This window comes from Thamnophis elegans, chromosome 7 (genome assembly GCF_009769535.1).
Source record: "Thamnophis elegans isolate rThaEle1 chromosome 7, rThaEle1.pri, whole genome shotgun sequence".
In the NCBI taxonomy this organism is placed as follows: Eukaryota; Metazoa; Chordata; class Lepidosauria; order Squamata; family Colubridae; genus Thamnophis; species Thamnophis elegans.
Window position 1 is genome coordinate 35,388,844 of NC_045547.1, and position 288,358 is coordinate 35,677,201.

Here is a 288,358-nt window from a genome sequence, read left to right on the forward strand (position 1 = left end):
TGCTGCAACATGACTGGAGGAGGAATTCTGGGAGTCAGCAAGGCTTAAAGCTGTCAGGTTTGAAGACCCCTGGGTTTTTTCCTAAAGGGTTAGGGGTGCAAGGGTCTTGTAACTTGACAGCTTTAAGACTTGCGTGCTTCAATGCCAGAATTTCTGAGCCAACATTTTGGTTGCTAAGCAGGACCGTTGTTAAGTGATACTGATATTATATAACACTTAATTAAGCGGGCACCTTGAATAAACATAACTTTGAGTTTCAAATAACACTGATTTCGTTGTTGTCTTAGGTGACATCTGTGAAAAAAAATTCAGGTGCTCAGGCATGAAAATGTGCCGCTCAAACACTATACTTTTCCGCTCACACTGAAAAAAAATTAGAGGGAACATTGCATGTGAGTCCCTTGGACTGCAAGGCAATCAAACCGGTCAGTCCTAGATGAGATCATCCCTGACTGCTTTTTAGAAGGTCAGATCCTGAAGGTGAAATGCAAATACTTTGGTCACCTAATGAGAAGGAAGGACTCACTGGAGAAGAGCCTAATGCTAGGAAAGATTGAGGGCAAAAGAAGAAGGGGACAACAGAGAATGAGGTGGCTGGATGGAGTCACCGAAACAGCAGGGGTGAGCTTAAATGGACTCCAGAGGATGGTAGAGGACAGGAAGGCCTGGAAGAATGTTGTCCATGGGGTCGCGAGGGGTTGGACACGACTTCATAACTAACAACAACAACAACAACAACAAAGCCTGGAGACTGTTTTCAAAGGTTTCAAATAGTACCTTTCAAGTAATGGCCAAGTTTCAGCTGCTGAGTAGCAGAGTTTTGCAGTTATTTATATCTCTGACCCCCTTCCTCTGTTTTGTTTATTCTTAACAGTGAATATAAGATGATCCCCAACTCACACATTATTATTTAGAGGAAAGAAGACTTTTTGTCCTGATATTCCTACTTTTTTCAGTGTGGTCAGATGGCATGACGTTAAAAGGTCAAGTAAAGCCTTGGATTGAATAAATTGAACACCTTTGCTTTAAAGTAGTCTTCAAAATGTTCAACCTTATATTTACTGACTAAAACCACAAATCTTGAAAAGTATGTGGTCAATGTATAGAAAAACATTACTTAATTTGGAACATCAGAGATGCTTAAGCTTGGTGAGGTCATCATTCATGGGCACTACTTGAGTCAGCCTACAATGGTTGTTAATTTGGGTTAAAACACGACATCAGCCACAGGTGTGAGCTTTGACTGCCTTGACAGAAACATAGTGGTGAAGAGGTCCTAGAAAACATTAAATCCCTCACTCAGGGCAGAACAACTTCTTCAATTTCTTATTTGTATGTTTATTTTTACTTCTGATTCAATGGGTGAAGTTTATAAACGTCCTTCAGTTTCAGTTTGTTACGGCATTTGCCTAATAAAGTAGATAAGATCTTACCTGAGTTTCTTGTTCAAATATTTAGATGGATATAATATATATTTCTCCACCTAAACACTGGTTGGAGAGTCAACAGAAACTTCCCACCTCATAATTTGTGATTTCTGTTTTGTGTGGCTGTCAGGAATTAAGGTGTAAAGGAAAAGAAACAGGTGAAGTGCAGGATCTAAAACTTGTGAGAACACTAATTATTTTGTTCTATTCTAGTTATGAATGTATTTTTATTCCAGAAACATTAAGGTGAAATATGCTGCACTTCAGGCAATATTTTGACTAGCACTAAATAAATCCAGTTGCGGCAAAATAAGCTTTGAAGTCGAGTATTTGAATCCCTTGCACTTAGGAGACAGTGATTATATTCAGCACCTATTCTTACCTCTTGAATATGATGCTTTGGGGGTGTAATGAGGACTTTTAACATCAACGTCATCTTGTATCTTCAACCAGCCATTTCTTAGAAAGCAGCAGGAAACTCAGGTTCTATATAGCGCATTCATACTTCCTATTTTTCAATTTAAGATTGCCAGCAAATCTCAACTGAATAAGAGTGCCATAATTTCCCATTGATTTCTAGATCAATGTTGCTTTAAGACTTTGTTAGGATGGAAAACTTGTTTAAAATGCCACTGTTTATCCTTCTGGCGACATTACCAGCTCAAGGTTGACTCAGCCTTCCATCCTTCCGAGATCAGTAAAATGAGGACCCAGATTGTTGGGGACAATATGCTGACTCTGAAAACTGCTTGAAGAGGGTTGCAAAGCACAATGAAATCCTATATAAATCTAAATGCTATTGATATTGATATTACAGGTAGTCCTCAACTTATAACAGTTCATTTAGTGACCGTTCAAAGTTACAACAGCACTGAAAAAATGACTTATGACCGTTTTTCACATGTATGACCATTGTAGCATCATATGATCAAAATCCAGATGCTTGGCAACTGGTTCATTCCTATGATGATTGCAGTATCCCTGGGTTATGTGATCAGCTTTTGCAGCCTTCTGACAAGCAATGGGGAAGCCAGATTCACTTAATAACCATATTACTAACTTAATAAATGCAATGATTCATTTAACAACTGTGGCAAAGATCGTAAAATGGGGCAAATTCATTTAACAGATGTTTCACTTAGGAACAGAAATTTTTGGCTCAATTGTGGTCATAACTCAAGGACTACCTGTATTATCCCAAAGGTGCTTTTTCAAGAGGCAATTGGATTTTCTGGTTTTTCTTTGAAGGCATTTCACTTCTCATCCAAGAAGTTTCTTCAGCTCTGACAGGATGGTGGGGAATGGAAGGATTTATACTCCTTGCAGACACCTGGTCATTTGCATTCTGTTATCAAGTCATTAAGATCACCTGGAAGTTTATCTGTGTCATCAGGGTCACCTGAGTGGTTCAAATTGGTGTGGAACCTTCTTGGAACTGTTGAAAGGACTGTGTTGTGTTCAACAGTTCCAAGAAGGTGACTCTGATAACATAGATAAACCTTCAGGTGGCCTTAATGCAGTGTTTCTCAACCTTGGCCACTTGAAGATGTCCGGACTTCAACTCCCAGAATTCCCCAGCCAGCATGGCTGGCTGGGGAATTCTGGGAGTTGAAGTCCGGACATCTTCAAGTGGCCAAGGTTGAGAAACACTGCCTTAATGATCTGCTAAAAGAATGCAAATGAACAGCTGTATAAATCCTTCCATTTCCCACCATCCAGTCAGAGCTGAAGAAACTTCTTGGATGAGAAGTGAAATGTCTTCACAGAAAAAACAGAAAGTCCAGAGTTCTCAACTGACTTTCCAATGAAGTGGCATCAGGCCCTATAAAACCCTTAATTCTTGGCTAACCAGAAAAACAACCTGTTGTAGTAACAATGTTCCTTGTTTGCCCCATTTTGCTTTTCTATCTTTTACTCGTTATATAAATAACAGCAAATTAGTCCAATCAGTGCCTCTCCTTCATTAGTCAGAGAAGCCTCACCCCAAAAGGAAGTGTCCATAAATTTGGGGAAAATCCAGGATTGGCGGAAATATAAAAACATGTTCAGAACATTCTGAGTAGAATTATTCTGAGCTATATTTAAACCAAGTTCTTCTAAAAACAGGGTAAAAGTTTTAAACATTGGATAATAAAGTTTCCTATTTCAGAACAAATTGTATTTATCTATCTATCTATCATCTATCTATCTATCTATCTATCTATCTATCTATCTATCTATCTATCTATCTATCATCTATCTATCTATCATCTATCTATCTAAATCTCTGTGTGTGTATGTATGTGTGTGTGTGTGTGTATTCTGGATCCCCTTGAGCAATTTCAACCAAACTTTGTACATAGATGACTTACTCTCTGGAAATGAATACTGTGGGGGTAAGACACCCCTAACACCCCCGGGGGGTGGTGTTCTGTTAAGATACAGCCTGTCATGCCTTACAATGGCTTCTACTGTACTGCTGTAAAATGACTTCTATTGTATAGCGCAGTGGAGTTGCCATGGTAACGGCTTCACAGTACTCCACAAGGGGGCTCCCTCTGGTAAGGGGGAAAATCCAACATTGGAAATTATGCTTCTGGGGGCAAGGGAAAACATTTTTAATTACTTTAATTGTCACCAAAATCAGGGCTCAGGGAGAAGTTGCTCTTGCCACTGTCTCTCCAAAAATTGCGGCGACGTTAATGGAAGGAGGCCCATTCCGCACTTACTGCTTAACATCGCCATTCCTGTCTAATACCAGACTGGGATAAGTAAATACCTGAGCAATGCCGGGTTATCAGCTAGTAGTAAAATAAATCAAAGAAATCTCAAATGGTATTATAATCTCTGTCATAAATCAGTTACATTGATAACTCTTTCTGTTGAAAAACTTCTCTCTGCCTAAGCTCTTTTCAGCAGAACAACTTTCAATAGTGGAGTTGTCCCAAATTTCTCCGACACCATTTTTTATGCATCTTTTAGGTTACAGGCATATGTCGCATATCTGCTGCCTTCTTTTATAAATAAAAATGAAAATGCTAAGAAAAGAGAGCAAAAACACATAAGGAACTCCACAGATACAATATGAAAACTGTTTTAAAGCTGCAAATGGCAATTTGAAAGCATCAATACTCCAGTAAGTAAGTAATTACTGGAGTTCATTAATCAATATACTGCTAATCTGGTCAAAAATTCTCTCTTCCCTATCTTTTCTCTATCTTCAACAATATGCAGCTTTAATTATTAAAGCAACTATATAAACATACTGAGCTCTGATTAATAATTTCCTCCAATGTGCATCTTCTAGGAAAATAGTGCATAATCAGAAGAGACCAGAGGTGGTATTCAGCAGGTTCTGATCAGTTCTGGAGAACCAGTAGCAGAAATTTTGGGTAGTTTGGAGGACCAGCAAATATCACCTCTGGCTGGGAGGGAATGGAGTTATTACAGTATCCTTCCCCTACAGTAGAGTGGAAATGGAGATTTTGCACTATCCTTCCCCTGCCATGCTCACCAAGCCATGCCCACAGAACCGGTAGTAAAAAAAAAATTGAATCCCATCACTGGAAGAGACATAGCATAGAGGAGAATGCAACACGATTTTGAAATTGAGAAGAGAATAAAAAAAAGGAAGCATTTTAGTACAATGTACTTTGAATCAAAAACCTTAAGTGGCTCAAAATAGCCCACTTCCTTCAACTCTGAAGGAATCTAATAGAAATCCATGTCCAATATGTCTTCCAGATGTGTGCCTACTTGCTTCTAAACTTTGCTTATTTCCCCCCCCCCCCCGAATGTATCGTTAATGTAGACAACTTGGTTGAAGTCTTTAATGCTTCTTTTTAACTTCTTAGGATACTGCTAAACTCTGTTCTTCCTACTGAACTGGACAGTTACATTTTATATCTGAAACAATAATGCTTTCAAAACAGTTACGCAAGGCTTATTTGCCCTGTAGCTGAACCATTAAAGTACATGTCAAGTAAATTTAATTAACTATAATACCACAGCATTTTCTTTTTGCTTAGGTACTATACTTGAGTCCATACAGTATATAATAATAAATTAAAAACCAGCAAATTGCCTCATGTAGCTAGCACATATAATTGTCAGTTTATTGACCAGTATCTTTTAAAGTTAAAAATTACAGGCTCTCATAGCCTTTGAAGTTTTTCAAATAATTATAACTATTGTTGGATCAAAAGTGTTTGATAAAATATAGGCACGGAGTTTTTAAGAATATGGTATATAAAAATATCAGGAATAAATCAATTCAAATCCTCCTTGTACAATATAATTCTCAATTAAAAATAGTTTATTACTGAGTCTATCTATTCCCTTTCATCTTCTCTAGTTCTTTAATTAATAATTTGTTGCAACTATCTATTTTCAAAGTAATCAACAACATAACATGGATGATGAAATGTGAATAGTGCTTATTCAGGTAGAATAAGGAGGTAGCGCTGGCCAACACAGGTGCATGTGAAGAATTGTGAACAGATATATGTTTTTAATAAGAGTATGATTTTCTATTATTCTGGCAAAGGCATCCTATTTCACAGATGTTGAAAATAAACTTCTGGGTTTATTCAGATCATATACTAGCTTTGTGTAAAGTTGATGGTTAACTTGATAGCTCTAAGTTTCATCCTTTGAGGAGGAACATTTACAGTTTTCATCCATGTTTTTCAATTTATTGGACTTTACCCTTGTGAATTCTCAACAATCATATTTTGGAAGCTTGTAAACCAAACTAACAAAAACATAGGTAACAATCTGGGTGACAGATAAGATTTAAAAATTAGGAAGGCAAGAGTGTAATGAGAGCAGAAAATTGAAATCTCACCATCACAATGTAATCTTATAAACCTCTTAATCATTTCTTTGTTCAGTTTCAAAGTCTTAATCACTGCCATTTTTTATATCCCAAATATTGCTACATTCTTATCTCTTTCTTTTCTTGATTCTTAAACGTAATATGCAATGCTTCTACAAAACACAAAAGACATTGCAATCAGTGTGGGTTCCTAACCGGTATACTACCAGTTCACTGAAAGGGCGTTTTGCAAAGTATATTGTCAAAATTTTTGAGTGAAGTTGCTTTTTCTTGCTGGTTTGGTGACTTGTCAAGAAAGAGGGGGGCATTTGCCCAGGTTCGCCTGGTGCGCCAGTTGCGGCCCTACCTGAATCGGGAGGCTCTCACGACAGTCACTCGAGCCCTTGTGATCTCTAAGCTGGAATACTGCAATGTGCTCTACATGGGGCTGCCCTTGAAGAGCACCCGGAGACTTCAGCTAGTACAGAACGCGGCCGCGCGAGTGATCGTGGGCGCACCTCGGTTCGCCCACATAACACCTATCCTCCGCGAGCTGCGCTGGCTGCCTGTGGATCTCCGGGTGCAATTCAAGGTCTTACTTACCACCCATAAAGCGCTCCATGGTAGTGGATCTGACTATCTGAGAGACCGCCTTCTGCCAATAACCTCCCTGCGTCCCATCAGATCGCATAGAGCGGGCCTCCTCCGTATTCCATCCGCCAGTCAGTGCCGACTGGCGACCACCCGGAGGAGAGCCTTCTCAGTTGCTGCTCCGACGCTATGGAACAATCTCCCCGTGGAGATTCGTACCCTGACCACAGTCCAGGCCTTCCGTACAGCACTCAAGATCTGGCTAGCCCGTCAGGCCTGGGGATAAATTTTATTGCCCCTCCCGAATGCTGAGTGAATGTTGTGTTTTAGTACTTTTTAGTTATCTCACATTTTTTTTTCTCTGTAATTTGTCTTTCACCCCCTTTCCCTTACTATTGTAAGCCGCCCTGAGTCCCCTCAGGGAAAAGGGCGGCCTATAAATGCTAAATAAATACGAAATACGAAAATACGAAGAGGAATTTAAAGAAAAATGTATAATGGGCATAAGCTGAGGCAAAGTTTTCCTTAGTGGCAAATGTTCAAAAATACATCCAATTTTAATTAGTTTACAACTAATTCATGTACTGTAGTATACTTTAGCACTTAGTGTAATCTTTAAAGTATCTTCTATCTCAAATGCCAAAAAAATTAATTCAGAATAAAAATTTAGACACTGCCCAAAAATTTACTACACCAAGCAAAACATAGGGTCCATGCCTTCCAAATTATGTTGCATATCAGTTCTTATAGAGATTGAATCTTAACAATTGACAAAGTTTTTCTATAATTCTATAGAGAAGAACAGTTTCCAAGATCCAAACCTACTCTATTACCTATCTTGATTATATACCAATTTAGTTTTTTTAACACATCTAGCAAGTTATCTTATCATTCACCATATCTGGAGATATTATTTCCTGCCATTTAGATCAAAATGTACTGTTAAGTCATCATTATGGTAAAAAAAAATATCGAGAAACATTTTGACACTTGGTTGCAATATAGTAATAATGCATCAGAAACAACCTATCTTTTATTAGTATAAAATTAGTTTCATTGTGCAGGTTTTATCTATAATTCTATAGATTTAATTATCACAATGGACACTGTTTCTAAGCTATATCTCTACCACTAAATCGCAACCACTAAACAACCATTGATTGTTGTTTGCTTTCACATTTGATCAATTAGATTGTCAATTGTGTAGCAACAGGACTCAATTTTTCAGAGGACTTTTTGGTTTCTAGGTTTTTTAAAAAAATATTTAATGCTCTATTTAAGGAAGTTAAGAAATGGTACCTTAGCTCTTCAGTCCAACTGTACTTTCCCCCCCAAGATACTGTAGTTGTCACAGAGCCAGTTGCTTTCCTTCAGGTTGAACAGCTTCTTAAAAGTCACTGAGTGCTGAGCTGGAACACAAGAATAAATTGAAGAGCTGCCAGGATGTCAAAACCAGGTAATCTCTATGTGGGTGTAGATGGCACCGAGACAATAAAGGAGAGAGCCTTAAACAATTATATAATGTTAAATAATTACATATTCCACCTTGTTTATTATTAGAATGGACTGGTGTAGATTTATATATATTCTACCCTAAATAAAATAAATATGCCATTCCTTATATCTCAATGAAAGCAATGTTCCCAAAGTTGGTGCTCTCCAGGCATGTAGTATCTAGAATTTCTACTCAGCAGAATGAGCACGTAGACAAAAACATCTGGAAGATGGCAAGGTGCAGAAAGTTATATTAGATGCAAGATAGAGGATCCCACAAATTTAAAGCAGAGTTGCTCCTACAGCAAAATGGAAGCAACAATCATCATTAATATATTTTGTTGAATTAAATATGGCTAATCCATCACACACTGAATTTTTTCATTATTCTAATGCTGAGAGCAATTCACACGTTTGAGACACTACTAAGATACCTAGACAAAACCGTGAAATCAAAAGAATGTTGAACTATACTGCCATTTTGTAATTTTAGGTAATCCTTTTTCTTACAGTTTATTCAGAAGTTATTTTAAAAACCTAGTCTGCAATAAATCGATTTATGGTATTGCCTGTAACTTCCCAAAAATTTACATGCTATTTTCACACCAATATTAGTCAAGTTTTAACCCACATTATAAATTTATTATGTAAATATATCGTGTTCTGCAGCAACATCCATGCCTTAAGACATTTGTCCAAGAAAATTTAGTAGAGCTATCATTAAAACTAGGAAAAATACTTCCAAAGGTGTTTATGAGAGAAGGCCTGGCATATGTCTTGACTTGATTTATTCTTTCAGTACTGCCTGCTTATCTAAAAAAATTTCACAGACCCATGAATAGATCTGTCCTAGGCTCATTGTTGCACAATATCTTGAACAATAGATGATAAAGATTGAATCTTGGCTCTTTTGCCATATTAAGTTTTTTCTTTAATTGACATCCAAAACATATACATAGCAATAGCAGTAGACTTATATACCGCTTCATAGGGCTTTCAGCCCTCTCTAAGCGGTTTACAGAGAGTCAGCATATTGCCCCCAACAATCTGGGTCCTCATTTTACCCACCTCGGAAGGATGGAAGGCTGAGTCAACCCTGAGCCGGTGGGATTTGAACCGCTGAACTGCTGATCTAGCAGTAGCCTGCAGTGCTGCATTTAACCACTGCGCCACCTTGGCTCTTCATATATATTCATATATATTCATATATTCATATACATGAATTACTCTTAACATTTTAACCAATAGCTCAAAAAAAAAAAAACCAGAACACATAAAAAGTAACTTTTTAAGAGTTAAACTTAGAAATCTCAAATATTAAGATTTGATCAGATTTCTCTATGATTTTATGACTTTTCAATCATTTTATTTGGTGGGATTTGTGTGTGATGTGAAATATTTGCAGTATTTGTGTGTTGTAAGGATGCAAATATGAAAGGCCAGGAGTCGCACCTTGCTTATTTTGTCTTTTTGCATCACTGCAAAATGCCTATAGTTACTGTATTATATGTACCCAGGCTATGTTAGCACAACATGTTTAGGCATGTAATGGTTTTTATTCCTTATGCATTAATTTAGCCTCTCCTTGTCCCAAAGGTGCTTTTTCAAGAGGCAACTGGATTTTCTGTATTTTTCTTTGAAGACATTTCGCTTCTTGGATGAGAAGCAAAACGTCTTAAAATAAAAAACAGAAAGTCCAGTTGCCTCTTGAAAAAGCACCTTTGGGACAACCATGACCCGGATGACTAAGAATCTCTATAGACATCTAGACTCTCCTTATTCTCAACTTATTCATATTATTTATATAGCTATCCATCTCATAATATATTGACACTAGCCAGCAAACAATTAAAACCAAAGCAAAAGCACTTAAACCATAAAGAGACACAACAAAACAAACTTAAACATAGTGTGCCAGTTGTAGTGAAATTGCTTACTCCACAGTATATAATTGGAAATGCCTTGACAAGAGTAGATATTACCTTGTACAGAACAATTAAGCCAATGATCAGAGGAGATTTGTCAACTGTAGCATATAACAGTCAAAACTTGCAATTAGCTTCAGGATTTAAATCTTGGGGTTTTCTTCAAGGCCATGAAGGCAACTGGGATTTTTTGATATTTAGAAGATTGAGAGTTCAATCCTAGGAGGGCAGATATTTCTCTCCGAGAGCACGAAGAAAAAATAACTGCCATGAATCCCGCATGGCGTCAGGAAGGACATCCAGTAAATGCTCAGATTCATCCAGTCATCCAGACTCTACCCATAATTAAAGCATTACAGGGTTGTAAAAAGGTAGGATTTTTAATCGCTGATGTCTGGCAATTCCTTATTTCTATGCTTCACTCAGTTTACCATGTGTTAATTTAACCAGAGTATGGTATGCATATCATATCAACATATCCTTTTTCACAATACTCCATTTCCTTCTCTTAACTTTTCTATATTGTTTTCTTTCCCAATACTTGGCAGCTCCCACACCTTAAGTTATTCCCCCCAACTAAAAACAGTAACAGAAAATTGTGGACACCTTGGTTTCCATCAAGCTTGAGTATACATGCTTCTTGACCATGTGTGATTTCATTTTGACTATATAAATAGTATTATATGAACTCTGGAAATCTGAGCTTTATAGAAAGGATATGAGATGCTTTAAATGGTGGAAAAATTATTAGATAAGAATGCTTGGCTCTGTTCTCATGGAAATGGATTCGACCAGGGATTGTAATCAGTATTGTTCATCTAGTTTCATTTAATTAGATAAGACCTTTTTTGTTTTCTGTTTTGCTAACGTGCTGAACTAATTATGAACTATTTAATAATTAGTTCAAGGTAGCTAATTCTACCATGCTACCATATTTCCTTATTAAAATTAAAATGAGTGTACTCAACTGGTTATTCCACTTTCCTAAGCAAGTTATATTTTTTCTTTTCTTTCTAAGAATATTTACATGAACTTGTTACAACAACATTAAATAAACTCCTCAAGTATTGGTATTTCCAGATCCCTCCCATTGAACTAAATTGAGTATCAAACATTTTATAATGCTCAAAATGGCTAAAGCAAGAATCCATGAAAAGTTTGGAAGGTGTAAACTTTCTGAATCTTAATTCTAGAAGAACAAATTCTGTATTTATTGGTTGCACTGAAATATTTAAAAAAGTGTAATAATGCAATTAGCCTTTAAATGTAAAATCAGTAATAACTTGTGTCACTCAGCGTTAGTTATAATAGTGTGATCTGGTGATCTCTGAATATGTGATATGTCAGGCTGTGTACTGTAGTACCGGAAACAATTTTAAAAAAACAAAAGTTGTTGGTATACATTTGAATAACCTATTAAAACTGCCTCCATTCTTTCTGATGTTTTCTGATTATTATAAATGGCTTATCTTCAAACCATTCTGGTAAAGTAGCTATTTCTCAGTCTATACGAACAAACAGTAACAACAGCAAAAAAGCAAACTATCCTTCTAGAAAGTTGAAATGGCTTATGCATGTTTCCTTTTTCATATTTTATTTAAGAATTCATGCCTCTCATTTGGCAGAAGATCATTTGACAGAAAAATTGCCTCTCTTATTGGTAGCTTTGTCATTTTTACTACTCTGAGCTCCTTTAAGTTGTGTTGCCTGATACACAGAATATTGAGTGGATTTCAACAAAGCAGTGACACTTTTAAAGAAACAATTTAAAAGACAGTTCCATCCACGACCCTGACTGGATACATTTACAATAGTAAGATTAATAAACTAACAGTAGGCATCAGTGTGGAAAACACTGACCTAACAACTAAGAATTGCTCAAATCTAAATTTTCAAAGTCAAACAATTTCCTATTGATACTGTTGTAGACTGTAAGTCTATAAAATTTTAGTTGGGAGCTGGATTTATCTTAAATAGTATAAAGGAAAGAACGGATGCAATTACCGATCTTTGATGCAAAACCCATACTTAGTATTTAAAATTAGCTTCCAAACACAGAGGGCTGAACTTGGGGTCTGAAAGAATTTGCTAATTGTTCTGTGGTCACTGAAACATGGTTAATTTCCACTGCAATGAGAAAATTAAAAAATAATTTGCTATTGATAAAAGAATATTTTCTTATTTCATGTCATATACTTCCTTAGACTCTTGATATTCCAGATTTCATTACGGAAATAGAAGCATTTGCCATGAGAAGTTTTTCCTTCTCTGCTAAGAAGCTTTTAAATTCTTTGCTTAGGCTTAGGTTTTCTTTCTTTACTTTAAACTGGAACTTGGCTTGAGGAAGTAAGTTTGATTAAATTCAATGTATTTCTCTTCACCTCGCTATTAATGATGTGGTGTCATAGAAGCATTCCTATTAAGTTATATATAATGTTACGGAAATTTATGAACACTTTCATTTTCCATTGTTTCTCAAATGGTTTGCAACGCCTCTCATTATTACTGTTCTTTATTATATCCCAAGGAGGACATGATGAAGAAACTTCTTTTATAGGAGGGTTGCAAAACCAGTTAAATTAGTTAAGCCTTCCTTAAGATTTATATTACATTTTGGAGTTTCCTGCATCAAACTATTCAGGAAACAGAGTGCTCTTTTTTTCTTTTTTTTTGATAATTTTAGTCAAAGGGAGCTCTGAAAAAAAAAGGCAATAAAATACATGCCCCAAAGGACACAGTATATGGACATATTGCTTCCCACTGCTTAGGATGTTTTCTAAACTGAGTTCTGTTAAATCAAGGATTTCCTTCATCTTGATAAGCCAATTGGGTTATTGTTTTGACTTTTGTTTTCTCTTTAGTGGCAATATTCAATGAATCTTACAATGATTTCCCCCCCCAGTATAAATATTTTTGTTGTTAGGTTATCTACCACATCCTTCATAAATTGGCAAGCAAATTGCTTAACTAATGCTGCCTCCTGCAGGTCAAAAAATCAAGTGGGAAATATTCCCACATATATGAAAGAACCGATTTCTTATGACAATATTGGCTAGAAAAAAAATAATTCAAATAATTTATTATTCCAATTTTGCATTATGAAACTGTATATATGTCTAAATTATTTAGGCAAAACGATAAAGTGAAAAGGGATAATTAATGGCCCCATTATTGGAAATGAAAAATTATAGAAATGGCATAAACCCAAGAGCAGGTTACAATATAATTGTCTGCCATAGATCTCCCAAAATGGATCTATTTAAGAGATCAGGCTACTTCAGACTGTCATTTTTTTCACTATAATGTTTAAATTTTTGTATGTGTTCTTGTATTTTAGATATTTGCAGCAGTTTATAGAAGAAAATGCTGAATTAGTAAAGAAGAGCATTTGAACTGCAGTATGATCACCTGTGTTATAGAAAATTCATTCTGAAACCAGTCTTCCACACATTAAATGCAGAAAACTTCAGAAGACTGGGAGAGACAGAAGCTATCTGTATCTAAAGGAAAAGTTCACCACTTTTGATGTATCCCACATATTAACAAGATCAACATGTGAAGTCAATTATAAATGGTATTTTAATAATATCAGCATATTTTTAGCATTCTGATAAATGGAAAACCTGCTGTCCAGCATAACGTGTAAGATCTCTTTGCTCAGTTTAAGAACATAAACCCTACAGGTAGTCTTCTACTTATGACATTTGTTTAGCAGCTGCTCAAGGTTATGATGGTGCTGAAAAAAGTGACTTACAATCAGTCCTCATATTTATGATTATCAGAGTTCCTGCAGTCATATGATCGTGATTTGGATGCTTGGCATCCAGTAATGACATTATTCACTTAATAACTGCAATGATGTACAACCAAAATTCTGTGCTTAATTGTGGTTGTTACTGCAGGACGACTGCACTGTAGGTTATTTCTTGATTATCCATGTACACTACAGGAAGTCTTTCACTTATAACTATAGTTGGGACAGAAATATCCATTAGTAAGTGATGAGGTTATTAAGTGTGTTGTGTCCAATTTTACAAACTTTTGCTGTGGTTGTTCCCTCACTGATTCTGCTCACCAGAAGCCCCTTGGGAAAGTTGCAAATGGCAACCAGTATGTATTTATGATAATTGCAGCATCCTGGGGTCATCTGATTTTATGTTGGTCAGCGTATGTACCATTAAAACTGTAAAATTTTGCAACTCTTCCATATGAAACTAGGTATGCCTACAGACTATGAAAAATTTCTGGAAGAATAAAATTATTAATAATATAGAAATAAGTAATGTAAAACTAAAATCTACAAAGAGCTACAAGATGTTTTAATATTAATCATAGGAACTATATATATCGTTAATGTATAATAATTATTAGGCCTCTTTTAAATAAGAGGAAAGAACCTTAACTGGCTAAACAGAAACAACTAATGAATACAAATTACAGAACATAAGAAAATTGTACATCATGTGGAACAAACAGATCAAGTGTCACCTTCAACAAAAATTGTCTAGGATAAAAATAAACAATCCTTATATTTGTTTTTTTCTAGGTACAGTTTTTTTTAACACTATTCAGTTAAAAAAATCTAATAATCACTTCCGGAAGCGTGAACATATTTCATAAAAACATTAAACATTAATTAGTTTACTGTTTACGGTTTATGGTTTATTAGGATTTGTATGCCACCCACTCTCGAGAGACTCAGGGCGGCTTACAGATAAAAACAGGGAGGGGAAACATATAAAAATTAAAAAGAACAACAAACAAAATTGTGCAACATTCATATTGCTTAGAGTGGGGCTGGATAAATCAACAGCCCCAGGCCTGCTGGAACAGCCAGGTCTTAATCGCTTTGCGGAAGGCCGGAAGAGTAGTAAGGGTCTGGATCTCCACGGGGAGATCGTTCCATAGGGCCGGACCAGCTACAGAGAAGGCCCTCCCCCGGGGAGTTGCCAGCCAACATTGACCGGCAGATGGAATCCGGAGGAGGCCTAATCTGTGTGATCTTATAGGTCTCTGGGAGGTAAATGGCAGGAGGCGGTCTCTCAGGTAGCCAGGTCTCTCAGGTAGCCAGGTAAATTAAGAGGATAATAATGCATTCTTCTTTTTAAAGTTCAATGAATTCAATTAAATATTTTTTAAATGTAGGGATATGACCAAACAAAAGAAGGGCAAAGGAGAAAATATTGATTTTTGTAGTATAGGTTGTGTTTCATAAGTGAAACTGTTTAAAAATATGTTTGCCATCTTTGAACATGTGCAATCAAGTTGTTGACTGGTAGTTTGGTTCTTCAACTCCTTCCTTGGAAATTAATATAGAGGATTTAAAAAAAGGACTCCTAGAACAAAATTTGGACAATGGAGTGTGCTTATGGACTTTTAGGGAATCTATTTGCCTGTTGGCTACTAGATGCTGCATTGGATGGATATTAGGGTACTTCACCTTTACAATTGCTATTGGCTATCCTCTTTTTCTTTTTCTTTCCTTCTTGCTTAGCATTATGGGTTGTCAGTGGAACTGGGACTTTGCATTTTTATTTTTATTTTGGTGCCTTCAAGTAAGTTTTGACTCATGGTGACTATTTGGCTAAGTCCCTGCACCTATCTTGGCAAGATTTTCAGAAGTGGTTTGCCACTGCCTTCTTTCTAGAACTGAGTCACCCAACTGGCTTGTTTGTTTTTCTGACTATCCAGAATATTCTCAAGAGCCCTCCCCAATAGAATGTGACTTCCTGTTTTTATGGCTTTCTCATGAGGAAAATGAGATGTTTTAGAATAATTTGATAGTTTGAAACAACTAATGAATCACATCGACTTATTTCTGTTATTCTTTGGCTTTCTCACTTACCTAGCATGCATCAGCAATAACACCTCTTGCTCCTTGGGTTTTTCTACAGTAAGCTTGAACATCTGGCATCTGGCCCTTTCCATGTCGGCAATTCCCAATGATACATTGGACAATCCTAAGCATTATTTTTCTAACATGTGAAATTAAGAACTTTGTGAAGCAGTGTGCACATCATGTTAAGACTCCTTTCTTTGGTATTAATATGTAGACTGGCCTCTTCCAATCTGTGGCCATTATATCAGTCTCCACATTTCTTAGCATGATTTGCTTAGAATCTTTACTGATTATTTTGTTTTCATACTTCTGTAGATATTCCAACAATTCTTGCAGAGTTTCAATTGGTAATCATTGATCTAACTTCTAATATTAAAGGTTCTTATAAATAGGAAATATCTTCCAAGTTATCTTTGAATTTGGCATTTCTATTGTATAAAATTTCGATTGCTCCCTCTCTCTTTATTATTTATTGTCTGTCCACTGGAATCTTTTAGTATACAAATATGAATTTGGAAGGTCTTTTTCAATTTGTAGAGTTTTTAAGAACATTTTCCTTTCTTGGTTTCTTATTTTTCTAATCATTTCATCTTAGTAAAATTCCATAAAAATCCACATTCTGGTGTTCCTTTTACAACATGTATTTTTGAAAGCTGTTTCCCCCCCCTTATGTGGCTTTGTAATTTTTTTTTCTTCAGTGTATGCATTTGTGTCCCCTTGCTCTTATTTCACATTTTTCATTAAAAAAAACTACTTTCCAGAGAGTATTGAAACTCTAGTCATACTCCACCATTGGCCATATCAATTATGGATAATGGGAAATAGAAAACATCTTGGCACATAAGATCAGGAAATGCAAAGAGATAAGTTAACATTAAAGGATAATGCATGGTTACCAATTCCTAATCAATATTATTTCAGTTTGCGTAAGATATATGCATCACAAAACTTACTTAGACTTAACTATTTTACACACAAAAAAAGGTGGCATGAATATTACTAAAATTATTTCCTGGAAATGATCTACTCTTGTATACAAATATATTGCAGTTACTGCAGTAGTGCTAACTACCCTGATGTATGCCAGTGAGACTTGGACTGTATACAGGAGGCACGCTAGGCAATTGAACTACTTTCACATGACCTGCCTCCGCAGACTTCTGAGGATCCAGTGGCAGGACAAGGTGCCAGACACAGAAGTCCTTTCCAGAGAACACCTGCCATCAGTTCACACTCTGCTGATGAAAGCCCAGACACGCTGGGCAGGCCATGTTGCAAGGATGCCAGACCATTGCATCCCCAAACAGCTCCTCTATGGTAAGGTGTCTCAAGGAAAGCGATCGCATGGGGGACAAAGGAAGCAGTACAAAGACACATTGAAAGCCTCATTCAAGTCCCTGGATATAGACACCACCTCCTGGGAAACCATGGCACAAGATCAATCGACATGGCACATGCTGATCCACCAAGGTTGCCAAACATCTGAGGACAGAAGAACCACCATAGCACAAGAGAAGTGAGCACTCCGCAAAGCCAGAGTGTCAGCCTCTTCTTTGCTGTTGCTTCGGCTGCCATGAAACGGGGAGGGTGGGCATGGTATTTGGGAGGGGTTACTCATTGTGCTGGAGGAAGGTTCTGGAGTTCAGCTGCCTGTCGGACTACGCATGCATGGGAGATTCCTGCCAGGACTAACGGCACCGACATTCCATCTTCATGATGCCTTTTGAAGTTATCTCACACCTGACACTTGGGAGAATTATGATTAGACTGTAATTGTGATGCCACGGGGTGGGGAATGGGCTATTCTATATATCCATCGCTTTCGCGCCTAAATATTCAGACTTCGCTACGCTATGCCTTTAATCATTTATAATTAGTAAAAGTACACTTGATTTCTACACATGGAGTCTCGTGGTCTTCTTTCCTGATTATCTAATGGAGAGGTCCTGACACAGAGTTGCAAATGCTGCAAAAATGATGCCCACATATGTCTGCCTGACATGTGGCAGAACATTCAGTGCCCATATAGGCCTTACCAGCCACCTACGGACACACTGTGGAGAGCCCACAACCCGTTAGATGTCAAGGTCCTCTTCAAACACGATGGACGAACATCATCATCGTTGCAATTACTACTTCTAGCAAATCTTCTGGCACTGACTTTATGTCTATGGGACATAGGAAATGAGCATATGAGTAACATGCTTTTTCTGCCATTTCACCGAGCAAAGGTTCAATATATTTTATATACGCTGCACCTTGCACAAAAACATTAATTAATTTCTTTTTATCATCATCATCCCAAAATACTCTAAACTTCACCTGTATTCTCAATTCTTTCAACTGTTCCATATTACCCCCGTATTATAATTAGGTAGAGACTGAAGTACAGCAATTTGGTTAAAGAGTGAATTCATAACTAGAGCCCAATCTCAGATGAGCAACTAGGTATTAGAGATGATAGTGTTTTGAGCTCCATGTTCTCTTCCCCACACACTTTTCTTGATCATTATTGCTGTTTATTTTTAACATAAGATTTGATTAACTGAAAGATTAACAATAGCAAAATGCCCAAGAAAAATTCACAACATGGCAGAGGAACAAGGCATACATTGGATGAGTCAAGGTAGCTGAGACAACAATCTGTTCAGTGAAAAGATGGTGAAGACAATTGCCCCTTTGGAAGATGTAAAACCTGAATGCTACCCTTAAAAAACTTGGAGGTTGTCTCAACAGGAAATCTACTTAAGCAACTAAAGAACTAATAGAGGATCTGGATAAATCAACCACTTTAGATTGAATGGGCTTGGCAGGTATGTCTGAACAGGTTAATAAACAATTAAGCATTGTCTTTTTCAAGTTTAAGAAATAACTCAGACTGTAAAAAAAAAAAGCATTTGAACTTACTGTGAAAAATGAGCTTGATATTGGAAAAGTTCACAAATATATTAATGATGTTAAAATGTACTTGGCTGATCCATAGGACTGGGACAGGATAGATAATTTCAGAGTTAGAGGAATTGGGGAAAATACAGCAAATAGCTAATTTATCTCAAAAAGTTTCCAGATTTGAATTTAATTGAAAATTGAACAAAATCCAAAAACCAAGAAATATATTAATAAAAATTTAAATGATCAGGTGAAAAAAAACACACAGAAACTTAATAGGTAAATTGAGACAGAAATATAGTGTCAGTTTTCTATGGCATTAGTCTTACCATAGTACAAGCTTCAAATTTCAATAGAATAGAATCTAAATAGAATAATTATTAAAAAGAGAAAGAAGGTATAAATAAGGGTTAGTTTTCAAGCTAATACTTCAACCTCAAGGAATAGATATTATTTATACAGTCCCAAAATGAACAGTTTTCAAATGCCTTCATAGAGAATAATCTTAATGTTTAAGAAACTCTTATAACTCTATAGAAGATTTGACAATGGGTTATTTTAGCATTTGGAATCATAAAACAATTGCTGGTTATAATTCACATGTTTGATGTTTTATATTAGTTACGAAGAAACACAAAACACAGAGAATTGTTTAAAAGTTGATGTAAAGACAAGGCTAGCTGGAAAGAAAGGAGATGAAGTTCAACAATTCCCTAAATTACACTAGTTAGAAGATCTAATAGGCTGGGAAGGTGAGGGTGAGGGGAGTAAATAAAGAAGAGAACTAGGGATGAGGGAAAATGGTATGGGAGCAAAAAGGATAATTAGTATGAAAATTCATAATAACCTCACAAATTTAATCATTGCTTGGTAAGGTAGCAAAGATTTTACTGATGATAAATTCATTTTGTAAGAATAATAACCAAGACAAGGATAGGTTCTTTAAATGTTGGAGGCTAGGTAATCCAATTACAGAACTAGAATCGGTTAATATTTAAGATCCTTTAATCTATAGGTTACGGAAAATATATACATCAGAAAAAATTAAAGATTTTAGAACCAAGTCAACAAAGATAACCATCTCATTTTAAGATTCAAAAACATAAAGGGAAGATTAATTTTAATTAAAGGGAAGTCTGATAGTAAAATTATAACTTGATCCCTACCTACATAACAAGTCAAAGTCAATCAAGTTTATACAAAAAATTATGAAAGCCTTAAATAAATTTGGCTAGAATTTGGTTCTATGGACTAATTTAAATATTGAGGCAACTGAACCAGTTGATAGAATAAATAATCAGGAAAATAGAAGATAATTTTTAGCATCTAAAGATTTGCTGAATTTGATATAGCTGCATGAACTTACCCTGTTTCTCCAAAAATAAGACCTCAATAATAAGCCCAATCAGGCTTTTGAGCAGATGCACTAAAATAAGCCTTCCCCTGAAAATAAGCCCTCCCCAAAAATATTGCAACACAGCAGCAGCCATGAGGTGACCATGTTCACGGCCTCCTGCACCTCAAAAATATTAAGACCTCCCCAAAAATAAGGCCAAATGCTTATTTTCGGGGTCAAAAGAAAATAAGACCCTGTCTTATTTTCGGGGAAACATGTAAGAGGTGAAAATACAATGTAAATGCAGAGAATTAAAAAAATCCACATAATGAATGTATTATTTATTTATATCCTTTCTGCATTATTTTTTTTAAATGCAATATCAGATTAGTCTCTACAACTGTACAATCAGTAATTATGCCTAACAAAAATAACTGAGGTGTAAACTTTATCCTTTTTTAAAGAACATTTTGCATATCCCACCATATTTTTATCCAAAATGCTTTAACCTAGCTATAAATATGAATACTAAACAAAGGGAAGAACTAGAAGGAATGACAGGATGTGAAATAGTTAAAAAGGTCAAATATTTAGGAGTTTATATCTCAACCTCAAACGGGAAGTTATATAAGTATAATTATGAACCACTATGGCATAGTATACAGACAGAGATGAAAAAATGGCAGAAAATACAGTTATCTTTGCTGGGAAGAATAGCAGCAGTGAAAATGAATATTCTACCTAAATTTTTATTTCTTTTTCAAATGTTACCAATACTCAAAAAAGATGCAAGCCTGCTAGAATGGCAGAAGGCTATTAATAAATTTGTATGGGCAGGGAAGAAGCCGAGAGTAAAACTAAAAATAATGTAAGATGTGCGTGAAAGAGGAGGCTTGAAATTATCCAATTTAAAATTATATTATGATGCAGCAGTTTTATCTGTAATTAGTGACTGGATTAACTTAACAGATGATAGAATACTTAATACTGAAGGGCATGATTTGGTATATGGTTGGCATGCTTATTTGCTATATAACAAAAAGGTCGACAAGAATTTCAAGTCATATTTTAAGGAATGCTCTACTGCAGGTTTGGAAAAAATATCAATACAAACTAAATGATAATATACCCATGTGGGCTATTTCCAGACACGCAATAGAAAATATGAACATAGTACAAAAACAAGATGTAACTACTTACAGACAGCTTCTTACCGTAGAAAGAGGTTTACTACAACTAAAACCCTTGGATGTACTAAAAGAGGAAAAGGTAATTCAAACATGGTTTCAGTACGGGCAGTTACAGGCTAGTTGGAAAATAGATAAAAAAACTGGCTTTATGCAAGTCGAGGATAATTTACTTAAACAAATTAGAGATCAAAGTCCAATGCATATAAAGAGATTATATAATGTATTAATAGAAATTGACTCGGAAACAGAACTAGTTAAAGACTGTATGATAAAATGGGCTCAAAATGTTGAAGAACCAATAATGTTAGATACATGGGAAAAGATTTGGGTGAGCCCAAAACTTGAGAGAAAATTTTTATAAGATGTTTTATAGATGGCATTTAGATCCTAAAAAAATGGCTTCTATGTATCTGAACCTACAACCTAAATGCTGGAGATGTGATTGTGTGGACGCTACATATTTTCATATATGGTGGACTTTCTGCATTATTTTTACAAATAATTCAAGGCAGCGAACATATACAACACACCTTCCTCCTATTATTTTTGCCAAATCCTGTGAGGAGAATCACTGGCCCAGGTGTTACCCAGCTGGCTTTCATGGCTAAGGTGGGACTAGGACTCATGGTCTCCCACATTCCAGCCTGGTGCCCTAGCCACTAAACCAAATTGGGTCTTCTGATATTATCTTCAGAATTTAAATATATGTGGATAAAATTCAGACTTAATTAATATATACACCTAAGCATTAAGAAAGGGAAATGGCTTGATATTTAGAAATTGGCATAATTATTAGCTCATTTTTTAAAAAAAAAATTAAATCAATAATACTATGTATTTGTCAATAAAAACAAGATTATTGGAAAATAAGCTTTCGAAAGGTAAAGGAAAGTGTTATATAAAAGCAATAAAATATACTTATGGTCACATCATCAATAATAAAAATCTTATTTAAAAGTTTATTTATTTATCAAGCTTGTATGCAACCCAACTCACTGAGGGCAACTATAGTTTGCAAACTAATACTACTAAAACCCTTAAATAGAAAAAGTAAGTATTTAGATAACCTAAATTTTCTGGTGCTGTGAGCTTGGAGTCATTTTTACAATTAGAAGTTTACAGTTTTAAAAAAAAAAAACATTGAAAGTAGAAAATTCCCAGGTTCTAACAGATGAGTTCTATAAGGCATTTAAAAATATTATTAAATGAGAATTTTTGTCATTAAAGTAAGTTTCTTCTCTCATGCTAGTGCAATTCTAAAATACCTATCCCTAAATCACACAACAATTCATTGGAATTATCTTCTTACAGACTTATCTCTCTCCATATTTAGCATAAACAATATACTAAACTACTAGCTAAACTTCTCAATTTAATTATGGGAGAAATTATACAGCCTAACCAATCAGATTTTATTCCAAAAAGAAATATATCTAGCCCCACCAGAAAACTGTTAATTATTATTCACTCTTGAAAATTAATGTTTCTCTATCAGTATGCTCATCAGAGATATTTAAAGCAATTGACTGTACAGACAGCACTATTTTTAAAACAAACTTTAAGTCTGACAATTACTTTTTCAACACAATAGATCAGATTTATAATATAATCAATGCTCAATAAAGAATTAAGAAATATGAATCAGAAATAATTTCATTACCAAGCATAGCTATCAATTATCCTAGGAATTATTTCTTGTTATAGTAATATAGTAATAGTTCTATAGAAATAAAGATAAATTGGATTTTTAGTAATGCAAATAAATATATTAGGATAGAATTTGAGAATTTTGTAGAAATATCAGTGATAATAGCAAATTTTCAAAATCTTCCTAAAGTACAAGGATAGCTAATAATTTAAATATAGTAGTAGGTTTGGATTTAGGAGTTAATATAATTATAAATATAATATATATTATTTATATATTATAATTATAATTAATATAATAAAAACATTAAGAAACTATTTAATAATAATTTCATCTCATGTATCAGAAGATAAAACAAAAAAGGAAAAACAGGAATAATAAAGATCTAAATATTTTGGTTGAACTGAGGCAGCTAAAATGATAAAACTTTGATTTTTCAAGAATTTCAAACTCCCTCAATAGGTGCTTGATAAAATGTTAACACTTTGGGAAATAAAAATTAAGTTTTTTTGTTTAATACTAGAAAAAGTAAGAATAGAAATGTCACATAAGGACTCAGACAAGGAGGCTGACGAATTCTGTTTTAATTTTTTTTAAATAAGGCAGCATATTTCAGATATATTGTTCCCTTCACAATGGAAAACTCAGCAAGACATAGGTGCTGCTAGAAAACATTAAAGAGATAAATAAATGTTACTTTTTTTCTTCCAGAAGACTTTATAATAGGCAATATAAATAATGTATTTACATATTAGAGAGCCAGTTTGGTGTCACAGTTAAGGCACCAGAATAGAAGCTGGGAAATTGTTGAGCTGTTCACCTTAGGCCAGTCACGCTTTCTAAGCCCTAGGAAGGAGACAATGGCAAACCATTTCCAAAAATCTTGAGAAAATTGCAGAGGCTGGTCCAGGTAGTCACCAGGAGCCAAGTTCACTTGAAGTTACACACATGTACACAAGTTCACAAAGCTACACTTCAATTTTGGGGGAAAATATGCAACTTTGATAAAGGGCATCTTTACTGGGACATCCAATATTCTTTAATCAGGACAACCTAACAGAAGACTTGAAATAAGCTCAAATTGCAATAGGGTATGAGACTTCAACAGTAATAAACAGTAATAAGACACAAAGTAGAAGGGTTGGAGTTACACTTAAGTCCTCATCTATCCGGGCTAACAGAGCCCCAAATTAATTTTTTAATAAGGCTATAAGGAGTCAGCATCTCATTGTTTAATTATGAAAAATTAGCAATGAATTGCTCTTTCCAAACCCCCCCCCCCAAAAAATGCCAACAATTTATGGAATGTTAGAACTGAATGTGACATCCTGTAGATTTAAAAGAAGCAATGTCACTAACTCACGTTTTGTTACTAAGTGCACCAACATAAGCTATTTAAACTGCAGTAAATGCATCAACATGAAATCTATAAAATGGGATTATACATTTGGTTTCCTGCAGTGGCACAAAATAGTAAGTCACCTTTTCATTGGGCCAGTCCAAATTTTTATTCTGAGCAATAATAGTTTTCACCTTGAAGGTTTTTTTTTATTGAATACTCTGATACAGAATATACAGGTAGTCCTCAACCTATTACCACAATTAAGCTCAAAATTTCGATTACTAAATGAAACAGTTGAGTTTTATGATCTTTCTTGCCACAGTTGTTAAGCGAATCGCTGCAGTTGTTAAATTGGTAACAAAGCAGTTAAGTGAATCTGACTTCCCCATTGACTTTATTCCTCAGGTGGTTTCAAAAGGTGATCACATGACCCTGGGACACTGCAATTGTCATAAATAAGAGTCAGTTGCCAAGCGCCTGAATTTAGATTACCCGAACAAGAGAATGTTGCAAGGATCATGTGAAAAATAGTTACAGGTCACTTTTTTCAATGCTGTTGTAATTTAAAACTGTCACTAAACAAATCGTTGAAAGTCAATGGCTATCTGTACGACCAATACTCTATGTGCTGCCAAATTTTATTAAGTTTCAGAATCAACTCAATAATTTGCTATTGTATAACTGCCTACATGGGGAGATCTTCAAGTGATTTGAACTATGATTTATTTAGCCTAGGAAGCCTAATCTAGCCTAAGATGAAATTATGTTTCTATATATGTTATCATAGTACTTCTTCATTTGATAAAGGGCAACGACATACCAGAACCAAAAAGTCTCACTAACAGCTTCATAGAAGGATTGAAAAATTTCCACAATTTCTAGGTAACAGCCAGTAACAATAGCTTCCAACCTCCTGCTATACTCCCAACTTTTATATTCTGACTAATTCTTTAAAATCAGCATTTGCTGATTCAAATGCAACAGAAAACTGATTTCAGAAATTGATAGCTTTGTTAAAAGTAGAGTTCATGAAGTACATGAAGCTGGAAAGATAAGATAGTTCAGATACAACTTGTTCCTAGGATGGTATTGTGTAGATTTATCAGACTAAAATTATATCTGAGGCAAGCCTTTACAATTTAACTTCTTGATTATCTACAATAGGGAACAGTACACACTGATATGTAGCAGGAAAAAAGGCAAATACCAGTATATGTTCTCTGAAATGGGAATGTCCCATTCCCACTGTCAGGAAATGCAAATTTTGGATGCAAATTTCTTGCTTTCTTTATATTTCTGTGACTTCCGTATTTGTGTGAAGTCGACAACAATCACAATGTACTTTTCAGCTTGTAAAAGTCCTTCCCTGGATAAAATGTTTTCTTAATACACCGAATCATTTTTATTTCTAAAATATGAGATCTGATTAAGGTAGTGCAGTGTTTCTCAATCTTGGACACTTTTAAGAGGGATGGACTTCAACTCCCAGAATTCTCCATCCAGAGAAACACTGAGGTAGTAAATATGATCTTTAAATATATTAAGTTAAATCATGATATTTAAAATGAAGCTACCAATTCAATAAGGCATGACTATTAGGAATTCCTATAAAATACCCCTTATAATCTAAGAAGACAGTATGGTCTGTTTAAATTAAAATTTCTTAACTTTAAAAGCAGAGGAGAAAGAATTGTCAGGGAGGGTGGCATAGCATTTATTTGAGAAAATAAAAATGAGACATGACATAAAAATATAAATAATGGTGTTAAGGAAAGGACATCAAATGCTTCATGGGGAGTACACAGCCTCAAGAATTTTTTGGAAACGTTATCACAGAAATTGACATATGCATAAAACAGGGGGAAAAAAGAGAATTCACAAAAGGTTGTCATCAAGTTTTCTGTTTTATTTAAGATTTTAGTTTTAATTCTGAAGAAAGAGGTACATTTCCTTGTTTTTAGTTTTAGCGTCAGGTTATAACCATGTTTAATTTTATGTTTCTTTTTTCCCCTGTCTTTCAATACTGCACAAACGTCCAGAAACTACAAGGTTAAGTAAAAGCTGCAGGCAGAGGTCGTCAAAGGTTGCGCTCCTGATGATGATCTTGTGGCCCCAATGCAGTGCTATCTCAGAGTGTCTTAATCAGGTGATTTAAAAAAAAAGAGACTGACAAGAAGACAGAAAGATTGAAGTGAATATCACTCGTGTTTCAGCTGCTTATAATTATATTATGTATATGCTAGGTATTAAATCTGTGATATTTTAAAAACATTATATTTATTTGAAATCTAAAGCCAAAACTTTTTAAAATTCCCTCTGTTAAATCATTTCTTACCAACATGTCAGTTACTTCTACAGGCAAATTGTCTTTCACCTACTTTATGCCAAAACTTTACTGACAAAACTGTCCCACTCCTTCAAGAGAAAAAAGGAAAAAAAAAAGATTTCCCTGTATAATCAACTCACAGAATGCAATACGAATGTTAGGCCACTGATTTTCCCCAATATATTTCTGCACTGGTTTCTGAATTTTGTATTATTTTCTTCTATTGTCAACATGACATTTTTCTGCTACACTAAAATAATTATGTGCAAAAGATTCATGAAAATATTATGCATTTTGATTTCTCTCTCTTAGTGTGTTTAAAGAAATAGTTTTTAAACAGTGTATTTCAAATACCGACTCAGCAAAACAAGAAAAAAAGATAATAGTTATGACCCTGTGATTGCATTGCATTTGGAAGCTGGTTGGGAAAGATTTTTGACCAGGAACCAGATTCTTCAGAAAGAAAAATATGAAAGAGGGGCCATAGGTGGGTACAGGAAATCTGGGAGGAGCAATTCCTGCATTTCTAATGTTTTTGTACTTTTCCTAATGACGATCCAACGCTGAGCTCTGTAATAAATCTGTGGGGGGTTTACTGGGGGGTCTGAAAGCTGTCTGAAAGCCTGGGGGAGGAGAGTGGAAACTGGCAGGGTTTGAAGGAGGGGAATAGGGGTTCCAACTGGCTCTGTGCAATGGAATTTGTGTACTGAAGGGGTTACTGTGGGGGGTCTGTGTTGGGGCAGCACTGGGGCCATCCATCTCTGTGAGAGCCTGAAGAGACTTTAGCCAATGTGGTGGATTGTCGTCTTGAAGAGAGTCTAAACTGTTTCCAGTGGAGGCTGGGATACCTAGGAAGAAGAGAAACACAGGAGACATAGGTTACTCAAAGCAAGCAAGAACTACATATATGAAGTAGGACAATGCAATTTAACCAGTAGCAAGATCAGAAAAATAATTATTGGCTTGCAGAAATGAAATGACTATGAATACAGTTTTTCAAACACAATTGAAGCTGAGTTTTCCTGGGGAGCATTTGTCCCTTAAGATGATTTTTCACACTGCCCATTTTTCCATAATAACATACAATTATTTCCTTTTCTACCTTTCCAAATCATAACCATTACAAGGAAAACAGCCTTATAAAGAGAGCTTTATAAACAGTGGAGTATGTCCCTTTTTAATGAAAAAAGTAATCCAGTTAAAATCCGGTAGCATAGAAACTGTATTGCACAGAAAAACATGCCATCATGTTGATGTGGAAACCGACAGAAACCTCAGATATGGTAAGAAAGACACCAGGCATGCAAAAGAAAAGACTGTGGGGTATAAATATTCATTTGTTCTAAGATTTCTGGGCCTCTTGAAAGTTGGTAGATGGAAGCTGGAAGAGACCACCGCATTTTTTCCAAAAAAGGTGTATTGATTAATTTGTGCCAAATAAGCACTTGATCATTGTCAATGGAGCTGAATGAGCGAGAAATTGTTACCTGTGATGATTGCGGGGTCCATCCAGCTCCCAGGGCTGTCCCAATTCAGGCTGTCGGTTGTGGCAGTGTTGGACGTTGGTACACTGTGGTTGGCGTTGGAGGGGGAAGTAGCATTGGGCAGTCCACCAAAGTTGATGTTAATGTTCGGTAGAAGTGCCCTTAGCCCGTCCTGCCATTCCTTCATATTTAAACTCTCTACAGAACTGTTGTTGTCTGGGAGATTTATCAACAAAAAAAGAAAAAAGAAAATGAAAGATAGAAAATAAAAAGCTGAAGTTAGAAACAGATGCTGTTTTTGGTGAAAGATGGTGGCTCTCTAAGCATTTACAACTGTTTTGCTATCAAAAGAATGGGACGAGGATAAAGATGAAGCTTCAGTGTTGAGCTGCTGTAGAATATAGAATTATTTAAACATCTAATGGCGAAAAAACGAAATGTTTCCCAACTAAATCTGGCCAGAAAGTCAACAGTTAAACAAAAGAATGAATCTTCCATTACTAGCAAGAAAAAAAAATCACATCTTTTATATGAAAGCAGCCTTACTTATTGATAAATTTGTCTGCTTTGCTGAATGGTAGGGGTATTTAACAGTTCCCTACACAAAGAAGATACAAGCAAGATTATAGAATCCTCATCAGAATTACCGCTATAAAACCCTTCCAAATCTACCTTTAAAAAAAAAAAGAAAATGTACTAAATACTGAAAGTGAGAACAGCCTGCTTTGTCTAAAAGAATGAAGAGAGAAGGACATTCTAACATTTAAAAAAAGAATTAACAATCTCTAAAGTGGAAGACCAAATGCATTATCATACTAATCTGCAAAGCTACAGCAAGTCTAGTTTTTAAGGAAGACAAATTTAATGGCTATTTTCCTGATAACAGGAAACAATTTGATTTTTAATCTCTGAACTTCTCTCAAATATACAATTTAGAAAATACCCCATCACATGTGGCAACAATCACTTGATTAGGTAATATTGTATTTAAAATGGATTTGCCATAGTTATAGGAAAAATTCTTTTCAACGGTAATCAAGAAATGGAATGTCTATATCTTAAGGTGTGCATCTACACCTTCTCCGGGGAAATCCCATAGGTATTCTCAGGGGACAATCAGAGGACCAACCTCAAGAGTCATGTAGCTAGCCAGTGACTACCAAAATATTTCATTTCTAGAACCTAAACAATGTTCTTTATTGTGTCTTTCACAAAACAAAATATCATCCTTCTATTTTGACCATAGATTCAAGGACTGATTCAATAAGCCTATGTTCAACATATTCAATATAAACCTGAATTATGTAATTCCACTCATTGCATTTCAAAAGTACAGACCAAAAAGACTAGAAAAGAAGATCAGATTAGCGCTGCAGAATGATTTCTGATTCAGTTTACATATCCATGAATTAACTTGTCCTTAACATTACTTTTTTACAGGAGGAAATTGAATTACTTCAGATGTCTTCAATTAAAATTTGTTCCAATACCCAGCACAAAACACTGTTGTATCTTTATCACAAATTTACACAGTGAGAATGAAAACCATATAGTTACACATCTAGTATTTTGCAATAAGTCACTGCTATTAAACATCTGAACAAAAATATTGCTGTTACCAATGCATACATGAATAGTTTTTTGATAGTTGAAGCTTTCTCAAGCCGATTAAAGCTTCTCAAGAATTATTGAAAAAATCAAGATATGTTGGAAAACAAATCCTATAATGGAGATGTCTACTCTTCAATACTAGCTAGATATATCTGCAACTCCTATTTCCGATACTTTTTTTTACTTATTATAAATTGAGCGATGGGGAAAAGAATCAGAAATTTTAGTAGGATTATAACCACTTAAATCCAGAAATTATAACCAATATTTTAATTATAGTTTGTTCAGTTTAATTCTAAGTAATTATGATTTATATTACCTAGAATATTTTATTTACTGACATAAACTATGTTTAATATGCTTTTATTTACAAATATTTTGTATTAATATTCCTTTTAATTTTCTGTCATAAAAAAGGTACTTAAGTGAAAGCCAATTAATTTAAAGTCAATATTGTTCTTAAAAATTAGTTCTTTCAAGTGTTGTTTATTTCTCCTTAGTACTTTGAAGATTAGAATGATCTCCCTTTAATGCTGTGCTTCAACAGCATTAAAAAAAGGAGATTTTTCTTTAAAAAATCATCATCATTATTTGTAGTCTATGACCAAACATATAGCTTCCCCCACCCAGGAGGTAAAAAACTGTAATGTTAGGAAGGAAATCTGTATTAAAAGACATTTTATAATTATCGCTGAGAACACACAATATTCAAAGGTTTTTGAGAGAAAAATATCAGTGGGTCACTGTTTAGATTGTTCTATATATATATATATATAAAATTTATTAGGATTGTAATTATTTCTGGAAATTCTAAAGATGTCTTGATAAAAGCATATTCTTGCCACCAGCTATTAATACATTGTGTAGTAGTTATTTGCTGTATTCACTAATTAAAAAGCTGTTCTTGCCTTATAATAGTGTGTTTAGTGTATCCAAAAATAGTAGAAATAAAATATGTCTAGTCTTAAATCTTTTCAAAGAAACTGTTAACTATTAAGACACATACTTGAAATAAATAAACAGTATTGACAATAATTGGGCTATTATTACCATACTGGAAATTGAAGGTGTATGTTATATCTATAGTTAAGTAGCAATATAACATTTTCTTTGTAAATAGAGAAGTGGAGAAAAGAAAAGCACTTCAATGGAAAAAACTGTTTTTAATAGGAAGCAAATGAGTAATGAAAATGTAAACATAGCTAACGTTTTGCTATTTTTTAAACTGAACATGCGACATTTAAATAAGAAATTCATATTTTAAAAATGAAAAAAGTATCAGTATACTAGAATAAGATTATGAAATCATTTATTAAGTATAAATCCTTGAACTTATCAAAAACATTTCTTCTAGAATCTTTTAAGAAATTGGTTTAGTAAATTGATTATCATTAATAGAAACATTTATATTTATTTTTATAAGAACAACCTATGCTAATAATTTGACAAACATGAAGCATTAAATTTCCTTCACATTTCTACAAAAATCTTGCAAACAATCTGCATGGAAATACTAAATCTGCCAAATTTAAATACAACGTAGCTCAATTTTTGACATGCTAGCTAAATCCAAATAAGGCTTTCTATCAGACATCTTGAGAATAGTAGTGTTAATAAAGTGATCTATGAATTTACTATGGGAATATTTTCCTACACATTATTAACTAAAGGCTAGTAAAATCCACAAGCAAACTAATTCTCATGACAGATGAATTCATAACAAGTAAAGTTTCATGGTTGTTCTATAAATGTTCTATAAACATTAGATAAAAGTAAAGGTTCCCCTCACATATGTGCTAGTCATTCCCTATTCTAGGGGGTGGTGCTCATCTCCGTTTCAAAGCCGAAGAGCCAGCGTTTTCCGAAGACATCTCCGTGGTCATGTGGCCAGCATGACTAAACGCCGAAGGCGCACGGAACAGTTACCTTCCCACCAAAGGTGGCTCCTATTTTTCTACTTGCATTTTTATATGCTTTCGAACTGCTAGGTTGGCAGAAGCTGGGACAAGTAACAGAAGCTCACTCCGTTATGCAGTGCTAGGGATTCGAACTGCCGACCTTTCTAATCGACAAGCTCAGCGTCTTAGCCACTGAGCCACTGCGTCCCTTACCTATAAATATTAAAATAAAAGAATTAGATTTTCATACATTCATTCTACATTATTGAAATTATAAGATACAGGTGCAATGAAATCTCCTTACAGCTCTCATCACAGAAATCATGGTAGTCCTTGATTTACAACCACAACTAAGTCCAAAATTTATATTGTTAAGCAAGACAAATGTTAAGTGAATTTTGCCTCATTTTATGATCTTTCTTGCCACAGTTGTTAAGTGAATCACTCCAGTTCTTAAGTTAATTAAATCTGGCTTCCCCATTGCTTGTCAGAAAGTCATATGACCCTGGGAATATGTAATTATTATAAATAACCCTGGGAATCTGTAATCATTGCAGATCACATGACCTTGGGAATCTGTAATCATTATAAATACATTCCAGTTGCCAAGTGTTTAAATTTTAATCATGTGACAATGGGGGCATGGTTGTGAGTGTAAAAAAGAGTTTGTCACTTTTTCAGTGCCTTTGTAACTTTGAATGGTCACTAAACAAATGGTTGTAAGTCGAGAACTACCTATATCCTTGATCCTTTGAATCAAAAAGAGAAAGAGAAAAAAACTAAACATTTCCTAAAAACATTTCTTATTGTGGCATCAGTTTAGGCTTGACTACAAAATTGGACAAGTTATTCCTCTTTTGGCAACTAAGTAGATACAACATTTAAACATTCAAGCTTTGTTACGCTCCTGAAGACTACAAGGGCATAATTATACAGTTATACCAGCAACAATGTAGAATATAACAACTATGTACAGTATATTCCACCGAAAGAGGGAGAGAGGGATTAAACATCTATGTGTGCAAGTATATTTGTATACAAATGTACCAGAAAAGTACCAGAGTTAATTAGCTGATATTAATTCTAAATTCACTTAGAGATTATTCAGGGCATAACTGATTGATTTCTTGAAAACGTTTCTTTATTAACCATATGTGATAGTATCTTCAAGCTCCTAAGGACCAGTTTAATGATCTGAAAATCTAGAATACGCATGTAGCAGTGGTAGATTCCGGCTCCTGTTGCAACCGGTATGCTGCAATGGGGCCAGGCGCCCACCACGTGCACACACGCAGTGCTTGCATGTGCACCTACCACCCGCAATGCTCCAGCTGTTCAGCGGAGTGTCGCGCAGGCGCCGTACACCCCATGCACGTGCGCAAATGCCCCGGTTGGCTCAAATAGAGGTAAGGAGAGCGGGCAGGCGGGTGGGTCCTTCAGAGAACCGTACTGGAACGGTACCTGGTGCTCCCAGCAGGCATTGGTACACCCGTACCGGGGCGTACCGGTCATATCCCACCATTGGCATGTAGATTCCTAATTCAGGTTCCCTCCAAACAAGAGGGGAGGAAAACTCCTACATAAAACTAGGTGTCAGTGAGAAAAGTCCAGTTTGTACGTATAAAATTCCTTCTCCACAAGGAACATTTTATCATCGATCATCAAACATTTGTGCCAACAATCTAGTGATGTTACCCAAGCATTATTGTTATGATTATATATTAGATTGATTACATTACATTACATTGATTGTACATTATAAATATATACTCAGAATAGCCATTTTCCCTAGCAACATATTGGAACAGTTGGACAAGATCAGCAAAAAGAAATCAGCATTGAGTACCTTCTGTGAGGTAATTACTTTTTTAATCTCTCCAATGACTTTAATTTATTATCATACAGAAGGTGCCTATACAGAATACAATGGTGAAAATTAAATGGATAGTCCATTATATATACCAAGTGATTCTTTAACCATTATGTGTTTCACCATTTTTTAACAAAAGAGTTTTCTATAGTCAAAGGTTGAATCTTGCACTGGCATGTTTTTTTCTTTCTTTCTGCTCAATACATAAGGAGCTTCAAATTATTGTTAGAAGCAACCAAACTGTCACATAAACTTCCTTCTTTGTCTAAGGGAATATGCTTGCTTAAATTCCAGTTAAAACTTAGGATATTTCCTTTTGGTGAGATGAACAGTTATACAAACTTGATTAATAAAAAATGAATAAATATTTTAGTATTCCTGACTACCTAATGTGTTGCTTTATGGCAGATTGGGCAATTTATAATCTGAAACCCTGAGAATAGCCTGCGATGGCCATACACATGAACACGTGAATAAATCATCAGCTCGAATCAGCTGATGAACCATTATAGGACAGAAATATCCTCATAATGATTATAGACTGTAGTTTACCAAGGTGGATTAGTGCCATTTGATAATCTGATATTTTAAAAAACTTTCCAGTCTTGAATGAGAACAGGCCCCAAATCATGCATCCAACCAGCTTCTGCAATTACAGAAGGACTAGCACCTGAGTTTCCCTGCTCCTAGTCCAGTGATCTAGTCCCCTCTACTGGTTATTTCTTTATGTGTGTATTACATTCATATATGTGTGTATACACACATACAACCTTAAACTAATCCCAAAGAACGCAGCATTTTTCCCAGCACAACAGACATAACCTCTTTTCAGCTGCCAAATTGATTTTCTTTTTAACTGCAGACCCTATGATGAAAAAGATTGCCTATAACTTGATTTCTAATAGATTACAATGGCATACAAAATTTAAGTGTCTTTAGATTTATTTGGCTATGTGTAAGATTAGAAAGACTATTTATACATGTTATAAAATTATGTTATATTAGTACTACTGTAGCAAAATCTGGGATTAATATTTTTAACTTATTCTTGTATATTTGTATGTTTCCATAAATCAATACACTTTTTGGCATATTTTAATATCAAGTTCAAAATTGTCTTCAATAATGCAGTCTGTAAGAGTTCATTTTATGTTCTCCCTTTGTAGCTTTCACAGTACTCTGGAACTATAAATGTGCAATTACCAACTTCACCACTCCTCTGTAGGTTAGTCAAGCCAACTTCTACAAAAGAGCAAAACACAACCCATCAGCCATAAAAACATTCGGACATTCTCCCTTCTCTTGTGAAAACAAGACTCTCCCAGAAAGAAGAAAAACATTTTCAAGCTATACATGATCTAAGCAAATGATCTGTAATTATTTTATAGTTTTGTAATAATTCATCATTACATGGAGGAAGGGTTTCAGAATATTAAAAATATGTTAATTATTTTCACAATATTTCTTAAAGGACACTTCATAATCTAATTTTTACTTTTTTTAAATTGTTAGTGAAAAACATATATTAGAAAGAAATGCTTTAACATATTATCTGATTTTTTCCAATCCATTCTGCTAATGAGATGGAATTAAGGTTAAATTAAGAGATCTAATAACTAAATCTAATAACTTGGGGATTCTTCTAGACTCAACACCTACTCAAAGAGCAGATGGCAGTCATGGCTAATAGGGTGTTCGCGCAGCTTCATGTTGTACACCAGTTGCTTCTTGTTACTAGATCAGGAGGTTCTGCTCAGTCATTCATATCCTGGTAACCTCCCAAAAGGATTCTAGCAATGTGTTTTAAGTGGGGGTCCCCTTGAAGAATGTCCAGAAGCGTCAGCTAGTAAAGAATGCAGTTACCTGAGAATTTATGTGTGCCCATGGAATATGTTACATCTTCGCTCTGTGAGTTGCATTTAGTTGCCAGTTTTCTGCCAAGTCCAATTCAAAGTGCTGGTTTTCAACTGTAAAGCTCCTAATAGCATGGAGTTTGATCATTTGAAGGACTGCTTCTTCCCAATTATATAATTCCCATCAGATCCAGCAAAGAGATACACTCCATGCTGTCTACTAAAGAGCTACATCTTGTAAGATGCCAGACATGGGGATGCTCTTGCATAGTGCCCACCTTATGGAACATCATTCCCCTGAAGTTAGATTGGCTTCATCCCTCTTAACTTTCCACAAGTTCCCCATGATTTAGCTGTGCCATTAGGTTCCGTGGCCCCAAGGGAATGGTGAGTTGTTGAGCTGGTCTTGCTGCTGTTAATACCTGTGATTCTCTCCTTGACTTTTAAAAATTGTAATAATTATTTTATTGTTTTTATATTTTTATTGTGTAACTGGAGGTCACATTTTGTCAGATGAGTAGTTATATAAATATGATGAATAATTACTCACGAAAAGAGGAGCAAGAACAAAACAAAAAGGCAATGAATAAAATTTTGAACTATTACTTATTTTCTTGGCATGTATCTAATAATGACAAAAATACCTTCCAATGTTCACTACAATTAAATCAATTGAAGATGGTTCAGCACCTAATGACATCACAGGCTAATTAATTAAACTGATCAAAAAACATAATTGCTTTAAATTTTATAAACGTTCTAAAAATGCATTCTCTTCCTGAATGCTAAAAAATATGCATGTGTTACAATGACCAAGAAAAATGCATTTTTTCATAAAAATGATGATTGCTAATTAATTTCAACTGAGGTTTCCTGATAACTTGACGTAAACACAGTCTATATTCCCTGTTAGTTGGCTTGCCTGCCTAACTAACTGGCTTGTTACACAATTTTAGTAGCTAATCTCTCCTGAAGGTCTTTGTGGCATACAAAAATAAAGATAGGAAAAAGAAAAACATAGTAAGGACAATAAAACTTTAAACAATATTCAACTGGCAATGTACTGCCAAAGGAGATATGCTGTCCCAGATAAAAATTTAATTTTCTGAGTCATAGAGAGAGATATGTCATCTCATAGCACTATCTAGCTCACAGTTTGTGCAATTAGACCATAAGCAGAGTTTTCTGTACAAGTGAAAAATACATGAACTGGTTCTTAACAAATCTTACAAAACATTCTGGAAAAAAATCTGCAGTAATGATGACAATTTTAAAGTGCTAAGATTTTTTAAATTAAGCAGAACTGCAATAGAGGAAGGATAACAAAGGATCAGTTAATTATGCTGAATGCAATTCTTTATATTCTTTATTATTCTTATAGCCCCAGGATGTGAGGGTGATCTGGCTGCGACATCTGTCACCCCACTGATCGCCTTATAGCCCCAATGATATTACCTAGTTGGGTAATGAAATATCTGCAAGAAAACAACCAAATTCAGAGTGTACCAAAGATCCCACTGCTATTCTCTGTTTTATACACAATTGTCAACATGATAATATTGGTTGAAACTCTACAATGACTACCTATGTTACAGGTAGCTCTCAACTTACAACAGTTCATTTAATGACCTTCTGAAGCTACAATGGCACTGAAAAAAGTGACTATTGCCATTTTTCACTCTTACAATGGTTGCAGCAATCCCCTGGACATGAGATAAAAATTCAGACACTTGGCAATTGACTCATATTTACGATGGTTGCAATGTCCTTGGGTCATGTAATCGATCTTTTGCAATCTACTGACAAGCAAAGTCAATGGGGAAGCCAGATTCACTTAACAAGTATGCACAACAATCCACACTCTTCTAGAGAGAAGCTCCCTGAGGATGCGCTCCAGCATGAGTTCAAAAGCTTGGAAGGCTAAACCTCTGGTCCCAGTGACCAACCCAGATTGGTTCCCGCAATTTATTTATCTGCTTTGTATCATTTAACAGTGTCACTTCCCAATATGTTAATAAGTTAATATTAACTTTACTGGAAAATTATTCGAAAATAATTTTGAATAATTATTTGAAATTATTCGAAAAGAAAGTTGTTGCCATAAATGTACCAACAATATAAGGCTAATATTTTCCAAGTACATCAAAATAGTGCTTAGAAAGCCTCTATCCTTCCTGCATTTTGAAAAAGCCTTTTAAAAAATATTTTTTTAAAAAAGTGTCCTTCAGTATTCCCAATTTCCATTCTCATCCCAAGGTCATTTACCAAATATAAAATCATGAACAATTTCATCACAGATGTACATAAAAGCACCTCAGAATTTCAAGATAGTTTGATATTAAAACATTTTTGCACCGTTGCTGTGAACATGCAACAAACAGTGATGGCTCTTTTTGACATTCCTAATGGATTGATAATTTGCATTCATTTTCCTTCTGAACTGTTCGGACACCTAACAAAAAGGTTATTTCCCAGGCAGCCTCTGAATTTTCTATTTGAATAAAGTGATAAGGACCTAAATGGTAAAAGACATCAACATCTAACGTGATCAAGAAAATTGCTGTCTGTATTCTTCAGATGTGGAGTGAGAATTAAGGATGTCAGTCCAATATATATGAATGGCACCAAAGTTAGCATATGCATGTATACAAACATATGTATTAGTGCTACCTATCTGTATCAACTTTGTGTTTTAAAGCCTAGAATGAATCTGAGGGCAAGTATTAAAGGCAAATATTCCAAGAGCTACAGAAAAAAAAGTCATGGAGATTTTTTAAAAATCAAACTCTCTTTGCAGTATGAAGCTGGAACTTAATATGGTGAAGGAAATGCTTTATCTATATGAGGCCTAAATCTAAATGAGGCCTAAATCTAAATGAGGCCTAACTTCAATATTTTCATTCCCTCCAGCAATACTTGCTAATATCAAAGGAAGCAAAGCTGAACATTATGAGGCTTGGTTGGTAGGAAACATTGGGAGAAAACATTATCATATGTTTAATTCTATTGTACATTTTTGTGATAAAGAAGTAAGACATTTTGACCTTACTCTAATTATAAGGACACCACTGAACAAAACCTTGGTGCTTTCTCTATTAAACTAAATCACACAACTAAAAAGAGAAATATTCCTTAAAAATCATCCAAACATCACCAAGACAAGATTAACATATCCCTTAAACTTCATATAAAAATTGGCTTTCATCCAGCACAGCTTATATTAATGCAACTGTAGGTTCCCACTGTAAGACACTAAAATCAACAATTTTAGTATTTAATACTCTCCAATCCATGATCTGCAGACTCAGGTAAAATGAGTTATTTAATGCAAGCTATATCCATTACAAAGATCAATCTAAAAATAGTTAATGTTTGCTGTAAAAAACAGTGTGGGAGATATACTGGAAGCTGGTGTTCCCCAGGGCAAGAATGTTGGCTATATCAATAACTGATAAGTATGAAAAATACAAAGCAAGGTATTCATTAACCTCTGGATAAGGCAGGAGAAAGAAGCACCAGGTATAATCTGTAGAGAATATAAGAAGAAACTTCATCCTCATTTGGACAGAGTATAATTAACTGTAAAAAATAAAAAGTGTCTTTAATCTAGTGTGCAATAAGAATTCTTAACAAGCTAGGCCAAATATGAACTAGCTAAAGGAAAGAACCTTGACACAATGTAAGGGATGTGAAGTCAAGATTTTGTTTTGGCTGTTGTGTCTCCTTGCGGTTTTGTGTTTCTCCTGATTCAAACTGAATGATTTCATGCGCATTTTATTATTTGTAAATTCTAAAGGTTATACTCTGTAAGCAAGTATGAGCAGGCAGCTTTAGTTCATTCAAAAACAAACAAAATAAATTAAAAATATTCATCTTTTGGATACTATAAATAACATTTAGAGCTTGTGCAGGTACTGGCATTTAACTGTGTTGTCAACCTGCTAAATGAACTTTAATATTTCTATTGATATGTAATTTTTTCAGAGCAATAAATCTTATTAACATTTAGAACCACATGCATCAATTGGCCACCAAATGATCTAGCAAATAAATACTTGCCCTAAGGATGAATGGTAAATATGAGTACATGTGTGTTGGCTCTTGAACTGGAATTTTGCCTGTACCGAGCAATGTTTGAATGCTAGTTTTTAAATTGTAAAAACATTAGTGAAATTATATACTTTAAAAAGTATTGCACTATAATTTTACATATTTATATAACACATAGTCAAAATCCCCTGCCTAGACAAAATAAGCAGATGAATATGCAAGTCTGATGCTGGCAAGCTTCTCTGTTTAAATGATGACACTACATAATGTTCAGCATTATGTCAATGTAGTACCTAATACACCCTTTCTGACAGTTAAAGAAACAATTTTGTTGTATTTAAGTACAATGACAATGAAGATTATACTTATAGTGCCCTTTTTTAGAGTCAGTCATGATAAAGAAGTAATAAATTACATGTTGCCCAATATCTGCTAACATTCAAGCCTGCACATAACTAATAGCCAAATAGACATACCCCAGGCTCAATGAGAAGTAAGAGCTAATGATTTATCCAACTTACATAATTACAGCTGCTGAAGATTATAGTATGGATTTGAATTATTGCTTTTTCTCTCCTACTTACATACAGTGCGAGGCCAAACCAAGATCCAGAATGTCATGGATTCTTGGGCAAGTAAAGGAAGATTTAAAAGACAAGTGTTCCCTTTGAAAAAAATCCCAGTTGCATAAAATATATTTTCAGGCATTGCTCAAAGCATGGATTGAAAACATCAAGCTCCTCCTCAAAAACAAATTACTTTTGAATGAATTTGAAACAGAATTATGAACTTATGATGAACATGTTATTAGTAAATTGTATAAACTTTTGTTGAAATATGAGACAAGAAAAACAAATGATAAAATAGGTTAAAATGCTGGTTATAATAAACAAATGGACAAATGGGAAATATGCGATTGAAAGGATTGAAATTTACATTATGTTCTAGTCATTTTTTATAAAATTTATTTTTATAAAATAATATATCATTGATATCTGTCATCTATAATATATAAAGGTATTTTGAATCACTGGAAATCATATTAAGGGACATTCTATCTTGTTTGGTGGACATATAAAAAAAAAGCAAAACAAATATGTGAATTAATTCAGAAGATTCACAAATATGTGAATTAATTCAGAAGATTTCAGGATTCAGAATTTGCAGAGATGGCTAAATTAACTGCTTTGATCAGAGAAAAAACAGTATTTACATTTATGGTTGCCTGGAAACCCTTTGTAGACTTTTCCACGAAACAAAAAACAACAACTATGGTTTGAGGCTCCTTTGCAATTACAGTGTTAAGAGATACAGCAGCATAGATTTCTAATACGTGTTTTGGAAATTTGTGTGAAATACAAGAATGCCACTTTTTACTTCTGAATATTGTGTGAAGTACAAAACTGCCAGCTTTCAGTTCTGAACATAGCTAAAGGGTCTGTTTAGTTACCATGCATAGATAGCCATTGATTATATCCCATCAATTTTGTGTCAACTCTTAGCAATCATTTTTTCATGTCTCTAAACAGGATATTAAATATGCAGACAGGTTTGGCAATAGCATTAAAATGGAGGGGAAAATAATCTGATCTTCCTATACTACTGCAGAAATATTTTGATCATATAGTACTTTTATTTAGCTTAAAAAATATTTCACAGGAGAACTGGAGAAAAATAGACATCTTGGAAATAAAACGGATAAAGAAAGAAAAAAGACAGAAAAGAAAAAGGAAACCCATAAATTAATTAAGTAGGAAAACAATTGTTCAAAGTGAAAAAAAGTATACTGTTTATGTAGATTCATCCCTAAGAGTGACGAATCTGGAACCAACAAAACCATATACCTAAAGTACACATTACTGAAAGTCAAATCAATAAAACTAAGTTTAATTCACTTACTAAAATTAGTGAAATGTAACATGATAATTAATATGAATTATTTTTTTATTACTTTCCAAAACTGCCTTGAAAAGTTTTTAACTGAGGTATGAATATGATGTAAAAGAGTATTAAAGCATGCTAGGAGCTCAGATAGTCTGTAAGAATTTTTAAAAAATCCTTTATATTGTGAATCTGTTGTTCCTATAGTTATTTATTCTAAAGTTCCTACTTTCAATATAATAAATTTTCCCAGATAGTAAATGAATTGTTACAAAAGATGAACTATAGGCCTCATGCTCCTTAATATGAACTTGATGAAGCATGTATTAGCAAATAAACAGCAGGAGAAGTTGTCACAGAGTCACGCTAGATATAGTATGGAATGTAACATTAGTTTTTTATGGTGAATTAGAACTAGTGATGCAAATGCCCTTAAAAAGACAGAATTAAATAGTCTTTTGTCCAATTCTTCAAAGCTTCACCTAGCGGAAAACAGCATAAATCCAAGGAGAATGAATTCTCTGGTGAACAAAAACACCCATGTCTAACCTGGAATAAATGTGTTTGAACATACATTAATGGCATTAAATTGCAGTAGATTATACTGCACTTTTTCCTCATCTTTTTTTTCAAAGAATCGAATCTGGCTAAATTGTCACTTTAACTGGAATCTAAGATTGTACAATCTTGATGTAAACCTTTAAATCTGTAACATAAAGTTAACATTCTACAAGAAAAAGTGAATTGTTTTCTCTTCTTGGTTAAAATGAATAGGAACAGTTCTTAATGAACAGTAGTGAAAAAATAATTTTAGTTTTTGCTTGCCTATTTTTTTAAAAACCTGCACCTCTAACACTTTCCACTAGGAATAACAAAGAGATTGAAAGACTTCTTAAATGTAAGCGATTTGTATCTATTTAATCATATTTTATTGGTTTTTTAAAAAACAATAAAACACAAATTAAGGAATGAATGTACAAATAAAAGAAGTCTGGAATACCCCAGACAGGAGCAAAGAACATCACATTATTGAAATGCTAGAACACACCCTGATTCAGAAGTGGATACAACTTTAACAACTTCAAGGCTGACAGTCATCTCCCAATTATATCTTAGATAATACAAAACATATAGCACTGCAGAAAACAATTACACGTAGTTTATTTTGGGAAAGATTAAACATGTGGGAAAACCGCATATATACTGCATATTTGGGCAGGTGGCAAATGAAAGTATGGTTGTACATAAAAATGCAGTTTTAAAATACAGAGTACATGTGAATTTATGTTGCTAAATGGATTTAGAATTATCCAAGCTTCTTAAATATAATACTTTTATTTTGAGGAATAATGGTCCAATAAATTCTGTAGGTCCAAATGAGAATCAATGAATATATAGAATATTGCCCCATAAGAATACCTTTCTCCTAACTTTGCCTTTAATATTAATGGAAGTGAGATATATCCCAGCTCAGGATTGAATATACCATTGGTGACACTGCGACACAACCTATTCCACTCAGGCTGGTGTTTATTTTTTGGTACAGTCCTTCCTCCTAAATCATATTTCATTAGGACAGGGTTCTTATTAAAATCAGCAATCACTCTGTAACCATGAATCTTTTCTTTTTAATGTTTATACAGACTCTGGATACTGGAATAAAATACAGTAGATATAAAAAGTCTACACACCCCATTAAAATGCCATGCCCTTGAGATGTAATTTTTTTTAAAATCAAGATAGATCATTTCAGAATTTCTCCCCACAATTCAATTAAAAAACAATCTTTCAGGGGGGGAAATGAGAAAGTTACAATAATGTGGTTGCAGTAGTTTGCACATCCTCTTATAAGTAGGGATGAGTATGTTCAGAATTAACTAATCACATTAAAAATGATATTAAGTAGTAAGTACATACTGTATTTTTCGGAGTATAAGGCGCATCTTTTTCCCTCAAAAAAGAGGCTGAAAATATGGGTGCATCTTATACACTGAATACAGTGTTTTTTGCCTCCCAAAACCCCACCCCTTTCAACAAAATGGTCATGCATAGCCTTTAGGAGGCTTCCAGAGTGCTCCTGGGAGCTGGGGAGGGCAGAAATTAGCAAAAAACAAGCCATTTTTTGCTCAACCCTCCACATTACCCAGAAGCACTCTATAAGCCTCCTAAAGGCTATGCATGCCGTTTTCCACCACCCCCAAAATGGGCCCATTTTTGTGAAAAATGGGCCTTTTGCTCGATTTTGGGGGCCCTACCCCCAGGAACACTTTACAAGCCTCCTAAAGGCATTCATGCCCTCTTTTTTTAAAAAGGGGGGCCGTTTTTGAGAGGTGTGCAGATTTTTAAAATTTGCTTCTTCAAAAACTTGGTGCGTCTTATACTCCGGTGTGTCTTATACTCTAAACAATACGGTACCTGCCACCAGTTAAAGTGACTCTGATCAAACTCACATAAAGTTCAGTTATTCTAGTCATAAGAGTTTTGTGACATTTTCTCAGTTGCCTGTTATAGCAATAGCTGTGGTCTGCAAAGAGCTTACAAAGCATCAAAGGTTGCTTTGTAAGCTCTTTGTTGGAATGGATCAGTCAGGACAAGGGTACAAAAAAATTCCAAGGCATTGGATGTACCATGGAACACAGTGAAGACAGTCATCAACAAGTTGGGCAAATATGGCACAACAGTGACATTACCAAGAAGTGCATGTTTCTCCAAAATACATGAAAAAACAAGGAAGTAAACTGATCTGATAGACTGCCAAGAAGCCTATGGTAGCATTAAAGGAGTTGCAGAGATTTCTGGTAAGTATTGTTATATACTACACGTAACAACAATGTCCTGTATTTTTCATATGTCTGAATTGTGGGGTAAGGTGACATGAAGCCTTTTCTTACAAAGAAAAATATCCAAGCCCAGCTACATTTTCCAAAACCTACATCTAGTCTGACAAACGCATGTGGGAAAATGTGTTATTGTCTGGAGAGACCAGGGTTGAATTTTTTGGCCATAATTCCCAAAGGTATATTTGGTGCAAAAAACATTGTACCCACAATGAAGCATGGTAGTGGCAACATTAAGCTTTGAGGCTGTTTTTCTTCAACTGGAACTGGGGCTTTCATCAAGGTGGAGAGAATTATGAATACTTCCATTATCAGTCAATTTTGGCACAAAACATTCAGGCCTCTGCTAAAATGCTGAAGGTGAAGAGGACCTTTCAACACAATGACCCAACACCAAATCAACAAAAGGATGGCTTCACCAGAAGATCAAAATTTTGGAATTTTTACCAGATCTGAATCCAATTGAAAATCTATGGGGTGACCCAAAGAGGGTTGTGCGCAGGAGATGCCCTTGTAATCTGGCAGATTTGAAACACTTTTTCAAGGATTTTGCCCTTTATTTTGACAAAGATTCCCAAGGCAAGATGTGCCATACTGATAGGTTCTTACCCCAAAAGACTAAATGCTGTCATAAAATCAAACGGTGCTTCAACAATGTATTAGTTTAAGGGTGTGCATCTTTATAAAACCATGTTATTGTAAGATTATATTGTTATTTTCTCCCTTAAAAGATTTCAGCTTGCTTTTCAATTGAATTGGACAGCTTATATGAGAACTTAGATTGTTGGGGGCAATATGCTGACTCTGTAACCACTTAGAGAGGGCTGTAGAAGCACCATGAAGCGGTAGATAAATCTAAGCGCTATTGTTATTACTATATATTAAATATTGAAAACATTCTGAAGTGATTTATTTTGATGTGATTTTTTTTACATCTCAAAACCCTGGCATTTTAACAGGGGCGTAGATGTTTTATATACACTGTCGATAACTGTTTTTTAAAAATGAGGCAGGCTAAAATCTGAAATTAAAGTACCAAAGAACTTGTAGACCAGGGATGTCAAACTGGATTTCTTTGAGGGCCAGATCATCATTTTAGTTCTTCTCCAGGGGCCAGCCAGCTGGGGGGGGGGCAGTGCTAGAGGCCATCCAGGCTGGAAACAGGGTGCAGGGGGCACAAATGGCTCCCTGTGCCCTGTTTTGGCTGCCAAAGGCAGCACGGGCCAGTCCTTTACTATTTCCAGGCCGGCCCCATGGCCCAGATTTAAGTACCCCTGTTGTAGACAAAGCAAGTGAAGACAAAGATACTGGAAAATTGAAACTTTCGTAATGTTTCAATTACTAATAAAATTATATCAAGTAAAAATGTTAGTTTTCCTAGTTATTTTAAAATATTTATTCAGAAAAATACCAAGACTTTCATGATACTTTAGAAAAATAAAATGTTACCTCCAAGTCATATTATTCCTAAGCCAGAATGCGATTGCTGCCCACAAAACATCTTTTTTAAAAAAACAACATTATGAATTATGATTTAAAGATATCCCAATTTTGTTCTGAATTCAATAAAATCATGATCTACCAATTATACTTCTTCATGTATGTTAATGGAGCCGAGGTGGTGCAGTGGTTAAATGCAGCACTGCAGGCTTCTTCAGCTGACTGCAGTTCTGCAGTTCGGCTGTTCAAATCTCACCGGCTCAGGGTTGACTCAGCCTTCCATCCTTCCGAGGTGGGTAAAATGAGGACCCAGATTGTTGTTGGGGGCAGTATGCTGACTCTGTAAAACCGCTTAGAGAGGGCTGAAAGCCCTATGAAGTGGTATATAAGTCTAACTGCTATTGCTATTAATTAGAATGTGCTCTACTGTCAACATTTTCACTGCAATTTGGAATGTAATAGATATACAAATAAAAATCTGCATAGTTAATTTTCTGATTAAATGTCAAACTGAACAGTACAGACATTAGATACCATAATTACATTCATAAAACATTCTGTACCCGTTGTTTCTGCCATCTCAACAATATAGATCTCATTGTTCAGATGCTGAAAATGGTAAATGATAGGACTACTGATTTGCTATTATGTTCTCCAGGTATAATGAGTAGACCAGGGCAAATGTTTAGATGTTGAAATATACCTCAAACAATAAATAAAAATCAATTCTACAGCATTACTAAGAAGTCAAGGCAAATTATAAAACTTCCAAAATATTAATTATTGGACATGGAATACTCCACTTTTCTTATAAAGCTCATAATTAGAAGGCTAAATTCAAATTTAATATTTCTCTTCAGAAGTGTAAAAAGATATGTTCCCAGAATGTTCCCAGTTATATCACTATTCAGTAACAAACATCAAGTCATGGGCTGGAAAGCAGGCCTTCTCAGTAGTACCCACCACACTATGGAACATGCTTAATTAACCCAGCAGTAGAGTAAACCTCCTTGTATTCTGGAAAATCATTTCATTTTAATATGAGTTTCGCTTAGAGAGCAATTGCAGGTGACCCTCTGACTGTATTTTGTAGACTTTAATGTTTTAATAGGCTTGATGAAAACAATTTTCTCCAAGTTATGCACCACCTAGAATCTTTCTAATTAGGGTGGTCTACCAAGTATTATAAATAAAATAATAAATACTTTCCCGCTCCCATTCTTTCTTATTATCCTGATTTAGAAAACTGAAGATATGACTCAAATGTATTGCCTGACTCAAGGCACTTACCTGCTATGGGAATCCCTCCTAGACCTGTGCTGTGTTGAGGTGGGAGATTTAAGTCCAAGAAATTACTATTTGAAGAGGGATTTGCTGTGTGGTTCAAGTGCATGATGTTATTGCGAGGGAAGGCCATCCAAGGATAGCGAGTTGCTTGGCCTGGAAAACTGAAGGAATTATAAACTGCTCGATGCTGTTGAAATTGTGGGAACCTCTGTGGCAAGACTGAAAATGTGCTATTGAGAGAATTGGCATTTGCGGGTGTAGCAGGATGCAGAAATCCAGATCCTGACCCTTTGGCAGTTGTAGTGTGTGAGGAAGGATTCTGAAGAGATGTTGGTGAGAGAGACGGTTGATCTTGAACTGACAGTTCCTTCTCAATCAGGTCTGCTAAGGCTTTGCGGGTGATATCAAAGGGATCAAATCCCAAGTCATCTTCTTGCTGTTTGGATGAACCAAATCCAAATGCTGCCTGCCAGTCTGTAGAGGAGGATACTGGGATGGTTTCTGAAGAGAGGAGAGATAAATGCCTTCTCAATCCACCTATATCAAATTATTTACAAGTTTTTTAAAATTTATTTTCTTACCCTCATTCCTATTTTGCATGAAAATCTTTAAATTTGGATTCAAACAGTATTTCTTTTTGTAACTCCCCAAAATGAAAAGAACTTTAGCATTTTTGTCATTTGCTTAACTATAACATATTTAATACAAAAACATACTTATTAATTTCCATTGACACTAACAGAACTTAGTTTATGGTATGTAGAATTATATTTGTAACATATTTAGAAACAAATGCAAGGCTAAACAGAGAGCAGGAAGATGGCTGTACAGGTAGTCATTTAACTATCACTTATTCAGCAACCATTCCAAGTCACAATGGAACTGTAAAAGGGGTTTATGACCAATGCAATTTGGGTGCTCAGTAAGTGGCTCACAATTACAATGTCACATCTTCCTGTTCTCTGTATATGGTCACGATCATAATTTCTGACTTTCACTGCTGGTCAATGGGTAACCTGATAGGAGGGTGCAAATGGTGATAACATAATGTGGGATGTTACAACATTGTAGGATTTCTCTAATGATGACAATTGGGACTGCCAAAATTGCCATCATAAGTTGATGTGGTCGTGTAATGTCATGCTTTAGGATCATGTCACTTATTGATGGCGTTCCTGATCAATTAACATCAATAAGCAAGGACAATCTCTATTTCCTGTCACATACATATAGGATAAATAAACCACTACTTCATATTATGTATAAGAGATTCTAAAAGTAAAATACATAGCCATGGCTGTTTCAGTTCTGATGAATTACATAAATATATTATTTTAAAACAAAGAGTCTTTAAAGAATAAACAGTTTACTGTTATATAAGACACAGTCCACATCATCAAATGCAATTTGACTGTGATCTACCAAAGTTTGGATGCTAATAAATTGGCAAGTCTTTATTGTGAGATAAGGCTTATTTTTTTCATGATAAAACACAAATATCTTAAATTCGTTAAAGCAAATTGTTTTTTATTTCAGCCTCTAATGAACTACTGTATTAAGGGGTTAAATTTCAATAAAGGAACATTCTGAAGTCAGCTGTACCAGCTGAGGTTGTACAAACAATCCTTGACTTAAAACAATTGAACCCCCAAAATTATGTTGCTAATCAAGACAGTTAAGTGAATTTTGCTCCATTTTATTATCTTTCTTACCACAGTTAAGTGAACCACTGCAGTTAAGTTAGTGACACAGTTTTTAAGTGACTATGGCTTCCCCATTGACTTTGCTTGTCACAAAAGGTGATCACATGATTCCAGACACTGCAACCATCAGGGTCAGTTGCCAAGTGGCTAAATTTTGCTCACATGACCATGGTGAAGCGGCAATGCTTATAAGTGTGAAAAAAAGCCATTTTTAGTGGCATTGTAACTTTGAACCATCACTAAACAATTGGTTGTAAGTCAAGGACTAACTGCATCCTGAAATCAATCCTCTAAGCTAATAAATGTAGGCATGTATTATATCAATTTGGGAATGTTGTTCATATAGAGCAGGGGTGTCAAACTGGTGGCCCGCGGCCAGATGCATCATGTGCACGCCAGGCCCACCCCAGCTCTGCAAAGGCAAACATGTCACGATACGTCATGTGATGCAATTGAGTTTGACACCCGTAATATAGAGGCATGATTCCTCAGAGATTTATATTTAAATATATTAATCCCAGGTAAAAAAGCCTATGATATATAAATTAAGTAAATTACTCTTTGTAATTATAAGGAAAATATTCTAATTCTGATGAACAATTCACGCATAAATATGTGAAATTTTATTTTAAGAAAGTTTCTGTTAATGTTCATTTCTTTAATAAAGTTTATCATCACCAACACAGAAAATCTTTACAAAAGTATTACCATGGCTTTTAATAAGTAAATCATGATTTACTTTAAAAGTTAAAAAAAAGCCAAACTACTATTTCAAATTACAATGTGCAAATATTTATTAATAATTATTCTTATACTACATATAGTTATTTATTTATCATATTTAGAAAAAAAAACCAATCTCCCTCATTGAGAGACTCTATATTACCTGATGTGAAGAGACTCTGTGGCTCTGGTGCCATGGGCCAGTCACTAGACGTCTGTGGGGAGCTGGGAAATGGGGGGAGTCCACTTGGAATTGGGTTGGGATGCCGAAAGTTGTCTGAGAAGAGGGACTGTGACTCTGTTATAGCTCCTTCAAATGGAGAACGTGCACTGTGATTGGATGAATTAATTGGGATGACTGAATTGGATTTTGATAAACCAGGAGGTGGTGATGGTGTGTCGCTATTTGATATCTGAGAGGAAAAGGTCAGGCAAAATAAGATTAAGTTTTTAAAACTATGCTACAACCGTAAAACAAAAAATTCTTAGAGAGGATAATGTTATCAGCAGACTAAATAACCCGTGATCCATCGGATCATTGTTTCAGATGTATTACTTAAACAGAGAAACAGAATGACCACAAGGGGGAAAAACAAAAACAAAACAAGTGACTTCCAACTTCCTGCTGGCTTCCTCATTGACTTTTCTTGGGAAACGGGCAGGGAATATTGGAAATGCACTGATGCAGTCACAACTTTGCTAAATTTTGGATGTATTCTGTAAGTTAGTCCATTTGAGGTATATAAATTCAAAAATTGTCCTATCAGGCACCGTTTGGCCCAAATGAAGGTTACAAACAATCAACCAGACCCAAGAGTTTCAGTAGTATATAGATATTTTAAAATCATTTCTAAAAATTTGGCAGCTGAGAAAAAAGCTACTGTATTTACTATAACTTTAAATTAAAGACTTTTTACATGCAGGCAGGTGTCTCTTTGCCATATATTTGTTATAATTACAAAAATATGCAGCTAACAAAATTCAGAATTCTTGTTAGAATCTTACCTGTTGTGAGTTGTCACAATTTCCTATACTGAGAGAATCTGATGGCTTGTCAATAGAGCTAGAGAAAAGAAACAATACTTAAGCAAATGGAAAATGATACAAAATCAGTTTAATGGACTAAATTATAGGAAGTAAAATTAAAACCTTTTACTACTTTAAAGAGAACTTTGTATTGTTTATTAGTAACTATTTTATATATCTATCTATTTGCATATTTCCTTTACTTTTGAATTTCATTAACTTTAATTAATGAAAATTCAATTAGAAATATCCTGACTTAAACTGCACAAAGTTAACAGGATAACAGAGTTGGAAGGGATCTTGGAGGTCTTCTAGTCCAACCCCCTGCTCAGGCAGGAAGCCCTATACCAGTGGTGGCGAACCTTTTTCTTACGGCGTGCCAAAATTGTGCCTACGTGCCCACACCAATTCAATCCTCTCCATCCATCTGTGCATGCATGTGTGACCCCCCCCAGCACATGGCGCATGACCCCTCCCCAGGCTCCAGAGGCTTTCCTGAAGCCTGGGGAAGGCAAATACAGCCTCTCCTAGCCCCCCAGAAGCTGGAAACAGATTATTCCCAAACTTCCAGTTGGGCCATTGGGACTGTTTTTCACCCACATCAGGCTTCAGGAAAGCCTCCAGAGGCTGGGGAGGGCAAAAAACAGGCCCAATGGGCCAATCAGAAATTCGTTCTCAAACTTCCAGTTAGGCTGTTGGGACCATTTTTTGCCCTCCCCAGCCTCCGGAGGCATTCCAGAAGCCTGGGGAGGGTGAAAACGGCCCTCCCCAGCCCTCGGGAAGGGCAAAAAATCAGCTGGTCAGTGCACGCATGCACACCAGAACTGACAGCTGGTGTGCCCTCATGGCCCTATACCATTTCTGATAAATGGGTGTCCAATCTCTTCTTAAAAACTTCCAGTGTTGGAGAATTTACAACTTTTGGAGGCAAATTGTTCCACTAATTAATTGTTCTACTGTCAGGAAATTTCTGCTTACTTCTAGGTTGCTTCTCTCCTTGATTAGTTTCCATCCATTGCTTCTTGTCCTGTTTAATTATTTAAACCTAATTTGCAATTAATTCCAGTTGTAATTATCAGAATATACATTTATTTGCAAGCATTTTTTAATGTGACCTACAAATTAAATCAGGAATGGAATAACCCAGGTTGTAATCCCCTCTCAATCACATAAACTGCCCGGGTGACATTGGGCTAGGAATTGTCTCTCAGCCCAGCCTACTTCAAAAAATTTTGGGAAATTAGTCTTATTATGCTGTCTTGAGTTCTTGAATGTAGGGTGAGATATCAGTGCAGTAAATAAATGAATGGAAAAGCTTTCAATATGACACTGGATTTCAGATTGATGGTTTATGTGTAATGCTCAAGAGATTCTGGTATTCAGATTAAAAGTATACTAGTTTGGAAAAGGCAGGAGGAATTGAAATTAATCCAAGTTTCTTTGAATCATTTATTTTAACAGAAAAGCTATATTTTTTTAATATGAAGTTTCTTTCTAGCAATTCTAGCTGCATGGTAGAACAATGGTTAGAATGCAGTATTGCAGATTAACTCCGCCTTTAGCTAGGAATTCAATCCTGACAGGCTCAAGGTTGACTCAGCCTTCCATGCTTCTGAGATCGGTAAATGAGGACCCAGATTGTTCGGAGCACTATGTAGACAATGCAAACCACTGTAAATCACTGTGGAGCAGTATACAAATCTAAGTGCTATTGCTATTTGGAACACTCGAGTAATCTGAGCATCTTAAAACTGACATTCACAAATTTACTCCACAGGTAAATTAGCTTGAAAAACCACTGCAACAGAAAGAACAAGGGAAGATCAATACAATACATGGATGATGCTGTAATTCATAAAAAAATAGGGAAAGAGTGGCTTGAACGAATTACAGTAATGTAGGTCAAATGCAGATAATGAATCAAACACTATAAAGAATCAATCAAGCAAAAAAGATTAGGCCAGGTATACATGTTGGAATGCAACTTTTTAACTGGAATTAAGATATACATATTTGCCTGTACAGAGCTCTTCTATTATTCAAATAAATTTATCAGGAAACACTGATAAAAAATCAATATTTCAACATTTATTGTCATGGCTGTTCAGCAGAAGAATAGTACATAGCCTATAACATCACTGATTTGGTAGAAGCTATAGATAAGAGATACGATACTAAACATCTCTGGTTAGGCATATTGTATTAAAGTTAATAAATTAACATTAAAATCAAACTTTAGGTGCTTTTGTGACAGAGTTGAATAAATGCTTTCAAATATAATTTGAAAAATACCTTAGTCAGAAATATTGATTTTAATCTGTGGTATGAATACTGGAGAAAATGAATTTGGCACCCAGAAATTTAACATTTCCAACAATAGCTAAAGGAACTTGAATTCTGAAGTGCCTGTCTGATAAGGGCAGTGGTATGACAACCTAAATACTAACACATTTTTAATCCAAACATAATAAAATATTTTGAGAATATTATAATGTTTGATAGAACATATTAAAATAAGCACAAATCTACCCTAGTCTGTAAAGGCCTAATTTGGTGTAAATTTTGTGATTTCTCTCATCTTCCAGGTTCAAAGAAAATTACTTAAATCTAAATCCTTAACAAAAAAAAATATTTTGCCAATCCTAACAAGTGATATATTGTAAGCAATGAAATAAAGCTGGCAAAAGTTACCACTGTCTTCACATTGTAACATCAAATGCAGTAATGATTACTAGAACCTAATTTAAGCCACAAGTACAATTAAAATCATCCAGGTAATTCAGGTAATAGTAAAATTTCCATAAAGTAACAAATTGTTTACTAACAATACAGGTTTCCTTAAAATTTGTTGAGGATAGAACAATGTTATGGATAATACCCTGTTTTCCCTAAAATATATTATCATTCATAACTCTGGTATCCTAGTCTTTGTCTGAAGGGCAGACAAAAGAAGTCTTGGAATGTTCTGCTTTAAGTATGTATTTGAATACAGTACTATACTATTTCCTCTTAAACAAACAAGCATTTAAATAAACACATTTTAAATGTCCACATTTTTAAAACTGTAACAAAGCTTCCTTCTTTTATCACTTACTCATTCAAACAAGATAGTGATCCAAACACATACAAGTACCAATATAATCCAGAACATGTTACTTTCATTTTGTTGCTTAAATAATATTTGTACACAATCCACTGGAGGAAAAAGTATTTTTAATATGCACAGTCTCTGGAGATTCTCAATCATCCAGATCATAGTTGTCACAAAGGTGCTTTTCAATAAGCAACTGGACTTTGTTTTTTTCTTTGAAAACACTTTGCTTCTCATCCAAGAACTGAATTTTGTGAACTGAAGAAGCTTATTGGATGAGAAGAGAAACAACTAGTTTACTTGTAGTGTATTCTTTCTACTCCTGACATGTCTTTAAAAAATTCTTTAAAAATTGTTTTATGCCACCCAGAATTGCCTGCAATGAGATGGGCAGTAATATAAATTTGATAAACAAACAAATACGATTCTAATGCTGTGAGTTTTGGTATTCAAATTAAAAATAAATTTAATCTAAGAATTGTAAACTGTTCGATGATTTTGTGTTTGTAACAATAAAAACAAAAATAATATTTTATTTTTAAAGTGAAAATATTTAAATGAGGCACTGAACCTAGGCACCCTTCAGAAATTTAAAATAACTTTGTAAACTATTCTCACAATAAAGTCTAATCTTAAATCTACAACTGTTTATGTTTCAAAAAGTGTCTTAATGCTCTAAGCCTATATATCCTAAGCCTATGATTCCACTGAATCTAGTTAGGGCAAAAAAATCACTATTCTCCCACCCGTGCAATTCACTTAACAACCTTGGTGATTCACTCAATGATCATAGTAAAACTGGTTGTAAAATCTGGTTTGGTGATAACTTGCTTGGCGTGCTTAAAAACTGCATCACACTTAGCAACCAAAATTCTGGTCCCAACCATGATTATAAGCTGGGGAATATCTATATAAAATGCTACAGAATCAATAGCATTTATTTTCAAGTGCATTTATTTAAAATAAAAAACACAGTGGCTCAAGTGCTTAAGTCAGAGGAGTAGGTATATTAGTCTTACCACCGTGTGACCGAGTGAGTTCCCTTGCATCAGCTGCTAACAACTTTACATGCAGTTCAAAAGCATGTAAAAGCAAGTAAATAAATAGGTATCACTTAGGTGGGAAGATAAGTTTAGTTTATAGTTAGTTTATAGTTTTATTGATTTGTATGCCGCCCACTCCCGAAGGACTCCGGGCACCTTACAATAAAACAAGGGGGAGGGGGAATAATACACAAACAACATTAAAATATACAGCAATCACAATCTCCGGGGGGGCTGGATATTTCGAGAACCCCCCCGGCCTGCTGGAGCAGCCAGGACTTAACAGCTTTGCAGAAGGCCGGGAGGGTAGTAAGGGTCCGGATCTCCATGGGGAGATCGTTCCAGAGGGCTGGTGCTGCAACAGAGAAGGCTCTCCCCCGGGGAGTCGCCAGCCGACATTGGCTGGCAGATGGAATCCGGAGGAGACCTAACCTGTGTGATCGAATCGGTCTATGGGAGGTGATCGGCAGGAGGCGGTCTCTCAGGTGGAGAGATAACAGCGTTCCATGTTTCACTGTACGCTTTGTGCTGCGGCATGATTCTGACCATATGATCATAGAAACATCTTTGGGCAGCTCTGGCTCAATGACTTTAAAAAACAGAGATGAGCCGCACCCCCTAAAGTCAGCTACAACTAGTGGAATAAAACCTACAGTAGTGAAATGCTATTTTAAAATAAAATAGCATTTCACTACCTAAATTTAGTGACCTTTGTCGGAACTTGATTATTCCAAACTTAACTGACAAAAAAAATTGACAAAAGGTAACTTGAAAATTTATTTAACATAAAGGAGTAGACTGGAAAAGATATTAAAAAGTGTACATTACATTTCTGTTATTTAACACTTTCTAAACATGTTTAAACTGAATTGGAACAGATTATATTTTTAAGATCGTCAAGTTTAATGTTGAAATTTATTCCATCATAAAGTCATGAAAAAGATGGCTTGATAAATAGCTGCCTAAATATTGCAGTTTTCCTTAAAAATATAAACTTTAATATCCCATGATAGTGAAAGTATATCTCTATCAACAAGGAATTTAATATGGTTTATCCCAGTATTTAATAATTTTTGCTTTCTATTCCTTAAAACATTAGACTTTTACTGATATTTGGAGGGGTGGAGCTGGGGAAGCCACACTGAAACCTTTGATAAGTTACATGCAATCTTAACATCTGAAATTACATTCCCAATTTAGATGAAATGCTGAATATCTATCAAAATATATTTTTCTTTCTCAAACCAAATGCATTAACAGAAAAACATGGCCATTTTTCCTTCCATAACCTAGATAATACAATGAGAGGATAGGAAGAAGCAAAAGCCTCGTTTTATATATGACTGTGAAGTTCCTGCTCAACTGAAATCACATTAAAATGTAAAAATATTTTTAATATATTTCCTATGCTTATAGCTGAAATGAATTAACACTCACAAACCATTACCACACTATTTTATAATCCATTTTAGTAGATATCTATTCATCTACAATTAATACAATATAAAATGGACTAATTGCTTCTGGATAGGACATTAAATTTGGGTAAAAGAACATATGAAGAGTGGTGTCACAGATATATTCTTCTACAGGAATGGTGCATCCTGAAGTGTTCAAATATCATCATTAGATGTGAAGCATTCATTCTATTCAAGAGTAACTATTGAAATAAAAGGCACTTCATCTGTTCATCTATTACTACTAACTTAATTGAGCAATTTGTGTACTGGACCTCCTATTATTTGTTTCCTTATTACACAGTATAACTGCAACATGAAATATACAAATTGAGCTACATCAATGTGCTTTAGAATCTGCACTTTTAGTCCAAGATATAAAAACCCGTACAAAATATTCATGATGCGAGAGATTTTTAAAATACTAATTACAAAATCAAGAAATTTTTAGGAATGGGAAAAGTTAATGCAACTCAGTACAGCGCCATATTTGTGTAATACCAATATAATATTAGTGAATATTTTTATTTTTATATTTGGTTCAAAATATTTAAACCACTTAAGTAAAGGTCACCAGAAATCAGAATTCTTACGCTGCAATACAAGTTTGTTGTTGAACTGTGATATTATCCTTTCCTAGAATGCTGATGTCAACGATTGTTTAAAAATGTTTCACCTCATTTGCAACCCTTACCTTTATACAGGCATCTATTGAAAAGCTGCTCACTGAATAATGAACAGTTTTTTTTCCACCCACATTAGGATTAAGAATCAACTAGTAAACTGGGGCAACCATATTTATTTATAATTTTATCAGCATTTGAATTCAGCTCTCCAGACAGAGGCTGGGGAAAAAAATCATCCCTCCACAACAGTGAGAGAGAAAGAAAACTAACTGAAGTATAAAAGGCAGCACAATTACCCGAAATCTGAATCTGGACCATCTGGAGTCATGTGTTCTGGGTCTGTGCCATTTTCTAAAATAGGAGGCGTTTTCCTGTGTTCCATTGTTAAGCCGTTGACTGATTTACTTGAACTCTGTAATGATGGCCAGGCATCTTTGTTATTACTGTTGGGTCTGGAAAGAGGTGAAAGTAAAAGAGAGTTCAAGTTATAGAGAAAATCTTAAAACTGAAACATTGGGGAAATTATTCCTCATTCCTTAAATGATTGATGTTGAGGAACGGGAAAATCTTTAACTCAAATTGTAGTGTCTGCATGTAACACTAGAAAAGTAAAAGTGAGGAAGGGTTGCATCAGGTAAACATTTGTATTTGTGAATATGTAGTGGTCCAGGGAAATTTGACCATCAAAATCTAGAATTCTTGAAGACTTTATATTGTCTGGTTTTTTTATTATTTCTTGAATATGGTTCATCTTCCATCTGATAAACTGTATGCCTATACTCTCAATACGAATTTTCCCTGGGCTGACTGCATACTTCTAAACCGTATTAGTTATTGTAAACCTCAGCTCACCTACCTAGCTCTTAACCCCTTCCCATCTTTTAATCCCCAACACTTTTACTAATAAGCATATCTAAATGAATTAGGCTCCTCTGGAATGGAAAAGGAATGAACAGTTTAAATAAAATTTATATCATCATCTTTAACTATTTAGATGATTTCCATAGGAATACATGAACCTCTGTTCATATTAAAAGAAACATGACAATAGCTGTTTTCTTCTGCTTGTTGATCTAGTAGTTTTTCCTCGTTACTTTTAGAAATTGCTATTTATATGTAAAAATAAAAGATTTCAGAACCTTATACTATATGTTACATATGTGCAACATGTTCGACTTACAACATTTCATTTAGTGACCGTTCAAAGTTACAACGGCACTGAAAAGTGACTTATGACCATTTTTCACACGACCATTGCAACATCCCCATGGTCATGTGATCAAACTTCAGATTCTTAGAAACTGACTCATATTTATGATGGTTACAGTGTCCCAAGGTCACCTTTTGTAACCTTCTTACCAGCAGAATCAATGGGGAAGCCAGATTCATTTAACAACTGTGTTACTAACTTAACCACTACAGTCATCACTTTACAGCTGTGGCAAAAAGGTTGTAAAATGGGGAAAAAGTCACTGAACCAATATTTGACTTAGCAACATAAATTTTGGTCTCAATTATGGTTGTAAGTCAAGGACTACCTGTATATGCTCCAGCATTGATTTTATGCAATATAGAAAGTTCTGGATTCTCAAAAATGGTTTAAAAGAAATCAATATGAATATGTATATATGCATTTTAAAATTATATAAGCTGGTAATGGAACAAAAACTCTGTTACAGTTTTCCATTTTTGAGATTTTATTTGCACTTTTTCTTCATTAATGCTTTTATCCTCTCCAGCAATGAAAGAAGATGAAAAGAACACAAATGCTTCAGTTCCATTTTTCAAATGGAGAATGACAATCTCCCAAATTATTATCACTTATCCTAATCTCTGCTCAAAAATGCACAGTATTCAGAATAAATTGATACCAAAAAAATCTGTTTTAGATGAATGTATTTATAATTGCTACTGCGGCAAAGTTTTAATAAAATGGTCTTCCTAAAAATACCTTAAACAGAAAGTAGGAAATTGACATTTCCTACAAAAGAACACGCAATTTCTTTAGTGACTTTTCCACAATACATATATGTATCAAAAATCTTCATGAAATATTATTTGGCACAAATTACATTGGTATTTTGAGAAGGGGCCATCTCTGCCTGCCACTAAATACCACTTCTTTTAGAAACAAAGATAAATAAGTTAAAGGGCTAAACTCAGTTCTTTTTTTAAAAAAATGCTATTAAGAACGGCTTATTAGACCCTAGAATTTATTTTGATTCACTTTCATGTTGCTTTCTTTCTTTTAAAGTCTGATAGTGATGACTTAAATGCTGGATGGCATAGAAAATTTAGGCAATCTATAAACTGAGAGAATCTATCTTTGGGTCAAATAAATATATCACAAATGCCAATTTGATGTCAGTCAATTATACACAAAATCATTTTGCAAGAGTGATTATGAAGCTTTAGATTCCTTCGCTGTTGCGACAGGCCACATCAGAGTTTGTTGCCATTTCAGAATGCAATGCTGTTATTTCTCATTTTCTTATCCTCCAACTCATTTTGCGAGAAAATTGAATTTGAACCTCACTTGAGGTTTCCTTCGATATATATTTATCTCTTGAGACAGATATTAAAGTATAACTAGATAGCATATTATTCAAACAAGACACACAAATTAAAAAGATCAAGCTGATTGTCCTATTTATTTGAAATCAATCGCTTGAATTAAGAAGAAAAGTCTACACTGTACTTATTACAAATTTTGCTAATCTATTTTTAACTTTACAAAGTTAAGTTTCTAAACGGTTCCTTTAATTATTTCTCAAGATAATTCTGATCCTCTAAATCAACACAGGACAAAATGACAAAGAAATATAAGACCTTGCTATCTGAAAGATTATATGAAAAGTATTTTACTAAGCCATTAAAAAAAAAGAACTTATTCTTGATCATCATCCATTTGCTCTAGTCATCAACTACTGGTATATATTGCACCAACCCTATCCTATCCTTATACTATTAATTATTTTGCTTTCTCTTAGATTAATTAAAAGTATACCTAACAAATGTTTTAACAAAATACTTTCTAAGCATAAAATTACTTGTTTCTAAATAATAACAATGTACCCATGTTAAGATAAGCAGTGAAACTTTTAACTTGAGAAAACTATTCTAAAAAGTAACAGACCCACAAACTGCTAAATAGCAGGACTGTGTAAGTCACTTGAAGGACAGTTTGCAAAACAACCAAAACATTATTTAAACTTGCTTCCTGAAGTATTCCATCTACTTGAAGGCTCAGTACAATCACTTTGAAGGCATTCTGATGTCATCTGAACTTTTATGTGCATGTAGAAAAGACACCTGACTAGGACTGACCCCAAAGGTCAGCTGGGAGCAGCTGATACTATTGAAATAACATCTATTGGAGAATTACCTATAAGCGCATATGCTGAAAATTTCAGATAATTGACATTTGAATACACTTCCTCTCAAGTATTATAATCTAAACATCACCAATGTACTATAGCTCAAATATATAGAAGCACAATTCAAATAAGGTACCAAATGTAAGAAAATTTATATGAAGATTAATTTTATTTTTCAAAGGCTCTGTGGAAATATTACCTTCTTATAAATCTAACCAATTTGTTCAGTTTGCATTACCAAATTGAAGACCAGGTCTACTTCATAATAATAGTTTATAAAATATTTGTTCAGAACATCAGTCGAAACTGAAATGAATTCAGATTATGCCACAAAAACCTATCAGCATGGTTATGTCTGTGACATTCTATGTAAATGTATATATATCTAACAGAAAGGCAATTTTCTGTTAAAAACAAATTTAAATTTAATAAATATATGTACACATTGAAAATATTCCACACATCTATATAAAACAGAAATAATGCAAAAAGAATAATTTTCCATCTATATTGATTTAAGAAGTCATAAAGTAAAATTGATCAAGAAGAAAAGGAGTTTTGATGGAAAACTAGAAAACTCTGGTGGAGAACCTGTACTTACACATCATACCTCTGTAGAGAAGTCACTTTGTTTTTGTTCTTGTCAACTACACTTGTGGACAACTGGAGAAAGTTGGGGTTTAATTTATATAGTTCTTGGAGTAACTTCTGTTCATATTCTTGATGTTTGCCAGCCTGAAGTGAAAGAAAAGCCAGAAGTAAAAAAAAACCCTGATTAATTTAAACATATACTTTATTCCATGACATACTAGTATCTTCACACAATACTACTGCACAATACATCATTTTAAAAATTCCCAAATCAATATCTACATTGGATAAGATAGTACAAGAGTGCCAAATCTGTACAAATCATTGTCAGAAATAGAAAATCTGGTTTGTTATACAAATAGACCCTTTTTTTTAGTAAGCACAGTTGGGACTGACAACTCAGTCATTAAGTAAAACATTCTCTAAGTGAAATTGTAACTATTTTATGATCTTATTTTTCCTTTCCTTTCTTTCCCAATCCTGCAGAGATTGTAAAAATGCAAGGACTGATTTCAAATTACTTTCCCATCACTGTCATAACTGCAAATGGACTACCTGAAAACTGAATTACTTTTCTAATATGCTGAAATTTTAGTCCACTCCATGACATCTATAATTTAACAGTTTATGCTGATTTAGTGGGAGTACTAATTTTGATTTGAAATAAATGTTGGCTTACTTAAATAGTCGTTCTCTGTGCGCTTCGGGAGAATCCAAGCATGGGTTAAATTCTTTTTTTTAAAGTTTTTTTTATTGTTTTAATTAAACAAAAACACAAAAAAAGAATCATCCTTCATTACATCTTGTAGAAAGCGTGTCGATTGGTTACAAATACATTTCGTTCGTTTCTTCCACAATCATTACATGTACTTCATTCATATTAAATTGTACATTTTTAATCAAAAATCTTTATGTATTTTACTATCAATGTACCACAATTCTCATTTAACTACAATTATTTAAACATGCTTTTATCTGAAATCATTTGTATTTAAAGACACAACCACCTACTGGCATTCATTCACAATTTCAATAAACCTCCAATAACATTACACCTTTATAACATATTCTGAAACAAAGTCAATTAATAAGATATCTAAGCATTCCCCCCCCCTTTCCTCCCAACTCACTATTTAAAGCTTTTATCCAATTTGCTTTTACCAATACAGCACATGTATATATCATTAAACATTATCCATTAACATTTCCTTGTTATTATTGTAGTTAACTAAAAATTATTTACTATTTATATCACCTCTCGTCTCATCAGGCCCAAAGGAAATTATATCTTTATAGCAAGATCTAAACAAAAATTTATTAATAAAATTTATAGGTCTTTTCCCTAAGTCCCAATTTACAAATTATATCCAAGTTACTTTTACTAATTAAGGTTATCATTTCATTATTATCGTAATTAATTATGTTAACGAATAAACATTTAATAACAATCTAAAACAATCTATAAAATACTAAAATTCCTACTTATTAATCACCAAAAATATCCATTAACATTTCCTTGTTATTGTTGTAGTTAGCGAAAAATTATTTACTATTTATATCACATCTCCTCTCATCAGACCCAAAGAAATTATACCTTTATAACAAGATCTAAACAAAAATTTATTAATAAAATTTATAGGTCTTTTCGCCAAGTCCCAATTTATAATTTATATACAAGTTACTTTTTACTAGTTAAGGTTATCATTTCATTATTGTTGTTATAGTTAATTATATGTTAACGAATAAACATTTAATAAAAATCTAAAACAATCTACAAAATACTTAAATTCCTACTTATTAATCACCAAAAATTAACTAACTTTTTATCATCAACTTTCATTATCAACCTGTATCTTTCCAGTGGCAAAACAATCTTCTCTCTCTTGCCAGTTGTTGTGTCAATTCTCTTTTCAGCTCCTTTATAAAGTTTTTAACTTCTCTCTGCACTTTATTGCTTAAGAGATCTCTCAAATAATCGCATTGCCCTTGAATTGTTATTAAAATTAGCTTGTCTTTGGTTGTCAGACTTATTTCTGAAAAGGTTTCTCTTAACTCCATCATTATCACCCCCTTTTTTTTCTCCTGTATCTTGAAGTCTGGGAAAAAGCTCCAAATTGTCAAATTCACTTTTCCATCTTCCCTTCTTTCCACTTTGACCCATATTTGCTCCATTAATAAGTTAATCTATTGTCTTGTCTTTATCTTCTATATTTTCATTCTCTTCTTTCATTTTTGGGGCTCCAACCTCATCATCTTTGCTGTGAAAAACAATAGTCTATCCAACTTCTTCTCAAATCTCCCAAATCCTTCCAACATATTTTGAATTCCAGCCAGGATATTTCAAAATTTTAAGGTTTCCTCATCTGCATATTGATCCATTTCCCCCCCCCGAAAAAAATGAAGGAGAGAAAAAGAAAAAATGAATCTAATAGCCACTGCCACTCTAGCCTTCCAAGCCTCTTTTGTGTGTGTGTGTGTGTGTGTGTGTGTGTGTGTGTGTGTGTATTTTAGGTTGACTTAAGCACAAATTCTTTTGTACTCTTCAAAAGAGAAGGGTTCTATCTTTTTCTTTCCTTTTCCTTCCCTTGCCAAAATATTTTCCAAAAGCACCTGCGAGAACAATTCTTGCCCTTGGCTCTTTATCAGATTTTGTAAGCAAGTTACAAACCCTTCAGTTACAAAGTCAGTAAGATCAAAGTAGAAAGAACAAAGGATACATTGTTTCAAAAAAAGAACTCCAGACTCTGACTTCTGAGTGGCAGATTCCACTTTTTCATACTTGTCTCAAGATTATGGAAAACAAAGATCTTTAATTGTCTTTGGTGGAATTTAATAACAAATGGTAGGAAGAATTTGTTACAATAAAAAAGAGGGTTTTAGTTCAAGCCAAAAAATAAGGTGACAAAAAATAGAGGAAAAAAAATCAATCCGTTCACTTCAAGCGGATAAACAGGAAACGTTACAGTCACTTCAATCCTCAAAATATTTTTACAAAAAAGAACAAAACTTTCCAAGGCAGTCCAATAAGAATTAAATTCACTGCTTTATTCTTTTACTTAAAGGACTAATTTATCTTTTAAAAAAAAGTTTCTTTGGGCAATCTTTCTCAGAATAGAAAAAAAAAAACCCTTACCCAATGGACTCACTTTCACTTCCTTCCTTCCGGAGCCGTCTCCGACTTCGTCAGCCTAGGGCTGCGTGTTTGCCACCGGCTTGAAGCGTTTCCCTTGGGTCAATCAGGGACTTTGCGATGTCCCTGAGACCAGGAAGGCTTCGTCTTCCTGTTCACCGTCTCTATGGGATGGTTTAGGTCCAACTGGACCATCCAGTGGCAAAAGTGTCAATGGCAGTCTCGGACTGTTGAGACCGCACATTGTGTTGTCACGACATTGGCTCCTCCTTCCAGCATGGGTTAAATTCTGTCTATCTGCCCAAGGACTGAATTGGAATCACTTTGGCCATACCTCCCAGCTCCAACTGGATCCAGTTTTTCAATCAAGGCATGGTCCTGTTGATGACATAACTCCACGCCGGACATCGGCATCCTCGTAGACATGCTGTAGAAACTGATGGAGACCCCAGGGTGGAGTTGGACTCTCCCACAGCGCATAGAGAATGACCGTTCAGGTAAGTCAACGTTCATTCTCCTGTGCGTTGCTTGGAGAGTCCAAGCATGGGACATACCCAAGCTAAATGTCACTAGGGTGAGAAACATCCAAGTCCTGTAGGACCCGTTTCCCGAACGATGCATCTGCAGAGGCGAACTTGTCCAATTTATAATGTCTGACAAAGAGCAAATGAGTCGCCCAAGTCGCTACCTAGCAGATCTCCTCGACTGAGGCATGGTAGCCGCAGTCCTAGTGGAGTGTGCCTTGATGCGAGCCAGAACCAGTCTACCTTGGTGCTTGTGGGCCAGGGAGATACAAGCTTTTAGCCAGCGCCCTATGGTAGAAGGGGTGACCTTGCGGCCCATATAGGCTGGCTGAAAGGAGATGAAAAGTGACTCGGAAAGGCAAAACGAGGCAGTGGAATTAATATATCTCCAAAGCGCTCTGCGAACATCAAGAGTATGCCAGCGGTGTTCCCTGGGATGACTGGGCCTTGGGCAAAAGTCCAATAAGATCACTTCCTGGACCCTATGAAAATAGGCATTGACTTTTGGGATGAACGAAGGGTCCAAGCAGAGAATGACCCTGTCAGGATGGCTGATTCATAGTTCTTCCTGGACCAAGAGGGCTGCCAACTCCGAAATTCTCCTGGCCAATGTGATGGCTATGAGAAAGGAAGTCTTAAGAGTCAAATGTCGGAGACTAGTGGATCGTAACAGTTTGAAAGGAGCACAAGAAAGCGCTCTTAGGACAATGGAGAGCTCCCAGGTAGAGTAACAGCGAATGACCAGAGGCCAAAGGTTTGTGGCCCCTTTCAGGAAACTGCATATGCTGAGATGCTGACTGAGAGGTTGATGTGTGATGTTATGACAAAATCATAGACAGAACTGCTACTTGCCATCATAGGGTGTCCCCTATCAAGACCCTGCTGTAGGAAGTCCAGTATCTGCGGAATCAATGCTGAAATGGATTCAACGCACATCTTGGCACACCATCATGAGAAAGTGGACCAGGTTGTCAGGAGGCCCCTCTCAAGTGCCAGATGGTCAACTGGAGCCACTGGGGCTCCAGATGCAGGAAGACCCCCTGGCTGAGAGAGATTGAATCCTGTGGAATTCTCCAGGTGCAGGCAATGGAAAGGCTGACAAGATCAGAGAACCAGGACCGTCTGGGCCAGTGAGGAGCTACCAGGAGAACCTCCACTTGTTCCGCTAGGATTTTCCTGATCACCCTGGGGATGAGAGGCAGCGGAGGAAATGCATACAGGAGCCCCCAAGGCCAGGGGCAGCAGAGGACATTGACACCCTCCACTCGAGGCAACCGGAACCTGGAAAAGAACCGAGGAAGATGGGTGTTCTCCAGATTGGCAAAGAAGTCGACGATGGGATGACTGAACCTCAATGACAGCTGGTGAAAAAGATCCAGATGCAGGAGCCACTCCAAATGATCCAAAGTGGTCCTGCTTAGCCAGTCCGCTCGTAGGTTGTTCACCCCGGAGCTGTGCTTCACTTCTATGGATTCAGTGTGCTTCTCCCCACACCTTCCGAGACCCTCCGTCATGAGGGAGCTGGACCAAGTGCCCTCCTGTCGGTTGATATGTGCCTTTGGCGCCACGTTGTCCGTGAGTATCAGGATATGTCGACCTCGTATCTCCCCCTGAAATCAATGGAGAGCTAGACGTGCCACCCTCAGCTCCAGCCAACTGATGTTGTGCGACAGTTCTTGAGCGGATCATCTGCCCTGTGCTATCTGGTTCTGCAGATGAGCGCCCCAGCTGAACAGGCTGGCATCTGACGTGACAGTCAGGTGGATGGTTTCCTTGAAGAGGGTGCCCTTCACCATGGCTGGTGAGTGCCACCATTGGAGGAATCACAGGACTTTTGGCAGAAATCGAACCCTGTTTGAAGAGTTGCTGGTGTCGGCCCACTGAAGAGATAGGAGAAACCACTGGAGTTCTCTTACGTGTAGTCTTGCCCAAGGAACTATTGTGAGACACGAAATCATCTTCCCGAGTAACTGGGAAGGAAGAAGTACTGGAACGTGGCTGGAAGACTGGATCAACTGCACAAGGGACCTGATGCTGTCAAGGCGGTCTTGAGCGAGAAACACCCGGAAAGATGAGGTGTCAATCACCCAGATGTAACAGTCTGATGGTGGGTGACAGCTGGCTCTTTTCCAGTTTGATGGAGAACCCATGATATTGCAGAGTTCGCATGTTGAGTCGGAGATCGCGCACAGCCTGTGCCAGGGAGGACAACTGGATGAGAATGTCATCCAAGTAAAATTGGAGCCTCACTGGGCGCAACCTGAGATAGGCAGCCACTGCCAAAGGTATCTTGGTGAAGGACTTGAGAGCTGATGACAGGCCGAATGGCAGGGCTCTGTATTGGTAGTGATGCCCTGCAAACTAGAACCTCAGGAACCTTCTGTGGGATGGCCAAATTGGAACATGGAGCTACGCTTCTTTTAGGTCGATAGAAGTTATCGGATGAAGCCCAGGATTGATTGAAGGGACTGCATCTTGAAGCCCTTGTACACCAGGCGGACATTGAGCTTTTTTAGGTCTAGAGTAGCTGTCCCCTCCCCCCCCAACAACTTGGCACTAGAAATGGGATAGAATAGAACCCTCTGTGTTCTTGCCCTGAGGAAACTGGCTCTATGGCCCTGATCTCCCTTAGATGCTGGATTTTGCTTTCTATGAGACCTCTCTTGGTGAGACAGGTTGGGATGGGATGATGAATGAAATGTCGAGGAGAAGGAAAGGAAATGAAGTCCAATGTGAGACCCAGCCTCACTGTTTGCAGTACCCACACGTTCTGTGGTGATACCCTCCCATCGGGTGACAAACAGCTGCAACTGCATTCCTATGGGAGGACTGGGTTGAAGGTCACTTATTCCGATGAAAGGGTCTGAAAGTAGACCCTCCTCAAAATGGAGTAAGCTGGTGCCTGCCCGTCTCAAAAGGGCTGCCTGTCCTGCAGACGGTTAGTTCCCTGCAGGTAGAAATGCTGGAAGGATGGGGTAAAGGGATTTGAGTCAGGTGCTCGAAATGGCTGTCTGCGGAAGTATGATGGGGATCTATGTTCAGTTTTACGGGAAATGGAAGACAAAACTTTCCTCTTGTCCTTGGTCTCAACAAGAACCCAAAGAGGTTACCTCCCTTGAAGGGAGCAGAGGCCAACTTTCATTTGGACCTCATGTCCGTGTGCCAATGGCGAAGCCATAAAAGATTACGTGAAGTAATGTTAAATGCCAGGGCTCTTGATGTACATTTTGCAGTGTTAAAGGGTGGCATCCGCTGAATACTCTGCTGCAGCTACCAGCTTATTGACATCCTGTCACAATCTGGAATCGCTGGGAGGTAATCTAGTCTGCAATTGGCAGAGCCAGAGAATGGAGGCCCTATTAAAAAAGGAGGCAGCTGTGGCCGCTTTAATGGCCCATGCTGTTGCCTGACATGTTTTATGGCAAGCCTTTTCAGACCTCTTATCCTCCATCTTGAGACCCTGTAGGAGATCTGGGAGAAGAACAGAGGACGATGTAAGAGCTGCCACAGAAGCATCCACAGAATAGCAATAGCAGTAGACTTATATACCGCTTCATAGGCCTTTCAGGCCTCTCTAAGCGGTTTACAGAGAGTCAGCATATTGCCCCCAACAATCTGGGTCCTCATTTTACCCACCTCGGAAGGATGGAAGGCTGAGTCAACCCTGAGCCGGTGAGATTTGAACCGCTGACCTGCTGATCTAGCAGTAGCCTGCAGTGCTGCATTTAACCACTGCGCCACCTTCAGAGCTTCAGAAGCTCCTCCATACTGGGATGAACCATGTAGAGTTACTACCACCTGGAGTGGTTAAGGCACTGGGCTGCGCCCATTGACACTGCACCACATCCTTAAATAACTTTGGTGAAGGGATGATTTCCTGCCCCTGGACTGGCTCACTAAACAAGCCCCCATTTGGATCCAAAGGATCAGCAGTACCCTGATCTGGGGAAGCTATAACCCCATATGGGTGGCGGCCTTGGTCTTGTACAAAATATATTTGAACAAGGTAGGTTTAAAGAGACACATGAAGGCTGGCTTGTCCAGAACTAGGCCTTCATCTTCAGATAGGTCTTTAACGGCCAGGTCCTCCCCACTCCAGATTGATTCCTCACTGGCAAGGGAGGGATGAGGCAAAGAAGGTCTCTGCGCACAGGATCTTTCCCTCGGACCTTGCATGGGATTCTGAATAGGAGCTAACCTGGTGGGTTGATATCTCTGCTGCAGACCCTCAGCAATCCCCTGGGATGTGGCCTTGGCAATTAATTCACGCATCTCTGCTGAGAGCGAATGGCAGAGCCCCGTTGCAGTGGGATTGGTGGAAGTCCCCGGAACTGAAAAACTAGGGAGACTGGAGGATCTCTCTCTGTCTCAACAGAACATGCAAAGAGCTCTGCCCCCTCCCCAAGGGAGGGTGCTAGTGCCTCCGAATCTCCTGAAGCCTCATCTGGGGAGAGATCATGGGGCTCCCCTTCGCTAGCTGACAGAGGAGGATCCAGGTTCGGAACCTTGACTCTCTGAGGTCCCTGGCTGGCAGTCACTGGGCCTCTGCCATGGTTTCCCAGTGGACCTTGGCAAACTGCTTTTCCAGTGCCTTTTGGCATCTAACAGCCTGCCTATCCTGCCCCTTGGTCTGCTTTTTGCCATCTGCATTGGGATCTATCCCCCCTCAGAGCCTTCTTGGCAGTCCAGCCCGCCTTCCTAGGTAGGGTCAACTTCGTTGGCTGGTGGAAGGGCCCTCATGCTCAGTGTCCTCCATGGGGCTGCGCTCTGCCATTAAGAGGCTGATGAAGAGGCTTCTTGAAAGTCAGAGGCAAATGCTGTCACAGCAGTTGAAATCAAAGGAGGACAGCTGGCTTCCACTCACCGAGGCTGCAAACGTGGAATGCCGGTTGAGCATGTGCCACGTGGTCACCGGAATAGGCTATAATTGGCCGCACAGAAAAAAAAAGGTGCAGATCAATTAACTGAAGCTGATCTAACACTTCATGGAGTAGGACTGAGGCCAAAAAATTCCGAAGCTGTGAAGTTAACCAGTCTCTCGGGTAGTGGAGCTCCAGCCGGCGACCCAGACAATATCAAACCACTCCATGCAGCGACCTCCTGCAGAGCTGGGCAATTTGAGCACAAAAAACGCGGGAGCCTAGATCAAAACGGCCGATCCAAAATGGCTGCATGGCTGAATGAAGCCGCCGCTTCAACTCCAAAGAGGCCAGGAGGTCTGCTGCACCACGCGGAACACCGAGATGGAATCGGATAAACTCTGTGGCTAAGTCTCTGTCCAAAGCCCGCAGGCGTCTGAGCCAAAGCCCAGAACACTGTAAGGGTGACAATGGAAACGCTCCCAACTTCCCACTCCAAATAACTCACCAACAAAGACAATGAAAATGAAAAAAATAATTCCAGAGAAAAAAACAAAATACAACTAAGAAAAAATAAAGAAATTCTCTTCTATCTGACCAAAAACTGCTGGAGTTTCTTTGGAACGTCCACTGGGCTAGACTTAATTGAAAAACTGGATCCAGTTGGAGCTGGGAGGTATGGCCAAAGAAATTCCAATTCAGTCCTTGAGCAGATAGACAGAATTTAACCCATGCTTGGACTCTCCAAGCAGCGCACAGGAGAAAATGAGGTTTGCTATTCAAGTTTCAATTGATGTTAACTATTGCAAAGATCCTTACATAACCTTTGAAAATGGATATATAATGTGCTCTATCAATTTCTACCATAAAATATTTACATGTCAAATTTATTTTTTTATCAATATATATTTTGATCAATACCTTTAAGGCTCAAAAAATTCAGCTTTTAAGAAATTTTAATTTTGTAAGACAAACTACACCATAAAAACAGTGTGTCTCTCATATGATTTGATTCAGATTTTATTGAGCTACTGACTTATTCCTAACTTGCCATACCTGGTTTGATAAGTTTTATGTTAGCAAAAAGCACTCGTATATTATTTAATTTTGACAGTAAAGTTATTGAAGTGTTGGAGAGATTTTGTCTTTCAGAATCAACTGACAATATCAAATAGATTAGTAGTAAAAAAAATGGGGCAAGGAGGAGAGGACAGAATTTTTCAGCCATCACACAATTACATTTTAGTGATATTGTCCAAAACCTCACAATTTCAGGGCTCTCAAACAAAAGTATTACAATACATTAATATTCTCATTCAACTTATTGATAGTTTCAGCTAGACCTTTCACATTTCAGAAGATCAGATTATCTATTTTATTTATTTATCTACACGGACAGTGTTTTGGGTTCATTTTCAAAAAGTTATTTAGAGATTCTGCTGGAACTGCAAACGTAATCCTACTTATAACTTCCTAAAGCAGCTATATTATGTTTTGAGAATTGCACTTATAGCCTTTAGTGTTTATAGTGCTTATCAGCTCATTTTATAATTCTGCTTTATACCTTGTTCTTTCTTAACCTTGATTCTAGGGAAACTGAAAAATAGCTATTATGATTGGGGTGGTGATGGTAAGCTCTGTTTTGCCATATAGGATCAATCTTGGAAGAGAAGAGTGGCTTAGGACAAAAATGTTAACCCTCAAAATACCTACCTGCATTTCTTCTTTTGTGAAACTGGCTGCTTCATCTCCTAATTCATGTAGGTACATACAGTCTGGCTTTGGACACTGCATGTTCTTCAGAAAATAACTGCAGTACTTTGTGGTTCCTAAAGATGCCTGATGAAAGATGTAATGTGTCAACAATTTTCAAAGATAACAAACAATATACTGCAGAAGTAGACTTGCCTTCATAAGGAAAGAAAGAAAATGTCATATATGTTACTTTTTTGTTGAATAAATTAATGCAAAGCCAATTTCTCAGGGTTTTCTGTTCAATTATATTACCATCAATTTGTTTAATGTTAAATATCGTTATGTCCATATATATCAATGGTTCTCAACCTTCCTAATGCCGCAACCCTTTAATACAGTTCATGTTGTGGTGATCCCCAACCATAAAAATTTTTTCATTGCTACTCTATAACTGTACTTTTGCTACTGTTATGAATCGTAATGTAGATATTGATATTGGAAGACTGCTATCATATCACCCTTAAGTCCTTCTTTTCATTCAACCAGACATATCCAGTTCCTGCAACTGTTATTCATATGTTTGAGCTTCCAGTCCCCTAATCTTCTTGGTTGCTCTTCTTTGCACTTTTTCTAGACTAGAGTCTCCACATCTTTTTTATAGAGGCAGCCAACATCTTGTCTACTCCTAAATTTTGGGTCTGAAAAGAATCACATCCTGGAGGCTGGACAACCTCGGCTGCTATACAATCATACACACACATACACAGAGACACACAGTGGCTTTATTCCCACAGCCTCCTTAACTAATTTGCCTGCAGCTGCATCCACAAACTTGCTTACCCTGCCTGGATGGAACTTCAACCTGGTTTGGGGTTGTTTGCAGGAGTGCTCTTAACCTTGGTGGTGGTGGTAAGCTTAACCTTAATTTATTGGGCAAACATTGTGCATTGTTTATTTTTGATGTTTATTTTTTTAAAAAAAGTTTTTTTATTTTCTTTTTCAATTTCATTCACAAATATACTCTCTTATAATTACCATTAATTATATCATTATCATTAATTATTTATTTGCTTACAAATATACAGAATACAGTTTGGGTCACTTTCTTGCCACCTCATTTTATTTTGCAACAACCTTGTTCCTTCTATCTTCTCTACCTCCCTTCTCTGCCTTCTTCTTTCCTCCTCTCCTTCTTCCCTTCTTCTTCCCCTCTCTTTCCTCTCCTCCTCATCTCCTCCTTCTTCCCCTCTCTCCTACTCTTACTTCTCCTCCTTTGTTTCCTCTGGTTTACTCTTTCCTTTCCCTTCTCCCCCCTCCCTTCTTCTTCCCCTCTCTTTCCTCCCCTTCTCCTCATCTCCTCCTTCTTACACTCTCTCCTACTCTTATTTCTCCTCCTTTACTCCCTCTGCTTTACCCTTTCTTCCTTTCCCTCCTCATCTTTCCTCCTTTCCGTTGTTGCCCTTGCTTATTTACTTTCTCTGATTGGTTCTGGGGGTGGCATTTCAGGAAACCCAACTTTATATTTTCATACATATCACTTTCTCTGTTACATTTTATTTTTAATAATAATTCCACTTGTATCATTTTTTAAAATTGTTTACTTGCATTGCACTTTATTTTTGCTCTTTTCCTTTGTGCATGGTTTATGGTACTTTTAGCAAGCAGGTTCTCATTGTGTGAATGGGGCCAATTCAGGCTCCTGAGTTTGGCTCTTGATGACAGGTCTGGTTGTGGATTTAGATATAGTTAAAAGTACCTGGCAGTGGCATGGAAAACATAGCCATGCTTACGCCCCGCACAATTACAGCCCGGAGTAGGACCTAATCCCCTTCCTCCCTCGCAAAAACACTTTCTCTCCATTATGAAGTCTCCAAGGCTAATTGTACGGGGTGTGCACGGCCATTCCAGAGCCCATCCGTGGGGATTTCAAGGAACTCGAGGTGGAGCCTAAACTTTAGAGTTGCGCTGGTCTCAGCGACCTCTGTGAAATGGTCATTCGACCCCAAAAAAGGTCGCAACCACAGGTTGAGAACCGCTGATATATATGTTAAAGAAGAAAAACACTTTACGTGAGCTATACTTACTTTCTTAGTGAAAAGAGTTGCTGGTCCCAATAAGATTATTAAGTGAATACTATCTGTACTGAGCTAACCAAGCATGTTATTCTGAAGAATTTATTTATTTATTTCAATTTCTATAGCCCAACTCAACCAAGAGACTCTGGGCAGCTGTCTCATTGATTCAATGGCTGTTACTCCCAGATAAATTATGAAAAAGATTTTTGGTTCTTGTCAATCATCAATCCTACAATAGTCTACTCCCATTTAAGTTGAGGTGGTATAAAAGTACATTCATCTCATCCCAGGTTCTCCAGTAAATTAGACAGGAAATGGGAGGGATGAACAGAAGTCACTGTGTCTAGAATGTTCTGGAAAAATCTGTGCCTCAACAAGGCAAAAGCAATAGGAATACCTTCTTTTCCTCACCCGAGTCTTCAGACAACTGGTTCACAGTATTTTCAACTAGATATATGCATCTTCCACCCATTAGTTTTGCCTTCAACACTATCTGCCAAATGTAAGAGAACCCTTCCTTTGTCTTTCAGTTGGATAAATCTGGTAAATTCTTATACAGATGCAAATGCTAAAGTCATAAAATATTTGTTAACATTACCTTAAGTGTTCTTCCATCTACTACCACATTATTAACGCATTGTATAGCTCTGAGTGCATCTTCTGACCGGATATACGTTACATATGCACTTGCACTTGGACCCTAGATTTTTTTTAAAAAAATTGCAAGTCAGATCCTTAAGTACTTAACATTTTATGAAGTTGAAAGCCAAATGTAAAACTTAAATTATAAAAATTAGTCCAGATAAAGTTTTCCAAATTACTATTTACTTTAAAATTAGTAATACTTGGGACTGCAGTGTATGATTGGTGCACAATTAAACTCAATGTAAAAATAAACCTTATTCACCTTATTTTCACATGGGGAAAAATCATCTTAATTACTTATCAATATTCTTGCTGGCAAGAAACATCTTAAAAGCTATTTCTGCTTCATTACACAGATATAAAATGTTTAAAATATGACAAAATTGCAATTCTTAAGAATAAAATTCATTTCTTGCTTCAACACCATTGCACATTGGTGTTTGAACAGATCAAATCATCTAAAAATCATAAAAACTGTTTTGTTTTTTTGGGGGGGAAAACAGTACTTTCTTAAAATTCACCTTTAATTTTATGACTAAAGAGATATTTGAACTAGTAAATATCAGATTTGTGTGCTACTATTTCTACTTAATTTTTTTATATACCGGTAATTTTGTAGGGCAGTCAGAAAATGCCAACACCATAATTAGCCAAAATCTCTATTATGCAGTTGGATCTACTCGTTTCCTTAGGATTCTATTTGTTCATTTAGCATTTAAAATCAATTGTTCAAAATAATGCAACTGTGCAGCACTTTCTGATCAACAGGAAATAGATGTATTTATTGGCACTTATATAGCATTTAGCAGCAACTTCTTAGTTGCTGATTTTTTAGGCTGCACAGTCCTACCAAGTAATACACTTCAAGATAAGACTGAATCTGAATATCAATATGTCATTAGCTTGCCTTTCCTCAATATATTATTTTCTAGCAGAGAGGAAAATTAAAAACAATTACTTTCTTATTAAAAATGTAAAATAAATTTAGTATATTAATGACTGCATTGACTAAACAATGGTGATTGTTCACACACTTCAGTATGGAATATGAACATATGTATCGATACCAAATGATAATTCATTAACTCAGTCAAAATAAGTACAATTCTGTAACTATTCTCACACAATGCCCATAATTTGAGATTCCTCTTAAATCATATTGTAGTAACTAGGTTGTGTATTTAACTGAATTTTAGTTATTACATCACTAAGTAAAATATGAACAACAGTATATCAACACATAGCTCTTTACATTCCACAGAAATATTGAATTTGCTTCTTTTCCTTAGAGGAACAGAAAGTCTTACCTGTGAGCCTGCGTATGATGTGCTATTATTGATGACAACTTTGTGTATTTTACCAAATTTTCCAAAATATTCTGGCCTTTTCAAAACCTGTATTGAATAACATAACAAAAATAAATTTTATAATTGTAAGTTGTTAAAAACAATTACTTTCTTATTAGAAAATGTAAAATAAATACCATTGTTTAAAATTTATTTGAACTATTTGTATTGATTTTGAAAAACATCTTTTAAATTTGGCTTCCAGAAAAGATAAAATGATATTAAGTATCACGCAGCTCAATATAAAAAAAACCCAATATATGGCTATTGGATTAAATACTTCAGAAAAGTCCAGAATAATAATCTTACTTGACATACTCAAGATACAATGCAAAATTCAGAATATAGATATTCTCAGAATCTCAGGTCTTAATAAATAAAATCTTGACTACGTGGAGTAATATTGTTCACAACTTCCCATAATTTCAATAAAAGATCAGTTCATACCTAAAAAGTAATAGACTTTTCCATCCACTTTAAGCCAGGTATGCTTTTTTTTTAAGATTTACATATTATTTCTTTCCTTTTCTTTATTTCTTGTTTTTGTTAATGTTTGCATTTGGACACTTCTTTTTTAATTCTATTTATAGATTGAAAACAATACCTTTTAAAAAAGAATACACTAGAGAAGTGAAAAGTGCACTCCTAGAAACAGCTTACCTCTGGATCTGCTAGACGTTGGGATAAACCTACTACAAAAACAAGATTCTTCTGTACAACCCGTACACTGGCCAGATGCTTACGATTCTCTGATATCTTCTGTTTTCTCTCGTTTTGTTTCTGCTTCTTTTCGTTTTTTATCCTCTGCAGCTCTTCTTGGGAAAGAGGTTTGTATACTGCTGGATCTTCTGGATATGGCTTTAAAAACAGGAATAAATATTCAAGAACTAATGCTGGAACTGACACTGCCTAAAAATCTATACAGAATGGAAAATGTTGCTGAATGAAGCAAAACTTTGGAAGAAGATCCTTGATATTCAATAGGAACACCTAGCTAATATCTCCTATTTTCAGGAATCCTTGTTTTATTACAATCTATTATAAACAGCATCAAAACAGCATTAGAAGTGATCAGAATTTTCTATATTTTATACCTAAATACACTAAATAGTAGGCATGACACACAAAACATGCTTATTTCTAAACATGTTAACAAGTAAATTAAATGCTACAATGATAGCATTTAGCAACCATGCCTGTATTAAAAAGGCAGAAAGAGTTATGCTTAATTAGTATCAGAGATTTCTAAGGAAAGTTAGATGTGAGATCGGAGATTTCTAAGGAATGTTAGATGTGTAGACTAAACCAGGAAATCTGAAGACAATACATAAACAGATAATAGCAAACCATTTCTATACTATTGCAAGAAAATTATTTATCAATGTAGTCACTGGGAATTAAGATTACTAAGTATATTAAATTAGCTTGTCAAAAACTATAGGGCATGTTTGCCTAGAGCAAGTAGTAATTGACATTCTAATGAAATAATATAACTTGAAGAAATTCAATCAGTAGCGGCAGAATCACAAACAATAAGTGCCACAAAGCAAGGGATATTGTCCCAAGTGGTCCTTGGCTTGCTAATTTGCAGTTATATACTGCAGTATTTAAAGAAAGCATGGCACTGTTTCAATCTCATGAAACACAACATTTAGCCTTCTTTTATCTATTAGTCAAGCATGAAAAGTGACCCATTGTTAAGTATAAACAGCTCTGTCGTCAGAAGCATTCAAAGTCAATGCACCAAAGAGTTATCAGCCAAATTATTATAATACATTTTGCAAAAAGATACATATTTAAGGGAAAAATACTAAATATTGCAGCATCACTAAAACATGGAAGCTATCTGAACCAACAGTTTTCAAAAAGAAAAAACAAGAACAATTTCACAAGGATGTTAATCTCAGTGGCTTTTCATGATCCTTATTCAAACTGACCTGGATCAGGGGATCATTCACCCCCCACTCCCCACCCCCAATCCTAGCTGGAGATTCTGTTAGGAAGAAATGAGAGGATTCACTACTTTATTTCTTTATACAAAATGCAGATGCACAGTACTGGAGCTCCTCACTAAAGCATAGCATCATTTGTTGCATCAGTCATAACATTTTGTGGATCAATGTACCCAATAAAATAGAATCTTATCTGTAAAGTATGTGCCACAATGACTAAACAAAGTGTATTGAGCCGCAGTGCTGCAGTGGTTAGTACTGCAGGCTACTTCTGCTCCCTGTTGGCTGCCTGCAATTTGGCAGTTCAAATTTCACCAGACTCAAGGTTGACTCAGCCCTCCATCCTTCCAAGCTGGATAAATTGAAGACACAAATTGTTGGGGGCAATATGCTGATTCTGTAAACTGCTTAGAGAGGGTTTGTAAAGCACTGTAAAGCAGTATATGTCTAAGTGCTAGTGCTATTATTATGCTGTTGACCAGTGAATTTCAAAAATAAGAGAACTGAATTATAGGTGGTTTCTGGAAATAAAATTGTTTTTGTACTTTTTGCTTGCAAGAGACTAAACACTGTGGCATTCTAACAAGAAAAGAAAGATATTAATAAACAAAACAATCACACCAAATATTTCATGAACATCTATGTTACATCTGAAAAAAATGTTTTTCCGTGAGAATTTTTTTAAAAAAAATATATTTTTTATTTTTTCCAATATAAACATACATATTTTGTGGACAGTGCATTGTCAGGGTCAAGTCTTTTTAAAACAACATTAACAGTAATAATACAAATAGTATGTGGAGTTCTAATCTTTCAACTTCAACAACACTAGTCTCATTTCATATTCCTTTTACATTTTCCCATCAATTCATTTAAACATAAATATGTTTCTTTGCCTTTATTATCCCTTACTAAATGTTATCATTCAATATTTTAAAAGTCACTCATTATTCCACCATAGCATCAATAATCCAAATGTGCGGGATTACTAATAACACCAATTACTAACAATATTCAATCTATCACGGGAGTATATCTCAAAGTCTCCATTTCTAATCCTTAGTATTTTAAATTCACAATATATTTTAACAGTTATTATTAATAATATAGTTAGATTACCTAATTTTAAATTACTATTCACTAATCTGAATTTATGGGGGTTATGGTATTTTCCCATTTTATTACTATATTTTCTCATTATCCATCATCTCTTAATCTTTCTAAAATTCCATCATTTATTGATTTTTTGGTCAGTCTTTTATCTCTCTCTCTCTTGGAATCTTGTATCACTTTTTGCTTTTTTGTGTCTACTAAACTTCCCCTTCTTGGTGCCTTTTATCTCTTCTGTTACGTTATTTGAACACTCATCCACAAGACTTCTTTTTTTAAAATATATTTTTCTCTTTTCTCTCTGTACTATTAGAAATTGAGGGGTTAAGAAATTGTCTTCTACTTATTAATCTTTTCTCCTCTTTGTTCTTGACTTCTCACTTCCCATTTGTATTTTCCCCTTCCCCTGCTTTTTCTAATTTCTGATCTATTTCTTGAGTATCATGTTCCTTTTTTCCCCCCAATTGTTGAGTAACTTCTACATTCATATCTGTATCTTTAAACAATCCCTTTGTCTCTTTATTGTCTCTTAAAGATTCACACACATTTTAACATAAACAATATTTCTTCATACATCTCTATCTAATGTCTCTTGCAAATCCATTTTATAGTGATTTAATATAGGTTATAAAAATATATTTCTATTGTTCCAAGATTTCAATATTTAAAAACTCCTGCCTAATAAAATTATATCAATCCCATAGGTATCCCAAAAAGTCTCGTTTTATTTTGTAACAATTTACAACTTTATAATTCCCAAAATATATATCTCCCAATTGTCCAAATTTTAAAGGCTTATGTGATTTTCCTTCTTCTCTCTTTTCTTCTGACCCTTTTCTTCTTTTTCCTCGTAGAATATTCTATCAAATAACATTAATAGTCCAAGTCCAAATTAGTCCAAATTAACCCACTAAATTCTTCCAACCTTTCCAATCCATAGTCCAATAGTTGGTTTTAATAAAGTTTAGTTATTTACAAATTAGTTCCTTTTATAACTCTTCAAAAGGAAAAAAAAACATTGAATGTTCTCAAATTTTCCCAGTCATCTTCTAACAACAAAGTCAAGGTTCTCCATTCTCCAGATGTTGTTGCTTCTATTCTGTATATTAGGCTTTGCGTGTATTAGATTAGCTTTCATTGAATATACTGCGGCTATAGTGTTGCAATACTTCGCTTTCTCCAGTAGATGGCTCTCTTATTCCCAAATCCAACATTAAGCAATCTGTCAAAAACAGCTGATTATCCAATAAATCCAGGGGGTTTAAAAATTCAAATAAGCAAATAAATTCTACCTAAAGTCACTTTGAAAGTATTTGAGCTTTTTTCCAAGCTTTCTGTATTTTATAGCTTCTCTTGAGCTTTTTTCGCCTCTTCATTTATGGGATTTATTTCTCTGTGTGTTAATTTGCTGCTATTTTAAGCATCGGAACTTTCTTTTCATATTATTTTGTTATTGCAAGTCATTAGAATAAAAGTTGGCAATTATCTCACCCAGTTTCAATGTTCTGTCCATACACTGCTCCTGCACAAATCTTGGTCCCGGTTGTCCCAGCTTCATGACTGTTAGCAATGGCGGTTGTGCCTGCTGCCATTCGGGAGAACTTGCTTCAGGCCTAAAGAGGAATTTGCGAGTTTCTTGTGGCCAGCGAAGTGCCTCTCCTTCCTTCACCTCCCCTCCAAGGAGACTATAACCAGAAAGGGTCTCCCGGCAGCAGTTACCGGCTGGATTTTGCGGGGCTCAGCAGAGCCCGCTATTTTCCAGCCGTTCTTGCCATGGATGCAACCAGAAGTCCTTCCCTTGAGAAAATTATTACTGTTAAACAAGATAAAAATGAACTAAAATAGTTTAAATAATAACATTTTATTATTGAAAAGAGTCCCAGTACTCTTGAAACTACAAATTTCCAGTGGGTTAGACAATTAATTCATACTGTGACAGCAGTGGAGCTAATCATCATCCTTTCCTTAAACAGTAGATAGAATAACATACGGATATTATATTATATTGTGGATTCAGAAGTCCAGTGTTTTCTATACTTAGTGTAATGGTGTGCCCTGTTGGCAAACAGAGGCAGTATTTGGGAAGCTTGCCACATAGCCTCAGAATAAAGGCCCTTCATCTAGGAGATTTTTGATAGTATAGGAAGCAGCAGACTAATGTCATTAAGAAAAATATGATATACATTCCTGATGACGAAAACAACATTGTAGAACATACTATTTCAGTTCAAACTAATCACAAAAAACACAAACAAAGATGGAATATATAAAGTAACTTATACTTATCAACTTGCATAGAACAAAGGAACTATTTACAACCAAGAATATTTTTTGCCACTTTACAAGTAGTCTTCAACTTACAACCACAATAGGGACCAGAATCGTAGTTGTTGAACAAAGCAGTTATAACAATAGACTTTATGTGAGTGCCCATTTAACTGCATCTCTCAACAACCACAATACTCGCACTCCCAACTATGGTTGTTAAGCAATCGCATGGGTTGTTACAGGTAAGGAGCCCAAGGCGGTTTAGCGCCATGGGGAAGATATGTGCAGAAGCCGAAAATCCTCCCTGCTGAAATCCAAGTACATTTTTCAGTCCCTGAGCAAAGGGACACTTCTGCACCAGCCCTCTCCCTACCCATCTAAGGCATCCTATGTTCCTTATCTTCACTCTCTACATGGATTTTGGCTCCCTCTTGTCTCTGGGGGCTGGATAAAAGAGCCTAACTTGCCAAAGGAATTCAGCTCCCCCCATGAATGGAAAGGAACTATGGTGCTGTGCAGGAATGGAGCCAAAAACTTCAGTATTTCTGCACTCCACCAAAGCAATACAGCTCCCCTCGAGAGGCAGCTCTTTTAGCCAAACCTCAGAGAGGAGAGGCATTTTCTCAGCAAGTGACAGTACCTTGCAATATTCTCTGCTGGCTTCCCTCTTAACCAGGGGTCCCCAATCCCTGATCCCTGGACTGACTAGCTATGCCAGAAACTGGGCCATCCAAAAAAGCAAAGCCCCATCTGTGGGATTCAGGCAGAATGCAAATCATCACCCCCACCCCCGATCTGCAGAAAAAAACTCTCTCCATGGAACTGGTCCCTGGTGTCCAAATGGTTGAGGGCCGCTGCTCTTGACTTTCAGGGAAAGACAGCAGAGAAGTTTGTAAATGGTGATCATGGGACCTTTGGCAACCGGCTATATGTGTGAACAGGTTGCCAAATACTATAAGGATAATGAGCAGTGTTTGGTGATGACTATAGGGATGATGATGGCCATAGCTGTTTTGCAGGCCTTGTATCACTCTTTCCAGGACCATTGCTCTTCTAGATCATTGTTAAATGAACAATAATAAATCAAGGACTATCCATACATCAATGGAAATATCACATTAGCCACAACTTACATTATGAGATTACTTTATGTTTATATAAAGCAGTTGTATTTTTTCCCCTTTGTTTACCTTTTATCAATCCCCATTTTTTAAAGGAAGAAATTTATATTAGTTTGAAGCAATATTTCATTCTGAGATCGTATTATCGAACAAAATATTTTTGATGAACTTAAGACAGTTACCTTTCTACAAGCAGGACAAAGTCCATTCTCATCTGTGCGAATACGATGCCAACAGAAGCGACAGATCTGGTAACCACAGGTGCAAGGGAAGAAGTTTATGTCATCAATCTCCAGAGGCTCCATGCAAAGGGGGCATTCGACAGGGTCTTCCTTTGCATCTGGGCTGCGAGACATCTCTTCTCACAGAGCAGCAAAAAGTATGTAATAACTTAAGGGAGTATTAAGATCAGCACAGAAAAAAAAATGAAGATATTCAAAGATCTGTGAAAGAAAAATAAAGATAAATGAATTAGTATTTAAGTATATACTGGGATGTAATCATTACTTTTATTCACTGCAATTATATATCTTCATTATTTTCTGACAGAATTACTTCATTATATAATTACCCAATCTCCTTACTTAATTTTGGATGTCTCTCTTACAAGGTTTCAATTAACTTTTGGAAACAGCAGCAGGTAAACCAAATGTCATTGTTAACCAGCTCAAACTACATAAATTATCAACATGCCTTTCTATTGCTTATATATTGGTAATATGGTTGTATTCTGTATCTTGATGATCACAATAAATTAGAAAAAGAGTAGAACTCTTTCAAGATTTGAGACAGAAAGCCTAAAGGGAATGTTACATTGACCCTATTGGTTTGGCCCGCCACAACAGTCGCATGCACATGTGGCCCATTGGGAAAAGTAGCTACACATTCCTGTATTATGGGAAACTTCAATTGACTAAAACAATGATAGGTGGTAGAGTTCAATATCCAGGAGCACCTGACCATGGCATTTGGAAGACTGCAACTTGGAATGCAACAAGAATTAATGGTGATCTGTATGAATGAATGAATGAATGAATGAATGAATACAAATATTTTATCTATGAAACTAAGAGAAGGGAAAAATATAATAGATCTGAATGAAAATAGTGTGATCTCATTGAGGAGAATTAATACATCCAGAGAAGTGAAGGACTGAATTTAATTAATGGTGTATAGTACAGGTGAAACTCGAAAAATTAGAATATCGTGCAAAAGTTAATTTATTTCAGTAATGCAACTTAAAAGATGAAACTAATATATGAGATAGACTCATTACATGCAAAGCAAGATAGTTCAAGCCGTGATTTGTCATAATTGTGATGATTATGGCTTATAGCTCATGAAAACCCCAAATCCACAATCTCAGAAAATTAGAATATTACATGCAATCAATAAAACAAGGATTGTACATAGAACAATATCAGACCTCTGAAAAGTATAAGCATGCATATGTACTCAGTACTTGGTTTGGGCCCCTTTTGCAGCAATTACTGACTCAATGCTGCGTGGCATGGAAGCTATCAGCCTGTGGCACTGCTGAGGGGTTATGGAAGACCAGGATGCTTCAATAGCGGTCTTCAGCTCTTCTGCATTGTTCGGTCTCATGTCTCTCATCTTTCTCTTGGCAATGCCCCATAGATTCACTATGGGGTTCAGGTCAGGCGAGTTTGCTGGCCAATCAAGCACAGTAATCCCACAGTCATTGAATCAGGTTTTGGTGCTTTTGGCAGTGTGGGCAGATGACAAGTCCTGCTGGAAAATGAAGTCAGCATCCCCATAAAACTCATCTGCGGAAGGAGGTATGAAGTGCTCCAAAATCTCCTGGTAGATGGCTGCGTTGACCCTGGACTTAATGAAGCACAGTGGACCAACACCAGCAGATCACATGGCTCCCCAAATCAACACAGACTGTGGAAACTTCACACTGGATTTCAAGCATCTTGCAGTGTGTGTCTCTCCATTCTTCCTCCATACTCTGGGTCCTTGGTTTCCAAATGAGATGCAAAAGTTGCTCTCATCAGAAAAGAGGACTTTGGACCACTGAGCAACAAACCAGGTCTGTTTTTCTTTAGCCCAGGTAAGATGCTTCTGACATTGTTTGTTGTTCAGCAGCGGCTTGACAAGAGAAACACCACATCTGAAGTCCATGTCCAGGATCCGTCTGTGTGTGGTGGCTCTTGATGCACTGACTCCAGCCTCAGTCCACTCCTTGTGAAAGTCCCCAACACTTTTGAATGGCCTTTTCCTGACAATCCTCTCCAGGCTGTGGTCATCCCTGCTGCTTGTACACCTTTTTCTTCCACGCTTTTCCCTTCCACATACTTTCTATTAATGTGCTTTGGAGAATGGAGAACCTTGACTTTGTTGTTAGAAGACGACTGGGAAAATTTGGGAACATCCAACTTCTTTTGCAATTACCTTTTGAGGCTTTCCCTCCTTATGGAGGGTGTCAATGATAGTTTTCTGCACAACTGTCAGGTCAGTAGTCTTTCCCATGATTGTGATTCCTACTGAACCAGACTGAGGGACCATTTAAAGGCTCAGGAACCCTTTGCAGGTGTTATGGCTTAATTAGCTGATTAGATTGGGACACTTTGAGCCTAGAATATTGCACCTTTTCACAATATTCTAATTTTCTGAGATTGTGGATTTGGGGTTTTCATGAGCTGTAAGCCATAATCATCACAATTATGACAAATTATGGCTTGAACTATCTTGCTTTGCATGTAATGAGTCTATCTCATATTTTAATTGCATTACTAAAATAAATGAACTTTTGCATAACATTCTAATTTTTTGAGTTTTACCTGTATTTAGATGGAAAGCAGGCAAAGATGCTTCCAATCCATCACTAATATGGTCTTTTTGTCAACTGCATGCCTTATGCTATGCCTTCTTTTGGACTCCCATGGTAGCTCTCAAAGCTGAAGAAATGCAGTGGCCATGCAAGGATGTCTTTTAAAGCAGTGGTCCCCAACCTTTTTATCACCGCGGACTGGTCAACGTTTGATAATTTTACCGCGGCCTGCTGAGGGGGGGGCATTGATTGTTTATATTTTAGATTGTTTTGATTTAATAATTTTAATTTAATTGGATTTAAACATGCCTTCAAAATAAAATAGTTACACCAAAAAATGAATATAAAGTGATTTAACATTTTAACTCACTAGAACGCTAAATCAACGAAAACCCTGAGCTTGTTTCTTTGCAACGAGACGGTTCCATCTGAGGGTAATAGGAGACAATGACACCCGAAGTGTGTTGCTTATGCCCAGTTTATTCCGTTGTTTTGTTTTGGTTTCTGTCATTTCAGAAAACCCCGCTTCACACAGATAGGATGTCGGAAATGGCAATAGGGATTTAAGTGCTGTGGTGTTAATCTCAGGGTATTCCGCCATGACTTTTATCCAGAACACCGGCGGAGTTGTTGTCTTGAATGTAGTTTTAAGGCTGCCATCATTTGCAATTTCCAGCAGTTGATCTTCTTCTTGCACAGACATGCTAGATTCGCCTGGTTTGTTGACAAATGGGTTGCGGATCCATTCCTTACCAGTTCGTGGGTCTTTTGTGGTTGGAAGTAGTGCTCGAACTCTTTTAAAAGCAAGGACAGGTCATCTTGCACCAACTGGGAGAATGAATGCTCAGGCTCAGTCTCACCTAAAATCCCCGCTAATGTCTGAAACATGTCCAAAATGCCTCTGTTCACGCGCCATCCCCACAACTCCAGTTTGGCTTTAAATGCTGCTACTTTGTCTGCCAACTTGAAAACAGTTGTCATTTTCCCCTGAAGGGAGAGATTGAGTTCATTGAGCAGGCTGAATATGTCACACAGATAAGCCAGTTTTGAGACCCATACCTTGTCACTGAAATGTGCTGCCAGCGGTAACTTCTTTTCTGAGAGAAATCTTTACAATGGCTCTCATAATTCAAATACTCTGGTTAGCGATTTTCCTCTGGATAATCATCTTATTTCTGTGTATAAGAGAAGGCATCTGTGCTCTGCGTCCATCTCCTCACAAAGCTGCTCAAACAGGCACGAGTTAAGGGCATGTGCTTTGATGTGGTTAATAACTTTAATGACATCAATCAATTCGCTGTCAAATTCCGGTGACATTTTTCGGCTTGCCAGCATTTCCCTGTGAATGATACAATGCGTAGATTCACTCTCAGGTGCAACCTCCTTAATCCGAGCAGTTAAACCAGACAGTCATCCGGTTATGGCAGCAGCTCCCTCTCTGCATATGCCGACACAAAAGGACCATTTTAGTTGTCCTGATATATAACCATCCAGTAACTTGAACAGTTCTGCTCCTGTGGTGTTGGTTGGCAAATATAGCGCACATAAGAAATCCTCATGCACATCCTCCCGATATAGATATCGCACATAAACAAGTAGTATTGCCTTGTTGCCGGTATCTGTAGATTCGTCAACCTGGAGTGCGTACCACAGTGATGTATTAATCCTCTCCAACAATTGTGTCTCAATGTCTTCGGCTATTTCTTCAATGCGCCTAGTCACAGTGCTAGCCGACAAAGGAACATGTACTATCTTTTCCACAGCAGCCTCTCCTAGAAGTTCACGGTAAATATCTTTAGTGGAGGGCAAGATCAATTCTTCACCGATAGTGAATGGCTTTTTAGCCTTAGCAATATGGTTAGCCACCAAATATGATGCTATCAGTACATTCTCCTTTATTGATGTGGTGGTCCTCATAATTTTTTCTGTCCTTCATGTTCCCGTTTCCCCCCCCCAAAATACTCCAGGAACTTGTCTTTTAATCCAGGGTGCTTGGCGTTCAAGTGGCGAAGCAGTTTTGAAGGTTCCATTGCCTAATGAGAGAGCTGGTCGCCGCAAACTATGCAGCGCAGGATTGGTGTGTGGGAATCACCTGTCCCGATAAATCCATATTTCAAGTAGGACTCATGGTATTGTCTGTTAAAAGCTTTATGTTTCTTTGAAGTTGAAGGCTCTTCTTCTGTCTCTTCACTGGGCCTTTTCTTTTTCCCAATGAAACTTTCTAACGACGTCTGTTTTGTACTCATTTTTGCTAATTTGTGGGTTAAATTTGAGCAAGCACAATACACATGTACACCAAGCACTATTAAACATGAGAAAGTACTGGTGAACAGAGAGAAGACCACCCTGATATCACGATATTTTGCGCATGTGCGGTATTGGTGCAGCTTTAGGTGACGTCTCTCAGCTCCCGGTTAACCTCTCGTCCATGGAAAGTCGAACAAACCCGAGAGAAATACACCACAGTAAATAAAAATGGAAATAATTTAATGTTCCTTGGGCGGGACGGTGCCATTTGATCCACGGACTGGTACCCGTCCGTGGCCCAGGGGTTGGGGACCACTGTTTTAAAGGATCATCTGAAAGGTACAGAGAGAGGGTATCCAAAACTAAATACAAAGGACCCCCTACTACTTCAAATACCACACACCACTAGGTTAAATTAGATTTAGGGAAGATTAAGAAGGAATTCAGTTACAGAATGCCCTAGAAGAAGTGGGTTATCTAAGACTTTTTTAACTTAGGTTTAGTTTGGGCATATAAGGGACAGAAACATCTATGGCTATACTAGCAGATCAGCTTTCCTGGAACTTAAATATGACCTAAGGCACCCCTTCTGTCCTTATTAAACCTCTCAGCAGTTCTGAATATGATGAAATATACATCATTCTTGGACATGCTGTTTCAGTGGTTCCTCCGGGCAATGGTAACAAGTAAGAAGAGTCTGGCTCAATGGTCCTTATATGCAGGGAATTGCAGAATTTACATTTTCCCTCAGCTACTTAACATCCACATGAAGCTATTGGGCAAATCAATCTGTCCCCAGTTCCTGAAGGTCATGAAGACATGATGGGACCAAATATGGAAACTGAACCCAAGCAAGATGAAGTTCTGTTTATTCATCAATATTGTCCAACTGCTTCAGTGCTTTCCCTGTGATATTGCAGGATATCTCAGGACTCAATTCTTTCCCCATTATTATTTAGCATCTGAATGAAACCATCAGGTAAGGTTATTGTGTAGATCAGTGATGGCTAACCTTTATGCCATTGAATGCCAAAAGTAAGGGGAGTACGGGGGGTCACGCGTGCATGCCCACACCCATAATTCTATGTGCCCACCCCTGTGCACGCGCGACCCCCTATAGTGCGACCCCCGCTTTTGGCACAAGATGGCACAGTGGACCTGTTTTCCCTCTACCCAGGCTCCAGAGCTTTTCTAGGAGCCTGGGGAGGGCAAAAATGGCCTTCCCCACCCCCAGAGGCAGGAAATGGCCCATTTGCTGACTTCCAATCAGACCAGAAGGTCCATTTTTCGCTCTCCCCAGGCTCCACAGCCTTTCTAGGAGCATGGGGAAGACAAAAACAGCCACCCCACCCCACCCAGAGGCCACCAGAGGCCGAAAACAACCTGTTTCCCAACTTCTGGTGGGCCCAAAAGGTCCAAAAATCAGCTGGCGGAGCTAAGCTTGCGTGCCCACAATATGTTTACATGTGCCACCTGTGGCACACATGCCATAGGTTCGCCATCACAGATGTAGATGATACTCAGCTGCACATCTCTGTTGTTCAAATGATACTTTCCCACTGCCTGGATGCTTGAGGTACTGTATGAGGAAGTATAGGCTTTAACTTAGTTCTAGCAAGACCAAATAGAACCTCTTGAATATTTTCCATCTCTATTTCTGGATGGGACAGCAATCATGCAGACTGAGTTGCTGTGCAATTTTGAGGTTTTCTGGATCAGGGGCAGCCTCTATTCACAGTCACTCATACCTTAGACATCTCTCAGCTGGATTACTACAATGTTTCCTATATGAGGCAACTGGGCAAAATGCAGTGGCTTGAGCAGGTCCAAGTGAACCATGATATGCCTATGGAACCCTACTTTACAAGGCATGCTAGCTTCCAATAGGTTTCCAGGTTTCAATTCAAGATGCTCATTGCCACCTATAAGACTATATGACAGGGACCAGGTTATTCACTGAAGCACCTATCTCCAATTGTTTTGGATTATCCACCAAATCTGACAGAATAGACATACTCTCAGTCTGTGAAACAATGTCATCTAGTAGTGGAGGTAATGTGTCTTCTCTGTCACAGTGAAGCAACATCCCCTCTCCTGCCTGCCTAAGAATTCAGATGGTTCCGATCCAGTTCACTTTACAGCAGGGGTCACCTCAGGGACCACTAAATTCATAATTTTAAATCCCACGGACCACTAATATGATCTGCCTAATGACCGGCTGAGTGGGCATGGCCAGGTGGTCATGTGACTGAGTGGGCATGGCCAACTCAATGTCACTCATGTCGAGGGGTGCCTCGCTGGCCTCTACTTGTCCCTCCCCTCCCAGCCACTCCTTACTTCCCCACCCAGGCTCCTTAGGGCCCCAACAGGAAGCAGTTGTTGGAGCTAAGCAGCCACCACAAGTAAGACTTGGCATAAAAGCTCAGTTCAAATTGGATCTGACCAAGGAAGCTCAGCAGAAGCACCTCACTGAGGACTATGATCATAAGCTTTCCAAGCAGAGGGAAGACCTGCGGGAGTGCAAGGTCACGTACCAGTGCCTGGAGGCTCAGCGGGTTGAGATAGTCAGTCAGTTCCAGGCCATGATATAGTCCTACTGGAAGCTCTGCCACCACCAGCACTTCCCTCCAGCCTTCACCCAAAGCCCCGCACCAGGAGGCTGAAGCAGACCCCAAGTCGGAATTTCTCCCCATCTCCGACCTACACAAAAAGACCCTGAAGGGGGGAGACTCTCTGCAGCAACCCAAATGTTCATTGCACGTATCTGGCCCAGGAGGTGTAGTTTGAGGACCCCTGATTTAGTGCAATATACAAAATGCAAATAATTTTTCTGCGGACCACCAAAATTTTATCACAGATCACCAGTTGGTTCAGGGGCATGGCCAGCCAGCCATTGCTACCAGTTCTCCGATCTCAGGTAAATTGCCGCCACCAGTTCGTGCGAACCGGTTGAATACCACCTCTGAGATAGATAGATATAATTTGGTTGGCATATTGTTTTTGATTTGGTATTCATATATTGTTTGTATTTTAAAATCACTTGAATTGTGGTAGAAAGGCAGCCCAGAAATGTAATACATTAAAAGGGTAGCAGCACCTCGCTCATCTTATCTGGATTCAAAATCCCAAAGAATTGGGCCTGTTAGCAATCTGCTGAGAAGCTGTCAATGATTGGGGAGAAAATAAAACAGTCTAGAAGAAAGCAGCATAAAACTACTTCCATATTGCTGTCAAGAAGATTACAGTAACTGGAGTTTCTAGGAATTAAATCATCTTTTAGAATATGCAAACTATGTTTCTCAGAGTTCTTTACACTAGCATATGAACTAGTACAACAAACAAACTAGCCTATAATATCTATATAATGTAAAAATTAATACGACAGGTGATATTTAAAGTAGTCAACCATAACAGCAGTCTGAAACCATTAAGATGATTCTTTTAAAATAAAATTTATTAAACATTTTAAAGAAAGAATATAAAAAAGCAGAAAGCAAAAGACTACAAGGGTAGTAAAGAAGTAAAATATCATAAAAATATTTTTTTCAGAATATCATTAATTACTTATACAAACTACATTGAATCATTTTGAAGAAAGAACTAAAAATCCCTATTCAGCTTGAAACTCAGCTCAACCAAGCATAAATTGATACCTAAAATCTTGTTCAGTATATCAGAAATTTACCTGATTTAATCTAACATTTAATATATCTATGATTGCAATTGGAATTTAATTTTCAAATTTTGTTCCATTCTAGTATATAATATAAACCATTTCCCAAAACTGTTAAAATTTGTAGCACTGCTATCAAATGTAAAAATAATTACAACACGATTATTACATTTCTGAAACATTTTAGAAAATGAATTGCCCATGATCAAAGCTAGAGAAAAATACTAATAAAAGAACATCTTATACTAATTTTCTCAAAGGAGGAGGTGCCTATGTCGCTACGAAATGGTCACCCGATCTCGATGCTCCGAGATCGCAGCCAATATTTTTCTCGCTGGGTGGTCCAATTGACGGTGAACAGGAAGACTACATTCTGCTGATCACAGGGACATTGAAAAGTCCCTGATTGATGCAGAAGCTCTCTCAGCTGGTGTTAAAAGCTCAGCCCCCAGGCTGATGAAGTAGGGATGGCACCAAAATGGAAGGAAACGGAAGAGAAAGTGTTTACAGCTGGTGAAGAATTTTTACCCATTTAAAAAGAGCCTGCCTATAAAAAATGTAAAGCTAATTTAAATCTACGAATAAAAGAAATAAGCGGCGGAATTAAGCTTTGGATGGTTTTGGTCAGTGTATTATCTTAATTTTTAAATGTTATTTTCATGGATTGAATTTATGCAAACCGTTTGAAATGAATGGATCAAGTTTTCTTCTTCTAAAATTTTTACTATTACTTTCACAACCTACGGACTAAACTTCTCCTTATTCATCACTACATGTGTCTTTTACTCTTTCTTCTCTATTTCATGTAAGAATCTGACTTTTTTTAAAAACTTGGAATATTAAAAGATACAAAAAGAACAAAGAATTCCAACAATTGTAACAACAAAGGGAGAGATAACTGCTACTGGAAGACTGGAGACTTGAGTATTGAAAACAAAATACTTTTACTTTCACTACTGATTATTCTGTCTGGAACTTTAAAGTCTCACAGTTTGTTTATAGACAGTGATAAGAAGTAAAGCACCATTTGTTTATACAAATGTTCCTTTGAAATATATCCTTAACCAGAGATCTCATGGTGAACCTAGGTATAACCTTGTAAAAATCTTCCAAGTCAGAGCAGCAGTGTTTTAACAGCTGAAAACAATGGCTTATTTCCAACAACAGAGAGAAATTGTCAGCTTACAAGAGATAATGTTTGCAATACAGAAACTATCAAATACATTTGAGAAAATGTTTGAAAAATTAGAGCATCTAACAGAAAAATATGATGAAAAGGATGGAGATGCTTATCAAATGGGAAAAATAGAGGGTAGAGTCCCAAGCAATAAAGAGAAAAATGACTACAAAGAAATCAAATTTGCTGACATCTATGGTCAATGGTTTCTTTCTGGAAATGGAAAAAGTGGAATATGGAAAGGGGAACCAGATGGATGGGAACCCTACCCTAGATGGCAAGACACAGAAGAAGAAAAAATAAAAGAGCTTATGGATTTAAAGGGAGAACACCATCGATAACACTGACAATTAAAGACAAGCTGATTAAGGAAAAAGAAGAAGGGCATCAAAATTACATGAGAGAATCAATAAACAAGGAGTTGCAAAGAAGAGTTCATACAAACTTGACTAAGGAGACGATTAGAGGACTGATGCCACAAATGGCAGAAGACATGAGACTGTTTCGCTACTGGAAAGATACAGGCTGATAGATGAAAGTGTTTAATCTAAAACTAGTTGGACTTAGTGAAATTTAGTGACAACAGATATGGTTAAATAAACAATTGAAAATGATAATAATGTATACATATGTATTGGTATAACAAGTAGTAATTGGATATGAATATTGAATGGTACCTACGAAAGGAAGATGAGAAATGGTTTGGTTACACATAAAGATTAATAAAAAAGAACTAAATTATGATAATGGATATTGTCAAATAAAGGAGAGATAATGATAACAATGTATATATAGGTATAGGTACAACATGGGTAAATTGGATGTAAATTGTAAACAGTGATTTGGAAAGGAAGATTAGAAACCTTTGTTACTGAATGTTATTGATGTTTAGCTAGAATAGGCCATAAGGAATAGTGTTATTGGGATACTAGAATTAGCAAATGAGATGCCAGTATGTGGTTATGTCTTGAGTTTTGGTATGTTTTATGATGGACGTTTAAACAATTATAGTCAAATGAGAAAGGGCGTTGGTACTTGCCTGATACGCCTCTTCTCATAGTGGGGGGAGGAGTATCCAGAATGGGTTGACCTTATACTCTCGTGATTGGTTTGAGTCAGATAAGCTCTTTGGGCTCCGCCCCCTGGAAGTGAGCCTGCCCAGTTTTATGACGAAGAGCTCTCTCCGACTCGTTGCATCATTCGCTCCAGACTCTTGATTCAGTTTTTTTGCTTTTATTGTCTTCAACATCAATAATTAAATAACAATATAAACAATGAACATAACACTTAGTTGTACAAGCATAGTCAGGGAGGGACTGGATACTCCTCCCCCCACTATGAGAAGAGGCGTATCAGGCAAGTACCAACGCCCTTTCTCCATAGTGAGGGGGGAGGAGTATCCAGAATGGGACGTACCAAAGCCTGCACGTCCCTAGGGAGGGAGATCCCTGAGGCCATATGTCCCCCACTCAGGCCTGTTGAGGCACGGGTCCTGCCCGTGAACCGCCTGCAACACCCTGCGGCCGAACGAGGCCTCTGCCGAGGCAAAGGAGTCCAACTTATAGTTCCTAACAAAGGGAGAGGGGGAAGCCCACGTGGCTGCCCTGCAGATTTCGGCCAGGGATGCTTGTGTGGCCCAGGCCGTGGATGTGGCTGCACTCCGTGTGGAGTGGGCTGTGATATGATTTGGTGTCTGTAACCCCTGCGATTGGTAAGCAGTGGCAATGCAGGTTCGCAGCCACCTGCCGATAGTGGTGGAAGTTACCTTATTACCCTGGGATCCTGGTTGGAAGGAGACAAACAGGGCTTCGGATTTCCTGTTTGGCCTGGTTCTCCTGAGGTAATCCTCAGAGCCCTCCTAACGTCCAGAGTGTGCCACTTCCTCTCCAATGGGTGAGAAGGGTCTGGACAGAAGTTGGGCAAAATCAGTTCCTGGGCTCGATGGAAGCAGGAGCACACCTTGGGAATGAAGGATGGATCCCGCCGTAACACCACCCTATCTTGGTGGAAGACACAGAGATCCTCCCTGGTGGACAGCGCCTGCAGTTCGGATATTCGCCTGGCGGAAGTGATGGCCACCAGGAAAGCCACCTTCAGGGTCAGGAACTTAAGGGAAACTGTTTGTAATGGCTCAAATGGGGCGCCCGTTAGAGCGTCCAATACCCTGTGTAAATCCCAGGAAGGGTACCTGTGTACCGTAGGTGGTCTGAGGTTGGAGGCCCCCTTAAGGAATTGCCTGACCATGGGGTGGTGTGTCAGGCTCTGATTTCTGCCACACAGGAGAACTGATGAGATGGCTGAGACCTGTCTCCTAATTGTGTTAGGAGCTACCCCTCTATCCAGGCCCGCCTGGAGGAAGTCCGGAACCTGAGGCACCGTAGCCTGGATGGGGTTGAACCCCCGGGAGTTGCACCAAGAGTCAAAGGCCCGCCACGTGGAGCCATAGATGCGCTCTGTGGAGGGCCTACGGGCGGCCTGGATAGTCCTTATCACCCTGGGGGAGAAGAGGTCTTTCCTCAGGATGCTCCGCTCCACCGCCAAGCGGTCAACTGGCTGCAGCTTCCGCTCCAAGTTGGCCCCTTGGTCCGGTTGAGCCAGCCGGCTCTGATGAACCCACCCCTGCTGTATGTTCTGCCCTCAGCGAATGTTGTCTAAATTCATAGGCTATCTGAGGTGCTTCTGCGATCTCTCATAGTCGGGCATCCCATTCTGAGTTTGTGGTGGGTTCTGGCATGGGGACCAGCCTGTCTGACCCTTTTTTTTTCCCCCCCCGGCCATAAGGGTGCTATGATTCTATGGCTAGGATTAGCGCAGAGATATTCAGAATGTAAACACAGACGGAGTTTAATGGGCGGCCACTAGAGTGTGTGTAAAGATGGAGTGAGGGGAGCTAAGGCTCACAATAAAGGCCTGCCACAAAGGTAAATTAATAATAATAACAACAAGAACCACAACCACAATAATAATAATGAAATAGAATAAAATACAAAAGGGGGCATCTTCCCGCCTGATAAAACCAAGAAAGATTAAGGAAACGATTGGTCCCTTGCTGGGAGAAGTGGCCCGAAGGTGACAAGCAGCAGGGGTAAGCCGAACTATTAACTCGTGCTTGGCATCTGTCTTTACCCGAAGGGATAAACAATCCAACCTATCAAGAACAGCATCCCAAATTCAGATTAGGAACCCAAGATGAGATAGGGAAGAAATGGTAGCCTGTCTATCTTAGGCAAGGTCCAATTCCCAGGACCGGGTGGGTTACACCCAGGGGTCTGAAGGAGCTGGCGGACAAATTCTCCAAACAACTGAAACTATATCTATCAGAGATCCTGGAGTACTGGAGAACCACTATAGAATTGCTGATGTGATTCCCCCCCTTCAGAAAGGAAGAAAAACCGTCTCGAGAGCCCAAGGCCCACATGGGTTTGTCAAAAACAGATCATACCAGACTGGCCATATTAGATTACGGTGACAACCCTAGTGGACCATAGGAATGCCATTGATATAGTTAACTTGGACTTCAGCAAGTCCTGATAAGGTAGACCATAACCTACTATTAGATAAAGTAGAAGAATGTGGGTTAGACCTAGTCACCCCAGGTGCCTTGGTAACTGGTGCACCCACCTGTACTCCTCAATGGAACTGCCTCTTCATGGAGGGAAGAGTGCAGGGAGTCTCCCAAGGTTCAGTGTTGAGCCCAGTACTCTTCAACATCTTCATCAGTGATTTGAATGAGGGTGTTAGGTGTGTAAGCTAACATTTGGGATAGCAAAATATATGCCATGATAGTAGTACTGTTTCTTTAAGAACTGCTGTTATCTCAAGCGGTCATAAGAAGGAGCCGGAATGACTGTTAGCTCCCTGTTTGTTAACGGCTGATGGGGGGGGGGGGGGTCAACAGGTTAGCAGATGACCCCCGGCTGGCCGGAATAGCCAACACTTCAGAATACAGGCTAAAGCTACAGAAGGATCTTGACACCCTTGAACATTGGGCACTACCTAGGAAAATGGGATTCAAGGAAGTAAGGTTCTACCTTTAGGCAATGAAGGTGAAGTGCACAGGTACAGGATACCTTGCTCCACAGTAGTAACTGTGAAGGGGATCTTGGGAGTCCTAGTGGACAACCCCTTTAATGTGAGTCAGCAGTGTGCAACAGCTGCCAGAAGAGCAACACAGTTTTTGGCATCATAAACAGAGGAATAGAATCAAGCTCCCATGAAGTGTTAATCCCACCTTTGGAGGCCACACTTGGAATTCTGCACTCAGTTTGGTCCCCATGATGTAGAAGAGATGTGGAGACTCTTAAGGAGAGTGCAGAGAAGGCAACAGGGGATCAGGGTACTGGAGACTAAAGCCTATGAAGAACGGTTGCAGGAACTGGGTAGGTCTAGTCTACTGGAAGGAAGGACTAGGGGAGACGTGATAGCAGTGTTCCAATATCTCTGGGGTTGCCACAGAGAAGAGGCTGCCTGACTATCCTCTAAGGCACTTGAGTGCAGAACAAGAAGCAATGGGTGGAAACTAAACAAGGAGAGAAGCAACTTAGAGCTGAGGAGAAATTTCATGACAGTTAGAACAATTAATCGGTGGAACAGCCTGCCTCCAGCCATTGTGAGAGCCCCAACAGTTTTTAAGAAGCTGTTGGGTGGCAATGACAATAGCAATAGCAGTTAGATTTATATACCGCTTCATAGGGCTTTCAGCCCTCTCTAGGTGGTTTACAGAGTCAGCCTAATCAACCATAGGAAGCCATTTGTCTGAGATGGTATAGGATATCCTGCCTGGGCAGGGGATTGAGCTAGAAAGCCTGCAGGTTCCTTCCCATTCTGCTATTGTATTGCCTAGTATTGTATTGTATTGCATTAGCCGTTTGCCTAGTCACCCCCACCCTTGGAAGGTCTTCAGTAACCTGATTGGGGGCTCCATTGGGGGCTGCACTTTAGCAGCTGGGCTGAATATTCTCCCCCCCCCCTGCGTTTTTCCAGGCTGCAGGGGGCTGCCGGCTTGGGATTAACAAAACAAAACACAGTTTTTGCTACTGGGGCCAGTAAGCCTCTCGCCTCTCCCGTTCTGTCTCCTAATTAAAGGAGAGTTTTCTTAAGGGGGAATCAAGAATTAACCACGACAACACAGCTTGCTACTGATGCCCATCAGTCTCTTGCCCCTCCCGCTCTGTCTCCTAATTAAAGGAGAGCTTTCTTAAGGGGGAATCAAGAATTAGTCATGGCAAACACAACTTGCTACTGATGCCCATCAGTCTCTTGCCCCTCCCGCTCTGTCTCCTAATTAAAGGAGAGTTTTCTTAAGGGGGAATCAAGAATTAGCCATGACAAACACAGCTTGCTACGGATGCCGGTCAGCCTCTCGCCCCTCCCGCTCTGTCTCCTAATTAAAGGAGAATGTTCTTATGGAGGAAGCCTTCTCCTGTTACTTGGCAGCCAGAAAGGTAGGGGGGGGTGGTTCTTCCTGCAAGCCTTGTGGCAGCTGCCTTTGTGATTCAACAAGGAAGTAGGCTTGGGGGGGGTTGATCCACCACCTGCCTCTTTAACTCCTTGATAGGCCTCCTTTTGGCCCTTTGCTGCCTCCCTCGCTCTTGGCTAATGCCTCTGCGATCGTCTCTCACCTTTGTAGGTCTCCTCAAGTGGTGGTTGTTGTCCTGCCGGCCTCCTGAGCTGCTGGGGGCCGCCATCTTGGACCACGTGGCTTCAAGATTGTCCTGCCGGCCTCCTGAGCTGCTGGGGGCCGCCATCTTGGACCACGTGGCTTCAAGATGGCCCCCGGCTCCAAATTCAAAAGGCTCCTCTTTGCTGGAGCACATGGAAATGGCTTTTGCCTTTGCAGGCTTGCCATGCGGCTGCCGCTCATCTCCCGCAGCTGTTTTAGAGCCTTTCCGGCTCTCACCTTGTCCACTGGTGATAGCTGCCAGCACAGGTTTTCCTTTTTAAAAACCCTCGTGGCTGAGGGGAGCGGAGGAGCGCTTCTGCTCCTGAGAAGTCTCTCATCAAGGGCTGCCTCTAGGAGGCATGTGTGCCCGGTTCTCCTGCTTGCCCGGCAACGGTCCTCACAGAGTGACTCCACCTCACTCAATGGCCAGGGCAGCGTGCCGCCCCAGAGGGCTTGTGGCAATCCGGTCGTTGCAGGAGGAGGCTGTGTGCGATGAAGGGAGGCAGGGTTCGCCGGGTCCAAGTTTATTTTCTTTAATCCTTTGTAAATTACTGGAGGTCTGGAGAGGTGCAACCTTTCCCTTGATTGGGGTGAGTCAAATCTCCAGCTCTTACAAGCCTCAGCTGTTAGGGCTGCCTGCTAGAGGCTTTTGCCCGACCTCCTGGTTAGGGCTGCCTGCTAGAGGCTTTTGCCCTTCCTTCTGCTGCCCGGCCAAGCTCCTCACTGAGAGTCTTCGGATGTCCTCAGTGTCCAGGGCAGCCTGCCGCCCCAGGGGGGCTAGTGGCAGTCCCAATCCTGCAGGAGGAGTGAAGCAGGGAGGCAAAACTCGACGGGTCCAAATGAATTTTCCTTTAGATCCTAGTAAATTCCTGGAGCTCTCGAATGAGCAACTTCTCACGATCGATTTGAGTCAGAAAACTGGGCAGGCTCACTTCCAGGGGGCGGAGCCCAAAGAGCTTATCTGACTCAAACCAATCACGAGAGGATAAGGTCAACCCATTCTGGATACTCCTCCCCCCTCACTATGGAGAATGGGGTAGGATGATGATAATATGTACAAATATATTTTATTTAAAATACTAGAATTAATATTAATCATGGATGACTGTGAAAGAAACGCACAATTTTTTTTTGTAACCAACCGATACCCTTTCTACAGTATTTAAAGAAAGAGGAATTTTTGTGTTGTGTCTGTTTTAAAAAATAAAAATAAAAAAACTTTTATTAAAAAAATACTAATAAAAGAACATCTTATACTAATTTTCTCAAAGCATAATATTTGGAGTAGATTTAATATTCTTTCACTGAAATTCCCATTGTTGCATCTCTACTATATTCAAATTTTACATCCAGTTAATTATACAGGCTTTGACATGGTTAGATTCCAACCAGATTCTGACTTAAACTAATAGTTAATTGCGTAACAATGCCTAGTAAGAATCATGTTCTCTAATAGTTCACTAACTTTAACTGTTAGTAAAGTTGCTTTTTATTAGACACAAAAAACATTAAGATTTCTAAAGAGCCATGGAATAAGATAAAATAAATACACACATAATCTATATATTGATTTGATTAGAGACTAAGGTTCATATAATCTTTTTAGTATAACTGAACTTCAATCCCAATCAGCATAATTACTAAAATACTTTAAATTCTACATTCTGGACATGAAATGTGTTTATGTTTTTACTGCATATTAACTGTCATTATCACTAGTTCTAAAACAAAATGACAAAATACCTTCACAAAATAGTTGCTTCTCCAATAGCTAAATAAAAAGCTGGTTAAAACCATCCATTTGTTGTATAGAAGCAGTAAGATGCAGCACCATGGACAGGGTATAGCAGAAAAAATATCTTTTTTCTACTTTCTGAAGAAAGGTAATAGGATAACTGAAGTACTTAGAACCGAATCAAGAGCTAGAAGAGATATGAAAAGTCATGCCAGCACTCAGTGTAACTCACTGCCAGCTGCTTGGTCACAATCTTTTCTGTTGGGTTCCATAGCATTACCTTGTTATTCAATTTATAATATTTTAATCATTTTATGGTGCAAAAATAGAATTCACACCCACAGCAAAGGAACAAGTTTATATATACAGATATTTTAAGCTATTACTTCTTTAGCACAGCCATTCATTCCTACCATCAACCTGCACTTTTTTTGTCAGATCATTTCTTCTGAAGTTCTCTCTTTAATACTATGTGCTATATATACTGTTAGCTCTCCTGTAATTCTCAATATCCAATGGAGAAAAGGCTTAATTTAATTTGCACTGTCTTCTGTTCTGGCTAGGTTAGAAGAAAATTTTCCAGGATAGAGAAGAATACAAAGTAAATTAAAGCACACATTTAAGCAAGCCATTTATTTCATTTGGGTCATTAAGTCCAAATCCTCTGCTCACTGAAGGAATCTAATAGAGCATCCCATACAGATTGCTATTTAGCCCCATGTGATCCAAAAGAGAGAAGCTTATGACTTTGCTGGACAATTTGTTCCACTCAACCTAACACTCAATCTCAATCTGCCTTCATGTATATGGAAGGGTAGTTGCTACAATCACAGAACATGTCTGTAGGTTCCTTCCTGGAATCTTAATCCTCCTCCAGAGTTTTATCCACCCTTTTATTAGGGCTCCAAGATCTGGACCAGGTCTGACAGGATTTTAAAGATGGTTACTCTGTCTCTTTCCAAACAGATCTAAAATGTACATTGCAAACAATATGCAAAATTGCAGAATCTTTCCTAGCATTTTCTGATGTAAGCCATAGCTAGGATTTTACCAGTATTTTAATAGGTTGAATTTTTTTTATCACTTCCATGGTCATGAAATGTCTTCATAAATCTCCCCCGCCCCTAAATCTTAAAGGCAGAAATATATAGCATCTATATTCTATTCCATTTATTCTGGAAATTTACCATCCCCATCTGGCCCAATTCAGATATTTATGAGCACCAATATGGATGGGGCTATTGTTTCTCTAGCAGCAAACTCCAGTTAGTAAGCCTTCTTGTTTCTTTTTTCTATATATCTCTTTCAGAGAGAGAGAGAGAGACAGAGAGAGAGAGAGAGAGAGAGAGAGAGAGAGAGAGAGGGAGGAGGGAGGGAGGGAGAGAGAGAGACAGAGAATATAAATATATTATCTCAACCTAAACCTTACAATGATGGAGATCGTTGGTCTTCTAAACCCCCTCTATTAAACATTTTGGCCTGGATGCCTTCTTTGGAGTTTGGGATAATTTCACTGCCCTCTTAAGATCATATATTTGCAACCTAATTCCTAGCTCTAAAATTAACGGTTTGTGATATCCAGCAGGTAGAAATGTATCAATGTCCTGGTTGCTAAACATTTTGGGAAGATTTTATTAACTTGTATTTATTCCTAATGTCCTTCACATCACAATATCACTATCAGGACTACAATGTGACTATCACAGACACACATAACACACCTGTCAGATCTATTTTGGATCTTTATTCTCTCTCCTACTAACGTCTGAGGGATCCAAATGTATCCCATATTACTCTGAATGGAGATCCTATTTCTTCTAAACTAGAACTCAGCTCTGAATATTTTAGTGTTTTATTTACTCTTTTTGTATTTTTAAATGTTTTAGTATTTGTAATAGCAATGTTTTTTTTTTAATTGTGAGCTTCCCAGAATCATTGACTTAGATAGGTGGTCATAGAAATTGAATAAATTCATATTCTGGAAATTATTCAAGATGGAAATTTCCCAGAGCATTTGATCATTAGTATATTCTATTATGATTTCTTTATTATTTCTATCTATTAGGGTTAATTAAATTTACACTATTAGTGTTTTGCTTTTATTCTATAATTATTATAGTTGATGTTAACTCTTAAATGTATTGATTTATCTATTTATTTATTTCCTATATCTTCCCATTCCAATCCAATGGCTGGGTAGTGAATAGTTTTAAAACAATTAAAACACTTAAAAACAGTATAAAAACGAGTATATGCAAATGTATGTGCCAAGAAAATTATAATTGTTACTATAGCCAAGGAAGAAGGCCTTAATAATAATAGCCACTTCATCCAGAGTCTTCTGAAGCTGCTGTGTGACCACTCCTTTTAAGAAAGCTTGAAAAGTGGACAAAAACTGTCTAGATTAGTTGGGCCAATTGATAGTCCCTTAAGGAGGCACACCTCTTTAAGAGATGGCACAGTACTTCCACTCTCAAAGAAGAATTAACTACAACCCTGACCCAATCATGCATTTCCTCCTATGCAGCCTTAGCAAGTCAGGAGGGGCATGGGTCTCAAACTTAAATGGCTGAACAACAGATGCAAGGGCCCTGCCCACTTCCTCAGATTAAATGGGCTCAAACTCTCCCCAGATTATACCTTAGTTGTATTCCACTTTGTTATTTAGATGAATAATTCAAAGCACCTAACATATCTAATACTCCTTCCTCCTTCAATTTTTTTCCATAACAACCAACTAGTGAGGTGAGTTGAGAGAGAGTGACTGGTCCAAAGTCCCTGAGCCAGCTTTCATGCCTGAAGTGGGAATAAAATTTATGAACTCCTGGTCTCCAGTCTGATGTTTTAAACACTTGACTGGCACTCTCTAAAGGCCGGAATCTAACACAGAGTGAATGAAAGGAATTTTTATGTACTAAACAGCCCCACATTCACAACAACCCTGTAGATGAATCATAGTATTACTCTCACCAAGGAGGGACCAAGTCACAATAAAAAAAAAACAACAAGTCAGGTGTATTACCACTATTAAGTTACATGGATGGTTTAGGACTCTTGTAATGGTATCCATGAACTCTTTCACCCTGTGCAAATTAAAATCCACCAAGATATAAGCCCAGAGAACTCCATCACCAGCCCAGCAACAGAGTTAAAAAGGTAGCTATGCAGCATGGGGTCTGGTACAAAAGCAGCAATCCCAACTGATCTCAATTGGCTCCCAACTTAATAAACAGTGTCCTACACCTGGCAATCTAAAGAGCAGGATCCATTGTTCCCTCCAAATATCTCATATGACCAACACCATCCCATCTCCTCTATCCTGGGGTCTTGTCTGGTGCCATATCCGGAAATCAGTCAAATAGATCTCAGAGAGGGGAACATTTCCTCTTGTCCTAGCCTGTTCTTGATAATGCACTGCAGATTAGCCTTTTCATCAACAATTAAATCATGAATAAGGGTGGCTCGATCTGGCATTCACCAGCAGTAGCTGACAACTAGGGTCTTAAAATCTGCCATCTGTGGCTTGGGAGCAAGTTCAGAAGACTGGAACAGCACATATACCAATTGCCCTGTGGGTGGCCCACCTTCTGTCTACCATCATACCTACCCATCAGTATTGAAATCTTATAATGTGCCCTCATTTCTTCAGAACCCTCCAGCCTGCCTTGTCCATGGAGGTCCATATCCCAACCCACAGCCCCTCACCTGACACAATCTATAACCAATCAACTGAGGGAAACCTTAATACCAGGGTACTTCTGCATAATACTCAACACATCTGCAGAATCAAGGATCCACATATCAATCTTCCAATGCCTTCTATCAGTCCTCTTGTTGAGGTACCTAATCATACAACAAAACAATTTCAAGCTTCTCCTTTCCAGCTTTCACTGTGAGGATAGACAGAATCAGTCACAATCAGAAACACACCAAGTCTATTAAATCAAGTCTGGTTCTCAATCCAATCCTCTCAGTAAGATCTTCTTAAATAACAATAGCACTTATACCACTTCACAGCCCTCTAAGCAGTTTACAGAGTCAGCATATTGCCCCCAACAATTTGGGTCCTCATTTTACCCACCTCAGAAGGATGGAAGGCTGAGTCAACCTTGAGCCTGGTGAGATTCAATCTGGCAAATTGCTGTCAGCAGGTCTGCAGAAGTAGCCTGCAGTACTGCACTCTAACCACTGTGCCACCACAGCTCACTCACTATCATTAAATGAACTCATACAGAGGTGACTTTCTCAATGTCTTCCAACTCTAGTCAGACAGAAGTAAAATGGTTATCCAATTGCGTGGGGGAAAGGAACTGCAGTCACAAGGCCCTGTCAGCCACAGCCATCTCAATCCAGTATTGCATCTGCTACAATGAAAACTCAATTTCCCCACCTGACCATAATGAATGAGTAGACCACTTCTAATACCTGATAATTCCATCCAGCTCACTTTCTAGCTCCATCTTCTTTGCAAACTGATAGAAGCTTCTTCATCATCAGTGCTGGCGCCTTTCCTACTGCCATGTTACCAGTCTCTGCCAAACAACTGGAATGTGTCCTGTACAAAGTAATAGATCCTTAAACCAGTAGCCCAACAATCCAGCGGCCAGGACCATTGCCTCCAATCTAATCACCACTATTGCTGGCTCCAATACTCCAAGATCCAAGTAAAGGAATGGGCCTCTGAAGTCTCACATACTTTCCCAGGCACACTGACAGCCCAGGATAAAATATAAGCTACATGAACCAGATAGTAAATCAGTTCTGATTGGCCCACTCAGGAGATGTTCTTGAGAGGCTCTTCCAAAAGTCAATCAACAGTAGCAAATTTCCAACCATCCACAACATGCTAAAAACCATCTTCCAGCAGCATCCATTCAGACCATGATGGGGAAAAAAACTTGTAAAATCTTATATAATCTTTAAAATATAAAAATATAATATTACAAAATCCAAACATATTAGATATTTTATATTTTCATATATTTAAATATACATCTAATAATTATGTTTATAAATTTTAAACATAATATACAAAATATAAAATAATATAATCTTCAGAAATCCTACAAGTATAGTTATCTTATATTAGCCAACAATGTTTTCTAATAAACCTGGTACATTTCATAGATTAAATTCTGTTATGCACAAAGTCTCATCCTTGAACTAGAATTATATTTCCCAAGATTGAAGGATCTAGCTGAAAACACCAGATAATTACCAAAGCCAAAGTCTCAGACCATTTAGTATCTTGAATAGAAACGTGCAGTGCATCCAAAACAAAACAAGAATGATACAGCCAGATCTTCTAGCTTCATTCACTATTCTCTCTCCAGCTCTACATTGTCTGCAAAATCCTAAATCAGAATTTAGTCAAATGTTATTGATTGTTAAAAAATAAAACACTATGAAGGATTAAAGCCAGCAAATGAATAAATCTCAAAAAAGGTATTCTTTATTTCCGATGTCGCTGTGAATATCTCAACATTTTGATTATAACCTATCACTCCTAACTATTACATGTAAACACGTCTAACTCTTAAAATGTTAAGATCAAACCAGGAAAGATATATCATGGTTATAGAATGACATGAAACTGCCTTTTATCAGTTACTCCTGAGTACTTCACTGTCTTAAACAAAACAAATGTATTTCATAATCTTGTTTAAAAAAAAATCATAAATGTATAGGATAAATCCAAACACTGATCCATATAGATGGAAATACTCAGTAAAAACCAAATAACTTAATATCTCAATAACAATGTGGATACTAGTAGTGCAACTACTATACAGTAGGTCAAACTTCTCAATAAATTGTGTGAGTTTATAAAGTATTCAATATTTTTGTTTGATTACTAATTTCCTAGACTGATTATGTGATGAGTAGTAAGATCCTGTTAGGTAAATTTGATTTCCTATTTTTGTACCATCTAAAGAAGATGTGGAAGTAGAGGAATTTATTACCAGCCAATTGTTATTTAGGAATTGCTTTTTAAAAGAGTTCGTAGTTATAGCCATTTCATCTATTTAGGGTGGAAGATACGATCAAGTGGTTCTAAGACACTTAAGCAATCTGAAGAATTCATAAACTCTTTACTGGATGTTAGTGGCTGGTGATTTCACTTTAATTCTACTCTTAATACTGATATTACTATTGATATATTGCCTATCAGTGGTCTTATGTTATTAGGGACCTTGAAGGGTCTACTGGTTTGATGATGATGTTCATCCATCATTTTAGAAGAGGACCTTGACATCTAATGAGTTGCGGGCTTTCCATGGTGTGTCTGCAGGTGGCTGGTAAGGCCTATAGGGGCACATGTTATTACAGACCTTGAAGGGTCTATTGGTTTAGTTAAACTTTGTATATAAAAGGCAGCTTGGAAACAAGCTGGATCATAGGTGAGAAAAAGTTCATGAACATGGAACAGGGTATATATTATTGCATTCACTGTCTGGCAAGGGGAACTTTGTGCGCAAGGGCAAGATGACTGCTGCTTGCGTGGAGAGTTTCGTGTGCGAGGGCAACCAACTGCTGCTTGCAAAAGGGGAACTTCACACACACACGCTTGCCTGCTGCCTGTGTGGCCTGGTTCCAAACAGGACATGGCCTGGGGGGTTGGAGACCCCTGGCTTAAGAGGACAAGCTCTGTTCTGAAGGAGATGCAGTGGCTGTAAATGAACCTAATGAACCAAATTTAGAGCATGATACAAAGTCTTATACAGGTAGTCCTCAATCTACAACCATTCTTTTAGTGACTGTACAGAGTTACAATGTGCTGAAAGAATTATTTAGGACAGGTCTTTAGCATTACAACCATCACAGTTTCCTTGCCCGATTAGGTGTTTGGCAATCAGTTCGTATTTATGACAGTTGCAGTGACCCAGGTTTACACCTTGGTCATTTGTGATCTTCCCAGTTAGCTTCTGGCAAGCAAAGTGAATGAGGAAACTAGCAGGGAAAGTCTCAAGTTGTGGTCATGTGATGTCATACTTATTAGGGTGAATCGCTTAACAACTGCAGCAAAAAAGATTGTAAAATTGGGTGTGGCCATATGATGCAATCACATTGCTTAATGATGGAAGTTTCTAGTCCCAACTGTGATCATAAGTCGAGGACTATCTGTGTAGATTAGAATTGAATATTTAAAGGAGTACTTAATCTGCCTCATTAAAAAGATTATAAACATTTTTTTTACAAAATAATAAATGTAAATGGACAATTACTCAATAAAGACATATATCCTCTATTTCAAGCAAAATATTTGTAACATAAATAAAATAAACTTCTACTATTCCTTTAAAAGTAAAGGAATAATTATATTCTGAGGAACTCCTAATGGAAAATCAAACAGATTCCTGATAAATATAGCAGATAACTTGTCACCCAAAATGTAGAGAAGGGAATTAGAGGGTCAGCCATACCAGTCTTAATTCTCACTAAGAGAGATGGGGAGGAGTGACCATGCAATATTGGAATTCAGAATTATGCAACCACAAGGAATATAAAAAAGTCTTGGACTTTAAGAGAGCTGATTTCAATAAACTTACGAGAAAAACTTGGGAAGGATTCCATGGATGAAAATCCTCAAGGGGAAAATAACCCAAGAAGCTTGGGAAACTTTGAAAAATGAGATAATAAAAACCCAGTCTAGCACAATTCCAATGAAGAAGAATAAAGAAGAGATCTGCACAAAGAACTCCCTGATAAACTGAAAGACAAAAAGGACAATATATAAAGTGGAAAGAGGGACACATAACTAAGGCAGAATATCAGCAAATAGCCAGAACCTGCAAAGATGAAGTCAGGAAAGCTGAGGCTAAAAATGAACTAAGGCTTGCAACATATGTCAAAAATAACAAAAAAACTTTTTTTTAAAAAAAAACACAAAACGTAAAAAATAAGAAAAAACTCAAGGAAATTGGTTCATTGACAGGAAAAAATGGCAAGAAGGTGACAGCAGCAAATAGAAAGCAGAATTGCTTAACTCATTTTTTGCATCTTTACACAAAAGGAAAAAACAATCCAACTGATAAAAAAACAGACCAAAAGGAGATTAGGAATGCAAGTGAAAGCAAGCAAGAAAATGGTAAGCAAACACCTAGACAAATTCAAATCACCAGGACTAGATGGATTACACACCAAGATTCTGAAGGAACTGGCAGAAGTGATCTCAGAACCACTGAACCATATCTTTCAAAAACCCTGGAGCACTGGGCTTACGTGGTTCCCATCTTCACACACACACACACATACACACACACAAACAAAAGGGGGGGACGGATCCAGGAAACAGCCTTATCAGCCTGATATCAATACCTGAGAAGATTTTGGAAAAGATATTCATCTACGAATACCTAGAGGCAAGCAAAGTCATAACCAGAAGCCAACACAGGTTTGTCAAAAACAGATCATGTCAGACAAATCTTATTGTGTTCTTTGACAATGTGACAAAATTGTGAAATGCTGTGGATATGATTTGCTTGGACTTCAGTAACACATTTGATAAAGTAGACCACAATTTACCACTTGATAAAATAGAAAAATGTGGGTTAGACTGCTCAACACCAGATGAATTCATAACTGGCTGACCAACCACACTCAACATGTAATCTTTTAATGAAACTGCATCTACATGGAGAGAAGTACATGTAATCCTCAACCTACAACAGTTCATTTAGTGACTGTTCAAAGTTATAACAGCACTAAACAAAGTGACTTATGAGCGTTTTTCACACTTATGACCATTGCAGCATCTCTATAGTAATATGATCAAAATTCAGATACTTGGCAACTAATTCATATTTAAGATGGCTGCAGTGTCACGAGTTCATGTGATCACCTATTGTGACCATCTGATCTGCAAAGTCAATGGGAAAGACAGATTCACTTAACCATGTTACTAACTTAACAACTGAAGTGATTCACTTAACAATTGTGGCAAGAAAGCAAAATGGGGCAAAATTCATTTAACAATTCTCTTGCTTAGCAACAGAAGTTTTAGGCTCAATTGTGGTCATAAGTTGAGGACTACCAGTATGCAGTGGGGTACTTCAAGACTCTGTCCAGTACTCTTCAGTATCTTCATAAATAATTTAGAGAAGGGGATAGAAGGGAAATTCATCAAAATTGCAGATCAACACCAAGCTGGAAGAACAGTCAATACTCCAGAAGATAGGCTTAAGATACAGAAGGATCTTGACAGACTTGAACACAAGACCATATCTAACAAAATGAAATTCAATAAGAAAAAAAAGTTCTACATTTAGGCAAGAAAAATCAAATGTACAGGTACAGATTAGGTGAAATCTGACTCAATAGCAGTAACTGTGAGGATGATCTTGGAATCCTAGTGGACAATCACTTAAATATGATCCAGCAGTATGAAGCAGCAGCTAAAAAAATCAATGCTAGGTTGCATAACAGGGATACAATCAAGATCACATGAAGTATTAGTAATGCTTTATAAAGCCTTAGTAAGACCATACTTAGAATACTGCATCCAGTTTTGGTTACCATGTTATGAAAAAGATGTAGAAACTCTAGAAAGAGTGCAGAAAAGAGCCACAAAGATGATTAGGGGGCTGGAGGCTAAAGTATAACAAGATCGGTTGCAGGAATTGGATTTGTCTAGTCTCTTCTAGTGAAAAGAAGGACTAATAGGGTGACATGACAGCAGTGTTCCAATATTTGAGGAGCTGCCACAAAGAAGAGGAGCTCTACCTATTTTCCAAAGCACCAGAAGGAAAGCCAAGAAACAGTGAACAGAAACTAATCAAGGAGAGGAGCAACCTAAAAATAAGGAGGAATTTCCTGAAAGTGTAAACAATTTACTAGTGGAATGGCTTGTCTTCAGAAGTTGTGGGTGCTCCATCACTAAAGTGTTTTAAGAAGAGATTGGACAACCATTTGTCTGAAACAGTACAGGGTCTGCTGCTCGATCATGGGGTTGAACTAAAATACCTCCAAGGTACCTTCCAATTCTGTTTTTCTGTTATACTATAAATGGTATGAAACAAATCTTAAATTCTAGTAGAATTTTCATGAGTAAAAAAGAAATGTCTCAAGTTACACATCCATCTATACATATTAAACATTTTAGGAAAATCACAAGTTAGCAGCAACACAAGTTATAGCAACAATCCATATATATTAATTTTTTTAGGAAAACTAGCTTTATAGTAACAATCATAGATTTTTTCCCTAATGAGTTTTGATTAAGATGATTGTATGCCTATTTATTCTATTCTAAATTAATACCAACACCTACAAAAGATAGTACTCAATCCTAAGATTTTTAAATTATAAAAAACATCAGAAACCATATTCTAAAATTATGAAGATTTGTTATTAGATATTTATAAATATTCTAGTGCACTAATAAACCAATTAATTTAAGCCTGAACTCTATAATAAAAATTATAGTGAATTTTTCTCTACCACTAATCATCAAAATAACTCATGTTATAGAGAAATTTTACTTGCCTTTCAACATCAAGCAATTATATCAGACAGTAAAAGCTTATAGCATATTCTAATTCTTCTTCAAATCCAAGTTGATTATGCAGTTTTCCAACCAACCAGATATCTCTATAATCTGTACCAGTTTAAAGTGCAGACACTTTTTCTTCTGTCATTTATATTTTAAAAATTCACAAAAACATTTGCATAAGATTACCTTGTTTTTTTCTGCTAGAAATACTTTTAAATGAAAAATTGAAAAAAATACTTGATCTGATATGTATGCATACCTTACTTTGCTGAGTAAATAATTGTTTCAGTCTCAAACAGCATATTTTAAGTGGAATAAAAATGACTCATAGCAAATATATGATCAATAGAAAAATTTAGAAATCACTAAAATAATTTTAATACTTTATTTTTTCAAGTATAAAAAATCTATACTTTTATATCTATATATACACATATATAGTTAAAAGATGCATTCGTTTTTTAAAAAATTAAATCACTGGGCACTTTAAAGATGGTTCTGTGGCATATAAATAAAATTCTGTGATATTTTCTTTTTTAGCAGATTATAAAGGCTCTGAGTTATTTGAGTTTGGGTATTAGATACAAACTTTTTCATATTATTAAATCAATATTTGATTTGATTATCAAGTCAGTTTCTGACAGTGTATTCTTGTTCATATCTACTAAGAATTTTCATGAGTTTAGTTCAAAACGTATAATTAATACTGTGACTAGGACACTTATATAAGTTTTTCTGGAATTAAACAATTGGACTTACTCTGTGAAAACACCAAGTAGTAATCCATAGGAGATATTAAATAGCTTACATCATATATATATTCTGAGGTTATTATAAAAGGAAATACTTTTACTATATACTTTGTACTATATCAAAATTATTTAAATAATTATAAAATAAATAGACAGCATTACAGAATATGGATAGCAACTTTATCAAAAGCCCATTTACCTGAAATACTAAATCTTCAAAACCATCGAACTGTAATAGGGTGTGACATTAATAAGCTAGCTTTTAAATGCGAAAATTCCACCTCTCATTCTTTTATTACAGTATGTATAACAGATAAAATATATGCCTTTGTAACTGACTTCTTTAGTGACTTAGTAAAGGGTAAACTTAGTTAGCTTACTCTTACATTATCAGGAGAAACTCTCAGAGATTTGTTATATGGCAACATCAGAGAGCAAAATAGATGGCTGGTCCACAGCATCCCTTTAAAAGGAGACAAGGCAATCCAAAACTCTGAAGTGTGAAATCTCTTCTCGAACTGCTTAACTCAAGAATACCAAGAGACATAAAATAAAAGGAACTGTCTTCTGGGGAACTAAAAAAAAAAAACTATTAAGAAAATATAGTTTTCCATCCAGGGAAACTCAAATGATATATAAAAATAGTGTAAAAGAGGGAACACCCATACAGTTAACTGACACCCACAACTAAACACACGTGCTGCTACTGTGGAACCTGGAATTCTTCCCATTTCTTTTCAACATATGGAAAAGTAGATTTTGGTTGGTTTGGTTTGGTTTGGATATTTTTGCACCCCACCTCATCTGAAACCCACCAAAGGCATCAATCGCTTACAGCAGCAGGTCGGGCCACCTCTCACCTACTAAAGCTGGAAATCTCGAAGATGATGTGTAAAGCACAAAAGTACTGCACAGTCTCTCCGCTTCCATTTATTCCTGGCCCCCTCCCCACAAAGCCTGAGCCTGGGTTCCCGGGGTCAGTCGGATCTTCTCTCCGACGAGGAGATCTCTGGCTCAAGCAATGAAGTCCCAGAAGCCCCCTTCCGCTGCCGGGGAAAGATCGCCGGCCCTCGGCACTGGCATGGGCTCGCCGGCTTCCTCTGCCTTCCTCCCGCCTCTCCGCCCCAGAGAGACTCAGGAGCCATGGCAGGCAGAGGACCGAGAAAAGTTGAGGCCTTCAGGCTCCCGGAGAAGCCGCCTCCACGCTCTCACAACTCGGGCTCCCCCAGCCCCTACTGCTCGCTCGCTTACTTACCCACCTCGCCGTCCCTGTTCCACAGCAACCGGGCTGTCTGGTGGCGGGGGCGGCGATAGTCTCTCGGGCCCTGGTTCTTTTCGATGATAGCGGGGATAGAGGTCTCCACCGACGACCTTTATTTGAGAGACGGGTAATCTCTAGGCTCTGCGCGCTCCGCTGCCAGACCGGCCACCATCTTACATTAGGGTGAGACTGCCCGCCTGCCCCGGACGCTGCTTACAAGACGCATGCGCACAAGCCGCCGGAGCTCCTTGGTGCGGGGGAAGGAAAAAGTAGAAAGAAATGCGACGCAACCCGAGAGCATGATGGGATTAGTAGTTTTAGTGATCACCTCCTTTTTTAAATTCGAAGGGTAGGTGTGGAGCCGCCAGCGAGACTGGTTTTTTTTTTAGGTGTTGGTAGTAATCGGCCGTATAAAAAGTTGTTTTTCAACGAGTCCTTTCATATAAGTATACGGTACAATATAAATAGACTGGGTGTCAACTCGAGTTTCGTTTAAATGTCTGGATGTTGTTTCGAGTCTACTACGTTACCTCAGTGTATTTAAAAAAAACAAATTTCACACATCACGCAAAGCTATGGCTTGTTTATACATAGTTTAAAAATAAAATTAGTGTGGAATAAGATAAAGTGGGTGAAGTGTGTACGTGCTGTATTCCATGAAGTAGTTAGGGGATTGTTAGCGTGTTCTCCATTGAGAGCAGTAACATAATTGATACTTCTTTGTTGAACATATTTTAAATCCATAATGTTAATTTATCTGTCAGTACCGTAATTGCAACTCTTTCTGAGCGTTGATTATGTCATCTGTATAGTTCAGTCTACTTGTCTACTTTTCCTTTGTTTTTTGTTAGTTTTTTTAATACAGAAAATTAAAAGACAAAACTCCAAGGGGAAAATTGGAAATTTTACAAGAACAAAGCTAAACTAAGTATTGCAACAATAATAGCCCTTTCCACTTGCCTAAGATCTAAAATTCATAAACTTCTACATCTATGTGCAACCAATTGACCTGTTATATAGTACATCTAGTTCTTATAATAGTTAACAGTTTAATCAACAACTTAAGTTAAACTTCAAAGCCCTTTGTTAACAATGTTGTAATTAGCTTGTAGAAAGTCTACAGATTTCTTATCTACTACAAAGCACCCCAATTGTTATGTCTAATCTGTCCAGGATCAAATATTCTCATTTGATTTTTAATAATGAAAACATTCCTTAGAATTTTAGCTACGAACTTCCCCAACGATTGCATCCCATTTCCTAGAGCCACAAGTCTTTATTGTAGGTGTTCTCTGCAGCATCCATTGTTCAAAAGGATTCTGAAAACATAGGATTGATCTTGCCTAAAAAATCCAGTTCATCACTCATCAGTTTCATTATCTGAATTTCTTATACTTATCAATCTTTTCTGCCAAATCTGTAATGTTCAGACCAGGTTCTTCTTCATTTATGGCAGCAACAAGTCGGATTCCAATTCATCAAACTGCAAATTAAGTCCCATTGTTATTTTCTGATTTTAGGTATGATCTTGAGTTTGATTCAAAACCATTGTTAACCCATCAACTTTTTTATTTATATCTTCAAAATAGCCAATAATCTAGAAAACATTATTTTTTCAAATGTTCTCCAGAAAGTTTTATCTGAGACATTTTAAAAAATACACCTTTCCAAGAACAAGAGAATATATTACAATAAAATGTCCATAAGGTAAAGGTTCCCCTTGCACATATGTTAGTTGTTCCCGACTCTAGGGGGTGGTGCTCATCTCTGTTCAAAGACAAAGACCCAGTCTGTCTGAAGATGTGTCCGTGGTCATGTGACCGGCATGATTAATTGCCAAAGGCGCATGGAATGCTGTTACCTTTCCACCAAAGGTGGTCCCTATTTTTCTACTTGTGTTTTTTAAATGCTTTTGAACTACTAGGTTGTCAGAAACTGGGACAAGTAATGGGAGTTCAGCCTGTTATGCAGCACTAGGGATTTGAACTGCTGAACTGCTAACCTTTCGATCAACAAGCTCAGCATCTTAGCCACTGAGCCACCGCGTCCCTACAAAATGTCCATAGAGAGAAGTTCAAATTTTACTCAGGGTGAAAAGTAATAAAAAGAAAAGGAATTTCCCCAATTTTTTACTTTTTTTAAAAGCTAGTAAGAATATAATCCTTATTATATAATCCAATGTAAATGTAAATCCAATTGGATTATTTTAACTACTGGAGAATGAATTCTCACCGACAATTTTCTTATGGAAAGTAAAAGTATTTTATAGTTCAATGGTAAACAATGAGAGAACAAAGAAAAATGTAAAATGCAACAAGTTACAAGATAGATCAACAATCAACTAGTCTATTAAAATATACAAAAAATAGAGGAATTTTAAAAGTGCAATTAAAACCAAGGCGTGCTTTAAAAAACAAAGCTGAAGGGAAAAGATAACACTTAGACTTATATACAGCTTCATTTTACAGAATCAGCATATCGCCCCCAATAATCTGGGTCCTCATTTTACCGACCTCAGAAGGATGGAAGGCTGAGTCAACCTTGAGCCTGGTGAGATTTGATCTTTCAAACTGCTGGCAGCTGGTGATCAGCAGAAGTAGCCTGCAGTACTGCACTCTAACCACCATGCCACCATGGCTCCAAAAGATGGTAAAAAAACTCAACCTGGTCACTCCTTACAGAGAATTGTGATCGTCAAGATCTCTCTCCTCCAAAGCTGCACAATTGTTCAAAATTCTTGGGTCCCTCCTAGTTACTCCCTTTCAATTCTAGGAACCAAAGCTGCCAAATAGCTTTGACAGAAAAATCAGCAATTCGTTGACAGAGAAAAAAATGCCTGCTGTTCAGCATACCATTGGGGGGGGGGGACACTATTTTTTTCCTTTATGTTTTGTCCCTCTTTCAATTTTTTTTTATTTCAGATCTTTGTTGCTTTTTTTTTTCCTTCAATTTTTTTTAATCTTTGCACTTTGCATAATACTACTTTCCTGCAAAGGGAATAATATAATGAAATATATGGTTGTACAACTAATAAACAAATCTCATTCTTCTGAAAGAAATTTCAATTCGGAATCCTTTGCACCTCAAGAGTCCTCAAGCCTATTACATTATTATGTTTAATCTATCTGTATAACAAATTTGTGGAAGAATAAAATGCGCTGAAGTTTTTATACATTGACCTGAACACCTTTAAGGAAAGGCAGGATGTAAATCACGTATCTAAGTATGAAGATAGACAATAATCTGGAATCATGCTATCCAGGTAAACAATTGCCAATTGTAGTTGTTGAGATGTTGTTATTTGGGGAGTTAAAAGTTAAAGATTGGATAACTAAAAAATTAAAGATTGTTAGACCTCGAAGGCTCTGATTTGAGATTTGGGTGGCATGCTTATTTGTGGCATGACAAAATAAAAGTTAATCCTGGTTTTAAGAATCATATTATTAGGCAATCTATTGGGCATGTATGGTGGGCATGTAAAAGAAGATAAGAACAATTTAAAATGGAATTGGAATAAAATACAGCCTAAAAGGAAATTGGAATAGAATACAATAATTTAAGATATAGATAAAATATGATAAAATTATATTTTGGTGTCACCCCTGCAATCTATCCCAATCAGTCCCACATATGCAGATCTCAACCAAACTATTTTGTTTAAGTACTGTGCTGTGTTAAATGTTATTTTCAGGTTCTGGCCGCACTTAAGGTAACTTGTTTTGATATGGGGATCTCAATGGATCATTCGTTTGGTATATGGACCAAGGTACCTGTCTCTCACTCCCTTATACAAGCAACAATCAAATAGGATGTGAGCCAGGTCTTCTACCTCTGCTGCTCCGCAAATACAGAGACGCTCATTGCAGAGTATAGAATGGAATCTCCCATATCTGACCATTGGGTCAAGCTGTTCGAATCTTGCTCACCTAAATCTCTCTCTAAGATGTTTTAGCAGTTGTAACTTCAAATAGCTGCCTACTTGAAAAGTACATTTCTATTTACTCAGCTATTTCAAGTTATCCACCTTACTAAGGATAGCTATATTATTCTGTACTTCTATATCCTTAATTCTTTGGGCAGCTCTTTTTTTGAGTTGTTCTCCTGTTACGCAAGAGACAGGAAGGCCACAGCTTCTTAAAAAATTTGTTAGTTTGGTGATCCAGGAGATTTCTTATTGTAATTTTATTTGCTCTACTAGACATAACTTGGGGGAGTCTATCAGTCTCCATTTCATTGACTTTGCACCAGTAATTACATGCTTTAATTTTGGATAGTGCATGAATTGTATGAATTCCCAATTCAGTTCTAACTGCTGCATCAGATGTTATTGGATCTATATCCAAAATACATCTCAAGTGCTGGGACTGTGTTTGTTCTGGGACTGTGGTTGAGTATACACTCCAAACTTCTGCTCCATACAAGAACATAGGGGTAAACTTAGCTTTATAAACCATAATTAATGGGGCTACGGAGCCTGGTAACTATGGTTCTTTAGTTTAAGCAGTAAATTCAAACAGGCTTTTGTTCTAAATGTACTTCATTTATGATGGCAAGCCCAAGATCCAGTCTTTGAAAATGTTACAGCTAAATATACAAAGGTGTTAACCTGTTCAATTGGTTCACTAATTGCCACATATGTTTCTGATTGTGTTTTCCAAACACCATTATTTTTTATTTAGATTTACTGATGATTAGGGAGTTATCCTGGCAATAAACAAATATTTGTCAAAAAAAATTAGACAAAATACAAATGTCAAAAAAAAATAGACAAAATACAAATATGAAAAAAATGACAAAAGAAAGACAAATATGTCAAAAATTGTATGGTAAAATGGGCAAAAAAATTAGGGATATCATAATACTAGATAAATATATGGACTAATGGTTTCAAAATTACTTTGAATTAGAGTTTGAAAGAAAATAAAATGATGCATCATTGGTATTTGACTCTAGATAGATTAGCAAAAATGTATAGAGGAACATCTAACAAATGGTGGAAATGTAATCAAAATCCAGGTATATTTTATCATATGTGGTGGTCTTGCAAGTACGTGAAAACTTTCTGGATAAACCTAATGATAGTGCAGAAAATATTTGAGATATAAAAATTAATGAAACCCGAAGTTTTCTTTTAGGTATTATGGATCAATAAAAAATGGGATGTTATTGCTTTATATGTTGATGGCTGTGAGGTCTCTATTCATTAAGGCAAAGAGATGCCGATTGAATGGATTTTAAATTGACGGAATTAACAGAAATGGCAAAACTGCTTTGATTAGAAGCAATAGACTACACAGCTTTATAAGCTGTTTGTGGACATTCTACGAATTAAATACAATAACAGATGATTAACAGAGGGATTGAAGACTAGTGTCATATTCAGGCTAATCTGTTGATGGTTCTTTTTTTACTTTATATTATGGTTAGATGCTAGGTCTATTTGATTATTAGAGATCTCATCTGAAATATTTGTTTATATATTTTTCTTGCTAAATAAGGCTTAGAATTATTTGCAGACCCATTATGTAAGGGGAGGATAATTTATCAGGGTTTTTAAATTTTCTTTTCGCCATCCAACCCGGCTGGAGGTTTGTTGTATGTTCAATGTTAAACTTATTTAATGTTTGTGACATTTTTTTCTTCTTTGTATACAATTTTTTTGTTGTTACTGTTGATGTCTGTTTTTCTGTTTTGCACTTTATTTTTGTTGATAAAACATATATAAACTATCAAGTCATGTTTTCTATAACATTCATTCTGCTTTGATAGCATTAGCAAAATTGACCAGAATGGTGCAATACATACAAAATAAAATCTCATTGAATTAAATGGAATATACTTTTGCCTAGCTTCAGAGGATCACGCTGTGATCCTTCATACATACAGAACTGTAATTTGGAAACCTTTTTAAACTTGTTTTGCACGGCTGCTTAATGATACATAACAAAAGATATGTTAATTCCAATGTGTTCTTATAAATATTGCAGCTTTGATAAGGAGAGTGAAAAAGGCAGTGCATAATCTGCTTCATTTAAACATAACTTTTTAACTACCTGAAAGAGAGGTAAGAACTTTTCTCATCCTTTGCTCCTCTAGCCTGCCTCAGCAAGCTCCAAGTACAACTCCTAGCAAACATAGCTTCCAGAACCTTTGAGAAGGTGCTGAAGGCAGCTTGGCGATTCTTTCATTTGTAGATAGATTTGTTGAACCAAGTCTTGGTATTCTTACTCTCTACTTGCAGAGAAACTGGTGGTTGCCGTCCTCAGTGGATTTGGAGACTATTGCTGTGTGAGCAGCGGCATTGCCGGGATACGAGGAGATACTTCTAGTCTGGTATTTGTGTTAGCCTCTAAATTTATTTGTAACTTTGAGTCTCCCTGCAGTTTACAAAAAAGTTAAGCTCGGTTTTGTACTCTTGGCGTCCTCATTGGCAGGTTGGAATTCTGTTGCTTGGTCTCTTTGACTATGACATTAAAATCAGTAAAGGTAAGGTAGGTGAAGTGAGTTGCTCATCTGCTACTGTTTTAAGATGTATAAAATGTAGATCAGGTGAAGAAATTTGGACATCTGGCATACAGTCTTCTCTTGCACACCTGTGGGAACTCAGCCCTAACACACAGCGAAGGGAGGGCTGGAGGGGGGAACAACTTCCTTGACAACAAATATAAAATTTCCTACTCCTCATGTAATGATGTTTTTGAGGGTGGTGGTGGGGACAGATCTAGGAGATTGTGCATTACATTGATTAGTTTTATTTAACCGTGAGTGAAATCTCATTCACATTACATGTTATTACATTGTTTGAATGTAAGATTTTAAAAGCACCAAACAAGGATATTCTAATAGCAGCATAAATTTGTTGTCCAAATAAGCAGATGGAATATCCTCAATAAAATGCTATGAAGTTCTCCCGTTTAGTCTTTCAGCTGCTCCCTCTTTTCCATTCTGTCTCTCCCACTGAATTTCCTTAGAATTATATTGTTTCTCTTCACTACCCCATTACTGGATGTTTCAGAGAATGTCTCCACTACATCAGATTATTTTCGATCCTTTTGATAATCTTTTGTGTGAGCAATTTTAACCACATGTGTTAGAAGAACTTGAGGGATTGAGTCATTGTCAATATGCAATTTATTTTCATATAATATTGCTGTTACAGTGGTATCTTTTTGGATCAAATTTATTTCATATATGTTGTTCTGAAAGACTTGATATTTTTGTAGATACTCATGTTCTTAAGTATATAACTGTGATTTTAAACTAAAGGATAACAAAAATAAACGGCTTATTTCATTTTATGATTTTAGGTTGCTCTCCTGTTACAAGCATAGAATAAAATGCAAGACTAATCTGAATAACTTTTTTCATTGTTTAAATAAACATATTTAAATGTGAATAATTCCACAACATAAGACAGACCTGTGTTTGTGTGTGTGTGTGTGTTGCAGATTCCTGCTAATTGTGAATTTTGTATTTGTGAATTTGCCTACTCAAATTATTTGAAACGGCAAATCAATACTTGTGGGGCTTTCATACTCATGCAGAGCAGTGAAAAATTGAATCTCCTGATAGCCATGTTTCCAGTTGAGGTTTCAATATATGCTATTGTTTATGGTGATTGCATAGAATGGAATTACTGCAAATAATGCTGCAAATGAGAAAATCATATGTTGTTATCTACCTATCTACACACACAAACATGTAAATCTAGTTTTTATAATTGGTTTCACTTTTTTCTTTTTTGCGCATTATTTTAAAATAAATTTTGAACAGTTCCCAGTGCAATCCTTTCACACCAATATTGGCTGCTTAAATATGCCACTGATATCCCAGTTCCAATTAAATGCAGAAGTCTTTTTCCTGCATATCATTCATATGACAGGTTTGACTGGTGTTATACCGAAGGACCCATGTAGTTGGAAGACTATTCTTTATGCAGATATTTTTTAGGGCAGTGATCAAACTAATTCAATCACATCCCACTATCCTAATTTTTCAGAAGTTCAACACTTAATTTATGTAATCACAAAATATTGATATTATTTGTGTTTGGCAATTTCTTTAAGACTTATTTTCTGTGTGTATCTTGTACATCTGCATTATTTAACTTACAAATTTTATTAAGTTTTGAAAGCCATTTACCAAGAAATAATGTTAAATTGAATATAGAATCATCAGAGGGCATTTGGTTCCACCACAAAAGCGCGCCTGACTAAACCGTGGTGACAAAACCGCACCGACAAAACTGCGCCGACGAATGAGCGCTGAAGCGCGCCGACAACAGCGCGCCGACAGAAGCGCGCTGTAACCCTAACCCTAAACCAAACCCTAAACCAAACCCTAAACCTAACCCTAACCCTAAACCTTACCTTAACTTAAATCGCGCTTCTGTCGGTGCACTTTTGTCGGCGCGCTGTTGTCGGCGCGCTGTTGACATCGCGGTTTTAGCGCCGCGGTTTTGTCGGTGCGCTTTTGTCGTTCGCGCATTTGTCGGGTCATGGGGCATTTAACTCTTCTTTTGCTATGCAGAATCAGTTTGTAAGAATACATACATACATATTCCCAGAATTACATTATTCAGTAATTTATTCCAGATTCAAGGATTGCATTTAGTAATGAGCATCTATTAATGAAAAAAAATCTGCCAAAGGAAGAGCAGATATATGGTACATGTGGAAGTAATTTAACAGAACCCAGTCTTAAAACACTGAAAGATCATAGTCCAATATATCTGGTATAGAATAGCAAGTGTCACACAGAAATTGTCAGAAAAATCATAAGAATTATTGTCAATTCTTAGTAATTTCGTATTTGTATAAAAAGTATCAAAATTTTGATGCATAATATAAAAATTCTAAATACATTTATATAACATCAAGGAATAACAAGCAAAAAGTGGGAAATTTAATACCAGTGGAAATCATTGCTTTTAGTCCAAAATCCTTTCTTTGAAAGGTAGGAGAAAAACCCTAGTTGTAAAGTTACCAGCTAGACTTGAAACTTATTCATTTTTTCCACACACTTAACAACTTTCTATCAACTTATATTACACAATATTAAAAAGCAAAACATTGCATCTCAATGGTAATTATAACAGAAAACTAACACCAAGAATAGAAAAGTCCTGCACAAACACAGAATTGGAGCATCATGAAAACTTAGAATTTGGGATGCTTACTTGTTAGAAAATAGTCAGAAAGAACCAGGTGTTCTAAAAGGATGTTTTTTGATAATATATTAGAACTGTTTTAATATTCTTAATTTCTATCAAAGTGCAATAAAAACAGTCTAGGGCTGTTTCAAGTAACATGTGACAAATAGGAGTTTCTTCCATATAAATTTCTTTTGTTGAAAAAGAGCTATAGCAACATGTAGAGGTATGTGTGTTTATGTAAAATTTTGTCTTCTCAATGGAACATCCTTGGAGGCCATCTGTCTTTCTGCAATATTTATGCTAAAAACAGTAATGGTTGTATGTTTTCTAAGACAGAAAGATAAGTTTTCTTTGTTGTCTGGATAAAGCAGAATTTCTGACGGTAATACGGAGTCCTTGCTGCTCTCTAGATAGAGTTGATTGTTTGCTTGCAAACATAACTTTACCCAACTAAGTATCATCTAATAATGTTAACACCAATGCTACTTGTTTGTGCAAACTAACAACAAAACTCATAGAACACCAAGGAGTCAACAGTTCATCCCTGAGCCATACATATTCTCTTCTATTTTAACTGCAATTCTTGCAGAAAATCAGATTTTCATTTTATCCAGTGGTTGCAGCCCTTCCAAATGATGATTTGTTACAAAACTGAGAAGAAGCAACTTGATCATTGTCCTAGCTATACCACATTTTTACTGTAACCTGTCTGAATTTAAAAAACAAGCAGGCCTTCCATCCTTTGGGGAAAAAATTAAGTGGTGCTTTTTGAGTATCAGTCTTTTTTATCATTTATTTTCATAATGAACTGTAGCAGCATGAGGTCAATCCTTCAGAATATTTTTTCTTTGTACTTTTTAATTTAGAGGATCTTCTCTTCTCTTTTGCTTTTCAGCTAACATATCATTCCCAGGCGCTTATATCCTGATCTGGTGGATAAAAGCTTCAGGATTATTACAGTCATGTTCCAGAGTTAGGATGCATAGTTATTCTGTTTGATGACATTCCACTAGGCACTCTCATTTATTTACTATATCTCGATCAGATTGATTTAATATAAAGCAGAAATGGGGGGAAAAGTTACCATTCTGCAACTGTTGATCAATGCATCTCCTGGCTTTTTCAGTGTAACTGTCCATCTTTACCTTCAGCTAACTGTTAGTCCACCAGGAAAGGAGACCCAGGCCGGGTTCACTGATAGATCCCTTAATGAAAAATTGTAACAATTAACATTTGAATTAATATGTGTTAAATATATTTTTAGTTGACACTCGCTCTCCAGGCCTATCCCTTTGTAACTGTTCAAAAAGTAACAAAAATATCTACCAATACTTAGGTTCTAGACCATACATATTTCATACAGTCATAAACAAAAATCCGTGCCTAGCTTTACATTGTATGAATGCAAAACATTTGACAAAAATATTTTTCTCAGCTCCCATATCTAAGCTATACCTTCACATTCTATTCTCTTTCTCTCTATTTTAAGAAACAACCATAAATTACCTGGGTACAAAATGTTTTGTTTTAGCCATTTTGAACATAAACACCTTCCCCCAATTGCAGAATTGCAACATGATTGCAGAATAGGAACAGTAGATTCACAATGGAAACAAGTTGTTCTCCAGGTACTTCAAAATGAAACATTCTGCACATCATTATAAAGCAATTATAATTGGAAATTCTGCCCTCCCCATGACTAATTAAATAGAATTAGAGCTGTTTATACTTGAAGGAAAGATCACCAGGAAATCTCAAGTTGTAGACAATAGCAGGTGTGTGTGAGTGTCTTTGCATATTCCAGAGGAAGCAATGTGTATTGCTGCCATCAAAACTCTATGGATGGTTACCAGACATTAAACTTGATTTGACATAGTCTTTCCCTTTTATTTCTCTTATTTAGGTATTGGTAAAGGTCTTCATTTTTAAAGGTTCCAAAGAAAAGTACATACCACAATAGTATAGGGTGCTTCTTTCTTCTGTGTCTCCTCAGTGCCACTAGATGTGAAGGCTCTACAGAGCTTGGGCCTGTTGGGGATGTATCAATGAAATTTTCATCCACCACACGGAAACGAATTTCTTCTCCCATATCCATGTACAGGTCATGCGCTCCTTCTTCAGTCTCATATTCCCAAACCCATACCTGTTCCGTTTCATCGCTGGGTACATGAAAAGGTTAAGGCAACAATGTGACAAAAAAAGCAGAGAACTGTTCTCTAACATCCTCTAGGGTAGGGCATGGAGTAATGGTTTTAGTTGTAGAAGGATAGATTCTGGTTGAGTGTTAAGAAGTTTTAATGGGACCGATAAGCATAGGAGATGAGGACCCACATTCACTAGATGTTTTCAAACAACACTAGGCAATCATGTTTTCCTGTGGATTCCAGATTTAATAGATTAGTATCAATGGCTTAGTCTACCTGTAAGTTTATGATACTAAGGTACTTCATTAAGACATATAATATGAAAAAAAGTATTTTGTTAATGTCTCACCCAATTTATCTCTACTGCATTTTACCAGGATAATTCTTGCTGATTTTACTAAGACTGAGGCTTAAAATAAAATATTTTCTAACAAAGTAAACAGACTTAAAAAAAATTAAACATAAATAAGCCTGATCTGAAAAGTTTTGTCATTATTAATTTGTTGGCCATACATTAAACCAGATGTCAGATTAGATTGGCATTTTTATCCACCTATCAAGTCCTTCCCAAGGGCGTGGAAAAGGCAGGTTTTGTTTGATGGTGTTTAAGGTATTATTTCTGGATGTAAACTGTTCCAAGTAAAGCTGCCTTTTGCAATTGATTAATGGCGACTTTTAATGCTGATGGCGTTTAAATGGTGCTCCTGTTGTTTTACAGTCGTACTCTAAATGCTGATGTTTGATACTATCTTTGCTTTCTTTTGCCACAGTCATTCTACTTCTATTTATAGGTCTTTGATTTTGTGATCCACCCCAACCCCCCCACCCCCAAGTTCTTTCTATTACTGCCTATTATATTCTATTGGATGTATTCTTTTATACAGCTACTTGAAGGATACAATTTGGCAGGCTGTTGTAGAGATTCTGAGGAATGAGTATGTCATCAAAGAACCCAAGAGAAACTGTGGAAAGATCAATTAATGAAGTAGCCACTTAAATACAACATAATAGCACCTGCTTAAGCCTTCGATTGCCTTAGATGTATGTGAGGAAAAAAAGACAAAACTCCTCTAAAATAAAATTGCAGCATTCAAATAATCAGCTCTGGACAAATACAAGAATAATACATAAATACAGGTAGTCCTTGTCTTACAACCCCAATTGAGCTCAAAATGTCTGTTGCTAAGCAAGACATTTGTTAAGTGAATTTTGCCTTTTATGAACATTCTTGCCACAATTTGCTAAGTGAATCACTGCAGCTGTTAAGTTAGTAACATGGTTACTAACCATTCATGGTTAAGTGAATCTGGCTTCCCCATTGATTTTCTCAGAATTTTGCAAAAGGTGATCACATTGCCCTGGGACACTGCAACCATCATAAATATGAGTCAGTTGCTAAGCATCTTAATTTTGATCACGTGGCATGGGGATGCTGCAACAGTCGTGTGAAAAATGGTCATAAGTCACTTTTTCCACTGTGCTAACTTCAAACAGTCACTAAACAAACTGTTGTGAGGGACTTCCTATATCTAGTTAGAATAGCTCAGCTCTAATTTTTAAAGTGCATTTACAAAATAAAATTATATATCAATAAACACACCACTAATTGTATAATCTTCATGTAAACTTCTCAACATTATACTTAAAATTACAGTGACTACAAGTGCTTAACACTTCTCAAAGGACAGGATTAAAGAGACATATCTTTATAATTTTACACAAAACCCAATAAAACACTATCAAATAATACAGCAAATACGTTGGTAACTGCTTTCTGATCCAATAAGTAGATGTCAGTTTGATTCTGCTATCCCCCAAGTTTCTACATATTGGAAATTATTAGATTGGTTTTAAGTGACAGAAATAAAATTGCTGAAATAGTGGATAAGAAATTCATCAATTAGACAGGAACCAATTAGTTCTATATTTATTTCAAACAAGAAATTCATCAAAGCTTGGTTACCTTGGTTACACACGATAATATACTTTCCACTATTTTTTATTACTTTCTGTACATCTTTGGAAAAAAAAACCTTTGTAGTAACTATCTTCATTTTAAATAATTAAAAAAATAACTTACCATGTACACCTTCAAGACTGCAGCCTTTTATCTCTCCGACCAGAATTTCATCCAAAATGGATGAAATACAACATATCTAAATGTACTAAAAAAAGCAGCAAACATAATAAACTGAACAACTCAAGGTATCTATTGTTTATTTTTATTACATACTGCAGTTAGCTAATTTAAACACTGATTTAATAACAGTTAAATGTAACAGGTTTGAAAGTGCTAAGTGTTTAATAGTCATTAAACTATCTTTAAATTTGTTCCAATCCACTGATATTGATTGATCCATTGATGTTGTTACACTATTCTGCAAACTTTTCCATGTTATATATGCATTTGTAATTTCTATATAGTTTCTTTTCCTTTTAAAAATTAGTAATTAAAACTGAAACTAAATTAAAAGATTAAATTAAAACATATATCTAATAGATGAATCAATATCTTCTATACTGTATTATGAATAAAGTAACTGGTACGGCAAGATATAACTGAGATAGACACATGACATTGCAGATATTTCTTTGTAAATTGAAAAATACCTATTAAATGCCCTTTTTAAAATGCATATTTGTATTAGAATAGTAAAATTAGCTACCTTAGCAAGCAGAATGTTTACAGCATGTGGCAATTTGTTCATAATTTCTCAAACATCAATATCTGTCTAAATAATGAATTGCTTATTACAATTAACATATACATATTTAATCATATGCTAATTACTATCATACTAAGTTAACAAAAATTGAACTAGGATATATCGCAGGAGGACAAACCATTATTTCTCTAGAATGGAATAACAAGACATGGAATACATCATAAATACTTTTATTTTATATTAAGGAAAATTCTAGTAAAAATAAAATAGAGTTAAATATTTTAATAAAATACTGAATCTTGTGGTTCTCAGTTTCTCCATAAATCGGAAGAGATCAAACTTAGATATAGTTGTCAAACCTTTTGTGTGTGATGCACCATCTCCTGGAAATATGTAGGAATCCTCCAGCTTGTAATGTCATATAGACAGATACAGAGGCCAACATTATACACAACCTGAATATAGTAGAATGAGGAAGAAATGGGGGAGGTCCAGATAACAACAAATTGTAATTATTAGAAAATTCATGTAAGCAAGTGTTCAAAAGAAAAGCCACATAACTGAATCTAACTAATGCAGTGATTATGTCATTTTTATTTCTAAACATCTCAATCAGGTGATTCCGAGAAGTGTACAAGAATTTTTTTTAAAAAACCATGATAAATAATCCCTGGAGCCAGCGATGAATAGAAAGTAACATGAATAGCCAGTCCTATTTTCCTTCATTCCCTTTTGTGCTGAACTGCAAATAATTTCTATAGTACTACTATGTATTAACACTACAAGAAATGTACTAAACAAAACGATGAAAATTTGGAGGGTATTTTTCAAAAAGTTTTCTAATTGAGGACATACTTCTTAATGTCCTCTAGTGTTCAAACTGTTATCGCTGATCACTGTTGCTTGCAGCTTATGGGGAATTGTAACTTAAAATAAGGATACCACAAGCTTGCCGATCCCTGTTCAACTAATTAACAACTGAGTTTCATAGGTTCTTCAAAAGTCACAATTCTATTATGGCATAAGTTGCCATATATTATAGTCTATTTTATCAAATATATGAATTATCCTGAGATAGAAATATGCATTAATGATTTGATGAGGCATTTACAATCATTTTATTTGAACTTCTAATAATTACCTTATGGGCCAACTTCTTATTTAACTCTTCAGTGATTGCATGATTAAGCTTTCTTTCAAACTGCCATGGAGGAATTCGCACTGTATCTGTCATTTCTACTAACACAAACATAGTGGCCAGCAAAATACCTAGATCTAAAAAAAAAAGAAAGAACCATTAATTAGGAAAAATTATTTATTTGTGAGCTTTGGTGGCACTTTTATCCTTGTTGGATCAATAAAGTGTTTATATTTTTTCTCACGCTGGTCACAATTCTCAAATCAATACTAGATCAATATAATTAAGGAAAATAGTGCATTTCCATAAGTCCAGTTGTGGTTTCATCAGACCTGCCACCACTGGATTTCTGCTTATTTTAATACAATAGGGAATGTCATCCAGCAGAGCACTTGAATAAATTACCTCAATGAGTAGTAATTATATTCTGCTACTCATATATAAGAACCCAACCTAATTTAGAAATTAGTTATGATATTAAGGACTGCCAGCTAATTATTTTTACTAACTGACAAAACTTCCAATACAGGTGAAAAAATTAGATTTATCGTGCAAAAGTTTCAATCTCCTGGTAGACGGCTGTGTTGACCATGGACTTAATGAAACACAGTGGTCCAAAGTCCTGTTGCTCAGTAGTCCAAAGTCCTCTTTTCTGATAAGAGCAACTTTTGCATCTCAATTTGGAAACCAAGGACCCAGAGTAGGAGGGAAGAATGGAGAGGCCAATCAAGCACAGTAATCCCACGGTCATTAAACCAGTTTTTGGTGCTTTTGGCAAAAGTTGCTCTCATCAGAAAAGATGATTTGGACCAAGGAACAACACAACTTTGGACCACTGTGCTTCATTAAGACCAGGGTCAATACAGCCGTCTACCAGGAGATTTTGGAGCACTTCATGCTTCCTTCCGCAGACAAGTTTTATGGGGATGCTGACTTCATTTCCAGCTGCCCACACTGCCAAAGCACCAAAACCTGGTTCAATGACTGTGGGATTCACTGTGCTTGATTGGCCAGCAAAACTCGCCTGACCTGAATACCATAGAGAATCTATGGGGCATTGCCAAGAGAAAGATGAGAGACATGAGACCGAACAATGCAGAAGAGGCTGAAGGCCACTATTGAAGCAACCTGGACTTCCATAACACCTCAGCAGTGCCACAGGCTGATAGCTTCCATACCACGCCGCATTGAGGCAGTAATTGCTGCAAAAGGGCCCAAACCAAGTACTGAGTACATATGCATGCTTATACTTTTCAGAAGTCCAATATTGTTCTATGTAAAATCCTTGTTTTATTGATTGCATGTAATATTCTAACTTTCTGAGATGGTGAATTTGGGCTTTTCATGAGCTGTACGCCATAATCATCACAATTATGACAAATCACGACTTGAACTATCTTGCTTTGCATGTAATGAGTCTTATCTCATATATTAGTTTCACTTTTAAGTTGCATTATTGAAATAAATGAACTTTTGCACAATATTCTAATTTTTCGAGTTTCCACCTGTATGTAAGTCTTCACAAAAAAAGAAGAAAGCATAAAACAGAGCAGTGTAATTATGAAAAATAGTTCCAAAGTGAGAAAAATTAGATTTCTAAAATTAAAAAGACTTGGGAAAATACCTATTTGCAGAACTGCAAAATATGCAGGTTAGAATAATTCTACTGTCCACTTACTTACACCATTTTTAAAAACCAAAAAGCGTTTATAATATACTATGATAGTAAAAAAAATTAACATTTATTCAATTAAAGCCTATTTATATGAGAAGCAGCACGGACATCAATAAAAAAGACTATTTAAACTGACAAACATATCATCCGCTTTAAAGCACAGAAGCACATTATGAGATTATAAAGAAACATTTTCTGAAGATGAGTTGCTCTCAAATGGTAGAGCCAAAAGTTGTTGAGATTGAGGAATGCTGTTCTAGATCATTTGCAATGTCCTGAATTAAAAAATCAGGATAGTAGAGTGCTGAAGCAGGGGAATTTAAGTTCAAGTTGTCCCAAAGGTGCTTTTTCAAAGGCAAACACAGTTTCTTGTTTTCCTTTAAAGATGTTTTGCTTCTCAGCTTCTTTAGCTCCTTTTAAAGAAGAGATTTGGACAATCATTTTTCTGAATGATTATAGGGTTTCCTGCCTGAGTGGGGGTGGTGGACTAGAAGAACCTTCCAAGATCCCTTCCAATGCCGCTATTCCACTCTATTTGAGAGCTGAAGAAGCTTTCTTGGATGAGAAGCAAATCGTCTTCAAGAAAAACTAAGTCCAGTTGCCCGTTGAAACAGCACCTTTGCGACAACCATGACCTGGATGACTGAGAATCTCCATAGACATTAAGTGCAAGTTCTTGCTCATACGTAGCACGTGGTAATGTGGATGCCGTTGCATACAGGGCGATTTTTTCAATCAATCCTATCCCACAGATTCCCCAGAAGATCGAGGAGCTTCAGGCAGAAGGAGAAGAGAGAACTACGGTCAATGGCTCCGGCTCCCTCGCTCCTCTTGCTCTCCACTTATCCCCATCGTCGTATCCGATCCCCGGAGCTACAATTTCTCCTGGATCGCTGGTTCTCTTCCACCACAATGGGAGTAGAGTTGGTAGTTCCACAGGCCACCTTTATGCGAGATACGGCCAACCTCCAAACTATCGACCATCACTTGCACGCCAACATCTTCTGTTAAGGGCGGGCTACTAGCATGCCCCGGAAGCTGTTCCCAGAAAGTAACTATGCACAAGCCACCAGCGAGTTGGTGTAACGGAAAGAAAAGACAGGAAGCATAAGCCATGCAGTCCGAGGAGTCCGCCCCCAGCAGGTGTACTCCAGTAGTTTGGGGAACTGGTTGGGGAATTAGGAACTCCCTGTCTATACCAGAGGACTTCAAACTTGGCAACTTTAAGACTTGTGGACTTCAACTCCCAGAATTCCAGTTGGCCCATAATTCTTAAAATTGCCAAGCTTGGGGACCCCCGGTCTCTACAGTATTTCTACGGTTATAAGCCTGGCTTCATGAAGCGGTGATTATATTTTTTTCGGTGTGATGGATAATATCAGCCTGCTTTTGTTTGAAATGCGTTCAGGTTTAAATTCATTGGATTCTACATTGGATAACATCAGCCTGAATGTGTTTGAAAATGCGTTCAGATTTAATTTCTATTTACACGAATGTATTCTGGTGCGTTAAACAGAAAGAGGAAACTGATGTATAAAATCCACGCCTTGTCTAAAACATTGCCACCCCCCAAAAAAGAGAGACTAGTCTCACGATGTTTCAATAACGTTGGTGAGCCTTTATCAGTGCAATTCTATTAATCTAGTTCACTGTGAAAATAGAATGTGTGCGAGGGAGAAACTTACATGCTACTTCAACTATTCAGGAAAGAGAGGCTGTAACAGGGGTCCCCAAACTTGGGAACGTTTAAGACTTGTGGACTTCAACTCCCAGAATTCTTCAGCCAGCTGGAGAATACTGGGAATTGAAGTCCACAAGTCTTAAAGTTTCCCAGTTTGAAGACCTCTGGGCTATAACTTGCTAATCAATCTGCTGTTGATTTCTGATGTACAAATATATTTTTTATAAAATTGGCTTTTCTATCTATACGTTTGAACAAAATGTGGAGAAACCCGTGTCAACGAATGACATTTGTCCCACTAAATTGCAAAGGCTCGTTCAATTTCCCGCGCTTCTAGCATGTTGGGCCGAACTACAATTCCCAGCATTCGTTACTTCCAGGTCCTCATTTTTCTTAATTGTCGGGCATGTGGCTATCCTTCGATTGCTAAAATATATATACATGTGTCGATTTTTATCTAACGAGTCTAAGGGACCGTCTGCTCACCGTGCTATGGAAGCAAGCAGGGGGCTGGAAATATTCTTGATATGCTAAGTATCCTAGTGGTGCGTCGGAAAGTTAATAGCACTCCCGGGCAATCACAGAGGTTGCCTGCGTGGAGTTCCGGGCCTTTGGGCAAGGAGGTGCGCTGGCCTCGCGTGAGGGAGCGTCCAAGATGTCGGCGCCGTTGGCGGTAATTTCAGGTAGGGAGGCTCGGGTGCGAAGTGGAGGGCGAGAGGAGAAGCCGTGGTTTGGTTTCGGGCGTCTTTTTCCCCTGCAAGGCGGTACCGGTCTCGCCCGGTTTCCCCCTTATTTATGGCAAAACTATGAATCATTCTAAGGCGACCTTGCTTGGATATGAATGAGTTTCGCTCCCTTTATGCTTCGCGCAATTTTGTTTTACTTAGCGGCTCAAAAGTGAGTTTTGTTCCAGGAAGATTGATGGGCTTTGCTGCTTCCTTTGCACTTCGTCTTGATCGAAACTGTTTACGCAGCACCGAAAAAAATAATAATCCCTTGGATCTAGCCAAGAGTCGCCGATTATACAACGAACTTTGTGCGGCTCCCAATCAAAAAAACCAAATGTATCGAAATCGGATTTTTGGACTAATGCGGCCGAGAAAGTGGGAAAAGCAACTCTCTAATAACACAGTGCATTAAAAATAACATAAAACAATAAATAATGGCGACCGAGAGCAGATCTAGAGTTCTTTTTTAAAGGAGATTCTTCTGTGATGAAAATTCGAATTCTTAAATATTCTTTGAAGGATCAGCTGAAATCTGAATTATTGTCCTTAGGTTATTTTGATTGTCAGTGGATCAGTGGTTTTTTTTTTCCTTGCCACAATATAGGTAGTCCTTGACTTACAACAGTTCATTTAATTTCCAAATCACCAAATTCATTTAGTGCCAAATCACAGTGGCACTGAAAAGTGACTTATGACCATTTCCCCCACTTACGACCACTGCAGCATCCCCATGGTCATGTGATCAAAATTCAAATGCTTGGCAACTGTCTTTATGACAGTTGCAGTGTCCCAGGGTCATGTGATCATATTTTGAGACCACCTGACAAGCAAAATCAATGTGGAAGCCATTCACTTAACAACCATGTTACTAACTTAATAGCTGCAGTAATTTACTTAACAAGTGTGGCAAGAACATTCATAAAATGGGGCAAAATTCATTCATGTTCCTAAGTGTCTCACTTAGAATTTTGGGCTCGATTGTGGTCATAAGTCAAGGACTACCTGTAGCAGCTTCTATCTGCATACATCCTGTCTCGGACATCAGAGAACATAGGAAGGCACTTTTGTAAAAGTGGAGTCAACATTTGCATTTGTCTTTTTGTGTTTGATTTTGGAATGGTAGAAATATGTAAGGGCCAACATCCTTGAGCTTTGTAGAATTTTAAACCATCATTTGACAACTCACATAAATCCTTTGTGTCTGGTTTTGCCCTCATCCAATTATGGAATGTGGCTGTCAGTGTGTCTGTAGCCAACTGTCCTCAGGCTGATAGAAGTTCAGAATCCTCCTTTCAGGCAGAGTAGAGAAAACAATCTGTATTACCATGGGCATTATGACAAATAATCATAATATTTGGAAGGTGCCACCCTGATTTCACTGCAGCATTGATGTTGAGAACTGTGCTTGGCCACTGCTTTTTTCTGGTTCTCAGTTCACAGATATGCCCAGAAAACAGCATGAAGCAAGTAAGGAATAACATTCTATATGTCACTTATTGTTGCTTCATGGATAGAGAAGGAATGCAAACTGAAAACAGCAAGACTTAAGAGAGTGTTTGGCCTTGATGGTGCTTATTTTAGTGTTACTAAACTAGATTGTTATTTTGTTATGAATTAGTATGGCAATTGGGGACTATGCAGTGGTGGGATTCAGCCAGTTCGCACCACTTCGGGAAAACCAGTTGTAAACTTTCTGAGCAGTTTGGTGAACTGGTTGTTGGAAGAATTCATTAGGGCAGAGAACCGGTTGTTAAATTATTGAATCCCACCACTGGGACCATGGCTTTTTTAACCTTTTCAGTTCTTAATTCAGGTTGTAGAGGTGTTCATATGTTGGTTATTTTCTTTATGGAAAATAGTTTGGCATAAGATCTGCAAACACATGTGCAGATCCCAGTAAAATGCCTGTGGTCTTCACTGGTGATAGTAATTTATGAGTTTTGTGTTACTTAAAATTTTGTATCCTATTTTTTTTTGTTAGAAAACAACATGAAATAATCTGAAATTTAAGTTGCACTTTACATGGGGCTACCTTGGAAGCTACTATTGGTTTAGAATGCAGCAGTGCAGATAGTTCTGGAGGCTCCTCGGGTAGTACATGTAACACTGCACTGGTTGCCAGTTTTTTTTGGGGTCCAATTCAAGATGATGATCATTACCTTTAAGTCACTTTATGGCATAGGCCAGTGATGGCTAATTTTTTTTGGATCGCATGCCAAAAGTGTGGGGAACACAGGGGGGTCGTGTGCGGGTATGCCCACACCCATATGCTATGCGCGCACCCCCACCCGCTTTTGGTGTGCTGTTTTTACCCTCCCAGGCTCCTAAAAAACCTCTGGAGCCTGCGGAGGGCGAAAACAGCCTCCCCTGCCTCCCTGAAGGCTCCGGAAGGTGAAAAATGGCCCTACGGGCAAACCGGAAGTTCAGGAACGAGGACTTCCGGATTGATTGTAGTGCCATTTTTTGCCCTCCGGAGCCTTCAGGAGGCTTTCCTGAAAGCTCCAGAGGGCGAAAAATGGCCCTATGGGCAAACCGGAAGTCACCATTTCCGAACTTCCGGATTGCCCATAGGGCCGTTTTTCACCCTCCGGAGCCTTCAGGGAAGCTGACCTCTTGCTACTGCCATCACTTATAATTAATGTAATTTAAATGTTTTTGTAAGTATTGTATAATGTAGCAATGCTTTGCTGTAATTTTATTTAATTGCAACACATGTATTATTTTCAGCTGCCAGTTTGTGGGGGCCATACAAAGACATTTGGCAAGCAGTGGTTAATGCTATATGGAAAAGGCAATCTGAAGCAATACATCTTCTTGACCAGATTTTAAAGAAACACAAAGCTGATTTTATATCACTCTTCAGAAATCCGGTAAACAAACTTTTATTTTATTAGCAGGTATTTAAAAAAGAGTTGTGTTGGCATTATTCTTGTTCCATAAAGTATGCTTTATATTTTACTTGAATTAAAACTTTAATGTTGTCAGAATGAAGTATTTTAATAATATTGCAGTGAAGGTAATATTTCTTCATAGACATTTACATCAGAAACTGATATTATATAAAGAGAAGGGATTTTTGGTAGTATTTTGCCCAGTGCAGTCAAGTTAAATGGGAAGTGACAGATCACTTGAGAAAAAATAGATTAGTCCAATATCTAAAATAATGATTTCTGTGCTAAGAAACAAGCAAAATACTCCCCTGTAATTTAGAAGATGGGGCCTGTAGATATTGATATCCATCACCCATCATGATTTGCTTTTTACTAAGTTAGAGAAGGTTAGGTTACAAAAGTTAATCTTAGTTATGCCACATTCAGCATTCCCTGTTAATGACAAAAACTTTGGCCATTTTTGACACATTTTGGATAGTATGTTTAAGTGTGAGCAAAGATAGGTGTGTATTTTATGAAAGCTGAGATCCCTAATCTAGATAGTACCTTGCAAAATAGTATGCAGTTATATATTGTCCATTAAATAAGGCATATGTGTTAGGTACACATAGTCAGGATATTTTATATATGTTAACCAATAATCCATACTTCACAGAGCATGGTGATTGGAAACCTAAAAACAATCCAAAATTAATTATACATTATTACAATATAGTACAGAGGTGTCAAACTCAAACTGTAGAACATTTTATCCATAAAGCAGTATGTTTTGTATTTCCTAATTTGCAGCTGTATTTTAGTAAAAAAAAATCAATTTATCTTTGAGAATAATTAAGCAGTTTTTAAAAATTTTTGTAGCCGAAGAATGCCCAACAGCATGAAAAAGTTCAGAAAGCCAATACTGAGGGAGTTGCTATCCAAGGCCAACAGGGGACCCGATTGTTACCAGAACAGCTCATCAAAGAGGCCTTTATTCTGAGTGATCTTTTTGATATTGGAGAATTGGCAGCTGTTGAACTTCTCCTGGCTGGTAATGTGATGAGACCCAACTGTCACTTCTTTTATTTTCTGATTTTGTTCAGGATTCCTATAAATGCAAAATGCTCAAACCTATCAAGCCTCTTTTTCCAGGTACTTTCCTAGGCTGAGATGCAGTGCTTGCTAGAAATAGTAGTTTTTTTCTGCAAAAGTAGTAATCTAATCCAGCAACCATGAATTAGAAAATTCCTCCTGAGCAAGAAACAGCTAATATCTCTTTTTTAATCCCCAGAGATATGTTTTAAAACTACTAGTATCTAATCATATGAAAGTACGTAATGTTTAATGCTTACACTTGTTTCAATAGAGCGTTTAAAATTGTATCTTTTATTGCTTTTATTGTATGTACATTATGCATTTTCATATATGATTTTCAAATGTTGTAAACTTGGCCTGAGAATATGTTGTTTTCAAGGGCAGCATATAATTTTTTCAAATGAAAATAAATATATATGGGTTATATCATAATACTTAACTAAGTGTAGTTAAGTAATAACTACGTATCCAGAAGGAATTGTTGGTTGTATTTGACTCATTGTGCTAGTAAAATAAGCTAGGAAGGCTGAGAAGATCCTAGACTCTGCCTAAAAACTGTATGTTACTCCTTTTAGATTGAAAAATATTCCCATATAACGTTTTCCCCCAAGTTAGTTATTATTTATTTATTTATTTAAAAAAAATATTGCCACCTATTGCTCATGGCGACTCAGAGTGGCTTACAGGAGACGAAAACACAATATTAATATTAAAATCATGGTTTTAATAACAATTTTAATATGTTGCTTTGAAAAGTAGTCACTTATTGTTTGTGGGTCTAAGCCTTATCAAAGCATTTATTTTAGATTACTGAGAGAAACTTGAAAGTATACATATACCGGTTTCAGTGGTGGGTTTCAAAAATTGTTCGAACCTACTCTGTGGGTGTGGCCTCCTTTGTGGGAGTGGCTTGCCGCCCATGTGACCGGATATGAAGATGCCGACGACACTTCTCAGAACCACCTTAAATCACCTCACACACAGCACTGGCATGCATAAGAATATGATGTAAACTTGTTTTTTAAAAGGCATCTTTGGTTTGCGTTAAAACAACTTCAACACATGCAATGTTCTGATTGCACCACAAACGCAGTAGTCATCCTTACCTTTCACAGAGGCACTGAGTTTTATAAATATGAGCATGATAGTGTAGAATAATCATATCCAAGAACCAGTGATGGGTTTCAAAAAATTTTGGAGCCTCTTCTGTAGGTGTGGCCTGCTTTCCGGGTCCACTGGTGGAACCTTTTCTAACCGGTTCGGTAGATTTGACGAACCGGTTCTACCGAATAGGTGCGAACTGGTAGGAACCCACCTCTGCCGTGTTTCCCCGAAAATACGACGTGTCTCGAAACTAACGCGTTGCCACATTTTTCACGTGGGCAAAAATATAAGCCCACCTCCAAAAATAAACCCTCTGGACAACCCCCCCCCCCTCTGGCCAGGCAGAGCACCGCTCACCGACGTAGCAGTATCCCAAAGGTGCCAAGCCGCGGGAGCCGGGAAGGGGGGGAAAGGCGCTCATGTTGCTTGGCGCCTTTGGGATACCACTAGGTTGGGGAGTGGCGTTCTGCCTGGCCGGAGGGGGGAGTTGCCGGGTGGCTGCTCCCTTACGATCAGGCTCCCGAAGAGCCAGGCACAGCCTCAGGAGTAAAGCAGCCATGAGGTAACCATGCTAACGAGCAGCCGCCCAGCAAATCCCCTCTCCAGCCAAGCAGAGTGCCATTCACTGACCTGGGAGGGTATTACTAAGGAGCCAAGCCACGTGGCGCTCTGCCCCCCCCCCAGCTCCCGCGGCTTGGCACATTCGGGATACCCCCTAGATCAGTGCATGGAGCTCTGCCCGGCTGAAGAGGGGGGTTGCGTGAGCGCATGTTCCGCCCCCAGATTCACCAAGCCCTTGCGCAGCTCTCACAGGGCACCGCTGCTGGCCGCCGCCAGCCCCTGCCACCATGCTCCGAGCATAACTTCCAAACTCCAAAACTCGGGGCCGAGTCTTCCAGCATCGGCTGCTCTAGGAGTGCTCTCTATGGGGGCCGGCTGCCGGACAGAGAGTCTTCCAGCAGCCGGCCCACCATAGAGAGCACTCCTAGAGCGGCTGATGCTGGAAGACTCGGTCCCGAGCTTTGGAGTTTTGAAGTTATGCTTGGAGTGTGGCGGCGGCCAGCAGCGGTGCCCTGGGAGAGCTGCGCAATGGCTTGGTGAGGCTGGGGGCGGAATAGGTGCTCGCGCAACCCCCTTCTCCAGCCGGGCAGAGTTCCATGCACTGACCTAGGGGGTATCCCGGATGTGCCAAGCCACGGAGCTAGGAGGCAGGCAGAGCGCCAGGTGGCTTGGCCCTTAGTGATACCCTCTAGGTCAGTGAATGGCGCTCTGCCCGGCTGGAGAGGGGATTTGCCAGGCGGCTGCTCGTGAGCATGGTTACCTCATGGCTGCTTTGCCCCTGAGGCTGTGCCTGGCTCTTCGGGAGTCTGCTTGCAATGGAGCAGCCGCCCGGCAACCCCAAAACAATAAGCTCTCCCTGATAATAAGCCTAAGGCCACATTTCGTGGGGCAAAAGAAAATAAGACCCTGTCCTATTTTCGGGGAAACACGGTAGTGACTAGTGAAATAGAGAAAGGCTACTAACTATAGTGAAATAGTAGAGGTAGGATACAGGAATGTTTTACTTTGTAAGCTGCTACATGCTCTATTACTGAGGTGTAATAGTATTGTGAAGTGCTTAGTTGTCACACTTTCAGTTTTGATGGAGAAATTGGTTGTTCTTTCTATTTTTTTTTCTGTAGGAATTGGAAAAAAATACCAGATGTAGAGTCAGTTTATACATGACAGAGAAGAGGGCTGTCCCCTTAGTCACTTTTTTTTAAAGAATATTAATAATGGGAACAAAATTGGAGAGGACTGAGTCAGAGGTGAACTTGAGCATTTTATTAAGGAATATTCCATATATTCTGCTCCCCTTCCCTATAATTTGAAACTGGGTAAAAGAAACAGAAAATTTAAAACATCAGAAGCTATGACCCATATGTGACTGCAACTTTATTTTCCTTTTTAGGAGAACACCAGCAGCCTCGTTTCCCAGGTCTCACTAGGGGTTTAGTAGCTGTTCTCTTATACTGGGATGGAAAGCGATGCATTGCAAATTCATTGAGAACACTTATCCAGTCTCGACGAGGCAAGACATGGACACTGGAGCTCAGGTCTGTTTTCAGCAAAAAGATTGGAAAAACCTTAGACATTAGCAGCATATTTATTTTGGACTTGGATTTTCAAAGCCTGATTTTTGCAGTGGAAGGGAAAATTGCCTCTATTCATATAGTATGCATACAGTATTACATAGTTATATAGTATATTATGTATTGTTTTGATCTTTTTGTTTTCCCTCATAATAGTCTTTATTTTGACATCTCCATTTTGATTCTATAGCATCTAGTGCCGTGAAGTGTTGCCCTGTTAGCTGGCCAGTGCGCATGCGTGTGGGCCAGCTGACTTTGGCCTTCTTTTGAGGCCGTTTTTTGCCCTCCGGAGGCTTCCCTGAAGCCTCCAAAGCACAAAAAACCGGCCCTACGGGCAAACTGGAAGTTTGGGAACAGACTTCTGGTTTGCTCGTAGGACTGGTTTTCGACCTCCGGAGCCTTCAGGAGGCTCCGGAGTTTGAAAAATGGCCCTATGGACAAACCGGAAGTCACTTCTGGTTTGCTTGTAGAGCTGGTTTTTGCCCTCTGGAGCCCTCAGGGAAGCCTTCTGAAGACCCATGAAGGTTCTGGAGGGCAAAAAACGGACCTACGACGAACCCCGAAGTTCAGGAATGGTGACTTCCGGGTTCCCTGTAGGTCTGTTTGTCACCCTCTGGAGGCTTTAGGGAAACTCCTGAGGCCTTCAGAAGGCATGGGGGGCGGCGGCGGGGGAGGCTGTTTTCATCCTCTGGAAAGCCTCTGGAGCCAGGGATGGGCGAAAAAACAGCACCAAAAGTGGGGGTAGTGGTATAGTATTTGTTGCTGATTGCACGCATACACACGCTGGGGGGGGTGTCGTGCATAGCATTATGGGTGTGACAAACCAGCGCACAACCTCCCTGTGCTTCCCCCGCTTTTGACACGGCAGTCAAAAAAGGTTTGCCATCACTGATCTAGTGATACATGCATGAGGCTGAGGAGTTAAAAAAAACCTGAGGTAGTACAGCAGTTTACATAATTTTTAAACTATAAGTGAAGGATACCCATGGTTCCCATGGTTAAATGGTGACTTGCATGGTGCTGTAGAGTACATGATTCTGCCTTTGCATCTGTGATACAATTTGTTGCCATCTTGCTTCTATCTCAAGACATAATTCCAACTTTTATCACTTAAAAAGATATGCGTCTTCTCTTGAAAGCCTAATATTGTTGGTATAACTTAATTTCTAATGTTCTACAGTACTGAGGAACATTCAGCAGCATGCCAAAATAAAGTTATTTATGACACTACTATCTTTTTCAATTGCAGTCCTGAGTTGGTGTCTATAACAACACAGTTTACAGATGAATTGATGGAGCAGGGTTTAACTCATAAAATTCTGACTTTGGTATCTCAAATTGATGTGAACACTGAATTTGAAAAATTACAGAAAGAGCGAGGCCTGGGTAGTGAGAAACATCGCAAAGAGGTAATTAATTTTAAAATATAATACTTTTAATATCAGAATACAATTAAGAAAAGCAGCATTCATTTCAAAATCATTTTTTAAAAATTTCATGCAGGTAACCACATTAACATAAATCCAAGATACATGTAAACAGAAAAAGATACAAATTAAAAATTAAAACAAATTAAAAAAAGATCTATGTGTACAAAGAGATGGCTACTATACATGTGAAAATTTATCATAATAAAGAGTTTACTAAATTATAGCCTATTCCTATTAAGGTAAATCAAATAATGCAATCAAATTTGATAAAATTGTGGTTCTTGCTTCTGAAGTCTCATTAATTTAATTTTAACATTTAATGTTTGTATCTCTGTTTCTATGATGCTGGCATATAAATTTAATGGCATATAAATTTAATAAGCAAATGTTGGGTTTTTTTTCCTAATGTGGCAGTTGAAAAGGCCTTTCTAATTCACAATTGTTACGTTATCTAGAATTTTCCAATATCGCACAATGATTGTTCTGCTAAAATGAAATAGATAACAGTAATCAGTTCTTTATTTTTAAAGAACTTATAATTTGGTCCTGTAAATAAATGCAAGAAGCCTAATTCTGGAGAGCATTCAGTTCTTTGTTTAGTGATACTCATCTCTCCGAAAAAAAATTAGCCAAAAGGGTATAATTTTATCACGGTTTTTTTTGACACATCTCCAGTATTTGGAAGAATAATTTATATACAGTGAGTGTGTGTGTGTGTGTGTGTACACATACACATGCATACATAACACCCTCAACCCCTCAATATATGGTGAGTGACACTGTGTATTAAATGTGTTAAGCGTTTTAAATATACACAGTAGATGCAACCCATATATGGAATACTAAATTGCAGATTAGTGTTACAGTGTGAACTTGAATTCTCATACTTCAGTCCCATTGTTATTCCATTAAGACAAAATGTCATACTGCTTTCAATTCCTTACGATTTTTGCCATGCAATTTATTGAAAGTGTCACAGAAATGGTTTATCGTTGCTTTCTTCCATTTCCCACCAGTAGCCCTGCAATACCCAGGCAGTTCCCTTAATTTTAGTCAGAGCCTGTCTTGCTTAGCCTCAGAGATCAGCCTAAATCATAACAATTGTGGCTTAGCAGTGAACTGGTCTCTTGCTGATCCTGTTGCTCCTTCCGCTGCTATAGTGTCAAATGTGTCAAATTCAATATTTTATTTTGAACTAGGTTGCTGATCTTATCAAGGAATGTCGGCAGGCTTTGGCTGAAAGCTTGTTTGTTTGGACTTGCCAGTCATCACTAAGCCGTGATGATATTTTAATCCTGCTTAGTTATTTGGAGAAAGTAACTGTAGAAGCTGATGGATCATTGGACAGAGTAAACTTGGCACTACTTTGGCTGTTCTGTATTGTTTTGATGTCAGCTTTCTAGAACAGATAACTGAAGATCGAGACGGTAATATTTTCCATTTTAATTCGTATTGAAAGATGTGCCATTCATGTCATTAATTTATATATATATATATATTAATAGCTAAATAGCTTGAAATAGATCTATACTAGTCTCCCTTTATTTATTTATCAGCATAAATATAACAAATGTAACAAAAAGGCAACAGTAAAAAATATTGGGTTTCTGTCTGGATGGTCTCTTGTGACGAGCCGAAGACAGAGAGAGGAAGTGTGACCTTCCTCCCATATTTGGGCATACCAGGGGTTGTGACTTTAAATATATATATATGTATGTATGTATGTATGCATGCATGCATGCATGCATGCATGCACACACACACACACATACACACACACACACACACACACACACACACACACTAATAAATAAAATATTAATTGTTTACATTAGCTGTTATATTCCTATGAGTCTACGGTAGGCTTTTTAAAAAGGATAGTTTCTCAGATATGAGAAGAATGTTCAGCAACTTTTGCATACTGAAATGATTACTTCTAACAAGACTAGGACAGGCTATATCGAGTTTAATGAGTATAAGACATGGATTATGAATTTTTCAGTAATTTTCATTTAGAATAAGTTTATCTAATAAGATTAGGTTGCTAACGTTTTTAGATTTTTTTTTCTAGCAGCCTTTTCATGATTTAGCAAGAAGATGGTTCTTTTCATGGACAATGGAATAGATTACAGCTGTTATATAACCATTTCTTGAATCTTTATCAGGCCAAGAACTCACTATTACGCTAGATGAAAAATAAAAAGTAGGAACTGACCTTTCTACCTTGTAGATAGAAACTTGTTGTTTATAAATTAGATGTAGAGTAAATAATTGTAGTATTAAGTAGAGTATCTTTACTGTATAGTTTTTTGAATTGGACAAACACATGTCTGTTTAGGAGTCTGGATTTGTGGGAATTAGATGGCAGTTAAGGGGATTTTCTATTCCTGTGTTTACTTCCCACTTGTAATATTAGTAGTCATTGACTTACAACAGTTCATTTAGTCACCATTTAAAGTTACAATGGTACTGAACAAAGTGACTTATGACTGTTTTTCACATTTACAACCATTTCAGCACTTCCATGGTCACGTGGTCAAAATTCAGATGCTTGGCAACTGACTCACATTTAAGACAGTTGCAGTGTCCCAGGATCATGTGATCATCTTTTGTAACATTCTGACCAGCATAGTCAATGGGGACGCCAGATTCATTCGTTTAACATCCAAGTTACTAACTTAACAACTGCAGTAATTCACTTAACAGGTTTGGCAAGAAAGGTTGTAAAATGAGGCAAACTCACTTAACAAGTGTCTCATTTAGCAACAGAATCTTTGGGCTCAATTGTGGTCATAAGTAAAAAAACTACCTGTACTCTGAAGTCCATTATTTGGGGTAAAGTTTAAGAATGTCATTACTTCTACCAGAAGAATCTTAGCTTAAATAAATTAACACAAAATCAATAGGGAAGATGGGGGATGCTTTTGATTTTTATTACATACATATAAAATTGCTTAAAGTCTTCTGAAAATAAACATAATCTAAACTGGAAGAATTTATGATCAAATGTTTCATTAGCCAATTAACTTTACAGCGAATTCTTCTTTGGCAGAGAACTGCACTCTAAATTTCAAAGAAGTATAATACTAAATAAGAGCAATGCATTTATTCATAGAACTCCATTTGTGTTAAAATAGAAATCCAGTGTACATTTTATTTTATCTCTGAATTTAACTTTTTATTGGTTGTGCTTCTATACCACATTAAGCCATAATGTGATTTCCATGCTTAAACCCAGTCATGATGCACATTGAACATTATGTATCCATGATCTAATATGGTATAAAATTATACAAATTAAGTTTTTTTCAATGGAATTGGACCATTTCATTGATAGATACTTTTTATTATTACTCTAGAACTGATGCGCCAGTTGCCGCTACTAACTGAGAGACAGTATATAGCAGCAATCCATACACGCCTTCAGGAATCTCGGCCTTGGAAACTACCAGGACTTCAAGCTACTGTTAGGTTAGCTTGGGCGCTAACTTTGCGTGGAATTTCACACATCTCTGATGTGACAGGTAAATTTGATTAAAAGTGGTATTTAGTCAAGGAACCTTCATTTCAATGAAGGAAGCAAATCTGCAAACATTCCACTGATTAAAATGGCAGCGCTAACTGATATTTCCTATGAAGTATGGATGTGCTGTGACATTGCTTCTTCTGTTCTTTCTTCTTTGCAGCATTTGCGGAATTCACTGAAGCTGATGAAGCAATGGCAGAATTAGCAATTGCAGACAATGTTTTTCTATTCCTCACTGAATCTGTAGTGAGAGCAGAGAACTTTTATCAGGAAGAATTTTACATCCGTAGAATCCACAACCTTATCACAGATTTCCTTACCCTGATGCCAATGAAAGTAAGTTTCATGGGGAGGGAGCTAAGTTACATTTATCTTGAATATAAATAGATCAAATATTTCAGGGTAATTTCTTTACACAGACTTGAAAAAAGCATGTCTAGTGTTTTAGAAAAGATTTTAAACAAAAAAATATGATTAAAAATAGAGACATATCCTTCAAACAATATTCAGACATAATTTATCTGTTAGCTGACTATTCATCTAAATATAGGCTTAATTAAAAAAATCTATAATGATTATATTGAAGATATCTTTCCCAAATATATTAAAATACTTTAAATATTTTTCTTCATCTCTATTTCTTATATAACTAGTCAGAATTTAAGTTCTTTGGAATAAGTCAAATTGTTAATTTTATTAATCTATAGTTATAAATAGTCCTCATTTAATGATTACCTGTTCATTGACTCTTTACAACATTCCTTTTACAATCACTGGAATGTCTTCAATGGAACATACTTGAAACACCCATTTTCACACTTAGGTAACCCTGAGGGCACAGATAAACCCCCAAGTCCCCTCAACGACTCTCAAAGAGAGTGCTAATAACCAGATGACTGCAAGGAATATAAATCCTTCCATTCCCCACCCTCAGTCAGAACTGAAGAAGCTTCTTGGATGAGAATCAAAACATCTTCAAGGAAAAAATAAGAAAGTCCACGCCTTTTGAAAAAGCTCCTTTGGGACAATTATCTTTTGATTATACAGTAGTGGCCAAAATTCTGAAAACCTTTTGGTAGAAGTGTACAGTGTTAGAATATTCATGAATGGGAGAGACATGGGAACAATGTCAGCCAATGAATAGGCATAGCAACTAAGTCAGCCAGTGGGAGCTTAAGCAGATCTGAGTCTGTGCAGAGAATTGAAACAGAAACTTAAGCAGTCTGCTGCTCTGAGAAGTAAACAAGCAGTCTGTCTGGGCTTGTCTGCTGAAATGAAACTAACTGCTTATGTTTGCCTCCTCCCTTATGTTTACTTGGAAGAACCACCTGTTGATATTGTACATTTATTCATCTATTCTGTATATAAAGAAGTAAATGAATCCAGCTGAATCTGTTATCTGTGTGTGCTTTCTGGATTTAATTTTTGCAACAAACTCTGACATACAGTATTTTTGAGGTTTGATGGCTAATAACACCACTTTTTTGGAGTAATACCATAAAATATATATCAATAGAAAGATAATTTAATCAAGAATTTAATGCAATAACTTTTATGACGGATTTGCTATTAGAATAGCAGTTACAGAAGAAAAGTGAAGCATGTAGATGAGAAAAAAACGAGATGTACAAAAGTTTTTTTTTTTTAAATGAACACAAACAGAAAAATGAAAAACACAAAACCATCTTCCATTACAAATTGTAGAAAGTTTGATGGTTGGTTACAAAACTTATGTGCGTCCTTCCACAGTAATCGTCTATAATTCATATTGAATCACATATTTTTAAATCAAGTATGCAGTATTTATTTACATTGCTTTCATCATACCTCAGCCTTCATTTGACTAATTGTTTTTACATCCTTTTATATGAAATATTTCAATTTAAAGCAAAACCACATAATGGCATTCCATTAACTCCTCCCAACATCCTACAATAAAATTGCATCTTTATAACATGTTCTAAATAAAAAATTGATTATGTTTAATTTCTAAACTTCCTTTCATAGTCTCTATTTGCAATTTATATAGAATTTCCTCTTACCAAACCAATACATATATATGCATTATTATCATTATCAATCATTTAATTAACTACAACCATTATCACTTCATTTTATGCATAATACTCTAAATTTAACTAAATTTTACTTAATTTTTATTATCAGCTTTCATTACATCAACCTGTGTCTTTCCAGTAATAGTGCAGTCTTATGTCTATTTCCATTTGTAGCATTAGCATTCTGATTAACATCTTGGTAAGTCTTATATAGGCTTCTCTTCGCAAGTTATTGTTCATTTCATTTCTTACGTAAACTCAAAACCCTCCATTTGCTTCTTCATCATCTTATCTTTAGTTATCACTCATGCTTCTGATAAATTTTCTACATTTTCCACATGTAGAATAATGTCAAAAGTTTTGTCTTGCCTTATATATCGGGTATGTTAAATGTCCATATTAATGTGATTTTTACATACTGACAAATATGAGTCTCTTTAAAGGGCTCTCGATAAGTGTTAAAGGCTATTGTTCTTAAGGCTCAATATTATTTCTGGGTTGGGATACTAATTGTAGGGATCCAGTGATTGAATCAAAATGCTGGACTCAGACGTGCCTTAAGCTAATCAAGCAGGATACTTCTCATGTTTAGTAAAAAAAATACTCTTTCCTTTTGTTCATTTACTCCTCCAAGTTTAAAATGCTAATGGTGGTAAATCATACAGATTTTTCTTTTTCTTTCTTTTATTTACTTGACCAATTGTATAGGTGAAACAACTGAGAAACCGTGCTGATGAAGATGCCCGTATGATTCATATGAGTATACAGATGGGTAATGAACCACCTTTATCTGTTAGAAGAGATTTAGAACATCTGATGCTTTTAGTAAGTTAATGTTCTTATTTTGAATAGTATTTGTCTTTTAAAATAAACACAGCAAATGTTTATGTTAAAATGTATTTAAATTTTTATTTTAATTACATATGTGGGCATTTATATAATCACTTTTTATTAACCTAATTTCCTCAGGGCACAACATTTTAAAATAAAGAAAACAACAGAAGTAGATCTTGTAACTAACCATGTTTTTTAATTTCTTTCTGGAAAGATTGTTCTACCCTCTCACCTAGAATTTAAGCCTCAGAGCAGACAAAATTCCTGATTTCTTTGCTCTTCAATAAGCAAATCTGTACATATATTGACTTGCATTTTTTGCCATGAAATAGCTTATGTAGCTGTGTCTATGAAGTTCTGCTATAAACAAGTTCATGAATGGGCTTGAGGGTCTACAGCAGCATTTCTCAATTTCAGCACTTTTAAGATCTGTAGATTTCAGCTCCCAAAAATCACCAGCCATAGTGGTTTAATAAATTTATTGTAAAAAAAGTTTGAGAAACACTACTGTAGAGATTTATTGCTATGCTTGGTGTGAAGTCTAATATGCTTTCCACTCCTATCATTACTTTACGGAAGAAGAAACTGTTTTATGAACAGCAAAGGGCTTGTTTTTCTTAATATATATATAGACTAATTTCTTTAGAAGCAAGTAACATAAGAGGGCTTAATCTCCCCAAAATCTTGCCAAAAGAATGGCAATGGAAGGGAGCTATGTTTCTCGCTTTCTGTTGCATGCTTTTATTTAGTTTTTCTCGTTATCCTTCTCTTTCCTGTCTTTTTTGGTATTGACCTTTAGAATATCTGAATGTAAGTTTATATAGTCTATTGTATAAGTTGTGTTAAGCAAATAATAATTTACCTTTATCATAATTACTCAATAAAATCTGAAAAGATTCCACAGATTATTAATAATAACCTTTGTCATAATTGCTCTGAAAAGCAATTTCTAAAAGATTCATAGATTTTAAAAGAGCATATAACAATTTAAATGATCATGTATAGGAATTATGTTAAATACCTTGGTGTGGTCATGTGACATCATGCTTTATATTGCATTGTTTAGTGACAAATTCCAATCCTAATTGCTGTTGTTAACTAAGGACTATGTACATTTGTGGAAATTCATTTTTTTAATTTTTTTTCTTCCTTTAAAGATTGCTGAGTTATACAAGAAAGATCCCTTTAATCTGGAATTTGCTCTGGAATATTGGTGTCCTTCAGACTCTCTGCAGAGCTCCACTATCATAGGATCATATCTTGGTATAGCCCATCAAAGACCACCTCAGCGTCAGGTTAGAAAAATGATTTCTTTCTTTGGAATGCCTGTGATTTGAAATGCCTTTGTTTAATTTAGATTTTTAATTTTTTAAAAACATCTTTGTTGACTGTGTCCACTATTAAAGGAAGAGCCCTGTTGAGAAGAAGTTATTGCACACCACTTCCTTTTATTGAAATTAGAGTGGATTGCTAACCCCCCTTTCCCACTCCCTCTCTAAATACTAGTCTCTATGTTTCAGGATTTGCTTAACGTGTAGTTATAAAGATTACCTAAAATACTGCATAAATACTGTAGTTTTAGTTTTGCTTACTGTTTCAAAAATTAAAATAAACCAATCTCCAAACTAAATCCAGACACTTTTTGAGTTTGAGAGAGATAAATGCATACTTAGTACTGTGTTTTCCCGAAATTACGATACGCCCTGATAATAAGGACATGCCTATTTTCCTGTGGACAAAAATATACACCGCCCCATAATAAGCCCCTGGACAACCCCTCCCTCCAGCCAGGCAGAGCTCCACTCACAAACCTAGCGATATCCCAAAGACGCAAAGACACAGGAGCCGGAGGGAGGGAGGGCAAAGGTGCTCACATTGCTTGAAGCCTTTGGGATACTGCTAGGTTGGTGGGTGGCGCTGTGCCCAGCTGGAGCGGGGGGTTGCTAGGCAGCTGCTCTCATGAGCAGCCGCCCAGCAATGCCCCTTTCCAGCCGGGCAGAGCGCCACTCACTGACCCAGTAATATCCCAAAGGCGCTAAGCACGTGGTGCTCTGCCTGGCTGGAAAGAAAAGTTGTGTGAGTACTTGTTCTGCCTCCAGCTCACGTGCCTACCAGCATCACCAGACCCGGCTTTCCCTGCAGGGCCGGGCCAGGGAGCTGCCGCCACCGTGGCCCCACTGCTGCTGCCTCAGCCTGCTGCACCCCCGCCATGATGCTCCGAGCATAACCAGCTTCCAAACTCCGGAGATCCGCTGCCGAGTCTTCCAGCAGCAGCCACTCTGGGACTACGTTCTATGGTTGTGGACTGGCTGCGGGAAGCAGCGGCAGTGGAGCCAGCATTGCCCTGGCCCTGCCCTGCAGGGAGACACATGAGCTGGGACATAACAAGTGCTCGCGCAACCTCTCTTTCCAGCTGGGCAGAGCGCCACGCTGCTTAGTGCCTTGAGATATTACTGGGTCGGTGAGTGGTGCTCTGCCCAGCTGGAAAGGGGCATTGCCGGGGCTGCTCATGAGCGTGGTCACCTCATGGCGGCTTTGTTGCGCTGCTGCAACAGTTTGCCCCTGAGGCTGTGCCCGGCTCTTCGGGGCCGCTCACAAAAGAGCAGCCACCCAGCAACCCAAACCAATAAGCCCCCCTCCGGTAATAAGGCCCAAGCAAAATTTGGGGTGGTCAAAAGAAAATAAGACTGTCTTATTTCGGGGAAACACGGTATAATCAACTGTATAGTAATCAGAAATTTCAGTGGAAGAACCATCATTTAAACCTCTGGGTAGCACATGACCTGGTGTAGAGTATATGTGGGTGAATGGAGAGAATACTAGAATTGTATATTTATTATTATGTAGTACACTCTTGTCTATCACTTTTCACGAGTTTTGAGGGAAACTTGAACGTTTGGGATGCTGTAGATCCGTTTCTGCTACACCATTCACTTATTGACATTATTTATATTCCCATCCCTGCCCCATTTTTGGCACTGACGAAGTTTCTCTTGCATTCTATAGCAGGGGTGTCAAACTCGATTTTCACTTAGCTCGATGTCACTCCTGTCAGGGGGCCTGTGGTGGCCCAAGTGCTCTGCCAACAAAAACAGGCTCTTGAGCTCTGTTTTTGACTGCCACAGCTCCTGCAACCTCTGCCAGTGAAAATGAAGCTCCATTTTCGCTGGCAGAGGGTTGCAGGAGACCATGGCAACTGAAATGGAGCTCGGGAGCCCGTTTTTGCTGGCAGAAGCATGCGGAGTGGTCCTTCACTGTTTCCAGGGTGGCCCCAAGGGCCAGATCTAAGTACTCCACGGATACGGCCTTGAGTTTGACACCCCAGTTCTACAGCATTTCTTCACTTGATCCTGGAGATGCATCCCAAGAATTACCAGAGACAAACAGCGACTGTGAAATGGTAGACTGTATATCCACTAGTTCCTGGAGCTTTTTTCTGAAAACCATAGGATTGCAAGCTCCCCCACCCCCACCCATTGAAATATGTCATGGTTAATATTGCCATTAGGCACATTGCAGTTAGTTCTAATAAACATAAATATGTAAAAATTTGATTGCTGTATTTAAGCAGATTGTGTACATTTGTTAACAATAATTCAAATTTACATTGGTGCTGGAAAAATATGATCAGTCCTCACAAATTTGCTGCGGGTGCTTGACAACCAGCTTGTATTTATGACAGTTGCAGTATCCTAGGGTCATGTGAGTGCCATTTGCAACTTTCACAGGAGGCTTCCAACGAGGAGAATCAATGGGGTGGGGGGAGCTGATTGGCTTACGGGTTGATTCAGTTAATAACCACAGTAATTTGCTTAATGGACGTGGCAAAAGTCTTAAAATTAGAGGTGGTTCATTTAACAACTGCATCACTTGGAAAACGAAAAAGTTGGTCCTATTGTGGTCATTAGTTAGAACTACGTGTATGTTGCTAACCACAGATATTTGAAAACAAATGTCAAGGTTTTGTTGAGTAGGTATTCCTACTTAGATGAATCTTTGTTTATATTGCAGGTTGTTTTATCAAAATTCGTTAGACAAATGGGAGACCTGCTTCCTTCCACAATTTATATTCCTTATCTAAAAATGCTCCAGGGATTGGCCAATGGACCCGGTGTTCTCATTAGCTTTACTTTGCTAAAGGTAATGGTAGTACTCATGGTAAGAAATATAGCACCACATAGGCTGAATGTTTGATGTTTTATTTTCACTGTAAATACACATAAGCTAATCCTAAGTACAATGTCTTCAGGGAAGTAATTGAACACTTAGATTGAAGCTTTTCATGTTTATAGGTAGTCCTCAACAACAGTTCATTGGCATGAAAAAAACTGACATGACCATTTTTCACAGTTACAACTTTTGCAGCATCCCCATGATCATTTGATCAAAATTCAGATGCTTGGTAATCATCATTTTTATGACAGTTGCTGTGTCCATGTGATCACTTTTTACGACTTTTTGACAAGCATTCACTTATCAACAGGATTACTAATTTAACAACTACAGTGATTCACTTAACAAGTGTGGTAAGAAAGGTCGTAAAATAAGGCAAAACTCACTAACTTTGCTTAGCAACAGAAACTTTCATAAGTCGGGAGAGTACCGTATTACCGTATTTTTTGGAGTATAAGACACTTTTTCCCTCAAAAAAGAGGCTGAAAATCTGGGTGCGTCATACACCAGCGGTTCTCAACCTGTGGTCGCGACCCCTTGGGGGTCAAACGACCCTTCAAGGGGTCGCCTAAGACCATCACCTCCATATCCTGAAGTGGCAGGTGCTGAGAACGCCGGGTGGTGAAGCAGCCTCTCCTGGCTCGGGCACAACCCAGACACCGCACCACTGTCTCCACGCCAGGGAAACGCCAAAGTGCTGAAGGGGGACACGGGTTCTTCTGAGTGGTGGATCAGCCTCAGCTCCGATGAATGTCCGAGTGAGTGCGATCGGCGGTGCTGCTTCAGCCCAGCCGATCGACCAGGGACTTGAAAGCACCAGGAAAACCAGGAGGACCGGCGGGACAGTCGGGCCACCGCTTCAACTGGGATTCAAGCCCCTTGGGCCTGACGCTGCCTTGCCACCCCGAGCTGGTCCTGGTCCTGCGGGCTAAACTGAGTTGGAGGCTTTTGGATGGCAGGAGAGGTCGGAGGGGGGACAGGCCCGCACCCATCCTTCGGTCCTGAGGAATTCCATTCGGGATGGAGGGAAGCACAGTTTGAGTAGCTTAAGCTCTGTTTAAAATCAATTTAAAGGGAACTTCTTAACTCGTGTAAATCAATTGCTCGCACGAATAAACCATTACCACCCACACGCATGGTGTAACGATTCAAAAGAAAGAAGACAAGAGAAAGAAAAAGAAAGAAAAGAAAAGAAAAGAAGAAAGAGAAAGAAGTGGAAAGAACAAGGGGAGAAAAGAAAAGGAAAGAGAAAGAAAGAAAGAAGAAAGAAAGAAAGAAAGAAAGAAAAAGAATGAAAGAAAGAAAGAAAGAAAGAGGGAGAAAAAAGAAGAAAGAAGAAGAAAGAAAAAGAAAGACGAAAATGGAAAGAAAGAAGAAAGGGAGGAATGAAAAGAAAAGAAAAAGAAAGAAATAGAAAGAAAAGGGAAGAGGGAGGGAGGAATGGAAGAAAGAATGAAAGAAAAGGGAAGGGGGGAATGGATAGAAAGAAAGAAAGAAGAAAAGAGAGGGAGGAATGGAAAAAAAGAAGAAAGGGAGGGAGGAATGGAAGAAAGAAAGAAAAGAAAACTGGTGGGTGGGGGAACGGAATGTAAAAAAAGTAAACTTAATAAAGTGAAACTCATCTAAACCACGAACTACTGCTGGAGGCAGGCAGGGAGGTTGTTTTATCCTGGAAAATCCCAACCTCGCTGATCTTCTACCAAACCAAGATTGGCAGATTAATCACTATGCTTTAATTATGTTCAATTTGTAATAATGAAAATACATCCTGCATATCAGATATTTACATTACGATTCATAATAGTAGCAAAATTACAGTTGTGAAGTAGCAACGAAATAATTTTATGGTTGGGGTCACCACAACATGAGGAACTGTATTAAAGTCACGGCATTGGGAAGGTTCAGAACCACTGTTATACACTGAATACAGCAGTGGTTCTCAACCTGTGGGTCGGGACCCCTTTGGGGGTCGAATGACCCTTTCATGGGGATCGCCTAAGACCATCGGAAAACACATTTTCAAAAAATTCAGAAAACATAAAATAATCTTATGGTTGGAGTCACTGGTCTAAATTATTTTAGTCACTCAATGAGATTGAGTTTAGGGAATTTTTTTTTCCACTTGTAATTTATTTAATATAATCTACATTATTTTTTTTTCATTCAGCTGAAAACATCCAAGGAGCAGGTGGAAGTCCTGTCTCTTGGGAGCATTTCTTCCACTCCTTGATGCTGTACCATGAACATTTACGTAAAGATTTGCCAAGTGCAGAGAGCACTCAGTATCGTCATTCCTCTCAGAGGCATCACACAGAAGGAACAGGATGGATTAATTGCTTTTCTGCAGCTTACTACGACTATTGTGAAATGGGTAGGTAGTTACTTGACATATGAAGAAATTCAGTTGCTACTTTATTCAATAGTCACTGATATTTGGCCCCAGGAGTAATCAAAGGAGCTAAGAGGGGCCATAGGTCTAGTTTAACTGAAGGTAAATTTGGTGGGAGAAAAACAATGTGTAAGAAAATGTTACAATTCCAAATATTCATTTTTGGTATAATGGACACTGTAGCTGACAAGGCTTAATCTTATGTATATCATTAAACATAAGTGATAGTTTTTCTTAATTTTTTCAGAGTGAAAATGCACGATTGGCTCTCTGTGAACATCCTCAGTGGACACCAGTAGTTATTCTGGGACTTCTGCAATGCAGTATACATCCAATTTTGAAAGCAGAATTATTAGAAACTCTCTCAGCCTTTGGGAAATCTCCAGAAATTGCTGCTTCACTATGGCAGTCATTGGAATACACACAGGTATCTTGTAAGGGGAAATTTTATTCCTGCTCTATACTTGTCCAACTTAATTTATGTTTTCCAATTTGGAAAATTGGCCTGCAGAATAAGAAAATGTACTGACCAAAACTGAGTTCCTGAATGCCCTTCCAACTTTACTATGTTGTTTTCCTTTACATTATAAATTTCTGCTAGTATGGGAAGTAAATGATAGAAAGACAAAAAAAACTGTGTGTAAGAAATAAAAAGGATTTTTACATATTTAGTGGGAAACTTTTAAACTCAACATTCTGTCAACAAAATATAGACTTAGTAAACACAAAAAAGTATGAAAAGAAGAGTGTGGTTATTTTAATTTTGGAGCAGGACCTGTCACTAATAGTTTGTACAATCAACAATAGTTCATTCTTGTATTGCATTGTATAATTATACAAAAAAATGTATTATTTTGCTAATAGTGACAAACATTTCATTCTCTCCCATTTATTTTGGAAGATATTGCAGACTGTAAGAACTCCAGGCCAAAGACAAGCCATTGGTATTGAGGTAAATTGTCTGCACTTAGTCATTCAATTTTTAATGAATATTTGATATAACAGGAGACGGTTGTTGTCTTTCAGTATCTTAATGGGAAATACCCAGCTAGGCAGAGGGACCCCTCAATCACAGATTTAGCCTTGAATTCTTGCACAGTTGCAAGAGGGCCAGGACTGACACTGAGACACAAACACACACACACACACACAACATACACACACACACACACACACACATACACTGGTTTTTTGAGCTGTATAGAATCAAACCTGTTTCCAGGGTAAGGCTGGCAATCTGTGGCAATTTCTATGTAGTAGGAATAAAGTGTGCTTGAACCTTTCATGTGACGAGCTTGTGCCTAACACTTGAAAATATACTGCTTTTTTAAACAAAATCACAAGAAAGAAAACAACATAAATCTATCAAAAACACATTTATCTTTAGCTAGAGCCTCAATCAAGTTTAAAAAATAGGATCAATAACCTGATCTGCGCAGATTTAAACCTTCTTTATTTCTGGATACAATGGGATACACTTGCAAGTGTGAAAATAGTGATACTCAAATTGCAGCTACGTCCTTTTGTAATTATTTTATTTATTTATTTGGAAATTTTATATTGCTGCCTACTGGCTTACAATTTATTTGGATTTAGCTTGAAATTGTTTAAGATGGTTTGGACCCTTACATATTAAGGCAGAATAGAACAGTTCTAAGCTTTCCAAAATTTATCTACTTCCCCCTACCCCATTTTTTTCAGTTAATTCCCTGAAGGCAACTTAGTAAGTTTTACTAATGAAAAGGATTCTAAAAAATTGAATCCCATCTTTATAACACATTCTCCCTCCCTTCCTCCTCCTCCTCTCTTAACTTTAAAAGGAAAGATAACACTGATAAAAAATAATATAAAGTAAGAGAGAAACCTCTAAGAGAAAATTAAAAGTGCAAGAAAAGAAAGTAAAAGAAAAACTGAAAAAAAAATAGAGGAGTAGCTTTTTAAAAAAAACTATTTTATTTATTTTATTTTAAACAAACAAACATAGACAAACACAACACAAAAACCATCCTCTAGTTACATACAGTGTGTCAATTCGTTACAAAACTTCTGTGCCGCCTTACCATAGTCATCACTTACAGTTTATAAATTCTCTATTATCAATCCAATATATAGCATAGAATTATTATCATTATTAAACATTTATTTGACTACTACAATTACTTCCTTTTATGTGAAATATTCTAGGTCTAGAATAAGTTTATATTATGGCATTTCATCATATCATCCCGAAACCACCCAGTAATATTACATCTTTAAATTGTATTCTGTATAAAATTATTTATCTTTCAGTACAAAACGTTTGTGCATCCTCTCCATAGTTCTCACTTACAATTTATGTAAAATTTCATATTGTCAATCCAGTATATATGTATACATTATTGTTAATCATTTAGACTATAACTATTGTTACTTCATTTTATGCATAATTCTAAATTTAACTAAGTTTCAATTAATTTTATTATAGCATTTCATTACATCATTCTGTATCTATCCAATGGTAGTGCAATTTTATATCTCTTGCCATTTGTAGTATTTGTGTTCTAATTGCTTTCTTAGTAGATCTTGTATGGGCTTCTCTTGGCAACTTGTTTTCACTGCATATCTTGTAAAGGCTCGAAACCCCTTGTCTGTTCCTTCCATCAACTTCCCTTTGGTTATCACCAATGCTTCTGCCAGAATTTCGTTGCTTCTGCCAAGTTTTCTCTCTTTTCTTCTTCTATATTCTGGAATCTAAGGTAGAATTCTAATCTGTCGCTCCCACTTTTGTCTTTTTCGACCATGTTTGATTTATTGTCAATATCTCCAATTTTCTTATCTCTTTGTTCATCTTTTTCTTCAATTTTTTGAACTCTGTCCTCGTACTTCATCATCGTTTGGTGAATAATCTCAATTTTTTCAACTGTTCTTTCTGTTCTTTGTTCAATATTCTCCATTCTCTTTTCAATAATCTCTATTCTTACTTGTATTTTGCATAATCATCTGCAATGTCAATTCCTTTTCTTTTTCGTGCTGCGATATCATCTATATTGATCTTTTCCTCCAGATAGTAAACAACTGCCACCTATATAGAATCCAAGGCTTTTTTATTAAGTTCCAAACAAGTTCAGTGCAATCTTGTCTCTTTCAAGTCACACTTTGTTTTCACTCCAATCTAGCTACTGATAGTACCCAAAGGAGCACCTGTAAACAATCCATGCTCTTCCCACTATCATTTTCAATAAGCTGCAAGACCTTGAAGTATAGAACAAATGCTCAAAGAAAAAAACAACAATATTTCCAAAACTCCAAGCCTCTAGGTGGCAGTGTTACTTCTTTTCCTCTACTTTTGCATCCCTCTTTATATTCCAAACTTAAGGGAAAAAAGAAAAATTCTTAAAAAGAAATAATGCATTAGAACATTGAAAAAGGAAAAAGAAAGAAAGTCTTAGTCAATAGGGAGAAGTAGTAGAAAAAAAAACCAGTCCAGTTTTTAAAAAAGAAATGAGAAGCATTTATAAAAATCCCATCAATAAAAGTTTGCAAAAAAAATAACATACTAAATTTGAGTTTAACCTCTTCTGTCTTCAATTTTAACTTTCCTTTTGATTTTGGGTGTTCTCTAACAGTAAAATTTATCTCACCAATTCGACACCGCTTTCCTTCCATTCTGGAGCTGTCCCAACCTTCATCAGCCTTAATGGCTGCTTCTCTGCTGCTGGAAAAAAGGGCTTCTCCTGGATTGATCAGGGACGTTGTCCCTGAGATCAGCAGGATGTGCCCTTCTCTATCACTGTCTCTGCGGGACGGTTTAGGTCCAAAGGGACCGTCCAGTGGCAGAGATATCGACGGCGATCTTGGAGCTTCAAGATCGCACGTCACATCGTCACAACATCAGCTCTGCCCTCCCCCCCAAGGAGCAGCTTTTGATGTTCTTTACAACAGTTATAAATACAATTATAAATTACTTCTTTAAAGTAAAAAACAACCTGTTTTTTATTTCTATAATCTATCCTATTTAATCATCAAACCATAAATCAAGTTCATTTTGTCTGTTTTTCTCAAAAAGTCCATAGAGGTTTTCAGTCAGAAATAAACAGAAATGTTACTTTTTCTCTAATCCAAGATGCCAACTTAGCCATCTTCAGTGACTTCCATCATCTTTACCAACTATTCCTTCAAAGGTTTGCTGACTCTTTTTATCTTTGTGCCTACAATAATCTCACTGCTGCTATTATGCACTGTACAAGTTTCCATGACTTTTTTCCAGTTGTTTGTCCATCAGTCCTGGAAGAAAGTCCTATGGTCTCGATTGTATATTAAATCTGCAAAATCATCTCAATCAGTGTATATTTGAATCAAAAACTATATATCCTTTTTACGTATATACCAAGCATGATAATATGTTCCTTCTTGTTTACATTTCCAATATGAATTTGAAGTACCTTTGTACATTCTTTCTCCAATGACATATATCAACCTTACATCATTCTATAAAAATTCTCTGTTAAAATTTTAACTTAGTGTAAATTTCAGTGCTTTCAACCATTGTTCCATCTGTATAAAGGTAAAAGTTCCCCTCGCACATATATTATAAGCAATTTTTAGCCCATTTTATCACCCATTCGTTTCCATGTTCTTCTGTTTCACATTTCATTCAAAGTATTCACATTTTAACAGTTATATGTTCATCATTTGTACATAATTTCATTTCAAATTCAGTCTTACAAAACCATAAACTCTACTTTAAATCTTTCTAATACCTGGAAAATTTAAGCATCCATGTCCCTCTGATACCAATTCTTCTTTTCACTTTATTTTGTATCCCTCTTGATCAGATTCCAATATCTCAGTATAAGTTAGCCATTTGTGTTTGCCTACTATTTCTCATCTATAAAAGCTTGTGCTAAGAGTTTTCAGGCACAAACTAGATTTGTAACTATTCCATATTCTCAATATAATGAGAATATATTGCTTTTAATATAATGATTTTTTAAATTCACATTAATTTTGACTTTGGTGTAGCCCAGAAACTATGCCACCCAATCTCAGGTCATGTGCTCTTAATTCCAAATCTTCTATTTCTGTTTCATCTTCAATGAGCCGAGGTGGCGCAGTGGTTAAATGCAGCACTGCAGGCTACTTCAGCTGACTGCAGTTCTGCAGTTTGGCTGTTCAAATCTCACCGGCTCAGGGTTGACTCAGCCTTCCATCCTTCCGGGTGGGTAAAATGAGGAGCCGGATTGTTGTTGGGGGCAATATGCTGACTCTGTAAACCGCTTAGAGAGCTATGAAGCGGTATATAAGTCTAACTGCTATTGCTAAATGGTCACTAAATGAATGTTGTAAGTTGAGGACTACCTGTAGGTTCAACGGTCCTTGTTCACAGTGGAACAGCATTTGTAGATTCTGTAAATGACGATAAATTATCGTTTATTAGATTAAAAATAAAGACTGAAATTGTAAATTGGCTTGGGTTTTTGATGAAGGGCGCTTGAGAAAACTGGAAGAAGCATTTGCCTTGAAATGGTTTGACTGAAATGGTGCGTTGCCATTGTGTTTAAAAAGTAACATGTTTGGAATTGGACTTATGTTGTTGGAAGGTTGAATTGAATGAAGTAGAATCCCGGTTGTGAGGAATATCCTTAACGCGTGCCTTCTGCCAGCTCATCGTACCCTGGTAGAGAGTTCATTTCCTTCTAACCTGGGTGCTGGCCTGCGCCCACCAGGATTTGAGCCTTACCTTCATTTTCTGAGAGAATCTATATTCTTCGATTTCGGACCAGGGCCTACCGGAGAGCTGCTGAAAAGGTAAGCATTACTTCTTGTAATGTATATTACTACAAATCTATACAAATTGTATCATCTTTATTTTAATTATGTAATACTTCTGTAATCTTATTCTTTTTGGGGGGAAAAAATCCTATGGCAATAGTATAACAATAAACTACCACGGTATACAAAGGACATTCCTGTTTTGATTTGATTTGCTCTGTGTGGCCTCCCATTTAACATGGTAGCTGTGGATGGTGGACAGCAAATTTAACAATAATTGGATCATTTTTTAAAAAGCCCTTACAGAGTTATAAAATCTGTGGTTTCCTCAGACCTTGTATTGAAGTCAGAACTCAGAATATGTTCTGCAAATGGAAAAGTATCTCAAGTAGGACTGAAAGATTGTTGTTGCAAATACTGGGAAATAACTGCTAAACTTTCTAGATATTTTACTGATCTGATTCACACACTATTTCAACTTTTAACTGGAAACTGAAGTTTGGGACCCTCCATTTGTTTTTAGTTTGTACAGCAAAGTAATTGCTCTTTCCCATGTTATATATGAAATCTATATTATTAAAGATTGTAATTTTTTTGTTATATCTTTGAGACCTAAAATTCCAATCCAGACTTTTTTTCAATCATATATGAAAGTTCAACAAGACTTTTTTCTCTAATGCAATCCTATACCAGCTAATTTGAAAAAAAAAATGCTATTGGATTGATTTGTACAATAATAAACCGAAGAAATTAATAGGTACAATGTTACTGGATTTCATTTCTATAGAATGTGAGTTTTGGCCAATGTATGTAGTGGGGTTTGTTTCATTTCTTTTTCAGAACCATTTTATATTTGAATTAAAGATTTTTTTCAAGATTTCTTTCAGTGGAACAAGTCTTATATGAGAAATGTTTCATAAGCTCCTTCTGTCAGGATAAAAATTTGATCCAACTCAATGGATTAAAATATAACTTTATGACTATAACTTTTTTTAAAAAATCAAACGAATGATATTTTGTGCATGGCTTTTTGACAGTGGGAAGTAGCTGAAGTAGTTCTGGAGGTCTTTATAAATTGCTGAGTGACCTATGAACCCCAGCTTGAAGATTTTGTGGACCAATATGTAGACTTGCAAGGTATGCTGTTTGCTGATCTCTGTTACCTAGTGTTGGTCCTTGCTGGGAAAGAAGCCAACAAAATCTCATGAAGTTTTTTTTTCCTGATCTGTTGGTGACTGCTAATTATATTCTAAGTGCTTCTCAAAATATAAGAAGGAATATTTATAGTTCAATGAGATTTCCATGCACAATGCTACAGTAGAGAATGGTGTGGATGCTTATATTTAGAATTGTGAAGAAGAATTGAGCTGCAGTGGCATTTTTAATACTATAGGCGTGTTAAAAAATCATTTTCCACAATGAAAATTTTAAGAGAGATTAGAAGTAGAGTGGGAAGAGGAGGGACGCAGTGACAAGGGAAAGCCTTTGAAAAGTAGGCTAAATATCTGGAGATGGAATAAATGATATAAATCCCAAGAAAGATTATAGTGGTTCATATAAAGATGGGAATTCAGTTTTTTTCACTTTAGCTCACTTGATTTAAGAGAGAAAAAGGGGCAGTTCAGAGACAATGCAAGGTTTCAAGAATAGATGAAAGAATTTAGTGGAGAAAATAAGAATTTTGCACTTGTTTGAATAGCATATTTTTGGAGTATAAGACGCGCCCCTTTTTCCTCAAAAAGAGGCTGAAAAGCTGAGTGCGTCTATGCACCTAATACAGCATTTTTTGCCTCCGAAGCCCCGTCCCCTCACCCAAATGGCCGTGCATACCCTTATGGAGGCTTCCGAGAGCTCCTGGAGCTGGGGAGGACAGAAATGAGCAAACAATGAGCCATTTCCCCCTCCCCCCAGCCCCAGCAGCACTCTATAAGCCTCCATAAGGCTATGCATGCATTTTTTTTGACAAAAAAATGGGCCCGTTTTTGTGAAAAATGAGCCGTTTTTGTTGTTTTTGCCCCCCCCCTCCCGGAGCACTCTGCAAGCCCCCCCCCAAGGCTATTCATGCCTTTTTTTTTTAAGGGCCCATTTTGGGAGTTTGCAGAGTGCAAAACCTTTTTTTTTTCCTTTTGGAAAGCTCTTTAACTGATAGATGAGAATTACATTGATCAAGTGCTGTGCCAGCAGAAACACTTACCTATCTACTGTATTTCTCTCTCTCTATTCTCTCTCTATCCCTCTACCTACCTACCTACCTACTCTTACACACACTATCTCTCCTACCAACTGTATTTCTGTATCTCTATTTCTCTCTCTCTATCCCTCTACCTACCAACCTACCTACTCTCTCTCTCTCTCCTACCTGTCTACTGTATTTCTCTCTCTCTCTCTTTCTATTTCTCTCTCTATCCCTCTAACTACCTACCTACACTATCTCTCTCTCTCCTCACTCTCTCTCTCCCTTTATCTACCTACCTATGTAACTACTCTCTCTCCCTAGCTACCTACTGTATTTCTCTCTCTTTCCTCTCCCTGTCTACTCTCTACCTACCTACCTACTTTTTTAAAAAAAAATGCCTCTTCAAAACCTTGGTGCATCTTATACTCTGGTGCGTCTTATACGCTGAAAAAATACGGTAGTTTTCAGTGAAAAAAGAGAAGGAGAAAATGAAAATGACACTGATTAGGTTTACATGTATTCTGGTAAATTGCACTCGCAGAAATAACACGCAAAATGTACATTTCATTTTCCAGGAGAGGAAGTAATAGCTTATAAACCACCTGGGTTTAACCTGATGTATCATCTGTTGAATGAATCACCAATGTTGAATTATGTCTTAGCTTGTTGGAAGAGAGATTGGCTTAAAACACTAGATACCTATGCACCTTTCCCTGGTAAGTTGCAAGTTTCTTTTTAATTAAGATATCAAATATCTATATGACTCCAATGTAGACTTTGGGTGTGGGGAACCGGATGACTTAAACATGGCATTCTTGAAGATGTTTGTTTCTGTTGCCTCCATCATGTACTTGTGTAAACTCACTGGAATTTTCTTCATTACCCCATGTTGGGGAATCATGAATGTGTGATCTATTCGTTTGATTTGTTTTCTTTAGAAAAAAGCATTTGGAGAAGGCTGTACAGTAGTGTCTTGGCTGCTCAATCTACTTTACAGAAAGAGAACCTTTTCATGGACTTCTTAAGAGAACGCCATCTCTCTCTCATTGTTCCTCACTAGAACAGCTGCTGCAAGGAATCAACCCCTCGGACTAAAAAAGCTGATCATGTAGTAATATTGCCAGGTAAGTCCCAAAAGTTAAAGGCTGCTGTGCCTTTAGAATGCTGTGTTTTTACTCAGAGCATATGATACCTTTTCCAGACGTTCCTATAACATAGGTGTTTACAAAATTCCATTAATAGCTGACCTCATTGAAATAGAATACTGTTCCTTCTATTAGTCTACCTTAATTTATAGGATAACTTGTATATTCTCAAGAATATTTCTGACAATTTCTATTTGTATTGTGAATAATATATTTTAATTTAATTAATTTGATGTTATAGTCTGGGCATGTGGCCTGAAGAAATTGGGATTAAGAAACATTGAATTAAGAGATAAAATGTAAGCTGCTTTTCCTCACAAGTATGGGATAATGATTGAATAAAGATATACCTATGTATGCCAGGTACATTGTAAAAAATATAAGTATAGGACTTCTCTGACATTCTCTTCTACAATGTTATATTTTAAAGGTACCTTTATCATAGTAATACCAATCCTGAACTGGCTTTTGAAAGTTCCAAGATCCTTGTTGCATTTCTTGCAATTCTAACATTCAGGTCAACACTGATTGGAGACTTCACGCAAGACCAGGTAATTGCAATTAAATTTTTTAAAGCAAGAAAAAGAGAATGGTTATCCAATTATCAGCAAATGATTATTAATAGTAATATGCAAATGTTCAAGGCTTGAAAACATTCCATGACTGCAACAGCTGGTTTGAGCTAGCCTATTCTAAGACCAAACCCCACGTTTTGCAAGTTTTGATCTACCAGTGGGGCAAAAAAGTATTTAGTCAGCCACCAGTTGTGCAAGTTCTCCCACTTAAAAAGATGAGAGAGGCCTGTAATTGACATCATAGGCAGACCTCAACTATGAGAGACAAAATGAGGAAAACAAATCCAGACAATCACATTGTCTGATTTGGGAAAGAATTTTTTGCAAATTATGGTGGAAAATAAGTATTTGGTCAATATCAAAAGTTCATCTCAATACTTTGTTATATATCCTTTGTTGGCAATGACAGAGGTCACAATGTTTTCTGTAAGTCTTCACAAGGTTGGCACACACTGTTCCTGGTATGTTGGCCCATTCCTCCATGCAGATCTCCTTTAGAGCAGTGATGTTTTGGGGCTGTTGCTGGGCAACACGGCCTTTCAACTTCCTCCAAAGATTTTCTATGGGATTGAGATTTGGAGACTGGCTAGCCACTCCAGGACCTTGAAATGCTTCTTACAAAGCCACTCCTTCATTGCCTGGGCAGTGTGTTTGGGATCATTGTCATGCTGAAAGACCCAGCCAAGTTCATCAATGCCCTTGCTGATGGAAGGAGGTTTGCACTCAAAATCTCACCATACATGGCCCCATTCATTCTTTCCTGTATACGGATCAGTCGTCCTGGTCCCTTTGTAGAGAAACAAAGCATGATGTAGCCACCCCCGTGCTTCACAGTAGGCATGGGTTCTTTGGATGCAACTCAGCATTCTCTCTCTTCCAAATACGACGAATTGTGTTTCTACAAACAGTTCTACTTTGGTTCATCTGACCATATGACATTCCTCCCAAACCTCTTCTGGATCATCCAAATGCTCTCTAGCAAACTTCAGACAGGTCCGGACATGTACTGGCTTAAGCAGGGGGACATGTCTGGCACTTCAGGATCTGAGTCCCTGGCGGCATAGTGTGTTACTGATGGTAGCCTTTGTTACGTTGGTCCCAGCTCTCTGCAAGTCATTTACTAGGTCCTCCTGTATGGTTCTGGATTTTTGCTCACCCGTCTTGTGATCATTTTGACCCCACAGGGTGAGATCTGCGTGGTAGCCCCAGATCGAGGGAGATTATCAGTGGTCTTGTATGTCTTCCATTTTCTAATTATTGCTTCCACAGTTGATTTCTTCACACCAAGCTGCTTGCCTATTGCAGATTCAGTCTTCCCAACCTGGTGCAGGACTACAATTTTGTTTCTGGTGTCCTTCGACAGCTCTTTGGTCTTCACCATAGTGGAGTTTGGAGTGTGACTGTTTGAGGTTGTGGACAGGTATCTTTATACTGCTAACAAGTTCAAACAGGTGCCATTAATACAGGTAATGAGTGGAGGAAGAAGTTACAGGTCTGTGAGAGCCAGACATCTTGCTTGTTTGTAGGTGAGCAAATACTTATTTTCCACCATAATTTGCAAAAACGTTATTTTCCAAATCAGACAATGTAATTGTCTGGATTTATTTTCTCATTTTGTTTCTCATAGTTGAGGTCTACCTATGATGTCAATTACAGGCCTCTCTCATCTTTTTAAGTGGGAGAACTTGCACAATTGGTGGCTGACTAAATACTTTTCCCCCCCACTGTATATGTGGAATGGTGAATCTGTTTTGTTTTGGATACAGACTGAATCATGACTATTCCAAGCAACATTTTTTTGTGGGAAGCAGGAAAAACCTAGGACGGGATCTTTCCTTTGTGATGCCATGCAAGGACTAAGTGGCTAAGCAGAGGGTGAGGGAGAGAAAGAGACAGTGAAGGACAGATGAGGGATTGTAGTGTAGCACATAAGGCATGAGGAGGAAGGAAGGGGGTGAGGATGCACCCCAGCCTTGCTCTGGTCACCCTATAAAATCATTTGGAGAATCCCTCACATTGTTTATTTCAACTGAGCCTGGGGACATCTAAATTATTCTAGGGTTTGTTTTCTGCTGAAGCGTTGGCAGGTCTGAAATGATGTAGCAGAACTTTTGTAATGTTTGGTTGGCTTTGAATTTAAGCATATTTCTCATTTTTGCATACTGCTATTAGTTACATTCTAAGTATATATATTTTTGTTTATATGTCAGTAAGACATCTATTCATCTTACTATCTTACTTTTTAAAACTTTTTACATTGCAAATTTAGAGTATCAGTCAGAAAACTAATGGCTGGATTGTGGAATGTTTGGACAATGAAACTGCAGAAGAAATCATTAATCCTGATGAAGGTATGAAAGTTGCTTATTTAAGTCTTTTATTTTCAAAAATGAAAATGCTTGAGTTTATTTTGCAGTGTTTTTCTTTTAATTTCAGAAGATAGAATAATGATGAAAGACTGCATTTGGAAGTCTGTACTTTTAACATTTTAGTGCTTATAATTTTCAACAAAATTATAGTTAGCCTGTCAAAAGGCTGCCAAAAAAGTCATTTAAAAACTAATTTTATTTTTTTCATTAAAAAGTAATTTCACAGTGTTCTGCTTCCCATAATTTATAATTATAAGTAAGCTGATGATATAGTTATTTCAGAAACAAATCAATACTTTTAACAAGCTTGTGTTCTGTTGTTCAGAATTCTGAAGTGGTTGTAATTTAGATTAATAGAAAATACCTATGGATTGACTGAACACTTTCTGGATATCCGCTTTTAATATAAATTTTTGTGCTTTATTCTAAGAATTTGAAGTTGAAAGGAAGCAAGCACCGATATTCCATGAAACAAGGATTAATATTCTAAACCTTCTCATTGCACTCTCTGGAGTGTAAACCACCCAATCTTGCTCTGTATCTTCTTGGTTATGAATTCAGGAAGCCTGTCAGCACTACAAATCTGCAAGATCCAGGTACCCAACTGAAAGTGCTCTGATAATATAGAGAAAGAGAGGGAAGTAGCTAGCTACGATCTGGAAAATAAAGCCCACACTTGGATGGTGATATTTATTTTATTTTAATTTTCCAATATAGCATAATATTAATATGGTACACTGAATAAATGTTAAACATTTTACATATTAAAATTGTAAAAAAACTGCATCTAGATGTAAACTCTGCAAATCTGGGTACTATTATGTTCCCGTCATATCCCATTTGTAATAAAATACAACATTAAAGTAATTTTATAAAAGCAAACTCTTTGCAACTTCTAGATAGTATAGTAAAAAGTACACTAAAATTTCAAACAGAATGAAATTTGTTTTTTATTTTCCGTGTGAATTACCTTATACTTTATACACTGTTTATCTAAACAGTGTATTTAATCTTTAAGGTGTATTGGTTGCCCTCGCACTTGCCTTCATGCTATTTTGAACATATTAGAGAATGGTACTGGAACAAGATCTGATCCCACAGCAGTTCGGGAATCTCCACATCTAGCAGAGTTGTGTTATCAGGTATAAAAGAATTTTGAATGAATTAAAATTTGTATATACAGCAAATCAGCTTTCAGTGTTTTTTGTAGCTTTTTTGTAGTTTTATTGTGCTATTTTGATTCTTATAATTTATATCACGGGCCTACCAGTGATGGGTTGCAGGCAGTATGCCTGCCGGGAGCACCGGGTACCGTTCCGGTGCGGTACTCCAGAGGGCCCCACCCGCCCGCCTGTTTTCCTTACCTGTATTTGAGCTCTTTGGCGCGTATGTGCACGGAGCATACGGCGCCTGCGTGACACTCCGGTGAGCAGCTGGAGCATCGCGTAGGTGTCGTGGAGTGTTGCACGAGTTAAGGATGCATGCGTGCGCAGCATGCGCACGTTCATGTGGTGGATGCCAGGCCCCGTTGCACTGTGCCAGTTGCAAAAGGATCCGGAACCTACCACTGAGCCTACATATAATTACAGAGAATGATGCCTCTTTGAATTCAGGGATATTTTTTAAAAAAATAATTATATATCTGACTCCTTCACTTTATAGTATTGCTGCCTAAGCTGATTTTTACAAACAAGACTATTACATGTAAGCCATTTAAATCACTGAAGGCAGTTATAATACTGCATTATTAATACTACAGGTATGTTTTTTAACCTGATATTCTTTGTAAATTTTAAAAGGAGTGCATGTTTTTTATTTTTATACCTAACACACACATAATGGTCTTTTTTATTATTATAAACAGGTGATCTATCAGTTATGTGCATGCTCAGACACATCAGGACCAACAATGAGATATTTGAGAACTAGCCAGGATTTCCTATTCTCTCAATTGCAGCACTTGCCTTTTTGTGTCAAAGGTAACACTTGAAATGGAATCTTAATTGGATGTACTTTATTCTGATTGTTTTGAAACATTTGTTTTTTAATCTAAGTTGAAATACTTTAGTCGTGCAGAAAAAAAACTGTTTTTATTTCATAATATTAGAAATCTTGTCTTGGAAGGAAGAAAATACTTTTCCCTTCTTTTGTGGCACTTCATTCATCCTATCTTTTTTCTCTCTTCTTTTTCATCTCAGCATTGGGAAGAATGTGTCAGGAAGCATGACCATTGAGGCATCTCATTTGGGAGCGTTTACAGTTAATTGGACCGTATTGCAATACGATTGTTCTCAAACATTCCAAGCTAAAGTTTCAAAGCATGTCAGAGTAGGAGGGCTATGTTTTCCCAGTGTGTGTGTGTTTTACTGTGTGTGCTGTTTCTGTCTGTCACTTCTACTCAGAGCATGAGATTCCTGCCTGAATCAGATGTCATGGTTAATGAAAACTGCATCTATAGAATTGCGAGTTACATCACTGAACCGCCAGCGTTCTCACACACAGAGACTGTTGCAGCTCCTTCTCGATGATGTCCCAGTTAGATCTTACTTAGGTAAATGGAATTTGGCTAGATAGATAGAAGAGTCCGGATTATTATATCTAAAGGCCTTTTTTTTTCTTTTTGGAATTCGTTGTCATTTTCATATTTAGTTGTTTAATACTTTTATCATAACAGTTTCTAGTTCTTCTCATAGAGAATGTAATGTTATGATTTAGGAGTGAGGGAAGCAAGCATATTTAAATAATGGAGACATTGGTTTAGCCAAAGTTGACATATTAACAATCAGTTTATTCTGTATAGCACATTGTTCTTGCCTATTAAGATAAAACATGGTTTTTATTGTTCATTTCTCTCAGTGTAAAATTAGTAGTGGAGTGGAGTATATTGCTATCAATATGTAACAAATGTATGTTAGTGTAACGAAGAGTATTAAAGTTTGCATCTTTCAGTTTGTGCAGCTACTTCAAGTGTGCAGATATTTGTATTTTATTGCTTTAAATTTATTCTGTGGTAAAATTGGGTGGCTTATAAATTAATTTTAATTTTTTAAATTTAATTTTCTTAGCTGATGGTGAAGGAGGGATAGAAGATGATAGTCGTTCTGTCACTGGATTCCTTCACTTTGACACTGCTTCCAAGGGTAAGCTATTTGTGAAGACCTACTTTAGAGGTTGTAATTAAGAATATAGTGACTATTATGTTGACTGCTGTAATAAAACTATTGCAGCTTTCATGCCTAAGGCAGACTAGAATTCAGTCTTCTGGTTTCTATCCTAGTGCCTTCCAACCTTTTCTATGCCCCATACTCTTACAAAATGATGATTAATGTTCTCACCCACTACAAAAGTAATTGTGACTCATGACCCATCGCCAAGGGATACAATGCACTCTTTGTCTCACACCTGCCATCTCACACCCCCTAGGAGTGCTGGCACCCCAGGTTGAGAACTGGTTCTCTCTTTTTTGCTTGCCTGTTTATTATAATCAGAACACTCAGAAATTGTTGAAAAATCATAATATACTTTAATTTATAAATGATAAATATATTTCTGTATAGGTGTTATATAATACATCATTTTTTGGCTTCTGGCATACATATTTTATGATATTTCTGCACTGTATAATAGGGAGTAACTTAATACATTACAAAGAAATGAGGAGGGCACAATCCAGAAATTAATAAACAATTTGAAATTTTGGGATTTTCTCCTTTTGTTATCTTCCTAAAATATTGTGTTGTAACAGAAGAAGAGACAGAATGGGAAGGGAGGGGCAATTAAGCAATTCATCAGCCTAGAGTTGTTACATTCTTACAAACATCTAAGTCCAACCCCTCTTGAATTCCATTGACTTTTATCTTTTGCCAATTTACAATGAAGGTTAATTAGCTAGAATCTTGTTTACTAGGCTTAGCAATAAATCTTCTTAACTGCCACTTAAATGTTTTGTCCTGATTCTTTGTGCCTGATAGTAATGTTCAATGTCACTAGCTCCAAGAGCATAAAACTTTAACAAATGCTAAAAGCACTCACAGTTCAATTTTGTGCATTGTAAATTACCTGTTGGATTGGAGCTATACTGTTTCAGAATTTGAATGTAAGTATAGAGTGGTGTGTCTTTCTGATGGTGGATAATAGAAATAAAATGTAGAATTGTGGTAAATAGAAAAACAACTAAATCATAAAGTTTGTCATTTACATCTTTAGAGTTCAGCTGAATTCTTTTTTTGTCTGATTCCAGAAATTTCTAAATTGATTTCTAATATCTTCAGTGCATAGGAAAATCTTGAGCATCCTTGATTCAATTGACTTCAGTCAAGAGATCCCAGAGCCTTTGCAACTAGATTTTTTTGACCGTGCTCAAATAGAGGAGGTCATTGCTAACTGTGAGAATAGGACTGCACATGGACCATTATCTGCAATGTGAAGGTCAGCAAGTTTTGGGAAATGTTGGGGTATATATATAAAAACACACTTTAAGAGCTGATCCACCCACAGTAATGCATGTGTGGGCCTTCTGCTTGAGTTTGAAGCAAAGGTTTGAAATGGATTTTAGCTCCCAGTTTTATTAGGGGCCAGAGTTGTTATTTATATATTTATCAAGTTTGCTTCATGTTCTTAAAATATGTTTGGTAATTCTGGGATTGAGTATTCATTCTTAATATATTCATTAGTATCCTTATTTTCATTTGAAAGTTAGTTCTGGAGAGAGAGAGATTTTCTTATAAAGTTATAGTCAGCTTCTTCCTGGCAAAATAAAATACTACATTGAACTGAGTGTTATAAACTCACATTTCATGATGTGTATTGTATTTTTCCTGGGTAGCTTCATTAAAGTATCATTTTATCTAGGATGAAAGTAAAATGGACAAAAGTAAGAAATAAATGAAAGGGTGAAAATGCTCTTCACAGCTAGGTTTAGTATTGTTACTGTGCATTAGACATTCTTCTCTTCCTCAATCCTAGCATCTTCACAAAGTTCTGATTGCTGAAGTTAATGCCTTGCAAGGAATGGCAGCCCTTGGACAGAGACCTTTACTTATGGAGGTAAAGAAATGAAATAACTAGAATGATTGATTTTGAAAAAGGTTATGGGGATGTATTATTATTTGCTTTAGTAAATATTTTATATAATGCTTACCAATTTGGAAGTGATATTTATAAGCAGGCTGTACTGCTAGAATCCCAGTTTTATTATTACTTTTAAGAAATGGGAATTTAAAAATATATAAGATTGTAATCAACGAGGATATATCCAGTATCTTCTTTTTTTAAAAAAAATTTTTTGCACCATCATGGAGGTGGTTGTAATCAAGGACTATCTATATTAAGCTTTAATAACAATATTGAAAAAATACAAATTAAACTCAAGAAGAAGGGAAAGTAAAAGAAAAATAAAAGATATACAGAGAAAAAAAGAAAGGATGATTTCAGATAATTTCTAAAAGCGGTTAGAAAGTGAGTGAGTGAGTGAATGAGTTCAGTGTCCTTTAAAATACTTTGCTGCAATTGAGAGCATGATGGTTCTTTTAATCTCCCAGAACTCAAACTCATGAGAAACCTCTGTCCTGTAGTCTCTTCATGAGGAACAAGTGTCTGGAGCACAAGTGAATCATCTCCTACCATCTCCTTATCCAGAGAGGTTCTGTGAGACCAGTCTGTTCACAGGTTCTTAGGTCTTAGTTGTGATTATCATCTTTGCTAATTTGGAGATGCCTTAGTTCATCCTTCCTCACCTAAAAGCCCCTTCCAGTTTTTCCTATGATTTCTCACCATCAAACATTTTTATGGTGTTTAAAGGAAATTCCATGAAAATAATATAAATTCCTTTTATGCAACTTGTTTTCAACATCCCCAAAATATTTCTGGCATGAATATTCCCTGCTTGGTTGTAAACTGATATCATAATAGTATAACTTGATTAATTGTTTTTTGTTATTATTAGTGAATATTTTTTCTATTGACTTCCAGGAAATCAATACAATTCTTCAGTATGTTGTGGAAAGGAACAAGCTTCTTCAGTGTCTGTATGCAAAGAAACATGCTCTGGAGTCCTGGAGGCAGCTGGTTGAAATCATATTAACTGCCTGCCCACAGGACCTCATACAATCTGAAGACAGGCAGCTTATTATCCGTGATCTATTGCAAGATTTACATGATAAGGTAAACTATAAAGATCTATTGATACATTATGTTGTTTAAAAGGAGATTCTTCTAAAATTAAATTGTAAAATACAGAGTAAGGAAAGGGGAAATATATCAGAGACAGTTTAATAGCAGTTTGAGACTCATTTGATGATAGAAACCTTGTCACTTATATGACTTAAGACCATTACTTTTTTTTCTTCCTGCAAGATTTTGAATGAAGATGCAGCTCAAGAATTAATGCCTGTTGTGGCAGGAGCCGTGTTCACTTTGACTGCTCACCTAAGCCAATCTGTACGAACAGAACAAAAGGAGCCATTTTCTATTCCTATGCCTGGACATTCCCAATTTGTCCTAATGTTGGATGGTTCTTTTGCTACATCACCTGCTTCCGAAGACTTGGCAGTGGGATTTGCCTCCATTGGAGACTCTTCTTTACATATCATATTGAAAAAAATTCTGGATTTTATTCTGAAGACCGGTGAATACATAAATCACTTATACTTACTGGAAAGGAATTCCATAAATAATATGGAATTGAACGTATTTTTATTTTGTTTCATTAAATTAAAAATGATACTTAAATTAGGTTTGCACATCTTATTTAACGGTTAGAGCCATAAGCAATAGAGGATGCACGTGGGTTGTACTGACAAAAATAGAGGACAGTGGTTGTATATTTATAATGTTTTCTATTTTAATTTTGCTAAGAATGGAACAATTGATTACTCCTGCTTTAGCTTTTATGGAATAATAGTTGTTTTCATTGCAAAGTTAGCATTGTACATATAATTGAAGGCACACATATGTATAATTCTACATTTGCTGGCTTCTCTCTTTCTCGCTGAATAGGTGGTGGATTCCAGCGAGTGAGGACACACCTGTATGGATCATTGCTCTATTATTTGCAGATTGCTCAACGACCAGATGAACCAGATACCCTAGAAGCAGGTAAAATACAATCTAATGATAGAAAATATGACATTCTACACAGTTTCTTATACAGTCCATCTCTACAGAATAAGATGTTATAAACATTAGTAGTGGTGAAGTTCTTAAATTTCTTAAAACAACTTTCAGGTCTAAAGTTTGAAATCCCAGTATCTGTTTTCCACCAGCATTAATACTGTGAAGTTTTCAATTATCTGTTCTTGTACCTAAATTCTCAGTGCTTTTTGCACAAAGAGATCTCACTTGAAAAGCTAAGCAGACTTGGGCTTGGATACTACTTCTCTAGGAAACATCTAGAAGATAATAGGACTATATAGGAAAAGTTACCAAATTTTAAACATTCTCAGAAAAAAATTGGTAAACCGTTCCATATATGAAATCATCAGGAATCAAATCTGGCTCAAAGCAACTTTATTTTTTTATGTTTTCTCACCTGTCCCGCTATTATCCTTCTACAGTATATATTTTTGCTAAATACAATTTATGATACAGTTTAAAGAGAAAAGGCGTTATTTTTAATACTCTGATCTATTTTACAGCCAAAAAGTCCATGTGGGAGTGTTTAACAGCTCCTGAAGATGGTTTCAGTAAACTGCAGAGAGAAAACATGGCTATTATTGAAAGCTATGGTTCTGCCCTAATGGAGGTAGTCTGCAGAGATGCCTGTGATGGACATGAGATAGGACGGGTAAATAAAATTAGACCTATTAATTTTGAACAGACTTAAGTCTTTGGTGATGGGCAATTACGTTGCAACAATCAAAATACTACATATATAATAACAACAATGATTATGTTGAACTATCAATACATAGTATTTTGATAGGTTGGTTTTTATACAGTTGTGTTATAAAGGTATAAAATGCAATAATATATAACCTACAAACTCCATTTATTATTATTTAAAATTGATGAGAGTAATTCAAGTTTAAAGATATGAATCAAATCTTTCTAAGCAGAGACTCTGCATTCTTGTAAAGTAACTTAATCTCTCTTTGTTTTTTAGATGCTAGCACTAGCATTACTGGACCGTATCGTCTCTATAGATAAACAGCACCAGTGGTTATTATATCTCTCCAACAGTGGCTACTTAAAAGTGCTTGTTGACAGCCTGGCGGATGATGATCTCAAGTTGCAAAGTTTACTTATACCACAGCCTCCTTTGCTTAAGCGCTGTATACCTATGAGTCAAAAATGGTGAGATTCTGTGAAAATTCTGCTTCTGTTGTACTAAAACAACCAGCCAGCATTTAGCACTAACACGTAACTCGTTATGTCACAAAAATTTCACTTTTTAAATCTTTGCATGCACATTGTCCATATCTCTGAATACTCTCTATCTGTTAGCTAGATTAGAAGAACTTTCAATTTCATATCTAAAGCATATTTTTATGAAACCTTTGTTGAAAACAGAAAAGGCTCTGAAGTCTAATCTGTTCTACCACTTCACATGAAGTTTCTCTTTCTGCTTTGCAATACAAGCTTATTCAAAAGAAGTAAATCAAAGCATACTTACTATCCAGCGTTCCCACAGCCTTCCCAATTAATTCTTTTAAATTACAACAATAAAAGCTAATAGAAACTATAAATAAAAAAGAATTAAAAGGAAAAACCTATAAGGTGCAGAAAATAAAAAAGTAGAAAAGAAAAATAATAAGAGTATGGAAAGAAATACACACACACACACACACACACACACAAACTTCCTGTGTCATCTCAGCAAGTATAAACAATTTTAATAATTTAGCACCTTCTCTTAAAATACAGCAAGTGATCTCTTCTTCCCGTATCTCGTCTCTTATCTATAAACAAATCTTTAAAACCTCATCAGTCCTAATTCAGCAAGGTTCATTAGAGATAACATATCTAAATCTACTTTATATTCCTCCCTTTTACTCTAATCGGTTTAAATAATATACTTCTTTGTACTTTCTCTTTTGCAAATCCAGAATAGGAGAATTATCTAAGTCACTCTTGGTTTGTTATTTGTATATCTCTTTCAGTTACTAGGATATAAGCCAATGTGATATATTTTTCTATTTTTTGTGGCCTGTCATTTTTAAATTCACTTTCAAATCAGTTCCTTTTCCATAACATCTTTAAATACAGACTCTCTACAGAGGCAGATAGTCTTAAAATTAACTTCCAGGTTGATTGTTCAAAACTATCCTTCAGTTTCTTCAATGTAAAATATTTTGGTTCATTCATATTTGTAATTTTAGTTTGAGTCTTTTTCTCCTTTAATTGTAATTTTTAGTTCCCTTTAGTATTCAATTATTAAAATTCTATTTTCTTAATGATTTTAAGTAATTCAAAACAAAAGCATTTTCCCATAGGAAGGTTTCTTTATAATTAATTCCAAAATCTTATGTCAAATTTATCTTGACCCTTGGTCTGTTTGTGACTTGTTAAAATCAATATTTGAATCACCATTTTGCCGATACAACATCACTCAATGCAGTCTCTTTCTGCAGGGAAGAAGGAAGGATGACCTAATGAGTGAGATTTAGGAGATGAGCTTCTAACTACTTGGCAAATCCTTGCTATATATTCTGATTTTTAGATCCTTGTTCTTGTTGTTAACAAATAAAAGATTTATTTTTTCCCCCTCAAGGCCTTCCTGACCAAAGTAGCAAAAATACAGCAAGGAGCACTAGAGTTATTGAGATCTGGAGTAATAGTGAAACTTGCACAGTTTCAGGTATATGATATGCGGCCAGAAATAGATCAACAAGGGTAAGCTTATACACCAGATTTCCAAAGTAATATCCTGGTTAGGATAAAGCAATGTTTTTAGTGTTGTATGTTTATAGTGCATGTTTTGACTAGATTTGAAATTATTTCACTTACTGGTAAATTGTTACATTTGTTTTAAAAATATAGGGTTTGATAGTTTTATAAAGAGTAACTGGTTATATTAATCTATGTTTTGTTAATTTTTTTAATTTTTTCTTTTATTTATTTATTATTTATTTATTATTAAAATTTATATGCCGCCCAATCCCGAAGGACTTTTTCTTTTAATTGTTTATTATTTTACAAGGATTTGTGTATATTGCAGCCGCCTGTGTTGCGGGCTGAGAAATCATTTATGTAAATCAAATAAATAAATCTAAGATTTCATTCACTTTAATGTTAATTCAAAGCTGAATTTTGTTTTTGGTTTTTTTTTGTTTTCCGGCCAGTTATTAAATAAATGTATCCATCTATCTAAATCATGACCTCCACTTAAATCTCGGAACAAATAATAATTCCAAATGATCAATTCCCAGCTATCTGTGCTAGATGGGCTATACCAGAACTACCGTATTTTCACGACCAATAGCCGCACCGGATTATAAGCCGCAGTATCAATTAACGTTAATTTTTCAAACTTTTTCCACATATAAAGCGCACCGGGTTATAAGCCGCACGTTTCCCGACGCTTCTGGACATCTGTTGCAGTCGCGAGGAGGAGCGGAGAACAGCGCGAAGGTTCTTGGCGCTCCAGGAAGCCACGAAAGCAGTTGGGAGAGGCGCACGGCTTGGTTTCTTCTCCCTGGACGTCGCAGCAGCAGCCCCAAACTCACCGATCTCAGTGTTTTTCGCATCGGGGTGTGCTGCAAGAGCATGCCCCGATGCGAAAAACACAGAGTTCGGTGAGTTTGGGGCTGCTGCTGCGATGTCCAGGGAGGAGAAACCAAGCCGTGCGCCTCCCCCAGCCTCTTTCGCGGCTTCCTGGAGCGGCAAGAACCTTTGCGCTGTTCTCCGCTCCTCACGACTGCAATAGATGTCCAGAAGCGGCTTTTGGGGCTAATGAGGATTGGATTTCCAGCTCGATAGCCCCTGCCGCTTCTGGACATCTATTGCAGTTGTGAGGAGCCGAGGAGAGTGCGGAGAACAGTGCGAAGGTTCTTGGCGCTCCAGGAAGCCGCGAAAGAGGCTGGGGGAGGCGCATGGCTTGGTTTCTCCTCCCTGGACGTCGCAGCAGCAGCCCCAAGCGCACCGTACTCTGTGTTTTTCGCATCGGGGTATGCTCTTGCAGCACACCCCGATGCGAAAAAACACTTGAGATCGGTGAGTTTGGGGCTGCTGCTGCGACGTCCAGGGAGGAGAAACCAAGCCGTGCGCCTCCCCCAGCCTCTTTCGCGGCTTCCTGGAGCGCCAAGAACCTTCGCGCTGTTCTCCGCACTCTCCTCGGCTCCTCACAACTGCAATAGACGTCCAGAAGCGGCAGGGGCTATCGAGCTGGAAATCCAATCCCCATTAGCCCGAAAAGCCGCTTCTGGACATCTATTGCACTCGCGAGGAGCGGAGAAGAGCGCGAAGGTTCTTGGCGCTCCAGGGGGCCGCGAAAGCAGCTGGGAGATCTTTTTCCACATATAAAGCGCACCGGGTTATAAGCCGCACTGCCGGTTTAGGATCAAATTTTAGGATTTTCAGTGCGGCTTATAGTCGTGAAAATACGGTACTCATGAATAGACTGCAGCAGATGTTTTATTGCTGGTCACCTATCTTACAAAAATCTTGCCAGACTGAATACATTCCCTTGGAAACAGTCTGATGAGGCTTTGGGGATTCTGGTAGACCACTGCACTTTCTGCAAGTGCAAGGACTCTAAGTCTCTCCATCCGCCCCCACCCACCCCTTTAAAGATCTTTCTCCAATCTAGATGGAGATGCCACTACAATTAAGGTTGTTACTAAAGGATTACCTGTGTTAGGATTTATGTCATAAACCAAGCTAGTACTAAGCTAGGTAAGTATTCTGAGAGTATACAGAGATATCTTTTGTATTTTATAATTGTAAATGTGTATTGTGGTGAATTTTCAAGGTTTTTTTTAAAGATAAACAGATTATTGGTTTCCTTTTTTGCTTCTTCCTTTAAGAATATTTGGAATGCGAGACCCTCCAGTCTTCATTCCTGCTCCTGTGGAGCGTTACCACCAGATTATTTTGCCTGCTCTCCAGCTTTGCCAAATCATCCTTACTTCTAGCATGGCACAACATGCTCAGGCTGCCAGACAGGTAAGATGACAGAAACTTTTGGTAGCACTAGCTGTTCATTTCAATTATTCTAGTTCTATTGGATACTGGATATCATTCTCCTATTTCTAGCTCCCTGAATTAATTACATTTTAACTTTACTTCCACCCCACTTTCCCTCCTTCGCTCCCTCCCTCTCTCTCCTCCCTCCCCCCCGCCTCTTTCTCTCATAGGTTTTGCAGTTCCTAATATCCCATTCAGATGCTGTCCAAGCAATCTTGCGGTGTCAAGAAGTTAGTGTGGGAGCCTTGCAAGAATTGGCATTACTAACTGGAATAATCAGCAAAGCTGCTTTACCAGGCAAGATATTTTTTTTTGTTTTTGATACAAAACAACTAGAATAAGAGTAAATGTGTAAAAAATATATTATAAAAATGTTCCATTTGTATAGAGCAGGTAGAGAAAGTTCACGGAAGCTTTTCATAGTTCATGCAATAGATATTATGGTCTTGCATTCTAATATGAATTTTAGATTCACATATTCATTATATGTGACACTTCCAGGGAGCGAATCAATCAGTCAAAATCACTATGTGTATTTTTAGAAGTTAGAATGCTGAACTATTTTATTTATACAGTTCAGCAGAATCTGCTTATTAGAAAAGCTAAAATGGATGCTGGTAGCTTTGTTTCTTGATAGATGGACATTGTTTTGTGCAGAAGAAGTTTTAAGTATTGTATTTATTGAATGAAACTTGGCTAAGGGTACGTAATTTCATATATTCCAAGGATGTTATATTCAGAGATCCAACCAAAGGTTATTAAGGATCCAAGACAAAACACAGGAAAAAGACCAACAATACAAAAACATATAATAAAAGAATTTTTTAAAATTGCAAGAAAATTCTGAAACAATAAACAACTAAAAATTAATGTGATCCTACTAAATAAAGTGATTTATGAGTGATTACTACAGCCTAACAGAGGATGCCCTTATAAAAAACAATTTGAATCTATTATGTAGTGTTGTTTCATTAGGTGTGCTGGGTGACTTTGACCTTGATTTCAATGAAGGAATGCAGATTGAATTACAAGGACATATAGGGCGATTTCAGGTAAATTTCTGTAATTATAGCAATTGTTTTTTTTTTACTACTTGCACACTTAAATCTTCATCAATTCCAAGAAGCTTATGATAAAATAAGTTTTATATATATTTTTATAGGCTGTGTAAAGTATTTCTTATTTTTTGACAAAAGAATAAATGTTACAATTTAGCTGAAATTTACCATCAAAATAAACATATTTCCTATCCTGTTCCAAAAACAGAATTAGTTGTGGCATAATATTTATATATACAACAAATAATTTTGCAGAATGAACTTTAGGGCATAAAAGGTGTGCAGAAACAAGGAACATAAGGTACGGCCCATGTTACATTATGGAGTAGAATTTTGTGAGGAGCGGGGTAGGGAAGATGAATAAAGTATCATACTTTCAGGAACAGAATTTTTAATTGCAAATTTTCAGAACAGATAAATCATCAAGCAAAAATGGAAAAGGAAAGAATTTTAATTTAATATTGTCAGTTATGCAGAATATGATTTTATAGCTTAAACAACACATTGAATTTTTATACAATTAATTGTAAACATCTGGAGAACAGAATTAATCATTGGCTTATTTTCATTTGCTGTTAGCGCCAATGCTTAGGCCTACTCACACGGTTTGGTAGTTCAGAGAGACTGCGCCAATTCAGGTTGCAAGATGATCACACAGATGCGGATAGAGTGAACAAGAGAGATGATCTTGAACTAGCCATGCAACAGGTGAGCCATTCAGTGAACTTTGGTGTATAAAAGTGAGAAACTAGGTGATATAGTGATTGAGGTGGTGTACTAGGATTAAGAAGACCCAGGTTCTAGTTCATTCTCTGCTGCAAAGCTCCCAAAGGGACTTAGTTCCTCTCTCTTGGGTCAATCATCAACCCAACTTTCCTCACAAGATTATTGTTGCAGGGAATGTATAAGAGTACTACGCCCACCAATTTGGCCTCCTGTACAAAAGGTTGGTTATAAATAAAAACAAAGAAACAAAGACTGTTATTTTCATTTTTTTTTTCTATTTTCTGTGCCTTTTTCATAGCAGTAAGAGACATTGTATTTTTTTAAAAAACCTTTACATCTATGTCTGCAGATCTGTGCCAATGTGATGGAATATTGCCAGCTGCTTATGCTACAGTGTGCCCCTACTTTTGAACATACAGTTTGCCTATTCACTCCCAGCCTCTCTGAGTCCACCAATCGAGAAGGACCTCGGCAGGGTAGGTTTACTTGGGTACCTTAAAAATGCATTCTAGATATTATAGTTAACGATTCTTCCCATATTCTCATGTACTAAGACTGTTCTTTATGTCCTGTTTATAAGCCTGCTTTTACATTTGGGATGTCAAGATTAATGCAGAACCTAAACATTCTCTGCCACAGAGGCTGTTTTAGTTTGTAAAAGCATTAGGTCAGCAATATACCGAATTTCATGGTTATTGAGTTTGATAGTATGATTATCTTCCATATAATATGTCATACCATATATGTCTGTATGACTTTGCTCTCAATGTTTATATATGTAGCATACTTTATTACTTATTTTCTATATGTTTGTACACTACATGTGGATGGGAAGGCAATATCAAATGCATGATAATGGAAGCCACACTTTTGTAATAAATTTATTTTTAGCCCTTATTTTAGATTAAGATTGTTTTTAATTTAATGGAATCCAACTTTATGGTAAATGTTCTTTGCTTTAACTTTAATTATTATTACCTGCTTTAGATACACAAGCACCAGTGATTCCATATTGGCGATTGCCTGGTCTGGGTATTATTGTCTATCTCTTAAAACAAAGCGCTAATGACTTCTTCAGTTACTATGATAGTCATCATCAGAATGTTAGCAAGTTGCAAAATGTGGAACAGCTACCACCAGAAGAGATAAAAGAGGTAACCTTCCTGTATCCTTCTCTTGCTTTCACTATTTCCACCAATTTTATCCTTTGATTGTTGCACCCCTGCATGTAATGTTTTATATGACAGTAATTACAAGAATTAGTGAAGGGGATACTAACAAGGTGTGTCAGTGCAATGAAGAGGGATGGTATTTACTACCTCTTTTTAGATCTGTATTGTAATAGTATAAGTTCTGAATGAGAAGGAGCTAAATATTTTTGCTTTTCTTAGTAGAATAAACATACTTTTAAATTTTTCTGTTCTTAATAAATCTTTACAGAGATTATCAAGTTATTCAATGACTGACATGCCAAATGTATTGAAGTTGCTATACAAGTAATATTCCAGAATTTCCAATTGTAAAATTTCTCTTGAAGCTTATTTATTATTTGGAATAATATGTGTGTTTATATGAAAGGTTGGTTTTGTAGAGCTCGTAGCTTATATAGTGCTTACCTACACAATATTACACATTTATAGGTCTTTGTTTCTTTCCATAGTTGTGCCAGTCTGTTATTCTAGCTGGAGTAGACAAAATTTCTACAACCCAAAAGTATATTTTAGCAAAGCGGCGTTTAGTGAAGCTGATCAACAATCGAGCCAAACTGCTTTCTCTGTGTTGTTGTATCCTTTGATCATTGTGTGGAAACTCAATTATTTTTTAGAGTAAACTTCAGAGATCATCTTTTAAAACTTAGGAACAAAATTAAGAACTTAACAATCATACATGGTGAAAAGTTACTTCCTCCACTGCTATCCAACTTAAATGTTTAATTTTTTAAAACAACCTTGCAAATTGAACATTTTGTGATTTTAAATAACTTAGTCTTTGTTCCAGAAACTGTAAACAGATATAATAGTTTTTTAAATATCAAAAATCTGTGTGACCATTGATCTATCATTACAATTTTATAACCTTTAAAATTAATTAAGAAAATGAACTTTCGTGAGAGACTGTTTAATTCTTTTAGATGGTGAAATTTTAAATGCAGCGGCACCTCTGGGAAGATATTTTCTTTAAGAGGCATTACATGCATTTTGGGATTGTGATTATTGTTAGCAATATTAATTGAGCTGTCTAAATATAAAGTTATTAACTAGCTTAATAATGTTTGAGAAAGCAATAAAAACTGCAACCAGAGAACGTGTTTTGCTTAAAAATGATAGTATCATCTATATGTATTCTGGAAGAAATGATTAAAATGTGGGGATGAAACAGGTGCTTATTTGTCACTACAGTAAAAGATATTAGCTGTTGCTTTATTTTGTTATATACATGCCCAAGATTATGTAAATGCAAACTCCTTTACTAGATATGCTTGCAGATATTATAGAAACCTGTCTTTTTATTCTTTGGCGGCATCTTGAACACTATCTGCTACACTGTACACCTGCAGATTCCCAAGCTTCTCTTTTGGCTCCCAGGACTCAGTCAAGGAGCAGAAGATTACAAGGTAATTTTCCTTAAATTTATTTAAATTCCTACATTGAAGCTTAATCAGCTGATTGTGTAACTGTTTATAATCAATTAGGGTTGGAGTAGTTTTAATGGATTCTACTACAACAAAACTAAAACATCTAAACATTTTGTGATTAATTATATGCATGAATCATAAAGACTCCCATTCCAGGGACGGTTGCAATTGAAACGGAAGTTTTAACTTGCCCCTCGGTAAGGGTTTCCACTTATTCCTCCAGTAGGAAACATGAATCCAGAACTTCCAGAATGCGATCCTGTTCTCATGAAGAAGCCTCCAGGCACTGGGATATAACTTTCATTTAAAATTCCTTATTAGTTTAAGGTGGAGATGTATAGTTGGGTGTTGTGACTCAGCAGATGTCTGCTGTGAGCTTTTTTGGGATACAAAATTCAGGGTTGTGATTCAGCAGTTCTGCTGAGAGTTTTTTCGGGATACAAAATTCAGGATGCAGCTGGGGCTTGTGGGAGGAGGTTTGGGGGATAAAAGGACAGATGCTGCCACGCCCCAGTCGCTGGAGTCAACATTCCTTCGTGTGTTCCGTGTTTGGTAAAATATTGTTTGATTACTAATCGTGATTTATGCCTGTTATACTTGGACAAGTGCTTTGGTGTTTCTTGTAAACTGATCCGTGAAGACTTCGGAAGAAGTGCATATTGCTTGTAAGAGTTTTGTTTTGAATTCTTATCGGAGAGTGATGTTTATGTTATTTCTGGGCTCGAAGCCAGTTTGAACTGAAAACTTATAAGGTAAAGCCTTCCTTTTAGGTTTGTCTGCGTTTGTTAACGAGCCGTCAAGGGGGGGTCAGAACAGTTGGGTATCATCAACATGGTACCTCATACTGTGTTGATAGATGACCTCCTCAGTAGATGCATATAGAGATTGAAAAGTAAAGAGGAGATGGCTGACCCCTATGGCACCCACACTCTACACTGTTCAGTAGAATAGCATGACCAGTGGTATAAAAGATTTAGATTTAGATTTAGATTTAAAGTTTATTTATATGCCGCCCTTTTCCCTGGGGGGACTCAGGGCGGCTTACAACTTAAAAAGGGGGGGGAGACAAACTTTTAACATATAAGACAAATACATAATTAAAACACAACATTCATACTATTCGGGCGGGTTGTAGTCTTAACCCCAGGCCTGACGAGATAGCCAAGTTCTGAGGGCTGTGCGGAAGGTCTGGAGGGTGGTGAGGGTACGAATTTCCACGGGGAGATCGTTCCACAGGGTCGGAGCTGCCACCGAGAAGGCTCTCCTCCGCGTAGTTGCCAGTCGACATTGACCGGCAGATGGGACTCGGAGGAGGCCTAACCGGTGAGATCTAATAGGTCGTGTGGAGGTAATTGGCAGTAGGCGGTCTCTCAAGTATCCAGATCCACTACCATGGAGGGCTTTATGGGTGGCAAGTAGCACCTTGAAGCGCACCCGGAGATCGACAGGTAGCCAGTGCAGCTCGCGGAGGATAGGTGTTATGTGGGTGAAACGAGGTGCACCCACAATCGCTCGCGCGGCCGCATTCTGGACTAGCTGAAGTCGCCGAATACTCTTCAAGGGCAGCCCCATGTAGAGCACATTGCAGTATTCCAGCCTAGAGGTCACAAGGGCACGAGTGACTGTTGTGAGAGCCTCTTGGTTCAGGTAGGGGCGCAACTGGTGGACCAGGCGAACCTGGGCAAATGCCCCCCTGGTCACAGCTGACAAGTGATGTTCGAAAGTCAGCTGTGGGTCCAGGAGGACTCCCAAGTTGCGGACCCTGTCTGAGGGGCGTAGTGTTTGACCCCCCTAGCCTGAGAGATGGAATACTAGCCAAATTGGTGGGAGGGAAACACAACAGCCACTCGGTCTTATCTGGGTTGAGCACGAGTTTGTTAGCCCTCATCCAGTCACTAACAGCTTCAAGTCCCTGGTTCATCACTTCCAAGGCCCTCAAGAAGTTCAGAAGATCAAGAGGATCATATTCCCTTCATCCAAATCATCTTACAATGATCTACATGAAAATGTAGTCTTATCTGATCATTGTAATTATTATTATCATTTTTTTGTCTGAGAATTTTTTTTATTTTTTATTATTTTACATAGCATTTTAAGTTTACATTCACATACTGTATATACTCGAGTATAAGCCTAGTTTTTCAGCCCACTTTTTGGGCTGAAAAAAGCCGCCTCGGCTTATACTCGAGTCAGTGAAAAATTTGCCCGAAATGGAGGAGAAAAAGGGGCGGGGCCATGCCGCTGGGTGACACTCGTGAATGGCCCAGTGCCCCTGTGAGTTTCCCCTCCCTCTGTGTCAGTTTGCCGCGCAGCGCGCACCGCACCATCCCCCCTCCTCACGTTCTAATGTAATGCAGGGCTGTCTTACGATTCCCCTTCCTCCCCCTCCTGCCGCTCTGCAACGATGTCCCACCTCCTCCTTGTTATGGCAAGCAGCCACATAGCGATGTCCCACCTCCTCTGGTACAGTGATCCAATGATAGGAATCACTGTGCCGTGTGTCATAGGAGGCGGGACATCGCTCCCGCGGCTGCACGGGACATCATCATCACAGCGGGACATCAGCATCATGAGGTGAGTGAAGTATTTCATTGAATACACCGCTAGTTTACTGTTTTTCTTTGAAATAAATATTCAAAAACTTTATTGGTATCTATTTTTATTTTTGAAATTTACCGGTAGCTGCTGCATTTCCCACCCTAGGCTTATACTCGAGTCAATAACTTTTCCAGTTTTTTGTGGTAAAATTAGGTGCCTCGGCTTATATTCGGGTCGGCCTATACTCGAGTATATACGGTAGTTGTTATTCTTCTATACATTTATCATTCTTATACATTTATTATTTCATTTAATAGTTATAATATACAATTTGGGTTGCTTTATTTACCATCCCTGTTGTAACACCACCTCTTTTTCCCTTTTTCTCCCTCCTTTCTCTATTTTCTTCCTTCTTCCCTTGCCTTTCTCCCGCTTCTCCTCCTCCCCTTCCTCCCCTCTCCTTCTCTTCCTCTCCCTTCCATCCTCCTCTCCTTGCCTCTTTTTTCTTTCCTCATCTTCCTTTCATGTTTTCCTCCTTTCTTTTCTATTATTGTAGGTATCTCTTTCTGGCCTCAGTTTATATTTCCTTGGGATGGTATTTCCGCAGACCCAAATATAATTGATATCATTTGTTATTCCCTTACCTTCGTTAATCTATCCTATCTATATTTTCCTCCCCTTTATATCTCGCTTTTGGCTGTATACTTATATATTTAATATTTTCTTTTCTGTTTTCCCCTTCTCCCCCCCCCACCTTTTCCATTTAACAGTGCCTCTTCTGGGTTCTATAATTTCTCCCTATTTTCTTTTCTAGTTTCCTTTCTCTAGCCAATAATAGAATCTTCCCCATGTCTTGAAGTACTCCAATTCCTCTTTATCCTTTATTTTCATTGTCAACCTATTCATCTCTGCACAATCTAATACCTTTTTTATTATCTCTTCATCTGTTGGTAGCTTATTTGATTTCCAATTTTGGGCAAATACAATTCTTGCTGCTGTAGTTACGTGTATAATCAAATAGGTATCCTCTTTTTTGAATTTCTCTGGGATAATACCTAATAAAATCTCTGGTTTAAATTCTATTTCTTGTTGTAACATTTTCTTTAACCATACTCTTATCTTAGTCCAATATTCCCTTGCTTTTGCACATGTCCACCACATGTGATAGTATGAGCCTATTGCTTGTTGACACTTCCAACAATTTGCTGATTTGTCTGTAGACATCTTTGCTAATTTTCCAAGTGTCATGTGCCATCTATAGAACATTTTGTATACGTTTTCTTCATAGGCCGTTGACATGGTTAATTTATAGTTTCTTTCCCATAGTTGTTGCCACTTTTCTAGCTCAATCGCCAAAATTCTTTGCCCAAGTTAACATCGTATCTTTAACCACTTCTTCTAAGCTAGTTCTTAATAGGTAGCTATATAGTTTCTTAATTATTTTTTCTTCTGTTCCCAAAAATATCTTATCCAGCTCCGAAGTTCCTAAGTTAAAACTGTATTCCCTTTTATCTTTTTCATATCTTGCTTGTATTTGCAATTGTGAAAACCATCCTATATCAATCCCTTGTTTTTCTAATTTTTGTTTTTGTTTTAATTCCCCCGCTTTCTGTTAAAATATCTTTATATATATAAAGATTTCTACAACCCAAAAGTATACATTCTGGACATAAAGTGTTTCAATTCCTCCCCTCAGGATGCCACTAAAGGGCATTGCATGCGAAAACAGCTTGATACAAAGAGTTTTTGTCCTGCCATCATTCTGCTAAACATCTAATTCCCACAGCACTGTCTTATGCCTAAGGATAACTACCCATGTAGTTGTGCTGTATTGCTCTTATCCTTCTCATCTTTCCTATTACCTTCTCCTATTATTATCTTAAAATTTATCACATTGCTTTTTATAGGTACACTGAGAGCTTATGCAGCGGTAACAAATTCTTTGTGTTTCCAATCACACTTGGCCAATAAAGAATCTCTTCTCTTCTCTTCTCTTCTCTTTTCTTTTCTTCTCTTCTCTTTTCTCTTCTCTTCTCTAAAAGGGATTCAGACAATTCTTTTCAGCTACACTGTTCTGTAATTGCTGTCCTACCACTTCTCTAAGTTAAAAGTCCTCCAAAACAGCGGTCACCAGCTTGTGGTTCGTAGACTACTGGTGGTCCATGAGAAAATTTTGGTGGTCCGCAGAAAAAATATTTGCATTTTTTATATTGCACTAAATCAGAGGTCCTCAAACTATGGCTCCTGGGCCGGATATGTGCAATGAACGTTTGTGTTGCTGCAGAGAGTCTCTCCCTTCAGGGTCTTTTTTGTGCAGGTCGCGGGGGGGGGGTGTGGGATTTTGACTTGGGGTCTGCTTCAGCCTCCTGGCTTTGGGCAAAGGCTGGGGGGAAGTGCCGCTGGTGGCGAAGAGCTGGAGGGCTTTGTTGTAGTAGGACTGCATACTGGCCTGAAACTGGCTGACCATCTCAGCCCACTGAGCTTCCAGGCGCCAGTACCTGGCCTTGCATTCCTGCAGGTCTTCCCTTTGCTTGGAAAGCCTATGCTCGTAGTCCTCAGTGAGGTGCTTCTGGTGAGCCTCCTTCTTGGTCAGATCCAATTTGAACTGAGTCAGCTGTTTTGCCAACTCTTTCTCATGGTGGCTGCTTAGCTCAAACAACTGTTTCCTGTTGGGGTCCTAAGGAGCCAGATGGGCAGGTGAGGAGTAGATGGGAGGGGAGGGGTGCGTAGAGGCTGGCGAGGCACCCCTTGATGTGACATTGAGTTGGTCACGCCCACCCAGTAACATGACCACCTAACCACACCCACCCAACCGGTCATTAGGCAGGTTATATTAGTGGTCCACAGAATTTAAAATTATGAATTTAGTGGTCCCTGAGGTCCGAAAGGTTGGGGACCCCTGCTCCAAAACATCTGAATGGAGTTGGCTCCTTTAAGAAACGCAGTTGGTATAAGGATCTCAGATTTTCTCTGCCTATTATATGTACTAGAACAAAGGTATCAATTGATAAAATATTTAATTTTTGATTCCATGTATAGATATTATGAAACTTTAAAATAACTACATTTTTAAAGCTTGCTTTGGACATAACTATGGTAATTTTTAATTCCAACATTCCTTTAATTCAGAAACGAACTTTGATGTAGCAAGTGGATCGAGCAGAATAAGCCAACTTGATATAGATCAGGTAGGATCTTTCAAAGGTTTTTCTTTATGAATAGTGGGCTTGACTCTCTACGGAACTTTTATTGTGATTATTGGTCCTTGAAAATAAAAGTTTTGAATAGCTCACTGCTACTTAACTTTGAAATTATTCATTCTGAATAGTCAAATGTACAACAACCCAGCTTGATAAATATTGCTTCTAGAACGGTGGGTTGTAGGCGGTACACCCCGGTACGGGCGTACCGGAGCCTGCCTAGAGCACTGGGTACCCGTCCAGTATGGTGCTCCAGAGGGCCCACCCGCCCATTTGAGCTCCTTACCGGTCCTTTAAAACCTTCGGCGCTTCCGCGCACCCGCCTGGCTGGAGCGTTGCAGAGGTATCACTGGCAGGTACGATGCATGTGTGCAGCACACATCCATATGGGCAACGCCAAGCCCGTTCCAACCGTACCGGTTGGAATGGGATCCAGAACCCACCAGTGTTCTATAACCATACTTGTGAATTATGAATGATATTAGTAATAAAGGATTGTGGGAGGGTTAGTCTCTTTGAGTCAGTTTTTGACACATAGTGACTGCTTGAAGTAGTCCAGGCAGTTTTCTTGACAAGTTTTTTGGAAATGGTTTGCCACTGCCACCTTCTTAGAACTGAAAGAGAGAGGGACCACGGTTACCCAACTAACCTAAACTCTAGAATTTACAGTCTTCCAGTTTAGCCACTACTCCAAACTGGCTCTGTAATAAAAGAAATTATCCTTAGCCACTACTCCAAACTGGCTCTGTAATAAAAGAAATTATCCAATAGTATTTGCTTTTTTTCGTCTCTTCTCCTTTACATTTTTCTATTATAATATTAATTTTAAAGAAAAGCAAAAATCGGAATTTTTCTTTTCATTTGTTTTCAATTAATTAACAAAATGTAAACCAACAAAAAGCATGCCTTGCCTTGTTTTTTTCTTTGCAAATTTTACCTTATTATAAAAGTAAAAGTTTATTAGCTTTAAAATAAAATAATATAATGCTTGTAATTAGTTCTGAAGATTTGGAAGTTTTTTTCATAAACTTGAGTAATTTGTATTTGTTATTTGTATTTATCATTTTTCATATACTTGACAACAAAAATTTAGGGATATTTAAGTTTCTTGGGGTCATCCCTTTATCATCTTTCTCTTTCCAATCAAAATTTTAAAACTTCAAAATAATAATATTGTAATAGGCTTCCAATTCTTACAGACAGTTATAATATCACAATTGGATTTTAAGTTCCTTTTACTTTTTTAACAAGGACATGTTAATTCATAAATCTGTATGTTTATTTTTAAGATTTTAAAAAGCAAGTTTGGGTATGCTTCAAATAGGACCCACTTATATATATTACTGAATCTAAATTAGCAGTGCATTAAAGAAGGATTTAATAAATAAAGATTATCTTGGTTTTGTTGTTTCTTTTTAGCTTCAGTTAGAGGCAACCAATAATTTTGGAGAATCCCTTCAGAAGAAACTTCTAGATATAGAAGGACTGTATTCTAAGGTGCGGTCACGCCATACTTTTATTCAAGCACTTGTTAGACGTATCCGTGGCCTGCTAAGAATACCAAGAGGATGAAGAATAATGTTTGTTCATTATTGATGTTTTTTGTACAAGTAACATTTTATAAATTATGGTGAAATTATTTTAATACGTTTCATTAAGAATGAATAATTTGTCTGTGTTCCTGCCATTCATTATTACCTAAGTCAAAAAATAAACTTTTTTAAACAGTCACATTTGTGTGCAAAGTTAATTACTTAAAAAAGGAAATGGGGTATAATTCACAATAATAAAAATTCTGATATCAGTATAGCAATGCAAACTCTGACCAGATTCTTTTTTTTTTAACTCTGACAACCCATGTGAAATAATGTGTGTGTAAAATAATTTGTCTAGTTACCGTAGTCCTCAACCTACAACAGTTCATTCAGTGAGTGAAGTTACAACAGCACTGAAAAAGTGACTTATGACTGTTTTTTACACTGACTGGCAGCATCTCCATGGTCATGTGATCAAAATTCAGATGCTTGGCAAGTGGCTCATATTTATGATTATTGCAATATCCTGGAGTCATGTCATCACTTTTGCGACTTTTTGACAAGCAAAGTCAATGGAGAAGCCAGATTCACTTAACCTTGTTACTAACTTAACAGCTGCATTGATTCACTGAACAACTGTGGCAAGAAAGGTCGTAAAATGGGGCAAAATTCATTTAACAAATGTCTCATTTAACAACAGATTTTTTTGTCTCAATTGGGGTTGTAAGTCGAGGACTATCTGTATTTAAAGAATTGTTGGGAAAATAGTTTCCTCTTATAGCATTCTACATGCTGCAAAAAGCAAATTGAAATTATATGAGGCTATAAAAAGTATCCTGAATAAAAATCCATATTTTCTAAGGAGAGTGTTTCCTTTTATAATGCATTTGTTTTGACAATACTGTTTCATAAAAGCATTAAATACTGCCTTTAGAAAAAGTGAAATGTAACCAAGATGTCATTCTATGAATATTAAATTACGTTGGAAAATCCCAGGATAATTGGATTCTGCAGTCTTGTTGCAATTTCTTTCATAGTTGTACCTGGAGATTTTCCACTTAGATATGCTGCTGCGCCATCGCGCTTCATTCTTAAACTATGCAGGATGAAACATCGAGTTTAGCAATAAATATCTACAACACTGCAGACCCACAACCATAGTACTCCTAACTAAAAAATAGAAATACCGCCAATGCTTTTCCTCAGAAACTCAAAATTCTCCGTTTAAATAACTTAGAACTGCATCGCTTGTGGTCAGAGCTAGGCATTACATACAAATTTATACATAATAATGCTTTACCTGTAAATGACTTTTTCCTGTTTTAATCGCAATATGTGTGCGAACAACCACTTTACACTTAATGTAAATTGTTATAAACTTGACTGTAAAAAATATGATTTCTGTAATAGAGTTGTCTGGAATGCCCTACCCCAGGGGTCCCCAAACTTGGCAACTTTAAGACTTGTGGACTTCAACTCCCAGAATTCTCTGGGAGTTGAAGTCCACAAGTCTTAAAGTTGCCAACTTTGAAGACCTCTGCCCTACCCGATTCAGTTGTTTTCAGCTACAAATTTTCAGTTTCAGTCGCAAATTGACTTCTGTGGACCTTACTTCATACTTAAGTGGTCAGTAGAAGGGGCGTGCATAGGTTGCACTAACATGCCTATCGTCCCTGTCATTACATTTTTCCCCCTTTTATTCTTCTCGTTTTTGTTTGACAAATTCTAATAAATACAGAAAACGCTTCCCGCAACTCCCCGCCCGCTGCTTCCTCCCTATCACCGCTTTCGCTCAGCACCACGTGATCCAGGAACTCGAATAAGCCCCCCCTCTGTCCCCGCCCACCAGCCAAATTCCTCCAATGGGGAAGCCGAGAGAGGTTCTGTCGCTCCGCTTTTGACCGAGCAGATTCGTCGCTTGCTCCTCAGTCGTTGGCGGCGCCGGTTCGTGTCGAAAATTCTGCTCTTGGATTCGTCGTCATGTGGAGCGGCTGCTGCGTGTCGCGGGACTCAAGCACGCGGGAGCCGACGTGGAACCTGCTTCTCGCCCACTTCCGGGTGATCGCCGCCGGCAGCAACAGAGGAGGAGGGGGAGGACTACCGGGACGCTGAGCAACAAACAGCCCGGGAAACCTTTACCGCCATGGGTGAGGAGGGAAGGGAGAAAGGCAGGGCGAGGGCAGAGGTGGCGGCCCGAACGGGAGGAAATCCGAAAAATGGAGCGCTTTGGAGACCGGGGCGGGGGGCTGTGGAGAGCGGTTCCGTGAAGATTTTTTCCCCTCAGGGCGTGAACCTCGGGGCCTCCGAGTCGCCCTTGTGGTTCTGGGCTATTCCGGGGGCTGTCGAGCGGTTGGATTCGCTCGCATAGGAGCTTCCTGGAGGGGAACCTCGGCGTCTCGGTCAGTGTGGTGGAATTTCCTTCACGGAGTCAAAGGCGAGAGAAGAGCGCGCAGATCCTCAAGAGGGAGCGTGAAAACTTAGACCGCAACAACACTGAGGAGATGCAACTTTCGACGCCTTCGAACCGGCTCCCCTCCCCTTTTCTCTTCCCTCGTCCTCAAACGCCCTTCCCCTCGTCATCACCCCGTTGCTCTGAGAACCGTTGGAGGGCAGACAGTAAACAGGTCCAGGCTCGTCATGTCCAATTTCCCATTCGCAAGCTTTACCTGAAAGTCTGGTGCGACCCGCGGGGATATCCATATGTCACTGAGCTATAAATTCCAGCTGTCTCTTGATGAGGATGGCAAACAAACTTTTGAACGAAAATTAACCGGGATTATAGGCACCACAACCATCCCCCACTCTAGAACAGTGTTTCTTCAACTTTTTTGCGCTCGGAACTCTCCCGCTTCCCACTTTTTAAAATTATGGGGGACTCCAAAGTAGCTTTAGTTTCTGTGGGCTATATTTGTTGCTATTTATCATATTCAAAGTTAAAAACTGATGCATTCATGAAACATTTATTGAACCATGTAAAAATAATATTATCAATCCTCTTAGGTGTTAACAAAAATATTTCAGGAAAAAGCCTTGTGTTTTAATTTGAGAAAAATGACATTGTTTTAATGTCAGATATTGAAAGTTTTAATAAAACTTTAAATATCTGGCAAATAATTTTGATGTCACCGACCTACAGGATGGTCTTTCGGGACCCTCAGAGATCCTTGGACTTGCTATGTTAAGACATTTCAAAGAGGCTAGTAAACTGGGTGCCTGCCACAACTTTGGAATTTAAAATTGCAAGATCAGTTCTTCCTGTTTCTCTTGCTTTAAGGAGTATAGATATGGCCTTAATAAATGATGTAAACTTCAGTTTTTTCTGTTTATCTCCCTCAGCAGAGTTTCAGAAACTTTAGCAGTATTTATTTGATCTTTTCTGAACTTTGAAGCAAGTAGGAGCAGACCTGGTTAGTACTTGGATCTGACAACATCAGGGAATTCTAACTAGGTTGGGAAGATTTTTAAAAAGAACATGCAGCTGTGAAATCATGAAACTAATTTGAAAAGTGAAAATTTTCATTGAAAGATGTTTGGAAATTAGGAAATTGCATTCCCAAAAATACAAAATGATGTGTATTAATGAAGAAATTCCAACTTTTAAGATTACTGTGACTTGCTTTTATATTGCATATGTGTATTTATTAAAAAAAGACATTCATTAAAAAGGACAGAAATAATTTTTTTAAGATAAGCAGATATCTTACAAATAAAATGTATTTCTCAGGAAAGCTTTAAAAAGTATTAATTTGGAACAGTCTGATATTGTAATATATTTCTAATAATGCTTTTTTTTGTAGGTGGCTTTTTTTCAACAATCTTTTCCAGTTTGTTTGGTACACGAGAGATGAGAATTTTAATTTTGGGATTAGATGGAGCAGGAAAGACCACAATTCTATACAGGTTACAAGTTGGTGAAGTCGTAACTACCATTCCTAGTAAGTGTTTTTTTTTCCTAAATTAAATATGATTATAACATGTAATGCAATATTCTTATCTCTTATATATTTATTAATTGAAGTATCTTAAAATCCTAAAACTACTTCACCTTCCTTTATCATATGGATTGCACAAAAAATGTAAATACTTAATTTACTAAATATTACAAATATTACTAAAGGAAATTTTATAACATCTGAACAAAACAAATCATCTATGTATAGGGTCATTTTTCCTCCTATAAGGAAATCAGGATTTTCCAATACTGGCTTTTCAGCTGTATTCAGCTGTTTTTCAGCTTTTAACCTAAAAAGGGAATCTGCTTACAATTGGATGGCTCTTCTGCAACTACAGCCCTTCTCCTATGCTGCCCAAATAGGAAAGGGTGTAGGTTACTCAATATTTATTATTTGCATTTATACTAGTCTTCCGTCTCATTTATATACATCTTGGCTTACAAAAAATTAAAACGATATAAAACAACAGAACAATAGAAAAGTTTAAAAACAATATTAAATCATATTAAAATCAACAAAATTTATAAAATTCACACCTGAGATAATCACATCCACCAACAACCCTCACTACTTAAGGACAAGACATAGCGTGTCTCTTCAGGGAGACAGCAGTGTCTATAAGGATACAATTATCTAGTCCAGCTTTGTGTCATCTCAAAGGCTTTCATCAACCAGTAATGGCAAAGAATCATGTCTACGGACTATAGAGTTGATACCCCAAAATCAAATCTATTTCCTCAGGATTTACAAGTTCAGCTTCATTCAAGATAATTGATAGTTTGTAGTTTTGTTCACCTGGTTAGGACCTATCCAGATACAAGTGGTTTTATCCTACAGATGTCTAAAAATTCTTCACAGCCCATCCTTCCCTAATAAAGTCCAAGACACTTTTAGAAAGAGTTATATAGATACAGTGAGCAAAGACATATTGATGTTTTGGCTATATATGGGTGTGTATATAGGTATAATAATATGGGCATTCCTTGACTTATAACCACAATTGAGCACAAAACCACAATTTTCACCATGTGACCATGGGGATGCTACAATGGTTGTAAGTATGAAAAAGGGTAATAAGTCTCTTTTTCAATTTCATATATAATGTCACTAAACAAATGGTTATGAGTCGATTACTTGTACTGAATATTATTCAGTAATAATAAATTTATTTGGAAATTAGAAAACAATCATGCAATATTTACTGTTTTCAAACTACAAATATATTTGGATATCAATTGTTTTTAATGTCCTAGTTAATTTTGTTTTCTCTTTTAGCAATTGGTTTTAATGTTGAAACAGTCACCTACAAGAATCTAAAGTTTCAAGTCTGGGACTTAGGAGGACAGACTAGCATCAGGTAAAATGGTTCTGAAACCACAACAAATCTAAATATTAATCTGAATGTTGTGATATTTTCAAATATTTTACAAGAAAATGTCTTTGTATATCAGAAAACAATTCTTTGTGTTAGACTTTCACACAGAGATTAAACAGTGAATAGTTGTATCAGTTTCTACAGAGTTTGCCATTACAGTTAAGAAAAATATTTTCAGGCTGTAAAATACATTTATCTATAAAGAACAATCTGAAACTTCAAGTACCTTTTGAAGGAACTGAAGGTGCTAGTTCAATTGTAGATGGATACTGGGGGGAAATGTTTTATAAGTTTTTATATCAATAGATAAGCTTTGTTTTAAAACTCAAACATACAAAGTTTTGATTTTACAACTACTAAGAAACACTCTTGAAAGCTATGTAAGGTAATATAAGATACTGTAATAATGTAAGATACAATTTACATTTTTCTTTTCTTTTCTAGACCATATTGGCGATGTTACTATTCCAATACTGATGCAGTTATCTATGTAGTAGACAGCTGTGATAGAGACAGAATTGGAATTTCAAAATCTGAGCTTGTTGCCATGTTGGAGGTATGAAGCAATAAAATGGCTCTGGATACAGCATTTAAAATTAGGCTTATAATTATAAAAAGGTGTCTTACCCTGATGCTATTCCTGTGTCTTCATTTTCAAGTAAAATGCTTTTTTGCTACTAATTCATGCATCATTTTAGTTCACCCTTTAGATGAGCTTAATTTGTTTATTCTTTTGGAGGCTTTGTACTTATATATATATTAATATCTGCTAATCAGTGATTCAGTATCAACAGTATGCTGATGATGCCAAATTATATCTTTCAACTCTGGGCTAGCCAATTAAGGCTATTGATGTTCTTTCCTAATGTCTGCAGTCTGTGAGTTAGGATTAGGAGGTACCATCTGCCATTCAGTCCCACCAAGATGTAGTGATGGTTAGTGTTTTGACCACCTATATCTTGGGATATTCCAACTTTGACTTTTATTAGTGTGCTACCATACTTCTCCATTCAATGGTACTACACAGTTTAGGAGCCTTCCTGTCCTCAGAACTCCTGCTTGATGAGCAGGTGGTAGCTGTGGATAGGAAGACCTTTGCTTTGCTTCATTTGGTACATCAGTTGCATATTGATTTAGTTGCCCTTCAGTTACTCATGCCCTGGTCACTTCATTGCTTAACTACTGCATTATGCTCTGTAAGGAGGCCTTCTGTGAAGGCAACACAGAAGCTTCAGCTGGTCCAGAATGCAGTGGCGCTCATGTAGCAACTCTGCTTTGCAAACTGCACTGGTTGCCAATTTGCTTCTGGATGTGATTTGAAGTGTTGGTTGCTACCTGTAACGGCCTACATAACAGGTCTGTTTACTTGAGGGACTCCTTGTCTTCTGTAGTATTTTCTCAGCCAGATCAATTTGGCAAGGTTGGTGCGATCTAGTTCCATCGATTAAATAATGTCTTCCTTTGGAACCCCGGAATTGTCGGTATTTTGAAGGGCCCAGAAGACGTGGCCCTAAATCCAGGACTTTGATGAGGATGATTGACTTCCTCTTCCTTGTTCCTATCAGAGCTTGTTTTTCTTGTCATCCCTGTTCTTTTATTTTGCACTATTTTTGTTTTTTTCTATTCCTTGTTTTTAAATGTTGTAAACTGCCCAGAGTTTGGGCTGTTAAATTTAATAAATATTATTCACTTTAGAATCATGCAAAAGAGGAGAAAAAAATATAAATTTTGATAATGTGATTTTCTGTTCTCTGAGGCTAGCAGAGATAATTTCCTCCCCTCCCCTCAACAGTGATTAAGCTGCTCCATAACGGAAGCTTTTGTATTGAAAATCTAATATAATCTATTGACTGCTCTTTTAGGAAGAAGAATTAAAGAAAGCCATTTTAGTGGTATTTGCAAATAAACAAGATATGGAACAAGCCATGACTCCTACGGAAATGGCAAATGCACTTGGACTCCCAGCTTTAAAGGACAGAAAATGGCAGATATTCAAAACATCTGCAACCAAAGGCACTGGACTTGATGAAGCTATGGAGTGGTAAGTAGTATTGTTCTGATTCCCTTCGAAGATTACTTATTACGATAGTGCAAGAAAAAGGAAAAGCTAATTAAGAGCACATGGGGGTTGGCAGTGCTCATGAAGGAGTCTAATTTGAATCCATGATCACAGAAAGAGAGACTGAGTAACTCTGAAGTAGTAGCATATTGAGTTTATATAGAAACTTATAGGAAGAGCCACATTTCATTTAAGGAGATGCTAACAGATGTTCCCTCCATACCTGCTAATGCACATTCCAAATCAAAGTCTTTGAATTTGGATTTCTGCATAGTCTTAGTGCATAGTATAGAAACCCAGAGTACATAAAGATGAATTTATTACTTTATGTTTAAAATGTTTAAAATCTTTAAATTTCAAAACAATCCTGTTTTTTTTCAGGCTGGTTGAGACCTTGAAGAGCAGACAGTGAAACAGGCTTGAAGTTTTCTTCATTGGTTATGTGAATAAATGCAATGATGTAAATAGGATTGACAGATTATCTTTTAAAAAAATGGTGTTCCTGTGCAATCATTCTGAAAGTTTGCATACTATATTTACTTCATATCTTCTGTAAGTTACGTAACATCAATTTTTATGATACTCCTTACTGAATATTGGATAGAAAAATTGGAATAAATCTTTATTTTAAGTGTCTGAAACTATTTAACACTAATAAATATTTAACTGTCTACATTTTTGTCTCACGCTAGTTGTCTATAAAGTATTCCCATTTGAAGGTGAATTGGAACACACTTTTTATGTAACCTGTTTCTAAAAGTCAGAAATTTTGGGTGAAGCTGTGGAAGTTTATGTGGGCTTTTAAAAATTGCTTAAACCATCACATACTTGCACCTATTCCTTCAGGGAAACTTGTAAGTCAAAAATCACTTTGATCCTTATTCAGGTAGTCCCCGATTTACAACCACAATTAAGCCCAACATTTATATTGAGACATTTGTTAAGTAAGTTTTGCCCCATTTTATGATTTTCCTTGCCAGTTGTTAAATCTGTGCAATTGATTAGTAATCTGGTTGTTAAGTGAATCTGGCTTCCCCATTAACTTTGCTTGTCAGAAGGTCGCAAAAGGGGATCCCATGACCTTGGGTCACAGAAGCGGCCATAAATAGTCAGTTGCCAAGCATCTGAATTTTGATCACATGATCATGGGGATGCTACAAAGGTCATAATGGAAATATTATCATGTCACATTTTTCAGTGCCATTGTAACTTTGAATGGTCACTAGCTGTTGTAAGTCAAGGAATAACTATTTCCTTTAAGAAAAGATACAGTGTTGCAGAGATAAGGGAATGGCTCTCTAGCATTTTCAGAGAGAAACTAGATGATTATCCTGTGCGCTCCTTGGAGAGTCCATGCATGGGTTAAATATAGTCTATCTGCCCTAGGACTGAGTAGATTTTTCTTTAACCTTCCTTTGCCTCATTGAAGTCAGTTTAAAAACTCACTCCGCCCGTTAGGACTAATTTTGGGGAGCTCCTCAGTTCTAAGTCAGATAGATTAGACTCTCCAAATTGTGCACAGAGAATTATCTCCTTTTTTACTTTTGTATAGATTCCTTGTTTAGGTAAATATAGGTAGGCAAAGGCTTAAAAGGAAAAAAGTTTTACTTTTGAATTTGCTGAGGAGGCTGCTGGGTTTCCAGAGAGCTGCTGGTCGCACGCAGCATGAGAAACGGTGGAATTGCTTGTCCCAGCGAGCAAGGGAATGGCGGGAGGCTTCCTGTCTGTTTCCCAGGCCGCTGCTGTTAATAGTGCCACCTGGAATGTTTTGAAAGCTCTGGCGGTGTCGGTGGTTTCTCAACCCGGCAAGCGCAGTGGCCATTTTAAAGCGTTTCGCACGGTTTTGCTGGTTGCTAACTGTTGTCTTGAACTCGGGAGAGTGGCAGCGGCCATTGTAGTGACCTTTTTGTTCAAACCGTTGTTTGGAGCTGTTGGAAGAACCGTGAAGTTGCGCTCAAGCCCCTCAGCCGCAGATCACTGCCGGGAAGCATTTGGCCTTGTCCAGGGTGCCGGCAAGGTCTGCCTCTCTGCAATGAACACTCAGGGACTTTGAGGGCAGCTTAAGAAGACTTTTGGCCAACGGGCCTTCTTCCTCTCATATATTGATCTGCAGGCGATCCGTAACTGGCTGGCTCGTGCCTAGTGCCCGTCTACTGCTGCAATCGCATCTCTGCATCAAGCAACCACTTCAAGGCTTTTGCAGATCATCATGGCAGATGGAGGTTTGGAGGCGCAGCCCTCTTTAAAGCCCATTTAGGCACCATCATAGACTCGGTTTCTTGTCAGGTGTTTCTCTCCAGACAGAGCTTGCCTCCCAACACTGCCACTGCTACTTTACCTGTTTTGGCATGCACAATAAATTCTGCTACTTAGTGCAATGTTTGAATCTAACCACTGGTGACTTGTTCAACAAACCATGACTTAGCACACTATAGACTGAATCTGACCTAGTAACTATAAGCTGAAAATCAGAGAATCCAGCATATGCAAATGTTTTCAATAATGTTGAAATAACTGGTATGGTGTACAAATTAAATTTAGCGGATGTGGAAAAATAGAATAGTTCACTAATATGCTGTCTGAAAGAGAGCCTTCTCATCAAAATAAATTCAATGGAAAGAGATTAAGCCAGTTTACAATGAGAGATTTTAATTATGAAAAAACTAATGTCCTGCTTGCTGGTATGAAATAAACTCTTAATGTTACAAGTAAATGTACCGAAATAACTTTAGCACACAGTTATGAATGAAGTGTTTTAATCATGTTTAATAAAAAAAAACCATTTACCACAAGCTGTACATTAATGTACAATAATCTCTGGACCATTTATCATCAGTTGAACAGGATTTACAAAGAATAAAAAATATAAATAAATATTTAGTAAGCCCTGTAGATGTTTCTGAAAAGTATGGTTCCCTGAAACAGTGTTTTTCAACCTTTTTTGTGCAAAGGCACACTTTTTTCATGAAAAAAAATCACGAGGCACACCACCATTAGAAAATGTTAAAAAAATTTAACTCTGTGCCTATATTGACCATATATAAAGTAATTCTCCCACGGCACACCTTACACTATGTCACGGCACACTAGTGTGCCGCGGCACAGTGGTTGAAAAACACTGCCCTGAAACAATCTCAAGCCTTAAAATGCGATGATACGATACGATCATACGATGCCTTTTAAACCATAGAAATACAAATTCTTAGTTGATAAAAGCTGTTCTTATTTTGTTAAAATCACATAAAATGTTTTCTGCCTTTTAAGCAAACATGAAAAGATTAAATGTTTTTTTATAAAAAGTTATGTGAGAAGAGTTTTACTCAACCATTGCCAAATCTTTTAATGCATGGCTTTTTTGTTTTTTGGCTTTGTAACCAGGCCGTAGAAATTCTATTTTTCTCTTCTTTGCTTCAATTTTATTCTTATGCCTCTTTAACTTCCTCTTGGCAGCAACCTCAGGATTAGCAACAGCCTAATGGAAAACAAAGAATCATAGTATTTTGACAGCCTCATTTCCTCTACACCTTCTGAAATTAGTTTTAATAAAACCTCATGACTAATGAGATGGTTATTTTTTTAAGCAAATGAAGGTGCAAAATGAAGTAAATACTAACCTGTAGGGCTCTCTCCTTCTTTCGTTTAGCTCTCCTCTGACTGGCTTGTTTTTGCACAAAAGCAAATGAAATTGAAAAGTCCTCCAATCCAACTAATTTCTTCAGTAGTTCTATGATTTCTTGGGAAAGATTCTTTAGAGTTGGATCTGGCAAGGAAATAATTTTCATTACTTAAAATTTGAGGACAGAAACTGAAGTTTGCTATCTATTGTTCAATCTTCTGCACAATTGTCCAGGTGTAAATATACTCTACAAAGTTCCATAAAGTATAATATTCAAACAAAGGCTATTCAGAAATCAGCATTAGTATTTAATTTTCACACCAAAAATATTATTTGAAATACCCTTTTTTAAAGAGCCATCACTTTTTATAGGAGAAAAAGAGCTCTTTTCATCCTCAGCCACCTCTTTTGGTATAGATTAAGTGCAGCTTGCCAAGCTATCTGAACCCCAAGAGACTGATTACCTAAACCATCAATTTTCAATAAAAGTTACGCTTAAGTAAATCTTAGAATCTGGATACACTGAACTGCAGTTAACTTAGACAAAAGGGGCCTTTCTTATCACTGCCCGACAAAAGGGGCCTTTCTTATCACTGCCCGACATACTCTTACGCAAGAAGAGTAAAAAGGAAAGAGTTGACTTTACAGTGAGAGCAGAAAATAACTAATTTAAGCAAGGTAGCTAACCTGAGGCTCACTCACATAACATGAAGCCAGTAATGCTTGATTAAAGCCAAATATTTAGTACAGAAATAAATGCATGGGAAACAGCTATTTATATATAGCAAGGATTTTACCAAATACTCTCTTAATCCCTTATTGCAGAATGCAGCCAAGCTATCTGAATCCAAGAGCTTGCATTGTAGTCAACTATTGGGCCATTACAAGGGGCAAGTGAATATATAAAGCAGCCTTTAGTGACATATTGTTTTCCAGATATGTTGGACCTCAATTTTCATAATTCTTATGCAATCTGACTGATAAGATGCCAAGGAATGTTGGGTTTCAATATCCAATACATGAAGGGGATACAAGAAGAGGATAAGTAAGGATTTCAGAGCATAGCCGATTATTTTTGCATCCTGATACCCAGATGGAACCATTTGCCATATCTCCATAAGAACAGTTTAAAAATACACAGAAAATACTGTGTCTCACACCAATTGCCATGTATAAAAACCTCTTCACACATTCACTTCACTATATAACATCCAGAATAGAATATTGACATTTAAAAGAGTAGTTTTACCTTTTAAAAAAATCAAAATTACAAGTGCAAAAGTTTCATATGATCTTATTTTAAAAAATGTAAGAAAATTTAGCAATCCTACAAGTTTTAGAAGATTTAGCAATCCTACAAATTTTAAACTTTAGTAATTTATTAAATTTTAAGAAAATGATGTTAATGAGCACCATATAAAACTGTTGCAGGTGTTGCCAAACTTCCCTCTTCTTCCATTTTAAGCATTAATAATAGATCCATTCTACTGGGAAAAAACCTAAACGCTTGCTAGGTGTTTTAAAATATGGAAAGTATAAAATAAATGCCAACTACCTGAGTGCAAATTCCCTTACCTTGTTCTGCATATGTGCTACTCAGTTCTCTATACAGAGGGGCTATGATTGTTGGAAGATACGGTTTTACCTTCTCTTTCCCAAGGTCAACTGCAATAGCACCAAGAAACTTAAAGATGCAGGTTCTCTGAAGAGGCAAGCACAAGCACATTTGGTCAACAGATTAGTCCACAAAGCAATAGAACAACCCAAAGATGTTAACAATTAGTGGCAAGGTAGTACTTTCTCAGTGAAACTTGGAAAGTATAAACATTTTCCAGCAGTTCTGACAACAGTTTGATTTGCTCAATATCTAATGTAAAGGCCTAATTTGATCCTGCTTCCTCTTCTGTGCCTCTACAGCCTATTCTCCAAACCTTTCATTTTTGTATCCCTTCTTCTTACAATACTTGGCAAGGCCAAGTGCACTCTAAGTAGCATTTCTCAGCACACCATAGACCATACCCCTCGAATGCAACCACAGAACCCAGCAGTCATCTGAAGAAAAAGAGGCAGAAAGATCTTTTTCCCTTTCCCACATTACATTTGCAGGGTGAAAACCCAAATTGTTTCTGTCAGTTTAACTTTGAGGTGAGCATTACGTGGGCAACATTGTTCATATTTTAGTACAAGTACTATTAAAGTCTCTATACTCCAAGTTTTATTAAGTAGGCAATGAAAAAAGCAAGACTTCTTGGACTGGAACAGTTTCAAAAACAAAAACAAAAATACAGTATAACTTGAGCAAAAGCAGCAAAGAGAATTGAAGTGAGAGTCTTTTGTTCATTTAAATTCTGCTCTTCCTATGAAGCTATGGACAACAACTGATGCGGAATGCCCTCTTGCTCTGAACTGGAAAAATGCTGCTCCTACTTGCATGTCCATTTATGAAAGTATCCAGCTGCCCTAGTTTTTTTTTTTAACCATTTGCGTTTGTGAAGTGTAGAAGTCACTGATACCTTGACAGTATTTTCTGAGCTGAAGGTGTTATTTGCAGAAGACAAACCAACCTTTAAAGAATCTTTGGGTGAATGAGCAGCTTCTCTTGTTGCCATGACTAGGACTTTTTTCATCACCCACAACAAACTGGCTGGACTGCTCTTTTCTTTTGCCTCCATACCCGAAATCTCTTTCTCATCTTCGCTTCCTACGTCACCCTGATCTTCGGTTTCCCAAACCACATCCTCACCAATCTCTTTGCCATCTTCTGGAGTAGGAGCCAAAAGATACAGTACTTTGGATACAAACAGTAAATTCTTTATAACCTTCAACACGAAGAAAAACAAAAGAAAGATATCAAAATGACTTAATAAAATGTTTGCAAAAGTTTTAGGGCAGTTTCTCAATGAACTGTTTTTCAGCTATTTAATTAAACTTCTTTTTTTATGACTTCTAAGCTAGTGTTTTTCAACATACTGCCTGGGGGATTGTGGGAATTGAATCCACATATCTTAAGAGTCGCTGAGGCTGAGAAACACTCCTTTAAACCTACTGCAAAAGTGGAAGATCTAGCATGGTTATGCCATTTGAAGCTACACACACAAGAAATATTACCAATGGGTCGTAATCTCTATCTCTCTTGCAGAAACCAAAATATCACTCTTGCCTAAGGAACTCGCATTTCTCATACAGCATGTGTTGGAACAGTAAAACAGTCTAAATTCCTTATGTACTGAATGCCGGAATAACAGAATAATTTATTAATAAAAATGGCTGTAGGAGAAAAAAAGCCAAAACTTAGAAAATAATTCAGATCAAAAAACATCTCATTAAAAAGGCTATTTCTGCTTGAGACTAAATATATCTGGAATGCAGTCACGTACAGGAACTTATGATTGCCTTTTGAATGGCATAAAATCTGGCTATCATTTATTCATCTTTCTGATCCTGAACTCTTACATCTGTTTCAACTATGTCTTCTTTCAGCAAATGCATTATAAATTCAACAAAGTGCCAAATTCTAAATAATTTACCTGTTCTCCAAGACTGTAACTGAGAAATTTGGATTTCAGCTGATGGCAGAAAGCTAAAGCAAGTGTTTTCATCTGTAAAGGAACATGTAAGACAAAATAATATGATGTATCTGGTGATAAATTTGGGGCATAAGTAAATCACTCTTCCCAAAGAAGTAGCAATTAAAATACAACAAAAAGTATAAGCTCTAGCACTGAAGATCTATAAATAACAAAACCAATAATTTATATTGACATTAATATTAATTTCTAGTCTATCCACCAACAATAGCACTTAAACTTATATACCACTTCATAGTACTTTACAGCTCTTTCTAAGCAGTTTACAGGGTCAGCATATTTCCCCCAATAACCTGGGTCCTCATTTTACCAAACTCGGAAGGGTGGAAGGCTGAGTCAATCATGAGCCTGGTGAGAATTGAACTGCTGGCAGTCAATAGAATTAGCCTGCAGTACTGCATTCTAACCACTGCGCTACCACAGCTTAGAATATGCAGCAATGGAAGTAAGATAGTAAGATAACCTTTTCACTAAGTTCCTCTATTAAGAAAATGGTTGCTGATGACTCATGGGTCACTTGTTTCTTTTCTGCTTTTCTTTTGCTCCATTTATTAACAAGTTCTTCTGGCTTGTGAGAAGCAAACAGCAGGCCAAAAATCTCAGCAGAAGTCAGCCACACCCAGCTGTGTGGGTACCATAAATGGGACTGGACATGACCTTAAAAACGGAGGAAAAAAATCACTTGAATGAATTATTTATATGCAAGGACATAAAACATGATTATGCATTACACACTTTTAAAATGCAGTCTTCATAATAAACATGCCAGGCATCAATGCTTCTTTTTACAGCAATGTAATGTTGAGAGCCAGTTTGGTATACCAGTTAAGGCCTCAGGCTAGAAACCCTGATTTCTAGTCCCGCTTTAGGCACAAAGCCAGCTGGGTGACTTGGGCCAATCATTTTCTCTCAGCCCTATGTAGGAGGCATTGCAAGCCACTTCTGGAAAACCTTGACAAGAAAATTTCAGATACTCCTCCAAGCTATCTCTGAGAATTGGACACAACTGAACAGAAGGAAAAAAAATGTTCCTACTAACCCCAAATGTTGATCAGAAGTTCATGGTGTTTGTTTAATTGAATAATGTTGCACTCATTGATTAGTTTAACAAGCAAAGTTAGGAAGCTGAAGAGCAATCTGTCTGCCAGCTTTTCGTCAGTCTCTTCTTTAACCTTAAAAAAAAGTGAACATGGAAGATAACAAACGATATTGTGCAGAAACAATAGTGTTCAAGTAATTAATGCATCCCTTACTAGTCTTCATAGCCTGGTTTCGGTTGCTGCCTACTGGTAATACTGATATAATATTGCAAGTTTAACTGCAAATGGGGACAATGGGTCTATAATCTGAAACACAAGTGAGCAGAAACAACGCAAACACTTTTCTGATAAGGTTCCACATTCAATTTGAAATTGAAATTTTCAAAGGATTTCCTAGCCAAAGGAACACAAAGAATGGATGATCATCACATCTCTTCATACAGAAGTCACCGTAAATTGCATATTTTGGCTTCCTAATAATTTTTCCTTCTTTTATCCAGAAAACTCCACAACAGTCTCCTTCCCTCTGTTGTTATGGATATAGGGAAACAGTAGGAAACTTTTCCCAATTAAGATCGTGCTAACTCTAAACTGAATCTTCATAATCACTTTAATTATGAAATCCATTGAATCCGTTGAAAATATCTATGTACTAATATGTCATGAATTACCCTGGCATCTTTCATCTGCATCACAAACGGATGCGCCCTGATTGCTGGCAAAACTAACACATGCCAGATTTTACAGCACTGAAAATGGAGCTTTTATAGCTCTTATAGATCAAGGCCTATATTCAACATTTTTTAAAAGTTTACCACAACAATCAAAAATAATATAGATACTCAACCATTCATTTCCTTCATACCACTAAGGAAGACTATTCACCTGTAGCCTAAACAGATTATAGAATAAAAACTCTTTCCGCCTATTTTACTTTCCCCTTCCGTCCTTATTACAGCAACAATATATTATTTTTTAAAACACTTTCTTGGAAAAATGACATGTTTCTGCCAAAAATAATTTGATAGATTTCTTTCATGAACCTGCCTTCTTATAAAATAATGAAGCATTTTGTCTCATTTAGGTGTTTGATCAATATTCTCAGCTTTTCAATTTCCTAGAAACATTATTGCTGATTAAAATACTTACATCTTCAAAATTTGAGGGATGAATTTCTCTCTCGATAATAGGAAGAATGGTTCCAAGTCTTTTCTCAAATTCAACTTTTTCAGCTTCAACAAATGCTCCACAGGCTTGGGCAGCTAATCTCTTATGTACACTCTATCAACAAAGACAATCTCTCATAAATAAGACATTTTGAAGAAAAAAAACACTAAACAAACTAGTACTATTTGTCACTTCTTTGTGGCGAAGAAAGTAAATACATCAATTTGTGTGAAGGAAGGAAGAACATCAATTTTGTTCACTCAACAAAATCTAGAAGTGAAGGTTTTTCTGAATCCCCATCCCTAAGGAATACCGACTATATAGAAGATGGTAGGATTTCTCTGTTATTGCCACCCCTTCTCTAGAATGGCATGCTAACCCTGCCAGTTGTGGCCTGCCAGCGGCCAGCAGACTCAGTGAGGAGGTTGGGGAGGAACATGGGCCAGTCCTGGAGTCTGGGGTAGGCTCTGATGAGTGCTCTGCATCGGAGACAGGAATAGGGCCAGGGCTGTCCGACAGTTATCAGCTGCCTTCAGAGTCGGAGATCAGTTAGGCAGAAGAACAGCTGGAGCCTGTTCCTGATGAGCACATGCGCAGAGCTGCCAGAAGAAGGGAACAGCTAAGGAACAAGGGCTGACTCAGGAGTAAAGGCACAGGTGGACGGTGAATGACCCCTCCCATAGGGAATAAAGAGGAGCGAAAAGGGAGGAGTTTGCAGGAGACAATTAGTTCATTTACTTAGGGTGAAGATCTGTTCCTGACTTTTTGGCAACTAATTGCTCCTACAGCATGGTGTTTGGAAGATATTGGCCTGGCAACTCTCCAAGCCTGATAAAGGTCTGTAGTTGTGAAATCTAATGAAAGACCGTTTGCCGGGACTTTGCTGGAGAGGAATTCCCTTTAACCTAAATAAAAGAGGTTTTATTGCGACAAGGAGTCTGCTTCATAATCTTGGGAGGCCTAGGTCAGAACACTGTCTAACTCCCAAGATAAAATAATCCCCTGTGCTTTGGTCTTTTTATTAAAACCTGACCAAGAAGATTTTGAAGTCTGAGAATTGATCCCTCCTTGTAAGGTAAGGTTTGTATAGTTAATGCCATCCTTGAGCTAACATTCTTATTACTTATTGTCATTACTGTTTGTTGTATTATGGTTTCCTGTGTTTTATTTTCATTGTAATATTCAAAAAGGTAGGTAAGCCGCTCAGAATGAGTTTTGATTGAAACAGCATATAAACACAACTGAATACCAATGTATTTCCCATTACAAATAATAAATTTAACAGTTCCTACTGTGAGAACTGCTGCTGACTGGCGTACAGCCATGATAAGAAATAACAGTCAGAATTCAGCCTGTTTAAGAATATGATTTGTCACTTCTTGAAATCACTTCCTTCAATGTGTCACATGGTGCAAACGCTACAGTCAACACCTGATTTACCTGCAGATAAATGAATCCCTTACATCCAAGGAAGCCCAAACTGTTAAGTGTGTCTCCCTTACCAACAACATGCTCAGCCATAATTCTGAGTGGAGATTTTAATCCCACAAGAAAATGAATGCTAAATGCCATGTAATAAAATAAGTGTTTGACAAAGAAAGTTCAGTTGGTTATCATTTTTCTTTGAATAAAAGTTAGACTCTTGTTTTATTCATGCCAATTAAAAGACCAATTGCCAATGACAATGTACACTTCTGCCCCGTATAATACCTTTTTACTTGTAAACCACGAAGCAACCAGGGAAAACATCAGGTCTCGGTTTGGAGGACTAATTTTGCTGAGAAGATTTTTGATGGCCAGGGCTGCCATCCTCTTGCACTTTGCTGAATCATCATTTACTATCATCATGCATAATGGGACAAAGAATAGGCCACAAAACTCATGCAATAAGCCCTGCGGAAACAAGGTAGGAATCATATAGGCTGCAAATCTCTAGAATGACAGTTTTCCCCTATAAACCACAATGAAAGAAAGATCCACATCAAGACAATCAAATACAGATACTCCTTGTTTAGCGGATACCTCATTTAGCAACTGTTCACAAATACAAAAAATGATCATCATCATTTTTCTGACCAATGCACACATTTAAATTTCTGCACCTGACAACAATGTATGCCAGTGTGAGAGCAAGCTAAACAGGTTGTCTCTAAATGAGACAACAACCAGTGATCTTTGCATCTCTCTCTCTCTCTCTCTCTCTCTCTCTCTCTCTCTCTCCCTCCCTCCCTCCCTCTCTCTCTCTCTCTCACACACACACACACACCATTTTGCTTCCTATTTAGGGAATGGATTGTTAAACAAGGAATCGTTGTATTCCATGTACAGATGAACATACAGCATTTTTTCTGCAACATGTTTCAGTTAAATAATACTGTTTCTAACAATTGCATATATTTCACAGTTCTTAAGAAATCAAGGACTGAAAACACTCTAACTGCCCTTAGCAAATGTATGTTCAAAAGCATTTGGACTACTTTTCACAGTATATACAAAATAACTTTAGGAAATGGCTTTGGATAAAAAGTTTTGTATTAAATAAAACGGGGGTGGGGGGGTCTCCTAATTACATGGATTGGATTTTATTTCTGTTTAAAACCCAGGGTTTAAACAGAAATAAAATCCAATCCATGTAATTCTTTATACCCAGAATACCCACAAATTCCAGAATACTCCTGCAACAAGCTATCTGTTTACAGTTCCTCTGACTTTGCTTACAAATTTGATCCTGTACATATTTTCTCAGCAATCTCATACCATTTAATGAAAGTTATCATAAACAGTCTTATTGAAACATTGTACTTATTTTAGTTTAAAGAAAACATTAGAGCAGAGTTCCCCAACCTTTCTGGGTTGGCAGCCTGGAGGGGGGGAGGGGCAGGGGCTGCTACGCACGCATGCATACGTGCAAACGGGGCCACTAGCACCCTCGTGACACTCGCCTACACACCCACACAGGCTAGCCACTCACGCAGCCCGATGGCCAAAAGGCCACGGCCTGGTAGTGGGCTGTGACCCACAGGTTGGGGACCCCTGAATTAGAGGGTATTATATCTGTGAGGTAACTGCACAATACCTGAGGGAACATTTCAAAGAGATAAGCAATCATTTCCAAAGCAGACTCTCTTCCCGTCTCGTATTCATAACTAGAGTGAAAACAATTAACAGGAATATAGTTAATACTTGCAAAATTGCCAAGATTTTTGCCCAAACAGCATAATGCCTGTGAGCATAATTTATTCTTACATTCATGTTTAGAAGCCCCAGATATATAAAACAGTAAGCAATATATTTTGATCATAGTCTGCCTATGACACTATTAGATGTGCAGAGTGCTTTTGCTCCTTTAATAGCAAAGAGAGGAAATAAATATATGGCAATCTTACATTCAAAACAAAAAGGAAGATAGATTGCAATCTTCCATCATCTCTTTTCAGGTGTTCAGCATGACAAACTCTTTGCCAGAAACAAATTACCTGGGTGGTTTTTTTTTTAAATGGACAGGATATCTAAGCTAAAAACAAAGCTATGCAAATGTCTGTGTACTACATAAAATTTTATTTAATAGAAGTATTTATAGCTTAGAAAATTCAAGCATTAATCGAAATTTGACAATCTGAAGAAGATGCCGTATGTCAATTTCACAGCTTTCAGGAGGCTCCATATTCAGTCCTTGACATCTTCAGATAAAGCGGGGATGAAGAACAACGCCCTTTATTACTTTTGGACTTAAACTCCCAGAATTCCTAAGCCAGTCATGTTGGCTCAGGAATTCTGGGTGTTGAGGTCCACAAGTCATAATGGGACCATCATTCCCCACCCCTGACATAAAGGAATGAGAGAAAAGTTGATGAGAGACGCACTAATGGACAGCACAAACTTGGTAGGGAAATAAATACCTACTACAGTACATATGCATTTGTTTATCCCTGGGAAAACCAGAGAACAATTACAAAATAATCATTTAAAAGAAACAACGTGGCAAATATGTAATATTTATGCTCTCATGGTTTCATTTGAGAATTATATCCACATTACTTACTTAAGCTGGGCAAGGATACACTCTAGATTGAGTTTTAACTGTTTCCCAAGGGGATAATCAATAATGTATTTCTGGTAAATCTGGGGGGGGAAATTAACAAGGAAAAATAATACTAATATAAACGGTTTAAGTATATTTTCCAATTTATAAAGAGACAACAACTATCCAAGGGCTAGTAGATGGAAAATCTTCAAAGGTTAATCTCATTAATTTAAATTTAGCAATCAAAATAATCATTAGCCAACACTGGAAAATGTAAACAAAACAAAATAAAACACACACACACGCCATATACACATTTGAAAAAATTGGGGACAGTAGAAAGGAAATTTATAAAACGGTTAGTGTACAAGTATGGAAGCAAAAAAAGAATGTTTATATGAAACATAAGCACATTAAGAGTCTACATCCCACAGTGGGTACACTTTCCATCTTAACTGCACTTTCCATCTTAACAGGCCAACCAGTAGGCCTGTTAAGGGTCAGTTTAGCTCTCACACAGGTAATCATTATCAGGTAATCATTATTTCTGATTTAATAAAATTATTTAAAATATCTTAGTGCTCCTAAGAAAATAATTATGATAATGAAAAGGATGTATTTAACATGTCTACAAACCTGTCTACATTGAATTCGAACTTGCTCAGTTTGGCCTGTAATGGCAAAATCTGCAACCTTCTGCATGACACCTTCGATTTCTGGAACTATCAATTTTCTAGATAAAATAGCCTTTTAAAAAACAAAGACAATAATGTACAAATATGAGTCAGGGTGAAGTTGTTCTAATCTATCAAAAGCAACTTACAACAGAATTTCCCTTTTTTGCCCTAAGGACACAAAATCATCACATGCCAAAACCCCAACAATTTAACCAATCTGAGAAAAAGGCAATCCTTGAGATATACAATTGGTAGAATCAAAATTATTTTATGTCCAACCAGCCACTTTGGAAGTTGTCATCTCTTCTGATCTGCAGTCAGATGGGCAAGATTGGAATTCCGCTCACCTGATGAACAGCGGCTTATTTGCAAAGTGCTGGTGCCTTAGAACTATCCTGCTTGCTAAGATGCAACACAACAAGATGATGCCAAATAATATGCCGTAGGAGAAATCGCTAAGCTGATGATATGATAGGCTGATGACTCATAGTTCAAACACTTGAGGTCAATATCAAGAGGAGACACTTGGCACCTGGCTTCCGATTCCAGGCTGGCTGATTTCAAGAGAGGATTTTTAATTCTCACCAAAAAAATGCAAAATAAGCCATTCGGTTTTCAAGCAATAATTCTTAAATGATACTCTGTTACGTTACTACCTTCAAGAGGCCAAAAGCAGTGGTTTGTCGTAATGAGTCATAAATATCTTCTTCAGCATATCCGAGCAAAACTTGCAGTTGTTTATCTGTAATCTGACTCTTTGTATTCCTCACCAGCAGAGTTACACACTACAAATTAAAAATTTGCATTAAAACTTAATTATTTGCTAATCTACCAAATAAAAATTCTCAACTTACTCTATGCAAAAACATCATTTCCCCATGAAGATTGCAATCCTAAATAGAATTAAATAGGGACTAATCCTCCATTATTGTTTTTCAAATTAGTAGGGTCTTTTCTCTCTGATGAATTAAACCTACGTAACCCTTTTTCTGGGGAGAGATGAAGACCTTTTGAACTTTTTATTTTCTGCAGCTCAACAGCATTTTTTAATTAGGCATAGTTTTAATTTAACATAAAATGTGATTGAAATTCAATTATTTGAATGTTCAAAAACATACAAAAGGCAAATCTGCAGATTATGATGGTACACATTAAAAAATGATGTATTAGTGATAGGAAAGTTTTTGAATGATTTCTTTGTTTTGCTGTTATGGACAGATGAAAATGAAAATGGAAACAATTCCCATGATGCTGAAACTGGGTCAGATTATTACAAAACACATTCCGTCCCACCCAGTTTCTCCCCCCGCACCAAGTTTTTTTTTTAAATAGATGTATCAAATCAATGCATGAACAGTGTGGCAACAGGGAGTCATACATTCTAATACAAATAAAATTAATAAAGTTAATAATAATTGTTACATTCAATCAACTTATATATTTCTAATAATAATACATGTTTATATTAGGTTGCAATCTATCGTTGTTCAATTGTTCCACATTTTCTCTTATTATTACTTCCATTTTATTATATAAAATATATACAAATATTCCTCCTTCTCTTATTTCTATCACTTATTCTAGCTTTTAATCATGTCACTCTTTAGATTTTTCCTTTCTTTCCTATCTAATGTCTAATCATGTCACCTACCTAAAAAAGAAAAGTGATTAAGCTAAGAGAAAGGGAGAAAAGAAGAAGAAAATCATAAAACAAACAAAAGAGAGAATTAATCTATTCATCGTCTCTTGCCTGCTCCAATACTTTTAAGTGCTAGGCTTTAAGAGAAAAAGAGGGAAAGGGAAAAGCAAGTCAAAACAAGATTTTAAAAAATCATCTATCCATCATCTCTTGCCCGCTTCAATATTGCTATGCTTTTTTTTACTTGCCATTCAAATTCATCTCTTAGATCTTTATCCCAGTTTCATTTATCTCCAAATGAGCCCCCCCCCCCCCCCCTGTAGTTCTTTATTTCTGCAGGCACTGCTGCATACAGTAGGTTCTACAATAAATTATCACTTTGGACAAAATGCTAGAAAACTGCTACTGAGATTTCTGCATGTACAAGTCTCATCTCCCAAATCACCAATATAAGTACATTTCAGTACAATTTACTAACATAACAATTTACAAATTCCAAGGAGGTGGAGAAACCTTCCTTACCAAACAAGTAATATGATAACACTGGCATAAAACTTATCCAAGATCAACACTGAACTGTTCCTTTGGTTAAGACTTACTTTGAAACAATTGACAACCAAATGAAAATTCTGTCCTTTAACTGTGCCTTGTTTAGCGAAATCCTTCAACAGGAGGAACAGCTGTGTCGTTAACTGTTCCACATTATTATCTATTGCAGGTAGAGGAAACTTTAAAACCCAAAGAAAAGATTGGAGAGCACCAGTGATCACCTGGAAAGAAAATAACGAGAATGATTTATATGGCTCACTGAAATCTTGGTAGGAATCAGAAATCCACTAAGGTTATTGAGCTTTTAAAAATCTAGAATTACATGTTTTCCACAAATGATCTCTTGTACCAAATATTAGTATCATGTGGACCACCTAAGTATTACCTAAGCAAACACCACATGGGCCGTTACTGCTGAATCAATAGTTTAGTTTATTATTAGAATCAAAAGGCTACTATATAGATTATAAAAAAAAACAGACAAAATAATCAATTAGTATATAATCTAGAACCTTATAGGGGAAGCAAACTCCTACCAATGCAGAGCACCTTTAATTTTGCTAACCTTCCAGCTAACATGGAATATACTATGTACTAGAACAGGGGTCCCCAACCACCAGGCCGTGGTCCACTACTGCGCTGTGGCCTATTCGGAACTGGGTCCCGTGAGCAGTGGGCCAGTGCACACGTGTGCAGCTCAACTTGTGTGAGTAGCAGGCCTGCGCGCCTGCACATGTGTGCATAGCTTAAACAAATCAAGCTGCATACACATGCACATTTGCGCACACCAGTCCACCACTTGGGGGGCCTGGTTCCCCTCTCCCACCCCCCGCCTGGTCACCAAGCTGCAAAGGTTGGGGACCGCTGTACTAGAGTCCAATTCTTGATAAACTGCTAATGCACTGGACTACAATCTGATAATTATTGTTAGAAAGGGAGGCTTTGGGGCTGTTTGTACCCCTAGGGTCTTTAGTTATGTATCTCTACTTTGAAATTCTCTTTGTAACTGTAAAATCCAGAAATTTCCATTTAAATAGAAAAACTTTAAGTCAATTTATTTTTCTACATTTGTTTGATTTCTGTAGCCACTCACCTTAATAAATGACTTTAGGCAGCATACATCATAAAATGTAGAAACAAATTAAAGACCATCAAAACAATACAAAATAAATATATATGGGCACTGAGTGATTCTATTGCAATGGACACAGCCAAGAAACAGGACCTTAACACAATCAGGGTCCCAGGTCCTCTAATACAACCAAGTCTTCACAGCCTCATGAAAGGCCAACAGGATCATCCTAATCTCTAAAGGGAGAAATGCAAAACTCTTGATTTTCTGTACTGACATCTAAGCAATGAATATGCATTTTCCCAACTCACCAAAGAGAGCTTAGTTCTAGGGCTGATCTCTGTAATCTTTCTGCACTGCTATAAAGTTGTAACATGTTGCTGAACATCATACCTTAATATCGGTGGACTGAAGGCAGCTGATAAGCAGTTGTACAAATGGATCCATCATTTCTAAAACATGCTCATCTGAAGAATTTATTTTAGATCTCTTCAAACTCATGTGCAGCAGCTATACATAATAAAGAAGAATTAGGAAGCCTTTAAATGCCAAGTGACTTATTCAGACACAATGGTAATTTCAGATGTTATTTAACATAGTAGGATATTATAGTAATACTTTAGAGATGCAGCTGATTAATAGGGGAGACTGCAAACATGAACAAGATTGAAGGCACAAAAGAAATGGATGGAGAGAAATATATTCCTTTTCTTCAATCTTTCAAGTCTGTTTAACTGTAATGCTGCTCAGGAACTTGCCTCAAAAACAACTTTGGATTGGGTATTTACTACAAATAACAAATATTTATAGCTTGGCTCAGCTAAAGCAGAATGGCAAACCTTACAGATCCCAATCTGTTAGTGATTTCCAATGCTCTCATTTCAATTTCGTTGTGCTAATAATATAGAGTTCAGTGATAAAGTCGCTGAGATTATCGGCTGGAAAGTCAGGAGCCCAGGTTTGAGACCCAAGCTCCATGCGATGGGGTGAGTTCCCGTCCTCGCCCCAGCTCCTGCCAACCTACCAATTTGAAAGCATACAAATGCATATAGATAAATTGGTATCACTTTGGTGGGATGGTAACAGAGTTCCTTGATGTCATGCTGGCCAAATGAGTGCAGAAATACAGTATCTTCGGACAGCGCTGGCTCAATGGACTTGAAATGGAGATGAGCATACATAAACATTGCCCAAAGGCAATGAATAGCATAGTGAAATCTGCAGGGTCTCCTAGGCTCATAATATATATATATATATTCAAATACAATGACAAGTCGTGATTTACAATTATCCTAGAAAGAAAAACTCAGGATGATCTTTCCATCATGTGAAGGATGGAAAGGGAATACAGTGTTATACACACTGGCAGTTTTCTCAAAACTGAAGGGATTTGTCCCTTCAACTCTTTATTCTGGTCAAGTGACCCACCTCTAACATACAGGAAGAAACTAGAGCTGTGAAGTTATTTCAACAATTTTAAAGTGGATCGTGAGGTTTGATCCGGTTTGTTTATAGTGTTCCTGAGCCCAAAACATAAACGGTTGGATTCACTTCATTAGGAAGACTACATCCGTGATGGCGAATCTATGGCACTCACTGCCACAGGTGGCGGGAAGAACCATCTCTGTGGGCATGCGAGCCGTCACCCAGGTCAGTTCCACTGCGGATGTGAGCAGGCCTCCCGTCGTCCAGCTAGTTTTTGAGTCTCTGTTGGGAGAAGCGCACACATGCGCGGGGATGGAGGGGATACAGTGCCCCCCGTGCCCTATTTTGGTTCCAGGAGACGAGGGAAGCCTGATAGCACCAAAACCGGAGGGGGGGCACCCCTGTGTGTTAGCAGGCATCCCTGAAGCCTCCTGGGACCAAAAACGGGAGGTGGACCCATTTTTGGTCCCAGGAGGCTTCAGGGAGGCCTGCTAGTACCAAAACGGGAGTGCACAGGGTTCGCACTGGGGTGGAGCATACACACATGCATACGCATGTGCAGGGGTGGGGCCTGTGTGGGGCATTGGATAATGGGTAATGCGTGCACGTGCATGCTTTTGGCACCTGAGGGAAAAAAGGCTTGCCATCACTGGGCTACACATTTTAAAACGGGGAAAAAACAATAAAAGAGAGAATGAAGGGAGATGTCTGGCACTTCTTACCCGGAGCCCTGACTCAACCAAGACGTGCATGTTAGTCTTGCTGCTGACAGGCGCTTTTTGACCTCCTCGAATGGGAGTCGGTGGCAGAAGGAGGCAGCTCTTTGGTTGCAAACGAGGATCTGGAGGAACTGCGGCTTTCATTCTAAAATTGTTGAAGAAGAAAGCAAAAAATGAGAATGTTGGTCTCAGCAGACAGTTCTTCTAATCAAAGTAAAGGCAAAAAAAGAGAGGAAACCCATTTAGAATGAACCGATATACTTCAAAGTTATGCCCAGTTATTCAATGAAGTAATTTCTTCTTCAGAGTTTGCAAAAGATCAGCCATATAATACCGATCTCAAAAGATTGCTTTGTGCGTTGAATGGCCCTCATTAGAGAAAGGGGAAAAAACATTCAAAGAAGGAATCAGATGCTGGTTAAAATAAATTATGGCTTCACAAGAAACAACAGAACGCCAAGTAAACAAAATGGTGGGGATTGCAGAAACACAGAACCAGAATTACTGACTTCTTTGCATTTATAGTAATCATATTCGCTGCTTATAAATATGCTTGCTGCTGTGCATTTGTAACACTTAGGCATTCAGGTATAGCTTTTCTATTAGAATTCTGTATGCAGTAATAACATTTATTGGCAAGCAAATAAAAGGAGGAATCAAACTAAATTTAGTTTTCTATAATTTTATTCCTCCTAAACTTACTTTGCTTTTTCTGTTAGCAACGGCAGATTTTCACTAATCAAACCGTGGCTGAGTAGAAGAATAGTCTCTGCAGTCATTGCTTTGTTCGCTATCAATCCAGACACAATTCGTCGTAAAGTTTCATGCACCTTTCGAGACAGTTTTAGGCTGGTTGTATTCTCCAAAACCTGCAGGACAACATTACAGTACAGCAATCACCTTACAGAACAGAATTTTTTTTAGAATGACACTCACAACTCCCCCTTCTGTAGCAGAAGCATGTTCTGAAACAGGGGTTTGCAACCTTGGCAACTTTAAGCCTGGCGGACTTCAACTCCCAGAATTCCCTAGCCAGCAAAGCTCTGAATTCTCTGAATATCCTAACATCATGATAGCGAACCTATGGCACACATGCTAGAGGCAGTATGCAGACCCCTCTCTGCTGGCACCCGCGCCATCACCCCAGGTCAGATCTCTGTGGCGTTTCTTTTGTGAGCTTCTGTTTCCCTGCAAACGATGAATCAGAAGCTCACGAAAGAAAAAGATCTTACCTCTTGCTGCCCTGCTGGTGTTAGGATGCCCCATCTCCCACTGGCCAGCTGGTCTTCAGGTCTCTGCTGCACATGCGTGCATGGACATTTGCACACACCTTTCAGTTTGGTCACGGTGTCTAAAAGGTTCACCATCGCTGCCCTAACAGATCCTGTTTCGGATTCAGATCTTCTGAATACCCTAAAACAGGGGTCAGCAAACTTAAACACTCAAAGAGCCATTTGAATCCGTTTCCCACAGAAAAGAAAACACCGGGAACCACAAAGGTCCTAATTGGAAGCCCCCTATTCAATTCTGGAGCTGACCGGAAGTTCAGTTCCCCCACCATAGAGTCTCCTCCTAGCGCGACATACTTTTTCCTCTACCTGTCATAACTGAAAGCCCCATCAATTGTTGACACAACTGGAAAACCCTCCCCTTGCCATAGAGTCTTCTCCTGGCGCACTGTGCTTCTCTCTCCCCCCCCCACCGGAAGCTCCTTTTAAAATTGTTGTGCCGACCAGTGACAGAACCACAGCAGAGGGAGGAAAGAGCCATATGTGGCTCCAGAGCTGCAGTTTGCTGACCCCTGCCCTAACAGATTGCGAAGTCATCTTACAGTAAAGTGCACAATCTGAAGCTTAAGAACACTAACCTCTTCTGTGCTCCTCAGAGCCTCTGATCAATGTTATTGAAAGTCCACCGTTTGTTTCCCAGTATTGTCCCAGATAAAGGAAAATTGTAAATTAAGTGAGAGCTAGGCTTTATATAGAAAACAACAAACGCTACAACCAAATCCTCTTCCCCACTGAAGGAAGAAATTACTGTCTGGCCATGTACATGACATATCCCTTGCCTTGCTCTTTGATCCTTCCTAAAATATTAAACACCACCTCTAGTCCCAGAGGTTTATGCATTCTTGTGTCCGCATTCCAAATATCATGCAGAATTAAATCAGAGTCCAAGGCAAAACGATCCTTAAAGTTCCAATTTAATAAGTCAGACATCTTGGCACATCTGTGGAATCCCAATTCTGGAAGTTACTTGGAACGCTGACATCTTGCCTTAAATGAGATTAACTGGTAAGCCACGTTCTTCTCGGCCAAAACTGGCACAGGAAGGACTAATATATCTGACAAATTCCTGTACAGTTATATTTATTTGTTTATACATAAAATGAATACACCATTTTTCATTAAAACATACATACACATATGCTCCACAATGTCCCTAGCAGGACTAATTAGCAAAAAAAAAAAGACATTTTAATGACCAGGGATTATATTTGGAACCAGAGCAATAATACAGCGTGATATGAGTGTGTCAGGTTTTACAGTATTTTCTTCCCTTAAGCCATTGTTAAGCTTGCTTTAGCCATTATGCTATAGCTTCTTGTATCAAAATGGGGAAAAGTTTTTGAAAGAGTGGTCAAAGAGGATGCTGGAATCTAGGGCCAAGGAAAAACTGTTACATGGAGCTCTGGCGCTACAATTTACTCACTCTGCCCAGGAATGTCGCTCACTAGAAAAATAGAGTTACTGTATTCAGATACATCCCATTATGAAGCCCCAATGCACACTAATTCTATCTTCATACCTCTTTTAATGGAAGAATAAGTTTAATCACTTGGTTTTTTCCTACATATTTGGCAAGAATTTCATAAGAATCATAACTTTTGCTTCTACGAGCTTCCATAACTTTGGAAACGATGCCTTTTACTTCTTTTTCTTCAGCAATTTCCCCAAACAATTCACGGTGGAAAATCTTTACAAGAGATACAAGAGAAAAAAGAATAGTTTAGCAACAGATAATAATGAAATAGTTATAGCCATTTCTAGAGTTTTCAGTATAGCTTTCCAAACAATAGTCTCTTTACTTCACTGATGCACAAATTTTGTGGCAATGTAAAGATTGACTACAAAAGTCTATGCTGTTATACAAGGGAGAGGAAGAAACGCTAAGAAATACATCAGAAATACAATACCATAAACAAGTGCTTCTTCCACTTAAAAAAATTAAAATCCAATAAATGCCAGCAAACCATAATGCTTTGTCCAATTCATAAACAAAACAATGCAATGTTCTCTCAGAGTGAATGTCAACCTAATGTCTTTTTATGCATCACTTATCAACATGGACTGTGTATCTGGACATTATGAAAGCCCAGCTAAAGATCGAACAGCTTTCTCTTCCTTTAAGGAAACAGCTCATGAACTGGGTTTCTTCAGAAAGCTAGAATTGTAACCTTGGCGTTACCCAACATAACTGGTGAAATAAACTCAACTTGCATTTAATTTTTTTCATATACTGTAAACACGTACTTCCATCAACAGTTCTATGCATGGATCCAAATCACCAACTTTAAGTCGCTCGTTGGCAAGACTCTTCAGCAAGAGGTGGACAGTGAAAGTTAACACATGGACCTATATATTTAGGAGAGACCATCATATTTGTTAAATGAAGAGAACCACCAAATGAGTATTATAAAAATGTAAGTCAAAATGCTACAATTTATTGTACCTTTCCACAGTTTTTCTACAGTTATCTAGCAGATGAGTCTTCAAGGTAATACCCTGTATTTCTCAAACTTTCTAAATAACTTTCTAATGTTATTTCTAATATTTCTAATATTTCTAACAGGTTTGTTTTAACCTTAAGCAGTCTCTGCAACTAACCCAATATAAAGTGATACACTTAATTAGAAGAAAATGCAGCTCTGCAAATATAGTCTGTTACTCTCTCCAATAATTATGGATTGGTAATAAAAAGCAAAATGAAAAAGAAATTCCAGGATCCTCCTCAAATCTATAATGCTTCCTCCTTACTGTTGTAGCCCACTAACAGCCAGAGGACCCCTGGTGGCAGACTCAGACAGTGAGGAGGTTGGAGAGGGATATGGGCTAGTCCTGGAGTCTGGGGAAGGCTCTGACGAGTGCTCTGCATTGGAGGCAGAGATGGGGCCAGGGCCATCTGACAGTTATCAGCTGCCTTCGGAGTCAGACATCAGTGGGGCAGAAGAACAGCCGGAGCCTGTTCCCGATGTGCGCATGCACAGAGCTACCAGGAGAAGGGAACAGCTACGTAACAAGGGCCAACTCAGGAGTAAAGCCACAGGTGGATGATAAATGGCCCCTCCCATAGGAAATAAAGAGGAGTGGAATTTGCAGGAGAAAATTAATTCAATTCATTAAGGTGAAGATTGCCCAGTATTGTCTGCTACAGAGTGGCATTTGGAAAATATCGGCTTGGCAGCGTTTCAAGCCTGATAAAGGTCTGTAGCGGTGAAATCTCTTGAAAGATTGTTGGCTGGGATTTTGCTGGAGAGGAATTCACTTTAAACTAAATAAAAGAGGTTTTATCAGGACAAGGAGTCAGCTTCGTGCTTTTGGGAAACCTAGGTCAGAACACTTACCTGGTACCCAGTGACAAGGATTGACACCATCTCTTTTAAGACATATTGCAAGTATTGTGGCCCCAAAGCCTCTATTATTTTCATCAAGGTGTTACGTGCAACGTCCCGGATTTCCTGTGCTCTATTCCTCAGAAGAGAGCAGACTTTCAGAAGAATGCTGCAAACAGAGAGAGACTAGAGTTACCTAAAGATGCCAAATAGAAAAATACAAAACACTAGTGGGAGAAGCTTCATTTCAAAGTACTGTAAACAACATTTTAATACTATGTTGACATGCTTTATCTCCAAAGATTTATAAGGTGATGTTGGTGGATGTTGAAAAGATTTTTATATGTGGATGATTTATGGATTATAGATGTAGAGTATAAATATAATATTTACCCAGGCAAATTCTCCTCCATAACATCTTGAGGAAGGGACTGCATTAGCTTGACCATTGCAAAAGCTACTGGCACTTGTACTACCTCTTCATCATTCACGATCTTGGATTTTACCATCTTGTGCTGTTCATCTCTTTTCACCTATAAGTACCGAAACAAATACTCCTCAGGAACAATTTTATTATAAGATGCATTTTATATCTTTCTTCATGCTGGGAAAGAAATTTATATATAGTCCATTTTAATGTATAAGCTAGATCTGCCTCCTCTGGATGGGCTTGACTGCAATTCTAATCATATCCTAGCTAGGAGAAGTGTTAGGAAAGGCTGGTTAGAATGGTGGACAAGAACTAAAGGCATTTTAGATCTAAAACTTCTTTCGATCATAAAAATCTCTGTTCTTTTGCACCTTGGCCTTTCTTGCACTATTATTCTGAAAAGGTAGGAGAAATCCGCATAAGGCCAACTTAAGTGCCTCAGAGAGAGAGAGAGAGAGAGAGAAAAGAAGGAAATGTTAAAATGTACCTTTGCAATAAGACACCTGTGCAATTTGGGTAATATATTGCCAGTCACTGTTTCCTGAATATGCTTAATCAGACACTCCAACTCTTCCTTATTCCTGGGAAGGAATGAAGGTGGTTTTGTAACTTTCTGGAAATTCTCATCTTCTTCGTTAGCAGGCTGATCAGTCCTAGATTCCGCACATACTTTCTGTTCATTGACACAAGACTGTTCTTTGCTGGTCTTTTCACTTTCTTCTTCTCCATCACTTAGTTCCACCTCCATGGTTTCATTCTCTACTTCAGGATTGATATCCATGGCGTCTACATAAGTTACATAAAATGAATGAAATTACTATGGCATTAATTAGTCAAGATACCCTTTTGGAATAAGACAAAGATATAAAAACCGTAACAAAATTCTTTAGGATATTAATAAAAAAATGTAAACGGCACCATAATTTATTTCAAGCAGGACAGATTCCCATGGGCCAAGGTACCCTCAATCAGATTAAGGAACTTAAAAACTTACCTTCCTTTTCAATAATTGAAAGCTGCTTTTCAAGAGTTTCATGGTCAAAATGAAAAGCATCCAGCACCATTACTAGCACGCTTTCAAGTTGAAAGAAAGAAAGAAAGAAAGAAAGAAAGAAAGAAAGAAAGAAAGAAAGAAAGAAAGACATTTGAGTTCCAAGTTTCCAACTTTATCAAACATTTTACAAAACACTCTGTACAATTTTAAAAAAATGAGCCACTATTGGCCTGGTGAAAATATGTCGAATAGATGAATAGATGAATCTATGGAATAAATATATGTACAGCAATATAGTAAAAATAACAGCTTTATAATCATAAAGAAATTGAGAGTTAATTATAATATAATGCCGCTTTTAAAAATCCTTTGGGATAACTATGACTGGGATGACTGTGAATCACATAGACACTTTAAAAAAATCAGTATAAAAGCAGAATAGTTTCCAAACTTCAAAATCATTCATATTTGTTTAGAGGCTCATAACATCCAATGGTATTTATTTTTATTTAATGCAAATGGTTATAATTTTAATCTTACATCTGGCATTTAATGTACCTGACACCAAGTTTTTGATTGATCTGTCCAGTCTGCAATACATGGATGAAATGTTTCAAATGGTAGAGGTAAGCTGACCAAGAAAGATGTCTGCATACAGCTCCCACCATCTCAACCGATGCCGTTATCATGTTTTCATACTAAGTGAAAGAGTATTATCAGGAAGATTAAACTACAGAACATGTTCACCATCAACATCGTTTCTTTGGTTTTTCTTTTTTTAATATAAAAATAAGTCTATAGTCCCTTTAGCTGGATCAAGATCACTTCAGAAGGTAGGCAGTAGGAAGCAGTCTTTCTAAACAATCTCCATGCCCCATTATATGTGTGAAGCTTCAACACAACAAATTCTCCCTAAGAGCTATGGATTCTACTAAAGTAGTAGAGCCAATTCAATTCTCTTGCTTTATGAAAAGTTAAGATCAGATGTGTTGATAGAGTAAATCCTTCTCATGGCAATGAAGCAGAAGTAGTTTCACCAATTTTATGTTCAAAAGCTTACCTTAAGCATTTTCTCATTGAAAATGGTAGTGGTTGCATAAGGCATAATATAATTTTGAAGAGTTTTAGAACTCAGTATGGTTTTGCCTTCCACTAACTGCTTAGCCAGTTTCATCAGCGCTCGTGCCCTTCTGTGAATCTGAAAGAATATAAAAATTATATTAGAACTTGAGTGAGAGATCTTAGCCCACCAACCATTTGAATAATAAACCAGATGTTTTATATCAATTGCAGACATTTTGTATCAATAGAAAAAAGGAAATAAGCGCTATCAGTTTTTAAGCTATCATTCATTCATCATTATCAGATAACTCATATGGTGCTTTAGAAGAATCGGTTAAAACATTTCCTTTTACCTGAATATGCTTCATATTTTCAAAGAAGTCCATCTCTGGATCATGATAATCAGTTAGTTGGACCAAATCATGAAACTCTGGATGTTCTGAAAATGTTCGAATCAAGTTTGATAGCAACGATGTGTAATCCTGCTGAATGCACTGAAACCACAAAGAAAATATAAGTGGTTTACTTTTACATCTGACATTCTAAACTACATATCATAGCCTCCACTTTTTAAACATAAAACTTCTTTTTCATAGCAATCTGTTTGAATTTTCCCTCTTAAACTGCTATCCTGGGCAATTATGACCATTTCTAAATACCAGACATTTATTATAGTAAGACTAGACTTTGAAGCAATAATGGAAGTAGATAATCTATATTTTATAAACATTTGTTTGTTAAATTTATTTGCCACCCACCTCGCTCATTGGCTACTCTGGATGGCCATAGCAGAACATTAAACTAATAGTAATAATAGAAGGCTTATAGTAGTACCTTAAACACATTATGATTTACGAAGTCTATCTGTTTCCAGAAAAACAGGCTTTTGCATCCAGGATAATATATGCAAATGTCCCAAAGTGTACAGAATTTAACTCATTTAACATATTTCATATTTCCCCATATTCAGATCACCAAGGGTTATAAGGAATGGCCAAGAAAAATAGAAGTTCCACAGACAGTGGAACATCTATATGTGTATCTATTACAAGCCTTTAGTAATTTGAGGATTACTCATATTAATTTAAGCATAAATAACTAAATAAAAGGCATGTTAAAAATATAGGAACAGAAACTACATTAAAAAGTCCTCCAAATGACTTTTCTTTTAAAGTGAAAATTACAAGGTCTGCAGACACAGATTTTCAATTCATCCTGATTTTTATAACACAAATCCCAGGAATGTTAGGCTCTTCACCTCAATCTTGCTCTTCAGACCTTTTCTCAAAGAATCCAGAAGTGTGTGCTGAATAATTTCCTTGAATTCATCCTCTGTATGCTCAAGTTCAGAAAATCTTTGAATAATGGCAGTCAGGCAGAGGATAGCATTGTCACTTAAAGCCATTTCCTCTAACTGCAAAAGAAAAGGATCAGGACACATGAGATTATAATCCTATTAATCCTATACATTGGAGATTATCATTCTATTAATCCTATAAAACTATGCACTAAAATAAACATAACCAGGTCCCTAATATAGTTCAAAGCAGCTACAAAGTGATTAAAATTCCAAGTAATCTTCATTAGCAGCAAGATATGACCCAAACTGTATAAATTCACTGCAAATCTTTTATAAAGAAAATAGAGTTTTGTTACTATATGGCTAGCAATCACAGATCATAAACTTCTCATTCAGGAATTCATGCTAAGGGAATGCATGCTTTCCCTATCACCCAACCATCTCCTATTACAGTTCATTATTTCCCCTTGTGTCACAGGAAAGTCAAGATGTTGCACAGATAAAAGGGCAGAAGAGAGGAAGAAATGAGCAAGAATCCAAAGGAAATGTTTTGCAGGACCAAGTTCCTTTAGCTTGTCTCCATTTCTAACTATTTTGACTATTTCTATCTCCTACTATACTTCTCTACACCCAGGGTACTTAGAAATGCTTTTGCGAGAATGCAGATACAGCCATATAGCTGTAGGCAAAACTTCTCTGTATCATTAAAGAAATGATACTGCTACTGCTTTTTAGGGTATATAGAGAACCAGATTAGAAAATGGAATGTGATTTGGAGTGTGCATGGAACACTTTGAAACAGTTGCTGTATCCTGAATAAAGGAGCATTTGCTTTAATTAAATTAGAGAAATTTCTAAATCAATGTTAAACTACAGTTGGCTTTGCCAATGTTAAACTACAATTTCATTCAGTTGGCTTTGCAAGAAACTGAAAGAAAGACTTTCAAGGACACCATGGCTGGTAAGTAGATGCATTGTAGAAGAGCTAACAAAGCCATTACAAAAAAAATACAGCAACTGCTATTTTTCAAATGAAACCTGGATTATTTATTGTGGAAACAAGATTAAACGTTTTGGGCAACACCAACAATTTCCACTAATTTCTTTCGTTGTTGTTGTCTTAACAGATTCATTTGTTATTAACAGGACATATGAGACTTCACTCTTACAACTAGAATGACTCATGACAAAGAAGAAAAAGCATGCAAATATTGATTTTTTTAAAAAATTCACTAAATTGTAAGTATGATAAACAATAATATACAATGAATACATTTCTAAGAGCCCAATCATAAAGCAAGCTCAGATATTTTCCATATTAATGGGACTCACCCGTATAGTGTAGAAACAGTTATGCATTACTGGAATCAGGTAGTTGACATCTATTTTGTTCATCCCTTTGATATGGGAAATGATATCCTGGAATGCTGACAAACGGACATCAAAGTTGATCTCATCAAGATGGTGCGGACTGAAAGCATTCAGCTAAGACAAACAAAATGTCTAATCAAGATAAACATCAAATTGAATTTTTAAAAAATTACGTAAATGAGGGAAACTGCTACATACCTTGACAGTTTCTGTGATATATTTTATATTACTGTCCAAATGAGATAATGTCTGTTTAAAAAGATTGAAACTCATTAAAAGACAAAAATTAATGAATGACATATATTTCATAATTAATTTTTAGGCTATTTTTAACTTCACAGAAGATGAAAATAGTTAGAGCAGCTAAAACTAAATGTATCTAGACCATCAGTATGTAAATACATTTTACCTTTGTTGCAATTTGACTAAGATTGCATCTGCTTGATCAATATTTGCAGAAATATAGTCCAAAACCTCTTAAAGATATCAAATTACCTATCTATGACCAGAGATTTTTAATGGAAGCTATCAGAAAAGCCTCTTCCTCCAACTACAGGTAATACCCAACTTATATCTGTAATTGACCTTGAAATTAGAGTTACAAGTCATGTCAGTTGTTAAGTGGGTCATCATGTGATCATGGTCAATTTTACAACTTTTGCCAGTGGTTCTTAAGCAAATGATGCAATCTTAAGCAAATTCGTTGTCTGCACTGGACTTGTTTTGTTGGAAACAGGAAATAAATAGCAATAGCACTTATTATATACCGCTTCATAGTACTTTATAGCCTTATCTAAGTGGTTTACAAAGTCAGCATATTGCTCCCAATAATCTGGGTCCTCCTAAATATCAGTTTTCACCAAAAAAAAAAAAAAAAGAGAGTTCTAAATCGTATAACTGCCGGCCCCTGCAACAGCCATAAATGCGGGCCTGTTACCAAATGACCCAGTACTGACTGTGTGGAGAGGCACCAGCCTTTAGAACTTTGAATTCAGGTTGTAAGTAGCCCTAGGGAGGTCTGTGATAACTTCAAACAGTGATGGGTCATAAATCAAGGACTATCTATACTGTTTTTATGGCAAAAAGATAGAAAAGGATAATACTTTAAAAAAGACTTATAAAGGAGTCAAGATTAGCCTCTACTGTGGAACAAAGCAACTCAACACTCTGTATCATAATGGAATAAGAATTTTTTTTTTTAAAAAAGAAGCATTTATATACAGTAATACCTCAAAAACTCCACAAAGCGCTTGACGAGACAACTTGTTCTGAATAACAGAAAACAGTTTTGCCAGAGGTTTAAGGAAGCTTGCTGGAGTTAAGCAATGTTTCAATAGATTTTGTACTGTCTCCAGAATGTCAATCTCTGTATCCTAAAAGAAACAGGTACAGGAAAAAGATAGAACAAAGGTTACAGAAATGCTTAAGCTTATTGCTTAAGGTGTAATAACAGAATCTTGAAAGTCTGCCAGAGTATCCTAGTATCACTGCTTATGCTGAAAAGACTCAAGGTAACATAATCTTGAGTTTCTCATATCTTCTCTTTCTGCAGAACTAAGTTAACTCTTATTTGCCTTATTGATTCTTGTATATCTTCTTCTTGAAGATTATTCATGCATTCCTCTATGTCAAGGGTGCCAAACTGGCGGCCCACGGGGTGGATGCATCATACGCAGGCCACGCCCACTCCAGCTCCACAAATGGGGAAAATGTAGCAAAACATCACATCACGGCAACGTGACACCACAAGTTTGACACTCTTGCTCTACATAAATACACTGCAAAGGATTACAATTGACTAGATTACTGAAAGTACCTTCATGTACTCTTGTGCGAATTTTAGAGATACCAAGTAAATGTTGGTTGAATAAACTACAGCAATCAAGGTGCCATCACAAAATGAAGTATCTATTAATATGTCTAAATATTGAAGCCCTATCAAACTATCACAAATCAGTAAATATTTTCAACTTTATCTTGTAAATAAACTTAGTTCTGTTTTTTGTAGCTAGTCAAGCAGGATGATCCTGATAGTGGATTTTATGGCAGAAGGGAAAAACATCATCCAGTCTCCAATAGAAAATTCCTTCTATTTCCTTTTATTAATATGTTAACTACGTGACATTGCGGAGTATACCATTTTCTTTTATGCATATTCATAATAAAATTGAAGTAAGAACTTCACCACTAGGGGTCAGTGATATTTCAAGATTAAAAGAAAGTAAACAGAAATTATTGATCAGGTTTATGGCAGGTGCCGACATTCTGAATTAAACACACAATTTAAAAGATCAAGTTAATGAACAAAAGACATTTCTGGGTTTCTTCATTTCTCAATCATTTTACTCAATAAGAGTAATACTGGTTTTGAGGAAAACCATAGTAATTTATCTTTCAACTTTTGAGGAAGTCCTTTAAACAAAGAGTAAAAAGAATGGAAGGTAGGATCAATTTGGGAGGCTTCACATTTTCTCTATACAAGCGCTATTACCCGTATTTTCACCCATATAACCCGCGGGTTATATGCGTTTTTACATACACAGCACGCCCCCGCGGGGTATATAAGTGGGCGGGGTATATGGAAAATATTTTCCTTCCCCCGATCTCAGCAGTTTCCTTCTCCTCTGTTCCTTCCCCCTTCCCCAGCTTGCCCAGGCTTCCTCCTCCGTTCCTTCCCCCGATCTCAGCAGTTTCCTTCTCCTCCGTTCCTTCCCCAGCTTGCCCAGGCTTTCTCCTCCGTTCCTTCCCCCGATCTCAGCAGTTTCCCTTCTCCCTTACTTGTCGCGGGTTATATAAGTGGGCGGGGTATACGGAAAATATTTTACACGATCTTGAAAACCTGCGGGTTATTCGCGTGGGCGGGTTATTTGCGTGGGCGGGTTATATGGGTGAAAATACGGTATATGGATCCCTGCAAACATTTATGACAAACTTAATGTAAGCTGCTCATCCATGAAGGTCACATGAAGACCTTGTTTTTTCCATAAACCAAGATCAAATATTATTTTGCTCCCATTTTTTGCATAGCTTAGGTAGGGCTGGTTCAGCAAATTACACCAAAATGGGTCTTTTTAATAACGCCTTAGTGCTGATTTGGAAAACTGTATTTACGTTTTCAAAAATTTAAAGATGATGCCTGCAGAAGTAGAGTGGAAGCTAAGAAGTGATTTACAGTAAATTAACAAAATGTTCAAGAAGGCATTTTGCCCTCTACATTTGTATTTAGAAACCTCTATTTTATAACACAAAAGTATGTTACATAAATACATAGAAAGGTATACAACACATTAGATTCATTCTAACTGAAGTGGCTATAGCCCAGGCTTCTATATTGTTCCCTCTGCTTCATCCACTATTTTTCATATCTTCATTCTTTGTTGTGGCTGTTACATAACCCACTTTTCGGTGTCAACCTGATTGCATGTAAAGTCCGTAAGTGCAAAAACATTTAAAATGTCATCACAAAAGTAATCTAATTTGAAAGAAAATATTATTTTCCATACTTTATTGTAAACCTACCTGAGTAATATTGGGCTGCTGAAGGAAAGGGAGCAGGAGGCCAATCAGAACAGAACTCTGGTTCTTATCCTTTATAAACTTGCTAATCCTGAATACAACAGAAAAGACACTTGCGTTATATCACTATGTAATGTTTCCGGCGTTTACATTAAAAGCCAAGCTTTTTTAATATGTAGCCTTGAAAAGTTTTGAACTTCAGCTTAGAAAGAACATGTGATTGCATTCACAGAAGTCTAAGAGATGCAGAGGAAGAAATATTTTTTTTGCATCTGTTCCAAGTGAAAACAGAAGTCATCTAATTTCTTACCTTCTGAGAGATTAGGATGAGATTGCTCCTACTATTTTCTATTAATCCCCTTCCCACCAGAGAAAAAGAGCTATTTCTTCTCCACCCCTTCTACAGCATTAAAAATCTCTGCAAATATGTACTATTGGAATGGATAAGAAACCACTTACTTTGAAAGAATGTTGAGTTCTTTGCTGAGTTGTGCGTTATACTTTTTTTTCTTTATCCTATCTACGCTGATCATCGTTTTGTTGAGATACTGAAGAATTGAAGGGACATGGGGGAGAACTAGCCTTGTCCCCATACTAGGAACATCTAAAATGAAGATGTAGAATACGGCCATTTAAAGTGAAAAGCCAAGCCTTTTTTCCACACAGAAAACACAAATCCTTACAAAACAGTCTAGTAAGAGTGTTAGAGTTTTTAAAAAAAGTGTTTCAACTTTGTTGTTATTTTTATTTATGATATTTTATTTATGATACATTATGATGATGATGAACAATACATTTAAAAATATATTTAAATTCAGGAACTTTGCAAAGTAACCAAAATCCTGCATATACTCCCATTTTTTAGTCATTTATTTATTTTTTGGGGTATCAAAAAGATCATGTACCATATTTTTCAGAGCATAAGATGCTCCAGAATATATAATGTATCTTTTGGGGAGGAAAATAAGAAGAATTTTGTCTCTGCCTACCAGCATCCATGATATTCAGCTGACACATGGTACAAGGTCAATCAATGAATAGGCATAGCAACTAAGTCAACCAATGAGGGCTATTTGGACTCTGACATTTGCTGAGCAAGAAGGATACAGGAAGGAGCCTGGCTTAGCTGAGAACTGAAAGTGAAACAGCTTGTGTTTTGCTTATATTTACTGCTACCTTGGAAAACCTGCTTTTGGTAATGTATTATATATTATTACTAGTTGTACCCAGCCACGGGTTGCTATGGCCCGATCTGGGTGTAGTGGGGCTTCAGGTGGGTGCTACCGTTGGTCACAACTTGGGGCTGCTGGGCCGGACGAGGCTGGTTGGAGGAGATGGTGCCGGGGCTGCCAGCCTCGTGGAAGTTGTTGAGCATCTCCTCGGAGGAGCTGCGCTCGGGCTCCCCCAAGTCGGTGGCCCGGGAGAGTGAGACGTCCAGGATCTTGAAGGAAGAGAAGTCCTTGGTGTGCCGCCTCACGGGGCACCCATGGGCTGCCCCAGCCCCACTGCACCTCAGGCTGACACCGCCGCCACCGCCCTGTCGGAGCCACCTTGGCGAGGCTGTAGCTGGCTCATTGTGAGGGGGGGGTGGAGAGTGTGCGCGGCTGGCCGGGCTGAGGAAACACTTCACCTCTACCTCCTCTGGAGCTCCGCTGGGCTGGCCGGGGGTAGGCCGGCTTAAAGGTGGGGGGAGGCAGCCGAGGGATGCCGCAGGTGGCACCCCGCCACAAATAGCAAAGGCCCAGAGGGAGGGGAGGGGAGAGAGAGGCCGAAGGGCTTCGGCTCCTCTTGGCGGAAATGGCTGAAGCTCATCAGAGGAGGGGCGGAAAGGGGAAAGGGTGCGGCTGCAGCCCAGCCACACATATAAAGGGACTGTTGGGACGAAGCTGGAGAGAGGCCAAACTGTTCCGAATATACTATACTCACTAAATGAATGCTATGGTAAACGACACAGCTCAATTCCAACGCAATGTCACACGAAATAATTAAATCAAAATGAAAATAAATCAAAATCTATGAAAATTCAATATAACAATGCAATCTGAAACATTGAAATGGAATCATGAAATATTTAGTATAGTGTGTGTTGCTTTTACGTCCACCAGGTGGCACTGGTTTTCAAAAAGGCATGTTTTTACAAAAAATCATATTTTTACCTATCACAGGTGTGACATCTATATAATATACGTATATAAAAACATTTGCGTATTCGAATGCAACGTTGTATCAAAATTTCAAAGCAATCGGTAAAGAACTTTAGGAGATTAGCGATTTTGAACAAACAACCATTTCATTTGTATTTATATAGATTATTTTGAATCCTGTTGAATCAGTTACTGTGCTTTCTGAATGTGATTGCTGCTGCAAACTCTGACCAGTCAGGTCAGCTTCAGAACTTACTGCAACCTGATTCAGCACAGCTGAAACGGGTGGACTGCCAGAATACCCCCAATCAGCTGTTCCAGGCTGCAGGGATTGCCACATACTATTGCTGCCTCCATGCCTCACATTTTTGGCCTCTGGTAGGGGTGGGTGAGGCTACATTCAGTGTATTAAAACACAGCCAAATTTTCACTCTCTTTTTGAGGGGAAATGATGTGTTTTATACTCTGGAAAATACAGTAATTATAGCAAATATTGAAAAGGTGGCTGACTTCAGGTGTAAGTCTTAAAAGCTGGCAACTCTGATTACTTTTTCAATCTGTGCCTCATTCTGAAGAGAAGCCCATTTTAGGTAACTCTTCTGAAAGAGTTCATTCCAAGGTGAAAAGGAATTTCCTGTAATCTCCACACTTCTGACTTTGAATTGCAGGAAGGCAAGTGAAGGCTGCTTCAATGCAAAGGCTGAATGTTGTGGGCCTGGACAACCCCTTAAAAGCATCCTAAGTTAAAAGCAGGAAGTATCTTTCATTTTGTTTACACATTCTGTGGAAAACAGCTTTGAATAAAAGTATATACAGAAAGTCCTCAACTTACAACAGTTCATTTGGTGACCATTCAAAGTTACAATGGCACTGAAAAAAGTGACTTATGATCATTTTTCACATTTATGACCGCCCCAAAGGTGCTTTTTCAAGAGGCAACTGGATTTTGTTTTTCTTTAAAGATGTTTTGCTTCTCATCCAAGAAGCTTCTTCACCTCTTGAAAAAAGCACCCTTGGGACAACCATGCCTGGATGACTGAGAATCTCCAGACACAGTTATGACCATTGCAACATTCCTGTGGTGATGTGATTTACTATCAAATGTTTGACAACTGGTTCATATTTATGACAGTGTCCCAGGGACATGTGATCACCTTTTTCAGCTTAATAACTTCTAAGTTACTATTAGTAACTAATGTTACTAACTTAACAACTGAAGTGATTCATTTACCTTCTACAAGAAAGGTCATAAAATGGAACAAAATTCACTTAACAAATGTCTCACTTAGCAACATAAATTTTGGGCTCAATTGTGATCGTAAGTTGAGAACTACCTATACTTTGTATGTACCTCTGTAAAGCTCAAACATAATACACTGAAGCCATTTTCATTTACACTTTGTCCTATCATCATCTGAATCTTCTTGTCTTTTAAAAAGTTGCTTAGTATGTAGCTATTTAACTGATAGTTTGGCTCCAATGGTGACTGGACTGCCCATTATATAGTTTTAATATTATGTGCCTTTGACTTTATATATATTTTCCTTGTTTTTCTGAACTCCTTCTGCCCTATGGAAATGGGCAGTATTGTAATAAACAAACAAACAGTGCCATCCAATTGAGACCTATCCATTCCTACCTCCTGCTATTTCTTCAACTTCAATAAAGATGCAGTCGGTCACTGTCAGGCTGCTAAATTGGTCATTAGGTTCAAAGTCAGGAATATTGAGAAGGCTGTCAATCACATCCATCACAGTACCAGCTGTTCCCTCTCCCAGAGCCTTGGCTGAGAGCACTGCACATACATTTAATAATATGTCATACTCTGGGTGCCCTGGCTTCTGCTTAGCCAGCAAAACGAAATACCTAAAAGTAAAGTGAGAAGGGGGAAGGGAAATTTTAAGAAATAAATTACATGGGATTCAAAACTGAAAAAGGACAAGTTTTTCATTCTTCTGGTAGAGAACTGAAAGAAATTGTTTCAACTTCTTTTACTATAAAAACATTTATGACCATTTCCAGACATTAACAGTGAACAAAAAGCATGAAATCCCCTGAATAATTGCTACCAAATTCCAAACTATGACTCGAGATCAGGAACAGACTATTCTACGAATGTACACACTAGCCTTAGAGGTGAAAATATAACTAAGTTGAGAACGATTCTATCTGTAGGATTAAAAACACTTGAGAAGTTCAATTGCTAGAACTCCTGCTGTATTAAGACATGGTTCACACTGTATTAAGAGATGATTAAATAATCACATTATTTAGTTTTGTCTTTTTGGTTGCACAAAACCAGCCACTGACACTTGTAAATCATGGTTTTGGTGCAATGCAAGAAATCACTTGATTTAAGAAAAGTTGGGACTGGGGAAGGAGAAACGTCAGAAGCTGACGTGACCATGATAAGCCTCTTTGAATCACAAGCTTGCAGTTCACTCCTGTTCACAACTCCAGGAAAAGAAAAGCAGACAGGGAAAAGGACAACAAGGACACTATATTTTGTCAGGAAACAAATATTTGAAATACATGGTTCTAGCCCTGTTTTGCCTGGTCCCACTACTACAGTTATCCAAATTGATTTGTTTGTACATAGAAAGAATGCGGGCAGACAACTTAGGCTTTCCATCTGTGACTGACACACAATTTCTGTCAGCCCGATCAGCTGTGTGAATAATAAGAGCTAATGGGGATTGTAGTCTGTGACTAATGCAGATGGCAGAGAGTTCTAAAACCACAATTGCACGTTAACCTGCAGGGCAATAAACCTACTGGATTTAAAGCTTTTACATAATGTAGATAGTACAGTATATAATAATTACTGGAGGTTTTTTTTGCTAAAAGTGAATAGCTTACCTGGGGTTTTTGCTCCAGATGTGAATAATTTTAAGTAAAGGAGTAGGAGAGTATTGGCTCTCAGAAGCCAGCCTAGTGATCTGGGGGAGGAGGGGGAAACAAAGCAGGAAGATAAAATCAGAATCTATTAACAACTATATCATAGGATAGCTATTCAGAATAGAAGAAGCAAGACTATTTGCATCTGAAAGAACCATGAACTATCTGAGCTCACATGCTATACTAGGCCAGGGGTTCCTTTCATCTTGACATAGCACAACATATGAATCTAGTATGAATGCAACCAATATTGACTGCAATGCCTTTTGCACCAGAATAGCAAAAGCTGCTTCCATTGGCCTCAAGCACAAAAATACTTTGAAGAGTCCAACCCAGCATGTTACTGTCAGGCATGGTCTTCAGTTCACCAAGTGAGAGGGGCCTGCTGGTAATTTTAAAGGATAGTCTCTAAGTCCCTAGTCTCTAGGATCCTAGCTCCAGAGAAAAGTGGATATCACATACCATTTCTGGCTAAATTACAGAAATTTTCCTTCCAGCCTGAGCTAACAAGAAGAAATTTCATATTATTTATATTTAACTATCATACAATATCACATAACTACTATCAATATGGTTTATTTCATCTTTGTTGGTGGAGGTTGGCCTGACTTTAGAGGAAGAAGGTGAATTCACCTATTCACCTATTATAGAGGCCAATGGTACAAATGAAAATAAGGGAGGATGGAACTCTGAATGCAGTCATCTTTGCCCATTAACTCTGTCTAACTTAAGGATATACTTATTTCATCTAAAGGAGACCCCTCTGTTATTTTTACATTTCTCAGTTGCAAATGTAGAGTCGTATTTGCTCATCTATGTCTGTTGTGGCCCGCCATCGGCTAGCAGAGCTGGCAGCAGATTCGGACAAGTGGGGAGGTTGGGGAGGAACATGGGCCAGTCCTGGAGTCTGGGGAAGGCTCAGATGAGGGCTCTGTGTCGGAGGCAGAGAGGGGGCCAGAGCTGTATGCCAATTATCAGCTGCATTCAGACATTAGTGAGGCAGACGAACAGCTGCAGCCTCTTCCCAGTGTGCGCATGCACAGAGTTGCCAGACGAAGGAAACAGCTAAAGAATAGGGGCCGACTTTGGAATAAGGCCACAGGTAGATGATGAATGGCCCCTCCCAGACGAAATAAAAGAGGAACAAAAGGGGAGTGGAGTTTGCAGGAGACAATTAGTTCGCTTAATTGGTTGTGACTATCTGAGACTCCTTTCCAAATTTTGTAGATGTTGGCCTGTCAGCTCTCCAAGCCAGATAAGGTCTGTGACTGTAAATCCTCTCTTGAAAGACTTTACTGGATGTGAATGAGCAGAATTCACACTAAATTAATAAAAGGGATTTTTTTTGGGACAAAGATTTGCTTCATGCTCTTGGGAAACCTAGGTCAGAACAATGCCACAGCGATGAAAATTCACCCAATATTTATTGAACCATATGTTCAATTTATATGGACACCAATCTCAAGTTATTGACCAGCTGAGCAGCTAACAACATTAAAAATATAAAAGCAGAAAAGCAAAACAACATATTTACAACAGCAGCCAGGATAAAAATAGATCCACCAATAACAATGAATACAACCAAAGCACAGGTTCAACCCCACCTCTTGAACCTCAGGCACCTGACAGATAGATAATATTTTAAGTAAAATATAAGCCATGAAAATGTGGACCATCTCATGGGGATATAATGAAGTGAGATGCTTTATTTGAATATACTCTTTTCCTTTTGCCCCAAATTTTAGTCATCTCCCAGAAGGTATATACTAAACTTGGGAATCACTTACTGAAAAGAGCACCTTACCTGGGGCCACACCACTGCACAGAACACAGCATCAATCTCTTCTCCACTGAAGCTGTACATTTCAAAGTCAGAGAAAAAGTCTGCTATAAGCTTAAGTCCAAGGCGCCTTAAGTTTTTCAGCTGGTTGATACATCTGAGTTGAATCTGTAAAAGAAACTGTGATGTTTGTTTTTCTTTCCTTAAACGAAGCATTTTCAGAAAATTGCATTTTTTATTCATATATTGGATCAAAATAGTTTAAAATTCATTATTAGACATTATTAGCATGCATTATCCACATATTATTAACTACATATTATATCTAGATATGATGATACTTAGGGAAGTAGCTTTTTAGATATTTTACTAGTAACTGCACATTATTTTTTTCTCTATAACCTTCTTACAACGGAAATTGTAATGTCTATAATGTGTGAGAGGTAGTCAAAACAAAATTCTGTAACACGTTAAGAACTTGCATAGCAGAGAAAGAAAATGTAAGCATCATAGCTACAAAAACATTGCAAACTTTAGGAAACTGTAAAACTAAGTTTCTTTATAATTATACAAAGTTAAGAATGTTTGTCTGCAATGTATGATTAACACATTAAGAAAACTACCAAGTGAAGTACAAATAGGGCTCTCACAGACTTTAAGTGTCTTAGCTCTTCAATAGCTAATTAAATGTTAAATTCAGTTTAACAAATGACAATGGTGAAAGTATTTTTGGGGTTACTGAATTACAGATGTTCATTTCAATGTTACTGAGTAACTTTATGCAAAACTTTACCAGTAATTACCTTGCTAAAAAGATCAACCTTTTCCCAATTTAACCAGCTGCCTAGTAAAGGTCAGAGCCTGAAAGTACTTTTGGGACTCTAACAATGTAACTATTTTCCTGATATCTAAGAATTAGGATTATTGCTGTATTTTGGTTAGCATATGGAAACTCTATGCTAGACAATGATAAAGATTTGATTTAATGTTGGTAAAACAAATGAGGGCTAGTAATAGAATAGAATATGATTCTTTATTGTCCAAGTGTGATTGGACACACCAGAAATTTCAGAAATTTGTCAAGACAACTGAATTAAATTTGAAAAGCAAATTTAGCTTACTATTATGTAGCACTGAAGTAGTGTAGTTCATTTAGCCTAGCATGACTCTCTCTGCCAAAAATACACAAAAACTATAACAGGTTATCAATATCATCAATAATCTTTTGTTGATACTGTATATCTAATATATACACACTGCACTTTTTGTTTTAAATTTGGAACCTAAAACAAATGTTTAATTTTGTAAAATAACTGAAATGCATTCTTGCGAGTCATGCTAATATTCAGTGAGCATTTATCTTTATTACTTTAATTCAAGTACTAGCATTCCTCTTAATTAATTACACCAAGATTTGTTTAACTCTTACATTTCAGCTTAAATATCAGCAGCTCTCACCTTTTCTCTTTCCTGAAGAATGTGTGATACTGTTGCTGTCATGCAAAGTAAAATCTGTAAAATCTCAGGCAGGTTCTGGCTGATTAGATGTCCCAGGTTTTTTAGTACTATTTCCAAGCTGTTGAAAAGGCTATGCTGACGGCCTAATGGTAGGACTTGAGTTAAATCCAAATCTTGCACAGCTTGAAGCACTGCAGAGTGGCAATGTCCTTTAAAACAAGAGAGAAAAGATAAAAGAGGAAAGAAGAGAATAATGAATGTATATTGATAAGCATTCTACAGAATGGGGATACTCTTCAATATTTTGTATGTGTAAATCTAAATTCAAGATTTGGTCACAATAGTAGAAATTGGCAAATTAAGAATGGTTGTGCTTTAGCTACAAAACAATGCCCAATTTGGGAATCCAATTTTAAGGTGATATTTAAAAATGACAGAAAATAACTCTTGCTAATAGAGAAGCCCTATATGTGCATAGACACATATAGTCCCGCTTAATAAATCATTTTTTAATTTGAAAAACAGTATGCTTAGGATTCTAACACAGGATGAATGTTCATATTTTCAAAGTGCAACTGTTATCTCACATTAATCAAGATCTATGAGATGTGATGACTGAGTTCAGTAACTAAATGCTTAATATTAGCTATACGCAAAATCTCTGGTTCCACTAGATCAGGGTTGTCAAACTCAGGGTTGTCATGTGTCATATCGTGACTTTCTCCCCCCTTCGCTTAAATGAGGATGGGCATGGCCAACGTGTGACGCATCAGGCCTGTGGGCCATGAGCTTGACACCCCTGCATTAGACAATGCTGATCCAGCATTAATCTCTAGAATTAGAAAGATTTACTTTCCCATAATCAACTGCTCAACCAATCTCCTTAATATAATATTATTAAGTGAACTTTCTCATCTGCTTCATTATCATTGCTGCACATAGTGTGCTCATGCTAATGAATTTACATTAAAGAAAGTTGGGCTCAGCACAAAAGGTTGTAAGACGTAATTATCCCAAACAGGCAGGTTCATGTTTCAAGATTCTGATCAGTCATTCACAACCTCTTCTAGAATATTAGGGGCCTTATGTAGGCAACACCAAAGCCCCGTAATCCTTGAAATCACCGGTTGCAGTTCACTACAATTCAACATAATTCTCAACCAGTTACTACTGGCTTTACCGATCATCACTCCTGTACTTATGACATGGCTCCTGAAAGGCCACTTAACTCTTAAGAGTATTAGCATTCCAGTAAGAGGACTGAAAATCAACTTTAGGGTACTCTCAGAACAATTGCCCAGTTGACTAAAAGCTTTCTGTCAGACCTGGAAGCCATCTTTTACATTGGGCCTTCAGGCCTGCCACATTTTCTGCTGTGGGAAAATGAGAGGGAGGATTATATGACTAACTTGACCTGACCTGATCCTTTCATTATTTCCCCCCTCCCCCCCCAAGAATTAACATTAGCTCTGAGAGGGTTGATAATTCATGACATAGCCCATCAAAGTCATCGCATTCTGAAGTCTTGACCACCCTGTCAAACAAAACAACCAGGCTAAAATCCAGGAGACCGTGAGCTCTAGTTCTGCCTTAAGCATGAAAGTCGGCTGGGTAACTTTTGGCCAGCCACTCTCTCTCAGCCCAACTCACCTCACAGGGTTGTTCTGCGGAAAATAGAAGGAGGAAAGAGTGTGTTTGAGTTATTTATAAAAAATAACAAAAAGTGGGATAAAAAAATGCAGGAAAGTGGGTAAGAGGGTTAGGGGTTGGGAAAGAAAAAGAAAGGGAAGGGAAGTTGCTTTTTCTCCATCGCTATTAACTGGAGTGAGTGTGATTGCAATCATAAGAATGTGGTATTCACTGCAGCTACCAGGTCACCAGTCACTTGGAAAATGCCATGTTCTGCTTTCAATGTTAAGGACCCATGCATGTCATCCAATGCTTCACTTCCCACTCATTCGTCTAATTAATTTCTTTATACATTTTTAAACCATCTCAATCTTGAAATATTCCAGGCAGTACAGAAGAACAATAGCAATGAGCCAATGCAATATTGCATGCGTAGAAATAAAATATTATTATTTTGCCATAAATATTCAACATTCTGAAGCTAACAGCCATGCTCAATCTTCAATGGGCAATGTTGACAGTAGAGACACTTCCCATATGGTTTTGTGTTATGTTTATTTCTACAAGCTTCAATCCCTTTAAACTTGTTGATAGCTCCATTATATTTGCCAAAACTTTTTTTTTCCTGTGCAAAACGTACCATTGTTGAAATGTCTCACAGGCTCAAACAGCAGATCCAAAAACACCCTTATCTCTTCAGATAGAGAGCCTGCAAGGAATCTCAAAACAATAGCCATACGGGTCCCTGCGGCTGATTTCCCTTGTGTTTTGCTTCCAGTTTTGTTTTTCATCCGTCCATACAGAATCCTTCAAGGGGTAAAAAGAAATCATATTAGCTTTTCAGAAGCTATGGGTCTATAGGCAAAAGGCTCTGTATTTGCTAGTTCTAGCAGAAATTCCCAGCATGCTACAAACTGCAATAATCATCCCAAATCAAACAGGCAGTTTGGTGTAGTGATTAAATGCTGATCTAGAAACTGGGGCACAATGAGTTCTAGTCCTCCTTTAGGCATGGAAGCTGGTGGGATCATTGGATAGTCACTCCTCTTACCCCAATGCACTTCACAGGGTTTTTGCTGTGGGGAAACCAGTAGCAATAAACATCTTAAGATGTAAAAGATAAAGGCGGGATATCCGTCTGATCAACGATTATAATGAATGTTATTGCAAAATAATTCACAACTGAAAGTTGTTTTATTCTTACATCCATACTTATTAGAACTTATTTCATTCTTTATCCACATTTATTTTATTTATTGATAATTTTATCTTCTACAGTCACCCACTTTACATAGCTCTGGGGTGGATCTCTCCAAGCTTGGCTGATATTGGGAAGCTAAGCAGGATCAGGCATGAAACTTTGACAGAACATCACCAGGAAATCTCAGGACTACAGACTACTGCAATGTTGAAAAACCCTTTCTATATTGTTGCCATAAAATTATGTGGCCAAATTTGATTCAAATAACCCTAGATTTAATTAAACCCCAGTTTATATGCATATGGTAAACAGTTTTGCCTTCATTTATTTTTACAATATCTCTGAAATATTTTAGAGTAGAAAGTAGTAAATAGTTCAAAGTAAACTTCATTACTTAGTGGTATTCAGAGTTAGCTTTTTTTCCAATCCCAAATCAGCAATATAACCATTTCACCACATTTGATCTTCCTTAGGGTCTACCATCAAGCCCACAGTTGGGAAATCTGTCCTTTGTTTGATTAGAAATAAAGTTAGCTTTTATAATTTAAGAGAAAAGCCACTTAAAAACAATAAGTTATGATAGTAGTTTTATACAAGAACATGAGTTAACAAGTTTATTGCAAAGATGGTATGTTTATACTATAATCTGGACAATGGATCAAAATGTCCATTTTCTCTGGGAGGTAGGAGGTAAGATTTTATTTTTAAACATTCATCACAGCACGTATCATCTGGTAAACTGTGCAAGTAGAAGTTTAAAATATTACAGGCTGAGCAGTGGAAACACACATTGCCTAAAGCAATAAAAAGTAAAACAATACCTATATTAACATACAAAAGTCCCTTACCTCATCAAAACAGGAATAAGTTCTGGTCGGTGCTGTGGTTTTACTATACTGTTTTCTTCAGAAATACTAAAATGAACTATTTCTTCTTTAAAACTCTTATCTTCCAATAGCCGATATAAATTCTCTCTGTAAGTACATAACACAACTTAAACAAAGATTCTTTGCATAATTTATTAAAATACAAGGTCACAAGCTTTTTAGTATTTGAGAAAATACATGTGAGAGATGTTTATTCAATCGATGACCAGCAAAATTGACAAAATACATAACATGAAAGTAAAATCAAATGGATTGGATAAAATACCAACACAACAAGGAGCCTCCAGTCATTTTTGGTATGTTTTATCTATCTTTCTGTCTCATTTTTAAATTGCCCATCTCCCTCACACTCTATAATAAACATGTAACATAAACTAGTGTAATGATACAGTGTATGTCATTAAATCAGGTAAGTATACTTCTAAAATATTAGTCCAAAGCAATAAAGCAATAGCAAGTAACACAATTACAGAATCTATATACTAAGTCTGAAGCTATATTTGTGAGTATATGGATCACATATAATTCAATGCAGACAAGCAGACATTATCTCTTACTTATAGGGCAGAAGATGTGGATGTTTGTAAGTCATGATACAGTCAAGAGCTACTTTTTGCACATTTTGGTCTTGGTGGGTCAGCAGCTGAAATTAATGTTTTAAAACAAACCAAGGTTAAAACAGAGCTGTGTTATAGTAGCATATTACAACAATACTCTTTCACAATTTACACTGTCTTTTACTGAAGGGAATCCACTTAAATTCTTACTTCTATAAGGCTTTTCCTTTACCTGCAAAATTCATCATGTACTTCAGCATTCCCCAACCTTTCTGGCTTTGAGGACTGGCAGGAGGTGAGGGGATGTTTCAGCACAGCACAAGTGGCGGGTGAATACGCACACAGCTCCATTTGCACGTGCATTGTGCTCGCCGTTCACACAAATAGAGCTGCACATGTGCATATCCATCACTTCTGCAGCCCAGTTCCAAACAGGCCACAGCCCGGTACTGGGTCACAGCCCGCAGCTTGGGGACCCCTAATATACTTAACAAAATTCAATTCCGCTTTGCCTATTTGACTTGCTGAGATAGGAGACAGCAAGCCTAGATCTTGCAGCTTATTTTTCTTAATAAATTGAAGGCTGATTTAAGCTATTTCTGACTACTATCATAATAATTCTACCACCAGCCAAAAAAGATCATAACAGAGCTCAGAAATTATTACTTTCTAATGTGAACATCCTAATTCAGATTATCATGTGAATACATTTTGTTTATTTTTCTTTTCCCCCTTTTTATTTTTAGCTATCTTATGTTTGCTTTGTTTTTATTTATTTGTTAAGTAACTAATTTCTGGAAAATAATGTAGTCACTTTCATGCTGGCTAGTAATTCTGGAAGTGGCATTCTCAAGTGGGAACAAATTCTGAAACAAAAAAACTTTCCCAAATTATTTCAAAGCTGTAAGATAATAAATACGTAGGTGTGTTAATCATTTTAATCAGTTTTTAAATTAACCATTAAAAACATTCTTTACCTGAACATATATTTCATTCAATTTGGGTTCTAAATACAAAGCACGGGGATTTGAAAACTGAGTGAAAACTTGTAAGTGACTGATAAGCTGCCTGAAAAACAAAACAGAACAGACCAGCTGTTAGTAAAAAAACACACCAAAAAACAAAATTTGACTTTTGAGATGGAAACATTTTAAAACTGCAAACAAATTTATCAAATGCTTTCTTGTATGTTCTTAAGTTTACAAAGCTCTTTGCAAATATCACTGGGTTATTTTATTGAATCTAGTATTGACTGATAGCCTGTCTTGGTTCAGACATTATGAAAAGGAACAAGCCAGGACTGCACATGAGATTTCAGATGCCTTTGCTTCCATTCTGTGTTAGCCACATTTATGTCACCCAAACCCCATTAATGCTATCCTTAGCTAGTGATTAACAATAACAAAAAAAGCCAATTCCATTCAGTTAGAAATCTACTTCCATTAATCATATTAAGAATAAGACTAGTTTACCTGGGTTTGGATGCTATGTTAAGCTGTAGAAAACTAAGCACTTTTTCATCAACTAAAATCAGAAAATTCCAGTCTCATATTTTTTCCAGAGAAGGTAACACTAATGCATTTAATTTGGAAAAATCCCGGGGATCACTCTGTTGGTTAGACACTTCTAACCCCTCATGATCCAAATAATATCATTATGTCATTGTTATATATCACTGTTTGCTTCTTTTGAGTTCTTTGAAGCAGACTTTTGGAAAAACTTATTAGAATTAGAAAACCTTTTCTCACACCAGTACTGAATTGAGGGGTCTTTGCTCTATGAACTTAGTTGTTTTCTTGCAGACATTTCATTACTCAAACTAGGTAAAATCATCAGTGCTGGTAACAGTGTGATTTGCTCTCAGTTTATATTCTAGTGGTTTGACTCTCAACTCCCAAAACAGTGCCTTCAAAAAATCAGAGTCGATACTATAGATGAGGACAAAATCATACTCATTCGATACCACAGCTCTTTTCACATCTACAGATCCAGGCTTAGCCAAAGAATCTATGAGCACATCGTTCCAAAGCACACCTGACTTAATCAAATACACAAAGGATCTCATAATCCTTTTAATCTTCGTGTGTTTCGTGAGATCAGATGTGTTGTGGAGCAATGTGGTCATAGATTCTTTCTCTGTCTAAACAGATACTTCCAATTTGATGGACAAATTTACCAACACATTAAGGTACACCTATGTGATCATCGCTTTCAGGACTTATAGAGGAGGTTGTTATGCAGTGCCTAGAAGCACAGCACTTCCACAAATACAACCCAAATATGGTTCAGATATGTAGACACCTTCACCATAATAAAAAGGGGCCAATTAGAAAACATCCATAGAACCTCAACAACATCTTTAAAGGAATCCAGTTTACCAGAGAAGAAGAAAACAAGTCACTCCCTTTCCTGGACATCCTGATCAGCAGAGATTAAAATGGCAAACTGGAAACACAAGTGTACAGAAAAACCACCCACACCAAGTGCTTCACTACCAAAGCAACAAGCCAATCTCCCACAAGAGAATCTGTGTTTCAGAACTTTGTTTAGACAAAGCACAAACTCACTGCAGCAACCTTCAACAGCAGAAAAAGGAAACAGAGCATCTATGCAACATATACCAACAAAATGGATATCCATGCAACTTTATCAAAAAGTGCCTGGCACTCAACCCAATACAGCACAACCAAACCAAGGCCTTAAAAGAATAACGCTGCCATACCTCAAGAACATCTGAGAAACCAACAGATTATCACAACCACATGGAATTCACACAGTACACGTCAATTTAAAGCCCTTCAAAACATCCTAAGTAAACCAAAAAAAACTAGCAGCTCTGAAAGAAAAACAGGAGTCATCTACAACAGGGATCCCAAACCCCTGGGCCTTGAGCCATTCAGATCTAGGTCACAGAAGTGGTAGGCAAACACAAGTATGCATCACCACTTGCACGAGTAAGCGCATGCGCTTGCACAAAACTCTCCCCACTCGCTAGTCCACAAAACCAAAAAGGTTGGGGAACTCTGATCCACAACATACATTGTAATGACTGCAAAAGCCACTATGTAGGACAAACAGGCAGGAGACTTGCAGAACGCATCCATGAACACCAACTAGTTGTCAGAAGACATGATGAAAATTCTTTCATGACTTTTTCACAATTTCTTGACTACAGTAAATTTTTAAACTTAAAATGATTAAACCAATCACTATTTCAATTTCTGCTGAAATTTCATGGGGTTGGTATTGCCTGCTGAAATAATCTTAATTTTTAAAATATTGAACAATAGCCTGTTTATGTTGCCTTTTTTACCTTCAAAACTATTCCTTACATTTTCTCACTTTTTCAATCCAAACTATATAAATTATAAGAGAATAAACGAGCCCCACCCACCACCCAGACTGTTACAACACAAAACAACAATGGACACACAGCCAGCACCAATCTACCAATCATGATACAACCACACAGCCAATCAATCCACTTACTAAAACAAAGCCAGCACTCTACACACACCCCACCAAGATTTATAGAAAGAAGCCGGAAACAACAGCCTGAAGATGGAAGTGAGACCTCGCCGAAACGTTGCCAAGACAATCTCAATCTTACACGAGAAAAGACCCGAATACAACAAGACCAGTATAAGAGAACAGTATATACAATGTTTGCATACATCTTTCCAAATTTTGAATTAATTAATTGCAACATATTCCATTCTGCTGCTTCCCACATATCATATAGGTGAGGAACACCCAGGTTTTTTAAGGGTTATCCACAATCATAAGTCTCTACATAGTCAATAAATATGAACTCCTTTTACTTTGTCTCTGATCCATCACTGGTCCCATGTTACATTAAATCATGGGCTTGATTAACAAATCAACATTACTGAACCTGAATTGTGAGCATAATTAACATATGACTAAAATGTTCCATTACATATTCTAATGACTGGAGAAAAAGAAAGAAAGAATTAAGAAACTATGCAAGGCACGTTAGGGTTGAATAACAAGAACCAAAGGCTAAATTATATTTAAATGCAGATTTTCTTACAAGTTTTGAAGAAAACCCTTATCATTTTCATTGCAGTTAAGACAAACATACTTTGTTGCAGCTCTTCTGGTTTTCCTTCTTGGCATCTCTTCAGTCATTTGGCCTTCAGAAGTTTGCTTCTCTTCTTCGAAGTCATGTGACTCATCCTCAGTTGTGTCTTGAAGATCCATTTTCTCAGAAAGATCTTTTACATCCTCACTACAACTGCTTTTCTTTCTAAGATCTTGCACTGGGGCTATTTGTGAATCAGCAGGATAATACTCATTGCTGTAACAAATTCAAATACAGGAGTTGGTCTCCTTACCTATCTTTTTTTCAATTCATTCTAGTGAATTACTTGTGCCTCAGTAAATAATAACCCTGTTGTGTCACTGTTACTCTTTGTGCCCCAACCTCTCCCTCTGTTTTAATGTCTGTGTTATGCACACAAGGGCCAAGCAGACTCTTTGCCTATTGATATTGTACTTCAAAGAAAACCAACTGGGAAACAATGCTATAATAAACTACTTTAATTATAGTGTTAGTAACAGAATATTACACAAGTGAATGCACCTGCACCTCCCCCAGCCCCCAGCCCAGTCCCCCCACCTTTATCCATAAGAGAACTGAGGAGGATCAGGTCTGAGACATTTTTTAAAAAATGCATTTTTGTGTTGGATTTAGATTTTATTTGTGTAATCAATGTCTTGGTTGCAGCTTTTGCTACTGTTCCTAAAACTTATTCTCACAGTCAACTACACACCATGATCTATTTGTCATGAGTGCTTGGGTTGGGGGGGGGGGGGACAGCAAGTACAGTCAGACTTCCTTGTTGATAAAATCATAATATGAACTATTCCATCATATGATTTAATTGAAAAACTGCTTATATTTCTTTAAGAGTAACCAAGTAATTCTAATAGTGTTTGTGAAACATGTACATAAAGTATTTCTTCCATAAAAATCCTCACTTACTTAATAAATCTTAGTAGAAGTGGAGAGAGTTCTCTTGACCTGGATTCCACCCTGTATGCAAATCTTGACATTGCTTTCCAAAGGAGAAATCTAAAGTTTGTATGATCCATTCTCTCGTAACAGCATGTCTGACATTTCAATTGCTCATCATACACAGCTCTGACATGATGCTGATAGATTTCCTCACTTACAACATCCGTAACAGATTTTGGTTCTTCTTCTAGCTCATTACGTAGCTCTTTTTCTATGGAAAAATCATCAAAATGAGCATCAAAATAAACAACTTTTTAGTCATGCCAGCTAACCTATTATTGCAAATTTGCAGGAAATCGATTTATAGTCCTGGTTTATAAAGAATTTTAAAAAAACTTAAAATTTAAGAGTTCCACTTTAGTGACTACTGTTCAATCACTGGGGCTCTGCAGCAGGCCCAGAAAATTGGGTACTTCCAGAAATTGAGGCCTCTTATCAATAAAATAAAATAAAATCATTGTTTGAGACAGAAAAGAAAAACATAAAATCGCAAGTATTCCAGATCACTGGAAGCATGCCTGTTTTGCCACTAGAACCTGAGAGAAACAGAGGGGGTATGGGAGAAAATTCCTGAAGAGTACAAAGTCAGACACTATTTGCCTAGTTAACAAGCAGCTGTGGCCTTGTCTCCATCATTACTGACTCTTTTATATGACAATGTCTTACCAGCATAGGATACAGCTTTTTCCAAATGTTCATAATAAACTTTCCAGAATAGTTTGTTTTCCATTTCATCTGCATGGGACCTAATTAAAAAAGGGATTTTTTTTTTTAAAAAAAGGTAACTGAACAAATCAATTATTAACTATCATAGGCATGCCATCTTTTCTTCACAAAAAATAAACTATTTTGCAATGTTCTTTTCTGAATTTATGGGGTTTTATTCTTATTGTATCACAATAGGACTGCAACACAATCCAAAATCATTTTGTTGTATGTTTGAAAAACAGAAGCATAAAAAATTTGATAAATATATCTAACTTGCTCATGTCATTCCATAATCTGATTTGTTTCAAAACTGCAAAGTAATTTAACATGAGAATGATGATGCTGAAATATTCAGGAAATGGTGCTTCATTAAGTCACAAAGAGAAGGAAAAAAGGCACCAGGTTGGGATTATATCTTAATTCTTTTCTCTTTGAAAAGTTTCTGCTTGTTCAGTTTTCTTTTGCGCAGTGAACTGGTTTTTTTTTCTTTTTATTTGTGGTCATTCTTCAGCATGTGCTTAAATTTCAATGACCACATGTTCTTTATCAGAAAAGGCAGTTCTTTACTTCAGAAAGCTACACTTTAAATTTATTTAAGTATTTATTTTCTTGGTTTTGCTCTTGAATTTTCCTTTGTAAAGCAAAGTTATAAATATAAATAATCTTTTTATCCTCATTGCAGCTTAAATACACACTAGAGAAGAGTAGATTTTCAACTAAACTGGAGAGTTCAGTAATAGGATCCTTCATAAATTAATCTGTTTAATTAATCTGTTTAATTTAACACACACACAAAAATATGTTTTTGGTTAATTATTAAGGGCAATTTGCAAGAATGAATTTAGAGTGATTTATCCACAACACAGATATGCAGGGATAAGAACAAAGTGGGAAATCATTTAGTGAGCAATGTCAGTGAAAGACATTCTAGCAGTTCCGCCAGCTACTTCTGAAAGATACGGTACTTACTACCCACAGCACAGACACAAGTCAAGAATTCATCTTAAGACTTATGCAACATCTTGTGCAACTGGGATTTCAGCTCTTTCCTCATCTCCACTCATGGAAAAGCTCCATGGATTCAGCCTGCTAGATGTTCGTCATACGTGAGCGGGAAAGGAGAGCCATTCCACCCAGAAACTCAATTACAGAGAGGGATGAGGAACTTTGTTCTCTACTCTTTGATTGTGCAAGGAGTCCTTAAACTGCACTACCTCAAACATGAAACTGCACTCCTTCACATCTGCTCATTAAGTAAATTTCCTTCCCACAAATGTTTGGCATCAAACATTTTCTCCCAGACTCAAGATGAACAAAAGACTCTGAGGTCACATTCCAATGTATTGGGTGAAACCAACATAATTCTATAAGACTAAATTGATTTATGAAACAAAACAGTTTTCTTCATGATGAATATGAAAGCTAGAATTTCAAGTTAACTCAGGCATTATATACTGTCTATTCATATCATATGAATCATATGATTCATATTATACAAATCATCTATTACGTTGAAAAAATCCTACCAGGTGCCAGAAAATAAAGAAGTAATATTTCTCATAGGCTGAACAATGTTAATAATCCCCTCCTTTGAAAGACTGGCACATTCAACAGTCTCACCAGAAATAAGACATTTACTTCATTAGTATGTTAAACAAACTCTCCATCCAACATAATTCACAGGTATATGATACAATTGATTTTTGTCCTTATTTATAACTACATAACTTTAGAACTATATTTGCTTTTCTTTCAGAAATTTAAAGTGACATATACTTCATTCTTTCCTACAACAATTCCCACAAGGTTGGGCTTAGGGGGACTGACCCTATATCACCCAGTGATATCCCATGGCTTAGGGCTGACCTAAATCCGAATCCTTAACCACAATACCCAATTTGCTCTTTTTTTTTTGAAAAAACAAAGACTTACCTTATAAGCTCAATCACAGGTTCCCACAGTGGACTAAAGTTGATATAAAGCATTCCCAGTAAATACCGAAGAGGCACCTAGAATAACAGGCTAACATGTTTGATTGCCTTTTTCAAAATCACCACAATTACATATTCAACAAGATCATTGGCCACAAAGATATTCTTCTTAAATACCATCAGTATATTAATATCCAATGCGTTAATTTTGTTAATTTTCTTAAATTCTAATAACAATTGGCATAAGAGTGGACTTTTATTCCTGAAATCTTGGGCTACATATATTATATCCTCCTTTATTAGCTACACGTGTAGCCACTCTTGTATCAACAGCTTAGAAGTTAATTCTTAATCAAATTTTGGATGACATGCCAGCTCATACTAAACCACTTGATATACTGTGGTTATGGACTGTGATTAATGACTCTTTCTCTCATCACAAAGAGTATTTCTTTCCATGTTTAGCCAGCTAGTACAGTAACTGAAGCCACAATACCGCCAAATGCTCTATGTAAATGTGGTCTGTGTTACAAAGGGAAAATTGCACTGAATCCCACATCCGCCTAGTAGTTTTTACAATACTGAGTGCCCTCCTGCAAAAATCTGACTAATTTAAGAGTCATTTGGTTAAGAAAATAAAAATAATACTTCAGACTTTACAGAAAGATAAGGTACTGTAATTAAATAAAGATAAATGTCTTTGCCTTAAAAAACAACAGAATAATTGCCCTTGATTTGAAACCTAATTGCTAACATAAATTAATCATCAGCTGATACTGGCACATAACCCCAAATTTATCTGATCAGAAAATAAAAATAAAGATGGCTATGATCTCTATATTCCATGGAAATCCTGGGTGTGAACTGATTTTATTACTCATCACGTTATTAAAGCCATTATGATAATATACAAAAACTGTATGATCTGCTGGTAGGAAAATGCAATTATGCTAAGACTTTTCACAAAAGCCACTTTTACCTCCTGCAAAGCTCCCTCGGGGATCATGGAGCACACCAAATCATGTCTCAGTTTACTCAGGTAGAGCAGCTTCTCACGATAATCATTGATATTTGCTGGCACAAGTTCAGCTTGAAGCAACATACCAAATAACCCCACATCCTTAGCAAATAAGAAAAAGAAATGCATGAACAATTTTCTTCAAAGCGAAATGTATTCCTAGCTTATTTAGCAGAAAGTTTCCTCATTGTTGCTAGGAATCAGCTAATAATCCACTATGTCAAAAAACATTTGGTGAAAAGAAATTCAGTGCATGGATATGAATAACATCAAATATTGTTTTTAGGAAAAAACCCTCACTCTAAAGTTAAATCAGAGCTCTTCCTAGCAATTCATTATTGGTTTAAATAAATAAAAATTCTACTAATGTATAAAATATTTTGCAGGAATCAAATCTTCACCAAAAATGCACCAAAAATAATGGCATACCAGCATTCAGAAATATAAGTTAGCAGCACAACTAGACCTATACTATGGTTAATCTATCACTGCAATTTTAGCAGTTTTAGGAACACTAGAGAAGCCTCTTTCCACATGAATGCTGTACCATTTGTTGCACTAAATTATAATTTGAAATATTACCTGAGTTCCTGTTGAAAGCAGGTCATCAAAACGACTTAAAATCCGTATGGTTAGCAGTCGCACCTGTTCCAAAGATATCATGCTTCATTAATTCATTTAATAATATGTAAGCCAGCAATAGATAAACTATGTCTCCAAATATTTTTTGCTTCTTTTTTCATGACCTTTAGCCAATATCACTAAAGTTAGGGTTTTTTTAAACTTCACATTACTTGGATAAGAATAGTGTATTCCAAATACAACATATGCATTTCTTTCCTGTTACCCATCATACTTAAATAGAGGGTTGTTTTTTTTCTGACAACTGATGTATGGTCAGTCAGACTAATAATTTAATTTATATCAAAATCTGTTACATCAAATATAGACAGAAGAAAAGAAAGTGGAAGTCAATATAAGGAAGTAAAAAAAAATGAATATCCATTTCTATATTTTAACGAAAGTGCAATATAATAGTATCATGGAAAAAGTAATATAATTACAAATTCTGACTTCTTGGAGAAAATATCTAGTTGATAATTTATGTTTAAGGTAAAATGGATGGAATCATATTTTAATAGGAATTACAATCTACAATCTCATCTTCTATATCCCCCTCAAACTGATTTTCTTGCAAATAGCTATCCTTAAGATCTGTGAATGTGATTACAGAGATTTAAAAATCCTCCAATGTTTGTTCTGTGTCCTGATTTATTTCTTTTGAGTCATTGCCAGAGACCATTCTTGTTCATCTGGGTAGTGCCAGAGGGGATTCAATGCAAAGAATTATGTATGTAATACTAATTGACATCAGGGTGAGAACACAGTAGATGCCACAGACTGCTGATTGCTTTGCTGCAGTTTTATTGCTCATTCTGCAGCAGTGATTCTTTGTGAAGCAGGGAAGAAGAGTGGAAAAGTAAAAAAAGAAAAGAAAAAATAAGTTGGAAATTGGCTTACTTTAGGTATACTGGAAGAAATATTGAATTGCAATTTAGAAAATAATTCCATCAGAGTCTCTTTAGACAAGTGTTCGTGATAACCACACAATGCTAATCTTGTAAAATAGAGATCAGCCATCAGTAAGGCAGATGGTTCTGAGGGAAATGTCCTGAGGGAAAAAGAAAACAGTAATCAGTATATATTTTAAAAGCATGAATTTTTCCTTTGTTTTTGTCTTAACCCCAGGCTTTCTATAATAATCATCTTGCATTCTTAGTGATGTGGTACAGAAAAAAGGTTGGGTAGACTGTGCCATTTGTGCAATGAACATGAATTTGGGCAAACTCTCGGAGAAAATGGAAGGCAGGGTGGCCTGGTGTGTTATGATCCATGATATTGTGAAGAGATGGTCATGACTTAGTGACTAATGACAACAGAGTTGGGGATAAGGAAAATAGGTAAAGGTACCTGGACATTAACTGGCCAGTTTTAATGGAAGGGAGCAAACGAGATGTCAAGCCGGCTCTAGCACCTTCTAAGCATAGAATCTTGTTCTTCAAAGAGCAGTTGAGTATGATAGCCTCCCAGAAGATGGAGGATAAATTCAATCCAACTGTTAGCAATAAGCAAATATAGCAGTTCTGCTGTCTGCTTTCAAATATTTAAGATCTTACCCTGTTTTACTTAATCTTAATCCTTACAATACCTCTATATAGTTATGATATGTTTTATCCCTCATATTGCAAATTTAAATGACAACACAACATGCTTGCTTTAATGCCTTCTATTAAGTTTACGCCAGGGTAAAACTATACTTTATTATTTGCATCTTAGTCTTTTTTATCATTTTACCACACTGGTTCTCAGATTATCAGTAACCTATAGAGAACCCATGTCTTACAGAACAATTGTTTTATCTGTTGCTCATGATGCTGACTACTCCCTCTCTAATATGCACATCAGTGACAGGTAAGATGGCAATGACAATCAATCCTAAGCACAATTGATGACAAAATTAAAATAAAGCTCATGCAGCAGCAAACTCCAGAATCCCATTAGGGGATTCAATATAAGCCTCCAGAATTTTGCTCCATGTCATTTTTACCTAAAACCTCAAGCCCATGGGAACTTTAAATACACATGTTCACTTTTCTACTTTTCCAAGCACAGCTGTATTGCCAAGGATCCTTTACAATAATTGGAATTTCTATCATGAAGTATTTTTTCACAGTAGTCTGAAAAACTGTCTGTGATTATTAACCCTGGGGAATGCATTTCTACAGGGAAAGAAAACAGTCCCATCTCTGCTGTATTAACATGGAATAAACACCAATTGTGTCTTTTACATGTTCCACGTAAAAAAGGAGTTTCAACAGAGGTTAAACTCTAAGTCTAGCAATAAACATGTAAATATTAAACAAAAATATTAAAAATAGTCCTTGGCTTATTTTTTTTCAATGACCATTCCGGATTTTCTGAAAAAAATCCGGCCAATGCAGCATCTCCATAACCATTGTTGCAATTATGATTGCAATGGCAGCTGCAGGGAGCCATGGTAACACGATTGCTATTTGCAACCTTCCCAATTTCCTACAAAAAACTGAACAGGAAAAGTAGCAGAAAAGGCCACAAATCACTCTGCTAATTCCCTCCCACCTTTTTTTCTTGATTGCACCATCCCCTGGCTCATGCAAGACTTCACAGGCTCTCCTCCAGTTTCCTATGACTCACATGCAGCCTGCACCGGCCCTCTACGCCATTCCCTGGCCTCTTCAGCCCAATGTAGGATCCCACGCCCATTACCTTGGACTTCCACCTCTTCCCACTTAACAACTCATACATCTTGGGGTTATCGCAGCAACTGGGACTGTCCAAGATTGCCATCACTAAGCGATGCAACCACATGACATAGTGCTTTATAACTTCATCACATAGGAGCAACAATCCCTGCACAGCTGTTTTCATATCCTGAGGATTACCTTTCATTTATTATATATACATATGTGTGTATTTGTGTGTGTGTGTGTGTGTATATGTGTATATTTCCTTGTCCCAGCAACTTCAACCTAGTTTTGAGTAACAATAAAGAATAAAATAAGCTAACTTCAGCTAGAGTTGCTATTTCATAGGGAATTTTTTTTCCTATTATACATACATCAATAAAGTCTTTATACGTTCCGCTGGTAACATATCTAAAATTTCCAAGGATTCCACTAAACTAAGAAGCGTACTCACAGCTTGACAAGCCACAAATAAGTTTCCTGAGAAAATGAAAAACAAATTGTTTTATAGTCAATATGCCCATTTCAGATATACTTTAAAAGTTTTAAAAATAAAATATTATTTCAATTTCTTATAAAACATGCACATCACCTGCAAAATACCTGTTTTTATATAAGCTTACAGAAAAGATGGATAAATATGAAAAAATATTAACTAAATTTCATACGGTAAATTAAGTGCACAGCAAAAGTCTAACAAATTGCTTAGATAAGAACCAAGGAAGTATGATTATCAAAGAAACAGGTTTGAATAAGAAAAGCTGAAGCTAATCATATACAGAGAATAAGTACCAGATTAGGAAAGATTACTTTCTTTCAAAGTATTCCATGAAACATCTGCACATCAGTGATGCAGATGTATCTTTCTAGTATGCATCTTCCACAAAACAATAACGCACTTAAACAACCTTAGTGTAATAATGCAATCAGAAGTTCCACAACAGTACCCCACAACAGAAATAAGTAGCTATAAGAACAAAGGTTTCCCCATATAATCTTGTCCCTGTACTGTTATTTATTTATCTCAACTGATTAATACTGTATTAATACCACTTAACAAAAGCATTTAGACTTATATGCCGCTTCCTAGTGCTTTTATAGCCACCTCTAAGCAGTTTTAAGCATATTGCCCGCAACAATCTGGGTCCCCATTTTACCCACCTCAGAAGGATGGAAGGCTAAGTCAACCTTCCATTAAAAGCAAACTAAAACATTAAACCAGCAGATTAGGCCAATCAAACAAATAAAAATGTTTTAAAATAGAACTGCCCAACTTTTTTGAGGCACATTTGGAATTTTGAGAGCATTTTATGAGTATTTCAAAAATGATTGTCATCATGGTGAGGCTGATCACAAATTATTATAAGGCAAACAAAGCACTGGGCTGCAGCCCCCAAACGTTTTTCTAAGAACGCTTCTGGGATTCATACAGGACCAAAATGCAGAGTTGGAAATGCAGGGTGTACTTGAGGTTAGTGATTATACTTGAGCAATCTGGCTACCTATTCATTTTTTAAAAATTAATAAAAATAGAAAAATTAAATTCAGTAAGGGAGGGAACTGGATGGTGCCAAGTAACATGTTGGCAACCGCAGTTACCTCGAGGGATCATGCTGGAAAGTAGTAGTATAATCTTTATTGTCATTGTACTTAAATACAACGAAAAGGCAAAGTTTTTTTTAAAAATCTGGATAAATAAGGGAGTCTCAATCCTGCAGCAGTCAAAATTAACCACATTTCTACAAAAGGGGGGGGTTTGCGGGAAGAATCAGGGAGAGTACAGACTGCATTTATTTTTACTTTACTTACAAAGAAAGTACAGGTTAATCTAAAGAGCTAACCTTTGCAGAACTGTCCTTTGTCAAGGGCAGCAAAGAGATTCTCAGAGAATCTTGAAAACACTGGTGTAATTTTTTCTTTCACAAGTGGCCTGTCAAACATGTAAACGCAAACATAAGTTATAATTGTACTGAAGGCTAAGAATTAGTTTCTGAATTTCACCCTTGAACTGTGGTTTTATTTTACCCTCCCATGTACCCCAAATCACGAAAAAAGAAATAGTAGTGAATTTTAATTAAGGAGAAAGAAATTTAGAGAAAATTAAAGATAAAGATTCCCCTTGCACATATGTGCTAGTCCTTCCCAACTCTAAGGGATGGTGCTCAACTCTGTTTCAAAGCCAAAGAGCCAGGGCTGTCTGAAGACGTCTCCGTGGTCATGTGGCCGGCATGACTAAACACTGAAGGTGCATGGAACACTGTTACCTTTCCACCAAAGGTGTTCCCCATTTTTCTACTTGCATTTTTACATGCTTTTGAACTGCTAGGTTAGCAGAAACTGAGTCAAGCAACGGGAGCTCACTCCGTTATGCGGCACTAGCGATTCAAACTGCCGAACTGCTGACCATTCTGATTGACAAGCTCAGTTTCTTAGCCACTGAGCCACCATCCTTAGAGAAAATTAGAAAAGAGAAAATTTGTAATTTGTTTGGGCCAATTTGAACTGAGAATTGTAACTTTATGTTTAGCTGTACCTTCAAAGCTGTAAGAAAAATGAAGAGTAGCAGATTAAAGGTAACATTGTAGATGTATCTAGTTCTCTTTACATGCAACTCCAAATTAAGATATCTATCTTGCAAAATTAGTGGGTCTTATTTCAAAAAAAGAAAGAAATTCAAGTCTATATTTTATATTAAATCTGCTAATTTGTTAACACAATGATTGTTAGCATGACTGCAAACAGCTTCTGAGTAATAATAGAGGAAGCAAGGGATCAGTAATAAATCCAGGAAATGTGCTCAGGTATCATTGGCAATACTGCAAATGACCTTGACTTTCAACCTTTGGATTTCTAAATAGTCATTTAAGCAGAAAAATATTTGGGGTGGGTTATTTTACTATTTCTAACTTCCTAGTTCTGGTTGATGTTGTTCTAGAAAGCAGAAGAATAAGTCCTGAGATCTACACATCAATTACAATACATGTACTCCAGTATGTAGAAAGAAGTAATAAATAAGCCAAGATGATTTATAGTTGCCTTATATGTGGAAGAACTACAAGGGCTGCCCAGGATTGTGAAATATCAGCTGTGTTTCTGCTTGTGGGGAATCTGATGCAAGACAGAATATGATCAAGCACAGTCTTCTCTTCTTTTTCTCCCATCTTCTTACTTCTCAAATATCTTCTATTCAGCCTAAAATAAAATTGAATGGATACTATAAGAAAGTGATGGCGAACCGTTTTCTTATGGCGTGCCACAATTGTGCCCACACCTATTCAATCTGCCATATCCCCTGCGCATGCGCGCAAGACCTCCCCTCCCCCGCGCATGCGCACACGACCCCTCACCAGGCTCTGGAGGCTTTCCTAAAGCCTGGGGAGTGTGCGAAAACAGCCTCCACTGGCCCTCTGGAGGCCCTTTGGAAGTCGGAAATGGATCGTTCCCAAACTTCCGGTTGGCTGATTGGGCAGATTTTTCACCCTCCCCAACCTCAAGAGGCTTTCCCGAAGCGTGGGGAGAAAAAAAAACGGCACCAATGTGCCAACCGGAAGTTCAGAAATGAACTTCCAGATGGCCTGTTGGGCCTGTTTTTCACCCTCCCCAGCCTCCAGAGCATTTCCTGAAGCCTGGGGAGAGCGAAAATGGCCTCCCCCGCCCATCCAGGAGGCCAAAAATAAGCTGGCCGGAATTGATGGCTGGCGTGCCAGCAAATATGGCGCTGCGTGCCACCTGTTCACCATCACGGCTATAAGAGTTACATCAAAATGGTTTGCACTATGTTATTTCAAAGTTATCAGATTTTAGAGATTATGCTTTCCACCTATGCACTAGCCACTTGCCCAACAAAGATCTCTCACATACATACATACATACATACATACATACATACATACATACATACATAATATTAATACAAAAGAACAGATTAGGTTCCTACACATTTGGAACTCTTAATTCTTGCTATTTTTCTTTATTATAAAAATTTTGATCTGGTTTATGGATCACTGGGTTTTTTTAATTTAGTGATATGCAAACTCATGCTAAGTAATAGTTAAAAAATAAGCCAAGCCAATATGTTTATTAAGTATAAACAGACCAGTTTAGTCTAGTGGTTAAAGCACCAGGCTAGAAACCAGGAAATGGTGAGTGTTAGTTTCACTCTTGGGATGAAAACTGGCGAGGTGACTTTGGGTCAATCACTCACTCAGCTCAACTCACCTCAAGAGTTTTTGTTGTGGGAAAAATGGAAGAAGGAAGGAGTATTGGGTATGTTTGCTGTCTTGAGTTACCGTATTTGTACAAAATAATAAAGGCAGGATTTTAAAAAAACTAAAAACCAACAACTGCTTTGGGTTTCAACAGAAATTAATTTGCATAGTTCTTTCATTATGGAGCTGAATCAGACATGAACTTGCACTCTTGATTCTTAAAGGGTGATAATTGAACTAGAAAGTAGAAACACAACCTGAGAAATATTCTAAATGAATTAATTACTCATATAGGTGGTCCTAGATACCAACTGCCTTGTTTAACAACCATTCACAGTTATGATTTTAAAAAAAGCAACTTAAAAAAATGCACTCCTTGCATTTACAACCTTTGCAAATCTGTAAAGCAAAGGAAAGCTAAAGTAAGACAGTAAGTCCAGTTGTGGTTTCACTTGCAATCACCTCAATTGATCCCAATAGGTGCCCGTCACAAATGTGGTTGCTAAATAAGGCATTTTTAAAATATGAAATTATGACATTGACCCAACACTAAAGATTAATGCAGCAACACAATAGTGTTTAAATATTTGAAGGGCCAGATTAACTCTTTATCACTGGCTTAGAACAGCCCCGGCAATAGGTGTCTTCCACTTCAAATTGGGTTAATAGAAATGAATGATTTTTAGTACTGATAGAACTGCAGCAAGATGATGCTTCAATTAAAGTCCCTTCTGTTTTAAATGTAGTAACTGCAAAACAACTAAAACAAAATGGGAGTTAAAGAACCTTTATCGGGTGTTAAAACAGATCATTTGCTAGACCATCTAAGTTTACAAGTTCTGAGGAACATCATTTGTACAATTCCAGTTAAGGTTAAGGACATCCATACCCTTTGGCTGAGTCTGCAAAAACAAGGGGATATTTCTCATATGCCATTGATCCAACAGAGGGAGGTTCTGCTTTCTTTAGGATAAGTCTAGAGAGAACTGCTAAGGCCATTTGCTGGATCGCATCATCATCGCTGTAGATACAGTGCTCAATGTATTCAAGGAGACTGGGAAGAAATTGCTGAAAAGAAAAGGACAAGACAATACAGGTAGTCCTCAACTTACAACAGTTCATTTAGTGACTGTTAGAAGGTACAACAGCACTGAAAAAAGTGACTTATGAACACTGCAGCATCGCCATTGTCATATGGTAAAAATTCAGACCCTTGGCAACTGACCTATTTTTGACAAATGCAATGTCCTGGGGTCATGTGATAACCTTTTGCGACCTTCTGACAAGCAAAGTCAATGGGGAAGACAGATTCTTTTAACAACTGTGTGACTAAGTTAACAATTGCAGTGATTCGTTTAACAGGCGTGGCAAGAAATGCGTAAAATGCGGCAAAAGTCACTGAACCAATGTCTCACTTAGCAACATAAATTTTGGCCTCAACTATAGTCCAAAGTCAAGTCAAGGACTACCTGTACAAGACTTTTCAAGCTAGGACACAGATACATCAGAATCAGGAAGCCAATTTTCCACATACGCATTGAACTTAGTGTGTGCCATTATTTTTAATCTTCAAGAACACTTAGGGGTGGATTTGGGGAGATATATAGAAAACAGATATCGTATATCTTCCAAAGGCTTCAAAACAGTTTTTTCACCATTTTAGCTTTCAGAGAGTGGGAAAAAAAATCACAGTCATAAATGGCTGTTGTGTTGCTTTGTTGGTGATGCATTTTAGAGGGAATCTGGGAGTGGCAAAAACACTACTGGAAGGCTACAGGTTGCCCATCATGCCTCATGTGAAAGATTCACTATGTGGGCATCTAACATATGTTTTCCTCCCTATTTTCTATTATTCATTTATTTACATTAAAAGTTTACACTGCCTGATTCCTAGCAACCCTATTGCTCAACTTCTTCAATCAAATCTTTTGGAGTCTTAAAAGCAACTTCAGGGAAGTGGCATTACTTCGCCATACCCTACTTGGTTTCTAATTGCAAATGTAGAGAGAAGCTAATAAGACTACAGAATAGACTGAACAATTTAAACAAAAAAACAGGAAAGCTCCAAAAATGCTGTATTCACCCTGATTTTTGCACCCTGATTTTCGCTCTCTTTTTTGAGGGAAAAAGATACATCTTATACTCCGAAAAATGCGCTAAATTGTAGACATGAGAAAATTTACTAAACTTCCTAAGGTGTAGAAGACACTTATTATTCAGGCTGTTTAAAAAAATTGGGTTCACTCTAAGAGCAGTTAAATATATAAGCTGGGCATGGGAATTCTGCAATTCATCTCCCACTAAGCTACATGCTCCACAAACTGTCATGGTAAGCACTACAGATAAGCCTCAAGTTACAATCATTTGCTCAATGATGATTCAAAGTTACAACAGCACTGAAAAAAAAAAGAGTTTTCACACTTATGGCCGTTGAAGCATCCCCAGGGCCATGTGATTAAAATTTGGGCGCTTGCCAACTGGTATATATTTATGACAGTTATACTCAGCCTCATGTGATCACCATTTGTAACCTTCCCAGCTGACTTCCAATAAACAAAGGCAATGGGGAAAGCGAGTTCCATTTCACCACCCCATGATTCACTTAACAACTGCAAGGATTCGCTTAACAACTATGAAAAAGAGTTCGTAAAATGGGGCACCACTGCTTTAACTTTCTTGCTTTGGGCACTATTGTAAGACAAGGACTACTTGCGTTCCCCAGCCTCAGCCCTGTCTGCACTATGAGATAACAGTAGCATTCTTTATGAAATAGCCCAGGGCTTACTAGGATAATGAAGTGTATAAACCAAACCTGAAGTGCTCTTATTACTCACTTCTGTGAATGTTTACATACGCTGCATAAAACAAAACATGTCAATGTTAATTAAGTTCATGCATTATCTCTAAACAAGATTTTCAAGAATCTAGCAGCTATTAATTTGAAAGTTGTGAGCTGTGCAAATTTCATACCCAGGATATTCTTTTGAGATTTTTGATCTGGCATAAAGCAATTATTTTATTTTTTTATTATTAGCTGAAACACGAAGAATAGTATAAATATAAAGCTATCTCAGAACAAATAAATACAGCCCTAGGCACTGGATTCTCTTAGCCAATGGCAGTTGGATTTTGCATACTATAAACGCTTGTAGGCATTTAAGCTTCTTTCCATATAATTCCGCATTAATTAAAACATGGGTGGGCAACTCTGCATTTGACATTGTTGGAAATGACTGCTTGGACTGAAACTCAACAATATACAGAGATGTTTGTTTTGTTTCCCCACAGGTGAAAAGGTGCTGAAATGGTTGCTTACCTTTTCAAATTGCTTCATCAGAAACATCTCTTTAGAAAAATTCAAAACAGAATACCATTCAAATCCCCCTCTGAAAACCTATTAAAAAGGGGAAAAAAGGACCGGTCCAGATTCAATATGACTTTTCCAAAGGACTCTGAAACTGATTCTGCAAAGTTTGCCCAAAGGTAATCATGTCACAAAAGTTAACACTGATTCACGAGGGGCATCTTTCCAGAATTAACTGTTTTTATATATACAAGCATCATCACAGATCATACTAAAAAATGGCTGAACAAATCTGACATCTCAATATCAATGTCCCCAGTTCTTGCCCTCCTTTTTCATATTCAGGCACTGTTGATCGAGTATCCCAACTCAAGGGAGAAAACTAAAACATCTAGCTAAATAAATTTAAAACATTTACACATTTAAAATTTAAATAAAAAAATAAAAAAAAACACTGAAAGGAATAATTCTCTTAAGACATAAACTGCAGATTTAATATTTGGCCAAACACTTGGCAAAAATCTTCCTATTGCTATAAAACCTAGTATTTTATTTAACCTGATATTTCCTCCACTGCACCTTGAAATGACACAATATTTTGCTGTTCTTAAAATGCTTTCATGCATTTCATTTCTGCTATATTGACTGTGGTCTTTTATTTAAAATGCAACATCCCATAAATATGCAGTAGTACAAAAAATGTTTTGCATGAAAAATTCATAGACCAAAAAGTAGAATTGTTACTCCTCTTGTTCCATTTTCCAATGAGTTTTTTATCATTGACATTTCAGTTTTGTACTCATTTATTCTTTTCCATATATATTTGGGCAGTTTTTTTCAGTGAAAGTAAATTGGGTATAGTTATTGGTATATACAGTAACTTTCCTTTTGTGGATGGTGCACTTTATGTTTGATGAAGTAGACTACAATCCATAAACAATTATAATAAATTTCTTAATCCTTAAAGTGCCATAAAACTCAAATTCCTTAAATAGCACATATCCTGCATTTTTCACACAGTCAATACACATATACATCATTTACATTGCTGAGGATAAATTAGTCATTTATTATGAGAAATATTCAATCTATTCCAGAAAAATGCAAAGCAAACATTACAGTACAACGGGCATATGTTCATTAGATCATTAGTTTAAATATTAATTTAACAGTGCCTTATTACCTTTTCAACAGTTTCTTTCACCAAAGAATCAGGCAATAAGACATTCTCATGGAGAAGCAAAATAGAAATAACTTTAAGGAGGGAATTACAGCAAGACGCTGTGAGATCAGATGTATCTATTATTTTTGTTAATGTCTGGAATAGAAGAACAAATAATGATTTTCAAAATTCTAAGACATTCAGGCAAAATCAAAATATGTTTCAATTCAATATTATTGTTTCTCTCATTATTTCACATATACAGCAGTACTCATAAAGAAGCCTCACAATGTGAAAACATAAACAAAATACTGTGATATTTCTTTCTACCAAAAGGTGTCTATAAAATACTTTTTCTCAGAAAGTTTTCAGCAGGTGGGCTGAAAATGGAGACTAAAAAAGAATGACAAATTTAAAATGATAATCCAATTGCATTTAAGATTTAGAATTATGCAAGTGTGACACATTGCCTACATTTCTTTCAATGAAATCTTTTGTTCTAATGGCAATTCATTCTAGTATTATATGGTGACTAATTTTAGTGAGAATTAAGAATCTTTACAAAATGGGTTTTTTAACATTTATTTCTGACGCCATCAAGTTGAAAACATTTTTGTTATTCGTTCACCTGAAAATGTTGTCTTATCTGACACCTTATTCAGTGTTCCATTCTATCACACTGTGAGCTGTGCCTATCTTGCAATCTTTCTATTAACATGTTCCTCCTAGCTGTTTCTTCCTTCTGGAGCAATATTGCCAGTATTGCACAACTGTATAATAAGAGAGTCAGTGAGGTGTAAGAAAAGAGAACCACACATTCGGGCAGAGATATCCAGTTTTTTTTTGGGGGGGGGAAGCAGGGTGTGCCAGGAGACTCTACGGCAAGGGACGGGTTTTCTGGTCAGCTCCACAATTGATAGGGCTTTCAGTTAGGACAGATAGAGGAAAAAGGACGCCATGCTTGGAAGAGATTCTATGGTAGGGAAACCGGATTTCTGGTCGACTCTAATATTGAACAGGGGGTTCCGGTTAGGACCTTTGTGGCTCTTTGAATGTTTACGGTTGCCGACCCCTGACCTATACAACAATTATGCTGCTTGCCTGCCTTTCCCAACCTGGTCCCGGTTAAATATATTCACACTACAATAATTAATATTCCCAGGATTGTCATTTCAGTTTGGAAATGCTCCCAAGAGCATCAGATTAAAGAGGGTTTCCTCATAACAAACCATGACCTGCCCCAATTTTTTTAAAAAAAGGTTAACCTTACCTTACAAACTTCTTCAGGTTGTGAAATTTTTGAGCCATATGCATACTCTACTATTATTAAGTACACCTGCAATAATCTTTCCATTTGTTCAGAAGCTTCGCAACTGTTGTCCTTGGTTACCTTTTCTTGCAACGTAAAAACTGATTCCTGATTTTTTTTGACAAAAATATATTCAAAGTTTAGATTAATAAAAATAAGATTCATTACGATTAATGAGATTCAGTGTTTATAACTTTGCTGGTTTTGTCTTCTTATTTCAGAGATAACTTCAGAAGTGGATAGCCACTCATTTCCACACGGGCATATAATACCAATAAAGAACCAGTCTTGGTGAGTACAATATTTTTGTTTATCTCTGAGGCTTTTCCATATGGCTCCAAAGCTGAACTATAAAGATTTCAACTTATACAGAAGCTGTAATATGTGCCACTCCAAAAGATAAATGATAATATTATAGTTATGGAGTCTGGCTCATCACTGGTGTCATCAAAGCAACATTATAGATGTGATGGATCCTGCCCTGCTACTCGCACCGCACTGCTTTATAACACTTAAATGTGGCTGGTATGAAAGCAATCTTGGAAAAAATACTATTTTTACCCAAGTTTTAGATGAGTCTGTAAACTTGCTATCTGTACATCTGCTTTATTTTTTCATCAGTTCAGCTTTCAGAACAGTTTCCCCCAAGCATAAGTCTACAGTAATTGGAACAACTACTCTCATATGCCCCAGGCAGACAACCATTTTGGGATGGCTTATATAGAATACTCCATTCTTTGCTGGAATACAAAATAATACTAGATCCTTGCTAGTTCAACATAAAATACTTTTCCTAAATTTTTCATTATGTAATCTTATCATTAATATTAGGCTGAGAGTTGGGACTTCTCTCTGTATTTCAATCATCTTCAACTCACCTGCAAACATTTGAAAAAGGTATCAAAATGTTCTCTATAGATGAATCTAGCAGCTGATTGTGTCATTTGTTTGCAAACTTCTCCAATGGAAACCCAAGGGAGTATAACCTCTGTTTCTGTAACTGGTCCCAACTTCTTCAAAATTAACAGTATGGCCTGCAAAAAAAATCTCAGATATATGAGAGCTATTTTCTAAATAAAATTTTTAAACGGTTATTGTCAATAACCTCTACAATAATTTGTTATTCTATGTGAGTTGATCATTACAGAATACAGAAATCAAAAAGTAGAGATATAATTCTTCCTTCCATAACCATGATTTCTAAGAGTGTCCAATTCAGTATTTCAACTAATCAAAGGATAATAATTAAATATTGGATCAAATGTCTAAAAAGTTTCCTTTTAGTATATGGGAGAAATGAGCAATCTACCACACTCACTCAATAACACTGCTGAAAGATGTTCTCATATGACCAGATTATGGTAATGTGGTACCAACATAAGAGAATATTTGTAGCTCAGAGTTGAAATGAGGGATCCTTGGTGCTCTCTGAGCTTAATTGTTTTCTTGCAGATGTTTCATTACTCAAACGTGGCAACATCATTAGTGCACTAATACAGGTAGTCCTTGACTTACAACAGTTCATTTAGTGACCATTCAATGTTAAAATGGCACTGAAAAATGTGATTTATGACCATTTTTCATATTTACAATCTTAGCAGTATCCCCATCATCATGTGACTAAAATTCAGATGCTTGGCAACTGGTTCATATTTATGAGGGTTGCAGTGTCCCGAGATCATATGATCACCTTTTGAGACTTTCTGACAAGCAAAGTCAACGGAGAAGCCACATTCACTTAACCAGATTACTAATTTATCAACTACAGGGATTCACTTAACAACTGTGGCAAGAAGTCATAAAATGGGGCACAACTCACTTAATAAATGTTTCACTTAATAACAGAAATGTTGGGCTCAATGTTGGTCATAAGTCAAGGATTGCCTCTAATTAAGTTCAGACAGTAACAAGGACCCCATATGGCAAGGGGGTCAACCTCAAGTCCTGTGGGCCGGATTCAGCCCAGGGGATGCTTTATCTCAGCCATGGGCCCACCCTGGAAACAGTGAGAGACTGGCCTGCAGTGCCTTTCCCGGTGAAAATGGAGCTCAGGAGGGCTGCCCTGTTTTCGCTGGCAGAGGGTTGCAAGAGGCTGCCACAGCCAGAAATGGAACTCAGCAGCCTGTTTTTGCTGGCAGAGTGCTAGGGTCGCCACAGCCACCCGACACTGGGGATGTTGAGCTGGCTATGCACACACCCCCTGGCCACACACACACACTAAGGTCAAACACAACCCTGATGCGGCCCTCAATGAAATCGAGTTTGACACTCCTGCCTTATGGTAATGTGATTTTGTCCTTTAAAAAATAAAAAACAGATATGATGATGGATACATCATATGGATACATGTTTTACTAAAATATATATTTTTAAGACCTTTCAAAATTGAATTCCACCATTGGCACTTACTTTCAGCCTACCCATTGACCAAGTAATAAGCAAAACATTCTTAAATTTTGGTTAATAGTGCTTAAAAATTAAACAATCCAAATCTAAGCTAACCTAAATATAGCAAATCAAATACTCTATTATTTAGTGTATGTTATATCATATATGGAGTAGCATTCTATATTAACATTTCACCTAGATTAGTAAAACACAATAAAATATAAATGTTAAAAAGATCTATATTCAAATACAATGTCTAGGCCATCTAACCATGAAGCGCAGCACCATTTATATTTAAAAAATCAGATTCTGGACCAGTATATGCCCTCAGCTTACAGCCAGACACAATGTGATCATGATTATATATCTTCTATAAATTAGGGTATATATTTTTCATTCACCAAGAATAATTTACCTTTTCTGCACAGGAATGGAACATGTTTCTAACACCTTTGCACATCTCAAAAATTAATTGTCCCACACCTTCCACTTTCTCTGGATGCTCTCCCAGATCAAGGAACATAAGGTTTAAAAGGGCATTTTTGTCAGAAACCTGTGAGACAAAATTGAAGAATGAAAATGTAGTGTTCCACTATTACACTCAAAATTCAGTTAATTCCCATTGATACTGACTTCTCAACCTGAAATTCTCAACACTCCATGTTACTTAAACTTAATTGGAAAAAGTAGGTGGGTGAACACCATAGCCAATAATACTACTATTATGGAAAGATGTCTTATTATTGGCTGCCTGACATGTTTATTATTACCAACATTTTACTGTCCTATTAATTATTGTTTGCTATTTTATTGATTTTATATTTTAATTGAATTTTACTATTTTGGTTTTATTTACGCTTTAAATTACCATGAGTTAGTTTATGTCTACATATTACTATAATAAATATTTTATTTTCAACATTTTATTAGTTGTTTTATTAGGTATCTCATAGAAATTTGAACACTGATTGCATAAATAAATCTTCTATATGATAAAAGCTGTATACATATCACTGAAATTCTATTGTAAAGCTTGTTAGCTTTACAGTCATAAAAACATACCACGTTTCTGGATTCTTGATTGCCTAAATGTGAGAATCCTGCCATGACAAACCTGATGTCTTTTTTTGTCATACTATGTGTATATTATTATCATTGTCATTGTTGGTGTTGCATGATTACCCAGTAAAATTTATAGCCTTCTGTGTTATATTTCTTTGTTTTTATTCAGTAATATATGTAGAAAAACTCGCACGATGATTATACGGTTTTCCAAATGTCCATCTGTGTTCTTCAGGAAAAAAAACATTCAACACTATCATAAAATGTTGTGTTTTCCTTCCTGCCTTCTTCGCCACCCACTTCTGTGGTTGTGTATTACAGTCACTCATTGCCTTAAGATCACTATAGTTGCAATCACTATAATGATAACAATCATACCTACTGATTCTTGCTATCCAGGTCAGATGGATAAGCACAAGCCAAACTTGCACATCACAAACTGAAACAAAATTTGTTATGCTAGACGATTAAGCTGAGACAAGGATCTTGAATTAACACACAGCAATGCCCATAATTTACCACACTTCCCATTAAATAGTTCATAGTAGAAAATTGAAAAATTCTGAGCTCATACAGTAGGTTAATTCAAGAGTCAGAAATCCTTGGTTCAAATCAAACTGCAGGCATGAATACAACTGGCTCAGGTATAGATCTTCCTCTCCCCGTTCTCTAAAATATAAACTGGATATATCTTGGGCAGTTTCAAGTATTATATAACATATATGTATATTGGGAGAGAAGAGCTACTCTTAATCCTGTGACCTTTGTATTATACCTTGAGAACTGATATTACTGCATAGTTATCTAACAAACCCTTGATTAAAACAGGATTATAGCTTCTAACATGTATTATTAAGAAGAGATGATCATTCATGGTAGAGTATATGCTCTTCATGAAACAGAAATAGACGCCAGTGCCAAAGGGATTCCTGGCAACTGTTTCCATTGACTTAAATACCATGGCCAACTGGTCTCAAGGAAAACTATCCCTTTCCCATTCATTCTTCCCAGTACTGCTCCCCCTGTCCATCACAACACCTACCTTCCTCATCAGGAAGGTGAAGCTTTCTGCTGCAAAGTTTCTGATGTGCTGTTTGCGATGAGCCAGAAGTGTGCTGTACAATCTGTAAACACGTTTTCATGTACAAAAATAAGAATGAAAAGTAGCCAGGTCAAGTGATTCCTCCAGCAACATTTTGCAGACTCACCAATCTAATTCAGTATAGGATATGTTTTGTTATATGTATAAGCAGAACACATACACCAAAGTAAGATAGCTCATGAGAATGGGGAAAACATTGACAAAGTTTACTTAGGTACGGAAGAAACTGGGGACACAAATTGCAATGGTTGTTCCTAAGTAGTTCCATGAAAGCACAGAAGTGGGGTGATCAGATTAAAGAAAAATACATTCCTGTATTTTCTATAAAGAAAATATATTCCTATCAACTCCTTCACACACACACACATACAAACACACACACACACCAGAAAGGTTCTAGTACACTAAGGGCTTCGGTTAAAATTAATGTCATAAGAATTAGGAGACATGTTTAAGATTAATGACAGACCCTGATATATGTTATGGTTGAGATTTTCTTCTAGAACTAGAGTCACATTGAGTTATGAAGTTAGGGTTCTAGTTCATTAAGGACTTTGGCTAAAATTAATGTTACAATAATTATTAGGGTGCATCTTAAGCTTATGGTAGACTAACATATATATTACTATTAGTATTTCCAGGGTTAGGTGTATAGCATATATTTTGCATGGTCAGTAAAATGAATTAAGGATTAGCACTCAAATGATGGTAGTTAATAAAACTTGTATACCAAAATCCTCTATAGTATTTTTGATCAAAATGCTTACCCATAAATGTTGGTCATGTCCTTCACCATAAGCCTCCATAAATATTTGTAAAGGTAGGAAAGTGATGTAAAGGCCCATTCTAACAACTCTGTGTCCTGAGTTTCTAACAGACTTGTAATGCAGAGAAAAAAATCTTGAAAATGTGGATAAAAATCTGTCTGAAGATCACGGGCCAGCTGTACCACCAAACTAGATTGAAAAACACATAGCAGAATTATGACTTGGTTTGCATGCTGTATTAAGCTATAGTTTGTTTAACTGAGTACCCCTTAATTGGATAGGCTCACACAATATGTTCAGCTACAAAACTATAGTTTTCAATTATATGTGATGTATGGGCCTACGTGAATTATGTGATTCATACAGATTGGTTACACATTGCACTGTAATTTATTTTACCTCATACCCTTAAACCAAAAGTAAAGAGATCACATTATAGGGTTAATGCATTATGTGAACCCAATCAAAGTGTTGCAAATAAAGCAACAGAAACAATTAGGATTAAAAAAATTAAAGGCACTTAGAACCACAGAATCATTCTCTTTTTATTTACAGATAAAAATACCCACATTCTTGTCTTGTGTCTGTGAAGAAAATGTATGTCCGATGACAACATATACTTACTCCAAAAGAGGTTGAAATGCAAGGCTGTTTTTCACTTGCAGGTGGGTTTTCAAGCTTTTTACAATGTTATTCTGATAGTATACTATTTGATTGAAAGACTGGCATTTGTTGACTACCTGTCTGTAGAATGTCACTATGTAAAAAAATATATATAAAAAAACATTAGGGGAAAAACTGAGAAAACAAAGTAATTAGTAACAGCTATAAATAATTCAAAGGATGGTACTTTTTGGTCAGGGCTAAAGGGACTAAGGGCTAAAGCTCTAATTATATACACTCAAGGGGATGAGTCAAGATGAATTAACATTCATCCTTCTCTTATAAAGAACATATCAGAAATCTTCCAATTTAAAAAAATAAAAAAATAAGTAATTATAACTCTCTTTCCCTTTCAACAATTGTGGCAAGAAAGGTCGTAAAATGGAGCAAAACTCATTTAACAAATGTTTCACTTAGCAACAAAAAAAATTGGGCTCAATTGTGGTGGTAAGTTGAGCACTACCTGTACTACTATACTGGTTCCAGGAGATGATGATCCTGCACAAATGCAATAGTTATTATATTCCTATCTAAAAAGCTTGCTAATAAATGTTGTTAGCAAAGTTATTTAGACTGTAATAATCCTATATGGTTTACATGTGTCACTAACAAGCAACGTTTCAGTTATTTAGATATTTATCAATTTGCAAACAGAGAAACACATTGTTTTGGAGGCTACTTCTACACAATATTTATCTATTTAGTCTAATGATAAAACTGTGCAAAACCTGCTTGGTGTTCAGTATGTATGTATTTGTGTGTGTGTGTGCGTGTGTGTGTGTGTGTGTGTGTGTGTATAATCTTTTGATCTTTAATCTTTTACATATACAGGAAAATATGGTTTATTTGATACAACAACCTGATGAAATGATTCCCATGACCAGAATGAGTTGAATGCAATGACTTCATTAAGGAAAAAAAGTATTAGTAAGTGAGAAGTTGCATTGCATTTTAAAAATATCCACTCTTGCTCAACAATCTAAATGAATGAATTAAGCAATGTTGTAGCAAGTTCTAGGGTTAAATTAAGTCAAGGAACCAACGAAGTACCCTGTTTCCCTGAAAATAAGATCTCCCTGGATAATAAGTCCAATTGGGCTTTTGAGTGCATGCACTAAAATAAGCCCTCCCCAAAAATATTGCCACACAGCAGCAGCCAGGTGACCATGCTCACCGCCTCCTGCACCTCAAAAATAATAAAACCTCCCTGAAAATAAGGCTAAGTGCTTATTTCACTGGTCAAAAGAAAATAAGGCCTTGTTTTAGGGGGGTGGGACACGGTAATAGTGTTTTTGGTCATTACTGTCCATCCAATCTAAGGGGAGATGTGGATAATATGGAAAGTACTTGACACTTGTTACGTAGTCAAACATAATCTTTCCAGAAAATTCCTGGCTATCTTACAAGACAACTCTGTTTTTATAGAGGGAGAAGGAAGGCACAGAAAAAACGATTTTTGACTGATGCTAACCAAAAACTGAAGACTTAGTTTAGAAACTGAAAGTAGCAGAAACAATGGGAGAAAATAATCATGTAGTTCTGAATTTTTTATTGTAAGTACTTGCATTTCTGAGTGAAATGCAATATAAATTTTTTTTGGGGGGGAAAAGAGTATACCAAAATGCCATGTCAGATTCAGCTCTCTCCATTTCTCAAGTCCTTCATGAAAATAGGTCTCAACCTCCTACCAAAATCAAGCATATACATTAATCAGTAGACATACATATTATTTTTCAAAGAATAAGGCATACAAACAATCTTTTCTATGGTAGATCAATATTTTGTGATATATAACAAAAAAGCTCTGAAATATTCCAGTGATTATTCTATTGCATACATAATTTGAAATGATTTGCCAATTAATTACAAAAAGAACTTAAAATCCTAATAAATCAATGACTATGGCAATATCGTATAATCCAATAGTAATGATTTGACAGTAGGAAGCCAAGTGCCATTTTTTTTTACAGTAAGATTAATTTGCTTGTGAGAAGAAAAGAGTAGAGAAGAATAGGAACATTAGGGAGAGGCTTTCTACAGTTAATATACATTTTCACTAAAATTAATAGAAATGTTTTACAGCCAGATCATTCATTAAACTACATGAAATCATAACCATGGCAACATTATATAAGATAATGGAATATGTATGTAAATTTTCCTTGAGTTTTTAAAAATTTGTTTCTTCTTTTTAAAACTAAACAATCGTATTCAGAACCTGATTTTGACAGGATGCAGATCTGTCTAAAATAGGGTCTGCATCTATATTATAATTACTGCTGAACTGAAAACAATACTGTTTATCATAGCATTTAAGAATAAATAATGAGAATCCATTCAATAAGTGTTCTCAATTCAAGGTACATTTCCATGACAACAATTCTTTCATAATGCCATAATTTCAGCATGGAAGCTGATATACATGTGTCCAGTAAAAAAGGATATTTGTGGTGCATCAATTGCCCTCCAAGGTTGATATATATTATTATATGTGTATGTGTATATACAGTATGTGTACGTATGTATACACACACACCCACAATTTGAGATGTGGTATAACAAGGCCCATATGTGTTTCTGCCATAGTTCTTCTTCTTTATAGTGGAGCTACAGAACTTCTTTAATGTATACCTCAAACGTTCTATTAATAGTGGCAATCAAGACAGCTAATTGCATCATGGGAATAATATAAGAATGTACCAAAAAGGGATAGTAATCTTGTTACCAGACTTGGAGAAAGGGAGGACAATGGTATCAGCTGAGATGAAAGAATCCTAAAGAGCAGCTATTTCAGCAAGTAAACAAAAGAAGACAATATAGCAATAGCAATAGCAGTAGACTTATATACCGCTTCATAGGCCTTTCAGGCCTCTCTAAGCGGTTTACAGAGAGTCAGCATATTGCCCCCAACAATCTGGGTCCTCATTTTACCCACCTCAGAAGGATGGAAGGCTGAGTCAACCCTGAGCCGGTGAGATTTGAACCGCTGACCTGCTGATCTAGCAGTAGCCTGCAGTGCTGCATTTAACCACTGCGCCACCTTGGCTCTTACAGACAGAGAACTGTTCCTATCACTAAGGAATATGATATATGACAATATTACCACAAAGACAATATGACTTTAAGACTGTTGGTCTTACCTCAGCATAGCTTCCTGTTCTATCAATACGATGTATAATGTCAATGTTTACATTGCTTAAGCGTTCTGAAAAAGTGAGGAACTACAAGAAAAACACAGAAGATACTCTGGCTGAATATCAGTAATTCATGAATGACATTGTTAAAAAATATACTTTATCATTTGGGTCAAATCTGATGCTACTGCATCTTTAAAATATTTTTTCTTATAATGGCATGATGCTTGAAAACACATGGCCTACATATACACTATAATCTTCTGATACTGACACATATGTCAATGTGAATTAATCCTTTTTTGCACTTAACCGCATGTTCCACATTCTGGATAATAATTAATAGTAATATTAGTATACTATAAGCCGAAGATAGTGACACAGCTGGCTGAAAAACTTGCAAATAGGAGCCTTCCTAATCTAATACTGTAAATTGTTCTGTCTGGACGAATTTGTTCAGTTCACCGACTTGTAGATGATTCCTCTCTTAAACTAAACATTATTATAATGTATATGCTATTGGATGGGCAACCAGAATGGACATTATTTTCATTTGCAAACTAACGATTTAGCTAATGTTTAGCATTACTAAAGACATATTAATTTCATAATTCTGATATGAAAATAGATGTCACAATTTCAGGGCTAACTCAATAACGAATTCGGGATTAAATTAACAGCAACGCAAGCAATAATTCTCCTTTGCGGTCAATCAAATATTAAATTGATCTGACTCCCGTTTCTCACCCGATGCGTGTTCTCAGTCTTATGAGCTGACGATTTGGTCTTCATGTGTTCGAAAATGTAAACAACAGCAAAAAGCTACTTTGGGAGACGATGACGGTAAACTAAGCAAGAGATCCTGCAAAAAAAAACCCGACGTATTCAGTCGGACACCGGTACAAACATGTGCCTCTTTAGCTCCCGGGGGCTACCATCTTGATTGAGGGATTCTGGGATACGACTATCATGTGACACGTAAGCCGGAAAACAGAAAAGTGGAAGGAAAACTCGGCGCCGTGGTGTCGTTTTACAAAACTTTCTGGGTCTCTGTGAGAGATAATCCGAAGGAGTTTGTGCCTTTTAATAACATCTGTCAGTTGAAAAAAGCATTACTAGACTCCTAATTTTTTGCAGCTATAATTTAACACGGCTCTTCTTCTGTAGAGGCTGGTGTCACGGCGCATTGCTCGGCTGCGAGAGAACGCGCTTGGGAAATGAAGGAAAAGGCTGAACCGAATCCGTTAGCAAGTGACTGATGGGTGGATCTTGAACTAGATCCATAGACAGAGGGTCCTTGGGAGTCCAGTCTAATACAAATAAATAATTGGACAAACGCTATAACGGGAATCTTGTACTATTGATAGTGTGATTCCTGTAAGTGATGAGTTTGGGGCTGGCTGGAGTTGCCCTGGTTTTTGCAAGTACATTTCTAAGATAATATTGAAAAAATTAATACAGTTTAATAGATTTACAGTAATTAAAGCTATAATTAAGTCTTGGCCTTGGGATGTGATGGCGATCTCCCTGCGACATCTGTCACCCCATTGATCACCAGGGTTGATTCGGCTGATCTGGCTGCCTAGGCGGGCGTCCCCTTCCTCCCTCACCGCTCCATGTGCGTCTCCCCCCACCCCTGAAGCTGCGCGCTCGGTGGAAGAGGACGACCATCCCAGATAGAAGGAGTGTACCGATCTTCGGTCAAGAGTATACGAGAGCTGCGCTCCCCTGCTAGAACCTCCAAACAAGCTCAAATGTAGTCTTGGCCTTGGGAACATAAAGTTGTAAACTGGCAAGAAAGTATTTAGATAAAGATTATGTGTGTGCATATTTGCATATTTTATTTATTTATTAGTTTATATCCCACTTCTATTCACCTTTCTTTTGTACAACTCAAGTAAGTGGCTATAATGTTCCCACTCTCCTCCTTACAAAAAGTTTGTGGGGTTGGGTTGGGCTGGTCTGAGGGAGTAGTCATCTACTCAGCTTCTGTGCCTGAGGAAAGACTATAACTCACAGTCCCTCTGTTTTCAGTCTAGGACTTTTTAACTGCTGTTATCACATTTTTACATTAATAATGTATTAGACTTTCTCACAATAAAAGAAGTTAATGTATTTGGCATCTGAATACCTGACAACGTCATGATATTATATATTTATTATATTATATTATATATTAAATAGAAGTAGTAGTAAAGCAAAGCATGGAATGTTGCTGTAGGAAGAGAAGATAAACAATGTACAATTTGTCAAACTAAACCTGCCATTTTTGTGACACCAAAACAAGCAGAGGCATACTTTATAAGCAGAGACATTAACCATTAGCATACTTTTATGTAACTATTATACACTAGAAGAAAATTCATCAATTCTGTAAAAGTAGGAAGTATAATTAAATTCTTATGTGATTTTTTTTTTGTACTTCTTTATGTAAATTCAATATAACAACAAAATGTTTAGAAGCCAATATAATGCCATGGGACATTTTTTTAAAAGGCCACAAGTAAGGTAGAGCCAGTATCTGTGAAATAGAGTTCAAGAAGCTATTATTAGAAAGTGAGAGAAGCATGTCAACATTTTATCAGATAGTTGGCATATCAAACTTTGAGAACCAGAACTGTAGAAAACAAATCTTAGAAGACCAAAAGGAACCATGATCACAAATGAGGGCAAAATATTTTCTTTTTCAATATACTGTATTTTTCGGAGTATAAAACACTTTTTCCGTCCAAAAAAGAGGGTGACAATCTGAATGCATCTTATACACTGAATACACTATTTTTGGCCTTCCAAATCCCTGCCCAGCACATCCCATTTTTCGCAAAAATGGACACGCAGAGTGCTTGGGATGCCTGTAGTGTGCTCCTGGGGGCTGGGGAGGACAAAAATGAGTGAAAAGGGGCCCATTTTCTGCTCGTTTTTGCTGTCCCCAGCCCCCAGGAGCACTCTACAGGTCTCCCAAACCCTCTGCACACCCTGGCTTTGTGAAAAACTGACCTGTTTTTCACCTCCCAAACCCCACATGTGTCACATTTTTGCTCTCCCCGGCCCCCAGGAACACTTTTCAGGCCTCCCAAACTCTCTGCATGCCCCATTTTTCACAAAAAAAAACCCTGATGTGCAGAGTGCTCCTGGGGGCCGGAGAGGGCAAAATCTTTTTTTTTTTAATTTACCTCTTCAAAATCTTGGTGCGTCTTATACTCCGGTGCGTCTTACAGTCTGAAAAATATGGTAGCTTTGCAATTAGCAGAATGCTGTGTTCATAAGTCACTGAAAGAGTCTAGCTGCTTTATTACCTTAGGGCAGGGATGTCAAACTTGTGTCGTCATTACATGATGCATCAGGACTTTTTTCCCCTTCGCTAAACTGGGCGTGATGCATCCAGCCTGTGGGCTGTAAGTTTGACAAACCTGCCTTAGGGCCTTAGGGAAAATAGGGAAAGGAGTCCCATTGAATGGTGTGTACTTGTTTTCCTATTATAAAATCCCATCTTTTTAAACTTAGCTATTCAAAATTAGCTTGTCCAATATGCCCAGTTACTTGTCATCTGTGAATATGTCATCAAATTAAGTGGGAGAAACTTGAGTCTGTGCACAAAGAGAGAAAAAAAGGAAGTACTTGATTAAAAGTGGAACTAATAAAACCATAGGAGTAATTAGATAATTGTATAACTAGCAATAGCAATAGGACAGACTTATTTGCTGCTCCACGGTGCTTTACAGTACTCTCAGAGCCATTTACAATGTCAGCGTATTGCCTCCAACAATCTGGGTCCTCATTTTACCAACCTTGGAGAATGGAAGGCTGAGTCAACCTTGAGCCAGTCAGGATTGAAATCCTGGTAGTGGGCAGAGTTAGCCTGCATTCTAACCACTGCACTACCATAAGTCCATTCTAACCACTGCCACCATAATTAACACACTAGAGGGTGTCTATTAAGGATGATGTGCCCCATTTTCCTCTATGTTCTCCTGTTCTTACATATAATATGACTTAGTAAGGTATCAGGTTTTAAAGAAAGTCTCCAAGCTTCTCATTTCCTTCCCCAGTCCCCTTTGGCTATTTTTCAGAGCTTTTTTTATCACCTTCTGAGACAGCATAGTTCTAGAGTATCATCTTTTTTTTAGCAGAATCATCTTGTGGTATGGAATGTCTGGTGTAAGAGCTGGTGCTGTCTCATAAAGCTTTTGATAGCTGATAGGCAAGACATAAACAATAGATGTTCTTAAGTAGAATTTTCAGTAGTATACTATATAACTTTCAAGTCTTTCCCAAGGCTTTTTTAGTTTGGTTCTGATTCCTGAAGAAAAAACGTCACTATCACTACCCAGGAAAACTTTGTTGTTGCTTTAGATGAAATGGAGTGCCGCTAGCTGAAGATATAAAAGATTATGTTCTGTATTCAATTCTGAATTCAATTCAATGTTCTTGGCTGAATTCACTGATATCTATGGAGATTCTCAATCATTCAGGTCATGGTGGTCCCAAAGGTGCTTTTTTAAAAGACAGCTGGTCTTTCTTTGGTTTTGCTTGAAGATGTTTCATTTCTCATCCAAGAAGCTTCTTCAGTTCTGAATAAATGGTGGAGAATGGAAGGATTTATATTATTTATAGTCATCTGGTTATTAGCACTCTGAGAGTCATTGAGGCTTGACGTTTGTTTCCTTTGTCTCATCAAGCTGAATTGCAAGCTCTGCGTTGATTGCTGCCACTGCTTTCACGCCCCAATCCCTAAAGCTGCTCATTCAAACCAGCCACCCAGCAGCAAGCAGGAGGCTGTTGCGACATCGCCCAGGTGAGGACCAAATGAGGCCTGCAGGGATGCTGGCTTTTGTAGCAGAAAAGCAGCAGTCTTTTACTCAGATGCTGGTGAAGCTGTTATCCTTAGATCTCACATTCTTACAGGTTCAACAGCATCTGAGTGAAAGACTGCTGCTTTTCTGCCACGTGGGTCAACCTGCTCTGAAACTCTGGAAATCTTCGAAAGGTAAGTGAGTGATCAGAAATGGGATAGGAAGGAGCAAAGGGAATCTGGGAAGCTAGCAAAACAGGCTCAGTGCCTTGGTGGGGTAGAATGGGGAGGACTAGGCAGTGGGCATATTGCAGCGTCTCTATGATCGGTCATAAGAGCGAACAACCGCTGTGATGCTGCAACATACATAACTGCGGGACCAAGGGGGTTACTTTTGGGAGGTTGTAATTTTGAATGGTCGCTAAGTGAAATGTAGCACATCTGTAGTTATGAAAACCTTTGAAAGGTCAGTGTTAACCTTCAAGGTGCTAGTCGTTACTTTTAAAGCCCTACATGGTATAGGACCTGGCTACCTGAGAGACCGCCTCCTGCTATTCACCTCCCAACGACCAATAAGATCACACAGGTTGAGCCTCCTCCGGGTGCCGTCGACCGGACAATGCCGGCTGGCGGCTCCCCGGGGGAGGGCCTTTTCTGTAGCTGCACCGGCCCTGTGGAATGAGATACCCGCAGAGATCCGGACCCTTACCACTCTCCCGGCCTTCCGTAAAGCCAAGACCTGGCTGTTCCCGCAGGCCTGGGACTGTTGATTAATATCCAGCTCCACGTGATTGAATGGATGATGTATTAATTTTAATAATTGTATTTTTTATATTTTTAAATGTTTTTACTTGCTGTGAGCCGCCAAATCTTATTAAAGTAAAGTAAAGTAAAGTTGGCCCACCTAATCCACCTAATGGATCTGCTGCTGGACCCCTTGCAGTTTGCCTGTGCAAATGGATCAGCAGATGATGCTATTAATATGTTTCTACACTACATCTTGCAACATTTTGAATCCTCAATGATCTATGCAAGGGTCCTTTTTGTAGACTTCAACTTGGCATTCAATACCATCATCCTAGAAATCCTCCACTCTAAACTAACTCAGCTAGCTGTGCCTGTGCAAACTTACAGGTGGATTATAAGCTTTCTGACAGATAGAAAGCAGCAAGTGAAAATGTCAGGCAAGAATCAGGTGTGGTTTGGTGCGAACAAAGAGATGGAGTCCAGGTTAGCTCTCTTAAAACAAAAGCATATTTATTCAGCTGAACAAAGACGGGTCCTCCCTTAAATTGGAAGAACTCTGAATGTAGTTTGAAGCAAGTATATATAGATTTCTTATTTTTACTTGGTTACATAAGAGGAAATCAGTACACAGTGGATAAGGTATAGAAGTTATAAAAATACTCATGTATACCTTTTGCTGTTTGAATCACATGTTTAGCCCACAGACTTATGGTTAATTATGGAACTTTCCACAGCTCTAAAGGACAGTAAGACCTGACCTTTAATTCTGTCATTTCAACATAAGAACTTTTTGACCCATTATCAGAATTATCAAAATTCTGATCAACAAAGCTAGGTAAAATCATATTGAATGCCTGTTCAATTAGCACAGCCCCCCACCCCACCCCCCTGGCTATATTCTCTCTCTCTGTTATACTTTTCTCTATATATCAATGACTACATCTCAAAGGATCCCTCAGTTAAAATATTGAAGTTTGTACATGTCATTGGTCTCATTTGAGATGGTGATGAGTCTGCAGATAGATGGGAGGTTGAAAAACTGGTCATGTGGTGCACTTGTAACAATCTGGAGTTGAACACACTTAAAACTGTAGAGATGAAAGTGGATTTTAGGAGTACCCTTCCTATTCTACCACCTCTTAACAATATAAGGCAATATAGTATCAACAGTAGAAAACTTCAGGTTTCTGATAATATACAGTAATCTCCCAGGATTTGAAATGGATACCTACAGTAATATTAGAACCACCATTAAAAAGGCACAACAAAGAATGTTCTTCCTGCATCAACTCAGAAAGTTCAAACTGTCCCAGTAGCTGTTGATACAATTATACAAAGGAATTATTGAGTCTGTCATTTGTACTTCTATGGCTGGTTTGGCACACTAACCAAACAGCACAGGTACAGATTTCAACAAATAGTTAGGACTGGAGGAAAAACAATTGCAACCAGCCTGCTTTCCATTGAGGACCTGTATACTGCATGGGTCAGAAAGAGGGCTGAGAAAATATCTACAGACCCCCTCATATCCTGGACAGAAACTGCTTCAACTTCTCCCCTTAGAATGCCTCTACAGTCATGCCAAAACAATTTGACACAAAGATAGTTTCTCCCCTCGTGCCAGCAGTCTGCTGAACACCTAATTACCACAGTACTTCCTAATGACTAAGGATATTTACCCATATGGTATGGCTATATTATTGTTCTTTTATTCATTAAACATGAAACTCAGTCAACTGGACATTTAAAAATGTATCACAAATATCACTGACTGGCGCTGATGGTTGATAAGAGTTGCTGCCAGCACCCTAGGTATCAACCAAGTATCTTCTTAAAATATACAATGTTCCGAGTTGCACAGTTGTTTTTACAGTTCCATTGGTGTTATTGCAGGAAGCTTCAATTTCTTGATGTATTGTTTTATTATTATTATTATTTATTTTATTCATTAAACATGAAACTCAAATCAAGTGAATATTTAAAGATGTGTCACATATATCATTGACTGATGCTAATGGCTGATGTGGGTTGCTGCCAGAGTCCTAGGTATCAACCAAGTACCATCTTAAAATATGTGATGTTCCCAGTAGCAAAGTTTTTTGCAGTTCCAGTGGTGTTATTGCAAGAATCTGCAATTTTTGTATGTGTTTTGTAAAATTCTTGAACATGGTACCAAGTGCCCAAATCACAATGGATATCACTGTTACATGTTTCATCCACAGCCGTGTAGTTTTGATGGCCAGGTCATGATATTTTGTAATTTTTTTCATGTTCTTTTTCTTCAACTCTGGCATCTCCTGGTACAGTGATATCAATAAACTGTACACTTCAACCCTCTATAACCATGGTATCTGGTGTGTTGTGTTCCAAATGACAATCAGTCTGTATTTGAAAGTCCCAAAAGATCTTTACCTTCTCATTTTCGGTAACCTCCTTGTGCTCCCATGACTTTTTGGATACAGATAAGTCGTATTTTTTACATAATGACCAGTGGATTAATTTAGCAACTTGGTTGTGTCTAGCTTTGTACTTAGCTTGTGAAATTTTGCTGCAATCATTATTATTATTATTCTCAACAACAGAATTGTATCACAGCGGCCAGTTGTTTCACCGGATTTGGCATTGATTACTAGTCGGGCCCCACCCAGGGGCCTAAGACGTTGTAACGTATTTTCGTAATATGCATGCAGATCCAAGCAGTACAGCTTTTTGCATTTGACTCATGGTGATTTTGTCAATTTTAACTGTTTTAAATGTAATTCCAGTGCTTTTGGAATAGCACCTAATGTGCCAATTACTACTGGAATTACCACTGCTGGTTTGTGCCATAATCATTGAATTTCCATTTTTAAGTCCTGGTATCTTGCGATTTTTTCATATTCCTTCTCGTCGACCCTGCTATCACCTGGTATTGCGATGTCTATGATTGTGACCTTATTTCAACCAGTGTGATGTCTGGTGTATTATGCGCCAGTATTTTGTCTGTTTGTATACGGAAATCCCACAAGATCTTGACCATCTGATTTTCAGTGACTTTTTCAGGCTGATGTTCCCACCAGTTTGTTGCTGTTTTAATATTATAATTTTTGCACAAATTCCAATGGATCATTTGTGCTACTGAATTGTGCCACAATTTATAATCAGTCTGCGCGATTTTTTTACAACAGCTGAGTATGTGATCAACAGTTTCATCAGCTTCTTTGCAAAGTCTGCATTTGGCATCATCAGAGGATTTTTCGATTTTGGCCTTAATGGCATTTGTGCGGATAGCTTGTTCTTGCGCAGCCAGGATTAGTGACTCTGTTTCTTTCTTTACTGTACCTGTTGTTAACCATAACCAAGTTTGTTCACTGTCCACTTTATCTTTTATTTTTTCCAGAAATTGGCCATGCAGTGCTTTGTTCTGCCAACTCTCCATTCTTGATTTTATCGCATCTTTTCTGTATTCTTGTTTTGTCTGTTGGGCCTTCAGTAGATTTTTGTTCTTTACTTTGATTAATAGATGTTCTTGACTTTCTTTTAAATAATCAGCCAGTGCATGTTTTTCTTCTTCAACTGTTTGCTTCACTTGTAATAATCCTCTGCCGCCTGATTTTCGGGGCATCAGTATCACCATGCGGATGTAAACTGTAGTGCATTGTCATTAGTTTCCTGGTTTTTCGGTACAAAAGGTCCAAATCAGCTTGTGTCCAGTTAACTATACCAGCTGTGTATCTTATAACTGGTATTGCCCAGGTATTTATGGCCTTGATTGTATTTCCACCATTCAATTTAGATTTCAAAATTTTCTTAACTCTGTTGGTGTACTCTCGCCTGACAATAGTTTTTACTTCTCCATGCTTGATGTTATCCAACTGCAGAATGCCTAAGTATTTGTAGGCTTCATTTTCTTTGCATTTAATTAATTGGCCATTGGGCATTTCAATTCCCTCACATGCAGTGATTTTGCCCCTTTTTATGGATACAGTGGCGCATTTTTCCATGCCAAACTGCATTGAAATATCGGTGCTGAATACTCGGACTGTGTTTGTCAATGATTGGATTTCTATTTCTGACTTTCCATAGAGTTTCAAATCATCCATATATAGTAAATGCGAAATTTTTTCAGCTTCTTTGGCTGTTTGGTAGCCTAATTTCATTTTTTTTAAGATTACTGATAGTGGGATCATTGCGATGATGAAGAGAAGAGGTGAAAGTGAATCACCCTGGAAAATTCCTCGTGTGATATTAACCATTCCGTAGATCTCATTCCCTACCGCCAACTCAGTTCTCCATTGTTTCATCGCATTTTCAGTAAAGGATGTAATATTTTTGCTAATGCCAGTTGTTTCTAAGCATTTTATGATCCAACTATGTGGCAGTGAGTCAAATGCCTTTTTGTAATCAATCCAGACCATATTCAAGTTCGTTTTTCTGTTCTTACAATTTTCTAATATCATTTTATCAATTAGAAGCTGATCTTTTGTGCCCCTGCTCCTTCTTTTGTTGCCTTTTTGCTCTACTGGCAAGATGTTGTTTGTTTCCAAATAATCCATCATGTTATCTGCAATAATGCCTGTGAGTAATTTGAAGGTTGTTGGCAAGCATGTTATTGGTGTGTAGTTTTCAGGTGTTGTTCCTTTAGTTGCATCTTTCTGAATCAAGTATGTTTTTCCAGTTGTCAACCATTCATCAATTTGGCCCTTTTGTAAAATTTCATTCAGTTGCCTGGCCAATATTGCATGTAAACTGGTCAGATATTTGAGCCAGAAACCATGTAATTGGTCTTTTCCAGGTGATGTCCAATTCTTTACCTTTTTAACTCGATTTTTGACCATCTCAGTTGTTATTTCTAATACTTGCATTTGTTTGTTGCCAATGCTTTTCTCAAAGTCATGTATCCACTTTGCTTTCTTGTTGTAATCCTTTGCATTTTCCCACAATTCTTTCCAGAATTCAACTGTGGCCTGCTTTTCTGGTTTTTCACTTTTGGTGTCACCATTCACATTAAGACTTTGATAAAAACGCTGTTGGTCTGATCGAAATTGCTGATTTTGTTTATATTGGATGATTCGTGCCTCATATCTTTCAATTTTTCTAGCTGTTGCTGTTATCTGCTGTTTTACAATCTCTACAGCTTCATTGATGTTTCTTGTATCCAATCTATATCTTCTGATTAGCCGATCTATGATTTTGTTGTTTTTAAGCCGCTGCTCATGCATGTTCTTTAAGTTACTAGCATCTGCCCTTAATTTTTTGATTTTTTGTTCTAAACGGATTTTCCACTTTGGCTTTGATGCTTTTTCTGTTGTGTGACTAGGTACTTTAATTTTAATGCCTAGTTCATTAGTGACTATTACAGCTGCGCTGTACATTAACTGGTTTGTTTCCAAGATGGATCCCAGTTCAATTGTTGAAAACACTGCATTAACCATTTTCATGATAGGGGCCAAAATTTTCTTAGGCACAGTTTTTAGTGATGGTAAACGTTGCCTTTCCTCATTAAGCAGAAAATGCTCCATGATCTTATCCTTCAATTCTTTTTGTTTTTGAGTTAGTTCATCAGTTGGTTCAGTGATAACGGATTCTAGTGATGGTGATGTTATTTCCTCCCCGAGAGCTTCTTCTGGGAGTTCTACTATAATGTCTTTAGTTGTGTCTTGAATATCAGTTATTTCCGCTTGTGATATTGTTTTTTGGGTTTTGCAATTTGCCTGAATTTCCTCATGTTCAACTTCACTGAACACTTTATTCCGTATAATAAATCGCCTTTGATCTGCTAGTCGTTGTTCACTAACATTTGAATCTGGATATTGTTCTTTCCATAATTCATACATTCACTTTAAATAACCTCTTTTTTCTGGCTCTGAGTTGTAGTAACAGGCCATTATGGCACGGTTTTCATCTGCACTATATTTTTGTCGTTTTGTTGGCTGGTCCACTTGTAGCCCACTTGTCGACGGATGTCCAGGGACTCCAACATCCGCCGTGGCCCTTGTTAACCCGTGCGACGACCGATGCGGTATGGAATTCTTATTCGATTTTTTCACCATATTGTATGGGTTGGCGGGGTTTTTTTATGGGACCAGATGCCAACCTGACCCTAACCCTCCTCTTTTCTCATCCGGGCTTGGGACCGGCAACGGCAGAGTTGTATTATTATTATTATTATTATTATTATTATTATTATTATTATTATATAGTTTATTCATTAAACATGAAACTCAGCCAACTGAACATTATTATTGTTCTTCTTATTGTTGTTGTTATTATTATTATCATCATCATCTACCTTCTGATATTTTATATTACCTTTTTGTTTGTATGTACATTTGTTATTTGTATGTACATGTTTGTATGTTTGTGTATACACTATTATATTATCTTGTTGTTTGTATGTACAGATCAGGGGTGAAATCCTCCTGGTACAGCCCGGTTCGGCCAAACCAGTAGGGAAAATAGGGATGGAGTAGTAAAAAAAAGCTCAGCTGTGAGCTGCGTGATCATGGGAAGCTTCCCCTCCACACACGCACACTTTTTAAAAGATTTTTTTTCCTGCCAGTTCAGGTGTATAGGCAGGGGAAAAAATGCTTTAAAAAGTTTTAAAAATATCTTCCAACAATTGCGCAGATCAGCTGTGAGCCGTGCAATTGTCAAAAGCTCCTCCCCCCACTTTTTAAAGGGTTTTTTTCCGGCCGGTTCAGGTGAATAGACAGGAAAAAAATCCTTTAAAAAGTGAACAAAAGTTGGTCATGCCCACCCAGTCACATGACACCCCCCCCCCAAGCCACAACCAGAGAACTGGTGAGCAAAAAAATTAAATTTCACCATTGGTACAGATAGTCCTTGAGTTATGAATGTAATGGAGCCTTTCCATTCCATTCATAACCCAAGGATTTGTGGAAGTGAATCTCATACCTTGAACAGGATCACTCCCTTCTTTTTGCCCATGGATTTGCTAATTAAATGTGAGGCTTGGTAAGTGCATGAGGTATTTCAAGGTGGGGAAGGCAATGGGGGGGAGGCTACTGATGGAACAGGCCACATGCCTAAGACCACCGAACGCCTCCACTGACGCACTGAAATACTTCATGTTCCCCACAATTGCTTCCCCCCCCCAACCTGCTGCACCAGGTCACTTACCTTATGATCTAGCAAGCAGTCTCCTCTCCAGCCTCTCAGCCATGTGCGCCCTCTGCAGGTCCATTTGGGCCTCCGCAGGCCTTGTCCAGCAAGTTGCCGGTTGAAATGGAGCTTCTGAGGAGTGAATCTGCCACTCCATTCAGCCCTCCGCAGGCCTCCCCCAGCCCATTGCAGGCCAAAATGGAGCTTCCACGTGGTGGATCGCTAAGGGAACACTCGTAACCCAGGTTTACCTGTACACTAAGAGGGTCAAGCATGTGGAAATCAGTAGATTCGGGCACTTTTAATGAGTATAAAGATTTATTGCAAACTTAAGCTTTCTACATGATTCTCAGCTATTAACAGTCAAAGCAAATTGATGGTACATAAGAGTCAAAGGAATTAAAAGTGGGTTGGACTTAGATATCTTGTGGGTGTGCAGGGACTCATGCCTAATGACACATTTGATCCCTCCCTCGGGTTCAGTCTGGATGTTTCCTATATTGAGCTTATGCACCAGAAACAAATTCCTTGTATGTCCAATTACTGTATTTTTCAGAGTATAAGACGCACCAAGATTTTGAAGAAGCAAATTTTTTAAAAAAGTTTTTGCACTCTGCAGACCTACCCAAAATGACCCATTTTTGTCAAAAAAAGAGCATGCATAGCCTTTAGGAGGCTTGTAGAGTGCTCCTGGGGGGCTGGAGGGGGGGAAACAGCCTATTTCTCGCTCATTTCTGCCCTTCCCGGCCCCCAGGAGCACTCTGGAAGCCTCCTAAAGGCTATGCATGGCCATTTTTGCAAAGGGGGTGGGGTTTGGGGAGGCTGAAAATTCTGTATTCAGTGTATAAGACGCAGCCAGATTTTCAGCCTCTTTTTTGAGAGAAAAAGGTGTGTCTTATACTCTGAAAAATACGGAATACTTGCCCAATATTCTGTTCTGTTCTGTTCTATCCTATTCTCTATTAAATGTTGACATTTCATATTTGTTGCTTTGTCCATGAATATTATATTTTGCCATTCATTTACTTTGTTCAATAAACTTATTTCAGCTTCTATCACCCTTATGTTTTATTGCCTTCCAATGCACAAACCTCCCCATTTTATGCTGTCAAAATACATGCAGAGAGATGAGCAAAGGAAAAAAGAGCATCAGCAAACTTTTCAATTATAGTACCACTAAGTCAGATCTAAGTCAGGCTAACTCTTTAAATGTGATTTGTGTCAAACAGACTTCTTATATTTTAAAAAAACTTTGTAAAGCAACAAATTTTAATTCAAGGAAATCAGGAATCATAAGGAATCAGACTGTTCAAATAAAGAATTGATTTCCTTTTATTTTAAACACCTTGGATTCTAATTTATGCTTTTATAAAGGAATCTTAGTTATGGGGAAAAGTTAAATAGAGACAATACTGGGAGCAACTATAACTGTCTTAATGGAATCACAGAAAAGCAATAATTTAAGGAGAAAGAAAGAACTAATTTGACATCAAGAGCTGGCAACTGGGGACAATCATCAACCTCAGATTAACAACAGAAGGAATTAAGAGAACTGATCTCTATAGTTATCTTCCTTTTCACCTCTCTCAGTCACCTTTCTGAGTTCTTTCACTTAAATTAACCTATAGTTAGCAATCTGGTTAAATGATAAATCTGTTTTTGTAAAATTAAAAACCTTAAGCAAACAAGGAAACAGTTTGAAAGCCAAAAGGATAAAGTTCAAATAGGTGTAACTAATCTCTTGCCATTAAGGTTTAAGCAGCATTTGAACAAAACTGAATGTGACATTTCAGCTCTTTCCTTCCCAGAACTGAATACTAATTATAACTTTGGTGATATTTATAAGGGCTTTCTAATTTTCTACATATATTACTGAATACATTTTAAAAACACAGAAATATATAACACAAAAGGCTATAACTTTTACTAGGTAATCATAAGAACAATATACACAGCATATAACAACAAAAACAGTGTGACATCAGGTTTTTCCTAACAGGATTCTCGGGAAGCAATTAAGTGGGCAATCTAGAATCCAGACTTTTGTAGTTCGGCAGAAGGAGGACGCGGAAGCCAGGATTAACAAACAGTAGCAGGTTTATTTAACATTAAAAAAGAGGTGACAACGATTCCTGGCGGGGAAACACACGCCAAGATATTTATACAATTATACAACCAACCACTGGCCGAGAACTGGGCGGCCCCGCTAAGATCGTATCTCGGCCAATCAGCTGCGTCCCAGCCAATCAGGGCGCAAGAGGTTGTTGCCGGCTAAAACGTAATGCATACACAATCCAACTAATGAATATTCAACACCCCTTCCCCCCAGTTCTGCGCATGCTCCCAGATGGAGCATGCGTAGTCACGAAGATAGGCGGGGCGGTGCCGGACCCGCCCAGATCTCCTTAGTTCAACAGCAGTCGTCGGCGGAGGTGGACCTGCTCGTTGTAGCTCCTCCCCAAAGGGAGTGCAGCTCCGAGGGACGCCATCTCGGCACGGCCCAGAAGGCGGGCTCAACAACACAGGTAGGCTGGGCTGGGGTGGCGCGTCCACAGATGTAGGCGAGAGCATTGGAGGAGTGTCTCGGGGAATAGGAGCATAGGCCGGTAACTCTTCGATGGCGGTTTGAGCCGACAGTTTCGCTTCCCGGCAGGGGGCACTCGGACAGGCCGGGCCTGGCTTGTGGGAGGCCTGTTGTCGCGGTTCGTCGGATTGAGCAGTGTCTGGCTGTGGATAGACGAGGCCTGGATGTGTGAAGGCCTCACACGGCAACCCCGAGTGTGCAGCGTCGTCTCGTCCAGAGAAATCCGGGTTGCCCGTCTCCGCTGGGAGGCGCCTCCTTAACTGATCCAAGTGGCGCCTCCATTCGGATCCATCAGCCAATCCGATCCTAAAAGAACAGGGGCCTGTCAAGGCAGTTACTTTAGCTGGGACCCACCTGGGCTCCCCAGCAAAAGAGCGGGCACACACCAGATTCCCCCTGTCTAAAGGAACGGGAAGGGAGAACCCCCAGATTGCATGACTGGTCCCCTGAATAGAGCGGATGGAGTCTATCCAGGGAGGTCCGCAGGCGCCGGCCCATCAAGAGCTCCGCAGGGCTTTTGTTGGTTATCGGGCAGGGGGTGGAATGCTGGCTTAATAAGTAAGCCGCCACTCTTGTCTGCCAGTCGCCCCGGTCCATACGGCCCAGTGCCTCCTTAGCTGAGCGGACTGCCCGCTCTGCCCGGCCATTACTGGCCGGGTGGTACGGGGCTATGGGCGCGTGCCGGATCCCCTGCTCGGCCAAGAACTCCTGAAATGTGGCGGCTGTGAATTGCGGGCCGTTATCCGAAACAAGTATGTCCGGCAACCCATGGGTTGCGAACAGTCTACGTAAGGCCCGAACCGTACTCTCGGCCGTGGTGGAGGCCATCAGGACCAGTTCCACCCACTGAGAGTAGGCGTCCACCACAATTAGGAAATTCTGGCCATGGAAGGGACCGGCAAAATCTACATGGAGGCGTGACCATGGGCCTCTCGGAACCTCCCACTCCCGAGCGGGCCCGGCCGGAGGATTGGGCCTGGAGAGTTGACATGTAGCGCAGCGGCCCACATAAGTCGCTATCTCTGAGTCCAACAAAGGCCACCAGACATAGCTGCGGGCTAAAGCCTTCATCCGCGCTATGCCCGGGTGATCCTTGTGGAGCAGAGGCAGCACTTGTGGCCGTAGTGCAGCAGGGATCACTACCCGATCCCCCCAAATGAGACACCCCCCATGAATGGAAAGCTCCGCTTGCCGAGCTTTAAAGGGCCGGAAACCCTCCGCCACTTTATCTGTGGGCCATTCCCTCAAGACCCAGGAGGAGACCTGGGAAAGGATAGGATCGGCCTTCGTGTAGGCCGCGACCTCCGCGGCTGAAATGGGTAGGCCGGAGGCCGCGATGGATAGGACAGAGAGGGCTGGCACGGGGGCGGTATCAGTCTCCGGCAGTGGGCAGCGGCTAAGGGCATCCGCATGCCCAAGCTGCTTGCCCGGACGATATTGCAGCGTATAAGAATACGCCGCAAGGAATTCCGTCCAGCGTGTCATGCATGGGGAGAGAATGGGGGGGTCGG

General features: G+C 37.3%; 5 protein-coding genes across 13 annotated transcripts; 2 read left to right on the forward strand and 3 right to left on the reverse strand.

The window, feature by feature from the left end:
- Positions 1-27,344: 27,344 nt before the first annotated feature.
- Positions 27,345-111,403, reverse strand: CNOT4 (CCR4-NOT transcription complex subunit 4). Of its 8 annotated transcripts, none has more exons than XM_032220999.1 (13): positions 111,170-111,403; positions 81,558-81,818; positions 75,585-75,782; positions 74,886-74,972; positions 73,532-73,633; positions 70,877-71,002; positions 60,661-60,794; positions 56,979-57,134; positions 50,445-50,502; positions 49,603-49,852; positions 47,017-47,514; positions 28,290-28,502; positions 27,345-27,650 (listed from the first exon to the last, which is right to left on the reverse strand). In XM_032220999.1, the coding sequence occupies exons 2-13, from the start codon at positions 81,729-81,731 to the stop codon at positions 27,349-27,351; spliced, it is 2,298 nt and encodes a 765-aa protein (XP_032076890.1). In that variant the 5' UTR covers positions 81,732-81,818; positions 111,170-111,403; the 3' UTR covers positions 27,345-27,348. The 8 variants fall into 8 exon arrangements, with proteins under 8 accessions (XP_032076890.1, XP_032076891.1, XP_032076889.1 ...); XM_032221000.1 differs by having other exon boundaries at positions 60,670-60,794; positions 111,166-111,403; XM_032220998.1 differs by having other exon boundaries at positions 111,166-111,403.
- Positions 111,404-119,739: 8,336 nt separating this feature from the next.
- On the reverse strand, positions 119,740-128,989 carry POLR3H (RNA polymerase III subunit H). Its single transcript, XM_032221162.1, is given in 11 exon segments — positions 119,740-121,530; positions 122,278-122,331; positions 122,334-122,484; positions 123,369-123,396; positions 123,399-123,431; positions 124,550-124,603; positions 124,606-124,634; positions 125,392-125,548; positions 125,551-125,590; positions 126,277-126,410; positions 128,635-128,989. Coding segments are annotated over 11 exon segments (765 nt in total). The 5' UTR covers positions 128,666-128,989; the 3' UTR covers positions 119,740-121,476.
- A 1,032-nt stretch (positions 128,990-130,021) lies between these two features.
- On the forward strand, positions 130,022-187,994 carry NUP205 (nucleoporin 205). Its single transcript, XM_032221233.1, is given in 56 exon segments — positions 130,022-130,312; positions 133,085-133,227; positions 134,107-134,278; positions 137,378-137,522; positions 138,808-138,967; positions 140,188-140,353; positions 140,356-140,415; positions 142,348-142,512; positions 142,675-142,850; positions 145,280-145,396; positions 146,563-146,700; positions 149,417-149,513; positions 149,516-149,563; positions 151,746-151,869; positions 151,871-151,949; positions 152,215-152,394; positions 152,869-152,919; positions 157,547-157,613; positions 157,616-157,711; positions 157,714-157,754; positions 158,756-158,855; positions 160,470-160,614; positions 160,833-160,871; positions 160,873-160,943; positions 160,946-161,018; positions 161,470-161,522; positions 161,525-161,562; positions 161,564-161,590; positions 163,884-163,965; positions 164,414-164,487; positions 164,489-164,585; positions 165,007-165,125; positions 165,848-165,962; positions 166,386-166,397; positions 166,400-166,534; positions 167,049-167,123; positions 168,255-168,392; positions 168,395-168,411; positions 168,949-169,029; positions 169,954-170,145; positions 170,338-170,608; positions 170,980-171,078; positions 171,618-171,766; positions 172,085-172,247; positions 172,250-172,275; positions 173,693-173,814; positions 175,947-176,085; positions 176,277-176,403; positions 177,082-177,158; positions 177,744-177,872; positions 178,240-178,366; positions 178,878-179,044; positions 179,551-179,674; positions 180,376-180,504; positions 186,193-186,251; positions 187,683-187,994. Coding segments are annotated over 56 exon segments (5,997 nt in total). The 5' UTR covers positions 130,022-130,284; the 3' UTR covers positions 187,836-187,994.
- A 1,742-nt stretch (positions 187,995-189,736) lies between these two features.
- ARL1 (ADP ribosylation factor like GTPase 1) lies at positions 189,737-195,860 on the forward strand. Its single transcript, XM_032221938.1, has 6 exons — positions 189,737-189,945; positions 191,596-191,733; positions 193,027-193,108; positions 193,571-193,682; positions 194,989-195,167; positions 195,567-195,860. Exons 1-6 carry the CDS (start codon positions 189,942-189,944, stop codon positions 195,595-195,597), a joined length of 546 nt encoding a protein of 181 aa, XP_032077829.1. The 5' UTR covers positions 189,737-189,941; the 3' UTR covers positions 195,598-195,860.
- Positions 195,861-198,478: 2,618 nt separating this feature from the next.
- UTP20 (UTP20 small subunit processome component) lies at positions 198,479-272,562 on the reverse strand. Of its 2 annotated transcripts, XM_032221268.1 has the most exons (62): positions 272,368-272,562; positions 271,627-271,707; positions 270,104-270,170; positions 268,448-268,580; positions 267,824-268,012; positions 266,997-267,078; positions 265,308-265,445; positions 263,383-263,538; positions 262,466-262,612; positions 261,217-261,351; positions 260,046-260,123; positions 257,619-257,797; positions 255,558-255,713; positions 254,363-254,451; positions 252,896-253,001; positions 250,759-250,909; positions 249,820-249,882; positions 249,199-249,339; positions 248,221-248,297; positions 246,247-246,326; positions 245,548-245,791; positions 244,645-244,860; positions 241,517-241,607; positions 240,540-240,625; positions 239,944-240,069; positions 238,535-238,701; positions 236,266-236,474; positions 234,832-234,975; positions 232,989-233,068; positions 231,769-231,995; positions 228,445-228,589; positions 227,989-228,076; positions 225,699-225,842; positions 224,668-224,718; positions 224,431-224,583; positions 223,057-223,212; positions 222,152-222,292; positions 221,797-221,934; positions 221,295-221,434; positions 220,737-220,816; positions 220,230-220,528; positions 219,706-219,845; positions 219,325-219,481; positions 218,234-218,335; positions 217,509-217,676; positions 215,403-215,569; positions 214,704-214,845; positions 212,950-213,066; positions 211,535-211,705; positions 209,953-210,081; positions 209,256-209,366; positions 208,638-208,717; positions 207,672-207,741; positions 206,306-206,488; positions 204,578-204,709; positions 203,428-203,560; positions 202,852-203,045; positions 202,329-202,400; positions 201,366-201,620; positions 200,377-200,503; positions 198,800-198,945; positions 198,479-198,657 (listed from the first exon to the last, which is right to left on the reverse strand). In XM_032221268.1, the coding sequence occupies exons 1-62, from the start codon at positions 272,410-272,412 to the stop codon at positions 198,502-198,504; spliced, it is 8,370 nt and encodes a 2,789-aa protein (XP_032077159.1). In that variant the 5' UTR covers positions 272,413-272,562; the 3' UTR covers positions 198,479-198,501. The 2 variants fall into 2 exon arrangements, 1 of the variants encoding a protein (XP_032077159.1); XR_004255737.1 differs by lacking the exons at positions 198,479-198,657; positions 198,800-198,945; positions 200,377-200,503; ... (4 more) ...; positions 204,578-204,709; positions 208,638-208,717 and having other exon boundaries at positions 206,476-206,488.
- Positions 272,563-288,358: the final 15,796 nt, after the last annotated feature.

What these genes read in the sequence shown, in the direction of transcription:
- UTP20 (XM_032221268.1), bottom strand. Translation starts at nt 272,412, where the DNA reads ATGAAGACCAAATCGTCAGCTCATAAGACTGAGAACACGCATCGG. An exon ending in GCATAGAACTGTTGATGGAA is followed by an intron (nt 217,677 to 218,233) that starts GTACGTGTTTAC and finishes TCTCTTGTAAAG; the next exon opens with ATTTTCCACCGTGAATTGTT. An exon ending in TGGTTGTCAATTGTTTCAAA is followed by an intron (nt 210,082 to 211,534) that starts GTAAGTCTTAAC and finishes TTTAATTTGTAG; the next exon opens with TGTGTAACTCTGCTGGTGAG.
- ARL1 (XM_032221938.1), top strand. An exon ending in AGTCGTAACTACCATTCCTA is followed by an intron (nt 191,734 to 193,026) that starts GTAAGTGTTTTT and finishes TTTCTCTTTTAG; the next exon opens with CAATTGGTTTTAATGTTGAA. An exon ending in CTTGATGAAGCTATGGAGTG is followed by an intron (nt 195,168 to 195,566) that starts GTAAGTAGTATT and finishes GTTTTTTTTCAG; the next exon opens with GCTGGTTGAGACCTTGAAGA.
- CNOT4 (XM_032220999.1), bottom strand. Translation starts at nt 81,731, where the DNA reads ATGTCTCGCAGCCCAGATGCAAAGGAAGACCCTGTCGAATGCCCCCTT. An exon ending in TCACAAAAGAAGAAATGCAG is followed by an intron (nt 60,795 to 70,876) that starts GTAGGTATTTTG and finishes CTTTCACTTCAG; the next exon opens with GCTGGCAAACATCAAGAATA. An exon ending in ATTGTGACAACTCACAACAG is followed by an intron (nt 49,853 to 50,444) that starts GTAAGATTCTAA and finishes TTTTCCTCTCAG; the next exon opens with ATATCAAATAGCGACACACC.